The following is a 288,358-nucleotide window of genomic DNA, read 5'->3' on the forward strand; positions in this document are numbered from 1 at the left end:
GCTCTCATATCACTTAGCTAATGGTCCTGGTGCTGAAAGGCAAATCCTGGAAAATGCTTCACAGGTTAAGAGATCAGAAAAGGATGCTTTGCCAGGGAGCTGCAGGGGAATCTCTGTTCTCATCCTCTCCTCTCACCACAGTATCTGCAGAGCTGTTTCTCTCACATCTTTTCCTTCTCTGCTCACTGTCTATGCAGTGTTTTATCTTTTTACAAATATTTTCTCAACCTTGTCTGAGGGGCTCAGCTGTGCTCTGTGGTGGGTTGGTGGAAGCCACCTGGAACTCTGTCCAGCCTGGGACAGCCCCAGCTTCTCGTCATAGAGAGGACCCTGTAGCCCCCACAGCCCCCACTGCCAGTGCCTGGGCACCTGCACCAGGCACACCTGAATACTTTACAAGATCATAGAAAAATCTTCATCTCCTTCATGTCAGATTTTGGACCCCACTAACACCCATGAAAAAACTTTGGTACTGTTTTTACCTGTAGCATTTGGCTTCACTTGGTCAAAAAAAGTGCCAACAGTGCCTGAGCATCTGTACCTGGAGTGGAATGACACCAGCAGATGTGCCATCTCTGCTCAAGTAGAAAAGGAGGGAATCAGTCTCCTGACTGCTATTTCCTGCTGTGATCCATGGTCTCCAACTGTACAGTCATGAAAAAAAAAAAAAAAAAAAAGATTTAAAATGCAATGCCAGTCCCACCTAGACTCACCACCTGCTCCTCAAAATAACCTTCTCAGAGGGTCATCCTTTTTTTATTGAGCACCACAACTTTAGGAATGAATTAATTTACTTTTCCATTTCAAACCTTCTAGCGAAACTGAGAGAGAAATACAGATTTGGTTCACAACAATCAAGGAGCAGGAGCTGCTCTGCTAATTTCAGAGGTCCGCATCGAGGAAGAGTAAATTAGGAACCATATATGGACCAGACTGGTTCTATCCTGTTGAGAGCAGTACCACCTCTTAACACTTTTCTGCTGGTGAGGATGTCCATACCTCTACTGAGAGCTATAGTGTAGACCTATGCTTTTCCCTGTGCTAGCCTGTCTACTACCATGCCTGTTGAAGGAGACATTTAAGACTTAGAAAGTTTTCCCTGTTTGTTCTGGTGCAGATGGACACCAGTACCCCAAAGGTAAGAGCTCTCTCTAATGGAGATGACCTTACCAAAAATTCCCACCTTATCATGTTCTAGTGAATCTGACACACATTTATACCTGAGACTACAATAAATAGCTTTTTTAATCTGTGTGACTCTGGTCTTTCTGCAGGTTCATAGAATAAATCATAGAATGTCAGGTTGGAAAGGGCCTCAAGGATCATCTGGCTGCTCCTTCTTCAAGTGATTCTCCACATTTAGAATTTCCCAGTGTCCGTTCTGCCCTACACCTGGTGCTCACCAACTATTCTATTAGTGAACTGCTATAGTTAATTTTACAGACAGAAAAACTTCAGAAATTAATTCATAATGAGGAGATTTGCAAGAAATGTCTATGCTTATCACCTATGGAACAATAAATGCTCAAAAAAAAGTTAAAATGCTTATCATAAAAATGAAAAAATATGAGAGAACAAATTTTAAATTACAGTACTTATTAACTAAACAATGCAAGCGGGGGAATTGAAATTTACATTAAATAATCAGATACACTAATTATTCCTGGAACTATCAAAATACATTTTAAGAATGAAAAGTTCATTCCTACCCATATGATATGAAAAATTCATTCTAATATGAAAATCCTATCAGTGCAATGCATGTCATTTTTTGTTGCTGTAATATAGCTTTTTACAATGATCAATTCCCAATTATTAGACTGAAAAGCATCTCAATAGACAGAAAGAGAGATGAATGCCTCATTGTTACACAGCCAGCATCAAGTACTTTCATCATTTTTTCCTTTTTCTTTCAAAGGAGGAAATTAAACCTCTGCTTATAAGATTTAGTGGTCCTTCAAAAAACAAAGCCATTAGAATGAGTGGCACATGATCAGAAAAAGTATATTCCGAGTGTCTGAGCAGTTAATAAGCTGTTGGACTTTGAAATATTAAAACAATACATTTACAATACGAATTCTTGAACAGGAAAAGTTGTAAACTGTGTAGGCAAGTACTCTACAGTATTCCATTTATTTCCTTCATGACAATGAAACCCTGTATATCGTAGTTCAAATCAAAATCCATAATGGAGACAAAGAGAGGAAGTGTGAAAGAGCAGGACACTGCTTTAGAAGACAGGCTGTAAGAGGGATCAGAAAAAAAGTGAGGAAAAAGAAAAAAAAAAAAAGGAATTAAGGTGTCAGGCTTCATCTTGGTCATTTTGTTTATATGTCTCCCATCATCCTATTGACATATTTAGCTGTTGGGATAAGGATTAATCTTTGAATTATGTAAAAAAATCCACCAATTATTTTTATTACTTGTTCTTGCGTGTAAAAATATGTACAGAGCAGGGGTAGTCAATAATATTGCTTACACTATAGAAATCAGCTACCTGGCACTGTGTTTTTCTAATTCATTACACAGAGTCTCAGATTATCATGGTATCATCCTGGGAAAGACACTATAGAAAGATACTGAACTCAAAAAAATCCTGAGGACAATGTTCTGGGTGCATATGGGCAGTTTGTTGCACTAAAACTGTCAATAACAAAAAAATGTTTGCCAACAAAAAACAGTGGAGTTCTACAATACCAGTGGTCCAACAATTTTCAAAGCCTTATATACTTCATAGTAAAAGAAATTTGTCTTTGGAAGAATTAAAGAATGATAATGGGCTGATTTTGAAACTTATTATTGAGACAATACCCCTAGATGAGATGAGAGTATGAGAGAAAACAAAGGTGCTTGTTTTAAAACTTTTAAAGTAATATTAAAAGCAAACAGGCATCATTATAGGTTAGAAAGAAACTCAGGGGGTGGGGGAGGAGGTGACCAGTGTGATAGAAGATGCAATAACCAGTTAAATACAGCTTCTAAAAAAAAAAAAATACTAGTAGTTCAATTCCAAACACTTTTTTATGCAGCTATGTCCTTAACAGCAGAAATCCTTCCAGCAACACAATAAGAGAAAGGAGGCTCTGAGATCTTTATTGACCATGTGAAGTTACCACTGTTTTAAAACTTGGGCTAGGAGTAGGAGGAAGATTAATGAATTGGTGACAGCTAAACCTCAGCAATCAAGATCACAGTATTCAATTAGAGCTCACTGCCTCTTTCAAAATTTCTTCTTCATCAGTGGGAATACTACTGCAGACTACAAGCAGTCCTTATTTCCTAATAAATAAAGCATCAAACAGAACACATTGAGGAATAAACGGGCCAATTGCTGTGTGAGGTCAAAAAACCTACTTTACCCTTTGACTCTACTAGTATTGCACTGGGTGCAAATTAGGATTAGTATTTGAATAATTCTGTACCAGACAGTCAATTTGTATGATGAAAATAGAACTTGCCTACTCAATAATCTATTTACAATTGCAAATGAAGGACGAGATTGATAAATCATCCAATTTCTGCCAACTTCTACACAAATAAGTTACCTATAGGCCAGAATTAATTTGTTGCAATGACATTGCAAGGTTAGGTATTCTAAGTAAGCTTTGTACTAACCCCTCCACAAAGGGATGATGGCAGTAATCTATTTGTCCTCTTTGGGCTTAGAACTGATGTCTTTAGTAACTTTTTTTGACATGGAAGGCCAAAGGAGAGGCTTCTGAACCAGCAATTTTTCAGTGACCTGCATACTGAATGGAGAAGAACAGTAGTTGCATTACCAGTATTACTGCTGGTTCAAAGACTGTGAAAATGGAATTTAGTGAACAAATTTGCATCTCCACATAATCTCACATGCCAGGCTTTTGTGAGGAAGAGGTGAATATAAAATTCCTATCTGCATTCTTCATATGTCACTTTAAGATACGCTTTTCACATAAGAAGCCTGGCCCAGTGAATCGCTTGTCTTATCTAGACTCTTCTGCCTTAAAGGTTTAATGAAGAAGTATGAAAACCTACAAAATCTCTCTGTATGAAGAGGAAAAGCAAAACAAAATAAAAAGTTAAAGAAGAAAGAAGTTTTTCCTTGCTACTGCCAAGTATCAAATTAGTTTCTGTTCATTTGAAGATCACTTTGTATTAACTTCTGACATTACAGGAAACAGAACTTGCCTGAGGCTTCATCCTTTAAAGACAATTTCTGAGATGTTTTGCCTGTAATTGTTAGTTGTCATGAGGTTGCCTTGCTCTTGGATCACAGTTTGTGAAGTGAGAAATCCAAACAAACACAGTATTTTTAAAACCAAGATGATACACGATAGTAAAATGTCATTTGTGTTCCAGTTTGCATAGTGATCTTTTCTCTGCATACATGAGATATATACATAATGATATGCTTAAAGGGAAAAATATGTACTTGAAAGAAAAAAAAAACCCTGTTCAACAGTTTAAAATGCAAACCATTTACCAAAAAAAGAAATCCATATCAATCCCTGTGATTCTCCTCGCCTCCAGATTGTGATGGAAAACTGAAGGAATCAAAGCAAAAACAAGGATTTTTAAAGCCTGCTTGAATTGTTGAGACTGAAGGGCACTAGAGTGATAAGACATAAAATTGTGTCTGATCCTATTCCTTACTGGGCACACTGGCAAGTCAGTGAGGCTCTGTTCACACAGCTCTTAACTGAGTTTATGACCAGGTAATGAAACTGTTGACTTCAAATGCAGCTGCTTCTAAATACTGCTGAAGAGAAGCTGTTAGTAACCATGAATAGTAACTTTAGAAAGCCATGTTTCACATTGTGGAAAAAAAAATACGTATGATATTTACTTTGCACTTGTCACTACCTTAAAGTTATAAGGAAGTAATACTGAAGTAAGTGCTCACATTCCTGTACATTCAGTGTGGAGAACTGTGGGCTTCAAAACACCTCAAAAGGGAAATTTTAGGCACGTATGAATATCTCCTCACTGTGCACGGATTATATTATTATTAAAAGTAGGACTTTAAAACACATTGTGCATGGTTTGAGAGATTCAAGGAGAGGAAGGCTGACTGTCTTTCATATCTTTTTATGTAGGAGGACAGCTCAAGGGAGACTGAGTCATATGCAACTTACCATCCTTCTAGGAACATTTTCTCCAGAAACATTTTCTGGTCAGCACCTACAAAACTGTATGAAAGTATATTAATACAAATACAATCAGACAGATGTAGCTGCAAATACATTCTTGAATTAAACCTTTCCACTTGTCCCACTGGGACAAGCAAATAACTGATTGTGCAGGTACCAGATGAGCCATGTCACTTCCTGAAGCCATGAGGCTTCAAACTACATAAAACTCCCAGATGTGTTGTTGGCTGTTTCTTTGGGCAATTAGTGAAAAAAACTCAGTAGTTTCTCAATATTGCCAGAGATTTGTCATTTAAAAGATGGCTGTAGTATTCTGCTCTCTTATCTGACAGGACTGATGAAATATTTAGCTATCCTACACAATTAGGATCAATAGTTGAAAACCATTCCTTTGTCAGAAAGTTGGGGTTGCTCAGACTGGAGAAGGCTCTGAAGAGACATATCTGCCTTCAGGTACCTGAAGAAGTCCCCCAGGAAAGCTGCAGAAGGACTTTTTTCAAGGTCATGTAGTGATGCAATGAGAGGTAATGGCTTTAACCTGAAGAGGGTAGATTTAGGTTAGACACTAGAAAGAAACTGCTTAGTGTGAGGGTGGTGACACTGGAAGAGGTTGCTGAAGGAAGGAAGTTGTGGATGACCACTTCCTGGAAGTGTTCCAGACCAGGCTGGATGGAGCTTTGAGCAATCTGGTCTAGTGTAAGGTGTTCCCGATCATGGCAGGGGGATTGAAACTAAATGACTTTTAATCCCCCTTCCAACCCCAAAAATTGTATGATTCCATGATTCTATGACAGCTGTTAGGTAAGTGAAGATTACTAAATATGCAATTTGTTTCTATTAAAAAAAAACACAACAGACCTCTTTGAGTGGAAAAATAGCTTTAAGTCTTGCATTTTTTATCTTAGATAAGGTATCTGAGAAAGAACATGAATGCTAGGACTTGTGCAATATCATGTAACTTTTCAAATTACATGTTAGGAATTTATACTGCAAGATTAAACATTTTTTGTAGCTTTTCAGTCTGACAGTACAAAGTGCTGGTTATACATGACATAATGAAGTCATACAAGACAGAAATGAATTATTCACGAAACTGGTTATACTTACTCTGAGAAAATTTGCATGTGTTATTTTTCACATATTATTCTACATAACTGGAAAGAAAAACTGGGAACAAAATGGGTGGGATATCTTCACAGACAAATGACCCAAACCACGTGAACTTTTCTGTCACCATTTCTCAAATTGATGTGGCTCAATCTCACACTGTCAGATTCAGGTCTAATAGTCTGCTGTTGTTTAGGATGGATATAATAGCAAAAAGAAATTCTTAGCATGCTACAAGAACTTTAAAAAAGAACGCAATAGATTGTTTTCTCAGAGCTACTATACTGTAGAATATAGAGAATCTCTGCAGTCTAACATTCATACTTGAATCTTGCCATGACAATTTCTTCACCCCTAAAATGATACCTTAATTGTTTCTCTAAATCATTACAGAAGAAAAAAAGGAATATGAAATAAATCATTCCCAAATTACTTTCCCTGGCAAAACTTGGTGCTTTTAAGGTGAGCAAACAACAAATTTATCTTTTTCATATAATGTAACATTTTATTAAATCTATTTATATTGTGATTGAAAGTAAGAGGGTTTTTTTCAATAGAGGTGACTTTTCAGTGCACAGTTTCTGCTTGCGTATGCTTGCTCTGTTCCTGAAGAACATCTCAGTTATGAGACAAAAAAAAACTCTAAAGAACTGTTTTATGAATTCAATTATAACAATGGAGGAAAGAAGTGAGCAAAGCGGAACGTTTGAGTAGAAAAATTGTCTTGCAATGGGCAAGGCACTACAAATACACCTAGTGCACTTGAAAGTGTGCTTTTTGTTTTCTATGATTGAACAAATATGGTAAGGCAATTCAATCCTGTAGAGGTCTGAATCTTGTCTGCTTTGATATGAATACTGAGACAACTGTTTGGAGTGCTGTTCCTGATAAGAAATTAAGTGAAGAAGAAGAAGGCATTTGAACAGTATAGGGATAGTCACACTTGTAATGATTAAACACAGTTTCATGCAGAGTAATTTCAAAAGCAAAATCTTTACAAAGGAACAAAATGTACTCTTACAAGAGCTTTATCTGACATGACACCACTATTCTAATGTTAGTAAGATATGCCAGTTTCATAGACTCTGTTTTGATTGTTTATACAATTTGTTATCTGTGCCACAGTCCTAACAAATGCAAAACTAAGTACCACGTATATCTGAATTCTTATAACTTTCCTTTCATATCTGTATTCTCAGTTTTTAAAGGTTTTGCTATTAACTAGGTTCAATCTTAACTTCTGAAGAGAAGGCTCATAGATGGGTAGAAAGAAAGAGTGGAAAGGTGAACCTTATCAAAGTGAGAGGGAGGCATAGGAGGACAGCAAACCACAGATTTATATGGATCCCAAATCAGCTAAAAAGTTAAGGCACCACTCTAGGAAGTGTGTTTCAACATGTTTCAAAGTTTTCTGAATCACTTTGCTATTTCATCTCACACAATCACATGCTAGTGATCTGCAAGGTTAGAGGAAAAACTCTGATGAACAACAGAGGCAGGACTAGAACACAGCTTTGCTGAAAAGAACCATCAAGGAAGCTGTCTCAATGGCCAATGAGTTCAACATGAGTCAGCAATGTACCTGTTGTGATAAAGGTTAACCATGTACTGGGCTGCAATAGCAAAAGCTTAGCCAGCAGGTCAAGAAAGTAATTTATTTCTTTATATTCAGCACTATAGAGGTAGTATTTGAAATACAGTGATGATCAGGTCAGGGCTCCCCAAGACAAGAGATGATGTCAAACTAGAGAGGGTACAGCAGAGAGCCTCTCAGATGCTGAGGGGGCTGGAGGACAAGACACAGGAATAGAGGCTGAGAGGAGATGGATTTGTTCAGCCTGCAGAAGGAAAGGCTGTTGGGGAACCTACTTCATTTCTTTCACTTTATTCTTTTTATCTCATAATTTAAAGAGGGGTAATAGAAAAGACAGAGTCAGTTTCTCAGACCTGCAGAGATAAAAAGATGAGAGAACTGTCACTAGCTTTAACAAAAGAAACGCCAATTAGACATAAGAAAAAAATTATTTCCAAGGATGGGTTAAGAACTGCAACAAGCTTTGAAAAAGGGCTGTGTCATCTCCAACATGGAAACATTGAAAATACAACTAAGAAAGGCACTGAGCAACTTCAACTGCTATTGAAGCAAACTCTGCCCTTATCAGGAGCTGGGACTAGGTAACCCTCAGAGCTCTTTTCCAACCTGAATTTTACTGTGAACTAAGAGGAAATCAGAACAATTAGAATTCTGTAATTCTTCAGTCACTTTTATGCAGCACAGACCAGCTGAACGAAGAGATCCACTCCTATTCCCTTGCTCACCCAGCCATTCCCATCCTTATATGAACACCTCACTTGTGCCAAGCTTGAGCTTCCAGGTGGTAAACGAGGCAGAGAAACTGGTCCAAGTTAAAAATGCAATATTTATTTTGCCTGCCCCTCTGCCATCACCTCCCTTTGTCCAGTACAACTGTTTGTGTGAGCGCAGCAGCAGGAAAAGTAATCTGGGGAAGGCTGAATTGCCTCTTCTGGCAGCTTCAGGAGTTGAAAGTGATGGTTAAACTACTGCATAAATTTCTCGAGCTTATTCACAGCCAATGCCCTTCAGCTCTCTTGTAATAAACTGTTTCCATGGGTATAATTTCTCCTTGTGGTTTCTGATCAGTTAGCTCACCTCAGCTGGTGAGCTGTGGCCTATGTGGCATGTTACATCTGCTCTGTGATATTAAATATGTCACAAGCCAAATTTTAAAAAATGTCAAATGTTTTTCATCCTTTTTGTCTTTGAATTCTTTATTTACGGGGCACTAAGGGCCTCCTGTGCCCTAGAGGAGCTCTAGCACTATTAACTACAACATTATAGCAAGGTTAAAACCCACTGGAAGTGATTTAGAGGGCATTTTTTTCACTTAAGTAGAAGAACCCATAATGACTAACCAGTCACTGCAAACATTGCTGTTAATCACTCTGGTCTATGTCTTCAGAAGCAAAATAACTTTGTTACTTTAAAGGACAGCATGAGAAAAGAAAGAAAAAGCATTAGCTTTGGGAAGTACCTAGATAAAACACACAAAAACATAGTGTTGAGAGCTGTTGCAAGAGACTCTCACCTCCAGCAGCTCCAGGCCAGGAGATTCCTCCTGATCAGCTTCTGGAGCCCAGACAAGTGCCTGGAGACACTAAGTCTCTGCCCAGGCTGAGGGACACAGATGATGTTTTACCCTTTGTCGGAAAAACCAGCAGCAAAACTGAGCGTGTATCCCAGACATGTAGAGAACACAGATACAAGTGGTCACACAGACAAGGCTGTGTGCACTCACAGTCAGGACTCACACCAGACAGGCACAGGCAGCCATGTCCCCTCCTCCTCCTGGGCTGGCAGAGGCAGAAAGCCACTGGTGCTGCACACACACCACTCTCTCCAGGTTCACAAGAAGATGCACATTTGCAGATCCCCCAAGCTCTGCTCACCCAGCACCCCAGCCCAGGTCCCTGCCCCCCTTTACCCACCCTTCAGGTCCCTGACTCCAGCTGGTCCAGCTGGGTGCTTGATGCAAACACGCAGCACTCTCACACTTGTCCTACAGGCACTCCAAACTTGTAGGGGCCTCTGAATACCCACACAGACCCTCCTCCTGCCTGATACCCTGCCTGGACCCAAGGTCTCCAAGTCCCCAGCTGGTTCAGCTTGGACTTTTCCAGTGAATCCAGTCACCCCACAAACACACACATGGTTTGGAAAAGTATGGTGCTTAGGATGAGAAGTTTTGCTCAGCCACAGATTCCACGCACAGCTGCTAAGAAGTCTTTTGAACAACTCTAGTCCTCAGTTCCTGTTCCTCTGAGACAGTGGTGAGCCTACCTGCTTCACAGTGCTGTTATAAAGATCAGCACACTCAAGTTTTGAGGTGGTCAGACATTCAAGTTGTAAGGCCTTAAAAAAGAAAGAGAACACTTTGATGAAGATCTTGAATAAAAGCTCCCTGCAAAGCAAAAGCGAGGAACAAGGAAGATTAAAAAAGGTACCTTGCCTAAGAGGTTCAAAGTACAGAGGAAAAGGAGGGAATTCCTTTTAGCCAGCCTCAGTCAAGTGCCCACATTAGCAGACTATCACAGAGGCAAAAAAAAATCATCCTACGTAATCTTCAGAAAGCAATTTATGTTACATGGCATTACTTGTTAGAGGCACTTCTTTGGCCATGTCTACAGTAAGAACCCTTCCCTAATCCAGACACATGCCAACTCTCTGTCAGGACTGGACTTACTGAATGTGCCAACCTCTCATCTAACACTGTGCACTCACAGAAAAGGAATGCACATTTCAGGAAGTCAGCCACAGCACATTTTATTTGTGCCCTTATCTAGAAGGACAGGAACTATATTAAAATGAACCACACTAGCAAAGTAAGCATGCAGCCTTTGTGACAGTTTTTTACAGCTTCCAGTTGCTTTTTCACAGTTACCATCAATCTCTATCTGAAAAAAACCTGTACGTGGGTCCTAAATACCATTCCGGTAATGTATCTGTATCCTTCACACCATGAAAAACTAAGAAAACAAAGAACTTCTAAGAACTTCTGTTATTAGTCCAGGTTACCTTGGTCTGTGCACATATCTAACCCTTAGGAACACTGAGTAAATCATACAGACTGCCTGGCTCTGTATAAATTGAGATCCTCACACTCTCATCACAGGCTCTTAAACGTTCTCTGGTTCTGTTATCATATGAAGATATTGACTCTCTGTTAGTCTGGTCTCTACTTTTCAATTTGTGAGTACTCTAGGATTCCTCTGCCTCTTGAAAGAGATTTAAGGACTCCCCCATGAGTGCAAAGGTGGCCTTGGTGATTAACTTTCTAATTTTGATAGTATGAATCTCCAAGTAGAAAGACAATTGACAACTAAGATGTATAACACTACAGGACTTCCAACTGTGGCTGCTACATAATGACTACCTGCCATTAAAAGCTTCCCAGAAGCTTTTAATAAACTCAGAGAAAATTGTTTGCAGTGGTTTGTGCTCCAAAAGGCACAATCAGTTTTGTACAAAATTTCTGCAGATTTTGGACACCTTGATGTTCATACAACACTGAAATATATTTTCATATTGTTTGAGGGTTATTTCCATTAAATTAATGAAAAATCTAGCACTTCATCAAGAAAAAAAATATTTGAGGAATAAAATATATAGAAACTTCACATTCCTGTATGTAAGCTGATTAGATTTTTTCTATTTTTTTATTAAGATTATTAAGGTTGGACATGTCTTTCCAGTAGGAAAAGACTGTTCCTGTCTTTTAAGACTGTTCCTTCTCTGTTAAGAATATTTACCTATGCCCATCACCTGTCAGCTTGACAGACTTCTGAAATGTGTCATTTGGCTAACATCAAAGGATTTAAAGGAGAATATTCTCAACTTGAAGAAACAATTTATATTCTCAACCACTTGGCAAAGACAAATTTAAACTTTTAAAGACTTTTTTTTTTTTTTACTTGTATTGCTAATAAGTCTTCACATCCTCTTTCATTTCTTTCAGTTAATTTTCTGCTGAACACTGAGAACAAGTATGTGTAATGGAAAGAAACAGGAGTTATAAAACATACGGACTACATTTTCCAAAATTAGGCATAATCTAGTGTGGATTCTTTAATTATGAATAGAGAAACTAATAGTAGGTACCTGACCATGCACAACACCAGTACCTCACTGGACTGCACAGCAGTATTGCATCAGTGAATTAACTGCATATTGTAAGTTGTATCTAGTTTTGAAATTTTAGCTCATATATCCATTTACTACAAGTAACAGTAATAAGGAAAGTATTTTTACCCCCGCTGTCTGTTTAAATGGTACTTACCCAAACACTACAGACATTTTTAAAGGGCTGTTTTAGCTCCTTTCTTCTTTATCTATGGACATGTATTTCATAAATTCAAGAACAGAGGATACAAAAAACAGTTAACATACTGGAGTATGATATCTTCTCTGCAGAAAAAAACCTGAAAAACTAACAGACAGCTTGTTTATGACTAGAAGAGTATAAACACACATCTATTTTATTAAAGTCAGTAATCCTCTGACACAACTTGTGATGTGTTTGATCAACAGGCCTCTTGTTCATCTTCCATCACAGAGGTATCTCTGCTTTCCTCAGAGGTATTGACAGCTGCCAGCAATCAGTTATCTAATTGCCAGTGCCTCATTTAAAGGGAGTGACATTCAGCTACAAAACCTCAAAATGCCTTTAGTTCACTGTCCCGTATCGTGCATCTCCATGAAAAAATACATCCTCACTTAGAAAAGGAGACATTTAGACCTTTTTTGCAGAAAGGGCTTTGTTCATTAATTAATACTTTGGAGGTGCATACCACATGGCATCACTTGTCCTTGAGCAGACTTTAGACATGAGGCAGCCCTGTTATCATAATCCACTTTGGGTATTTTCTCTTTGAGTTAAATAATATGAAGTTGTCTTCTTCAGCATTATTGTAATTGGTTTATCTGTAGCCTTTCAAATAGAAGAAGTTTCTTTCAGCAAATCACACTCTAAAAGCAAATCACTCCACTTTCAGTCTGTTAGTGGAAAATCAAAACTAATTTTCTCATAATGTGCAGGAGTGGAGTCCTGTGTAATTTGCCTTCTTATTTCTACCTCAGTTTCTCAGATTCTCAAAGAAAAGTCAAACCAAGTAGGTTTTTAATGACAGAGATGAAAGAACTTTTTTCTGAAAACTGCATTGGAATCTAGCTTTATCAGCATCTTCTCCTGACTTTGGAAAATGTTATGAATTTAGTCTTCTAAACAGAAATATATTAAATATTTCAGAACCACAAAGTGTCTCTCCAGCAATTCCCAGCCTGCCCCAGCATCAGATTTTGATACAGTGGGACTCTGGAAAAGCCAGAAGGCCAACCTGAATGACCTGTTACTCTAGAGAATTTTAGATATTACTGTACCAAGGGACTAACCAGGATCAGTGATGGGACTGGCCCAATCTTTTTCTGTGATGTACACAAACTTTTATTACTTGTAACTTCTGCGGAGTAGCGTGGTCAGTTTTATTTTCTACTTAACATACTGGTTATTGTCTTGGTTACCAGAGCATGAACAGATCTGTATCCCAGTTTGAACCTATATGTATATCATACACCTATCATATTTTTGTCCTTCACGTCTGTATTGTCAGAGCACTACTGCCCCTTCTTAAAGCCTATTTTGGCCCTCCTCAACTGAGTTCCCAGACAAATGCTATGTACACCATAATTTTATGTGTTAATTCAGTACCTTCAGTAGCATATTCCAGTTTTCAGTTTCAATCTGGACTTTTATCAGATGTCTTTTCTTTACTGGCATTATATGTTTGGCTCCTGCATCACTCAGACTCAGATACTTACAGGTTTTTTAAAATGTAACCTTCATGCATTTCGCACTTGTGTGGCAGGCCCCATTCTCGGTCAGTCTTCACAGTATTATGACAAACCTATTTAACAATTAGCATGAGTTAATTAAAAACTGTGAAGCAGAACATGTCACAGAACCAGATTCAGCCAGAAGTAAGGGTCCTTCTGATTGTCTTCCTCCTCATTCAGTGCTTATATGGCAAATGTAAGTATTCCTTGATTTTTTTGTTTCCCTTTCACATGACATGTGGAAGTTCTAGTGGTAATTTACATATCCTATTTCTCAACTCAGACTATCTCCTCTGCTGCTTAAATGTACATGTGCAGACACAGTTAGGCAAAGTGCTTAGATGAAATCTTGTTTAGTCTATGACTAGTTCTAAATGCATCTGCATAATAGAATACAAGTTTTGTAGATCCTTTTTTTTTTTGTTAATTCCAAATCACCTCCCAGATTTCCACATTTTTCTCTCCCTTTCAACATGATGTAAGTGTATTTGCCACAGTGTGAAACAATTGGTATAAAAAAAATTACAAACAAAAGCAAAAAAGCAACTTGAATTTTCAGGTCAGTCCAAAAGTTGAATATACCCTCTATTTCATATTGACTGCATAACCTACTGGTCAGACTCACCCAACTGATGTAGTGTGAATTACGAGCCTTTTTTGCGCTAAAATTTCACACTGAAAGAGATACATAACACCATGAAGCACCTGAAGCTTTGAATTGTCCATTATTAAAATGGACAAAAGACCAATTCTGAGGGCTGCAATCAAGGGCTACAGAAGTCATACTGACTTAAGTTTTTTTCCATTAAATAATCCATGAAAGAATTTATCCAGCAAAACCCTGAAGAAGGGGAGTGCTGGTACTGCTATCTTCTCACTCCCAGAATAAGTAACTCCATTGATCCAGAAAACTGACTTTATTTCTTACAGCTATTAAAATTAATCAAAATATTACATGTAAGCTTTTACAATACTGATTTTAAAGTTGCAATTCCTCTGCAATTTTTTCTTATTTCTGTGCTTTTCTACAGTTATCCTAAGCTGACTACTGCACTAGTCAAAGCCTATGTAAATCATGAGGGGAGAGATCAAAAAATGTCATTAGTGCAGCTGTATATTAGTTTTCCCTTGAGGTGACATCAGGTATCAAACCTTTGCAACTTAAAACTGGACCTGCAGCAGATTGCCCATCTGGTATGACTTCAGAATATTAAAATCTCCTGTAGGCTATCAGCACAAAGACCAGTCAAAATCTTTACAATCATCCAGACATCTTATTTCACACTAGAGAGAGTTGTGTGATCTCCAATTAAGATATTCAAAATCATTGTTATTAGTTTGCAATGAATGTTGATCATATCACCCAACTACAACAACTCTGTATTTCATCTCTAACTGTCCAGCTAATATGTAGTTACTGAAACAAGGTTCTGTCTGTGAGCCAAAATATCACAGGAAATCAAGAACTGTCACTTCCAAAGTGCAAAATCAAACAGCTTCCTAGACCCTGTTGAACACTGTCACTGTAAATTAATGGGATACAACTCCTACATTATTGCAAAGCAGTGATTTACATAAGATTGAATCTGAATGAATATAGCTTGTATAATCACTCAATTTAAAAGAATCATTGTAAAATGATAGACTTCAGTTCTAGATACATGTAAACATCTAAAACATAATGGATAGTTATATCCACCCCAAATTTCTCCCACAAACCATAGTAGTAGGAATGGGGTTAGAACAGTCAGTTATGATGGTGTACCTGTATAGTTCAAAGGCATAAAGCACCATAAATCTGAATGCATTGTTGAACAATGTCAACTCTAAAATATGGATTATTTAGTAAGTACGAACATTGACAAATAACTGCAAGTACTTAGCAACCTTTTGTCTTATTTGAAGAGTATAACATTAGTTTTGGAAAGCCAGTATTTTTTATTCTATGTTCTGTTGAATTATCCTAGGTAAGTGCATGAATTTCATGTAAATTTCTCAGAAAGTCTAGAAATGAAATGAGTTTAGGTATCCTTGTTTTTGGATGTAAAACAAATTTCAACCTCTGTGTATTAATCAAGATGTCTATTTTAAACTACCAGAGTCCTAGACCTGTTCTTTGAAAAAAAAAAAAACAAAAACCAGAGTATGCCACAAAAGCTTGCTATCTCTTTGTAAAGAGGAGATAGAGAAAAAATCAGAAGCAACACCTAACAGGTGAGAGGCTATAATGAAATCTACATTTCTGAGGGCATATATATAAAGGGGACTTTTGAAGAAAGATTCAAAGTGGAAGAATTAACTTGCCTGTGGATGCTTACAGGTTACGTCTTCATGGACTAAATGCCATCTTGGGAGAATTCACAAAGGTACTTGAGAAATCTAAGAAATCAATGATGGGATTGGCATCATGCACTGATTAACAAAGAAAGTTGATTTGTTCGTATTTCAACAGGTCCCAAGTTTGAAGGTGAAGTTTTGCAAATGAGAAAAAACAATATATTGTAACAGAAAAAGGGGAAAAAAAGAAAAAGTGAAAGATGGAACAGATTTTATTAAGAATATGTGCTACAGCATTTAAGTTGGTAACAGCACCAATCTTTTTAATCACCACCCAAGTCTATACAACAGTAGAGTACATTTGTAACTTAAAACTTTCACAGTTTTTGAAATACTTTAATATCCATAGTGATAGCAGATTGTAGCAAAAGGAGCAAGGGAAGTAGTCATTAATTTTGGGGGGTAAAAAATAATGTATCTTAAATTTTTAGATTAGCAAAACCTGTTGTCAAAATATGCAGATTAATCTGGAGGTGTGTTTATTCAAATTTTATTCTCTGAGGATCAATTCAAGAGAATTTTCTTGTTAATTCCAAGGCATTATTAACATTGCTATTTAAATATTTCTGTTTTCTGAATTAATATGAATGTCTAATACAGTCTAGTGAAAGGGAGTGAATTTATTGACTGCAGACTGCTGAAGTCCCCAGAACAGTGTGAGAAAATGAGATTTTACCTCACTTAACTGCAGTATACAAAACCAGGTCTTGAAGCATCTCCTATAATAAGTGAAGAGAGAGAAGGATCTCCAGAGGTTCTTTTTTTCATTTGTTTTAGATTCATATTTTAAGAGTGGATGAGCTGTCTTTTGTAGGTGGTGGTTTCTCTTCACTATCTAAAGTGAGAGCTTCAGTTAAGCATTACTTCATGAACCACAGAAAGCTTAGCTTAGTTCTTTATTTTTTAGATTGCTCTAAACTGTATGTATAAAAGCTACAAACCTCCTATATATTTGTTTTATGGAACCATGGTACTTAGAAATACTTTCTCATTTCAGGTATACTGAAACTCATCCTCAGTGCCATTACTGACTTATGACATGCAGGGCCACAGGAGAATCACATCACCTAAGTACAATTAAGAGTAATCATTACAGAGACCAAGAGTCTTATAGTGAGTAACACTGCTGTTAAGGGGGAGAGGGTAGGCGAGTCAAGCTCATGATACCCATAAACAATGTAGTTTTATTTAGTGTAAGTACGCTTCAACAGTTCTCAGCAGCATTCTGTACAAAAGTCTGCCTGCTGCTCTTGCTGCTGAGCTCTTTGCCCTGCACATTGCTCCTGCTTCTGTGCATGCTGTTTTTCAGAGAATCATGTACTTATTCTCAGTGCCAAATGAAAAAGAATTGACCAGTATAGCACTCTGAATTTTGTATGCTTTGAACCACTTTTGGGACAACATTCTTTCTTTTTTCCACCTTAGTCCACATGGAGAAAGCTGTTTTGAAAGTATCATGCACCCGAAACATGTATCCAAACTACCACAGCACAGCTGCCTGTGTTAATCTCCCAGGAGAATCACTATTTTGCAAGTCCATGCACTTATACAGGTCCATCTCTTTTAATGAGACTAAAAGAGGTCCCTGCTGATGATTTTCTCCGTGGAAAGCACACATCTGATGTACAGATTTGAAACTCACTCAACTTATAGGTAAAAAACAACTTTATGAAGATTTAGGAGGCTATAGTAATTGGTTCCCTGATGACTCCTTTCTTGAGTTTTTATCTTGTCAAAGGCTATCCTTACTTCTTCAAGGAGATTTGCTCTTCCTTGGCACTAGCATGGTTGTTCAAAGCAATGGGGAATGAACTCATGAATGAAAAGCAACGTGCTTTTTTAGACAGATGGGGATAAGGAATTATTTTATTTTCCAGAGACTGATGGACACAGTCACAGTACGGGTTTTTTTGGTCTTGGATTTTTTTTTTTTTTTTTTTTTTTTTATTTTTTTTTTTAAGATTAATGGTGTCTGTGGAAGTAACAAAGAAAGATCTTGAGCCTCATGAGGCTGCTCATGGGATACACATACCACATCACACCACATCACAAAAAAGAGGACAGACTTTCACTCTGAGATCTGTTGATCCCGTTGATCCAGATCTGCAGTGTGAATTCCAAGCTTCACCTCTGTTATCACTGTGGACACAACCACTCATCACTGAACTGTGTTTGACCCTCACTGCATTCACTGGACCTGATTCGGACCTTCACCTTTGGCCAGATTTCCTGTCTTGACCCTAGACCCACCTTATTATCACAAAGCTGCTTGACAGTCTAGATTTGTGGGTCAATGTGGGTACCATACCTGGGCTGGTCTTGCTTATCTCACTTGGTGGTGGTGGGATCGTCACTAGCTAAACCACCTTGTTCAGCTGGCCTCAGCTACCCATGTGTTTGGGAGACTCTCACCATGCCCTAACCTTGCACAGAGTCTGAGGTTTTGCACTCTCTAAATTTTCCATTTATATAGTAACAGAAACCATATCAACTCTCTTATGCATTCTTGGTAAATACAGTGTGGTTTCATAAGTCTTCATTTTGTCAGGTCACAGTACAACAAATTCAAAACATTCTGTGAGGATACTGTCAACTACTGCCAGTTATGACTGTAATACAACTTCTCTTGTCTAGCTTCACCCCAAAACAAATACCTGAAGTTATTTATATCTTTTAGGTCCTATAGGATAACTTCTACATCACAACATAATTTGCTCCCTCATTTCTGTAGAAATACTTCATAAAAATAAGCAAAAGTGCTCATTTTTCTTAACGAACAGCTTTTGTTTATTGGAACAGGTGAAGGAAAATGGGAAATTGTAAAGTTTATTTTGATTCACACCTACCATAAAAGTGACACTTATGAAACTTCTTGGAAGAAACTTAGCTTAGTATCTATGATGCATTGGAGGAGCACTCATGATACAAAGTACAGCCTTTGAGTATGTTCTTCATCCTCCTATGACAAGAGATGAAGCTTCCACATAATGTGACAAAGGCAGTGCATTGTACTTTGCAGAAGCATACAACTAAGTGCACTAAAGAGTCATTAAACATCAGGTTGTTCACTGAAATATGACAAGGAACAGATGATCAAAAAGTAATATGCAGATTGCATGGCACAGAGTGAATTCTGTTATCCACAAAACTGCTGATTACATTTCATACAGAATACAGTTCAGTAATTTCCAAAAATGACTTTTTTTTTTTTTTTAATGAGAAGCATATTTCTTAATGCACATGTGCAGTACTTGCTGTAGCTGAATATTAAGTTTTAATTACTATGATATGATTATATCCATTACTCTTGTGAGAGGAAAAACTACAATGGAAACTTAAGGATGGATTAAAATAAGAAAATCAAAGAGAAATAAAAGCCATATAAACAAATTATAGTCAATTTTGAGCCTTCCTCAATACCTAACCAACTCATAAAAGCATTATATATCCACATACATATATGTGTTTATATACATATATATGTTTATATATATATATCTCAAAATGATACATCTGTCAAAAGAAAAGATTTTTTGAAAGTAGACAATATCATACCCTAGTAGAAAGTAATATAAATTATCACAAATAAAAATGAAAGATAGGATCTTAGAAAGAAATTTGGAAAGTGGATAATAAAAAATGATAGAAGTATGATAAAAAAAGGAAAGCTATGAGGAATTCAGAGAGTTATCAAGAAGTAATAGAGGATCATTATGTTCCAGCATTCTGACATAAGCCTTAAAAACTTTATAGTAAAACCCCTGAAAAATCTCTATGCTAGATAACACTACTACAAAGTCTTACAATCACAAAAAACTCCTCTGGAAACATTTATTTTCTTTTGGGAAAAATTAAGTATTTGCTATAATTTTACTAGGAACATTTAATACTATAAAGATAGACCAGACAAGTTTCGAGCAGCTCATTTAATTCTTTAGGCAGCTCTGAAAATCCCCCACAAAATATAAAATTATGTAACATAGCCTTTATTGCAGCCCATGATACTCAGACCACTTATAATTTATAATTTATATAAGCTGTCAGGCTTGGCCTAGTCACTTCGACTAGAGTTAGAACTGGTGATAATTTGGCCCATAATTAAATTACAAACCTGAACTTTATAATAATGTAGTATGCAACGTATTCTAAATAGTGCCACAAATCACATCTCCAATATCCTCATAAAGATCCCTTTGACGAACTGCATAATGGAATTCTTTACTGATTTTTTCACATCTAGGCAGTATCTTGAAGGATGTATATTAACTTTCCTCAGTTGAATAAGAGGCTAGCTGAAAATATCCTGTGAGAAATTATTAGCAACATGTAATCCACAATAAATTGATGAAGAAAACTACTTCCCTACTTCTTATATACTCATCTTTAACAGGGTGACTTTGAAAGCTTCAAAGAAAATGGTGCTATTCAGACTGCAACTATTTCTGATAGTCCTTCATTTAAATTCTAGCTAGAAAAAGAGAGAGAATAAATCCATTGCATCTGAAATTTTGTTTGACATTTCAAAAAGCTATGACTGCTATAAAATCAATAATAGGATTGTGACATATGCTGTCATTAGTGTTGCCTTTCTCATCTGTATGTACTTGAGTAAAGACAGCAATACAGATATACCTTTATCATCTGCTAAAACCAAATGCTTTGTTATTTTCTTCAGTAACAACATCCAAGTAATAATTAAAAATGCATAAAAGTATATTCAAGATAAATCTCAGTGAAAGCTTAATTTCCGCTTGAGTCCTTTAATTAAGTCTTTTTTAAGTGCCTGGAATTTACTGCTATGCATAACTGAAAAACAGACCCTTATGTTTCTCTAAAAGCTGAGTATTTTTTATAACTGATGCAAGATACATATTGCATTGATACTTAGCACTGATACTTATCACTGAGCAGGCCTGACTGACCAAGATGCCTAGCAAGAAAGAATTGTGATCACAGTCAGCAAGTTTCTGGTTTTCAACAGAATTACTTTTGGTAGCAGAAACTGCAAGAAATATGACCATAAATATTTTTTTTATTTTTTTTTTTTTTTTAATTATAAGAGGAACAGAACAACTGTTTTCACAAAATGCTACTTCAGAGGTGTTTTTTGACAAGAAGTACGTGTGCCAAAAGGTCTGGCCTGTTCAACTTTACAAAGTCTGTGATCCAACTGGCACAAAGCTGTTCATCTCTACAAACCATTCAACATACCAGAGACAGCATGCCATAGACCCCTACAATCCCACCTAAAATATTAAAAAGTATTAAACAAATAGTAACTAGCACATGCATATTTGTATGCCAGGGTGCCAGCCAATGATAGGAAACAACCGTTTTGAGTACTTTCAGCTGTATGTAGTGCACTGGGCAGTCAAACAGACCAGAGTAAAAGTAATTTTAAAAAAGCATAATACTAAAGGAACATCATACATTTTCAAAGCAGTAAAATGAACTTACTACAAAAAAAGATTCCACAGAATCCCAAAAAAATTACTATTTTTTAGTGTTTAGCCTAAACTCAGTTCTCACATTCCATTTAAGTAGATTACTAATGAACAGAGGTCTTCTCAGTGACAAGATTAAGCACAGGAAAAATTAAGTCCTACAGGAAAAGGCCATTAAACTCTCAAATCCATTTTGTCAAGACCCATAATTCTGTAGCTGCTCATAACTAAGTTCATAACTATAAAAGTACATCAGAAAATGTCTAATAGCTTTTTACCATGTAAGAACTTCAGACTCATGTCTTATTAGGCTGCGAATTTCTAGTTGGGTTCTTTTTCTGATTGACAACTATGATCTTACATGCTAGAATACTAGCTGTGGATTTTGATTTTTCCCAGGCTGTACCTCAAACAGATAGCAGAGGTGAGATATACTAGTACAGTGGCAGTGACACTGACCAAATAGCAATCAAGTTATGTCCAAAAAATCCACAAGAATTCTAGCAGTTTGTTTTACAGGAAAAAAACACGGTACAGTTTGTTCAACTTTATTATTTGAAGAGAGCATGAATTTTCCCATAACTGTATTATAAATTTGTTCATTTAGCACAATAAACTTGCTAGCAGTCATGTTTCTTAGTAAATTTAATAGACTAGATTATACTCTAATAGGTGAACGATTTCAATTTTTATCTACCCAGTATCTTAGTAATGGAATAATAGACTTCATGAGCCACACAGATTGTAAAAATTAAGTAACTTCTTATCCACAGATTATGTTTAAGGATAGTACATTGTAATACATTTTAATTATTTATGATTGCTGTTGCAATATGAAAATGCAACTGTTTAAGAATTCTTTAGGTAACCAACAGCATCAATAGTCTCTATAAGACACGAACACAGTCCATGCTTTTCCAGAGTAATTTTGAGTGGCATTATGCATTTGACAATCCTACAACTTGGTGTAAATACTTAATCTGTTTGAAAAGGTGTAAGATACATATTTAATTGGTATGACTTACAAATAGCTATGCGATTTTGAGGGATAGAACTGTCTGTTTGGTGTTTGTAAATGAGAGAAAAAAGAAATAATTTTCCTGAAAAGACACATCTATCTGCCACTTGCCTTGGGTCTGCCAAGCCACAGAACTGTGGCTCTTGGAGGTTTTGCTCATTAGAATACTTAAATAGTGTTAGTAATAAATACAGTTAAACTTGTATGCTGGCTGTATAAAAACAACATTGCTTACAAAATCCTTCATAACTTTTATGTGACAGTTTAAGAGGATGAATCTAATTAAAGAACAGTTAATTAACTGTTTTATCTTCTTATAGGCAAGAACTAGGCGTCTCTAAGTGAAATATGGAGAACTGCCTGAACTCATTTGAAAAACATCTTGCAAACACTGTGCAGAGGGATTTATTTCAAAAACTGCCTCACTGGAACAATGAATATTAGGAGGATATCCTTTTTTAAAAAAAAAAAAAATATTTAAGAACTGAGTCACAGTACATATATATATATATATATACACGTACATATGTGGAATTAGACTATATATATATATAAAAGAAGAGACTGAACAGAATGGGAGGAGTCTAATTCCATCAATCAAAAGTTTTATAAATATCTATATGTTAAGCTTTACATACTTTGCCTCACAGATTTGTAACTGAAAATTTCTCATTACAGAACAAAAATAAGGCAAAATATGTAACGTATTTGCATGCAAAATATATTCTCTGCACAATTACAGTATTACTGAGTAATTAATTTCTTGCAATTTTTTCTTCAGTCATGATTAATCTCAGCCAACTAAGCTGTTGGAAGAGTGTGTTTGTTCAGTGAAGCATCTAACAAGCACAAGAGGGGTAGTATAAAAAAAAATAACAATCGATCAAAAGTACTAACATTTAGTTTTGGCTTAGTAAAACTGTCTGATAAATTATTCCCCTTAGTGTTTCTCTGTTACTGCAACACAGTACATTGAAAATGATATATTGGCACAAGCCATTGTGTTCTACCACAGTGAAATTAGAAGGTCCATTTAAACAGCTTTATCATATGCACACATAGGCTGATTAATTTTCCAGTCAAATGTTCCAGAAAATCATTAACTATGACATTAAACAGTGTTGTGATAATTTTACCCTCTACAAAGAATTCCAATAAAAATTTACAAAACATCTACAGAAATGTGCCAAAGGACAGTCTAACGTGTACAAATAATTCTAGCATCTACTCTACATCTCCCCACATCTCCCTAGTGTTAAAGCCAAGTCCTGAAAAAGTTCAGTTTGGAACATAATCTGTCTGCATTTCACTAGAGCTCTGTATAGTCTTTACGTTCTGTAGGTTGCTGCCTGTACAAGTCATACTGAAGGGCTGAGATATTTAGTCTTTGGATGTTACTGAACTGTAATTCAAGTTGTTCAAAGTACATGGAAAAAGTAAACGAAATTGTTGGAGGGAACTGCATGTGAACTGCATTCACGACGACACAAAATTATATAGATGACACAGAAACCTGAGCATCTTTCTTATTAAATATCAGAAGAAAAAGTAAGCCTGTTCTGTGTTAGGAAATACACTAGAAATTGGTGTTATCCTTCTTTATCTTAATGAAGCTTAATATTGAGTTTTGGTAACAGATTCTCCTCTATGTAAGTCTCTAGCTTAAATCATTATTCTAACTACTGTTAATTTAAGATAAATGCAAGGTATTGATTGTAGTAATGAGAATTCAATTACTTTCTGAAGCATATACAGTGTGCTAGTCTACAGTCTCATGAAATCTCTATTTCCTGGTGTATTTCCCCATAAACTGCAGAGGCTTGGAGGTCTTTCTGTTACAGAAAACAACAGCTTGCATTAAGCAGATACAGGCTGTCAGTTCACCTGTTCTTTTGGCCTTGCTAATACAGGTAACAGCTCCTCTGCAAAGACTGAGCCTTTCCCAAAGCAAAACCCTGGCCTAAGGAAGTTGACTGCTGTTGTTTTAAACAAGGCCCATCACTCTCCTGTGTTATTCTACCTTCCTAACCCAGCACCCACAAAATGGTATGAAATCTCTATTATAAAAAACATGAAATACATAAAGATACAGAATACTTTTTTATACTTAAAAAAATAAATAAACCAGGTCTCTTCATATATTAAAAAGTTATATGGAAATAGATGAACAGGTTTTCACCTGTCAAATTGCAACTCTACATGGAGAATTGGCATTTTTAACAAAACCAGGTTTTGGAAATCGGCATTCTAGGCCAAACCAGGAAGGGGCCAGACCTGTCCTTCGGCTGCAGGTTATTGGATCCTTCAGCAGAACAGGCAGAACCTGGGAGGCAACGAAATAAAAACCTTTCTGAGGAGCTGAAAATGTATCTTAACTCCTCCGATGGAGGTGAGACTACCTGAAAACACGGTGACTCGCCCATCTTCTGTGGGTGTTTTCACAGAGCCTTTCTGCCCCAGCAGAGCTGGTTGGGGGTTGCACACCTCACCCCCGCTCCAGGGGACTAACCCTCCCCTCCCAGGGGATGTTGTTTGGGCTTCGCACCCACTTGCTCGCTGAGAGGGGAACCACCCTGTCAGGGCGGACCGCGGGGCTGCCGCAGTTACGTGGCAGCATAAAACTTCCTGGGGGCCAAACCAAAGCGAGTCGCCTCAACCCTCAAGAAAGCCTATGTGCCCTCACAACCTCCGCTCAGGGCGACCCCATTCCGGTGACCCGGGGTCTCCGCTGTGGCTCCTCCCCTTCGGAACTACAACTCCCATGGCGCATCCTCCGGAGCAGCCCGCTCTCCCTCCGCGGGCATGGGTCGCGCTGCATTCTGGGACATGTAGTCCGGAGGGAGGGAGCGAACAGCGGCGGTCACTGGAGCGCCTCGCTGAGAACAGCTGATTCACCGGCGATTGGCAGAACGCCACAGCCAACCGGGAAACGACGTTTCCAGCCCGGCGGCGTGGATTGGCTGGCGCTGGAAGGGCGGGGGCGGGACCAGCAGTGGCGGGATGATTCGTACTGCGGGACATTCCTGGGCTCTGACAGCCGTCTGGGGAGCAGCCGTTGGCCCTTCTTCACCCTCCCCGCGCTCCGGCGTGGCGGTGCCGCTGTCGCTGTGGGGATTAGAGGCTCCGCGCTAAATCCTTTGCTGCGCTGAGGCGGCCGCAGGCTTTAGCCCTGAGCCTCTCCTCCTCCCCCAGTTCCTTCTTCCTTCCCGCCCCCCCTCGCCTCCCGCGGTGCCCTGCCCGGCCGAGCCCAGCTAAGCCGCGCTAATCGCCGGAGCCCAGCTCGGCCAAGGCCGCCGGGCCTGGGCCCGATCGCGGGCGGCCGCCTCTGCTCCTGTCGACGACGCAGCCATGGAGCCGCGGCGGCAGCGTTACTGCGCCCCTTCCTCGCCACCAGGTCGCGGCGGGCGGGAGAACAAGGGGCTTCGTCGGAAGGTCCTGCCGGGGGCCGGGAGTGCTGGCGGGCCCGAGGAGGCGGCGGACGGCAGGAAGCCCAAGTTTGTAAGTACGAGTCGATCCCAGGCCTCCCCCAAGCTCACCCTGAAGCCGGACGCGCCGGGCTTGCCTGAGGCGTGAGGCCTGTGGGCGGTGTGGCCAGGTCCGGCTCAGCGGGACGCCTCCCTGCTGGGCCTGAGCCCAAAGGGCCCGACCCAGTGGCGGGCCTGCCCTTCCCCCCTGGGCAAGTCACTGACCTGGACCTCTCTGAGGAACCGAGGGGTCTGGTAGGGTTAGACGGGCTACGAAACGGGGCCGTCGATTTCAACAGGTCTCCTAAATATGAGCCTGTCCACTGCAGCTCGCCTCTTTCTTGCCTGCCTGAAAGGACCTGGCTGTATTTTACAGCGCGATTTCAGGTCTCTCCTCTTCATCATAAAGCTTTCTTTTCTTAGTCACTCTTTGACAGTTATGGGTGTACGGGGAGCAGAACACACCTTCAGCTTTTAAATGACGTTACTTTTTTTAGTGCTGGATTTTTTTAAACGTACGTATTTTAGTGATGCGAACGGCATAGAGTTGAGTCCTAGAGTTGATGGGACATTGTCATTTCTCCTCCCAAGCTCTGCGTTTGACTCGCACACCAAGACGGTGATAAACCTGAAACAGCTAATAATTGTTGACTAAGTAGTGTTTGTAAAATATGCTCTTGACTAAAAAGCTGCCAAGTGTAGCCAGTTTTTGTTTGGGCATTATGAAATTTGTAATAATTAAAGCTGTGACAAACATATTCTACAGGTCTTGCATCCGCAACATGTAGAACAAATGCATACCATGTTCATATTTAGGTGTTACATATGTTGGCCTGTTTAGCTGACTCTGATCTCACCTGCTCTGACCCGTATTATGTGCTTACAGAATAGATACCATAGAAGATAACATACAGTAGATCATTGATTCTATTCTTTGTTTTATATTCAGTAGTTGACTGCTTGACACTTGAGCACAGGTTCAAAAAGATGTACCATACTTAATATGCTGCTAGTTGAAGGCAGCCAGCAAGCAGTATCAAGCTGTAGGCTGGCCAAACCTGTTCTGGAAGGTTGCAGCTTGCTCCTGGCATTCTTATTTTCTGGAATTTTTTGCATACTGTGGCTGCATGGATTGATATTTGAACCAAGTTTTTATGCCTGATTTTTTTTTCCCTGTTAAAATGGGTATGTGTGAAACAGCAAGACCAAGGATAGCTGCCTTGCCTTCAAAGTGGGCTCTATATTTATTGGAGGCGGATGCTTTTTAGTCATGGAGGTGAAATGGCTGGATATGCTTCAGCACAGAATCCCTAAATAAAAATCTGTATCCTCTTCTCAGTATAAAATGTTGGATAGTTGGTGTATGACTTGATGGCTGCATTATTCCTGTGATGAATAGGAGATATGGATTTGTGTAAGTAAGGAGAGCTAACTTTTGCCTCTTCAAAGACCTACTTGGATTAATTCTATAGGTTAGGGCTCTAGAAAGTAGAGGCGTGTCCAAGAGAGCTGGTTAATATTCAAGCACCAGTTGCTCCAGTCTCAAGGTTGGTGCATACCTTTGTATCAAGGAGAGGAAGAAGAGACCAGCGTGGAGGAGCAAGGAGCTTCTTGAAAAGTCTCAAATGGAAGATGGAAGTTTATAGAATGTGGAAAAAGGGAGTGGCCACATTGGAACTGGCAACATTGTCACACCATGCAGGAATGCAATGAGGATGGCTAAGGTCCACTTAGAATCAAGTCTGGCAAGGGATGTCAAGGAAAGAAGAAGGGTTTCTTCAAGTGAAACAGTAGCAAAAGGAACACTGGAAAATGTGGGCTCACTGCTGAATGAGGTGTCCTAGTGATGGAGGAGACAGTTAATGAATGCCTTCTTTGCTCCAGTTTTTACTGCTGAGGCTGGTCCTCAGGAATCCCAGATCCTGGAGGCAAGAAATAAGTCTGGAGAAAGGAAGACTTTCCCTTAATCAAGGAGGATGAGGTTAGAGATCATTTAGTCAAACTGAACACCCACAAATCCCACGAGTGCTGAATGAAGTAGCTGGCAGATGATGTTTGTAGTCATTCGCTCTCATCTTTGAAAGGTAATGGACAACACTAGAGGTGCCTGAGGGCTGGAGGAAAGCAAGTGTCACTCCAGTATTCAAAACAGGCAAGAAGGAGGACTCAGGAAACTACAGCCTCACCTTCATCTCTGGAAAGGTGAGGCAACAGTGGCCTTGTGGCTAGGAAGGCCAGTGGTATCACTGAGTGCTTTAAGAAGAGCGTGGCTATCAGGTAGAGGGAGTTAATCCTCTGCCTCTTGTCTCCCCTAATGAGGTCTCATCTGAAGTGTCCAATTCTACGCTTCCAGTTCAAAACAGACAAAGGAGAGAATCCAATGGAGGGCTATGAAGATGGTTAGGGGATGGGAGCAACTGTCTTATGAGGAAAGGCCTGGGTCTGTTTAGCTTGGAGGAGACTGAGAAGAGAACTTATCAATGCTTATGAGTATCCAGAGGGCAGGTATCAAGTGGATGGGACCAGATGTTTTTCAGTGTTGCTTAGTGACAGGAAAAGGGGCAATGGGCACATACTGGAACACAGGAAGTTCCATCAGAACATGAGGAAAAACTTATTTGCTTTGAGGGTGACAAAGCATTGGAACAGGCTGCCCAGAGAGGTTGTGGTGTTCTCTGGAGATGCTAAAAATGTGCCTGGATGTCATCATGTGCAACCTGCTCTAGCTATAGCAGAGGGGGGAACACTAAATTATCTCCAGAGGTCCCTTCCAACTCCCCACCATGGTGTGATTCTGTGATTCTGACTGACGAGCACTGAGTAAAGAGGTTTTACTTCTTATTGATACTTTAACTGCTGAGTTCTTACACAAATAGGTATTGCAATAATTTCCCAATTTTTTCCCTAACCATATGTTAAAACAGAAATAGGGTCTTGCCATCATGTTCACTTTTTTTTTGTTTGTTTATAACCATGTATTAAAATAGAAATACAGTAATTTATAGGGAGTATAACCCTGCCAGGTATACAATACAAGCCATCATGTTAGATGAAGTTTGATTGACTTCTTAGTGAAATAAGGCCTTCTCTTTGCTGCAGATGATCTTGTTTGATATATGTTTAGACTTTCCAGGCTAGGCAAGGGTAGTTTTGAGTATATGTAGATATGGGCATCAGCTAACTGGCTTTTTGAGGTGGCAGTGTTATTTTTGACTCAGCTACAGAAAATAAAGGGAGCTGAATTTGAGTATCTGACTTAGCTTTGAAGGGTATATGATTATCATGTTGGTGGGTTGTGGTTTTTTTTTCTGTTTTTTTTTTGTGGGTTTGGGTTTTTTTGGGGGGGGTTGTTTTTTGTTTGTTTTTTATTTCATGTCATCTTCCTCTTTCCCTTGTCCAGTTTCTGAAACTCCTTAAGCACAAATGAATGAGAATACCTTAATTAATGAGAATGCCATATCAAAAATTGAAGATTGTTAAAAGAGTTCATTATCCTGCTGTATTTAGCACTGGTGCTGCAGCATTTTGAGTATTTTGTGCATTAGTGGGCCTGGCTGCAATCTAAGAGGGCTGTGAAAGTCCTTCAGTGAGTGTGGAGGAGTGCAACAAAACTAGTGAAGGGGCTGGAAGGTGTGTCCTGTGACAAGTGGCTAAGGGCTTTGGTCTTTGGTCTTGTCTGATTTGGAAAAAAGGAGGTTGAGGGGTAACCTCGTTGCCTTTACAGCTTCCTGAGGAGGGGAAGTGGAAATGAGCTCTTCTTCCTGGTATCTGGTAAGAGAATGCTTGGGAATGGTTCAGAGCTGCACCAGAGGATGTTTAGACTGGTTGCTAGGAAGCATTTCTTTACTAATCAGATGGTCAAACACTGGAACAAGCTTCCTAGGGAGGTGACTGATGCCCCAAGCCTGTCAGTATTTAAGAGACATTTAAGCAATTCTTAAAACATGCTTTAACTTCTGGTCAGGCACTCAGACTAGATGATCGTTGCGTGTCCCTTCCAGGTGACCTGTCCTTGTCTCGTGTAGTCTGCCCTGAGGTATAAAAAGGGAACTAAAGAATGACAGTTCTCTGAACCTGGATTTTGTTCTAGGTATGACTTGAACTCTTCTTAAGAAGAGTCAGAGGTAAATATTTCTTGAAGAGTTTAGTGCCTCTGTGTACACGGTTGTGGAGGGCGTAGTTTACAAGTGTCATCTGTGGCATATAATGGTTACTTCAGGCTGCTCTGTGCCATTAAACTCAAAGAGCTTGTAGTTTCTAAACCTTGTCTTCTCCTGGCTAATAATTTCTAGTTATGAAACATAAGCAGTGGTACAGTTAGAATGACTGAACAAACTTCTTGAATCCTAGAATATGCTGACTGTACTTGTTGTAGACATCAATGGGTTTGATTGGGATACTTCACTTGAGGGGTACTATGAAATAAACTTTTCTTTCTATCACTTCATAAATTCCTGTTCTAAGATAATGCAGTACAGAATATTCATCCTTTGGCTATTAAATCTAAAATTTGTAAAATCTCCTGCCTATATTCTGCTGTCTTAGAAGACTATTTTGATTTTCATGAGGGCAGATAGTCTTTTGTTGTTTACATCTAACTCTTCCTGTGATACATCTTCAGTATGCTTGTATTAGTTATATTATTTTTGTGTCAAAATGCGTAAAACTTAACTCATACCTTTGAATTCTCTGTAGCCCAGTCTTAGATGCAGGCTGCAGCCTTCTGTATTTGGCATATGTACAGTGACATACTTGTTCATGTCACCTGAATTGTGTTTCTGATCTCTTGTACATTTGTCAAATGTGGATGAAATTGGATGTTAAATGCAGTGAACTGAAGTTATCCAGATTGTATTAGTCTAATATTCCTCAATACAAAGTCCTTGAAAAAATTCCACCTTGGACCCTTCCAATCAATGCAACATATTAGCATATTGATCTGTCACAGCAGATATGCTAATCTCAAAAAGAATTTGATTCTCTGACAAACCTTGAGGTGAAATTGGATTGCTGGTTGACAAAGCTGACATTGTTAACATTTTTTTTTCCCCCTCAAAGAAAATTAATCTTTGGGCTAAACATTTATAGCAGTTGATTCCAATCAAGTGTAATCTTGAACTACTGCCTTTCTTCTGAAATTAGCTTCCCAGTAGAAACAAATGAGTGGTAATTCTTCAGTTCTTTCTGTTCTTTTACAGAATTGTTTAAGGAAGTAATTTTAAGGAATGATGGTTAATTTTGAATTGCATACCAACTTGGCTTTGTTCAGCAGCTCAAAGCTTTTGGAAGACTGGGACTCTTAAATGGCACAAGGTGGTACTGAGATTCTTAAATGTATGGATATCTTATATTCACCCTTGAGCGTTAGGGCTTGGTAAATAGAGAGGAAATAAATTGAAGGATGGCAGAGATTATACCTGTTATCTGTATAGATGTAGTCTGAGCAGGAAGCTTGAAATCTGCTGGGAGGATGGTATAAAATGCAGTTGCCTGCCACTTAATTTTTTTTTTTAACCTTAGCAACATTTGGAAATCATCAAAGTGCTGTATTATGTGATTTCTAATTGTACCTCACTACTTCACTGGGATTTCATCTTGTAGACACATGTCCTCAAAAAATCAGCTGCAATTTCTAGCTCAAGTTAGAGGTATTTCTAAAAATTTCAGTATACCATTGAGCTGTCTTCAATGATTTTCAGGTTATGTTTTTGATTAAGTTCTTTATCAAATTTATATGAGCCAATGAGGCTTTCTTTTTTGCACCAAACTGTTAAAAATACAAAAATTAACACTTGCATTTAACAGTGTCTGTAAATCAAAGAAAAATGTAGTTAAGAGCAAAAGCACTTCCATTTCTCTGGCATAGTGAAGAAAGGTAAGATGGATCTGTGTCAATATCTTTAATTACCAAGTGACTGAATTATTGCTGCAGCTATGCTGCAGTGTAAGACCTTGAATCTAAATTAGCCTTTTAAAGAAATGATTGCTGAGCAGATGTTACCTAAAACACTTTATTGCAGCTTTGTAAAACTGCAAATTCCTCATGCTGTTATTTTTGTTGGCATGAATTAACACTGTGGGTTATGATATTAAATTTTAGTGCTGTGTTCTAGCACTTTGTTATATAATCTTACCTGTAAGCACCAATTTTGAGTTTAACTCATCAATGTCTAAAGAATATCGCTGTGTAAAAATTGTCATGTTAAAATAATTTTACCCTTCATGTTTGCTTTTCAGACTGTTTTCCAAGTACCAGGGAGAGTGTAATAAAGACATTAAATAAATGCTGAAGTAGTGTATTGGAAATTAAAAGTAGGAAATGCTGTGGAATTATACAGCAGTTTCTAAATTGAACTTACATACTGAGGTAGCAAAATTACTGAGGGAATATTGTGACAAAGTAGATAGTAAAGTAATAGAATCCACTGTAATCATCCAATTTACATCTCTGAGTCTACATGTTTCCTTGCATTCCCTGCTTCAGTCTTGAATAGCTGTTAGGGAAAAAACAGCTGGTGTTGAATCTTTTGGTCATAGAATTAATGGCAATGTGTGATGAATTACTCCTCATTTTCTAATTTAAAAAGGTAGAGAGGGGATTGTGTGATTATCTGTACATCCTTAGTCTTCATTTACGTGGCTTTGGCATTCAGGCTTAAGTTGGCCAGTTCTTCTAAAACTCACTGCATCTTTCTTAAACTCACTTTTGAAAATAATTTTTATTTTCCTCATAGCTACATGTAAATTCTTTCATATATCAAAAAAACTGTACACACATGCAGTGGTTTGGAAGGGATTTTATATGGTTTTTTTGTTGTTGTTGTTTGGTTGGGTTTTTTTTTTCTACCAGGGGGAAAGAATGAAGATCCAGGAAGGATTTAGGTACCGAGATGTGGGATTTTTTTATATTTTGTAATTTGAAGTACTACTTCATTGTGATTTGAAAGCATATATGTTGAAGTTCTTGTTTAGAATGTTACTTTGCACCCCTAAAATTCCTCATCGTCTTTTGAGATGCCATACTGCAAGTCATTCAGCTCTTTTAAGAGGGCTGAAAGATCTGATTGTGAGGTTATAGTTTTCTTGGGGGTTCTCCAAATACATCAGCACTGTGTATAGATGAGTGCTGGTTAAGTAGATTCACTTTCTTGTAAGAGTTGCTTTTGAACCAGACCCCACAGCATTGTCTGAAAGACATCTTACGCTGGTATTTTTAGACTCCAGTCTAAAATTTTAGACTGTATAGAGCCAGTAGGCTAAAACACTTGGGAGACTTGTATCTGTATACTTGGTTTCTGAGATCACTGATGTCTTTTATGGGTAGCGTGGTACTTTTCTCCTTCAACCTAGTTAATCAGTCAAATGATCTTGGTCATTGAGGTGTTCCGATGTACAAAATGGGGAGCTCTTCACCCTTTACCACAGTAAATTCCATTGCTGAATCATAGAATCATAGAATCATAGAATTAGCCGGGTTGGAAGGGACCTCAGAGATCATCTAGTCCAACCCTTGACCCACCGGAGCAGTTGCTAGACCATGGCACTGAGTGCCACATCCAGTCTTTTTTTAAATGTCTCCAGGGACGGAGAATCTACCACCTCACCGGGCAGTCCATTCCATAGCCTAATCACCCTCTCCGTGAAGAAATTCTTTCTAATATCTAACCTAAACCTCCCCTGGCACAACTTAAGACTGTGTCCTCTTGTCTTGTTGAAGGTCGTCTGTGAAAAGAGTCCAGTTCCCACCTCGCTACAGCCTCCTTTCAGGTAGTTGTAGACGAATTTGACAGTTTAATTGGAAGGCACAGCGCTGTCTTGAACTATTCTGTTAACTTTGTGTTTTTTTTAAAGAACAAAACCTGAATCTGAGAAATATTTCCTTGATTCCTTGGAGGATGATGATGATGGTATCTATGGAGAGCAGATGCAGAGCACCCAGTTCCTTAAGTAGAAGTGAACCTGATTTGCCTCCTGTGTCTGTTTAGTGGAATGTATATGCATTTGACATGAATCTTTAAATTCCACCTCAAAGCAGGTAATGCAGAAAACTTTCATTCTAGCATATTGCTCAATCTCCTTCCATGTTAGGGGAGCTTCACAATGATATCTGTCCATTGCTTAAGGCTTAGTGATTTTAAGTTGTTTTTATGAAAAAGGAATACATTTCTATTTATTCCTTGGTAGTTCTCTGCTACCAAGTGGCAGTGTGAAACTATATGTTAGTGTTTTCTCCTGCGGTCTTGGTCATCTATAGATAGAGTTACACCAGTAGCTTGCCAATTTTAAAGTCACAAACTCTTGCAAATGACAGAAACTAATGCTCATGCTGTCTTTGCAGATACTTAGTAGAATGGGAAGAACAATCAAGCTCCATGGCAGTGCATGGAGTAAAAGTCTGATCTACTCCTACATCATAAGGACGCTAATGGGAAGAGTGGGGTACAGATCTTCTGTCTCTTGACTTGATTGAAATATTTTCACCTTGTTTTATTTTTTTAAAACTCATCATTTACTAGAACATGGAACTGGATTGTCATTGACCTAGCTCAGTCTTCTTTTATTGATGGTAGTAGAACTTTTTTGTGAAGCAATAAGTGTTTTCTCACAATTCTCTTGCTTTTTTATTATTTTTTTTTTAAATCCAAAGCCATTCATTAGATCTTCTTCCTCAGTTTCTTGACAATATGCAGAGTAGAGATGTCATAGGATAATGTTTGACTTAACACAAATTGTTTTTCAGTTCTGAGAGAAGAGCCAGAGGAATTATCATAAGTAATGATGCTTGAGTACTCTTGACTTGGTGAGGACAAAGAAAGAATTTCCAAACCTGATTAATTTAGATAGAGCCACTGACAATTTCTGTAGCTACTGGCAAGCTTTGTACAGTAAGCAGTGAGGGGAGTCTAAGAATAGGTTAAGAGTCTTGTCTTACCAAATATGCGACTTCACATTCTTCCTTTTTCTCTGCCAAATCTGTTCTTAGCCTCTTCATAAAAACTATAAATGCGATCCCTGCAACACTGGCTCCTCAGTTGCCAATGTTGTTCAGTGCTGCTCTTCGGTGTTGTACCAGAGCTGTGTGTCCTAGCACTTGTTTGTTTGTTCTTTGTTTTGTTTTGGGTTTTTTTTGTTGTTGTTTTTGTGTGTGTGTTTGTTTTTTTATTTTTTTTTTTTGTCTTCGCCAGTGTCCAGTGGATAGCAAAAGAGTTGATTGTGGAGCTGTTGAGTGATCTTTATAGATTTTTGGATGTTAGAGCTAATAAATGCTTATGTCAGTTCATTTCTTGAGAGTGGTTAACAGTCTTAGTTTTTTTGAGTGTTGAATCTTGGCAGATAGTTTTGAACAGTTGAGGAACTCTATGTTGTTCTATTCTGTTCTGTTTCAAATCTCTGGGCTCATTCCTTGCTGGTGTCCCCATAGCCATTTTGAAAGGTTCCAGTTCTAGTGGCTGAATTATGAGCAGGCCTTCTTCTCGTAGATTTAGCTATAAAATATTATACAACTTGTTTCAAGCCATGCTTTTTTTTTAATTATTTTTGTATATGTGTATATATATATATACATACACACACTGGTATTATTCTGTCTAAGGATCAGATTACAGATATTTTTTAAATCTGCTCTGTATTCCTTGTATAATTTGCTATGTACTCTAAGCCAATAAGGAAATTACTACTTCATTTCAAGTGCTAAGATTCAATATTTTTTAGCTTACATTTAATACTGTTTAACTTGCATCTTATTTCGAATAACTATAACTGAAACTTGCTTTTTTGTTTAGGCGTTTTTGTTATGGGTTTTTTTGGTTTTTTGCCTGCACAATTTTGACATGATTGGTTTCCTGTTTGATTTACAGCACTTACATATCAAGACACTGACAGATGATGTGGTAAGACAACTTAAGTTTTGCTTTGGTTTGCTTAACTAACAACATTATTGCTAATGCAATAGAAATAACCTTATTGATATATGAAATTTTCTTAATGAAGTTATTTAATTGGCAAAGTCTCAATTATCTGTAATACGCTCAGTGCAAGCAGCAAAAATCTTTGGCTTTGACATATGCTCTAATCATGGCTGCATGAACTTAACACAGGTAATTCTGCCAGTTTATGTGTGATATAGTTAAAATATCTTATTACATGTTCAGTATTGAAGTTACTTAGGCTGCATGGCTAGCTTAAAATACCATGTTTAATAAATTAACAGTTGCCCATAAAACTCATTAATGCTTGCATCAAACAATGTTAGATTCAATGTCATGCTAACACTGTGCTTTCAAACTTAATCTGTAGCTTGAATATCAGGTTCTGTATGGCAAAGCAGATTTTTTTCTTGCTGTTGAAATTACTTGTTTCATTGTCTGTGCTACTCTTTTGTAGGAAAGAATAGTTCTTCTTAAAGTGGATCATTCTACAAAGCCTTTGAATGTACCTAGGAGGTCATATACTGTAGGCTTCTAAAGATCAGTTGTTATGACTTCACTGTTGAAAGAGTTCCTGCTGAAGTATTTCTGTATATAACTGGGAGCTTAAGTACAGAGAGTTTTGGTGTGGACAATGTGAAATACACTTGTGGTGAGAAACACTGCTGTTTTCCCCTGCGTTGAAAGATGAGACAGTGTGGAAGAAGACTGGCCTGTCTGAAAAGAGAGATCTTGTTGTAATTCAATGAAAAAAGGAAACTTCATGGCCTTTGGAAAGAGGAGCAGGCCACTCAGGAGGACTACAAAGATGTTGTGATGCTAAGCAGGGAGAAAATCATAAGGACCACAGTCCAGCCTGAAATAATTCTGGTTGCAGATGTCATAGATAACAAATGCTTCTATAAATTTTAGCAACAAAAGGAGGACTAAGAATCTCTGTCCTTTATTGGATGCAGGGGGAAACATAGTGATTAGGGATGAGGAGAAGGTGAGGTACTTAATGCCTTCTTTGCCTCAGTCTTTAGTAGCAGAACCAGTCCCCTGAACTGGAAGACAGAGTTTGTAACCAAACTTTGTAACCAGTCTGAAGCCCCCATAATCCAAGAGGAGATGTGTAGCGACCTCCTGCACCACTTTATCTTTGGGGCCAGATGGGATACACCCAGGGGTATTGAGGGAGGTGGCAGAAGTGCTCACCAAGCCACTTTTCATCACTTACTGGCAGTTCTGGCTAACTGGAGAGGTCCCAGTAGGCAGGAGATTAGCAAATGTGACCTTCATCTACAAGAAGAGTCTGAAGGAGGATCGGGGGGAACTAAAGGCTTGTTAGTCTGACGTTGGTGCCAAGGAAGGTTCTGAAGCAGATCGTCTTCAGTGTCATGCAGCACAACCAGGTGATCAGGCCCAGTCAGCATGGGTTCATGAAAGGCAGGTCCTGTTTGACCCAGCTGAGTTCCTTCTTTGAGAAGGTGACCCATTTAGTGGATGAGGGAAAGGCTGTGGATGTTGTTTAATGGACCTTAGTTAAGCCTGTGAGACTGTTTCCGACAACACTTTCCTGGAGGAACTGGCTACTTACATGGCCTAGGCTGGTGTACTCTTCACTTAGTAAAAAACTGTCTGGATAGCTGTGCCCAAAGGGTTGTAGTGAATGGAGTTGAATCCAATTGGTGGTCAGTCACAAGCGGTGTTTTCCAGGGCTCAGTGTTTGGGCCAGTTCTGTTTGATTTCTTTATCAATGATCTGGGTCAGGGGTGTTACAATCTGATATAATTTATAATTTTGGAGAGAACAAAGTCCAACCACCAAAGGTCAGGTGCAAGCATGAAGTGTTATTTGACAAATAACACAGGCAAAGTGATAAGCCCAGTGAAGATATGGCAAATACAGTGTAAGGGAAAGAAGGAGGGTGGAGGGTGTGGGGAATGTGGAGGATGAAAGAAAAGAATGTGGGAGAGGTAGAAACAAGTGAGAGAGAGGAAGAGGGAGAGAAAGGGGGATATTACCACCCACAGATCCGGGGCATCCAGTGATCTTTCTTCTTTGGGATGGTGATCCAATTCCAGATGCAGCATAGGTCCGGTGCGGGGTGATGAGCCGGTGGTAGGCAACTACAAATGAACGCCCTGAATTTCCTGCCACTCAGGTGGCTGATTCAGACTCCAGGAATGTAGCCTCCAAAGTTTCTCGCTGCTCTTGAGGAATTTCACCTCTCAGAAAGGTCCCCTCACCCCCACTGAAAAAGCTACAGTTGGCCAGCCCTCGATCCTTAGCCGTCATTCTCCAGGTTGTTGGCGGCATCAGCTCACTGCTAGCTCCAGTAGTATTGTGAGTGTACCCCCGAGAATTCCATTTGCCAAACTGTCATTTGAGGCAAAGAAAATTCAAAATTCCACTGAATGAATGGAACCTCACAGGGGGATTGAGTGCATCCATAGTAAGTTTGCAGATGGCACTAACTTGGGCAGGGGTGTTTATCTGCTTGTGGGTAGGACAGCTCTACAGTGGGACCTGGACAGACTGGATCTATGGGCTGAGTCAACTGTGTGAGATTCAACAAGGCCAAGTGTTGGGTCCTGCACTTGGGCTGCAACAAGACTGTGCAATACTACAGGCTTGGGGAAGAGTGGCTGGAAAGCTGCCCAGAGGAAAAGGGCCTGAAGGTATTGACTGACAGCTGTATGAATATGAGCCATTAATGTGCCCAGGTGGGCAAGATAGCCAATGGCATCTGGACTTGTATCAGGAATAGTGTGGCCCAGCAGGACTAGGGAAGTGATTGCTCCCTGGTACCCAGCACTGGTAAGGGTACACCCTGCAAGGAAGACATCGAGGTGCTGGAATGAGTCCAGAGAAGGGCAGCAAACCCTTGTGAGCAGTGTGTGAACTGTGGTTGTTCAGTCTGCTGAAAAGGAGGCTCTCTAAAACTACCTGAAAGGAGTTTGTAGTGAGGTGGGTGTTGGTGCCTCCTCCCAAGTAGTAAGCAACAGGACAGTAGGAGACGGTCTCAAGTTGTGCCAGGGGAGATTTAGATTGGATATCAGAAGAAAATTCTTCACTGAAAGGATTATTAAACACTGGAACAGGCTTCCCAGGGAGGTGGTTGAATGACCATCCTTGGAGGTATTCACAAGACGTATAGATGTGCTTAGGAACATAGTTTAAGCTCTGAGCTTGGTAGAGTTAGGTTCTGGGTGGACTTCTGATGATCTTAAAGTTTTTTTCCAACCAGAACGGTTCTGTGATTTCTAGCATAAAAACCAATGGTCTTGTTGTTGCTGATTAGGTGTGCAAAGTTAGAACTGTTGAGCATATTGCCTCTACCTGTCATTCCTAGACTGGCATAAACCACCTGCTGCTATTTATTTAAGAGAGTTACAGTGTGGATGCACAAAATTGTGCTGCTTGTTTGTTCTTGTGGCTTTTGGTTATTTTTTTTTTAGGATGGGGGAATGGAATGGCAGAGGGTAGTTCTAATTTCTTGCTTAAGAGAAAGGACAGCTATTTAGTGAAAGGCTAAAAGTAAAAAATCAAATATCCCAAATGTTGCAGTGGCATACACTTATAGAGGTGGCTGTTGTGATCACTTGGAATTTTACCTTGGAACAAGGGTATGCTTTGCAGCAGCATTTTTTGCTTCTCTACCCAAGTTTTCTGTTGGTTTGATCTCTCTGTGTCTGATTTAGTGAAGCAGCTAGTAATACTAAGTATATGAGTCCTAGGCAACTTAAACATGACTCAGAGCAGAGTGATTTTGACATTTCATACCAAGCACAAAAACAGGCAAAGGTGTTAAGGAAGTAATTGGTGACAGCCAACACGGCTCCACTAGGGGCAAATCATGCCTGACAAATATGGTGGTCTTCTGTGAGAGGTTACAGCATTGCTGGATAAGGGAAGAGCAACTGTGTCCAGAACTGTGTACAGTTCTGGAATCCCCAGCACTAGAAGCCCTCCAACACGTGGAGCTGTTGGAGTGAGTCCAAAGGAGATCCATAAAGATGATCAGAAGGCTGGACCACTTCTCCTTTGAAGGTTGAGAGAGTTGAGATTGAGCCTGGAGAAGAGAAGGCTCTGGGGAGACCTTATAGCAGCTTTCCAGTGCCTGAAGGGGCTTACAGGAAAGCTGGGAAGGGACATTTACCAAGGGCATGTAGCAATAGGACGAAGGTTAATAGTTTTAAAGTGGAAGAGGGTAAATTTAGGTTAGACATTGTGAAGAAATTCTGTAATGAGGGTGGTGAGACACTGGCACAGGTTGCCAGGGGAGACAGCAACTGCCCCATCCCTGAATATGTTCAAGGCCAGGTTGGATTAAGCTTTGAGAAACCTGATCTAGTGGGACATGTCCCTGCCCATGGCAGGGGGGTTGGAACCAGATGATTTTTAAGGTCTCTTTCAATCCAAACCATTCTATGATTATTTCAATGAATTTATTGAAATTTCTTTTGCAACAAGGGAGAAAATTATAGTGTGTCAGGAATAAAAAATAAATATTTTAAAGAATTTGATTTTCAGCTATTAAAGAAAATATATTATTTCTTTTCTTGTGGGCAATCGTTTGTGGATTCACTTATTCTCTGCTGCTTTGTTCTGGTAAGTTAGCAACATTTTGTGAGTTTAAAATCTAGACTACTTTTCAGTGTTTAAATTGTACTGTATTATTCCTAAGATGCTGATGAATTGTGTACTTTTAGTGATGAATGCCTTTACTACCCTAATAAATCCCCAGAAACACCCAGTCTTGTTGTACAACCAACAGATGCTTCTTCTAGCTCGTTGTCCTTATGCAAATGATGAGGATAGGAATTTTTTTTCTTATTCCACAGAGAAATGGCAAATAGGTAACTGTGAAATTACCTACCTAGGAGATCACTGTGGAAGCAAGCCTGTTTTCTATGCTCCCCATTCTGACAGATAGTTTGTAATGCTCATAAAGATTAAAAACTGTATGCTAGCAAAATACTATAAGAAAGGTATCTTATGTAGACAAAAAATAAATGTATTCTAAAATTCTTTAACATAAAATTATATTCACTGATTTCATAGCAACTGCTGTGAAGATAAGAAGGTATATAATTTCCGGTAGGTAATAAAAAAGTGAGATATGTTCAAGAAATGACTGTCTAGGCCTAAACTTTGTAACTTTGAATTTTCTGCCACTACTTACATGATTTTTCTTTCAAGAAAGGTAAAATTATCTCTGGGAGATTGAGGATATTAGGAATAAAAAGTCATCTAATGAAAGGGGTTCTTCTGTGTATCTTGGTTTATGCAAGTCTTTCTCTTACCAAAAGCTCTACTGCTACCAGTGGAATTTTTTCACATAGTAAGAAGTTAATTTTGTAGAACAATTAGACTGTCAAAGAAAGAATATGCTTTTTTAATCTTCTAGATGTTCCAGAAGGAAAAAGATGTTAAGAGTTCTTTGACTCACAATCATTGGAAATAACTTCTTTGCTCTCCGTGAAGTTTTTTTGCTGGTGAGGAAAAATAGTGGTTTGCTTTTAATTCCAATGATACTAAAATAAACTGACGGAAGTATTCTCTTGTGTGTTCTCCATCCCCTAAGAATAATAATAATTTTTAATTAAGACATAGGATGTATTAAAAGAATCATGGAATCTTTCTGGATCAGCGAGTCCAAGCATTATCCCAACTCTACAAAGTTCGTCCCTAGCCCATATCCCCCAACACCACATTCAACTTTGTATTCTTTTTCCTTCCTCTGTTGTTTGTGTTCTGCTAATTCTTTGTCATATATCAACATCAAGGTGTTACAGCAGACTTTCACAACTCAGCTGTTGGCTTCTCTAATTAAGTGACAAGCAAAATGTCTGGGAAATTGAGCTTTGGCTGTAGTACTTGAGCGGATTTTCCAGATATGAAGTTGTATTTACGGAATGTAGAAATTGCAGGCAAAAACATGTGAACTTGAGTATTGAGGATGGCAGTTCTTTTTGTCCTACAGATCTTTAAGGCAGATTAAGAAGGATACCTACAGAAAGAGCAAAGCTATATGCAATGCTCTTGTCTTTATGCCTTTAGCCAGGAAATTAAGGTTTTCATACCTGCACATTTCATATCATATCTCTCCTAATGAAATGTGCTTAATTATCATCATTAGTTTCTTGATGGTCTGTATATGTCTATGTGTGTTTCTTGATGAGAGTGGGAGTGGGGAAGGGAAGAAGACTGTTCTGTTCTTCTAGTAATGCTAAACCACAACAATTCTTTAGTACTGTCTTCCTAATGAGTTATCAGAAATTGTGATACCTTGTTTGTAGCAAACAGCACTTTTCATGTAGTCAGGAATTTTCTCTGGTACTGGGTTTCCTACTCTTTTAGAAGAAAGATTTAGCCATACTGCAATGGCATCCTCTAGTGATATATGCTCCATGAACTTACCTTGAGTAGAAGTTTTACTGTTCATTTGGTGAGGAAAACAAATATCTAAGTCCAGGATCCTTTGCAGAATTTTTAACTTTAAGTTGATTTTCCTCTCTAGTAATATTCTGGTGTTTTGCATGGAGATTTGGGATAGTAACAGAGGATACTTTATAATTTCTGTCTTATGAAATCACTGTAGATTGATGAGCTTTGTATAACTGGAGAAATGAATTATGAAGAGGTATAGTAATGGTTCTTACTCTTGTTTCAGGGGCATCAAATCTGCTGCCCTCAACCTTAATGTGAGACAGTTTTGTATGACTTGACTTATGTGCTTTACATTTTTCAGGCATTGCTGTTCTTTGTGCTAAACCAAAGTACAGGATTCACAGAACTAGTGCCATAAACCTCAGATCCACGTGGTAGGGTGCAAGTGTTGAGTCTGTATGTTAACTTGGGTCCAGAATATGCATGAAATGTTTGATCTGGTAAGCCCTGCCTCCAAGAATGAAAAATAAGGGAGAAGCCAAGTGGACAAAGGCAGTCTAGTCCTTTGTTTCCTTTTGGGTATATCATGAAGCATATCTTCCATGGCAAAGCTATTACACTGTGCTACTGCCTACCATGAATGAGGATAAGTTTTTTTGTGAATTTGAAGATATTTCTTCATGATTTAGGATAAGGTTTCAGCTCTAAACTTCTTTTGCTCTAGATTATGACACTTACTAAAGTAACTTCCATAAAGCTATCCATCTGCTACCTGCCAATTTGGTACAGCTGTTTTTTTTTGTTTGTTTTTTTTTTTCTTAATTGTCCAATTGCAGCATTAAATGTAGTCTAAATGGTGTTTATAAAGAAGTACAGCTTATCTTCATAATGCTTGTGTATTTAACAAAATTTAAATTGTTCAGCCACTGGTGAGATACTGGATTAAGTCCACCACTTTAAGTATGGTTAGCATCCTTTTTTTGGATAAAATCTTCCTGGTTCAATATGTGGATAGTGTTTATAGTAAATTTTAACTCTGGACACCTACAAGGTGCTGTATGCAAGGTTTTGCTCTAAGTATGGACAATGGTTTCTATGCTAAGTAAAAAATAAATTTTTAGTCTTGTTTTACAAATCTCATCTGCATACAATAAACAGCTGCTGTTAGTCAAGTTGCATTGATACCAACATACATAGTCCAAATTATCTCAGTAAAAATCTCATTAAACACTGTTGGAAGTTCTACAAAAACCTGTATTTTTTTTTCCTGGTGTTTTGCTTATTGTTCCCTTGGCTGTTTGAGTCCAAGGGCTTCTGTTTGGTTATGGAAAAGAAAGATAAGACTCAACTGATGTAATATTTTGTCCTTGATGTAAGTAATATTTGCTGCTAAGTAATTTCCTTATTTCCTACCCATCTCCTCTCTTTGATCCTGAGACCAGCTGTACCTGCCAATTGAACTTTGGCTCCTGGAAGATGCGCAAAGCAGAAGTGTTAGTAGCATTCTGCAGAAAATTACTGTTTTCTCCTGTTTGGGTTATTCTTGGAGTTATTGTCTTCAAATGGTTAATCGCCTTCAATCTAAATTGCTCAGTTAGCCAGAAACTGAGTGTAAGGACTGCAGTTCTGAAAGCTACAATAATAACTGGAAGTAAAATATGACTGAGAATCTATTGTTGCATTTATTTTTTACATTTAGATCAGATTCAAAGCAATTAAAACTCTGTGTTTAATAGAGCATCTGTGTTTATAATAGTAATCCCGAATTTATTGGCTGACAAGGCATCCTGCATATGTCAGTTTTGTGTTAAACATGATCTCCAGTTGTTAACAGGCTCAGAGATGGATGGTCCTCTCTGAATCACTTAGCAAGCCTTATTCCCTCAATACTAGCTGATGCCATCAGGTTTTTCCCTGGGTGTCCCATTCTCATATTACTGGCTGTCCTCTGTTCCTGAGAAAGGCATTGAATCAAGCCTGGAGTGAAGCACTGGAAGAACTAGGAAATTCTTTCAGTGATCATGAATGCGTTTACCCTTGTATGTGTTGGATTTTATTTTTGAGGAATTTTTTTATGTAGGTGATCTCGTGTTAATTAAGGGGATGGGAGGAGATGAGTGAAGCAGGGTGTCAGGGAAACAATGCCTTTCACTCCTTCATGCATAGCAGGTCTGTTAGGAGGTAATGTCTTGATAAGCTGTTGAGCCAGAAATAAGTCTATCAATAACTAATCCATTGATTCCTGCATTATCAAGTGTGTAAATTCTCTTACAGAGAGTTGTATAAGAAGTCTTCACTAACATCAAAATGAGCACAAACAAATGAACTTTCTAGGCACCTGATTAGAAAGTGGAATGAGCCAGAAGATTTGTATTTTGAATCTCTGTGACATTTTCATGTCTGTGGTGTGTACATAGAATAAATTTCTTTCTTCGTCTCTCAGTGGAATAGTAGAGAACCTATGAAATAAGAATGATATAAAACTTTGCCATTGGTCCTGTGATGGTTGTTCATTTTAGCTCTTAGAAATATTATTCTTGCTATCAGCAATTCAAATTCTGATACCTAATTTACAGTAAGGTGGAAATCAACTCTGGATGGGTGAATGCTGCTTATCTGCACTTGCCATTATATCTGTCCTTAGAACTATGTATTGTGCTTTTAGGAATGTTTAGAATACTGTTTAATGGTTCCAAACAGTGAAGGACATCATTGTGTAACTCTTGGTAGCAGGTTTGTGGGCTTTAAGCCTATTTGTCCTTGATGAACTTAAGTCTTTTCCAAACTGAGAGACTCTATGAATGATTCTAGTATATTCAGTAGAACAAAATGTTCCTATGCTAAGAATATCTGATCTTACTGGCAATGAATGTCTGAGTCCTGTGTGACAAAATCTTTCATTCCGTTAGGGAATGAAAATATAAAGGGTAAAATGAATCCTGTGGCACAACAGAGATGAGGCTGATGTAGCTCCATGCCCCCCTGCAGGTCAAACCAGTAGCAAGGCTGAGCATGTAATCCCAGTAGACATATGCACAAAACCATGCTTCCTCATGTTTGTAATGTGTGTCAGGCCACAACAATCAACACAAACACCACCATGGGCGTCATCTTGTTCCCTCTTTGACTGATGAGGATGAAGAACTGTTAGTGGGAAATGTGTACCATGTGAATTCCTCCATTAGGTAGGCTCACAAGCTCACTACCTGGTTGCTGGTCATGTTCACACATGGGGGGTGGTATCAGACCTGGACCATAGGGCAGAAGTTTTGCTGGGATATCCCTGTGATGAACCTGGGCATATGTCCTTTCTGAATCAATAACTTGGGTTACTCCAGTATGCTGTTGTTCCTCCAGATTTCCTTTTGGCTTGTGGAGATAAGCCTTTGATGGGCTAATGGATCCTGTGATGAGTTGAGGGAAAGTATTTGGATTCCACTACCCACCATTGTCTTTCTGTGCTTTTTGTTTGTGTGCAGATGGGCTTTTTATAACGTTGCCTTGAGATGACAGTCCTTTTCTTTAGTCTTGATCCCACTGCATGCATCTCCTTTCATTTTTGTCCTTCATGCAGATAATGAACATTGAAAAAAAATTTGATAGCTGTGTTAGTTGCTTTCTTTCAAGTAATTTCTTTAATGTGGCTGTGTTTAAAAATATTCATTAAAATTAAATCCCATTGGGATTTGAATATTACTCTGATATCAGCCTTAAAATGAACAGTCATATTTTCCTGTGTTATTAGTAGTAAAAGGCAGAGCTCAGATCTTTCTGTTACTGTGTGAAGTTTTATATACTTAAAGTCATATGAGACTCCAACATTGACTCACATATCTTGTCTGCCATGTGATTACTGAGACAAACTTGTCCCTGTGCAGATACTGTCAGCACTGCTACTGTATACATACAGTAACTTGATTTGCACCTCATGTAGTCCTAGAGCTTGTCAGTAGGGATGGTTGCCATACTTCTGGAGCTGCAGTTTTGCTTAACTTTGTTATGGAGCAGAGCAGTAGAAGAAACCATAGGACAGTTTTAGGCTACTATGGTGCAAGGGGGCCATAATAGTAGAGTTTCTTTCTACCGAGGCTCCCTGAGAATCTTCAGGTTGGTAGATATAAAATGCTAGTGAAAAGCAGTCTCATTATAACATATTAAAGTGTTGACAATGGTTTACTTTTCACTATGGTTCAGTTCTGACATGAAGATTTTGTCTCAGCTGCCTTTATTTTTTTGTCTCTTGGAGAATGTGAACTACCAAAATAATATGTGCTGCTTTATAGATATTCTGGTATCTTGTGGTAGGAGGCATAAAGACATAAAAGCTAAAAAATGTGCAAAGAACTCACTGCTTTATATTCAAGTTTATGAGAAAAGACTCCTCATTCCTATTATTCTGGGGAATCTTGTCTTAGGAAGGAGAACTGCATGAATTATATCTGTAATAGCTTCTCTGTGGTCCTAGTTAATTTTTTGTTATCTTTCCCCTCCTTATCTTCTATTGTTCCACCTTGAAGAAACTCAAAACTAGCCAGACCAAAACTCCTGCCTTTTAATCAAAAGACTTACGACTGTCTCAGGGTTTTTTTGCTAACAAAATAGCAGTGTATCTGCATTATTTCTAAGATTATGCTTACCTTTGAATAGGAAACTCTTCCTATCGTCAGTGGTTTTTCTTTTCAGTAGCTTTCAGTTCTCCTTCTAATACCACATTACTTTTAAAATTCAGACCAAAATGCAGCTCTGCTGTGGTTGCATGGGCAGCACCCTTCCCCCCCCCCCTTTTTTTTTAATATAGAATAGAGTATTAATATTTCTGTAGTCTTTCTGTAGTCAGTATTTAATTATTTTATAACTGTTTCTTTTTCGATTATGTATCTGAAATACAGTTTTCCTCATCTTCAGTAACAGTGGGCTACGATGAGAAGAATACATTGTTGTTTGAATTAATAAGCTGGTTAGAGATTCCCTATCATGTTTTTGTTTAGTGTATTAAAAAGCTTCTAGCTTTCTCCTTTGAATGGACAGTTGTATTTAATTTTATTCTTTGAACTCTTAATACTCTGAGTTCCATCAGTGCATCAAACAAGATACTAGTTTGGCAAAATTACTGTGGAAATACTTTCTATCAAGACTGTAAGAAATGCTGTTTATTATTTACTTAATTTTAATGTTGGCTTTACAAAGACTTTAAGGGAAAGGTTTGTCCCTTTCAGAACATCATTGGCCTAAAGCACTGTTCCTGTACGAGTCTGTATGCATTTATTGCTAATATAAACACATAAAAGGCAGAAATCTTTAAAAAATATAAAAGATAAAACCTGCTTTAAACTATAGTGTTGCTTTACATCAAAGCTTACTTTAGATATTCTCCATTGGTTAACCTGATTTAAAATGTTTTTAATGTAATGTGGAAGATTATTGAACTCTATTTTTGCTATTTCCTCTATGTACTTGGATCACCAGCAGCATCAGTTGTCAATTTAATTACAATCAAACAATGAAGTTTCTGTTCTTTCCATATGATGCTTTATGTGGACCATTAAATTATTCTCATGTATGGAATACTGAAACATGTTAAGCACTATTGGTGTATAATTCAAAAGAAAAATATGTGTAGGATACTCACAATGTACTGCTCTGCAGATCTTGTGAATTTCCTTTTTTAATCTATGGAAATCCTGTTTTTAGGCTGCATTGCTTCATATTGTTTCAAGTAATTTGTTTGACACATGTTTAAATCCTAGTCTCTCACCTTGTCTTACATGTTCTACCTGATGAAAATGCACCCCAAGAGCATGCTTCCCTCCTCTAGCACATGTGGGATAGGATTTGGTGAACACAGAGTATATGTATATTATGGCCTAATCTGTAATGTTGAAGAACATCTACCACACTGTCTAACATTTAAAGGGATACACAGACTAACCTAAAAATATGAACAAATGAAAGGAAATGACTTTTTTTTTTCCAAGGACGAGTTGGCTCTCATTGCTAAATTGCTGCTTCCTGTTCTTAGTGTGGAGCAACAGCAGCTCTGGGGCTTCATGGGGTACTTCATAGCAGAAAGCTGATGTTGCTTCTGCAGTGTGGCGCACGGGAAGGAAAAGGGAGCACTTGGGAAACAGACTGTAAGGAAGGAGCTGAGATTTTTCAGAAGAGATGGATAAGGCATGAAGAGCACACTTCTCAAGCCTAATTTAGTCAGTTCGCTGTTGAATCACAGTCTGAAATCTGTTATTTTCAGCTAAAGTGTCGTCTCTCTATCCCTGCTTCAAGTATACATATGAAGACTTAGGACATAATAGTTTATTTCTTAGGTTTTGCATATGAACCTTCACGGAGAAGCTGTTGGCTATCTCATTCTTTGGAGCAGGCATGATGCCTTTCATCAATACTTTGAAAGATACTGTTTGAGTAAAAAGTCTCATGTAGTGTGACTTTTATTTTGGTTTTTTTTTGTTTCCAGTCTAGTCATTGTAGTTTGCAATCTGGCTTCATCCCTCCATGCTTGCCATAGACTTTTGATATTAAGAACAGGAGGGAATATTGCTGTCTGGTCAAGATGCAAGATGGTTTTTGCCACTAATGACTCTATACTTCACTTCCAATGATGTTGCCCTACCTTTTGCTTTTGTTGAATTCTTTTTCTTCCTAGGTCTTTTCTATGTAATTAATTATTCCTGTAGAGAGTACTTTCCTCATTCCCTGCTAGTTTCATAGGACACATAAGGGCTCTATCATCCATGCTGAGCTCTTTTAAGTTTATGCTATAATAATTTTCTGCTTTTGCATGTTTTACAACTGTTTGTATGCAAGTGGCTTACAATCTATTTCTGCATTTCAAAAACTGTTCCTTTTCAGTTTTCAACAGGAAGAAATAAAGTCTTTCTGGTTTTCCTCTACACCTTTCTTTATGAATGTTTAATAGTCAATTTTTGCTCTGACTGGAGCACAACATTTTGTACAACATTTTTGCTACTAATTTTATTTGCACTCTTTGATCTTAATCCCATGGATGCTATAATAAGTTTACTGTTCATTGAATTTGGTAACTGTGATGTACTTATTAAGTGATATTTGAAGGTACTTATCTTCAATATTTATTGAAGCCTCAGAATTTTTTGCAAAGCATTTCAAAGATGTGAGTCTATTGATATGGTTGAAATCTTGTCCAAAATTTCTTATGTATCAAGTCCACCTGCAAATTTTTTTTCTGTGTTGACAGTTCTAATAGTGCTGCTCACATCTGTTCAGAAGGCTGCTTATAGAACTGATTAAGATGTAGTGAATCTCATTGAGTGTGGCAGTTGCTTTTGTGTTCTGTTGGTCTTTGTCCATATACATTAAAAAGCACAAACTCTAACAATGAAGAAGTTTAGAGTTTAATTTAGTAAGTACTTATTGAAAAGCTAATAAAAAATAACACAAACCCAACAAACCAAAACCCAAACCACTTTGCCAGTGAATTTTTTCTGGCTTTTGAAAGGGGAAAGTCAGAGCGATTGTCTTGTGTTGCTGAGAATCCTAAGGATTATTCATGAAACTATAGGTATATTTTATTTTTTCACTTTGATAAAGAAGCTCTTGATTTTTATGCTTCTCTTAAATTAGTTTCTAAATAATTGGAGCATAGAAAGGCACTAAGTTCTGGATAACATAATAAAAAAAAAAAAAAGGAACAATGTCTTAGTTACGCTCACTTGTCTCTAAATAAGAAATATTTTCTTGGTGTATCTGTGTATTCTATTACCATGTCAGGAGAACAGATGTTTCAGAGTAACAAAAGGCATTTTAATACTATTCTTCTAGTAAATAGGCCTGCTTTCTCATATTCTACATGTAATGTTGGGAAGAACCCTCATAAACTCATTTTGTAGATATCTTTTTCTCCAAACTTTCAAAAAAATTCTCATGTTCTGCATGATTTCTTCATAATGTAATGGAATTCTGGTCTGTTAACCCAAATGCTAAGGCATTTGTAGACCTTTATGTAGATCTTTAGGGAAAACCTTTAAAGTAAGACAAGTAAATAACAGGCAAATTACCACAGAAAAATAACAATATTTATCTTCCGAGAACACCCATCTTCATTAGGGTTACATAAAAGAGAAACAGTAAGTGATACCTTATCTTATTCTCTTTTCAGTTGGATAGATTTGCCAGTCTAAGAATTCCAGGAAGTAAAAAGGAAAGACCTGCTCTGCTGCATACAAAACAGTCCCATTCTACGGATTGGTCATCTACATCTATGGATGCAGAGGATTTTGCACCAAAACCCCTGTCAGAAAGAGAAATCATAGCACTCTTTGAAAAAATGATGGTAAGTCTCATGTAGATTTTCTTAAAGAATGACAACATGGCTAATTGTCCAGTGAAGCCTTCTTTTATGCATATGTTCTGATATTTACCTGAATTATTAATATTGTGGTCATGGTGAATTGTAATTATGTGGTTTCCATAATTAGGGTGTTTCTCAGAGGGCTGATGTCTTTGAATTATTTTGACAAGATGTTGCTCCAAACGCATTTAAAATGGAAACTAAAGGTTTCTGATCATTAGAAATGAGATTATACAACAGATTTTGAGTAGCAACAAGAATGGGGAACCCTGCTTGCTTTTAAAAATGGATTTTATGCCTTTGACTGCCACAGAGGGATTTTGTTCTGAGCATATATGCCATTTCACTCTTGACCAGAAGAGGCTTAAGGTTCTTGCTTCCAAAGCAGCATTTGTTTGCAGCCTGCAATCTCAAATTTGATTGTTCCTTAGCTGTCATTGTTATGGTGCTGCAAAGGAGCAGTTAGTTGCTAGAAAGATTATGTAGCATTGATACTATCTCAGTGTAGGTTGGTTTTCTTTCATGATGATGGCGGCATTATGGACAGTTGAAAATGAAAGATGGCATGGCCATGAGAGAAGAGAGTAACAGCAATATGAGGAGCACAAGAAGACACTGTCAAGGAGGTTGATTCTGACATTACTATTTCTTTCTCTGCCTCACAGCAAGTAACAAGTAACTCTTGAAACACAAAGGAACTACCAGCAGCTGGGATGTGGAGGAAATTACATGCGCTATAAGAAAAATGCTTTTATGGAATTCCTCATACTCAATAATTTTTGTTTTGTTTAGTTTTGAAGGTGGTTTTGTTGAGCTGTTGAGAGCTATGACTGAGAGATAGGATTCTAGATTTTCCTGGTTAAGATGATGAAGGGGAGGATGGAGGACTAATATACTGTGTTACCAACTTCTGTATTTGTACTTGTTGTTCTCATAGGGTCCATTTTACTTGGTATATCTCTTCACCTGGGATCACTTACTTCTGTTAAGAAACCTCACCGTGAATGTTAGTTGCTCATATGTTAGGAAATGGTAGAATATTGTATAAAACCTGAAGCTATGCCTTCTTTCCCCCCTACCCCATCCCCATGCCCCCTCCCCCAGTATGTGAGTGTAGGTAGCATTTCTCTACCATTCTACAGAGATTCTGTATAGGATAGTGTGTGATGCTGAGATTATGCCATAAAAAGTAGAAACTTTTAATAAATTTTCAGAAAACTACTACTCTTTGTCCTCAGAAACCTACTACACTGTCTAGATAAAGAGGAAATCTTGTATCCATAGATCCTGAAGCAATTAATTCCAGTTTTGTAACTACTTTGAAAAAATAGGTTAAGTAGTGATGACATCCTGGATAATTTGAATGCTTTCCTAGTTTTCTTGAATAACAAAGCACTTAAACTGTCTTTGATAAACTATTTTATCAGTGTTACTTTAGCTAAAACATGAATACAGAAAAGATTCTTCAGATTATTCATGCTTGAATGGACTGGAATAAAGCTAGTTTAGTCACAGCAGATTACATAGCTAATTATATAATGTAGCCTCTACTTTGCTGTTCTGATCAAATTAAATGATTTGAGGGAGAGGAGTGGTGAACAATTTCAATGGTGTAACTGAGCTTTTAGAGCTAATTCTGGACAAAATAAAAATAGTCTATCAGCTAGTACTGAAGGGAGCAGTTTCTAAATTCTGAAATTTCACTGATTGTGTTGTATTATGTTTTGGGTTTTCCTGGGTGCATATTGCTTCCTATCCCAGTCTTTTATGCAGTGGTAACAACCCATGTGACAAAAATTATGAAAGAGCTCGTAAAACCAGACAGTTAAAGCTAATAATTACCTGATGATTAGTTCCTTTCATTTTTGTTACTGCTATTAAGAAAATATCCATGTGAAATGGCATACTCTTATTTTTGAGACAGGTATTGCTCACCTGTGGAGTAACTTTAAATAATGTAGAAGGAAATACAAGAATGGAGGTGAACTATTTTATAAACTAAGCCACATCTGGAGTTCCAGTTGTACCACAGAATACTTCTTATGAATCTGTTACTTTAATGATGTTTCATTTATAAAAAACAACAAAAAATAATTTTTACTGCAGACAGAATGAATAAAAAATGTAATTTGTACTGATAAGTTCATTAATTCTGTGCTTTTTTTGCTTTGCTGTGTTTGGGTTTTTTTAAAATGTGATTAGAAGACATTTTTGCAGAAAAAGTAAGCTGTTTGTTTCTTTATTTAAGTTCAGAAGTTATTTTTCAGAAAACTTAAAAGAGCAAGCATGAAAGAAGTGAAAAGCTGCAGGCTAATGTGAAAAGCCATTCTGTTGTTTTTGTGTGTGTATGTTTTCCACCCACCTTAGGTAGGATATATATGCATTTCAATATTGTTACAAAAAAACACCCAAACTGTCATATATTGCTGGCAAGATTGTGAACATATGATACTTCTCAGAAAACATGGAGAAAGACATGGAGAAATTCTTCTATAGAAGAGTTTACTGAAAAAGTATTTAAAGAAGTAAATTGAAAGGAACTCCCTTACCTGTTCTGATTTTAAATTCCTTTTACCAGTCGCCAAATCTTTATGTCCAAAACCATATATCAGTGTCAGAATTTATTGATGAATTGTAGAAGTACTGGCTAGTACAATTATCCATGGATAAATGTGTGATTAACTAATTAAAATAGTTTGATTTATGCGTTATGAAATTTATTTCAATATTTAGGTTTCTACCTGACAATTTAAGAGCCTGCTTAAGATCCTCCACATACTTTTTCTTTGAGCATGTGATTACTTAAGGGGTTTAATTTTGAAATAATAAAGATGCTACTTCTTGGGATTGATCATCATATTCTTTTTTATCTAAAAGCTACAGTGACTTTTGTAAGCTTTGATATAGGCAAGTAACTATTTTCCACCTTTTTTCTAAATGTTGTTTACACACACAAAAAAAATCTTCCACTTTTTTATGTGTTTTGAGAGAAAATGATATCTTCTTATATAATAGGTTACTCCAACAACATTTTTAATGTATGTGCATTTAAGCATGTTTTGGTTTTTTTTTAATTTCAATATAGATATTTGAGTACACGTTGCATTTTTAGATCACATGAGGTTTTCCATCATGAAATAAATCATACCAGTTTCTTGTTTTGCTTTCATCCAAAAAAAGCTGGAAAAATGCAGGATACCCTTTCAAAATAATGTCCCTGACATTTGATTTAGTATATTGCAAAATATTCAGGGATATCCTTATGCACTTCTTGAATTTTGATTTGGATATAAGGAAAAAGTTTTATCTGTGAATTTTGTAGTTAAAGGAGTGCAGTATTTTGAAGAGCAGCAACTGGAATCTGTGTGGCCTCCTATCTTTCAGCTTGCATAGACAAAGTTCTTTTGCATTTACTTTTACATGTAGAAAGTAATGCCAGTATACAAGCTAGATGCCAAGGAGGCAAGAGACTATTAGTATTGCTTAAATGAAAGAACTTTTTAAAACGTGCACCCTGTAGTTATTTGATACTTAAAAGTATAAAATAATAATATAATGTATATATATGATCCAATATACAAATATCATAGTATAAAAATAATAAAATTATGAATGGCATATTAATAAGCAACAAGTAATAATGTAAATTCATACTAAACTTAAATGCAGAATTTTTTTTCAGTCCTTAAGGAAAGAAACCAGTAACATTTGTGGGGCCAAAAATCCAGAATCTACACAATATTTCCTTAATTTGAAGAAGTTCAACTTAAGGAGTCAAACATTTTTTGTAATGTCTTATCAGAGCTTGGATTTATACATAATTCTAAATATTTCTGGGAACTGTACTTGGTTCTGTCCTATTCAATATGAAAACTACAGAAGACAAGGAAACTTCAGATTCAGTGTAGAATTGAATTTTTGCCTCTAGGTTTTTTTTTTCTTAAAATTATAAGGTTATAAATTTAGTTGCTGTTTGTCTTTGATTTCTGACTAGGTGAAATAGCTTTGATATCAAGATGGTTACGCACATTTTTTTCTGTAGCACTGCTCCTGCCAAAGCTGTTGGGAATTAATCTTGTGAGTCTCAGCTGAAAATAACTGCAGTAATTCTTGCTCATTTTGAGTGACCATAGGAATGATGTATGTACTCGTATGTGTGTGTATCTGAATTATTTCATTATTTCTTAGGGTTTTTTGTAATCTTCAGCATGATAGAAGTAATTTCTCACAGATGTGGAACTGATTATAATGATTAGAGCATTTGTAGACTGGAACTGTAGAAGTCCCTGTGTCAGAAATGTCAGTGAACAGCTGCTGTGTGGCTTTGAATGTGGCTCTGCACCTGTTCTTTTGACCTCCGGATTTATGTTCGAATGAAAGAATTACAATGCAGTTTTGTTAACAGTTGAAGCTGTTGATTTAATGGATCAAATAATCAAGTATTTGGGCCCTACCTATTGCTAAAATGTGTATTATTTTGTGAGTTACTCTCAAAGCTAAGCAAATTCCACTGTCCAGGATTAAGTATTTGGTAACTGAGGAACAGAATTATCAAACAAATGGATATATAATTAAAAAGATCTTTCTAAGCTTTAAGTACAACTACAAGTGTTTTAGGATGTGATAAATAATGCTTTTCTGTAGTTTTATTTTGTGTATATATGAAACTGTAGGTATTTTCTAAGAAGAGATTACCATAGTAATGGTTGTGACACACTTGTAACCTGACATAGTTGTGTTTCTTCAGTCTGAGTTGCTAGGGAAGATGGATAAAGATTTTCATGGTTCTGAGTAACATCTAACTTAAGAATAATTGTTTGTCTAATAGCATTCAGCTTCTAAAGTTCATATTTTTGTGTATTTATTTTTTAAAATCAGTTCTTTATAGTTATCTGTGTTGCTGGGTGACATTTAAAATTGTTTTCCTCCCATTCTAGGAGGATATGAACTTGAATGAAGACAAGAAGATGCCCTTGAGAGAAAAGGATTTTAATACCAAAAAAGAAATGGTGATGCAATATATTAGTACTGCATCGAAGTCTGTAAGTAAATTTCTCTGAGGTACACCAAGAATGACTTAATGCTTAGATTGTGTCCTATTTGCGTGAAAAAGTGACATGTGTTACATTCTGCTTTTGACTAAATTCTGTTTATTATGTATGTAAATGTTTTTAAAGGGCTCAATATCATTATTTTACAAGCTGCAATGAAAGATGTTCACTAGTAATTGAGATGTGTCTTCTGTACACAGAATAGTATTTCTTTTTGGTAAAGGTGGAGACCATTAGTGGAGACTGGAAGATTCTGCAGAAGACTTCATGGAAAAGTTTGGTGTGAACTTTTTTTATTTTCTAGCACTGTTCAAGAAGACCTCCTTAACTTATTAGTCTTTTTCATACTTCAGTCAGATTTTATGTTGTGATACTATGTTGTAGCTGATAATGAAAGTGCTGCCTATGAAAATAATTAGTGTCTATTACGTATTGAGATAATTCCTGGTTGTTTTAGAAAAGTGCAAGGAGTTGTGCAAAGAGTTTAAGGATTAAATTTTCATAAAAAAAGTTACTCTAGTTTTTCCAAAGTGGGGACTGACTCCAGTGATAAATTCTGAGGTGCTAATATCATCCTCAGGCTTTTTGATTATTTTAGAATTTATATATTTGATTCTTTTACTCTCTCTTTGCCATACATGTAGAGATATAATTAAAAATTGCCCATATGTAATTAAAACTGAAGACTGATAAAAGAAGACATTAAATATAGTAATTAAAATGAGGAATTATCTTATTTTCTATTTTAAATTATGTACCTAATTAGCATAATGCTTTAGCACTTTTGGAAAGGTAGAGGGCTAGTGCAGGACTGAATTGTCTGGAGATTGTTTTATTTAAGATGAGCTTATCAAACCTACTAGTCCTTTCATGCTATAGAAATTCCTTAGTAATGGAAGATTAGGAGGCCTAGCCTTTTTTTTTCTTTTTTTTTTTTTTTCTTTACTTCTTTAATGGGAAAACAGGAAACAGGGCTAGTAAATCTTTCAGAGTTCTGAAGATTCTCAGCCCAAACAGCATGTCTAGGTTTATGTGATGTTGATACCCCTAAGCCTATACATGCATTCTAAAACCTCTGTTGTTTGATCTAAAAGTCATGACTGCCTGTGCAGAGTTGCTGCATCTGCATCTCTTGCTGGAATCTTATCATTGAAAGTTCTCCATATTAGCTCTTTAATTCCTAGCACTTGATGCTTTCAAAGAACGGAAATCTATGGCAGAGTAGGTTTCACTGATTCTTCTTTCTGAGTGCCATTCTGTCTTTGGTTGTCATCTCACTTGGTTTTTTGCAATGGAGCTTCTTGCAGTCTGCCCAAAGCAGGCATTCAAGGTAGAGTAGTGGTGGAAAAATTGTTCTCACATGTTATTGTCTTTTTTTTTTTCACTCACCCTTGCAAACACTTTGTTCCTGGCATGCTCTTTCATGCTTTGAATACACTGGACTTTACCAAGTGCTTTCTCAGCTTAGGAAGAATAGTGCACTGCATTCCCAGGGTTCTTTGCTAAATTTTGGTGTATCTTGAGTTGATAAGTGCCATGCTTTTTTCAGAAGAGCTAAAGTGCTGTGTAGCACCTGAGTGTTACATACAACTATCATCTCAAGTCTCTTGATTTGTACTGCTGTAACATCTTTCACTAGTTCATCCGTTTCAAATTTTAAGGAAACAAGTAATAAGCTATAGCTTGTTAAGCTTATAGTTGAGTTACAACAAATATCCTCATTTGCAACTGCTAAGCGAAGTACTGAGCAGGTTTCATTTAAAACACTTATTGTGAAAACTGTTAAAATGAAGAAGAGAGGATGTGCCTCCAATCAAAATCAATGAAAATGAAATAGCCTCTGGTAATCAGAGTGGCCTCCACTATAGTCAAAGCTTCGCTACTGACCTCAGTGTCAGGGTTTCTGTTTCTTAGACATTCAGAACTCCTTTCTTATATTCATAAAGCACATCTCTCTTACTGATGCATCTAGAAAATATGCAGGGCTATGTTCAGGTGCTTATTTATGTATAGGATACTGTGATCTACCTCTGCGTATGCATGAAATGTTTAGAATGAATCCATCACTTCAAGACTTAAAGTTACTTAAAACTAATGGGAGTTCTACTGACATGCATCATCCAACGCTCATCATTTCAATCCTCCCTAGAGAGACTTTTAAGCCTCTTTAGAAACTTTTTAAATAGTGATCTGAAAGCACACTTCTGGCTATACGTCTGCATATGTTTATCTGCAAGTATGCTGTTGTTACCACTCTTTATAACATGTTCACTTTACAAGAATTGCTAAGAGTAAACAGTCTTGGAGTTTGGTATACTAATAGTATGTACTGAAAATTTGAATGATCAGTGTGTTTGTGTGCTTGAAATAATTCTGCTCAAGTACTTCAGGGTATTCTGCCTGTACTTTCTTGTTTTCCTGTAGTGTATAGTATTTAGATGAAGCCTTCTTTCTTCCTATAAGAACGTTATCTTAGAGTTGTGTACTATGTATTGTTTAAAGCAACATGGCTTTGAAATCTAGAATTAAATTTCTGCTGTGGTGTCATGTTTTATTTATCAGGAAGTCGGGAAAAGAACAACAGTTTTCTCTAGAGGCTATTACATGACTGAATTCTCATGTGCCAAAAGTAAAGTGGTTCTGTTCATTGTTAGAGATGATCATGTCCAGTGAATTCTCAGTGATTTTGAAGATGATTTTATGTATTATGATCATTTGAGATTAGAAATACCCAATTTTGACCTGTTATATAAACACAGGCAAGGTGTTTCCAACCCAGAAAAAAATTAAAAATCAATTTCTATGTTTTAGAGTTAACAATCAACAGGAAATAAAAGCAGAATTGCTATGTTACACTGCCATAAGTTTTTCTGTTTCTGTATGTTGAACACACACAAACTGAGTTTTTAAAGTGAGTTTTCTTCACAAGATTGTTTTTGTTGTGCAGCTTACTCCCTTGTAATGTTGTAACTGAATTAATTAATACTGACTTCATACTGCATCTGTTCACAGACCAGTTGTTCTTCAGTTGAGCAATTAAATTTCTAGAGGCACTGACGCTTCAAGATATTTCCTGTTTTTCAGTTAATTTGAGCGTTTTGAACTTAAGCAGCTTTTCCCATGCAGAAATATAGCTAATATAATCAGTTTCACAATTGGTACCAAATGCAGCTCTCATTTTATTTAAGCACTGGCAGATGTATCATATTCTTATTATTCAGAGCCTTGATGTAACTATGAATAAGTGGTACTTGGTGCCGTGTGTTTGTTGTACAGACATTTACATAGTTTATTGGCATCTTTTGCGTAGGAATAATGTTCAAGTGGGGAACCAAGTGAAACAGAATGGCTGTTTACAGTCTAGATGTTGTTGTGGGTCTTCATTGCTTGTGACAGTGTCTTCAGATGGGTCAGATGAAACTCTCTGAAATGTCATTCACATTAATTCTTATAGTCTGCCTGGGCTCTTGTCCCATGTGACCTTTCCACTGTACACATTGCTATTGATTATATTAAATTACTTCCAAAATATAATCTAAACACGTTAACTATGTTTCCTGTCTACATGACTGTCATTTATGATCACTTCTGCATCAAAAGAAATCAATTTTACTGACTCTTTGTAAGTATCTTAGTTACATCCAGCTTGGTCAATTTTACAGCAGGAACTGCTAGGGGAAGTCACTGGAAATGACAGATTCTCCACCCATGATATTAATCCATATGCTAGACATACAAGGAGTGCTCATCAACTAGTCTGTGCACAGCAAGAGCTGCCAGGAGAATTTCTGTGTCTTTTTGAAATTTCCAACTAGAAACTTCCAGTAACATTTAGTTAACTACTTTTTTTATGAAGGCTCCTAGGAGTTTGTTTTTTCATCTTGTCTCTAGTCAGTCTGTTAACTCATCTATGATGATGAGGCTGGGAAGATCCAGGAATGAGTGGGGAACTGTATATATGCTGCATATGCATAAAGGCACAGCCTTGATCTCCTGCTGCACTTGGGACTTAAATTGCCTCCTTCTATCCCAACTGTAACTCAGATTCCTAGGATTCTGTCTATATTGCATAGGCTTAAAATGTTTGGGAATTTATTGGAACAGGATGGATGTGCTCAGTATATGAGCTCTTGAATAACCAGACAGAAACTCTAGTTACCAATTCCCCTTAGCTGACCAACTTGTAGTGTTTTGGGCAACAAACTCATGGTGTAGTAGCTTTTACTTCCGTATTTATCAAACCTGATATTTAGTTCTTAAGTATGAGTGCTTTTTGTTTTGCTTGGGATTTGCTACATTTGTAGAGCTTCATTATTTCAATATAACTATTGCTTTGTTTAAAACAATAGATAATATGTATCCTTCAGAAGAGTCATTAATATATTGAATTTATTTTTAGCAAACATGCAATGATGAGTCAAAGGTAGTGTCTTTCAACGTATATTGCTTGGAATAGAAAATACTTTATTTGCACAAAATTACTTCTACAGTGCTGCATCAACTTGTCATTGCATTTTTCTTTCTATCTGCCTGTTTTTCAAACCCAAAAGTCAAGGTAAAATCCAGTCGTCAAGGTTGGGAGGTTGAGTACATGCGTTATGTTATCAGTAGTTGTATTTCTATTGCACTGCATTCTTACAGATGGCAAACACAACAAATAAGGATCTGGGATTTACCTTTAGAAGAAGTCTAAAGTTCTGAAGAACTATTTTTCCCTTTTTATCCTTTTAAAATTTTTTTCAAGTTCTTTTGCTTTAGCCCTTAGAGCCACAGGTAGTCTGTTTCCATAATCCCAATCTCATATACTCCTCATATGAAGGACCTTTGAGGGAAAAGTATTTTGCAACATCATCTTCAAGAACTCAATAACTGTAGTAACATTCTGAGTAATTTTCTGGTGCACTTGTTCTTCCCTCTATGTTTTCATGTGACTGCAGTCAACCTTCTAGGTCACGTGCCCTGTGATCTTTTCAGAGCACCTCAGAATTTCTTTTTCTCTTGAGTACTGAAAATTAAGATACTTGCAGTATGTAAACAGAATCCATTCGTCACAAGATTTATATTTCAGTGAACATGCACCGTGCATTTCTACATTTGATGCCTGCTGCTTGTTACTACTGATTATGAATCTACATAAACTGGCAAAAATTTAGTAAGCATTTACCATATATAGTAGATGCACAATAAACAGTTACAACAGGTTTAGGATTAAATTACAACTTTTTTTTTTCTCCCATTTTTTTTAAGGAGCATAAATGAAGACTAGCCATTAGTAATATATTCAAGTTCTGTATGTACCAAGTAAAAAACCAAATATATTTTTTGTATTTTAGGGTAGTCTCAAGAACAGTCGGAAGATTTCAGCCCAAGAATTTATTCAGGAATTAAAATCTGGGTCAACAGATGAAAGGCTAGTCACTTGCTTAGAATCTCTCCGTGTGTCCTTGACCAGTAATCCTGTCAGGTAACATCATTAACACATATTGCAAAGATTAATTATATTCATATGTCTTAATGAATTAAAATTAATGGATCAGTAGATGTGCATGTTTCAAGGTTTTCCAGTTAATGGATGTGTATGCATCAGTGAATGGTTGTACTTTCCTTTTTTTTCATTACATATCTTCTGTTGGTCTATTTTCCGGTAGGTTTCATTGACGTGAAATTTAATGCTAAGAGAATGTAAGCAAATGTATTGCAGAGCAGTTCACTTTGCTTCCTAGTGCTAAGTAGTAAAAAGTTTGGGTTTTTTTAATATTCTCTTAATTCTTTTATCTCCTATTTTGTCAGGGTGACCAGTAAGAGGTAAACAAGTTGGTATAAGTTTGCTAGTCAGAAAATATATCTATTTTTAATTGTATGCTCCTCCTTCTGTGCAGTGTGCTTTCTTTCTTGCTGCCTTCTAGTAATTTTTGGTGTATCTCTGGGATTTATTTATACAGAAGAGAGCACATTAGTTTATCTGAGTTTTCTTTTTTTTTTTTAAAGGCTAAGCTCTTCAGTAATTATAACTCTAACACTGATGTAAATCTTTAAACCTAATTTTTATTAAGACAAGGGTTAGAATTCTGTAGATACATGTTATAAATACAGGCAAAAAATGAAGTACTTTTGTTCATGGAGAAACAGAAATGCAAATGTTTAGATTTTCATGCACTTAATATATTTTGTGTCACTCCTTCAAAGCATGCTAGAAGGATATGATACACAAAATGATACACAAGTATTGCACTGATATTTTCGAGAGATTAGTTTCTTTAACTTATTGGAAAAAATAGTTGTAGATTGTTCTGGAATCTAGAAACAATTCTAGATTCTGGCTTTAATTTTGTTCAGTCAAATATAACCTACGTCAGCTAGATAATTTGGCAGTTAAACCCAAGTTCTAACTTGACTGTAATTTATTAAAATTTCACTTCAATTTGAAATATTAAGCAGAATGAAAGAGGCAACACAAAAGAGCTATAATACTTGGGTAAGAATGAAACTCATTATTAAGGTTATGATAGTAAAGTATTCAGACCTAAGGAAAGGTCTGATTATGAGTGGTTTGAATTTGAAGGACGGTGACTGTGGCTTGCACTACTTGCCCATGAATGCATTTTAGTCTACACATGAAAGGATGAATGGCAACCAGTAGGATATATGGGTTCTGAAACAGTCTTCAGGTGTACTGAGTGGTGCTGAAAAGACTTAAGATAGACCTCATGAGGCTTATAAAGAACATTTAAAAATAACCCTAGGAAAAAGACAAGCTCCTTTGTAGTGCTTACTTAAAAAAAAAAAGCTAAAATGTAATATATATTTTTATATATATCTTTATATATCTTTATAATGAGTAACAGCAATTTATATCCATTAGATGCAAATATTAGTGACCTTGAGTTTCCTATCAGCAGCCATATCTTTGGGTAAGAACTGGCTTTGACACACAAATTCTGGACTTCGCTCCTGCTTCATATGGCATGGACATTGAGAAATAACTGATGAAACTTTGGGACTTTATTTTGTGTGTGTATAGTGCCCAAGAATAAATTTGTGTTTTTTGAAGTGAATGAGAATTAAAGTTAGATTTGCTCTAGCTTGACAGTCTTCATGTTTGTGGGCTGTCATTTTTTGACAATATATAATTCAGGGGTTTTTGCTGTTGTTCCAATTACTCTACTTTAATAATATTAAATATTTAATCATGGTGGCATTCCAATTTCTAATGTGAGAACTAGTTCCACAATGTTGTTTTCAATTAGCTGTGTTTGTAAAGTGTATTTTTGGTTCACAGAAAAAATCTAAGTCATGTGATATTGAGGAGTTTGATCCTAGTACTTAGAAAAATGTATTGAAATCTACAGCTCACTGCAAAAAGTAGTATTTATTGTCCACCTGTGTAAAAAGAAATCCTTGAAAGGACAATGTATCCACTGATCTTGGTTACTGTTCTTCAGGTGAATAAATGGGGTGATTTTACATAATGGTTGCCAATACAATTCATCAAAAGTAGTTCAGTGATATAGCTGTACACAGTATTGTAGATAAGTAGTTATCTAAAAATATTACTTGTTCTTTTGTATAATAGTTTCAGCAGATTTAGGTCTTTACATTAAGAGGACATTTTTTTTAAATTTGAAAATAGGGACACTGATAATTTGATATTTTGCCAGACTGAAGAAAAGATATGCAAGTAATCTTTGTTCTTTTGTGGAAGTAGAGGAAAGAGCAGTAATGTAATAGTGTTTTAGACACTTGGTCATTCTCAGCATCCTTAGCTGGAGGATGTATGATAGAATTGTGCACAATCTAGTAAAAATATGCCAAGAGATGTCTAGTAGGATCATCGTTAGGTCAAATATGGCCAGTTGTATCAAAAATTGTCGACAGTTATTTGTCTAATCTGTTTCAGAACAAAATACTCCCCCAGGAAGAGCATCTATTTTCAAATATATTTACTTTTTGCGGAAAAACATGAACATCTAATCTTGTTCTCTCTTCCTGTAAATTAAAGTCCATTACATTATTGGAAGTATTGTGTATTTCAAAAGAGCTATTGCATCTCCATTGTGTTATTTCCACCACAGTAGTTTATAATTTGTCACCAGTAAGGTCCCACTATTGTAGTTGTAACTATATATCCTGGTTACTTTTCAGACATGGTGACAAATTTTACTCAATGTATACAGTGGTGTGTAAATAGACAAAATGAAGAAGACAGTGGAGAAGCTATAATGCAAGTGAATGTTGTAATTTTTTAATTAATTCTGATCAACATCTTAATGCTGAACTGATGTTGCAGAATGGATTCTTCCTTTTTATGTAAAGGACTTTATGTTGTTAATACATGACAAGGGATTTCCTTAGCTTAAGCTTTTCTTAAGTAATGATTTAAAAAGACTGTGCAGAAACTGTTGGTTCTACACCTGCAAAAGTATTCATATTTTGATAGTGAGGATGGTGAAAAATATTACATCTTCATCTTGCTAACTGTGTCTGTTCCAAATAGAGGTGGTTTTATAGTAAGTTAATAGGTAAAAGTAATATACTCATTTAAAAGTAGAAAAAGTATAGAAGATACACCTGTTACATATTAATTTTCTGTTTGGCCAAACACAATAATCAGAGATTCAGGGACAGCAGCATGGAAAGTTGTCTAAAGGTATGAGGAAGTAATCCTGCTTCTGATGACAAGAGAAGAGTATTCATAACTGGTATTATAACTTCACCCTTTATAAAAGGAATTTCCTGAGCAAATAACTTCCATTTTTTTTTGCTTGTATATGCATTTTTGTTGCCTCTGCAGTGAGTTTCTCCTTCCTGCAGTGGGTTTTTCTTAGAAGTTTGAAATATCTGTGCCTTATACAGACAATGAAGTCTAAAGAGCAGAACCATCTTTCTGTTATGACTATGAATAAAAATGTTATCCATGAACCTTAAGGTTAAGTAATTTGATCAAACATCATATTATCGAAGGGATGGCTGCAATACTGTAGGTACTTGTCTTTGATATCAAGGGGTTTTGAGCAATAGCAAACAGAACTGTGAAGCACTGGTTCATGTAGAAACAACATGTCCAGTTTTAACCTCAGCAAAGAATAGCTTTGACAATAGGTGAAATTTTATATTTTTTGTTGTGTTCACTCGGACATATTCATATGGATTAATATCTCAGCACTTCTGTGATTCCTTAAGGCTTGTCCTTACTTCTCTGCCATTTAAGGCAGATTTGGACCTTTCCAGTAGACCTAGACAATGTGTAGCAGATATAGTTGGTTTTCTTCCCTCCTTTTGCAAGGCTTTTTTAAATTACAGCCCTTTGCCAAAGAATGTGTAATTATTTATTTTAAAAAATAAAATTAAAATGACTAAATTTAATTACTACTGTAATTAAAAAATATTTTTAATGTAAGGTTGTCTAATTGCGTCAGTGAGCCAATGGAATACCTCTTGGTCTTCTATTGAGTGAAGAGTAAAATTTGGGTTTTAAAATGATCCAGTTATACTGCTTTTATTTATGTTGACAATTCTCATTCATTGTAATTACCCTTTGAAATGTCAATTTTTTTAATGTCTTTTCATTTTCTTCTTAGCTGGGTTGAAAATTTTGGCCGAGAAGGTCTGGGGCTGCTGTTGGATGTTTTGGAAAGATTGGTTGAGACAAAAAAGTAAGGATGATTTAATATGAAATTGCAATCTGTTCTTAATATGTAAACAGCACTTAATTACACTATATTTTTTATTTATTCAGCCAGGACAAAGTAGTGAAGAGGAGTCAGCATAAGGTTATACAGTGCCTGAGAGCCTTCATGAATAATAAGGTATGGGATTTAAAAAAATCTGGAAGTCTAAATTGCTACAGTTCAGTCAAATGATCGTACATGGTTAGTGGGTGTGAGCTTCTGCAGCTTGGACAAGTGGTGTGTTGGCCAGATGTGATTTGAAGTTCTTTCTGCTTCCACTTCCTCTCTGCAGAAATATATTCAAAGAGGAGATTAATCTTTTGATGCTGATGTATTCTGTGTATTGGACTTTTGTCTCATTTAGGTTTTTTAATTAAGTATGTAAATGCCATTTGAAATACTTAACTTGTGGGAACTGTTGCTGTCTTTTACTGGATCCTTGATAGTCATTTGGATTCTCTCTAACACTCCTTACAACTGTTTTTCTGTTGTTTAGTATGGATTGGAAAGAATCCTGGGAGAAGAGAGAAGCCTTTTGTTGCTGACCAAAGCAATTGATCCCAAGCAAACAAACATGATGACAGATATAGTTAAACTTCTTTCTGCAATGTGCATTGTTGGAGAGGAAAACATGTAAGTACTGCATCCAGAAATAGTAAGGTAATATTATGATATTCAAAATTATACCTGTATGATACGCCAAAATCTTTAACTTAGGTTTGAAAGTAATATCTGTACTATATTGTCAGTGTTCAGAATACCTTTGTCTTCATGATTTTTGTTATGGTCCTGTTAATAAGAGTGGAGTACTGGTTAATGGAAATAGTTAGGCAGCTATTCTTTTGCTTATAATTTATCAGCATTAATTTTAATGTTTCTCAGCCATTGAAATACCCTAAGTCATTCTTTGGCTACAGAAGTCTCCAAAGTAAACAAGTAATTCTTAAACCTCCTAAATTTATATGCATAAAATTGCACACAAATTAACAGCAAGGTTAAATATCTTTTATGAATGAAATGCTTTTCTTTTCTTGCAGCCTTGAAAAAATTTTGGAAGCTGTAACAGCAGCAGCAGAGGAAAGGAATGTTGATAGGTTCTCTCCTATTGTAGAAGGTCTTCAGGATAACTCGGTTCAGCTGCAAGTAAGCACATTTTTTTCACAAACCTCTGCAACAAGTAAGAACGAAATAACTTATTTTTCTGTCATCACCAACTCACTACAATAAAAAGGAGAAGGAATGCTATTTCAAATAAGGCTCGAATTTTGGAATGTTGTTTATTATGCTGTCTTTTAAAATGCATTATGGAAAGATTCAGTGTTGAGAAACAGAGGTGTTTCAGGTTAATTAGTAGATTTCTATTCACCCAAATCTTACAGACTTCAGGAGTTAAATTATACTGCTTCTTAAGATAAAGCATGAGTCATATATTCAGATGCAAAAATATTATCTTGCTTCTAGTGATTTTTGCTGACACTTAAAGATTAATAGTAGTAAAAATCAAGGTTTTAGGCAACTGTTTTTTATAATTAATGCTTAAATCAGCAGGAAATATGTCTCTCATGCTGACTTCGATTTCATAACATTGCACCCAGAGAGTCTGAGGAAAGAAATCTTCCACCTTATTTTCAATTTTAAATTTCCTTCAGTTGAATGTAGACTTAACAACAGAAAACCAGAAAATATTTTAGTATATTTGAATGATCACTGTAAATCATTAGCCTAAGAGTGTAAATGTTACCTCATACTGATTTTCATGCAATTAATTTTAACTTAACACTTTTCATAATTATTATTCTTTGTGAATATTACAAAAAAATGGTTGGAGACGAATCTCAAGTTTGAAAGAAATGGTTGTGTTACTTCACAACAACTGTAACACTTTTGCACAACAACAACTATAAAATTTTGTATTAAATAGTCCATGTCTGACAGTGAAGGCTGTTGTTTGGTTAATCTGTCTCACAGAGAAGCAAACCATAAGGAAATACTTGAAGGTGAAGCATAATTTGTAGATAAATTGTGTCTTTAGCAGTGGGGTTCTCTTTTATAAAACTGACTTTTCTTTCTTACTCTTTCTGTCTTATAATCATAGAATGGTTTGGGCTGGAAGGGACCTTTAAGGATGATCTAGTTCCAACCCACCCTAGCACAAGAGGGCATTTTTCACAAGATCAGGCTGCTCAAGACCATTACCAATTATGATAATCAAAGTTGCAAAGGAACCTCAAATACTCAACTTCAGTGTCAAGTAGGCTCTCCCCCAGGAAATAGTTTTTATTGTCTGGAAATGTAGGATTTTTTGTTTGTTATAATATTTCATTTGTTATTGCATTTAGAAGTGTATGAGGCATTGGCTTAGTGTAGAAGATGTTGATTCTGGTATAGTGCAGAAAGATTTGAGGTTTTCCTTTTTTTTTTTTCCTTTTTTTTCTTTCCTTTTTTTCTTCTCCTTTTTTTCTTTTCCTTTTTTTCTTTTCCTTTTTTTTTCTTTTCCTTTTTTTTCTTTTCCTTTTTTTCTTTTCCTTTTTTTTCTTTTCCTTTTTTTTCTTTCCTTTTTTTTTCTTTTCCTTTTTTTTCTTTTCCTTTTTTTTTCTTTTCCTTTTTTTTCTTTTCCTTTTTTTTTCTTTTCCTTTTTTTTTTCCTTCAGATTTGTGTATTAAGGTATTAAGGGTCAACAGGGAGACCTTGCATATTGGCAAGATGAACTGTACAGTAATAAATTTTTCCTTTGAACAGTGCCTAGGGGGCTTTGTGTAAGGTTCAGCATGAAGTCAAGATAAGCAAGGAAAGGGAGAAAAAGCTTTGAGCTCCACTTGTAGTAGAACTGGAAAAGGACTGCAGAGTAAAGTGCAGACTGTATGGCAACACACTTCTTAATTTCCAAGGCTTTTGAATCTGTATTTTCCAGATTAGACAAAAATTTCTTGTAGTAGAAGATTCTTGCCTTAGGTGTGATCTTAGTGATCTTGCAAGGATCACTACAGCTCTTCAATATAAAATTTAAATACATGGTCTCTTATATTTCTGTTCTCATCTGGAGTTTCCATTTCGATTTCAAGGTGAATAATGTTCAGTTAACAAGTTCCTTTTTCGTATGATTTTTTTTTTCTCCAAAATTTAGCATTGTTGGCACAGTAGGCAGTATGACTTTGAGCTAGACATGCAGGCTTTCAGGATAATATAACTTTTGGTTCAGTGCATCTGGGGCTTGTTTTATTTGCGTATTTGTCACTCTTTCTTGCTTTACTTGTTTTATTTTCTCAGTTTACTTTGATACTGAGGCATAAGTAAAAACTTTTGTTCTTATTTGATCAACATAAAAACCAAACATATGAAAAGTTTGTTTTTCCATTATGCTTCCTTATATTAATTTTTCATAATAAAGTAAACATATATATGATGCATATTAAAACAATTCTATTTATAAATATAATCAATCAGTCAAGCAATTAAAAGAAAAAAGTCCAAATACAGAAGTTACTTTTGATGTTGAATGATAGTTCAGTGTTTCTGTATAGTGACTGAAAAGTTTTCTTTTTTACTTGGCATGAATATGGCTATTGATAAAATTAAAAAAATATTTTTATTTAATAGGGATAAATGCTTTAGATAATGGAAATTACAATGTTCTGAAAATGGAAAATATCTTATTTAAGAGCCTGTATTCTCTGTAGAGCAAATAATGGTTTGAGTACTCCCGGATCCATCACAGCACATGAGATGCCTCGATTTTGAAAGTATGAAGAACAGTACTTCTCTGATTATTCTTACCTATCTCATAGGTATTCAGAGTCCTGAAATTAACAGCATTTTGTTTTGCTTATTAGGCTTCCAAATATGATGCTGAATTTTAAAGAGCTGCATGTATTTAAATATGTAGATTTAGTAAGAGAAAAAACTATATTTCACTTTTCTATACCATTCAGAAGGTAACTGAAAACTGCCTTAAAATCAGCCTCTTTATTTGACACAGTTGCAAAATTAAACTATTCCTATATACTTCTCCCTTGTGATGGGTACCCAAATGGGCATTTTGCCCATTTCCCCCTCTTTAAAAGTTAAATAAATTCATACAGGCCTCTCTAAATCTAGAATCATTCTATGGAGATTAAACTGCAGGTGAACAGATAGTAGCTTGTTTGGAGTTGGTAATATTGGGAGACCAATATTAATGGAAGTTGAGGCATTTGATATGCAGGGAAAAAAAGTCTTGTCTGATTAGCTCTTACTGCTTAAGATCTTTCTTATAAACACGAACACTTTCTTACTCATTGTTTACAGCAAAGTTCAACTCCATTAGTGAGGTAACAGTAATGAGAGAACTGAAGAAGTGGAGAAAAAGTGTTTTTCTAGGATTATACTTCAGATATTAAATAAGTACTGTTTCACTAATTATGCTTTCTCATGATTGTGCAATACCTCTACTTAGTATTTTGTCATCCTCTGATGAAGAAGATAGGAGCATCATTAAAATTAAGAGTTTAGTCTAGTATACAATTGCATTATTTAAGCTAAATCTAAATCTAAATCTATTTAAGCTAAAATTAATTAAGCTAAATTAATTTTGGCTTTACTTAAGAGTGTTGCCCTATGTAACATTTTGCTGTTTTATTTGCTGTATCTTATGTAGACATGACATTTTTTAATGAAAGTTTTTGTTTGAGTTAAACACTATCACTAAAAGGCTTTTTTTCCTTTTCAGACCTCACAAATGCTCGCTAGATTTCTTTTTTATAAGACCAGAAAAATCAAGGTTCTTCATGTGAATCAGTTGTAAACTTTTATAACAATGACATTGACCTGGTAGTTAATTTGACAGTGTTTTAATGAGACAAAAGTTTACAGTTGTCAGTTACTTGGCTTACTTGCCTTGATTATCTGCTTGATATATGTAAGCTTGCTTTGTGGCAGTTCAGTTTGACACTAACAACTGACCTTTTCAATTTTGAATTGACTAACATTTCTGTTACTTGAAGGCTGAATATATAAAAGGCCTCAGTATGATGATTTTTATATTTTTAGTGAAAGCTCTATCTATGTAGTTCTTTCATTTGTTGAAAGCCAAAGATATTCTTCCTTTTAGTTTTAAAAAAAAAAAAATCCAAAATTATAGAAAGCATACTTAGTTTTTGTTTAAGACAAGATGGAATTTCTGGTTTTGTTTAAGTAAATGTAATTTAACATCTTAAGCCTGGGTTCAAGAAAATGCGTACAAGGCAAACTGGGACCTTATGCACCTATGAGGACAACTGAAAAAATCTAGTACTTCAGCTGGTCAAGTCACAGAGGAAGGAAATGCAGCTATTCTGACACAACAAATTGTGTGTTGCCTAGTTCTTCTCATTCTACTTGTAGAATCAAATGAATGCTTCTACTCTCTAATCAATATCTTTCTGTTCCTCAAGCACTGTTCTTCTATACAGTTCTATTTGCAGATGCCAGCTACTTCTAATTTTCCAGTTGTAACTGGGAGGAGGTACAATGTTGAAGCAAAGGTGCCATTTTTCCTTTTCCGATTAATTTCTAGAAAAATAACCACTGATCATCCCTGGGAAAACCTACAGATGTTTTGTGCTGGCTTAGAAAAAGCATTTTTGTTACAAAGCAAAAAGTCTTATGCACTGATCAGTAGCATTATTGTCTCAATATTTCTAATTGTCAGGGAGTTCCATTTCATCTTTCTTTTTCATATATTATGAAAATTTGAGATGTTATGGTCTGTGATATTTTGGCTAGCTGAATTACCTGATGATTCTTTGTTGTTTTGTGCTAATGAGATCCCTTCCATAGCTGTGTATGTAATAGAAAAAATCAAAGCAAAGCTCACCTTATCTAGATATTTAGAGAGACAGACAGATGAGTATTTAAGAGACATGTAAACACCCATGCATATGGATGGTATATCTAAAAGTCATTACTAAGAATTTATTTTCATTGTGTGGGCTTAATAACTGAGCATCAATACAGTGTCGATAACCAGAGCCACTTCTACATTCAGTTTAATACTAGCAAGCAAATTTTAACTAAATATGCACCATCTTGGCAACATGTTCTGTAAATGCATACTAGCAATAAGAGTGAAGCAGAAAATCTTACTGCAGTTCCTCTTACTCAAATAGGAAAGATATTCCTAGAACACAGGAAGAATTATTCTCTTGTCTATGCAAGGAACAGCTGCTCTAAGATGTACTTGACATTTTCCACCAGAAAAGGACCTTTATATTCTGTTGGGTCTTCAACCAGGAAAAATGCAAGTTTAAAGTATGGAGTTTGGAATCATCAGAAAATGGATCCTATAGTTTGATAGACATCACCGATTAGTACCACACAGGATTAGAATTTGAAGCTGTAACTTCTTCCTTAGCAGAACATAGCTGACTCCGTGGTTTCTCATGGAGGAAAGTATTAAAATTTTTGACTTTCCAGGTGAACTATATCGTCATCCATGAAGAATTTTTCCTTATAGAAAAAATTGTGTGTGTTTCCATCAAGATATGCCCATTTCTTAAATAAACATACGAAGTCAGGTAGTGTAGACTTCCTATTGTTTGTGGTAGCAGGGTGTTAAAAGCATTCTAGATGGAATCTACTTGCAAGCCTGAAAGCCCTCTGAAACCTAACACAGTAGTCTATAATTAGCTACAGTTCTTCAGGGATGAAGAAGGGAAAGAGCATTTTAACTAAACTGCCAGATGAAGTGAAAAATTTGTTCTTGGCTTTTTTCTAAAGAAAGCAAACTGCATCTACATGTCTTCAATGCATTCCTGTTGTAAACAGCAGGATACTCTCAAGATGTAATTGCTGAATGGGTTAGAGGTGCCCTTCAGAGAAGGGTATTTAGAAATTGCAGTCCTTAGCACCACAACAAAATTTCAGAAGGTACAGCAGAGAGTTATGTACTACCATGTGCCTTTTGCTGTTAGAGACTAAAATGATACCACTTCTTCACATGTCTTTGTGAGGGTAGACTGACAAAATGTCAGAATCTACACCTGCAGAATCTACAGCTCTTCATGAGCTGGCTTTAGATATAGAACATTTGTCCGAAAGGTTTTGCTCACAATGATTTCAGCCTTTCTAGGAAGCTAATACACGTATCTTTACTAAGCTTCATACTACTTCAGCAGAAGTGCCTGTTGATTTCTTGGAGATGAGAAACCTCTTTTTGATATGAACACAGCTTTCCATGCCTGAAAATTTGAGAGGCTGTCAGTATTTTCTGAGAATCTTATCCAAGGTAATTGTGTGTAAAAGAATGCAGTTAAGGTCCACTGGAGTGCAACCAGTGACTGGGTTTTCCTTGTCTCAAAAGTTACCACTTATAGAGCTGTCAACTGGAGAATCACAGGCATTTTCCTTCAGTGTCATATACTTGGAGAATTGTCAAGGAATGATGTTACATTTGGGATAATTGTTCTTCAGCTTTTTCTTAATTAGGAACATTGAAGATAATTATGGGTGGATACTCCTTGGAGTCATGTGTAGTATGAGTGCACAAAGAGACAAGGACGTGAAGGAAAGAATTACTTATGTGTAGCTTTCTTTCTCCCTTAAGAATTTTGTTCAGCTCTTTGGACTCAGTTTTCTCTTTGGTTGGACCCTGTTTTTGAAGCATTATAAAATCATAGAATGGTTTGAGTTGGAAGAGACCATCTAGTTCCAACCACCCTGATAGGCAGAGACACCTTCCTCTAGACCAGCTTGCTCAAAGCCTTATCCAACCTGGTGATGAACTCTTCTAGGGAGGAGGCATCCAAGGCAACATGAGCCAGTGCCTCAGCACCCTCAGAGGAATTTATTTCTTCCTAATGTCTAACCTAAATTGACCCTCTTCCAGTTGAAAACTGTTGCCACTTGTTCCATAACTACGTCCTTATAGAAAGTCCCTCTCCAGCTTTCCTGTTGTCCCCTTCAGATACTGGAAGGTTTCTATAAGGTCTCCCCAGAGCCTGCTCTTCTGCATGCTCAACAACTCCAATTCTCAGCCTATCTTCATAGGAAAAGTGCTCTAGCCTCCTGTTCATCTTTGTCACCCTCCTCTGGACTCACTCCAGCAGTTCCATGTCCTTCTTGTGTTGGGAGCTGCAGAACTGGACACAGTACTCCAGCTGAGGTCTGACAAGAGCAGAGAAGAGGGGAGGAGAATGACTTTCCTTGGCCTACTAGCCACATGTCTTTTGATGCAGCCCAGGGTATGGTTGGCTTTCTGGGCTGCAAGCACACATTGCCAGCTCACACTGAGCTTCTCGCCAGCCAACACGTCTAAGTCCCTTTCCTCAAGGCTGTCTAAGCTCTCATGTAACCAATGGAAATCTGAGGCTCAGTTAGTAGCCCACATATTATCTTCAAATGTAATTTCAGATGTGTTTGCATATATAAAGCAGTTTCTTTAGGAGATTCCCATCCTTCTGGACTGACATTGGACTGTCAGATGGGACACACAGCAGCTATTTGCTCATATTTAAGCTGATGCGTCCCTAGTCTGTAAATACTAGACCCTGGAGTGCCTGGGTCACTCCATGTGTGCTGTAAAGGAGATCTTCTTTTAAAAGATCTTTAAAGAAGAACTTTAAATAAGAATCAAATAGATAACTGATTTAACAAGAGTGGGAGCTTTGCTATGCATATAGCTATCTGTAGGTACCTGTCTACAAATAGATATGTAAAAGCAGATATGTGGAGGTTTAAGTCTGTTGTCTTGGAAAACTCTCATAAATTCAGTTTGAATTTATTCCTGCGCCTTATGCAAACACTACTTGAACCAAGCTTGCTACTTTTTAAAAAAAATTGACTTACTATTAAACATAGGGTAACATTAATAATCTGTCTTTCCAACTGCAAAGTTCAGGACAGCAAAAAGTTTCTTCTTGAATAATCCCCAAGTAACTCAAAACACCCTTTTAGTGCACCATTCAGGTGCTGTTAAGCAAGCAGAGTATTTTTCTTTTTTTTTTTACTGGCATGTTCACCCAAAATTAAATTCTCTAGACTGCAGTGTTACTAAAATGTTGACAAACTTGTTTCATCTTCTTAGTAGAATTTAACACATTTTTTTCCTTATGGATTTTAGATTTACTATACTGTTCTATTTTGCTGCACTATTTCTAAGTTAATGAACCAAATTCAAATTATTGTGATCATGTGCCATTAAAGTATTACATGTTAACTGATACAGATTAAATAAGTTTCATTTGGAGCATGTTGCCATCATCTCTGGCATTAATCTTTTTCAGTTTTTTTTTTTCTTTTTTTAAGACTTTCATGAAGCAAATTACTCAAAGGTAGATTGTCGAATCAAGGATCACTTAGGCTTACATGTACTTCCTCTTGTATAACCTTTTCTCATGACACTTTTTGTAGACTTCTGTTTGGAACTTTTACTTTGTATTCCTCTAGAAATAATTTACCAGCATAATTCAGTATACCTTTCTTGTGTTTCATCCAGGAAGAATAAAATATGTTCTGGTTATGAACTGCAATTGAATTTGCACTCAATGAAATTTGACTAATGCCCTAAAAGTAGTTTTTACTGATGCATTTTGTGCTTTTTATTGTCATATCTTGTCTCTATTCTGTTTCAATAGCACATGTGCACATGTACCTTGTTGATTTGACAAATTACAAGGAAATTCCAATTTTTTTGGCAGCAATTATATCTGTAGACTTACTTTCATCTAAATTGCATTTCTGTCTCAAAGGGCAAACTTGTTTATTCTTGATCAGGATTTTCACAGTAGTGTACTTTGTTCATTCTCTGATTACTTCTTCATTGATAGTTTAAATCAACTGTGATAAGCACAAATTCTGCTGTAAACAAAGAGCACAGAGTTTGACATTTTTGAAATGTAAATGTAGCCTTGCAATATACTGTACTTTGTTATTTCCTGTATGGTAGTGTTGTCCAGTGAAGTCCACAATCATTGAAACACCACACTGGCATTAACAGGCATACAGGTGTTGGTGGCATCTGTTAGTGTGCTGAATTACTGGTTTTGAATGGCAGAGCTAGTTGAATCAATAAAATGCAGCTGAACTAAAGACTCAGTACTTCAGAGAGATAAATCGGTGCTGGCATAACAGGTTTCAATTAAATAAACTCCAAATTAGAGAAAGTAAAAATTTTCATCATGGCTGCTGAAGAAAAATACAAATACTAATAAAATACATGGATTGGAAAAGTGGACTCATACCAAATACAAAGAGTTCTGAGAACAAAGAACACAATCCATACTTAGGTAACATATTCTCTAAGGTACTGGTGCACTAAAGTATAACTGCTTTGTTTGCCTGCATTTTCTACCATTTCTTGCATTCAAATTGCAGATGATGCTGATCAAATTCTCTACCACATTGTAGCACTGCAACTTGTGCAGTTTGTGGGCCTAAAGAATACACTTGGTACTCAAAACCAATGATTTGTTGTTAGTCTAAATGAAATCTTAATGGTTTAATCAAATTACTCTTGGTAATGCTAAAACATTTCTGCTTACATCCCATGCCTATACTTGTCTGTGCTGTATTTTATTTAGGTTGTATTGCTATCTGCTCATTAAGAAGTTTATGTAATAGTAAACTTTGTGCCATAAACTTGTACAAAAGTCTATCTTAAGATTTTTATGCAGTTGATTTAAATAGTTGAATTTAGTGTGATTTATCCTACTTATGTCAATAGTTTTATTTTTTTGTTAATATGCAAATCTGAGTGTGTGCATATACTGAGCTTCATAAGCATACTAAGGGAATAGAACTTGATTTCAGCTCTTTGTTTAACTAAGAGGAAGAGCCATTCTTGTCCCCATCTCTTAGTACTGTTTTAAAGTTATTGTTGTTGTAACTTAATTGTATGATGGAGTAATAGTAGAGCAATAGATTCTGTCATGGCAGCTTTTCTCCAGGAGGTGCCAGATGGGTTAGTGCAGTGGCTGCAACCACCCCATGCCAAGGCATCCTCCCTTGAGATCTGAAGTTAGAGAGATGGTCCCAACTCCTGACACAGAGTTGTGGGGCCCTTCATGGTCTCTCTCCAAGTGAGTCCAAATACCATCATTTACAGGATTGGGTGGAGAATGCCTGGTGCTTAAATGGTTCATTCTACTACTTGGTCCCTAACAACTTTCTGGAACTCACAATCTCCTTGATTTTATTTTTCCTAACATGTTGACAGCTCTCACATTTATCAACGGGTTGTTTATACTTGTTACCTCTCTGTTTTTCTAACTAAGCCATTTCTTTCCCCTGTAGTGTTAGCTGAAGTTCATCTACATATGCTAATGTTTTTGTCAAGTCAACCTAAACTATTCTGACTGCCATGCTCATCCATAATAGTTCAGATGAAAATATATGTAAAACTACTTTCACACTTGCAGTAGGATAAATGTAGGATCAAGGTTGTAGTCTGTGTTATCATTCAATCTTAGCACGTTCATCTGGGAAATCTAATGAATGCTGGTCTTTCTTACAGTCTGTATCAAAGTAGCTTGGCCATCCATTTCTTCAGGTCACCATATCTAAATTCAATACTTGGATTGATATGTTCTTGGAAGATAAATGTTACAGAATGTTTCCGTTATCACCCTTTACCTCACCATGGCAAAATACAACATAATTTTCTATGTGATAAAGGCTTTACAGCTGAAAAATTATTTGAACCAGACTGCTTATTTATGTAGTATATGAGTCTTCAAGACTCATCCTAATTGACTTGCTCTTTTAAAAACCCCTTAAAATGCTGGCAGTGCATGAATAATGTTTTCTGTTCATTGAAGCAAGATGTGCAAACAATAAAGAGGGTTAAAAAGGGCTGTTGTGATTCAATAATTAAACCCCTCAAATTGCTCACTAGTTAACCACAGACTGATTAATACAGGCATCATAGTTGACCTGCTGCTTGCTTTTGAGCTGAAGTATGGGTTCCCATGAAGTATTCTATGACACTCAGTATGTTTAAAAGAGTGGAGATTTAAAAAAAAACAGTCAGTTCTGTTCTTCAGGCTCAGTTTAGTTTAATCAACATTTTGTCTTAATCCTTTTTCTACTGTTCACACAAACTAGCCTTTACCATTAATACTATGTCACAAATTTTTATATATGTATGTATAAATGTGTATTGATTTTTACGTGTTGAGAATTACACTTGTCAAGGTGTTTACTGTCTTCTAAAGTTCATTTACTACAGGAGCTTGCTAGTTATATGACAAAATTCAATGGAGTGAGGTATTATTTCATTTTTATGGCAATTTGTTAACTAGTGTTTTTTATTTATGCCTCGTGTGGCTGATAGGAAATTCTAGTGTCTTAAATGTAAGATTACAGTAGATAAATAATTAGACATGTATTATCTAATTAGTATTTTGTTATGTCTTTCTGACTATAATGCATATTGAAATCTAAGAAATAAAATAGTTTATTTCCTCTGGTAGGTAGCTTGCATGCAGCTCATCAATGCTCTCGTTACATCTCCTGATGACCTGGATTTTAGGCTTCACATCAGAAATGAATTTATGCGCACTGGATTGAAAGAGATATTGCCAGTAAGCATCTTGTTGTCTCTCTTTGCATTTCAATTTAAATTATTGGACTATTTGAGCTTGAGAGGGGGAATGGGAGAAAAAATTCTAATAAAATATTCTCAAAGGCCTTTAATTAAGTCTGGGAATAGGCAGTAGATGAGAATCACTCTTAAAATAAGAATGAAAAGGTAAAGTGTGCTCCCTGAACTGTGTGCTGATCCCTCAGCATTTCAGGACTTCGATTTAGATTGTGACAGATTGCTGTGCAGATAGTTGTGAAGACATGTTTGTCTCCTCAATATCTAACTTAATGTGTTTTTTACTGTAATTTTAAACTTGAAACTAATATAGACTTATGGAAGTTACTGAAAAGATAAGTTTTATTTACATACGGAATTGTTAATTTTTCAAATATTTTTACTGTTTCTTTTTTGCAGCAATTGAAATGTATAAAGAATGAAGCACTAGATATTCAGCTGAAAGTTTTCAATGAACATAAGGAAGAAGACATGATTGAATTCTCTCATCGTTTAGAAGATATTAGATCTGAACTAGAATATCCTTTTGATATCTGCAGGAAAAAATATGGACAAAATAGTGTGTATAGTGGACATTTTTCTGCTATAATTTCTGTTTTAAAAAGTTATAAGTCAACATTTGACTGAAATATTGTTTTTCCTTGTTACTCTCCTTAACACTGTTACTGAAGTAAATGATGTTTACAACATGGTATGGAATACAGTTAAAGATACTAGTGCTGAAGGATATTTTCTTTCTATTCTCCAACATCTTTTGCTGATAAGAAATGATTATTTTATACGGTATGTTTAATGCTTTATTAAATGTTAATTATATATGTTATTGTTATTTAGTCATTAATAGATGTTTTTTCTTCCATAAACATAATGATAAATGCAGTTTAGTTTTTTTTGTTGAAGACTGCAATTTGTAAATTTCCTTTATGAGCTCATGCTCAGAAGAATCAGCTTTGAGAAAGAATGCCATGTATTTGTGTCTGTCTCTTCTGCTCAAGATACAATTTTACATTAAAACATAGGAAATTTTTATTGAGACCTGAACTTTACTGACTGCAAATATAAGTGATCAGGACATGTCTTGTAATCATTTATATATCACAGTAGTGACATTGTAATTTTGTGGTGTATTTAAGTCAAAGAACAAAACTGGGTATGCATGAAAGTCCACTTTATACAGAAATCTGAACATACAATGAATTTAGAGTAACTTTTGATTGGTATTTGAGTATTATATACCTTATAGGTCAGTGTGGACATGTTAGTGTTTTTTGGAATATTTGTCAGATAAATTACAGAGGAGTCTCCTATGTTTGAAGCTGACAAATACTTTCCTTTCTGCAATCTGCTTGTGTTGTTTTTGTGGAAAGACTGGAGGAACCAGATATAAACTGAACAGGACAGGAATGCCATCTGTTTTCTGCATGGTGTTCTGCATAACCTTTTATTTCCGCCAAGGTCTAGCACAGTTGTACACAGGTACACCTGTGACAGATCTCTTCCACCTGAAAGGGTTTGAATTCACAGCTTGCAAGTGACACACCTGTCATACCTCATCCCACCCAATCCCATACCCCTTCCTCTGCCTGACATTTTATAACAAGGTGCTTTTCATTCCTCCTACTGAAGTAGGGCTGTAATGCATCAATAGTTATAAAAGTTAAAAAAACAGAAGGGATCAAGCTGGAGGAAGAGCCTTCTCTTTACTGGTAGGAGGCAGGAAGGAGTCCTTCCTGCCTTTATTATCCATAGGAGACAGATGCAGGTTTATAATATAAGAAAGATTTATCTTTAGGTCCCCTGTTTTTTCAGACTTTGTGTAATCTGTTCTTGTGTAATAAACTGCCAGATGTATTTGCCTTTTGAAATTTCTGGGGTTGGCACCTACTGTTCTCTAGAAATAAGTTAGCTCAAATCTTTTTACCTTACTGTGTTTGTAGACAAGATTTTAAGTATACGGTAATAAATAAGTTGCTGTAAAAAACCTTGTCTCTGTCTCTAGTCCACAGTATTTCAAACTGATTGAAGAATGTGTGTCCCAGATAGTGTTACATAGAAGTGGAACAGATCCAGATTTCACATATCGTAAAAGACTAGATGTAGATTTCAGCCACCTAGTAGGTAAGTAGTATGTTCAGAAAAGATTACAGTATCATTCTTTGTATATTCCAAAACCCCAGTTAAAATTGTACATGTTATTAGGAATCATTTGTTTCCTGTTTGTGTACAAGTGTGTTTGTTTGTTTTTTCAAGATATTTGTGTAGATAAAGCAAGATTAGAAGAATGTGAAGAGAGGGCTTCTGAGCTTTCCAGAAAAGTAAGTGATTTTGAAGGTGATCATAAAATGGACACAGGGGATTACTTAATGACTTCATGAATGGTGTAACTGAATGTGGCATAATTCTTAACTTCAAATTGCTGTTAGTTCTATGTTAGGTGGGAATTGGGACATTTCTTATGGATTAGGAAGCAGAGAAAGGTGGTATGAACTTGTTAACCTTAGTTGAGAATTTTTCTATTTTTTATATTAAGGTTCCATGTACATATCTCCCTAAAATAAACCCCAAAATATATTTGAACAGTTACCAGTTTCTTCAACATGATAGAGGGAGAGTAAAAATCGACTCTTTTGCATTTACATACTCTGTAATACTGCACATCAGTTTTTTTTAAACTACTCTACTTCCAACTTAAAATATTTAAGTACTTTATGCCATTTCATATAATAAAGACTTGTGGTAATAGGGATGGTTCTTCAACTCAGTGGATACATGGAAGGTAGAATAACAGTCATGTTGTATGTATCCTTAGTATTGTTTGCACATGAGTTTTAGCAAATACAAAAGGAAAAGTTGGAATCTACAGAAAGGATGCAGAACTGACTAGTATCACCTGTTTTTTTTTCCTTTTACTTTTTCCAAAGTTTGAACAAGATTTTGTAGTTCATCAAGAGACCCAGGCCCTACTGCAAAAAAAAGAAGAAAGAATCAAAGAACTTGAAGCAGAACTCAAAGCTTTTCAATCACAGGTATAAGACAGTTTAAATGAATGTGTGAAATACTGTTTTTGAAAAGGACTCAGTTTTGCATCATTTGCAAATTCTGATTAGAATTGAGGTTTTTTCCAAAGTATCCTTGTTATCGATTATTATTGACTGTTGGTTTCCTTTATTTCTGTTTTATACAAAGAAGTGTAGTGTGACATTAATTACCTGTTCCCAGATGATCTTTTCTGTGCCTGAGCTCTTTTAATTAAACTAGTTTTCTTATGTTTCATTTGGGTTTTTCTTTCAGTGTCATATATTTCTAAAGTAATTAACCACATAGGGTAATAAGTCTTATACTTTTAGATTAGCATTCATCACTGTGATCTTTATCCCTCCACAGGAAATTATTCATTAGGCAGTTTGCTTTGCTGAAGCTTTACCATGGATATCTAGCAGTGAAAGAAATAACCTGTGGCTGGATAAGAACATTTCTCAGTAATTTTTCAATTTTCAAGCATAAATAGGTATTTTAATGGAGAAGAGGAGAATGGAGAAGAGGAGTAGTGCAGGTTTTTGAGAGTAATTCTTGAGTTAACTTTTAACTTCTTCAGTTCTAAAAACTGTATATGGAGACTGTGTAACCAGATGATTTTTCCTGTGTCTTATTTCCTGGAATAAGAAACACAGTCTAAAAATGGCTAAGGAAAGACAGCCTTGGGAAGACGTGCATATAGAAAGGTCCGAAAATATGTTTTGATCATAGAAGTTTTCTATGATTTTGAGCTTGTTTCATTTTCTTAGGCAAATCAGTGGAGTTTTGCTTTGGTCTTTTTAAAAATGTAATTCTAATCAAGTTAGATTAGATTAGTTACGTTAACATCAAGTTTCTGGTCAGAATTAACTGTTAATATCATAAACAATTGGGCTGTAAAAAAACTTAAAAAATTTTCTTTTCTAAAAAATAATTTAATGAGGGGTGTATATCATTCGTTAGGAAAGTATTTTTATATGTGTATCTTGAAAACATACTTAAATACTTTTCATGATGGAAGCAGGTTTTCTCTCCTATTTTACTTTTCCTCTCATTCACTGTATTAAATAAGTTTTTTATGTGTAGCCAGTGAATATAACGCGATTATGCTTTCTAATTATCAGATTAACAATAATCCCACTGTTAATGGGATACTTGAAATGTTTGTAAATATCAAGTAATCAATTACAGCGCTTAGTACTCTTAAATCTGTATTAAAAGGCTTCAAAATCTGTCTTAAGTTTCAAAATATCAGTTGCTGCTTAGCATGGCTACTTTTACCTCATATGACTAATACTCGTCTAATCTTGTTCCTTTACTCTTTTGTTATATTTGGCATTTGTATATATATTTTTTTCATAATTTGAGCCTAACTAGTCAATGTGTGCTTGTCACTGTAAACAATTTATATGTTCAGAAATTCAAAACAATAATACCTTTGTGCATCTAATTATTATTTATTGATATTCAGCTATTTCCTTTAAAAAGTATTCAATTTTTTGCTTATTGTGTTTCTCCCAATTTGAAGAAATAATAAAATGCAGTGTTTCATCTCATAATTATAAGGTGAGAAGTTGATTAATGCTATCACCTGTAGAAATAGTATTTTTAGCCTTAATGAGGTGCTATTACATCTGTCTTGATACAGTATAGATGTCATTACATAGAATAAGAAGCCTGTGTGCCGGGCAAATGTATTTATTTGAAGCACTTTTTCTTGGTCATTTCTTTGGGCTTTAAATGCTGTAGAAAGAGAATGCTCCTATATTGGAAAGTAATCTGTTTTTCAACAGAATTACTAATCTTTCCAGATTCTACATCTGTGTCCCTGTAACATTTCTCTGTAATGTGTAGGATAAGTAAGAACACTAGAACACTAGGTTTTTATTTTTTTCTATTTGAGCTAAACTATTGCAGTCTACATAAAATTTCATCAAACTACCTTAGACCCTTCTTAGATCATGAACAGTGAAATATGGCAAATGGGATATAGCATTCCAGTTTTTCATTTGTAGCACATACTCTCTGGCCTGAACTTCTGCTTCAGTTGTTGATACTTCACTTTTGAAATCAAAACCATGTTGGCCCCATTATAATTCATATTTGACAGTCTTATACAACAAAACTGCCACTGTCTTTCAATTGGTTTGTAGATCTAATCTACAAACCACAATTGTTCTGGTATTTTGCTCATAAAAAATGTGAAGCTGCATAAGAATATTTTTCTTATCAGTATGGCTCCCTGCCACCCAGTTTTCTACCGCCAACGTGTGGAGATGCATCTGTTCCACCAGAAGCTGCAGGACCTCATCCACTGCCACCACCTCCTCCTCCACCACTGCCTTCTAATGGAGCAATTCCACCACCACCACCTCCCCCTCCTCCTCCACCACTTTTGAATGGCTTGGGAGTACCTCTGGCTTTTGGTGGTGCTCCTCCACCACCGCCTCTACCAGGCTTGCCTGGAGCACAGTGGTCTCCACCTTCGTGCACTTTACCATTTGGAATGAAGCCGAAAAAAGAATTCAGACCTGAGGTCACAATGAAAAGATTCAACTGGTCCAAGGTAGTACTCATTAGTGGCAAATACTTGATGTAAGATCTTACATAGGGCTGAGGGCAAATAGACTGAAGAATAAGACTATATGGAGTAATTGATATATTAGCTAAAATTTTGTAAGATATGAACACTTTCTGCCTTTTGTTTAACTGTTTTCTAAAAGCTTTGTTTCACTGACTCATGGTTCATCTGGGTAAATATCTGTTGACTTTCTGAGCTGCCTGAGGAGGTCAGTCCTTGTATACAGTTCTTGAAGTTCAGTAAGGATGAGTGTAGAGTCCTCTATCTTGGTAGGAATAACACCAAACACCAGTACAGATTAGGGGTCGTCCTGCTGAAAAGCAGCTCTATGGAAAAAGACCTTGGAGTCCTAGTGGACAATATATTCTCCATGGGACAATGATGTGCCCTTGTGGCCAAGAGGGCCAATGGTATCCTGGGGTGCATGAGCAAAATTCTGTCCAGCTTATCTAGGGAGGTTCTTCTGCTCTCGTACTCTGGTGAGACCACACCTGGAATTCTGTATCCAGTTTTGGCCTCCCCAGCTGAAGAGAGACAGGGATCTACGGTACAGAGTCTAATGGATAGTGAAGAGGATGATTTGAGAGACTTAACCATCTCTTCTGTGAAGCAAGACTGAGAGAACTGTGGCTGTTTAGCCTTTGTAAAGGGGGCTGAGAGAGGATCTTATTGATCTCTATAAATATCTGAGGGGTCAGTGTCCAGAGGATGAGGCCAATCTCTTTTCACTGATGCCCAGTAATAGGACAAGAAATAATGGGTTTAAACCAGAACACAGGAAGTTTCACCTCAACATTATGGTGATGGAGCACTGGAATGGGCTGCCCAGAGGGGTTGTGGAGTCTTCTCCTCTGGAGACTTTCAAAACACACCTGGATTTGTTCCTGTGTAGAATTTGTACAGAATATTGTTTTCAAGCAGAAATATACTATCAGTTCTAAAGATGAGTTATACAGCAAAGGTTTACATATTTTACAGAGCTCTTAAGTATTTAATTTGCTTTAGACTCTACAGAGCACAGTCGCTGCAGAGCATCAAAATATTTATTAAGTTTGTTTTATGTCTCTTGCTTCTAGATCAGGCCTCAGGAAATGACAGAATCCTGTTTTTGGGTTAAGGCAGAAGAGAACAAGTATGAGAATGCTGACATGCTTTGCAAATTGGAACATACATTTTGTTGTCAAAAAAGGGGTAAGTAATTGCTTTAATTTTCATTTTTTAAAGATACCTTGAAAATTCTTACATGAAAAAATTCACAGTATAGCATTAACGTTCTATTTTTAAGTGGAATGTGTGAAGAAAAAAGTTTGAAAATCCTAGACTGCTTAAGGTGGTAATATTGAACTATTTTACTTAAAGAGTGACAAAAATTGTGACACCTATAAGGAAAACCTTATAAAAAAACAAACCAAACAAAACAAGAAATGCTTGCAGCCTATGGATCCATCTATATCGTTGAAAAAATATTTATAAATTTTTGTCAGAATACCTTAAAATACTGTGACCTAATCTAGAGTCCAGAAGATGATGTGTGTACCCTCAAAATGCATATGATAATGATGTATTTAGGTTGCATGAAGGAGGAGAGTGTTTTAAAGAATTTTTTTACTTTCTGATAGACCTGTAGGTCTCCTTTGATATTTTGTTTAGCTTCTTCAGCTTTTAAGGTGTATATGAGTAAAACATCTGAAAGTATGCCTGTTTTCAAACCTTTTATTCCTTTTTGGTAGTAAGTTGTCTCACTAGAAGTTTGGATTATTCAGCACCATTTACAAAATACCTATATTTCCATTTCACTGTTATTTCTTGACATATTGCTTTTTTTCCTCCTTCTTTGATTGGTATCTGGGACTTGGTAATTTGGGGCACCCTAAGAGGTGATTAATGATTAATTCCTTCTCAAAATGAAAAGACTATATTTTGATATGTTATTTGATGTAGTATGTGGTATACTCAAATTTGTCTTTTTTTTTAATTTTTAAAAATTTTTTTATATCTTTGTGTGAATTAAATATTTTCTTTGTCACCATAACAAAGAACTTTATTCTGCTTTTTTCAAAGCACGCTTTTTATGCTCTAAAAGTATTTCTACTGAATTGAGTGTTACAGTGGATTACTGTTGATACTAATAATAATGTTGTAGAAAGGTGAAAAGGCAAGAGGACTTCACTGACCAGAAATACTGTTCTCTCTGTGTAATTAAACAGTAAAATCTGGGAGGTGATCATATTCAGGACAAGCATTTTAAGGGCTCAGAAGAGGACTGTGAATCTCCATGGACAGGACATTAGAGTTAACATGATTAACATCCCTTCATATTTTAATTGAATAAATGGAATATATTGTTTTGACAAAACATAACAGAAGAGAATTATTTGATTTGCAGTTGAAAATTCAGTAAAGTATTCTGCTATATCAGTTTGGGAGGGACAAGGTGGGTGAGTGATTAAAGGGCTCTAGCCTGTAGGAAATTTTTTTTTTTCCACAGGTTGAGCTTACTGCTTAATGAGATTGTTGGGGTTTTTGTTTTTGTGGGGTTTTTTTTTAGTTTTGTTTGTTTGTTTTTTAGTTTTGAAGTCTTGCATCTCACATGGATAATATGTGTGCCGTCATCTCAATTTTTGAAAGGAAGTGGAGATGCTAAAGATTTTGTTTAGAAAAGCAAATAGGTGTCCAAAGAGCTACATGAAGCTAAATGTCATCTTTAAGTGAGTGGTTTACAGAAAGTGCATGAATACTTAAATTAAACATAAGTAGACAGGCATCTTGGTAGACAGCGTGTATGTATGCAGACATAAGTAGGCAGCATGAATTCTAGTACAAAGGACATCAAAGTAACTTCTTTTGCTCTCATGACCATAGATAGAGGGGTTGCTTCTTTGTAGCTTAAACGTAAGTTGCTGATTATAACAAAATTTGCCAAAGAAATTGCTGATATCCATTTTTCTTCAGTGCTCAGTCCTGAAGAGATTTAACACCATGCTAATACTGGGCTTTTAAAAAATAGAATCAGCAATCTATTCACCGTACTCATTCTGGGAACAGTCCTTGACTATTTCTGAAGCTTTATCTCTAAAACCCAAAAGATGAGAAGTTGAAGATTCTGTAGCCAAATGATAGCATGCAAAGTATGAGCTTGTTTCCACTCCGTTGAAGGGTCTGCTTATGCACTCTTTTCATTGAAGTCATTGTGTAAGAAGAGGTATCTAGTTCTGGAAGCAGGGGCCAAAATGTTCAATGATGCTTTAAATGAATTTTACTCTGATTAAGTAAAATCAGATTGAAGTACTCAAATGTTCAGTTGTTGCATTTTGCCAGTTGATATGCCAGAAGTATTTCAGTGTTGATCCAGAAGAGGAAGTCTTATTTATATGTAAGTAATCCATTGAGGAATTCCTGCTAGAAGAAGGAATACAGAACACTATAGAATACATTTGAAGCTTTAGCAGATGTTTGTATAGAAGTTGTAAATTACATTGATTCTGAATGGATATTGAAGCAATTGAAATAACTGAAGATGTTATGGAAATATGAAAGAAATATTACTGCAAGAATAAAAAGTAAAAGAGGGTCTAGCTTCAGCATGTAGGAAAAATAGTGAACAGTAACATGGAGCAAAGGTTGTAAATGGAGAAAAAAAAATCACTTTTGTAGATGATCTTTGGAGACATGTCAGAGACGTGTCCTTGAATCATGGAATTATTTAGTTTGGAAAGGATCTCTAAAGGTCAGCTGGTCCAATCACATTTGTAAAAGGACCAGTCTAATTCATGTTGCCGGGGCTTTATTCAGTTGAATATGAGACATCCCTAAAGATGGAGCTGGGGGGACAGACAACTTGTTCCTGTGTTTATCACCATTGTGGCAAAATATTTTTCATAATATCTTCTTGGAATATCTCTTGTTGCAACTTGTATCTGTTGTCTCTTGCTTGTTATGCACCTCTAAGAACCTGCTACATAGTATGAGACTGCAATAAGAGTTCTGTTGCCCTTTATTCTTCTCATGACTGACAACTCTCTCATCTCTCTAATAATTTGCATGATTTTCTGCTGTACTTGTTCCATTATATCTATATTTTTCTTGAAGTGGGGAACCCCAAACTGAAAGAGTACCCCAGACACTTTTCCCTGAGAGAGGAGGAGAGTAGAAGGTCTTTGACCTTCCTTGACACTTCTCTGACTGACTAGTAACAGTGTTGGCAACTTCCTGGAGGATATGTTTTCACTGTTCTGCTTGTACAGTAGAAATGATGCTAATGTTGATTATGAATCCATGTAAAGGTTGCAGGTGGTATAGGGTATTTCCTCTTCCTTCTTGTACTTGTTATAAAGCTGGTTTTGCCACTTTCCAGAAACAGAAGCAATTTGTCAAAGCAATGTGTTTTATAAAAATTAAGACTTGGAGCTGGAAAAATGAGATTTGTCAATACATCAATTGCTGACGTATTCTTGTAGTATCTTACTAAAGACAAAAGGTACTTTATTTATTGACTCAGAATTTATTCTTCTCTCAGAATAAATTTGTAATCTTAAAGAAATTTAGGATTTATATGTATGAAAGAAGTTGGTAGGGGATAATGGAAAGCCAACTCCTTTATCATAAAAGAAAATAAATTTACTGCTATGCAGGGTGTGTGGGAGGACACTTAGTTTCGAATCTGGCAATACAGGTCATTGTGTGGCTGGAATATTTTCAATGCAAGTACTGGAGAGAAGATTTTATTGTGACTGAAATGTGTACATACATTTAAAATATTTGCAAGAAAACATGAGAGTTTATTGTGAGATGCCCAAGGAAAAAACCAAAACAAATCAGATTCTGTAATTTTTAAATCATTAGCTTTGTTATATCAGCATCTCAAAAGTAAGGAATGAAATCACTGCTTTGAGGATATTAATATGAAAAGAAGGTATTCACCATGGCTGTCTCCCTGGCTGAGAAAGAAAGAAAAGGAAAAAAACAAAAGGTGATGAATGTAAATGGTTTGCATGAATGGTCTTTGGTTTTCTTATAAGTTGTCTGTTTAAAGGCAAAAAGAAGGATATGTGTGTAGGTTAGTGAGTCTCGAAAGATGAAGAAATATTAAGAAATATCAGTTTAAGACTTATCAGGATTATACTTATGGTTGCAGATCAACGAAGAAAATCTGTGAAAAGCCTTTTTGGCAACAATGGTATCAAAGAAATCCTGTACTATAATTCTTTGAGAACATTAAACTAAATATATGATGTAAAAATTAACTGGCATGTGAAATACTGAGTTGCAGAACTGGAGCAAACCTTGTATATGCTTTTATATCATCTTAAGCCTAAAATGTAAGATGAACAAATGAAAATGCTCATTACTGTATAATAGATCTATTGGAAAACCAATGGAAGAAGAGTCATTACTGAGGTATCATGTTAATATGCTGCTGCTTTTGATGAAATGTTTAGACTTGCAGACTTGCATGAAGTGTAGCACCATGAAAATCTGATGAGGGGAAAATAATCCTACTGTGTAAATTGAAATGTGTCTAATAATATTATGCTGTACTAATAGCTCTCAGATCAGATGATGTCTGTGATGAGAAAATATGTGAGATGAGAGAAGCTGCAAGTTTTTTGGCAATAAAGTGTGAGATTTCACTACCTCATCAGGATGTTACGAGAAGCTAAAAACTTTGGATGTAACAAATGACTGTATCCAGTATTTCTGTAACCAGTGTGAGAAGGAACTCTTCTGGGAATGGGCTTCAGTCATGCACATGACCTAGGAGGTCAGAACAGGAGAGAAGGGGAGGATGATCATTGTCTTAATGTTGTACCAGGAGTGAAGAATCCAAGTAAATCTATTATAAAGTATTCAACTTCAGGACAGGGAGCTGGATGAAAGATGGTCAAGCAAGATAGCCCTGCCTGCTGGTAACGCAGAGGCTATTCTGAAAATATCATAGTAAAGATTTGACTAAACTTTGTACTGTAATTCAGAAAAACCCATCTAGAGCTATGGCATAAGAAATGTGTGTGGCTTGATAGGAAAGACAGTATCTCAAGTAAAAGGATAGTGTTGAAAGTGTGGAAGGCCTGCCCAAATGAAGATAACAGGAAAACTCATTAAATGTAGCTAGATAAATGTAAATAGGACATTCTTCACATACTCTTTTAGAATTCTGAATTTCTTGCAAAGGATCCTTCAGCTCATACTGAGAAGTCTATTTAATGTTTTGAAAATTACATTAGCCAGGGAACTGGTGGGACCACTGGGTGAGAACTTCAAAAGTGAAGCCAATTCAAAGAACATTAGACAAATTTGGGGGTAATAAGTCCAAAAGAAATAGGAAAGCTTGTAGGAAGAGGAACTTTACCTTTTAGGAAGTGAGGAGAATAGATTATAAGTAGTGAGAAAGCTGGCATAGTGTTTTTTAGAGTAACATTTCTTACATCAGCTCTGTAGGTTACATCGGCTCTGTGCTAGAAGGGACACAAGTCAGAGCCAGCAGGGCATTTATTAGGTTTATAATCATGGATAGAAGAGTGCCTGCTTGTTTGCAGTAGCTCGGAGCTACTATGTTTAAGGTTTACTATTATTAAAATCAGGTTTTTATATGCCAGTACTTGGTCTTGTCACTTTTAAAAGGGACGAAACTATTGAAGCACCTATAAGAAATGTACTTAGTTGTGGAGATACTTCAAAAAGTATTGGTGTGGAGGAAATGCAGCAGTAAGTTGGTGAAAGTTGGTGAATAATATATGTGGGATGTGTGCTTAGAATAACTCAAGAGAGAACCAGGTTCATGTTGCTTAGAGTGGTTTGCTAAAGGTGATTCCCAGACTTAGAAGGTTTTATGTAGTGTGCAAGAAAGCAATCTTTAACCAAAACTAAATCTTTAGAAGCATTTAAATACAAAATGGTGATTTCTTTCCTCTCTGCAAAATATAAAAAAGGTGGTAGCTTGCTGAAATACATTATTTATAATTAGTGTAAGGTGTTTATATATTCTATTAATAAAATGATTTCACTTGATCTAACTTTTTATGTAACTTTTATATTTAAAGTGTTAAAGCCAAAATGAGGATTGGAAATAGCAGATGAGTCATACAAGAAAGTGCTCCTAAATTCTTCATTATTTTTAGCAGTATGCAAATAACTACAGTTAATGGAAGATGGCATGGAAAATTAGAAATTTACTCTTCTTTCTTTTCTGTATATCAAAGGGAACTGAATGAGTAAACTCGAGAAAGAAAGATTGCATGAGCTCTCTCTTTTTTTTATATTTTTTTTTTTTTATCAACTGGGACAGATTTTCCACCTAATCTTATTGGCAATGGCAGTGTCTGATCCCATCACAGCAGAGCTCCTGCCAGATTTGATTATTCAGAAATAAAGCACTTCAATGGGAGTTCTACCACCTAATGTCTTGAAAAGGTCGATATAGTTCTCTCTATTGTGATTTTTAAACTTCTTTTTTATTTATTTCTCTGTATACTCTTGTAAGAAAAATCATCAAGGTCTAAACAGCTATGGCGCCAACCAAGACTCAAACATTTTAAACTAGAATGAGAGTTAATGCTAGCAAGAAAGTCAAATCATTAATATAAAATAGTTTAGTGCTGTATTTGACATAGCATACCCAGCATAAGCAATAGGACTTTGGGTCAGCCACCTGAAGGATTATGTGGAGCCCAGTGCTCTAAAACTTTCCTTCTGGGAGGGTGGATTTACAAAGTTGCTCCAAACTGTGCTTCTTATGGAATTTTATTACAAGCCTGTAAGATTGCCAACAATATAGTAACTTCTGCTAATAGTACAGCACTGAGTAACTTGAGGCAACTTTTAATGTAACTGTGTACAAGTAGAAGTAAAGCCTGCCATGCTTTAAGTTTGGCTGCCGTGCAGTATCACCCTAGCTTCCCTTTTTTATTCTGCCAAAATTATTCTAAAATATTTTTGCATCTAAAATAATAAAAGGAACAGACTTTCTTTCTGAAGAATGCATCAGAAAGTTACAGGCATTTACAAGGGACAGCACTGAAATTTCAATGGTATCTTGCAATTTCAGTATGTCACATTTCCATGGAGGAAAAAGATGGTATGTTTACTGCTGCATAGGTAGCAGATGTATTATTTATTTATATTTTTAACAAATAGAATCATCTCTGTCCTTATTTAGATATCTGTATTAAATATATTTTTATGTACAGATAGATATTTATGAATGAATCTTCTGACTGCCAGATACCCACCAAACTGCTCTCTAATAAAATGGAAAAGCTTTTGTGTTGAATCAGAGATAGGGAGATCATTTGCAACTACTCTCAAAGGCAAGCTACACCAAATTTGGGGAAAATGCGTTTGACTTATTTATTTTTTTCTATTGTCCCATCACAGATAGATAGGAAAAAACCTTCAGCTGCTCAGAGTATTGAATGTGTTTAAAGAAGTAGAATGTCAGCACCTTCTAAAACCTGACTTTCATATCCAGATCATTTCACAAATATGTGGCAAACAAAAAATGGAAAACCCAAAGAGGACATTAATGTACCAGTGGTTGGAATAGTCTGACAATAGCATTTGATTTATAGTTTGCTTTTGTAGCAATAAATTGTGACACTGATTTCCCTTTTCTATAGTTGGTTTTCGTTTGTCTGTGTGTTTTGGGGTTTTTTTGGGTGGAGTGAGTTGTTTTTCTCCAATTTCTTAGGATTAGTTATCTGTTTAATTATTAATTATTGCCTGACTGTGTCATTAATATCCAAATCTGAGAACATCAGAATCATTAATAACATCAGATTGCTATTCTGGTAGCACTGCACAATAGGAGCAGTCTGTCAGGTATTGTATTAAATGGTTTTAGAAGATCTTTTGTTGCTAGAAAGGGTTCTTTGGCTTTTATTTGGAGTTAAGAAATGCTTTGTCAGACAGATTATCATTGAAGTTTGTTACAGCACTTGTAAGTACCTGAGCACAGTATTAATTTAACCTTGATTTTATTTATTTTAACTTTGGCTTTTTTTTTTTAAATGGCAGTATGTGCATATGTGCATATATGCAATATGTGTTGTTATTAGGTGACTGATTATTACCTTCTGCACAGAGTATTTATTATTTCCTGACAGCTTCAAAACAGCTTGACTGCTTTTGTTTCTCTGCAGTGAAGTGCCTTGAAGGAGTAGTTTCTGTACTCTTTACCTTTTTATTTCAAACAAGCAATTCTTTTTTTTCCTAGCTGATTTCTACCCAAAATGTACTATTAGCCTGCAGTCAGCTCATGTTTGATGACAACACGACAGTATATTCAGGCTAACAAAAGCACTCCACTGCCATTTCACAACACAGAGGTAGGAAAAGGCTTCCAGGGCTTGATGTTTTAGAAGCAACAAGAGTGTTCCTGTATTGATTTCTAGTAGAGATTTTTTTTACAGTGTGAATAAGTAAAATCTTAGAGGAGACAGATATTATTTTCATGTACCCAGGGAGGAAAAAATTCTTATTGTCATAAGTCCCAAAGCATAAACAGCAATGGAATGGAAAAGTAGGTTTGGAGCTTAAAATGCAAGTTAAAGGGGCTCATCACAGGGCCCCTGCTCAGTCTAATAAATTTGTTTATTTGATGAAAAGTACTTCTTTTAATAACTTTGTTTTTCCCTATATCAGCGAGGATCATGCAAGAAGTAATTTGCTATTGTTTGTATTGCAGGCAAGTTCTAAGACTCCCATACCTACTACCAACCTATTTTTGTGGGTTTCACATCTTTTTAGGTTTTTTACATGTTTATGCACTAAGTGCTTTTCATTAGTTTCTAATCTGATGTTACAAGATTTTATGTGTGTCTTACAGTAGGAAACACTATATTTGAGTGCCATAAAATCTTCATTACAACAGTGTTTTTATTGTAACTTTCTTTCATTGTGCACTGTGAAAAATAATTTAAATGCAAGAAACAAAATATTTACAAACCTTATTTGGCAAACCTTCAAAGTTACTGTTGATGAACATTATTACCATTTAAATTTCCATGACCATTACTTCCTCTGCTATAGTAAATCTACCATTTAGTTCTGTGGTGAATGGCTTGATTCAGAGAAAATTCATTTTGAGGACAATAAATTTTTGAAAAAATTACAAAAAAAAATTAATCAATGAGAATATTTATTAATGGAGCAATGACTTCCAATTATGAAGCTCTTACACAGTAGTTAGGTAAATACTGGTATGCCATGCAGTATATACTGGTATATTTGTCAGTGTTTCATTCTAATGAATGTAGGTGAATGAATAACCTGTAGTCTGGTTCTTCTAGAACAATATTTTAATTCATTCATTTGCAAAAAGTGATTATACACACCTTCTTTCTTTACCTAGTAAGATTACATGCTCCCCTTTACCTTCTAGGTCCATGTAAGTATTTTCTGACCTAATTTCATATGTAACTTTTTCTCTTACTTAAAGTAGAGTCTTAAATAAAAATTAGTAAGTTGATTACTTCATGTGAACATCTGAGAAACAGACTTCCACTGTAGGTACCTGTTCTCCTCCATGTGGTCTTTATATAAATTTCTCATACAGTTTCTTCATTCTAAATAAATTCTTCTAGTCTGTAAATATCTTGTCTTGATCATTTCGTAACAAACTTTTTAACAGCACTCTTTCAATACATTTGATGAAACAAGTATAATCATGAAAGATGTGTATTCTGTGAATGTCCTGTAAAAGCCCCCCTCATCCCTCTTAATAGCAATGAGGCTCTGAAAGTTATGTAAGAATAGAAAAGTTAAATGATCTGAAATTAAGATTTATTTGGAGGAGCTAAATTGGAGTTTCAATGAAATATTCTTTGAGCATTCTGAAAATTTTTCTGATCAGACAGGATGTGTTTGCATGATTTTTAAAATTTGTTTTCATTTTATTTTATTTATATATATATATTGTTATTATTCTTAAGCACAATAGCTAAGTACAGTGAAAGGGTAGTCCTGTTTTCAGATACATTGTTCTTCTGTATTAGTTTGATACTTGAAGTTTCATTTAGGTTAAGAGAATGAAGACAGAGGACAATATATTTGGTGGCTTTTAACAACTTTGTATTTCTTATTTACGGTTTTACTTCCTCACTCTTCCTATTTTGGTGAGTTTTTGGGACTCTACTTTTTAACTCACTATATAGTACTAAAATTTTTTTCACTTCTAAGGACACCTGCATAATGAAACTTTGAAACCTTATCTGCTCTGTTACCTTAACAGCTATAAAGATTTAATGTTTCTTGCTGTACAATCTGACTTATCCTCTGATACAGAAATGCCCCTTTCTAAAATTTTACATGTAGATGTATAGCTGGCAACAGTAGCAAGCTAGAAGCCTACTGAGGGTGTCTGCTTGTCTTTGCAGTTCCTTGATCATGCAGTGTATTGCCTCATGGCACTTAAAATTTGACTGCATATTTTAAGAATGTGATATATGTGCAGACGAATGTTGGGTTTTGTTGGTGGTATTTTAAGATAAGATCTCAAAGTGTTAGGTACTTTATTCAAAACAGTGGGAAGACAGAAAAAGCAATTAAATGTTCAGCAAGAATGATTGAATGAAACCTCCTATCAAAGCTGACAAAATGGAGAGTAACTGTAACAGGAATGCTTAAAGAGAAACAGGGATTCAAAGCTCAGCTTCATATTGCAGGAGAAATCTTTTCATGTGGAATTCAAGAGCTATGGTGTGACTGTGAAAAGTATCAAACCTAAATAAATATAGCAAGAAACAGACTGGGTTAGATCACCCTAACTGCAAAAACGCAAGAGAGAAAGTTTATTGGTAGCAGTAATCTAGAAGTATGAACTAAATTGTTCTTTTAGAGTAAGAAAGAGTAGTGATAAATGGAGGACTGGACATGGTCAAACTTGAAAGAAGGAACGACAGAATTTATTTGCTGCTGATGGTTGATTCTCAGAATGCACCTGTGAATTTTCCTTATTCAGCAAAAAACACCACAGAGGTAATGAGTAAGCGGGGGCAAATGTTGAGTTAAGCTGTGATGTGCAAATATGTACTTTATAATAAAGAATCTGAACCACTTGAATAGAAATAGGTTTTGGTTTTTTTTTCCAGAACGCAATACCTGTATGCAGTGGAAGTAGATGGTTCTGAACTACAGCTTACTGTTGCTGTGGGAACCTAGGAGTGTGGACCAAAAGTCAAAGTATTAAATGTATTTGGGATTAAATAAAAGCCTTCCTGAAAGAATAGTGGCAAAAATAAGTCAGTATGAAAAGAGTAAGTGAAACTAAGGACAAAGAGTTTCTTTGTGTCAGGGGGCTATTTTGCCTCTTATTTGACAAGAAAATACTGAGATTGATTTTGCTAGAACTACTGCCTAACTTTAGGGTGAAGTGGAAGTTATTGTGCTTTTATTCCTTAAAAGTAATAAAAAATTGTTCATTCTTACCTCTTTAGGTGTTTGTCCCTGACTGCTATAGATCTTTGTACTTATGAGACTTCACTCTTTGAAGATAAGGCTTATTCTTTAATCACCAGTTGGATTGTTTTGTTTACTCGGGGAAATATTTGTATTCAGTCTTTAGAGAGGTAAAGATGTCCTATAGCTTTAAGCAAAGTAGTATTCTGCTCTATAAGTAAATGACATTTACTGATAATTGTGATGATGGGATACTTTGTCACTGTTTACAAGCAGAAAGAAGAAATTATTTTGATATATATGAGATGAGGTTAATTCCCCAAAAGCCAGCAAGACTAGATAGTCAACCATTATGTGTATGTAAATGTAAGGGAAGAAAGGGATAAAATCCTATTCTACAGCACTTAGAGATGTTAATGTAATCAATATGCAAAGGACTACATCTGATGTGGAGTAGACTTAGTTTTCCTTTCTTGTCTTTGTCTAGCATTTTAAAAAGTGAGGCTAATACAAAGATGTGGGATTGGATATTAAATATGATTATTATTGTTGTTTTATGTTAAATTATATTTTTCTTTACTTTCTAGACTAATTAGAATCCCTATAATAGCATCTACATCATTTGCAGTCTCCCAGAGTTTTAGCATAGACTTTGAAGAGCAGGATTTCAAGAAGCTTTAATGTTAGGAATTTTTTTTGCCTGAAATGCTGAAGGAATGAGAAGTTTTCTGGACACAATTTTAAATGAATGCTAATTAGAAAGTCTTAATCATTAACCTTAACTATATACACAGTATTTGTCTGTGCCAGCTTTGGTAGATGTGCTGGATTTTCTTCTATGTCTTTAAAATACGCAAGTACATACCCATTTTTAACACAAGAAGGTAATTTGCAGTGAAGTTACACTCAGTTTTATAGTATGGTGTAGTATTTCTGTTCTGTAGCCGAAAAGATGAGAAATCTCAATTCCATCATCAGCATCATTTAGTCTTTGTCAAATAGTGCGTGAGAGATGAGCCTCTTAGTGAGAATGAATGCTAGTTCTTTCCCATTTGCTATTTAATAAAATATTTTGAAATGCTCTGTCTTAAATCTTGCTTGCAGTGGATGCTTTCTCAGTTTAAATCTCTTTCTCCATTTACGATTGGCTGATCACTTCGTTCCTCCATGTACCACAAGAGTGTGTCATAGTACAGTAAATGATCTGGATTTCTACATGTCCATTACAGATTTGGTGAAGGCTGAGAAAAAATTCCAAGGAAAAAACTTTGGAAGTAGCATCTGTTGTGCTTCTGTAATAATGCTGAAGAAATGTAGTCTGTAATTGGAAGATCCATAAAGCATACTTTCACCTGGAAGATTTTTTGCACTTCATCAATGTGAGGTCAATTGCATTACCTCTAAGTTTGTATTTTCAGTGAAATTAGCAATAAGTGTGTAACCTAGAACTGTTTCCTCACTGATTGCTGTTTCTGTCAGTTTTTTATATTTGTCTTTCATACTAAGGAAAGCTTATAACAGAATATTTTTATTTTTAGAAAATCATATAATTTTGTTAGCTTTTTATGTAAGCTAGTACATTGGATGAAAATTTTTTTAGTATATTTATGTATTACTAAGTATTTAGCCTGTGAATTAATAGAAAAAGTTCTTTTGTGATTAGAAAACACCAACGTAAACCACTAACATTACTTCACAATTTTCATGGTTTTAGGGGTATTGATAACAAACTTTTAACGTGCAAATTGTAAAATATTGTTCTAAGATCATAACACCAATGTCTTGGAAAATTCTGCTGCCAATTCTGGTGCAATCTCCAGTTATCCTTTCTAGTTCTGAGGTGAAAGTTAAGGAGATTTATGCTTGTTTAGGGTGCATCCTGTATATTTGTATGGAAAGGGTTTCTTTTTAAAAAATTTAATATTTATGTTCGTGTTAACTAAACAAATAGTTTTTGTTCCAGATTAGGAATACAGATTTCAGGACTGGGAATTAAAGCCCTACTTACATTTTACTTCACTACACATCTCATGCCATTGAATATAAATAAGTAGCATATACCTTTTTTGTAGTGTTTGTGGTGCCTTAACTCTTTTGCATAAGGTGAATAAATGTATTCATTTTGCAAGGCTGCAGACAGACAGGTACCTAAGGTATCCATGGCACTTTAACTGTTATTAGTTCTTTAATTTACTTTCAGTTTTCTTAGAAAACTTGCTTTTGGATCCAACTGTTGCTTATACCTGTGATGTTAGCAGCCATGAGAAATACGCTCTAAAGATGCAAAGATGGAAAACAAAGAATTTTCCTGGAAATATTTTTACCAGGTGGTTTTGCATTTCTGAATAAAACAAGTAAAAATAAACAGTAGTTAGAAAAATCACACAAAGATGGTATTTAATTCATTTTATAAAGCATTTTGGTGCTAGAAAGGTACAGAAAGAAGCAAGCACTATTAGCACAGAATCAACCTGTGCATGTATGACATGAATGCTAAGCTAAGCTTTTTTTGGGAATAAAATCTGTGCTTTTTGCAACAATATCTTAGATCTGTCATTGCAGGATATCAGATTTGCAGTCATCAAGTTTTACTGCTTTTAGTATATAATGGATATTTTACACTGTTTTCATTGGAGAAAAAATATCTAAACTTCTTGCATCTTTCAAAAAATTGGAAAGATGAACTACTATCAGAAGCAGCACTAAGGGCAGTTATTTTCCCCTTTCTAAATTTTTCTATGGTTTTTTGAGAGATGGTTGACTTTTTTTGTAATTAACCATGTCAACCTAAAACCATTTTTCTATGTTGCATCCAGATATGTTCATAAATAAATTAATATTAATCAGAGGAGTTCTCACAGCTTGTTTTCTATATAGATAACTTTTGAGTTATCATATTTTCTGGTATTTAGTAAGTCTTCAACAACAAGAAGCTATAACTCTTATTTACTGAGTATTGTATGCAAGACTTCCTGCATCCCAAAGAAAAGAAAACAGTTTGGTACCTGAATAATCTGCTGTCTAGAGGCATGTGATGCAAATTCCTTGACTACGTATACCTTCCGGAGTATATTATGAATACAGAAAATTTACATTATAGTTTGTAGTTGAATGATTTTCTGATGAATGAACTTTTGGCTACTATTACTACATGGTACTTGCTTTCTGGTTTGCTTTGTTAGTTTTCTTCTCTTTCAAAGATTTTTTCAAGAGGAGCAGAACTTTAATAGACATTCTGTAAGGTCATAAAATTAAAGAAGTGGTCATTGACACAATTTGCATGATTTTCTTAATACTTTTTCTTAGGTTTTTTTTCTGTATTAGACCTGCCCAAAATCAATAATTAAAATGGGCACTCTTCTGAATAAGACGTGAATAATTGGCCTATTACAGGGTATATTAAATCATATTATCTAAATTAAGGTATGCTCCATTTACCTTCACTTACACTCTAGTTATAGCTTGAGAATACCAGTTTAGTCTGTAATATGATGAGCACATGGCTTCTTAATGGTGTAACTCACATGCTTAGCCAGTATACCCTGTAATAGTGTAATCTTTTGCTTGACACACAATGCACCGAAACTTCTAAATCCTCATTAAGTATTCCTAATATCCTATTTCAACCACTGCTAATGGACTAGGCAACCTTTAAATGGGTCTAAAATGATCTTACAATTTGATGTAAACTGCAGTGTGTTAAGTAGAAACTTCCTAGACAAGAAGGAACATGGTACCAGTGTGAGTGTAAGGTGTCAGTCACATCTTTTGCCCTGTAGAAGGGTCATCAGAAAACATAAGTTTTCTGAGCTATTTAATACTTCCAGGCCCCCAGCAAGAAGAAAACAAGCAACACCCTCTTCACTGCTCCCCATCCTCCCCTAGCCAATCTGCCTTTCCTTTCCCCCTGGAATAGTTAATTGCTTTCAAGTTACTTTTCTAACATCATTTAAACACACACTTTGGAAGGAAGTTGACATTATTTACAAGATTTTCTAGAAAAAATTACAAGTCCTTATGATGAATTTCTGATGTTTACAAGCTTAAGCCAGCCTAAGTTGTATGAACAGGCATCTAATTTTAAGAAGATTTGATTAATTTTTCATGTTTTTGTCAATATTACTCAACACATCGGGGAGATTGAAGAGGTCAAGGTGGGAAATCGGGTTTGGGTGACTGAATTACCTTCTCATTTTCTACCAACATATGACATACTTTTTGAGTACACTCTTGCATACTTTATGTGCAAAACTGATGACTTCAATCTGAACTTATTCACAAAACTGAATTCAGAGCATAATACTGGTGATTATGCCAGGCTCAAAAGTTGTGGCACGTGTTTAGTGTTTACAATGTCAAATCTGGAATTCATTCCATCTGTTAATTCACAGACCTGTTCTTCCTGGTCTTAAAGTACAGTTTCTTCTGGAGTGAATCTATATCTTAACATCTTTTGCTAAAGGCTGTAATGTACTTTTAATTAAAAACAAAGTAATACTCCCAGCTCCTCTCCCCCAGTAACTACCTGAATATTTATTAAAGCTAATAATTTCTTTGAACTAGAAAATGTTTTGAAATTGCTAGAGAATTATTGAATATACTTAAATATAAACCTCTATAAGTTATAGTGATGTAACTATATACTATTTATAAATATATGTAGCTATTTATATAACTCTATAAAGAACTGCTAGATCAGGAAGATGTTTTGTGTTATCCACTGAGACCAAGAATTTCTTTCGGTTTTTTTCTGATCATCTTGTGAATTGTGATCAGTCTTTGACCTTTACATCTAAATACAGTAAATTTAGACTCTCCATTTATTACTTCATGTTGTTCCCTTTTAGCTTTTGATATTGTGTATGAATAATTCTAGGAATTGTTTTAGTTTTGGCTGCTGGATCCTATTTTGATGTCAAGATGCTGTAGTTTGAGGTCAGCTTGAGCGCCTTTGTATTTTCTATAGCAATTTCTCTCTGCATCCTGTTCAGGTTTTGGTGTCAGTGTAATGTTGCTATGCTGTTTATGAGAGTGGAGATTCTGATTCATCATAGAGGCAGCAAAATGTAATTTCAAAAGGGAGTACTGAAATTTGGGAGAAAAATGCAACTTCCTATTAAATAAAAATAAAAAATTATAACAACTCTGTCAATTTAAACAACATCTCAGAAATGGTGTTTTGTCTGAGTCCTCAAGCTGTTGACAGAAAGTAACTTTTGATATGCAGTGTATGACTGAAAGCCTAGTCTAGTATTCATGATATTTAATAAATTCCCTTTGCAAAATATGTAAAGCTATTAATCTAGTTTATTGAATAGTTACAGTTACAGACTTGTGCAAGGCAGTTCTTTATTCTTAATTAACTTCTTCCTGCAAAATGTGTATTACATTGTTTATATTCACTTATCAACAAGTTAATGCTGTTGATAATACCTACATTTATTTATTAAATATGTCAGCTCTCTGCATGGGGATTTTGTGTGACCTTCATTGATACTGGCTTTAATTATAGAACTATATAACAACTTGTTTATCCTACAAGTACTTTAATGTGAACTGGAGATTTGGTGTTTATTAAAATTTGCCTATAACACTTAAAGATTAAGTTATTTGTTATTTGTTGTTTTCTAGCTGGTTTGAAAGATATATTAAAGCTGCTTTCAGCAAGTGAATCTTCTGTTTTCTTCCACATTTTCTCAGAAATTATTTGGAGGATTTTTATCAAATGTAATTTTCCCTTATGCAATTGGGAGTTCACTTGTAATGTGATTGCTACAAATATATATTAAACTTCATATGCCAGATCAAGTTCCTGCATGGAGATTTTTCTCAGAAAACTCCACACTGATGCAAATATAATCTAGTTCTCAGAAAGAAAAGACACTTGGACGTTCAAGGCTAAATAAATAAGCTGCTTACGGTACAAAACTGTGCTCTTGGTGCATTCCCTTTGCAGATTCTTTTGTATGGCATCTGCTTCCACAGTTCCTAGCAGTTTATTTAAGGTGGAATATAGCTTTCTCTTGGGAAATAGGTATGTAATCCATGAACATACTATTGTTACAGCAAACTAAACCTCTTTTGTTTTTAAATTTGCCTTAGTCATGTTTGCATTTTTTCTCTAATTGCTGTTTATAGTTTATACTGAGGAGGAGGAGCAAAGTTTCGTGAAGCAAAGTTTAAGCTTCATGAAACCACATTCTGTGTGATAGAATAAATCTCAGTACTTACACAGTTACTAAGTTTGAACTATTATAATTGTAATTTCTATTGTTTATCTGTTTTCTTAATTCTAGCTTCTTTAAATCTCAACCTCTTACTATGATGGGTTTATATATACTTGTAAGAGTAAGTAGATCAAAATTACAACTGTTGTTATTTGATCTGAAACTAATATGTACATCTGATACTTCAGTTACTTAAGTGTAAGATGCTAAATTTTCTGGGTTTTAGCATTTGTTTCAATCTGTGTTATCATTTAATGGCTGAGGTAATTTAAATTAAATCCAAAACCAACCCCAGTAGAGCACTTTTGTCATCCTTTGGACCTCAAGGGATTCAAAGCAAATGAAATGCCAGTTATTGATCAGTGATTGTCATATCAATGTGATACGATTTTATAAATTTTATATTTTATGTAAGCGGTTCTGTTGTGGTCAACAAGATTACTCTCCTGAAAAAAAACTTTATGAAGATCAGGAATTGTGGCTTCCACTATAATTTTTGAACAGAAATAGTAATAGTCACATAAATGTCTGGCTCTGCACTATAGATTTGTCAGTAAGTTTTCAATGAATATTTCTTTTGTTGTGTTTACTATAATTAATTTCACATATATTATGTGAAATCAGTTCTATCTGTCACATTGCATTATTATCTCACATCATACTGTTCTATTTCCAAATACCTTTTTTTAAACTATTTATGCCATTTTGACTTTCGGCTTTCTCCTGTCTTCACCATAGCAACCAGAGGTCAGTGCGTTTCTTGGATCTGTTTTTGTCCTGTATTATATCTTATATTACTATGACCTTTGTATATTTAAAAATTATTCTAAACTTTACTCATTTTAAACTCTTAAACTTAATGTCTTATTGAATGACTTAGCAATTTGTCCTTTTCTGTAAACCTCACCACCTCTTTTTTTGTTATGCAGATGTATGCTATGTTTTTAAAGACTATGAATCAAAGAATCTTTTTTTTCCTCTCTGTGTTGCTATTTAGAACTGTGATTTCAGACTTGCTTCAAATATTTGGTTAAAAATCTAATGTTTAGTATATGTTGAAAGTAGTGGCTATGCAGCTTTATCTTTATTTTTTTGCCTAGGTCTGTGTAATAGTAGCAGCTTTAAAAAATATATTTTCTAATATAGTTAGCTTGTGTTTTAAATATACAGAATGTTACGTTTTTAATATACAAATTATAGAAACACTACCTTTATACTTTCTAATGAAGCAATGTAATTTTAACCCAAACTATCAGTTTTTCTTGGAAAAAGCTTTTGTCATGGTAGTTGTCAGAATAAAATTATTCAATAATATTTTGTAGATTAAGGTTTTGTTAACCTTCAGATAAAATATAGGTCATATTTTAGAAATAATTATGTTTCTCTATGATATACAATGAAAATTCACTGATAAGCAACTTATTTCAAACTGTACCTGAATTCTTTCAATCTTGCCTCTTGCAGAATACTTACTTGCTTCTGCTGTTTGCAGAAAAGAAAACTATCTCTTGTGCTTTCTCTCTCTCTCTCTTTTTTTTTTTTTTTTTTTTTTTTTTCATTCTGTTTGGAATAGACAGATTGCTATATATCCCATACTGTATTATGTATACTCTTTCCTATGGCAATGGGAAATCTTAATTTAAATATTTTGGGTTATTTTAAATTGTTTTTTCCTTAGATAATTACTTCCTATATAAATTCATGCCACCAGCTATTGCTGTAGCCCCATATGTTAATTTATTTCAAAGTGAAGAATTTGGGCAGTATATAGGTTCCTAATGAACCTTCAGAAAAATGCAGTTAAAGACAGACTTGCTATTGAAAATCCGCTTTCCTTTTTATAGCTCTTTTTTCATCACCAAACTTATTTTTTTTTTATTACAGTAAAAAAAATCTTAGAAGAGCTAGTAATTTCTGCAGGTATTTGTCACTTAATACTAATAGAAAATGTACCTTTTTTTGTATTGTGAAGGCAGCTTTCTAACTATGAATAATTTTTTTAAAATAATGTTTCTATAGATATGGAGATTTTTTTCTGAAATGGAACACTTTCGTTTCAACAGCTTCCTCAGAAACTTGAGATGAATGTAGGTAAAATTGTCCTCTGACTTTTATACAGTTGACTTTCAGGGCAGGAAAACCAAGAGATAATGCAGCACAAAAGTGATTCTTGAAGAAGAAGCAGGAAACACTATCAGCACATAACAGTTTGTTAACACTGATAGACACCTGAAAGATGTTTAAACATTTTTTTCTAAATAATCTTGTTCAGGAGTGTGGGGTTTTTTTGTGTGTATATATTTTCTTGTTTTCCTTACTGCTTTTTATTTCTTAATTTATTTTTTTTTAACTATCAATACATTATAGTAGCCATAATCCAGAGTAGGTGGCTATAGAATTTTGTCACATAAGGGCATATATGTGTTGGCTTTTCCACGGATACTTCCTTTTTAAATTGCAGCAAAAAATATTAGGAGTTTTGGGGAAAACTGATTGGGGGTTAGCTTTTTTCCTTACCTCAGAGGAAGAGCAATATTAAGAAAACCAAGAGCTTCCTTCAGCTTGTTATGGAATGCAACTAAGTAGCTCTATATACAGCTGCTTTGTTTTGTTTTGTTTTGTTTTGTTGTTTGTTTGTTGTAGCATTGTATACTTGATATGAATTTTTTTGTTATATTCTTAAATATGACACTGATTTTCTTTTGATGGAGTACAGTACAGTTACTCTCTGAGATTTTTGTAAGAATGTTTTTTAAGAATTTGGGAATTGTATAGATTAATTTTTGTTATTTTATTCGCATTTAAATTAGATAATAGTGAATGCAAGCTAAGCTTCAGCTTGTATCACATGACAACTTCATAAATATTGCATCTTCTACTGAGCTGTGAGCTCACATTTCAATATTTGTCATGTGATCTGGAGAAATTCCTGTCTTAGAAAATACAATGTAATTGGGTCATTAAAGTCTGAAATATGTTCGGATTTCTTTAGTTGCTAATGAAATGTCTTCTTTTCAAAGCTGCTGAACAGGACAGATGACTTTTTAAACTAATTGTAATTCACTGAGGCACTCTCTGATCTATAAGAAAGTTCACCTCTGCACTGTTCCTGTCCAGCTATTGTCTCGAACAATTATCAGCAAGTTATTGTTCTGGTATGAGCCATGTCATGCTTGAAAGTGAGATGAAAAAAATTAATGAGGGTGCATGAATGCTGGTTGATGAAGGTTAAGTAGATACAGTTATGCTCCTCGCATTCTTTACTATGACTGTTGAGATTGAGGCAATGTACTCTAATGAGATGACACAAACAAATGTGCTGATTGACAGCTCTTGATTTAGCAATGAAAAATCTTGGCTGAAGCCATACTTTATTTCAGCCTACTATTCGAGTTGCTTGTGCACATAAGGACCTTGAATTCAACTTGTACTATGGAGCATTATTGTTTTTGATTTTATTTAAATATATAAGTGCATATCATTGCATTCATTAGGAACAGCGTATATAATTTTTAGTGATGATTGCAAGGGAATTATGCATCATTTAGTGGCTTTTATACTGAAGGGGTTTTATAATTTGGATTAAGGGTTGGACTTAATGATCCCAGAGGTTCTTTCCAACCCGGATGATTCTGGGTGATTCTGTGATTCTTCTTACTAGTGAAATAAGGGTTAATACCTTTTCTGCAAGTTAATTTCTGAAGCCACACAGGAAATTGTGTTGTAGATTTGTTAGCGCAGTAGCAATTATATGGAGAAATACTGAACACTTTCCCTACAAAATTATAATCAAAGACACAGAAGTAGATTTTTAAATTTTTTCAAGGGTATTTGTGTATCAGATTCAACAATGTGAAAGCAAAGTATGCCAGACAGTTGAAAAAAATTAATTTCTACTGAGAAGATGATGATAATTTTCTAAGCAAATTAAAAGTGTTAGATTTAACCTCTGGACTGCAGTAGGATTGGCACTGTGCTAGTATTAATGAAAAGTGGGATTAGGTGGTGCCTTTATAACAGATAAATCTAAGAGGAGGTGTGGAATACTAAAAAAAGATGCACTGGACTGTGAGGCTATTAGTAGTGCTTCTGAAGGATAAGTTATGGGAATAATTATTTATTAAATAACCTTAATGATGGATATTACATCCTAATGATAGGATGTTACAGTTAAGCTGGATGACTAGTAGAAGCAACTTAAATTTGGGAACAAAGCCAAATACTTAAGCGTGATTGGCAGATTTTACTGTTACTTTAATTCCATCAATTCTAGAAGAACTTGTTCTAATTAAGTGCGTTTCAGTTAATCTCAGCAAATTTATACAACATATATATATATGATCTGGAACATCAGAACCATAGGACTTTTTTATACCAATCTTCATCTGTATCTCACTTGTTTGTATTTGAGCAGAACTTTTGGCATATAACACAGAAATTACAATGTGTTCAATTCTTTGTTCATGTACTAAATGCCCACCCTATTTGCCTAACTGGTATTTAACAGAATACTAGTTATTCTAAAGGCTCTGTGTCTGATGTTGGTGGGAAGTAGGGGGTTTGCAGTCCAGGAAGAAATAGACTTAATAGAAGAAACAACTAATATACATATATATCAGTTGTTAACAAAAAAAAAGGAAAAAGTAAGGGAAGAAGAGTAGACTTGATCCTGGATTTCACAGAAGTGTTTCCTGTAGGAAAAGATTGTTAATATATTTACAAGTCACGCTTTGTACTGTGACTTTCAGTTCTACTGTCCCAGACTCAAGACAGATTAAATCACAGATGCATAGAAGATGCTGGTGTCATCAGGTAAAGAGATTAAATGGATTTGATATCTTTAATTAAGAGAAAGCAAAGATCATGTTGTAGTGCTAAGATGTTTTCTTATTCTTGTAACAGAGCACTGGGAAGGGAAAAGAACTGCTTAAGCCAAGAGAAACAGATATAAACTACTCATGAATAAATTTAAACTGCAGATAGGATACAATCAGCTAGGTCAGAGAGGTTCACACAGAAATCTTGTGGATGCGTCTTTAAGAGAAAGAGCTCAGTATTTTGAATGCAAACTTAACAAAAATATGAAAAATGTATATGTTGTTATTTCATATAGCAGGGACCTCTTTGGGCTGAAAGTTCCTTTTTTATTATTATTATTATTTATTATTATTATATATTATATTATTATTTATTATTATACTTATTATTATATGACGCTATAGTCAGTATTACTTTTGCAAAAATTTACAAGTAAGGGATAGACTTGCTTTCCTTCATCTTCTTTCCTCAGTCCCCACACACCACATAAGCAGCAGGTTCAACAGTAGCATGTGAGAAAGAGGTTGGGCTGCAAAATGCAGAATGAGAAATAGCTTACCTTCCACATTTCCCAGCTTCCAGAGGTTGAAAGAATGAGTGAACAGTCTTGCTCTGAAGGTTCAAACCCAAGCACTTGAATCAAAAGTCCACTTCTACTTTCAGCATAATGCATATTGGAGAGTGAGAGATGCTACACTGCCTGTGGGTGTACTGGTTTCTGATGTCTTAAGTAGGCAGAAGTTACCCATCCAGATCTCCGGCATACTTCAGGTGCTTTGAGGTACTTCAGAGACAGTACTGGGATTGGTACTTGGTTAGCAACATGGATGATGGGATTGAGGTGGATTCTTAGCAAGTTTGCCGATGACACCAACCCTGTGTGGTGTGGCTGACATGCTAGAGGGATGATAGGGGGATGTCTTCCAGATGGAGCTTTTGCAAGGACAGGTAGTGATAGAACAAGAAGAAACTGTTTCAAGCTGTAGAGGGTAAATTCAGATTAGATACAAGAAAGAAATTCTTTAATGGCGGCATGGAAAAGGTTGCCCAGGGTGGCTGTGGTTGCCTCATCCCTGGAAATGATCAGGGCAAAGTTGGGTGGCTCTCTGAGCAACCTGATCTAGTGGAAGGTGTCCCTGCCAGTGCAGAGGGGGTTGGAACTAGGGGATCTTTAAGGTCCCTTCCAACCCAAACCATTCTACTCCACCTGATACCTGTGCAACCTGAAATTCCTCTCTGCTCATGACTTCCTCATTCAGCTTCATTCAGGATATGCCAGCTCCTCCCTAGTAATTTCAGTTTGGTTTTCTCCCCTCTTTCAGTTTGGAGTCCAATGTGTGGCTGTGCAACCTCCCCCCACCTTCTTGGTCCATTCTGTATTTGGTGTGGTCTCCTTAGGTCACACATGAACCTGATAAATTTTAGCTGTAGGCTAGCCTCTTCTATCTCCCACTCTACCTAGCTTTGTGTTGAAATATAGATATTTGTATTCTCTAGAGCTGGTGTCTGTATTTTACTGGGCCTAAATATTTCTGTTTTGTCTATGTGTTTGTAAATACAGTGTAGTTCAGGATACCTTGTAGTAAGTTAGTTTATATCTTGTCATTCTCAAATCTGTAATTAAGTTACCTTTTTAAATCATAACATATTCTACTGAATCACTTGTTAATCTTTAAATTGGTTAATGATTAAGTGCTACTAAAATTCAATCTTTTGATTAATAAATTTTGAATCATTGCTAAATTATAACCGTGTCTAAATATTTCATCAGTGACACCATCTACTGTTGTTTCTTCCTACAAATTAATGATCAGCTCTTTGTCAGCTTTTAGTACTGCCTGCTCCTTTTGGTGTGTGAGGCACTGACAGTGCAATGAGGTTTACAGTGATAGCTCAGTAATATTTTTGTCCCTCTTATGTCAGATCATCCATTCCTGCCCTTAAATTTCCTCCCCCCTCCTCATCTCTTTTGCTGCCATGTCCTTTTTTGTGCAGTCACTTGATGAATTAGATTGAAAGCCTGATCCAATGTTTCTGTGCTGGAAAGATCTTGAATTGTTTTAAGTTGAGGTCAGAGGTTAATACAAGAAGTAAAAATAACATCAGAACACATAAAGTACCCATTGAAAAATCTGTGTTCAGCAGAAGTATTTACAAAAGCAACATGTGTTCCACGATGAAATTATTTTTACATAATAATTGGTATAAATTGTCTTTTTTTGTGAGTACCTTGAAATATGGTTCATCTATTTTGAGAGCTGAGTGCTGGTGAGACTATACCACATTGATGAATTTGTGAAGTGAACTTGAAACCATAGTTTAAAGGAAGAAAATGAGATTTTAATAGAATAATTTTTTTTCTGAAGTATTTCCTCAACCCAGATGTAGATGGTAATTGCTATCTTACAATAACAAAAATTAAATCAGTTATAAAAAACATTTACTTTATTAAGATGTTAGTGTATGGGTCTGAGAGAAGCAACTTCTAAATGAAAATAAATGTTTAATTGAAAATATTTAACTTTTGTTTTAATCTAATGTGGTAGCCAATTTTGTGAATTTGTTTTGTGCCATATCTTAGTGACAGGTGAGTCTGGTGCTGCTAGATGGAGGGAGTCTAATTCTCTTTTTTGTTTGACAAGTGTTTACATGGCTGTGGAGTGAAGTGGGGCAGGAAACTGGCAGGACTGAAAACTAGCTTCAGGCAATCACTATAGAAATGAAAGTCTGTTGGTCAGTACAAAGTGTCAGGAAAAAGTGGAACAGCCTCTTTCAGATGCAAGGCCAGCTTCTGCTCAGCTGGCATCACAGGATGGTGCCCTGTGACCAGCTGAGCAGATCTGTCAGTTAATTGATGCTGAAGGGAAGAGTCCTGACTGATGTCTTCTGCCTTGCTCCTAGTTTGCCCCATTCTGGTCCTTGTTAGATTACTCCACAAGCTGATAAAGCTTACTGCTTTGGTTAAAAATTACCCGCTGTTTTTTGGTTCTCACTTGATGATTTTTCTGCTATTTTAGTGGAAGTTTTTTAAGCAGCCTTCTTATTGTGCTGGCTTGTCAGGAATAGTAAGAATATGCAGCCAAGAGAAAAGATGAGTGTTTGAGGGGAGAAATTGACTCCAATCTTCTACCAGCAGTGCTCTGCTATGTCTAAATACTAAGATTTGGAAGGGACTTTTAAAGGCCACCTAGTACAACTCTCTCCTGCAGTGATCAGGGACATTTTCAACTAGATCAGGTTGCTCAGAGCCCTGTCCAACCTGACCTTGAACTGTTCCAAGGATGGGACAACTACTGCTTCTCTAGGCAAGCTGTTCAAGTGCTTCACCACCCACAGTGTAAAAAAAAATAACAATATAGTACAAAAAGTGCAATACAAAAGTATGATTTCCTGCTTCTTATCTGTCTTCCACAGGGAGGGAAAAAAAAAAAAGTAAATAAAAGAAAAAGTGTGAGTAACAAGCTCTTGCTTACTTCGAAGTGCTGACGCTTAGAATTATTTCTTCCCAGCAGTGAAGTCACCTCCAATCTGTTCTTTGGAGGAAGCACTGCATTGGGAAGCACTGCATTTTGATCCAACAGGGTATAGATTTTCCTATGAGGAGTTTTGTGGAGGCACCATTGTAGTTAATGATTAAAACTGCTTTTTTAACTGACTCTTGCTCATTCTGTTGCCTTCTCCTACTTAATCTGACCCAAAGCTGTTGCTTGTCCAAGACTTGTGTGGTTCGTACTCTTTCAGATACTGGTCCAATAAAAGGAGAATTGAACAGCTGTCATTGCATTTCTGATAATAAGTGACATCATGGTGCTTCTTGAGTCCCTTAAGCTCACTTCTGGTGCAACTGCACTTGGGTCTTGCTTTTCTGCTTTTAATAGTTTGTATGCTATTGTAATGCCTTGTAAACCCAGGCAGCTAAGTCTAGATGATAGGAATATACCTTAAAATGAGGAGGTCTGAAACCCAAGGAATTACATATCTACTGGAACTAGACTCTACATAACTTTACCGCTGGGAACATCACTGTGTTTTGCTTTTCTCTATGCAGCAAACTCCATTGCAGCAGAAAGCTCATCTCAACCCTCCTTTTTTGCTTTTTGCCTCCAGGAAAATTAGTGAGGCTTTAAATCTTCCTAGGAGCTGAATCAGTCTTGGATAAAACTTGCAGTTCTGGTGTGGAGCCAAGCCAGTGTTCAGCTTGTAACTAAGAAAAAGATCCTTCTGATTTCTATAAGCTATATTTCTGAGAGTATTTTAGCTGCTTTTTCAGAAATAAGATTTCAGAGTTGGTTTTTTTTTTCCTTTGGAATTTTATCACCTGCTCCTAAAAGCCATAAGAGTTTAATGTCTTATGTTTATGAATGATCTAACATGTTTTAGAAACTATTAATTGCTATGATAATAGGTTTTCAAAAGAAAATTAGATTGGTATTGCCACTGTAAAAAACTTAGTGACTTAGTTTAGCAACTTGGCTAATTTTGCAAAACTGGTGTTCTTTGTCTGTAAACTGTTGTGCTTATAAGTGAGGAGGAGAAGAGTGGAAGCACAAAACCAAGTCCATTTGGTTTATCACTTGTATTAGTTACTCTTACTTGATTGGATGAGTTATGCTTGTTATTGCTCTCTTTCTGCAAAACAGAACTTTATATGAGCATCTTAATTACCTGTTTGGTGGTTTTTTTTTATCTTGGTCTACCAATTCATGCCATGATTGTAGAGTATTCCAGTGGCCAGGATTAATGTGCTGGCAACTGTGAAGATTCTATTCTGACGTACTTATTTTTATGCATGTAATGTAATGTATGTACAGGAAACTCAGGACTGAATTAAGTAATATAAAAAAGTAGTAGATTATTTAACTATTTGAAAAGATGTTCCAATCTATTTTTTTAAAAATGAAAGAGCTATAGGAAAGTATCAGTATATTACACTTAAAATTACTCTCCAATCCCTCCATGGGCACCCTTGTTGTGGGGGAGGAACTTGCATGTCCCTGTGAGGTTGTGAGCTATGCTGGCAGTGGCATATACCTCCTGTAGGGTCTCCCATGCCAGACAGGTCACAACTGAAGGGTCAGACAAAAGTGTGTCCGTGGGCAGGATGGGCTCAGTAGCCTTCAGGCAACCTCCTAGGAGAAGGACAACTCTAACTCCAAACCTGGGTAGATGGAGCTCGTTTATGGCTGTAAGGCCATCCATCTAAGAGAAGGATACTATAACGAAACCTATTTCTTGGGGACTTCTCTGTCACTGTCCAAGCTTGCTAGGCCACAGCAGATGAACCTTAGGAGTAAAGGGTGTGGCCAGTTCTGTGCACACTGAGCCTCACCTAAAGAAGCCACAGCACGGGCTCGAAGGCTGAACCCACACCTGTAAATCCCTGCAGCGACAGGGGAGGGACCAAATGGGAGGTGAAAGGAGCACTGAAAGCCCCAGACCCAACCCTGCATGCAGGCAGCTCAGGAGTTTGGCTGCTCGAGACTGACCCAGGAGATGACAGTCTTGTTTGGCAGCATCCTGAGTGACCAAGCAGCCTTTTCCAAGGAGAGCACTGCTTGCTCCACACGGAGAGGGGCCTAGAAAAGGTGACCTAACCACAGCACATCTCCACCCCCACCAGGTTGGCTGCCCATGGTCAGTGGGCATCTTCCTTGCATCAAGCGTGGGTAGAGCCTTTCTTAAATCTTTGTTTGCGAAGCCATGCCATGAGTGATTCTCTAACTCTTGTACTTATTATGTATGCTTCAGTTGTTTTCTCATGCAGATTACAATTATACAAGTTTAATAGCATTGGTATTTTGTGGTAAATTAAAATATTTTTTAAACAGGCTAGTTCATAGAGAAGCTTTATGTGAAAATATCTATAAAGTCAGTCATTGGATGTGTTTAATAGCAGATTATGTAGACATAGTCTTCTGAATTACTTTGCAATAGCCTGTCAGAAATAAAATGCCTGATTACATTTACACCTTTGCTGTTATCAATAATTCTAGTTCTTTTGTACCCTTGAGAAATTATTTGTGGCAAAATCCTTTATTTTGAATCATTTATCATGATGTATGTGTGAATTGAACGAATTTAACAGCAGCCTTGTCAGTATAGGAATAAGAGTGCCTATGTGGATGACTGAACACATATTTGGGTGAAGTAAGAAGTGACAATCTCTTAGAAACTGTTCAGAAAACAAATGTAAAATCTTGAGAAATACTCACCAATGCAGCAACTACCATTCCAAACTTATGAGTTACTGATGAATAGAAATTTTAAAAAAAGGACAGAGGCCTGGATGGAGAGAAAGTTGCAATACATGAGCACCTTTGCATTGTTATTTTCCACCTATCTGTTGCAGTAGACACAAAAAAGGGTAGCAAGTGCCCGTGCTATCTATAAGTTTGCAGTTCCAGCTTGATCTAAAGTAATGGAAATATTGTCAGCTTCAAAGCTGACAGGTAAAACTGTGAAACGTTATTTATATTGCTACTGTAATTAATAGCTTCATCATGATTTTTCAAGTTTTAGATATATGCATATGTAAAATGGCATATGAAAGCTTTCTCATAGTACTTGAAATACAGTCTATACCCCATTAGGTTACTATAAGTGATGAACAGGTTAATAAATGTGTTGATCCAAACTTCAAGTTGGTTGCTCCAATTGGAGAACAATTATCAGCTTCTTGGCTTCTCAGCCTTCAAGTGTTCTACTGTAGGCTGTGCCCAGTATTCTTGGTTTTAATTTAATTTAATTTAATAAAATAAGCAGATAGGTTTCTCCAATGATATTGCAGAATGCTTTCAATCTAGTTAATAATTATTTTGCTATTTTGAAGCAGATTCTCACAAGTAACTGTTCTATTAACCCTGCAACTCACCCATGTAGTGTCACAGTCTGGGAAACAGCCTCATCAGTTTCCTTTTTTGGAGACCAGTCTTTTTGTTGCATATCGTTGTGGGACAGTTGTGGAGCGGTTGAAACAGTTCAGATCTTCAAAAGCCATAAATCCTTGTCAGCACTTTGATTTCAATACTGGTGAGGACACACCTGAAGTAGTACTGTGTCCAGTCCTGGGCTCCCCAGTAAGAGACATGGACTACTGGGGAAAGCTCAGCAAAGGGTCACGAAGACGATGAAGGGACAGGAGCGTCGCTCCAATGAGGTTATAAAGCTGTGAGTGTTGAACATAGAAAAGAGAAGACTTAGAGGAGATTTTCTCAATGTGTATAAACACATGAAGGGGGAGTGCAAAGAGGATGGAACCAAGCACTTTTCAGTGGTACCCAGTGGCAAGACCAGAGGTTCCTTCTGGATATCATGTGACACCTTGTGATGGTGACTGAAAGGTAACGCAGATTGCCCACAGAGGTTGTGGACTGTCCCTCCATCCCTGGAAATGTTAAAAAGTTTCCTGAACATAGTACTGGGCACCTTGTTCTAGGTGGTCCTGTTTAAGCGATAGTTGTTGAACCTGATCATCTCCAGAGATCCTTTCCAACCTCAGTCATTCTGTGATTTGTAGCAAATTGTTCTGTCTTTGCTTTGAATAGCTCAGAACTTGTGTAGCATTTGTTATTTAGCTGCAACTTCATCTTTCATTAAAGATCTATTCTTTTGGTGCCACAAAACTTTTTGAAGATAATGAATGCCGTTCTTTTAGTAATGTATCCTATTATATTGGGCATAAGCTATCATTTAATTCTAAGAGTTAGACTTCTAAACAGATGAGGCGGGCATCTGCTTTTATAATGAGACTCAGTATAGTTACATCCTTTGAGCCTGTGACCCCAGGCTTGTTCTTTTTTTGTTCAGTGAAGACAGTGCAAGATAGAGGACAGTTGCCTTAGCTGAGAGTAGGAAAGGTGCAAGGTCTTGTGTAATTTTCTGTATGCTTTGTTACTTACTGACAAAATAACTCAATTGAATGTTGTCTAGATTTTTATGCAATACAATTTTCAAGTTTCATCTGAACTAGGAATACAGACTTTTGAAAATGAATGTGCCAATTTACTTGTTCCTTTTGAAGCCTGTACTTCAGGGGTGTTTTGGTTTTATTCAGTAAGATGATATATTTTAGAAAATTCCTTTTCTGTAGTGCACAGATACTACTTTTCTTACACAAAAGTTGTAGGTAGTGGATTATATCATGACCTTTGGCAAAAAAAAGAGACTTGATAGCAATTCATGAATGTACAGATTATTTGAGTGGGATCTACCAAGAATGTTATTGTTTCAGAGATCTGTGGCGTAGCTATGTAGAATTCAATTCACAATTTTATTAAATGCTCTTCTGTACTGTACCAGTTGTGATGTTATATTTGTAAAACAATGCTATCACTACTCCTTTCAGGACTGTGATTTCAGTCAGATCATTGCCACAGGTGAAGGTTGTATGTGGTAGTTGAATTTGTATATGGACGTATGTTTGAAGGAGACAGTAAAAGCAATTTTTCCAATAGCTAAAACTCCTTTGAGTTATTTGTCTAGCTGTATACTTGCAACTGTATCTGTTAAATTTGAAGTCATGCTAGTAAGGATATGGGATTGTGGGATAAGAAGAACTGTGAAGGGTGTGAGTTGTGCCAGAGGAGGTTTTGGTTGGATATTAGGACAAACTTGTTTACTGAAACAGTGGTGAGGCATTGGAATGGGCTGCCCGGGAAGGTGGTGAAGTTGTCATCCCTGGAGGTGTTCAAGAAGCATTTAGATGTGCTGCTTCAGAACATGGTTTAGTGGTTGTGGTAGTTGAATTACGATTGGACTTGATGATATTGAAGGTCTTAATCACAAAATAGTCACTGTTGGAAAATACCTCTAAGATCACTGCATCCAATTGTCAACCTTCTCCCCTGCCCCCTGAATAAAAGATGTATGTATTGATATCTGTATCACCCATTGGATCATGTCCTGAAGTACCTCATCTTACATGTTTTTTAAAATATTTCCTGGGGTTGTGGTTCTACCACCTTCCTGGTCAGCCTGTTGACTCTATAATCCTATTAATTCTATGTCTTTGAAAGCGTTCTAGCACTTTGTTTCCCAGTCTGAGCAGTTGAAGCATCAGATGAAGTACTGCTCACTAAAAATTAACCAGTTCCGATACTTGGGGCCATAGATGTAGCATACAGACAGAACTTAAAGGATGTTTTGTTCATGATATGTAACATTCCTTTTTAATTATATTATACCTGAAATAAACATATGATTTTGAAGAAGTTAGTTGTTTAATATGGTGGTTCAACTTCTGAAGGCCTAAGAGCTGTCTGTACTTTTTGAAATACCCTGTTCTGATTCTTCTGTCATTATGATGACAATGTCTTACATGTATTTCCCTTGCGTCACCTCCTTTCTATAGCAGCTACCCATTCTCACTGGGCTGTTTTCCCATTTACCAGTGTAAGGAGATGTTTCCCATTTTCTGTCCTCTGTATATGTCCTTCCTGCTCCAGTATCCTCCCAAAATAAGATTCTAATTGTTTATTTTCTTTGATTTCTTCTTAGTCTAGATAATTACTTCACATGTTTGGATCTTCCTGTTATTTTTTCCCCTTCTAATAGGCTTTTCCCCTTTTTTTGTTGGAAATAGGTGATGGTTTTGTCTCTTTTTTAATTTTTATTTTTTCATTTTATTTTATTTTTAATTAATTCTTTTTTCTCCTATATAAGCTAGTAAGTAAATGGGGTAAAAAATTTTAGAGCTGGTAGGAGGTATCAGTTTTCATTGGAAAGTGCAATATTTCCAATAGGGAAGACAAGTAATATGTATCCTCTGCTTCTTATTGCTGCCAACTACATAAGGATGTGACTTGAATTCTCCTGAAGAAATACCACGTAAGTTTGCAGTAATTTAGTTTGTTGCATAATTGTATAAATCTGCATACAGACCCAGCAGTTCCTAGAGTAAATATGTTCTATGCTTCTACAGTTTTCTTTAGGGATGTAGGGCCTTAAGTATTGCTGTAACATTTTCTGTAATCCTCTGCTGGGTGTAAATTCCAGAGACAATTAGCCAGTTTATTTGCAGGCTTGTTTCTTGTCTTGGAAGTTAGGAGTTAAAAGAATGCATGTTTGCTGAATTTTTTGTATGTTTTTGTATCTGTGTATTATATCTATTACAAGACTAGTAATAGATATATTACAGCAGCATAAATGCTGCTTTATAATGCTGGAAAAAGAAAGTATATTTGTATTTCTTCTGTTTCAGTATCTATTAGTATCTATTTCAAGGCTGTCAGGGCAAGTATAAGTAAATTAATAAATCAATATAATTCACTTTTTTATTATGACTATTAAGGAAATGATTTTGTTTCCTCTAAAATGATGATTTGCAAAATTCCAGGGTTGCTGTAAAGCATTACTGTTTTTTGTTATGATTCAGATGAGTGTGGAAATAGCATGGAGACTACAGAGAATTTTAGGTCTTCTTGTGCAATTTGCAATTCTAGCATTGATAAGTCAGTCAATTTAAAATTATTTTTTAAGAATTGCTGTTTTGAGCATGTAGCTGATAAAAAATTGACAGTTTGTTTAAGTAACTGCAGGAGAAAACAGTTTTATCATCCTGAGATCAGTAGCTCCTTAGTTGCCCTCCTGGGTTCAGTAGAGACTCTTCTTAAAGCATAACCAGAAAAAATTCAAATTTTATCAGTAACCTCTTTTTTATCCATTAGATCAAATATCTGTTCAAATTCTGTTTCTTTCAATATGAGGTACTGAACTCTTACATCAGTAAGAGCACTGCTTTCACATGCATAGTAAGCAGATAGTGTAGTTTTTCCTCAGACAGGCTAATACTAACCTTTATGTTAAATGTGTTCTACAAGAAATCCAAGGTTAAGTGGGAAGGTGGGAAGCCAGACAAAAAAGTAGGACTGTAGCTGGCGAAGCAAGACAAAAGAGGATTGTAGCTTTGTAGCCCAATTTTTGGGACCCTGGTCCTTTTTTCAAGGACTGCTTTAAGTCATGGCTCAGTAATTTAATTTTTCAGAACACCAGGTTCTTTTCTGCACTGCATCATGTTTTCGAGAGGATGTGCTGCTTATATTGTAGAGTACTAAAAGTGAATTGGGAGATGATTCAAATTCATGTCTGCAACAGCTTGGAAGGGACTAGAACTCAGTTCCTTCAATCTCTCTGTGAATTTTTAGGTTGTTACCTCTTCAGTAGTATCCTAAACAATAAAGCTCAAAGACCTCATGAGATTCATTTTGTCTGTGTCTCAAACTTAGGCAAAATTTATTGTGCTTAGAAAAACATTTTTTTAGAATCACAGAATAGTTTGGGTTGGGATAGACATTTAAAGGTCATCTACTCCACACTCCCTGTCCGCAGTGATCTAAGATGTTTTCAACTAGATCAGGTTTCTCAGGGCCTGTTCAGTCTAACAGTAGTGTTCAAAGATCTCTCTTAAAATTTACAGAAGTTATTTCTACTTCGTGAAATCCTCAAGATGATTCATATTTGTCTTGTTTTAGTGGTCTTGGTAGACCAAAAACCAGAGAACAGGATTGCTCTGTTACCCTCTCCTCTCCCACCTCCACCCTCCCAAGAGAACATAAAAGGGTAATAAGAGAGAGAGACTTTAAGGTTGGAAATTAAAACTGGAGCAGGTTTACTGGTATGGGGACAGTGGCCAATGTGCCACACTCAAAAAGAAACAAAAGGACAACTAGATTGGATTTGTGTGCTCTTGGCCTTTTTTGTTTGCATAATAATTGGAATGGTTCCTACTAATACATTATCGAGGCTATGCTGTTATTTTGCTTGAAATTCTTATGACAATGTGTGAATAATAAGAAATAAATTCAGCTTACATAATGCATTTGGGAGATACTATTTGTATGAATTATTTTCTGAAAAGAAAGATTAAGGGAAAAATTCCATCAATGTTATTGTACATTTATGAAATCACTGTCTTGGTGGTTTTTTATAATAAGATGAGTACATCATATATGTAAAAAAACCATCTTTCTGGAGGAGATAAGGAAAATAGATTTATACTCATTTATGTTCTAAGCTCATGTTAATTTTTTAATGAGCCAGTGGTCTTTGATAATTTTGGTGTATATATTTAGGCAAAAGCAGTAACAAGAATATTTAAATTTTGGGTTAGTTCTTGATTAATCAATGTTGAGATGTTGAAGACATATCTTTTTTAAGATTTACTGTTGTTAAAATCCAATTCAGAATGTTTACCTGGCCAGGATGACTGAAATATGTTGCATTGTATTTTAAGTGTGACTTGCATGACCTCTTATGATTTTTATAATTAAAATGAGTATGCTTATTTAATTCCTATTATGGCTTGGCTTTGTGAACAAAGATTTAAGAAGGGCTCTCCCCATGCTTGCTGCAAGTGCGCTGATGGCTGATAAGGCCAAAGTGGGATAGGCAAGTGTGGTTCATATATATATATATATATATATATATATATATTTAAAAAAACACTGTGTTCTAGAAGGCTAACATGCTGACAAATTTGGCTGAAGAGCAAAAATTTTGAGAACACAATCAATAAATGCAAACCCTTTGTATGTCTTGGTCTGTATGTTCTGTAATATGTTATTTGAAAAATTACTACACTTGATAGCAAATATATTCTCTGAATTCATTAATGTTTTCTCTAAATATTAAGAGTTAACAGTGAGTATCTTTGTGTTTACTTTGGCAGTAAAAAAAGAAGATGTGGATTTGGAAGAAAAGAAATCCATTAAGAAACGAATCAGAGAATTAAAAGTTTTGGACCCAAAGATTGCACAGAATCTGTGTAAGTAGATTCTGGTTTTATGGCAGTGCAATGTTGCATAAATGGTCCATAAAAATGTCTTTCTTGTCTGACTGCCTTGTAACCACTTTTTGGTTTAAGTGTTTGAGAATATGTGCAGTAATTGGTGTTAACCCTCAAACCTGTTGATTGATACAGCTAGAACACATGAAAAACAGTTAAAGCTTATCACATATTTAAGACAAGTTAGTCTCCTCTATAGATTGAAGTACAAGGATACAGCTATATATCTAACTATCTATCTAGACTTTGAACACATGCATCCAGTAGTACTGCCTGCCCCGCCCCAGAAAAAAAGGCAGTAACATCTGCAAGTGTCTGTTCATCTCCCTCTACTTTATTGAAAGAAGGCAATACTTAATATTATACAATAATATGCAAATAGAGTTGATGAAGTTTTGGCAGAGAGGAGCTCTGTAAAGAATAAGTTCCTACACGGTGGCAGAGATGAATTAGGAAATGGCTGGATTATGGTTAATGACAGAACAATTTTTGTAATAGCATTTTGGTTTTTAACTGTTTATATGGTTTTGATTTCTCGTGTTCCTTTTTGAAGAATGTTCTGACAAGACCCTGGAAGAAAAAAGTGTAATTGTCACCTCAGCACAGAATACTATAATGGCAATGATTATTCTGCAGAACACACTTATCACTGACATATCTTTTGGGATGCTTCATGTTGTGCATAGCAAATGGGTGGAGAAGGCTGGAATTGTAGGGGAACAGTAAATGAAAAAACATTTAAAATTTTATTTTTTGTATAGTACTTTCCACAGTGTTTGCTTACCAGTAGATGCCATAGCCTTTTTAATGGGTGTTTTGTAAGTAGAAAAATTATTGTTTTGTTTTCTTCATTATGTATTGAATCTTTATTTTAGCAATTTTCCTTGGTTCTTTCCGAGTGCCTTATGAGGAAATTAAAACAATGATATTAGAAGTAGATGAAACACAGCTGTCAGAGTCCATGGTTCAGGTAAGGAAAATGCTGCTTTAATGCCTAATATTTCAGGGCAAGCTTCTCATTAACTAGAAACCTATAGCTATAAACCCTTTTAAACATAAAGATTTGGTTAACAAATGACTGCAAGAATCTTTTTTTTTTACTGTAATATGTAGGGTTCTTTATATTTGTAAGCAATTTTTTAAGAAAGCAGCTGAATTTATAAAATTTATTTTCTATATTCATATTTTCACACCTAAACTGAGGTTTTTCTTTGGTATATATTCAAACAGCATATGATATTCTCTTTCTTCTCTAGTTGCTAATTTTTTCTTTTGCTTCTACCTCTGTCTTACATGCAAGAATCTGTTATTCTGGTCAAAACCTGGATGGGAAATGTTTGAAGTTTTTTTGAATTTTTTTTCTTGGTGTTTCTTGTTGGGATATTTTTATTTTTCCCCCCTATCCTGTTAGAGCTGATGCAATCCAGGATCTTGCTTTAGGGCATCCACAGTGACAACTTTTCTTTGCTGGAGTTTATTTGGATTGCGTTTTCCCTTTCCATATTACTTTATTCCAAGCACAAAATCAGTATGATTAGGGTTGATATGTCAAAGAATTTCACAAAATCACTTAAAAAAATAATATATTAGGGAACAATGTAAAAAAATTATTTCTGAAGGAAACTTGGAGGTCACTTGATCCAAGCCCCTGCTTAAAGGCAGGTCAGCTCAGGGCCTTTTCCTATTAAATTTTTACTATCTCTGAAGCTGGAGACTCCGAAGCCTTTCTTGACACCTATCCTAGTATTGAACTGCCCTCATGTTGAAGAAAATTTTCTCATTTATCTAGCTGAAATTTTAATTATTTCAACTTGTGACCCTGGCCTTCCACTGTACACCTCCAAGAGGAACCTAATTACATCTTCTCTGTATTTTCCAATTGGAGAGGAACCTAGGTCACATTAACTTTACCTGAGGCCTGTTTTCTTACTGTTCCACAAACCCAGTTCTCTCAACCCCTCTTTGCTTATTGTGTGCATTGTTCCCCAGTCATCTTGATGGGCATCCCTACATTTGAGAAGGTACATCTTTAGATCAACATTGTTTGTCTTCTGTACAGAAGTACATACTGTGATAAACTTCAGATTTTTGCTGTTATGTCTCATAAATTTCAAATCATTATTATTATCATTATTATCAAATCATTATTATTATTATTATTATTATTATTATTATTACCATTCTACTAGTAGTGTATCTACAACATATGTGAAAGTGTGTTTAGGACATGGTGCCTACTGAAACATCCAAGGAAGATAAAGTTAGATTTTTAGAAATGTATGGTTTTTTGCAGGAATGTTGATTAGTTGAAGAAATAGCACAGGTAATAGAGTTATAAAATGAGTTGTAACATTAAGATATCTGAGATTCATATGTATGTCTTATAGTGCAACACACAGCAATTTATATTCAAAGGTCACAACAAGGGAAATTTATCTTTGTGCTTTGCTTGCAAAATAAATTTCCACCATATTGAAATGTCCAGATAAGGTCCTACCTGAGACACCTGTACAAGGTTCACAATGCTCCTTTTCTTCCCAAATGAAGTTTGGTCCTCATTTCTTGTCACTTGGTTTTCCAAGTTCCTCAGACTCTGTTGAGCTATTTGGACTTCATTTTCCTTTGAAAGGAGCTTGCCTACTGATTTGAAGAATGAGATGTTTCTCTTAAGAAATACAGGAAGGAACAAACATGAGCTGTCATTGCCAGTGACAGTATGTATAATCATTATATAATTCTCTTAATTTCATTCAGTGAAGCAGTTAGCATGGGCACTGAAGCACTTTAAGATTATTAGGTGAACAGAGAAGTTTACACTTCTTAAGCTGTTTGTTGATTGCAGTCTGTGCTTACATCACTTTTCTTTTTCAGGGTTTTCTTCATGCTTAAAAAAGATGCATGAAGTGGGTCTTTTATTCTATTTGGAATATTAGCCAAAATTCTCTAAAATAGCATGAAAAGCTGAGAGATTGACTATGTTATGTTGTTCTGTTCAGCTTGAACTGTCTCAGATAATCCATACTCTCCCCATGGTATTTGACCTTGACACTGTCTTTCAGTGGTGAAAATTTAAAATGCTAACAAAATTAGGTTCTTGAAAATGCCACGAAGTAACCTGTACACACTGAATAAATATTATATATCAAAAGTGATGAAAAACTGGCATCTTGACAATTTCTGTATGTCTTATTTAAATAAAGCATAACATTTTTTTGCATCTAGGGTCTGGGTAAAAATATCATCAAACTATTAAAAGTAGTTAATGATTGGTATACTTCCGTGTGAACGTAGGATAAGTATTCCATCAATTACAATAGTCTAAATAGAAAAATTACTTTTCTTGAGAATTGTTTTCTTCTTTCTTTTTAGTTTCTTCTATTATTTCCATTTTTTATGGTATATACCTTAGTATAAAGAATACCTACTTTTTAAATAATTAAAACAGCAAACACAGGTTATCTGTACTTTATTCTCTATGAAAAAGGCATGGCTAACAATAGGAGGAGGTAATTTTTGACTCTATGCTGATAATATTGTGACTTTTAATTTGTATTCACAGTAAAGTATATTGAAAATTGGTGTATGCCGTAACATCTATATATGGTTCTTGATATCAGAATTTAATCTAAAGTATTTTTGACAATGTTTGAGTCTTTTCATGTTTGCTTTTGGAGGAAACAAGGATAAGAGAAGTTGAAGAACCAAATGTGAGGTTAGGAGTAAAGTCCTACAAGAGGTCAATGATGGTAGCAGCTGCTGTGATTGAGTGAAAGTCAGTGTAGTACAATAAAAGTGATAATGATCACACCATTCTCTATGATGTATACCAAGGCATACTGTTATACAGGATGGCATGTCCTATATATTAGTTTTTTTCTATATATCATTTAAGTGCAAAAATTTGTATATTTTATGTATTTATAGAAGGTACATTAGATGTTATAATATTCTTTCTAGAAATCTCTTGCCTTTATTGTTTTATCTGTCTAGCATTAAATTTTGTTCAACATATCCTAATGTTGCATTTTCTGAAGTTGGAAATTTGTCCTTAATCCTACTCTTTTGTTGTGCTTAAGAAGTAAAACATGGCCCTCCTCCTTCTTTCTCTCCCACCCTCCCACTTTCTTCAGTTAGAATTGAATCTAGTTCTTAAAGATGTGAAACTCCAAGAATCATGTTGTAATTTAGTCATTGACTAATTATTAGAACATTTTGTTGGGCTTAATCAAAATTCTTTCTCCTGCTTATTCTCTGTTTGATATTGAAAATGTTTCATCTCTAGCAGTTCAAAAGCTTTTTCAGAACACCATAAAGCTGCTTTGATTTCAGCTTCTGCTTCAGGTGGTGGGGTTTTTTTGTGGGTTTTTTTGTTTGTTTTTGTTGTTGTTGTTGTTGCTGACTAAATTCTGGACATCTTCATAATTAATAAATGTAGTCTTTTTTCCAAAAATATTTCCCAAATGTAATAATGGTAAGGATATATATGACTTCTGTCATATATTCTTCAGCTGAAAGTTAGACTTACCATGTCCAAATCAAGCACAATAAAATGTAATTTTGCATTATTGTATTAAGCATCATGATCCATGCATTTTTTATTCTTCTTTTTTTTCCCCTTATTTATGCATGGACATTCTATTGAAACAGTCTACTCCTATAATTTACTCTTTCTTTGGTTTATTTAGACCTTTGCTTAAGTCTAACATTTTTTATTTGCTGGATTTAGTTTCTTGATAAACTACATTGTCCTTACTTTCCATACTATAAAATATTGTAAAACAAGTAATTGAAGTCCTTAGAATCAAAGTAGGCTTTCAGTTCTTAAAATAGTAACAATTTTTATGCTACAACTAAATGGTCATAAAAAACTATCTAGCTCTTTTTATGCTTTAGAAAAAAGGTTTGTTAAATGCTGAAGTACCATAAAATGACAGCTGTTACAAGACTTGAGAGAAGGAGGAAATATTAAAAGCAGTAACACTAAACTAAATATTCAAGCTGCTTTTTAAAAACTTAGATACTCTGGATACATGTGTTCTTTAGTTACAAATCTAGTATTCTCATACGTTAGCAAGAGGAATGTCCATGCTGTCATCTAAGGGTGCTATGGGAACTTGAATAAATGTCTGGGACTAATTTTGAACTAATACAGGCTCTGAGTATGGCAGAGAGCCACTGAGTTGATTACTGATTTAAGGATATTTTTGGGGTACTACTTAAAGAGTCAAATTCTTTCATCTTAAATTAGGGAAATATGTTAAGCAAAATACAGCTGTCACTTTTTATTTCTCTGACTTCAAAAAGATAAACTGTATAACCCTAGCTGGCTAAATTTTATGTATTTTTAGAAGAAATCGTGTAAATTTAGAAGAAATTAGAATATTTTTTGGATGAAATTAATGGGTTTTTTCTGTAGTTGTCTTTTTTTTTTTTTTTTAAGGATTTTTTGATAGAGATCTTCTTCACTAGCCTAAGTAAATTCTCATCTGTTGATTATATCTTACCAAAGCTATTTACTTACGGAGTTTTAAAACAGACTTGTCTATATTTTCTGTTGAGTAATGGGGATATTCTACCTTTAGACTTTCTAATGGTCTCTTGAAATGCGGTTGTAGATCTTGGGATAGGTTTTTTTGCTGGACTTCATTCAGTGTTAGATGGGTTGAATCTTTATTTCAGTTTAAAAGAGTGATTAATCCGTAGACCAGGGAGTTTTTCAAAAAGGAACAAAAATCACGGAATCACAGAGTATTAGGGGTTGGAAGGGACCTCTGGAGACCACCTAGTCTGATCACCCTGCCAGAGCATGTTCAACCTAGAGTTGGACTTGCTGTCTTAGTAAGATGGAAGCTTAGGCACAGTGTTGTGAAAGAAAGCAGGCTGGAGGGACCCTGACTATTGCCTGGTAGTAATTGTCTTGAGAAGGGACAGAACTGAGCTACTGACTGAAATTATATACAAAAATATATGAAATTAAATGTCTGAGAAGCTCTCTACTTCCAGAACCTAAGAATAGCAATTTTTAACCAACCTAGCTGATAGTAGTTAGAGTGGGATTCCGGTGTCTGACTGTAGTTGTCTATATTTAAATACAGGTGTCTAAGTGTTCAGGAAGCTCCAGGAAGTTCAAGGAATTTTCACATGATCAGATGAATGTGATGTGTAGATGCCTTTATCTCGTGTTCATAAGATACTCACTTGTATAAATGCCCAAGCTTCCCCTATGGACTCCTGCATTCAGTAAAAACTGAGTCCCACCTCTGAGTTCCTACTTCTGGCAAGTTTTCAGGCTAAGTCTAATGGCATTAAGTTTTTGTTTTGAAATACTAGGAAATAAATTATCCATTTTCAAAGATGCTATGTTGCGCTTGAAATTCTTAGTCTGCCTTCTCTATTCTATTTGCTTCTTGGTGTACTGTTTGCATAATGCCTATCATGCATTATATATTTTTAATGGTGTTTTAAGAAAAGACTACAGAAATGTTTGCAGAATAAGCAAAAGATGCTAGCTAGTAGTATTAAATAACCTTTTTCTCTCACAGTTACATTCATTTGTGTGTTAGCAAATTTACATTCATCTGTCTTCAGGAAGAAGTCTGTCTTTGGAGTAGGTGGCAATAAAGCATAAGTAATAGCATTTGCTGACAATAATACAAGAATCAGAATCTGAGATTTTAAAGCCTATTTTATCTTTCTTAATAGAATTTAATAAAACATCTTCCTGAACAAGAACAATTGAATGCATTGTCCAAGTTCAAGAGCGAGTATAATAATTTGTCTGAGCCGGAGCAGTTTGGAGTTGTGGTAAGTTCTGTTTTGTTATAACTTTCTTTTTTTGTCCTTTCCTGAAATACAGTTTTAACATAATATTATAGAAACTATACCTGCTTCCTAAATGTGAAGAGGCTTCAGAATGAGAGAAGAGTACAAATGCTGCCTTTTAATTGGACTTTTAGTGGACATACCTGTCAATCTAGAAGACCTGATTGTTGGAATTTTACAGTTGGAATTATTTGGAATTCTCTTGGGATATATAGAACTATTTTTAAACTTTTCATAGCTATAATAGTTTGCTTTTAATTTTGTTTACATTAATAAATCTTAAGTTTTTCACTGAAGTTTTCTACACTGAATTTTTTTCTTTTTGGTCTCCATATAAATGAGAATACTGTAGTTATCACTATGTTAACCTATACTGCCTCCTTCCTCCTATTTGTTGTGATATGTTCTATCACCAATATTTGAAGTCACCTTTTCTCTTCCGAGATGGAAGATATGTTTACATTTTCCAGGCTGAACTAGCAAAGCAAGACTGGAAGAGAGAAAAGAAAATACTGCTACTAGTTCAGTGCTGGCAGTTGATGCTTTTTGTGGAAATATAGTTTGGAGATATTTTTACGTAACTTTTACATAATAATGCATAATTTTTAACGATTTCATAAAAAAACCCCACCATAGAGTAAGGCTATTTCTTTTACTGGGTGCATGTATCTATATAAATCTTTTTATTTTATTTTTATTTCAGTTTTTTTTTTATTATTTTATTTTTATTCTTTCCTTCATCTGGGAGGATTTCCTTGGAAAGAAATAATTATTTAGGTCTATCTCTTGACTTGAGGAAAAGAAGTATCATGTCATTGTAGACACTTTCTTGTGGTAGTTTTCTGCATATAATTGTATTTAAGTATTGGAACAGCTGGAGTTTGGTGTTGGGGTATAAAGGCAGTGATCACTATTCTAAACCAATTAAAGAATGTTGATCTGTCAGGAGACACTGCTGCAATAATTTGATGCCAGTCACAGATGTGACACAGGCAGTTTTCTCTAATCATAGGTACCTGTATAACAAAACTAACTCTGAAATGGTGTTTTTGCTGAAAGCTGTTTCTACTGTTCCTTTATGATCCATGTTACTACGAGTAGCAACCATCATACATCTAATGTAAAGCTGGTTTCTGTGTTCCTAGGAGTCTTTTAACTACACTCTGAGAGCAAGAAAAAAAAACCCACACCATCATCACTGTTTGCTTTTATTTATTTTCCAAGGTTTTCTTGTAAAGTTTTCTGATTGAAGCTAAATTACCAATATCTCGTGGTTAAATTTCTTAGTTACAAAAGGTAATAAAATATTTTGCTTTTTATTTCTTGTTGAAGTTTTATCAGACGTTCAAGGGATCTTTATATCGTTCATCCCTATCTTTAATTTACTTATCTCAAAGGGTCAACGAATAGGTCTATGAGATTCTTTAAAAGAAGTATCCACCCTTAGCAACAGCAACAGAACTGTCAAAACATACTTTATTGTTTTATGAGATGTGAAACTAATGTTTTCAGCACCTCTGTTGCTTGCAAAGGACATGTGGTCTGAAGAAAGAGTAATTATTACTTTTTCACTTCCTTTCTTATACTATTTGTTTATACAATTTAAAAAATAGCCATAGTTTCAAAAGGGTGCATTTTATAATTGTAAGCTTTAGGTTCCTTTTAAGCCTAGTTTAAATTACATAGCTTTACAAAGAGACATACAGGTAGCAGTTATTCAACCTTTTAATGGTGAGAATTGGGAGGAATTCTCCCAGTGAACTGTGGTAATGATTTGAACCAGTTCTCCATCTGCAAATTGTGGTTTAAATTTATAATTTTATAAGTGAGAGTTCCTACATTTGTTTACTCAATTATGGTAATCAACATAACAGTTAAGATACATCAATATATTAATGTATCTTAAAATACAAAAAAAGCAAAACCAGAAGCAGAAATAACAACAAAACCACGAACAGAAGTAACAACAAAAAAACCCCAAACATCAAAAAAATCACTTTACAATTTTCAAAAGTAATTTACAATTCCTCAAATTGTACCTTCTGACTAATCAAATTCTCTTTAGATTTCCTATGGCACTAGGCTGTGAAAGTTTTTTTCTCACTTGCAAACGTGGACTAATACTGCAGCTGATATATCAGAGGTATTAATGTAGCATTCTTGGAATGTATAACCAAATCTTTGATGTGGGAGGCTTCTTGTCTGATTTAAGAATTAGCTCCTTCTTTGCACTTTCATTTTCCCTCCACAAATTTCTTCAAAACCCTGTAGGGTGAAACAGCTATGATATATTCTCCAAATGTCTTCTTTGTTCTTGAAATAAGTCATCATCTTGAATGCCATTAAAGAATCTGATTAAACTAGATATCAGATGTACTAAGTTTAGTCTGGAGTCTCATTTGTTCAAAATTTCAGCAATATATTCTAAAACATACATATCCTAAGAAGATAGTTCTTCACAGGCCCACATCTCAATTAGTATATGAGATGGATGGTCCCTAGGAATGATCTATGTAATGAAATAATCTATGTAATAAAGAAAAGCTGCTGGTAATGTTCCTCTTTAATCCATTTGATCTAGAAGTTAAAATGTTTGAGAGTTGATAAAAGACAAAAGGGAAGAAAAAAAACTTTATTAGGAAGAGTGAGTATGATAAAGAAAACAAGACCACATCTTACATTTTTACTTCTACCATAGTCTTTTAATATAAATCTGGCTGTCCCAGACATTTAGATGACACTGTGATTAAAGAACACAGAAAAAGAGGAGAAAGCTTTTAATGGAATATTTCATGAAGACTTTTTTAGGCTTCTTCCTTTTTTCTTTTTCTATTCTCTTTTTCATTTTTTCTTATGTATTAGCGTTACTGAGAAAAATTCTAGTCTCCTATGCTGGATAAAGTAGACCAAGCACAGTGCTTTTCATACCTTGTTTCAAACTGTGTATGCTAGAATGGCAGAGATAAGCCTATGTTTAAATCTCAGCAGTTCCATTTAAGTCTGATACATTATGGCAAAATGTCAGTAAAGGTGGATTTACAGCAGTCAGTTTGACCATGAACTGGATTGTCTGAGGAGTAGACACCTAGTTGACTGTGTCAAATCATTCAAAGAGTAATATCTAACTGACTCTTTGGAGAAGTACTTACATAGGCCAATTAGACACTCTTATGCATTTTCATTGAATTAGTAAAATAAAAAATTAAGTTGCAAACATTTCTTTTTTTGCTTTATTATCTAGAATAAACATTGGTTCGAAAAAAGATGTATAAAATTAAATCCACATAGGTCAAAGCTTGCTTTGCTGTTTTTATTTCCTATTTGAATCTGCCTCAACTGACAAGTCTGTCTTTTGTTCTTTAAAATGTCAGAGTTACCACAATTGTACATACTAACAACAGTAATAAATTTGAAATTTAGTGTGTCATCAGGATTCCTCTAATACTTAATACAGGATGCTTTCTAAGATGTGTTTGTTTTCATTTTCACTGTCATCAGACCATCATAACAAGCATTATTTTGTATTTTAAAGACTAATCTCTAGATTTTATTCTTTCAGAGAGAACTTTTATCTAAGTTTTAATACCATAGCAGCAGTTTTAATACCATATTGTTTTCTCTAATACTAACAGTATCCTCACTATTGTACAATTGTAGAATTGGCTGCCTTGATGAGTTTTGTCTAAAAAGATACTTGAGTTGTCAAGCAAAAAGGTGGCTGCAGCAAACCTTCCTGGTATCACAATAGTATACTATTTTTTAACTCTTCTGTTGAGTAAAATTTCTGTACATTCTCTTAATTCAACCACCTGAATCTTTTAATTACTCCCCTTTCAGCACTACCTGTTTGTTACTTCATACATGAGGTTATATTTTAAAGTACCCCTGATTCACAATTTTTGTAAATCTTATGCAATGATTCATTTTATTGTACTATCCTTTTGCTGTGTCTTTTGAAATCTGGTAGTATTAAAGCATAAATAAATTTTAAATGATCTTGTGTTTTAAGACATTGATTTGTATTGATGAATGGGATGCATTATTATTTGTGGGCATTTTTAGCTGGTAGCTATTTCTTTCAGATGTACCAGTTCAATTAGATGGGATGTCAGTCTAATGAGAAGAACTAGACCAGTTGTACTAGAGGTGAAATTTTACTGAGTGTGGTGCAACTGATAAACTTGTCTTTTAAAACTGAGACAATGTGATAACTCAGAAAAACTCTCCATTAAGCAGTAAGTTCTTATATCTCAAGAGCTGGTGAAGTTCCTTTTCTGAAGGAACAACTAGGTTCTCACTGAGCAGTGAAAGGATGAGCTTTCCTTAGTTTTCCATGACAGCATTAAAAAAAGCCCTGTCAAAACCAAACCCTAATACTACATGTAATCTTTCTAATGTCACACTTTTCCTATCATCTAGCAGAGCTGACTTTGGAGAACATGCTGTATTGAGCTGACATGGAATATTTTCATTTCTCTTGAAGAGGGGAAGTTTTGCATAAATCAGTTAAACTCTTTGTATATGGAATTTTACACATGGGCTTTTCATCAAGGTTGTTTAGTCTCCATCGGCCTCTCTTGTATCTTTTTTGTTTTATTCTGGCTATGTGGTGGGCTAAGGTTTTCTGTTTGCTTTAAGAACCACTATTGACAAAAGTATCATTCTTCTCACTATGGCTTTTGAAGTTTTTATCCTGAGATTGTGGGTTTATGCCTCATTTTTTGCTAATCTTTTCAAATAAGGAGAGTCAAACAGACGCGATGCATGACAGAATAAAAGATTTATTTTGTAGGTGAGTAGTGTCTTATAAATATGGTATTTCAGAAAATTTGGAGCCTCCATGTTAATTTGCTCTAAGGATTTGCTTGAAGGAAAAGACTAAACTATTTGACTCTTAAGGAAGAGCCTAAGGAGGGAATAAACTGCTAAACACTACTTGTATGGTAATATAAAAAATAATAATAATGGAAACCTTATATTCTTCTAGCTTACCTCAAAGTCAAGATTTGATGTTCTGAAAGAAGCAGCTCAACACTTGCTGAGATACTGTCATGCTGTGACTATTACAGCATTGTATGTTTTACTTTAACCAACGTTAAAAAAACTTCTGTTGTTGGCTTAAAGACATTGAGGGCATGACTCTAAGCTGTTCAGGTTCCCTTCATGAGTGTGGCTTGGGGTTCTTTTTTAAGGTGACTCTACAGGTTGCTTTTGTGGTTTCTGCAATTATCCTTTTTTTAAGTTACATTGCACTTTCATTTTTTCTGTTCATTCAGCAGTAAGTACAAAATAAATCCTTTACTACCCTTATCTTCTTTTCCAGATTTTAAGTTTTCCTTAGATAAACTACTTTATTTTCTTATATGTCCTTACATCCATTTAATCCACACTGATGTATCAGAACACAGATATTATCTCCTATTACTGTGGAGTTTGGTTTTGGGGTTTTAGTTTTGGTTTGTGTGGAGCCATGAACTATTTTATGAAAACTATGTTAAATCTGTTCATCTTATTCAGTGCTTTAACTTAGTTTTGCAGTACTGTCTTAGGTTGATGTAGTTTTGAATTCTGTATTTATTTCATATTCTTTATGAAGTATGCTTATGCTTACCAAAATTCCAATATGCAATTCCATTTTGTTTCAGTATAATTCATGTTTTACATAAAGTTCTTGGTTTACATAGAGTACTGAACTTTGTCCTAAACTTATTTAGCCATCATATTCTTTTCTTGGAAGTTTCATTCATCATGATTCATACTGAGCAATATGTTCTAAAAACTGTGATGAAGACTATCTTTGTATTTATAAATGACTAGTCATATTACACCACATTTGTAATATGAGACTCATCTGTTATGAATGGGGTTCCATCTAGATGATCAGCTTGGAAGGTGACTGTTGACAGAAGGTTGGTTTTTTTGCTGTTGATTTGTTTATTTGTTGGGGTTTATTTAAGTTTAGTTTTTTCCTCTGATGCTTTCTCCAGTGGACAGTATAAGTATTATGTTCTTTTAGGACTTAGAACATTTAACAATGTTGATTTGTTTTGCAGGTGGTTCTTTCCTACTGAGAAAAAAGTACTGGTTTACAGAATACTTTTTTCTACTTTTGGGTGTAGGCTATTATGTGTCAAATAAAAAAATATTTAGGGAAAATAAAACAATAGTTTGAGTTGTAAGAGACCTCCAAAGCACATCTTATACAACCAATCAGATAATTTAGTAATGTCAGTCTCATTTGTTTTCAGTGAAGGTGATAAAATAGTTACTAGTTAGATTTCTTAATCATGACTGAATTTTTAAATGAGGTAATCTGTTTAATGAATTTTCACTGATGAAGTATTACCATACCACTGTTCAAGCCTTGCTTCTGAGTACAGGTGTGCATTTGGCTTTCATCTCAAACAAAGCCCAATGTGTTTGCCATCAACAGAAATGCTTTGCATTTCAGACATCTTTCTCCAAAGGCTTTTATTCCTGCGAAGTCTTATCCTGCCGTAGAATATTTCATTGTACCTACTGTATTTTATTCAGCATATTTCTTGGATTCTTTCACATAAGAAATACACTGAACTATTTTGCTGACATTTATTGGGAAAATAAGAAATAGTTCTTGAAGTATAGTGATTAAGTGTCACAAACAAAATGACAGAACACTGGAGAGTTGTTGCACATTACTTTTTTAATTTATCTGTGATTCTTCCTTTATTTTAGTTCTTGTGGACAAGGACTGATTTGGTTTTTTTAAGGTTTTGAAAATTTTAAGGTGATAATTCACATAACAAAATTCTAAGTTTTTTGAGTCTTTTAGTGAAAGGAGAGTTGTAATCACACTAATAATAGATTAGAAATAAATTTTGGGATGTCAAGAAACAGTTTGAATTTTTTTAGAAGAAAAATTACTAAATAACAATAAAGATTGCTGAAATAAACAGACTTCAGAAATAAGTTTCAGTATGTTTTCAGTACAGTCTTTTTTGAACTTCATATTTTTTGTTAGGGCAGAGGAGGGTGTGCAGTCTAGAATAATAGAACGGTCCTGTTTCCAACCCCCTGCATGGGCAAGGGCACCACCCAACAGACCAGGCTGCTCAAAGCCCCATCCAACCTGGCCTTAGCACTATGAGGGAGGGGGCCATCCACAACTTCTCTGCGCAGCCTGTTTCAGTGTCTCATCACCCTCACACTAAAGAATTTCTTCCTAATATCTAATCTAAATCCTCCTCTCTTCAACCTTAAAGGCATAGCACCTTGTTCTGTCACTACACACCCTTGTAAGAAGTCCCTCCCCAGCTTTCCTGTAGGCCTCCACGAGGAACTGAAAGGCTGCTGTAAGCTCTCCCCAGAGCCTTCTCCAGGCTGAATGGCCCCAACTGTCTCAGCCTGTTCTTACAGGACGGGTGCTCCAGCCCTCTGATCAACACTGTGGCCCTATTTTCTGGACTTGTTCCAACAGCTCTGTGTCCTTCCTGTGTTGGGGCCTCTAGAGCTGGTCATAGTATGCCAGGTGGGATCTGCCAAGAGTAGAGTAGATGGGGAGAATGACCTTCCTTGACCTGCTGCTAGCCACATTTCTTTTGATGCAGCCCACAATATGGTTGGCTTTCTGCACTGCAAGTATACATTGCTGGCTCATATTGAGCTTTGCGTTGTCTAAGACCCCCAAGTCCTTTTCCTGAGGTCTATTGTCAATCCATTCTTCACTCAACCTGTAATTGTGCTTGGTATTGCCCCAGCTGGGTGCAGGACCTTGCACTTGGCCTTGTTTAACTTCATGTAGTTTGCCAAAGACCACCTCTCAAGATTTCCAAGGTCCCTCTGGATGGGCCTCCCAGCTTGGTGTCATCAGCAAACTTGCTGAGGATGCACTCAATCCCACTCTCCATGTCACTGACAAATATGTTCAACAGCACTGAGCTTAGTACGGATTCTTGGAGAGTGCAACTCATTATTGATGTGGATATTGAGCTTGTCCTAGTTTGAGCCAGAACAGAGCCAATTTTGTTTCTAGTTATTTCAATTTGTGGTGAATGCTCTTCTAAGTAGCTGCACTTGCTGATATTAATAGAATGTTTTCCAGTCAGTGTTTGCTTGTAGGACTGATAACACTTGATATTTACAGTTACTGCTAGAGAATGGTATGTAGAACCAAAGCCACTGCTTCATTCTGAAAAAGCATCTTATGCTCTGGAAAGAAAAAGAGAGTAAATGGGTTGTACCTGTCATCCTCCCTTGGGGAGGAGTGGAGCAGACAGGTGAGCAAAGTTGACCAAATGAAGTATTCTTTACTCATAAATGTCATACTCGGTATAAATTTGAGGGATCATGGATGGTCAAGATTGCTTTGTCCATGTCCAGCTTGCTGGAAGGATTCCATCTGTTTGTCTGCCTTTGATCCTGATTCATGCATCCTTGAATTTGTGTGTTCCTCCATCCATCGCCCATCTACTTCTGACAGGAGTCCAGCCTGTAGGGCTGCCATATGGAATCAGTGGTGACAGGAGCATTACTGGGACAGATGGGATGTTATATTACTTTTGTATATATTTGTACATATTTCACTATTTTCCTTTTAATCACTGTTTCATTAAAGCTGTATAGTTCAGTTTCCAACCTGTAAGTCTCTCTCCCATATTCTCTCTTTTCCCTATAGGGGAAGGGAGAAGTTCTAATAGAGAGTTTATGCCATTTGTTTAATTTCTGGCCCAGCATTAAACTGTGACAGCCATTGGCCACAACTTTTTGAGTACAACTATCCAGCCAACTGCTTATCCACCAAATGGCCCATGCATCAAATCCATTATTTCTATATGAGAGGAAGCAAAATAATGGTAGATTAAAACAGCTTTTTGCTTGAGACGATTCAGAGAATCAGCATAACTTTTACCTTATATATGAGGTCTTGAAATATTCCTTTTGATCTCCATATGTTTGATGTCTCTATATTCTTTTTGATCTCTAAATGTTGTTTCACGTATGCAGTCCTTCTTGTCCTTGCTGACCTTTTATTTTTTTAAGCTAAATTCATTCCAGTACCTGAAGGGGGCCTACAGCAAAGCTGCAGAAGGACTTCTTACAAAGGCATGTAGCAATAGGACAAGGAGGAACAGTTTCAAACTGAGAAAAGGTTAGGTTTAGTTTAGATATTCTTTAGTGTGAGACACTGGAAGAGTTTACCCAGGGAAGCTGTGGATGCCTGGAAGTGTTCAAGGTCAATCTGTATGGGCCTTTCATCAAGCTAGTCTAGTGGAAGATGTTTCTGCCCATGCAGGGGGAGTAGAACTAGGTGATCTTTGTCCCTTCCAGCCCAAACCATTCTATGATTCTTTCAGTAATAGTAAGAAAACCCATCTAGATTTCATTCATAATAATATTTTTTTACATTGGTTTTAAATATTATTCAATGTTTTGAAATCAACATACTGAACTGTCTCCTATCCCTCTATGTTTAGTACTTGTTGGGGTGGGAAGCCACTAGATGACATTTAAAGTCTCTATATATTCTAATCAGCTAAAACCCACCAGAGTATGCTTTTAGACATTAAACTTTACCTGTCCATAGTGCTATTTTGTTACAATAACACAGGTACGCTTTTGATCTGTGCAGAACTACACTTTTTCCAAACAACTTCTGGGCACAGTTTAGGAGACATCCAGAGATTTCATGAATTCAGCATCCAGTCAGATAGTTGAGGACTTGCAAATAAGACTCGCAGGTAGTTTTATTAAGGCAAATCATAATGGTTACAGTCCACATCTTCCCTTTTTCATCATGGGGAAGAGAGAGCAGCACATCATAGGGAAATTGGGTACAAACATGTTCCAGCTGTACAGAACTTGAGTGTCTATCAGGCATCCCTGCACTTCTCATGCCTGACATCTCAGACACCACTTTTGTGGGCACAGAGTTGCCTGGCAATGTTTGGTACCATATTAGGTGGCTCAAGGTCTTTCCCCCCCCCCCAAGTTATTTTGGGATGTAGTTTATATAGATGAGTGCCAAAACACAATTGCTTCTTTAGAGAGTTGCATATTTTTACAATAGATGAGGCTTTCTTGGTGCTCCAGCTAAGCATGTTTGTAACTATACTGCCCTACTAAAATCCTAGCAGTGCATATCCGCCTCTCCACTCCCTTGCTGAAACAGCAGTGCTAAGGCCTCAGGCCTGCCCATGCCAGTGTATGTTAGCTGCCTTTTGCAGGAGAAACCATTCCTCAAAGTAGTTCTGTTTTGTTTATGCTACACAGAGGGAGCTGGATCCAGTAGCAAGCACGTAGGCTCATCAGTGCCTGTAATTCTTAGTGAGGTAAAATAGTCCTGTGCATATTTAATATATTAAATTTTTTTATCCATAAATGCAAATCCATATTAAAAATAATTTTGATGTTCTTTATTAACTTTTGATGTTGCTAATGCTTGTCCATTAGTGGATATTTGATCTAAGGTGTAGGCAACTGTACTGGCAGTGTCACACCTGAGAATAGTGTATCAAGAGCCACTTGAGATATCTCCAGCTTTTTTTCTTTTCTTAAAATTTGAGAAATTTGGAAATATGTTCCCATATTGTCTGGAGGTGGAGAAAAGAAAAAAGAAGCAAATTTTTCCTTTATCACTTTTATTTACTAAAAGAGAAATTGAGAGAAATATGAGATATTGTTTCAGAAATAATTAATGCCCAGACCTTGTGAAGTACCTTGATAGCTAACCCAAACAGAATCTGGCAAGCAATCCTCACGTGGCTTCACAGCTTGTTCGTTGATGGATGTGTTTTTAATGAGTTCTTGCCAAATGAAAAGATTTCACTAGAGTAAATTGGAGATTAGAGTGAGATCTGATGAAAGCCTAGTTTGTCTTAAATAATTGAGCAGGCACTTAAAATGATCAATCCCTTATTCAGCTGATGGTTTCACCTGTATATCCTCATTGAGAATATCTCAGAATGTATTAAAGTTTTTCACTATTGTTCTGGAAAATATTATACTATCACTGTATCTGCAGAGGTGTACTCTGCCTTACCTAATCCTTGCTCCTTGGTCACAATCATATCTGGGAACATTTCTGTTTGTTCAAAATCCTGAAGTGCTGAGGTACATCTGTACGGTGAGGTATTTTGATTGTGCTAATTTCTGTCTGTAAACCTTACCTTCTTCTCTTGTCTCCTTCATCTTGAATTCCTGTATCTGTTTCTCTGCCTTGTCAGTGTTCTCTGCCACTAATTCCAGCCTTTCCAGCAGTGCTGTCAAAGATTAACTTTCTGTCAGATGTGACATTTAAAACATCTTTATGACAAATTGCAGTTGAGTTACTTATTTTGTTTAGAGGGTGAACGTCGTTAGCTCCTTTAACATTGGTGTCTTTCAAACCTGGAACCTGGATAGGGTGGAGAACCAGGCCCCAGAAATATCTTTTGCAAGTGGCTATCATGATCCGCATTGATCATAGTGCTTGCAATTGCCATTGGATTGGATTATGTTACTTCCTCTATATCAGTGAAAGATTGTTATGCTGAATCATAAAGGGATGTTCCTGTCAAAGACTAGTACCAGCAGGTCTCACTCTTATCCCTGTTCAGTTCAAGGGAAACTATTAGAGGTATTTAATCTTGTTGGGTCCATAGAGAAGACTATATACTGAATATGAATGTACAAGAGATCCGAGTTTTTTTGAAATGGGTCACGTCTATCACATCAAAGACATCATAATCAGCAGCTATTATCGTCTGTTACCACTTTGTATTTCTTAACGAATCACCTAGCATCACATTCTACTTTTATGTTTGAGTTAGTATGGTGGTTCAACTGATAGAAAGTACTAAGCCTGTTGTCATGGTTTTCAGACATTCCAATCCAAGATCTGATCATCTGTCTGTACCTTCTTAGTCTGTATGCTGTGAGACTCAAAGTGATATTGTAGACTAACTTTTCATTACAGGTAGTAGGCAGAAGATGAGGCATTTTAGAGGTATACTGATCAGATTTTTTCCATCTGGAATACAGCTAGATCTATTTTAGAAACTTTTCTCCATTTGGTTTGATATTACATTATTCTATTTTAAATTCCACAATGATTTGTACCTTTCTGGTATAAATGTATTTATTTTTGCTATCTCACTGAACTAGAGGTTTTACAGAGGATTTTTACCTATATTAAACTCTTGACTTGGTTTCCCATGAGGAAAGCTTTTCAGTCTACTGGCATCTGCTCCATATGTACCTTTTAATGAAAATAGGTTTATTTGACATCTGCTTGGTCTGCTAAAAATAGAAGAATTTGTGCAATTCAGACTCTCTCACTCTTGAATTATTCCTTTTTAGGAAAATACCGTTGTCTAAATTTGACTCCAAGAAACAAAAGCTGTCTGTGTTCCATTCTGATCAAGATGTCAGTAAATATAATTTTATTTTTTCAATAAGACAAAAAAATCACCTCTTTCTTTTCATGCTAGAACCTATCTGTGAATTTCAGCATGAAGACTGTAAACTCAGCTTATTTTGACATCTGTGTTGTAGTCCCAGTTGTCAATTTGGATGTATTTCATAAGACAGGTCACTTCTGGAGTATTACAAAGGAATTTCCCATCTCTGAGACCTGAAGACTGCCCTTTCCAGTCCATATTTGTTGAACTTTATACCATCAAAAACATTACCAGGGATTTTATGGGTTTTTTTATTTTGTTTTATGCACTGTCCATCAGTACATTGTCATCCACAAGACAAGAGAAGACCTTTGTGCACATAGAAGGTTATTGGTAGTTGATGCCCCGGTATCACTTGCAGTACACACCCTTCTCTTGTATCCTGAATATCCTTTAGGGTGGTCTTGGACTTTCAAGAATTGAGTCAGTGGTGTAATTTCAAGCTAATTATATTTAAAGGTGGAGAAACCTTAGCAGGACATGCCCTTTATCAGTGCTAGTATGACTGTCAAGTCATCAGTTCAATTATTTGCATGTACATATTGTAAGTGTAAAGAAATCTTTAGTTCTTGAAAGCAATCTTAATTGTGAGTTGGTGGTTCTTGACTGTATTACAATTTATTTGGGAAAGAGTGTGTTGAAAGTTAAGAAAGAGATACTGTTCCCATATAGCCATAAAACATTTCAACAAAAATCGTGTTTCATTATTGTGGATTGACTTCCAATACACTAAATAACTTTTAGTCTTTCCAGAATTTTGGTGGTCTTGACTAAGATTTGGGTGCATGGACTGCCCATTTCAAAATGAGCAGGGAGTTCTTTTTTCTTCTTCAAATATGATAAAAGGTCTGTTAAGGTATCAGTTCTTTCTTAGTAGATTTTTTTTTCTCCCTTTCAAATGCCAGAGTCTGCACAGAAGTGTTAGGAATTCACACTTTTTACCTATGAAATGTGTAGAATTCACTTGTTGCAGTGATGAAAAACCATATATTTCCCACAGATGATGTCCATTCACTTTATTCTTTTAGTCAGCTTGGCTATAACTGATATTTTACTTTTTCAATGGCAACATTTTCAGGTGGTTTGACAGCCTTGGCACTGTTGATCCCTCTAGAAAGGTATATTGTGAAACTGGAACACTTGCCATGTTTTTCTCTATGAGCTTGTGGTAAGACTGAATCACATTCAGTGATCAAAATATAATGTCAGTGTAACTTCTGAGACATGTTCCTCTACTTGACATCAACAAAGCAGAAAGTAAAATGCAAGAGTACACATTTACCAGATGGCATGCTCTTGCAGGTGCCTGCTGATTTATGCTGTATTTGAGAGAAAATCCTCTCTTTGCTGTAGGATAAAGGGCTGTGAGAGCTACTGCTGGATAGCTTAACTCATCTGTCAATCCCTATTTGGACTTGCACTTAATGAGAATATTCTTGTGGACTATTATTTGAAAAATATTACAATTCATGAGCCAAACACTGAGTTCTCTGACATATTGTCCACTTACTAGCTTTCTATTTCAACTTCTCTTTTAGTTATTTGGATTGTCTGTTTTCAAGTCACGATATTCATCTTAGGTGAATTTTAAGTATTTCCATTTCTATTTCACTGTGAAAGGCCCTTTTAAAATTCAAATTCAAATCCAATTATTCTTGCTTACCTGTTACATTCCTTACCCCACACCTATGGGTGCTGTTCAGTATATGATGAGTACAGAGTACCTGACTACGGTTGCTACTGAGCTAACGTAGAAATTTTATAGAATCGTAGAGTTTTCAGGGTTGGAAGGGACCTTTAAGATCATCTAGTTCCAGCCCCCCTGCCATGGACAGAGATACCTCCTAATAGATCAGGTTGCTCAGGGTCCCGTCCAGCCTGGCCTTAAAAACTTCCATATACATTTTAGTGTTTTTATATACATCTTAGTGTTTTACTTTAGAAGCAGGCTGGAGATAGCCTGTGGACTAAAGCTTAGTAGTGGAGGTGATTTTCAGCCTAGTTTCATCTGAAAGACATCCTGTTTCTGTGTTCTGCTCTGTGATGCAAACTGAAGTGTGGTTATTGGAAAGAATTGCTTACTTTACTACAAGATTGCTTATCTGAACTAAAATGCAAATGGTGTGTTTACTTCAGTGGGACATCATCCAGTGACTGCACTGCCAGGCAGGCATTGCAGAAGTAGCTTGATAGCATAAAATGTTAACTCTGCCTGATTTTATTTGCTTCTGCTGTTACAGCAAAACCAATAAAATAGATTGTAAATTCCATAGTCTTCTGCTTCTATATAAAATACTTTGGATTACACAGCCTTCTGTATCAGTTTAAGATACCTTGTGTGACTTTAGGCTGAAATGGATGAAGTGTCACCATTATCTTCTTCTTTGAGTCTATTGTGGGATAATCAGCACCAAACTACCTGTGAGATTTGCACTGTCAGAGCTATTTTCACACTGACAGACTGCATACCAGTTGAAAAATATTCTGTAAAACCTTAGGTATCACTGTTTTTTGGAGGGAGATATTTCATATTTAAAGACAGATTTTTAAGGCTGCTATAAGAAATCTCTTACTCTATAGCAGAAGTTCCAATGTTATTGCGTCTTTTCTTGCTTTGAAAAGTACTGATAGCTGGAAACCATAATGTGTATTTTTATTGTAAAGAACTAAACAAAACCTTGTTTAGGCTTTCAGGGATTGTCAAGGCAGTGTTGGTTTGAACCTTGCCTTCAAAGGAAAAATAATAGTATGGGGAAAAGGATCTTAGAGAATTCATCAGATTCATGAGAAAACGGGGATAGAGAAGATACTCACAGAAGAATTTAAGACTGGTGTTTCTCAGATGCAAACAGAACCCCAGGGCAGGGAAGGAAAACATAATTCCTGCTGTGGAAGAAGGAAAAGGCAAGGAACATGTAATGCCTGGTAGTGAGAAAAGGAACAAGAATCGAAGACAGAAAGCTACTGAGATTGTACGGATACCAAACCTAAAAAATGTTTGAAGATATCTGTGACAGAGTTGGAAGGATAAGTATCACATTGTAAACCGGGGAGATATAGAGATTTAACTAATTGGATGCACTTGATGTTCCTTGACTTAAAGAAGCATTAACATTTGGAGTCTTGGTTGGGTCTAGTAAATAATGTACAAAATATCTCAGGTGGGAATTTAGTGATAAATTACAGGGGAAGATTATAACTTTTATTGGGAACCCCAAATGGTAAACCATTGAAAAAGCCAGGTCCTTTGTGTATGATCCACAGATGCTACTGTTTTCCTAGGATTCTGTATTACCTAATTTATTGTATACGGTTCAAAACCATACAGGGGTCTGAATAGTTATGTATATTAATTTATGCTATATTTAGTTTTTCATAGCTATATTATGTTTTTCAAAGCTATAGTTTTCCTGCAGGTTTACTATAAACCTTTTACTGAATTCAGCTTTTAAGTCTTTGCATTAGGAAATAAGATATGCTTTGTTTTGGTACATCCTGAGTTACACAAAATTTGTGAACTACTTTTATTCCTTTGCAACTACTGGGTCATAAACTTAGATTGGTTTTATAGGATTTGGTATATGAGTTGACAGATGTGATATATGATGACACTTTATCTTTTATTGCTTACACATACTAGTTATTGGGAAAGGGTGGGGGCAGTTCATATTAGCCATAAGATGGGATTTCAGTTGCTTACCCAAGTGTCTCTCATTCATTCGTTCATTTGCTATCAGTTATAGTAGATATATTGCTTCTTCAAGCCTGTCACACCAATAAATCATTACAGATTGTATGCATTTGTACAGTGCCAAAGTGTAGCATGAATTTTAAAGGAAATCTCCTATTTTCTTTTCAATCAGATGAGCAACGTGAAGAGACTACGGCCACGGCTGAGTGCTATTCTTTTTAAGATCCAGTTTGAGGAGCAGGTGAACAACATCAAACCTGACATCATGGCTGTCAGTGCTGCCTGTGAAGAGATAAAGAAGAGTAAAAGCTTTAGCAAGCTGCTGGAACTAGTATTGTTAATGGGAAACTACATGAATGCAGGTTCTCGGAATGCACAAACCTTTGGATATAATCTCAGCTCTCTATGTAAAGTGAGTTTTGAAATGTCCTTGTTGAATTTACGCTAATTTTTCATTTGTTTTCATTAAATTACTTAAATACTTTATTTTGATGTTTTTCCTGCAGTTAATTCTTAGGTTTTTTGGTTTCGTAATATTTAACAGTAATTGATGATTTGAACAATATAACTAATCTGTGTACAGTCATCTTGAGACTGGCTTAAATTTAAATTTTTGAAAGATTCCATATTGAGATTCAATAATTAAAAAAAGAAAAAGAACCACCAAACTATATAAGGCTATAGAAGGACCATATCACTGTGTTCAAAGAGCTGTAGTCTTATATGTATGAGAACTTCAAAGACACATCTTTGTCACATTTTAATCTGTCTTAATACAGATATTTTTCTGTTTTACATAAATATTTTCCTCATCTAACTCCCTTTCGTTTCATCAGTTCCCTGTTTCTTCTAATTTTCCTTACATTTCCACTCTTTCAGCTTTTACAGAAGATACATACAAGAATTCATGTCTACTTTCCTGAGTGTTAATTTATCATCATTTCTAATCCTAGCTGCTTCCCCTTTATAATGCTGTGGGTTTTTTTCCCCTTTGCCCTGTGTGAGGCCACTGCAGAATCTGCACAGAGACACACGTATGTAATAGCTCTTATGAGAAAGGAATTATTTGCAAGTCTGTACATTGTCTTTGCATTCTCAGCTTCTTTTTTACACAATGGAGAAAATACAATAGATAAACTACATTTTTACATTTAATACATTACTATATTTAATAGATAAACTACTACATTTTAAAAATTATCACCCATACTATGCCAAGTTTAGAAGAATTCTATCTCTATATTTCTGGAGTGTTGAATGCAATACCTACAGAATTATAGGATCACAGGATATTTTGAGTTGGAAGGGACCTTAAAGGTCATCTAGTTTCAACCCCCCAGAATGGATTTGACAACCGGGTTTTAGAGCTAACTAGACTATCCAGTCCAGTGTGTAGCAGGGTAGTGGTCACTAATTCCTAATTCACCTCATCCAATTGTGGCCTCATTTAGGAAGCTCGTGAGTGCCAGACCTTCAATGGTTATGAAATTGTGTCTTACACAGACAGATCACTTTGTCTGGAAACACAGAGGTAAAACTATGTATGTGTAGTTTTTGGGATTTTCTTAACTGTATGTTGTGTGTTGCTCAATGATTAATCTCCTCTGTTCTGAGAATAATAAACTGGTTCACCTATTAAAAATATTAATTCTAAAACAGGAAAAAAGCCATTCAAGGACTCTTCAAAGCCCCAGATTAAAAAGCTGCAAGTTGCAGACTGCTTGGTGGTCTGCACAGCAATTTTCAGTAGGGTTTCTGACTAATTAAAAAATTTTCAGTGACTTCTTGTCCTTGAAAGTTGTTGGTTTCTGTACTATTTGAAGAATATATGATTTATTTGCTCTTCTTCAGTGGTGCCCACCTGTGCACAGGGAGCTATGTGAACTATTCACTTTTCAGAAAAGGATTCCATATCTTGCCTTCTCCCTAAACCATGTAGAACTGAACTGTAATAGTTCAGCATCAGAGAAAATGCATGTATATTCTCAGAAGAGAGATAGGATATTGGTATGCTAATTCTCAGTCATTTATTAAGTACTGATATATTAAAGTTAGTGCATGTTTTTTTATACTGGTTTATTTTTTAAACTAACTTTTGTTGACTACATATATTTTTAACAGTGTCACATTGTAGAAATTCTATGGAAGGTTTCAGTTACTGGGATATTTATCACTGACATTCCCAACACAGTAGAATTAACTTATTTTATAGCATTGCATGCAGTTAATGACAATAGAATATATTTTTTGTTATTTTTATACATTTTCTGATTATTTTGAAAATTGTATTGTATTATTATTAATCCACTTGCCTGAAGTAGAACATAAGAGCTTAGCATATTTCATAAGAGTTTAGCTCATCATATTTAGTAAGATAGTGTCATTTTGATCCTTGAAAATAATCACTGACTTTTGACACTGTGGGAAAAGCAGACAATATACTCTGATTTAATTTTTAAATTAAATCAATAAAATGCCCTTTAAGTATTCTTTGAGGTTATTTTTGGAACCACAAAACAAAACGTGAAAAAAAACATCTTTAAGAAGTTTGCAACTATGGGAAAACTGGCCATGTATTTAAAAAAAAAAAAAAAATAATAATAATAAAAAAAGTGTGTGTATTTTTAAATTGAAATGGATCTTGCTCCCAGTGTTCTGTGTCATGTTTTGAACCCTCTTTGGAAAGGAAGGTAACGTTTTTGGTTTTACCTTATTGCTTCAGCTACACCATTGCTGGTCACTTGTATTTTTCATAGTAACCAAGCTAAGAATCAGTCTTAAAGCTGAGACAAACAAACCTAACCCGAGTTTTCTACTTGCTTAGTGCTAATTTTGGGTTTTCTTCAAAAGACTTATACGAGTTCAACAGTTTATTCTTCCCTATCTTGGGTTCACAATTAGTAATATATATTAATTATCAAAATAGTCAGAAGTAATCTTACTCTCAATGTTTTAACATGCCCTTTTTTCTCTCTAGCTGAAGGACACAAAGTCAGCAGATCAAAAGACAACATTACTCCATTTCCTTGTGGAAGTTTGTGAAGAAAGCTATCAGGATGTCCTGAATTTTGTTGAGGATTTTCAGCATTTAGATAAAGCTAGTAAAGGTTTGTGTAACTAACTAAAAGTTTTCATTCTGTGTGCACTGCAGTGTATTTTATGTGAGATTGTGGGGTTTTTTTATACTAACATTATTTTTAAAATGGACATTAATATTCTATATTTGAACTGTTGCAGGTGATCTTGGAGATAGTATTTATTTTTCAGTCCTCTGTTATTTACTGCAGGATTCCCCATTAAATTTCTTCTAACAGATCTTTAAGACTGACTGTCAGAAACACATTTCTTGTAGAAGTTCTTTTCTATGAACGCATCTTAAAATTATTTCCATCTTTCAAACTTTGATATGGTAAGTAGAGTACAATCACTGTGTCTTTTAATTCAGAAATGTAGACAGGCTGTCACGTAATTTTTAAACTCTTTTCTGAACATGAATCAGAACAGTTTTATCTTTCCCATATGTTTTTTTCATGCAACATTAGCATTTGAGGTCTGGAAAAATACATTCCTCTTTCTACCACTTCATCAGGCAGCACAGAGTATGGTAAATCTCAGTATATGCAGCAGCAGATTTTTTGCAGTAAATTTCTTAATTAAGAGTCCCTTCTCCATATTTTATCACAGTTTAAGTAATTTAAACTGACTAAGCATGGAGTTATAAATTGATGCGGCCTCAGCACTGTCATACTCTTGCAGGAATAGATTGGACGGGCTGTCTCCGTTAATCATTTTTTAGTTTATGTCAGTTTGGAAAATATCACTGTTTATCTCTACTGCTTTGTACAGTGTCACTGTTATGCCTCACTCAGTCTCCCTGCCACAAAATACAGCTCTGCAAAACCTGCTTCTGATCCAGAACTTGAGATAGTGGTCACTTGCATAGCGTTCACTGTCTGTTATCATGGTTCTTACAATTTCCAATTTTATTTGGTGCATTATAACCACTTAGAAGTACAAGTATTTTTAAACAGCTGTCAGAAGCTTCAAGCCTTCCATCTAAGTGTTTGTGACAGTAGTAGAGGGAGTTTCTCCTGTATATAAATTTAGTATTTTATGCATTATTTTCATAGAACCACAGAAAAAGGCTTAGGATGGCTTTAACAAGTTAGCGTGACACTACCTGCAAAAATTCCATTTTGTTTTGAGAAATGACTTCTGTACTGGAAAGTCTGGAGATCCCAAACACTGCAGCTCATGGCTTTTTTTTTTTTTTTTTTAAACCTTTTAACATTTTTGCAGAAAGTGTTTTTTTCATGAAGCTTGTTTATTTAAAATGCACCAACTTATGAAAAGTAAATTTTTAATGAAGTGGGTTTTTTTGCTTGAGTTTACCAGAAGGTCATTTAAAAAAATCTGTGTTTGTGATCAGCCGTATCCAACATACTGGAGTAACATGTTTAGGAAAGCAAGTTGACAAAGAATGGCAGTGAACAATTTACACTGAGACTTCTACAATGAGCTGAGAAACAGCAGATTTTACAAGACACTATTATGGCTGATAAGGAGACTGATAGTAAAAAAAAATCTTCCCTCTTTATGATCATCTGATCAAATAAGCTTATTCCAGAAGCAATACTGGTTGTGGTAGAACAAAGTTTGGATTTTGAAGGCTTAGACTCTCTCCTGCATTTGGCTGAGAGAGCTGGGGTCGTTCATCCTGGAGAAGAGAAGGCTCTGGGGAGACCTGATAGTGACCTAACAGTACCTGAAGACGGCCTATAGGAAAGCTGGGGAGGGACTTCTTACAAGGGATGTGGCGACAGGACAAGGGGTAATGGCTTTAAGCTGGAAGAGGGTAGATTTAGATTAGCTACTAACTACCTTATATATTTTTGGTTTTTATTTTTTACTTGCTCATTCCTGAGAGAGTAGTTTTAAGTTATTTCTGTTTCAAAATAGTGAACATTAAAACACTATCATAATTAGCAACTGGGTTTCTTTTTGTCCTTTTTAGAAAAGACGTTCTTATTCCTTTAATTTCAATAAATATTGTCCAGTATTTGTCACAGAGTAAGATTCTAATCTCAATTCCAGGACTAAAAGCAGTGATAAAGTCTGTTGTGCAGCTAACTTGTATAGTATTTTATAAATGACAAAATAGTCACATTATGTGAATTAAGTATTGCATTGGAAAAATAAATGTTCAGGTTTTTTAAATTTCACTTTGGAAGGCAATCAGCAAGAGGCATGTGACCTGTTCAATTGTGGTTTACTTCAAGGTATTTAATTTGTTTTGCTTTTTTCTGTTATGTGCTGAAGTTTTCGTTTCTACTTTCGTGATACTAGAAGTAGGCTTAATTCACTGTTACGTTACATGAATTAAAGATACCCTTTTTTGCTTTGAAGTATTAGAAATCCAGGTTTTTAAGTACACTTAGATCAGCAGGAGGAACTTTCATTACAGCTAATGAGCTTTCTGATATGACAGTTCCTGAAGACTCATGTAATTAAAGCTGTCTCTTCTTTTAAACATAATGACTTTCTCACTTTTCTATTAGTATTCCAGACAAGAAGTATTTTGGTAATTTAATACACTTTACTATTTTCTTATCTTATGGTATTCTAAAGATTTTATTTATCCTGGCTGCTGTTTTATCCAATTGACCCTCATTTACACAGGCCTTACAGGTAACGAAGTTGGGAGTCTGCAATATATATTATAATAATAATGCAAAACTACAGGGTTTCCTTTTTCTGAAAGTGATTACTCCTTGTAATTTATCTTTGTTTTTTTGAATTTTTTACTCTTTATTCAGTTTTTCATAAGTAATAGGTTGGGGGTAGGGGAGGGTGTTTTTTTTTCCTTTGGTTTGATTTGGTTTGGTTTGGTTTTTTTTAAGCCAAGAACCAAATTGCAAATGTGACTTTTAATCTTATTCATTAAAAACAGCACCCATCCACAATATTTAAAAACATTAAGACAGTGTGAGTACAATAATAATATATATTTTGTAAGCAATCTGTATGTCAAAAGTAAAGTGTTTTGGGTTTTTTTTCATCATGTGATTTCTGAAAGTGTATGGCAAAGTACTCTTAACTAACTTTCTTTCTGCTGAGCATTACTTGGGCTTTTTGTTTTGTCTTAAATAGGAAATTCACAGGCTTTGTTTTCAGGTAGCGAGGATTGTTGGGTTGGGTTGGGTTGGGTTGGATACGACATTTTGTGCTTTCAGAAAACATCACCAACTTTATGAGTTAGTCCATATTGTGTTAGACTCAGTCAGTACCAAAAGCAATAGATGGTTCCATTATCTTGCAGATTACTCAAGTTTCTAAATTTTTGTATCAGGTTTATAGTGTGGACTGGTAGCCCATTCAGAGATTTACTTTGAAAAATGTTTGCAACTAATGTGGTAACAATTTTATCTTTATTATTTTTTCCTGAAAATTAATTATTATTAATGATAGTTTCTTTTATATTTTTTATGTTATGTATGGGATGTTTTTGTTGCCATAAACAATTGTTTTTGAGAATTATGGCTATGAAGTATACCCAGGGGACTTGCTACCAACCTTTTTCAGAGGTCCATATTTTCAGTCTCTTATCTTCTTTTGATGGCTTTTCAGAGAGTAAAGAGAGTTCTTCATAGTATTGAAAAAGGAGCAGTACCCTTGTTCATTCTCATACGTTATTTTAAATAATTCAGCTATTAGGTATAGTAGCTTCATTTATGCAGTTTGCGGTTTTGTTAGGTTTTTGAAAGTTTTTTTGTTAGATTTATTAAATATAGTTGAAACTAGATTGCCGAGATTTCCATGAATGGCAAGAGAAAAATGTGACAAATGACTTATATTGCAGCTTTTTGGTATATACAGATCTGTAACACTCAAAAATTTTAGGAATCAACCTTACAGTGAAAACAGGGTTTATCCCATCTCAACTACCCAGTTCATCTCTGAGTCCCCCAGCATAAGAAGGACATGGAGCTGCTGGAGAAAGTACAGAGGAGGACCATGAAGATGATCAGAGGGCTGGAGGACCTCTCATATGAGGACAGGCTGAAACAGTTGAAGGTCTTCACCCTGGAGAAGAGAGGGCTCTGGGGAGACCTTATAGGAGTCTTAAAATACATGAAGGGGGCCTAGAGGAAAGCTGGAAAGGGACTTAATACTAGAACACATAGTGATAGGACAAGATGTAATGGCTTTAAATTGGAAGATGGTGGATTTAAGTTAAATATTAGGACGAAGTTCTTTACTGTGAGGGTGGTGAGACACTGGAAGAGGCTGCCTATGGAGCTTGTGGGTGCCCCATTGCTGGCCATGTTGGACAGGGGTTTGAGCAACATGTTCTAGTGGGTAGTTGAAGGAAGCAGGGAGGCTGGAAATAGATGATCTTTAAGGTCCCGTCCAACCCAAACCATTGCCTTAGTTTATATAGAAAGAAGCCAATGTATACTTTTAGAAGAGTTGAATACTCTTCTAAGTTAGTCTAGTGACAGTTGAAGGAACTGAGTATTCCAGTGAAAAAAAAAATCTTGAAAGAAATGTGCACTTAAGTTCAGCCACTACTTGTCATAGCCAGTAAAGAATTTAATTTTATGCTCTATGGGAAATTGCTATCAAAGTTGGATGAAATGAGAATTAGTGAAATAACTGTATGAATAAGAATGTACTTCTTAATTTTCACAGAATCATAGAATAATTCCAGTTGGCAAAGACCTTCAAGACTATCCAACCGTAACCCGAATCTACCAACCTTTAACCTAACTACCAAGTCCCATTCTTATTTTTTAAAGGAACTTGCTCGTTTGGGCAGCAGTTTTATGATTTCTAAGGACTTACTGTTACTTCAGTAAAGATTTACTATTACTAGGAGTAGAAATGTCCTAGAGAAATTAAGTGATAGGACAAAATTAAGAGTTGTTAGTACAGAGGATGCTTATAATATCACAGTCCGGAAGAGGGCTAAAGGGTGGGTGTGGGGCTAATAAAGACAAAAATATTTCTCTTAATTACGTTGCTGCAAGTACAAATTAGTTTAGAAATAAGATCTATGTGCCTAGCAAAAAAGTAATTGCCTTCTTGAGAAATATTTTCCTTTGTGGAAAAAGCCAACTGTATGCTTTAAGGCTGAGCTACATTTCTTATAATAGTGATTATATAAATGTAATGCTCAGGATAGCAAATACTAAGTGTTATGGCTTAAGATATAAACAGTAATAGGAATTAAAAATTTGTTTGATTTGTATTTCACTCTCTAAAGTAATAGTGCTAGCCTTAAAATAAATATCTGAGTGTAGCAAAACAATGACAGACAAAACATCCCACTTGGAAAAAGCGTGCTTGACATATTGTTGTTTAAAAAGAACAAGAAATATAAAAAAGGCGATTCTTTTCTTTTTTTGTCAAGACTGTATCATGTTTTTAGCAATTAATTTCATAGTATTGCTGTGCACTAAGCAATAGAGAAAGTTATAAAGTAAATATTTAGGTTTTAGAGTCTTCTTCTTTGGAGACATTCAAAAGCTGCTTGGGCTCATTCCTGTGTGACCTACTTTTTGATGATACTGCTCTGGCAGGTGGTTGGACTCAATGATCTTTCTAGGTTCCTTCTAGCCCCTGCTATTCTGTGATTCTATGATTTGTCCAGTACTTAGGCTAGAAAAGTATTTCATGCTCTAAACTGTGTGAAAGAGATTCTTTCAGAAGACTGAAAAGGAAGCTATTTTTGTGGCTACTGTTTTTTAAATTATTTGAAAAGGAGTTGTTTTCTTTATCTTGAAAATCTTAGGCTAAAAATTACCTCTCTATTTTACAGAATTGTACCATTTAAGATATAAAAATATGCCACTGCACCATTATGCCACTGCACCATTTAAGATATGAGGGGTATTAAATATTTTCAAAGGGAAACTCATGGTGTGGCTCAAGTACATTTTTAATATTTCTACAGTTCTGTGGTGGTTTTTGGGGTTTTTTTTTATGTTGTTTGTTTGGTTTTGTTTGGTTTTGTTTTTCCTTGTACTCTTGTCTATACCTGTTATATTACCACTACTCTCTAGAGACAAAAGAAAAAAAGCAAGGAATCAAATGGATAATTCAAGAATTAGTTGTGAGAGGAACCTTAAAATGACGGAAGGAAGAATGGAAGTGAAAATCTGTGAAGAAAATCTTTGTGTTGTGCAGTTGTATAGACCCTTACGGAGCTTATTTTTAATGAAAAGGGAAGTGTTTCAAGTTCATATATCTGTATATGTGGTCCTGTGTATCTCACTACCTATATGTCTGTCTCAAGGAGTTAGAGACTGAATTGATGAGATTCTTTAGAAGAATGATAAATCTGGCCAGTTTTAAACTTTTTTTAAAAAAAACTTTGCTAGAAGGATAGTAATTAACATTTCATGGTAATGGCACATTCTGAATTATTAATCACTATCCTTCATATTCAAAGCAGGCAGTTATTTACATTTATATCCTAAATTAGCTGTGAATATACAGGTGCCATATGTGTTGCTTGACTGGTTTTGTCTTCTTGCCTTGGCAACCACTTCTTTCTTTCAGAATGAATCCAATGATGAATAACGAACCATCAGTGAAATTCTAGTTATTTGGGGGCATCTGTTTTCAAGTTTTAAAGTTCTGAGCTTAAAGTGTATGTTATAAAAAGACACATATGTTATCAGGCTGCATCTGAAGACCACTCAAGCACACATGTATTGTATTCAATGAATAATTTGGTCGTGGGCTCACTAGCATTCAGAACCTCAGCCTTTGTTTCCAATCTGTGATATGAGTTCATTAGTTCAATTCGGTTTGGGTTTATACCTGAATCCTCCCAGGATTAAGAGTCAAAGTTAGGGATTTTTTTTTCCCCTCTTCTGCCATTCTTCTGTGTCCCTTCATATTTTATATCGTGTCTTCTAGAGGGGCTCAGTGGCAGGTTGACAGACACTTCATGTGATCTTTTTGTCAGAAGGCTGCTTATTTGATTTTTTTTCCATCTACTTTCACAACAGTGACAGATGCAAAGACAATAGTAACAGACTAATACCAGCATACTTGTTTTAAGTCAGATCATTCTGACATTTTATAAATATGTAATTTGAATTTTATGCTGTGAACTCTTTATGAAAGACAAACTATACTGTGAAGAGTCCTATTGTTAGACAAAGCACAAGTTGTTACTTCTGTGTTTCTGAGCAGCTTTCTAAGGAAACGAATGTCTTAAAATTGTGTATTCCTATCCTTAAAGACTTCTTAGGGCAGCAGAAGTATGACTTTATATTAAAATCTGGTTTGTTTCTGGAACCTGGGAATACTGAGACACATCTGTAGTTGACATTTTCAGCTTCTAATTTTAGCTATGCTTCTCGAACAAGGCAGTTTCCTAAGTACGGAAGCCAGCAAGCCTACCTGGTGATGGTTTGTATTTATAAATTGCTGAATGAAAATGTGCCAAATTTAGCATACAATTGGCTAATAGTGTTTTTAACTCAACAGAGGGTATTAAAAATTGTGATTATAAACCAAATCAAGTTATAAATTATAATATGAACATATTTCATAGAATCATAGGCTAGGGTTGGAATGGGCCTTAAAGATCATGTAGTTTCAACTCCCCTGCCATGGACAGGGACACCTTCCATTAGATCAGGTTGCTCAAGGCCCCATCCAACCTGGCCTTGAACACCTCCAGGGAGGGCGCGTCCACAACTTCCCTGGGCAGCCTGCTCCAGCGTCTCACCACCCTCACAGAATAGAATTCCTTTCTCATGTCTAACCTTATTTCCCCTCTTCCAGTTTTAATCATTGCCCCATGTTCTCTCACTGCGCACCCATGCAAAAAGTCCTACCCATTTCTTTTGTAGGTCCCCTTCAGATATTGGAAGGTTGCTATAAGGTCACCTCAAAGCTGTTCTTCTCCAGCCTAAACAACCCTAATTTCCTCAGCCTGTCTTCACAGGGGAGGTGCTCCAGCCTTCTGATAATTTTTGTGGCTCTCCTCTGGGCACACTCAAGGAGCTCTATGTCCATCTTATGTTGGGGACTCCAGAACTGGACACAATACTCCAGGTGGCATCTCACAAGAGCAGAGTAGAGGGGGAGAATCAACTCCCTCAACTGACTTTCTGTGCTTCTTTAGATGCAGCCCAGAACACAGTTGGCTTTCTGGGCTGCAAGCACACATTGATGGTTCATGTTATGCTTCTGGCCCACTATCACCCCCAAGTCCTTCTCCTCAGAGCTGTCCTCAGTCCTTTCTCCTCCCAAACTGTATTCATGCATGCGATTGCCTGAACCTAGGTGCAGAACCTTGCATTTAGCCTTGTTGAACTTCATGCAGTTTGCATGAGTCCACTTCTTCACAAACTTGTCAAGGTCCCTCTGGATGGCATCCTTTCCCTCCAGTGTGTTGACTTCACCAGACAACTTGATGTTGTCAGCAAACTATTTCTCTGTACTTCCACCCTCTGTAAATGTAGTTTTTAACTCAACCCTAAGTAGGTGCTGTAATTCCTTGCTTAGCCATTGGCACTCCTGCCTGCCATCCTCTTCACTGGGACACATTGGTCCTGGGCATGCAGAAGGTGATCCTTAAATATGGACCAGCTTTTCTGTCTTGCTTCCCATCTGGGGCTCTGTCCCATTCTACCCTACCAAGCAGATCCTTGGAGACCAAAGTCTGCCCTTTTAAATATCAAGTGCCATCAGCTTATTTTGCACTTTTCTCACTGCCCTAAGGATCTTGAATTCTACAGGGTCAATTTATATTCCCTCATTCTTTTTAGAAAACTTGATTTTCTCTGAATTGTTTGGTTTGGTTTTGTTTCGAGGTTTTGAGGTTAGAGTAGCATTTTAGCAAGTTACCATGGATCATTTTATAGTTGTGTTAACCTTTTTGCTATGAATGGGATTGCAGTTGCTATGCAACATTTTATGCTAGTTCTTTGTGGACTCTGTCAGGCATTTATGGGAGAAAGATTTGTTGTTCAATGTGTGTATCCTATATTTTCCATCCAGAACTCTTATTTAGAGAATGAACTCATAGATCCACTGCAGATCTTAGTAGGGCTACAAACTTTCTCCAGCATTTTCTAGATGAAGTTTACAGTGGCTTTACCTTTATTAGTACAGTATATTATGAATTAAATAAACAATGAAAGTAAAAGAAAATAAAAACAAGTCAAGAGACTAAAATTCACAATATGTTCTTACCTAGCCGTATTGTTCCTGTGAAACATATTTAAATGTTACATTTACTTCATAACAATGAGGAAATAGATTTTGACTGATTTCAATAATATAAATCTAAGACAGAATATATGCCAATCAGAGATCTCCTTAGGTTACTCTTATGGTCTTGATATTTTAATAATTTATCAATCAACTGTTCAATGTACATGCATTGCTTCAAATTGTTGAAAGTCGTATTTTTCTGATAAAGAGAATTCACAGGTTCTCTACATCCTTCCGTAAATCCCTTATGTTTCCTGTCTACATTTTTTTTCTAAGTCACTGTTTTGCTCTGCTGCACCCTCTCCAGTGCTTGCACTTTCCTCCAGCTTATCAAGCACTTTCACTCTGGCAAATTCCATTGTATTTTTTACCAGGCATCATGCTTTCACACAAGGAAATTGAGTCTTAGGTTTCATGCATAGCTGTTTAATAGACCCATTTTCTCTCAGTTTTGGGAGTCTAATTTTCTTCACGATCATCCATACAAATGTTCAAATTTTCTAACAGAATGAGATTGAAGAAACCTTTGTGGTTCTTGGAGTAGCTTCAAAACTTGTTCTTTGGTTAATCAGAAGAGACAGACTTGCATATGTACACCTCAGGTTATGTAAAAAAGACTTCTAATTGCAGTGCAAAACCTTGAGCATAAAAATAAAACAAAATCCAGTGTTCAAACAGCATACCACTAATTGAGAATAAGGCCAGCTGCATGAGTGAGGGGAAGTGAACACTGTTGAGTGAACCCCTCATCTTGTATAGCAATTTGTTCAGAATGCTTTTATTTCAGAATTAAAAACAGTATACTTATTTGGTAAGGCTTTAACTGATGTATTTTACAGACAGTATTTCTTGTTTAAGGTGTTAATGAAATGAATATTCTGTGTTTTAGTCTCAGCAGAAAACCTGGAGAAAAGCTTGAAGCAGATGGAGAGGCAACTCCAACAGCTTGAGAAGGATTTGCAGACTTTTCCAGTTCCTGAAGATAAGCACGATAAGTTTATAGCTAAAATGTCAATATCCTTTATAGTAATTTTTAAAGAAAACGCACAAACAAAATAACGCCCCAAGAAGTAATTTGACTGCATTACCTTAGACTTTATATTTCTTTGAATAATTTCTCTCTAGTCTCTGTAATGTTTTCTCACAGCTTACTGCAAAACCCACAACCAACTTTACTGCCTGTCTCCCTCATTAAGACATGAAGATATTTAATTAAAGCAGAAAAAAACATTATTTCACTTAAACTTTCCTGCAAGATGATGGTCATACAGGCTTGGCACTGAGACTAATCAGGAAGCAGAAATATCAGCTGATAAAAAGACAATTTGAAATTTCTTGAGCAGACATGGCTTGGTTATTATTTAGCTGGAAGACTCCTTTGCTATGTATAAAGCCAGGGGGCTCAGGACACAGTCCTCTTGATTTATCTCATACTATTAAATAAAACATGGCAAGCGACCCTGAAGCCAAGTGAATACACTGGGGTTTGCTGCATTAGGACCAGTTTACTTCTCAGTAGTCTAGCTGCAATCAAAGTGTCTGCAGCTTAGCTTTAGGCTTTCTCTGGACAATGTGGGTTATCTGTAACCTTTCAGTGTCACTACTAATTTTTTGTATGGTCGGGCATTTTTGGTGAGGTTATTCTATTTGTTGCTGCTTTCTTTTCCAGCTGAATGTGTTTTTGAGATATGTTGCATCCTGCCGGCATGGTATCCCTATAGTATGAAACATAAATTTTGTCTCTGAAGAAGCCAGTAGCATAGTAGGAGAACTAGGAGAGGCATCCTGTGGGGAAAGTAAACTATTCCTAGGAAGTTGGAGAATAATAAATTCATGATAGTTTTCTCAGAAACAATGCTAGGACAATGCAAAGCCTGTGCTTGGCTAAGAAAATTAGGTCTAGTCTAGAAATTTAGAAATGGGAGGTAACTGTTAAGAAATCTAACTTATAAAAAGGACAGATTTTTCTAAATCCAACAGAATAGGATAAGCTATTGCAGTTGGAAGGGGCCTACGATGATCATCTTGTCCAAAATAATCCAGATGTTGGCAGTTAAAATACCCTATAACGTTTTGCATTTTTAAGCTGATGACTGGAAATAGATAATTTAATTGAGGAAAATAGATAATTTAATAAATATCTTTCTTTGGAGATGTTGTTATAAGACTTCCATACCTTTCAAACAGTTATGGAAGAAATTAGCAAAGTTCAATTTGAGAAAGAGTGAACAGTACCCTGAAAATATTAGCTTCATATAAGTAGGAGAGGACAGAAAAGGTAAGTTCAGGAATAAATATGTACTTCTATGCTAATATGAACATCTAAAATAAATTTTAAAAAATGCTATGTAAGCTGATTCTTTTCCCTTCTTTGTTATTGATGTATTGGGCATCTCTGAAACTGGATGGCAGGTTGTAAGTGCAATGCTGTGAAATAAGTTTACAAATTGTATTTAAGATAGAGTAAGTCACAGTTGTAGAGAATTAGTGTGGAAAGGTAAAATATGATAACGGTTAAATATGTTAATTTGCCAGACCTTGTCAGTAAATACCTTAACTTTCCTAAGGATTGAAATTCTATCTCTGTATATGAAGAACACTAAAGCATTTAGTTGATCTCTTAAAAAGGAAAATTATCATCTTAGGAAGTTCAAAGGAGGATCTATATGTTGTCTTTTTCAAGCATCTCAAAAGTTATAATTCTGCCATAAAAGATGTAGGTAGCCAAGGTAATCTTTACCCATAAAGCTAAATTTGTTCTTTGCATCAGTTTTGTCTAGGAAGAACTTCAGCTGACCACACTGTGCAATATTGTGAATGGAAGGTTGATCTCAGATGAAGGAATTGGTGAAGTATTTTAAAGGAAAATACAAACATAAACAGCAATAAATGCCCAGATGTAACCAGTGATCAGAAAAGTCATTAAAGTATTTTAATATTGTCTCAGATATAAACCTATTGGACTACTGATTCTTACATGAAGCTAGCCCAAGACACCAGAGGAAAAAAAGATGAAAAGAAGCATCTACATTTTTTAAAAGGTCTGCAAGGAGGATCTGCAAGTGTGGCCTCCGTGTGCATAGAAATTATGAAAACTAAATAAAAATAGAACCAATATGTGTATATGGGAGATGTAATATGATGGGGTGTGTTTTTTAAAGAGAAACCATCTCTTGCAAATCTATTTCTGCATGCTGATAAATGTAGGACAGCTAGCAGAACTTAACTGAATTTCTATGCACCTTTCAAGAACGCATATTAACAAAGACTTCCAAGGAAATATATTTCTTGGGCAAAAGTAGAATGATTTTTTTTTCTGAATTAATATCTTTACAAAAAAACTCATCTCAAAAGGGAGACACTGGAAGATGCTGACAAAAGAGAAGGTGAACTATCATGGTTATGGAATAATAGATCTGAAGAAAAAAATAGCAGAACAACAGAGAACAAATGCAGTTAAGAGAAGAAGAAAACAAAGTTGCTATAAAAATCAGTATACTCATATGTGGAGTACTTCCACCATCCCATCTCAGAAAATGCAATCTATGTCTAGTGAGATGGCAGAGAACAGTAACAATCATCAGAAGGCAATAGTTTCTGCATAAGGGATGTTTGTAAAGATTAGGACTGTGTAGGTGGAAAATCAAGTCTTATAAATCCAGGATTTAACCCAGGTGAAATACCGTCCATCAGGTTAAAACATAGTATTGGAAATGCTTTCTTACACAGCAGACAAACTGTAGCATTTACTTTCAAGATGTTGTAAGGGCTGAAACTGTAAATTAATTTCATGTAAGGCTTAGATAGTACATCTAGAACTATTAAATGCAGTAGTCCAGGAGTAACTGGCTCAGAAAGATCACTAACATGCATGCTGTTAGAAATTAAATACTCTAAATACTACATTAGTTGCCAAGTTGCTACAGTTGCCAAGTTTCCTCCAAGTACTAACTGCTGTCAAAAGCAAGTGAGATGAATATTTGGTCTTATTCAGAATAAATCAGTACAGGTAAATCAACCATATTACATATTTAATTGTACTGGAGTATTGAAATAAAATGTTTTGAACAGTAAATATTTTGCACTGGAATAGTTTCCCCTCTCCCACTACCTCTCACAGCAGACTGGCAGTGATTTTAAAACAGAAAAGTTGCATATGTTTTCTGTTAATGCCTGTGAAGACACTAATTAAAGAAGCTTGCTTTTTAAAAACAGGAACTTCAATAAATTACGAAGTAGAAAAGGTTTGATGTAAAGGTTATATAATCCTTCACAGCGTGATAAAGCCTGGACCTGTCTTTACTTTTATTCCTATGACAGGAAAAGCTGAATGATGCTGATGTCTTGAAAAGCATAGAGCTCATAAAAAGAAACCAGCAGGAAATCTTTAAAAGGAAGGATGATGCGTTGTTGGAAATGATTTTTCACCCTGAGTACAATTAGGCTCCATGGACAAGCAGGCTATTACATCCTGTCACTAAATATCACAACCCAAAGGCCTCTAATGAACTGATTAGCGTTCTTGTTTCTTTAGGAAGTTGGATATATGCACAGTTGGAGTACTCTTTTATTGACAAAGTCTAGTTATGAATATTTCTCCTATATATTTTTGCTAGTTTGTCAGTCATCTCATATATACTAGCTGAAAAGAAATCATAGGTTTTATTGCAGTTCTGCTTACTCCAATTATGAAAGTCAAAGAATATTGAATTGATATTTATGTAGATTATTAAATCCATTGAGTAAAATGTTCAATAAAAATGAACAGTGAACAAAATACACTTGCACATTGAAAAGGTTTATGGTGAGAATTTATATTGCATATTAAAAGCTTAATTGAGTCATTTAGGCAACATGCTCTTTCTCAGTCCAGCTCTCAATTTATGATTTTCTAAGTAACAGCTGGGAAACTCTTGACAAGTTTCAGCCTACCTCTGAAAGTAGTGTTGATGACTTATGGAACTTACACTTGAGAGACAATCAGTTGGCTGCTGCATTTTGGCTAGGAATAAAGTCCTTTCTTCTTATTCTGTTCTCTGTTCCCCTTCCCTTGTCATTTAAGTTGATTTGTTGACATTGTGAAAAAAGAAGGAACAGCACCCAAGTCAGAACTGGATTAAATTGAGGCTGAAGAAACCCATTACACCTGCAAAAAAGAGACTACACACTGCCTCTAAACTGTCTCTAAAATGATTTGAATTTCTGTCTGTGCAACATAAACAAACTCAAATCTGTAAGATGTCCTTGCATCCTAAGTCCTTTGGAAGATTACAGTACCTGAACTCATCAGGTGAAAAAAGATTGTATAGTGCCCTTTGGGAGAAGGTCAAGATGTTGACTGTGTGGACAGGTAGTGAGGTAGGGCTTAGGCAAACAGTAGAATATATCATGTGAGTCAAGGAAAAAGTATTTTTTGACAAATACTCTTCAGAAGGTACTAATTTAAAAATCTGAACATTTCTGTGTTTCTTGAACTACTACATTCTTGTGCAGAATTTTACTGTTGAACCTTGCTGAATATATTTAAAAGGAAGCGTGTATGACACATTTTTCAGCCAATTGCAACGGTTATCTGAAGAACCTGATATGGGAAATCCTCAACAGAGCCCTACAACATCCACGCCCTTTGGCCTTAGTAGAAAATAATTTCTTAAAATGCTGGTTTGAAGTGACCTCAAAGTCTTTGCATCAGATTTCAAAAAGGTTTGCCTGGTTTTTTGGAGACTATTACTGGTGAGTGTAGTGGCAGTCTCCATTCCATTTTGAGCTTTTTGCTAAAATACATGCAGCATGTATGCACCTGTTGGTCTTTTGTTCTTATGCAGATTCATATACCTTTTTTCAGTTGTCTACCATTAGTATGTAGGTTAGTTTGTCAAAAATTCACAAGTGGTGGATGTAGGATTTTTTAAAAGGAATTGTTTGGTACAGATTAACAGTATTTATTATCTGTTCTATGGTAACAGCTGCTTTTACTTTGCTTGATACCCTGCACTATGTTAGCATTTTGTATATCTCAATATATTAAAATCAGTATAAGCTTCAGACAAGCAACTCACTATGGAAAAAGCTGACATGAATATGCAAGACCAAACATACAGCAGTTAGAAAATTTGCCACTGATATTACTCATCTCAGCCCTGCATTGCTTTCCTGTTCCATTAATGAGCAGAATGATCTGTAGTCCCATGAGTCAAAAAAGGCAGTTCATGAAATTAAGCCACTTCAGAAAAAGTTAACAAATAGCTAACTTCTTGATTACCTTCTCGTCCCACCTGTGTTACACCTCTGCTGTACTTCTGTCTTCATTCATCCAAAGCCAATGAATTGTGTAGCTGCTAATGCATATAAAGCAACCTGTTCATAATAATTACAGTTGGGATTGCTGCACTCAGTAGTATTCCCAGTTGTCTCTAGTTTAGCTAGGGCTGGCTAACAAAAGCCATATTTAAGGAAAAAAGGAAGAGGGCTTATTAAAAATACCTAAATTGAAGCAGAGTCTCAGTAGAATGTGAAGAGCTTAGGGTATCCCATAATGCACCAGATGGAAAAAAAAATTTCAGGATTGATTGTGACTGGCATTAAAATATTGGATAGTAAAACATCTTTCTATAGTGCTTTATTTTTAGTTTAAAATTGTGCATCATGTTCTCAAGGGGAGACAATTTTAACAATATCAAGCAAGAAGCCTAAGTAGACACTGTTACCACAGCTCTAAGTTTAGCTATGTCTTGCAGGTTATCACAGGAATTCTGTCCCTCCCATCTCCCCACCACTCATGTTTCTTCTTAGGATATACACTGGTATATAATTAATTTACAAGATAGGTATACATTTTCTTGATAATTTCAGATTTTTTTCTCAGTTTTTTCCTTTGTAGAAAACTGAAGAAAGTTACTGCAACATTTGATGTATACCATTTATACATACTAACAAGAAAACAAATTCATTTAATTTTCCTGTAACCTACCATTCCCTGAAAATAAACAGGCTCATAATTGCAAAAAATACAGTAGTTTTCCCTAACTTTTATTAATGATCTTAGAATCACTTACAAATAGTAAGTATCCTAATCTTAAAGATCAGAAATAAACAGTGCCAAGAAATGTTTGGTTTTTAGTCTCAGTCAGCATTAATTTTACTGTTCTACTTTATTGCTCTTGTTTATTGCTTTGCTTTGGATGGTTGTTGGTTTTTCTCATAATCCTTTTTTATTTAATAATTGGGCAGCTGTTGCATACTAACTTCTCATCAACTGCCCTTGCTGTCCCACCATGGCTTTTTAACATCCTTAAAAATTTTAAAGAAACCCAGCTCAGAAGGAGGGTAGTTTCCTGTAAGCTTTGTTTATCTTGGGAGCTAAGTAAGGGAGAGAGATTCAATTTAATAAGGATGAAAAAGTGGGCCAACAACATCAATCTCTTTTGAGCTGTTTGAGTCACTCAACATAGGTAGTCTGAAGCTGCTTATGAGCTGCATCTTATGAAATCATTAGAAACATGAAAAGATGCTCATACTGGTGAAGGAGCCTTGTCAAAGGAACAGAAAGTATAAAATCAGGTGTTTGTGGGGTGATGGAAGGTGTCTCATTTAAAATCATGAAAATCTAGGATTTAGTCAGACCCTTTCTACAGGAATGTTATAGTGGAGACTGTTCTGCCCTTACAGGCCTAGCTAATCATAGTGACTAATACGAATGTTGTGAAAATGAATTTTTCTCCTTTCCTGCATGGGTCTGAGAACATTTTTTGGCATGTATTCTAAATCATAAAATAAAAAAAAAAATAACTGCTTACTTGGTATTTTAGATGCAGTGCTAACAAACCAGAAGTACATTAAATAACAAAATTCAAGAGGGATTCAGCCTCTAAACAAAACTGAAAGAAGAGTGCATCACAAAAAAGCCTGAAGAATGAAAGCAGTCACCCAGCAGTAAATTGTTACTGCGTATTTAAAATAGCAGGGTCGACAAAAATTATATTTGTCTAGTTTATATTATACTTGATTAAAATTCCTGTGCTTCATAAAATAAAGTGATCATAGTGTATATATCTCTAGTATAAAGTTTACAAATACAGTAATTTCTCTTCTGCAGTAGTTGGGGTGGACAACTGGTAGTCAAGGTAAAACTAATTTCTTGTCTTTCATAGTCTTTCATGCAGCAGGAAAATAATGGAACACAAATATTTGTTTAGTTCTTGTTCCATTAAAGTAAACACTTTATGAAGTTGTTCTACATAAGGAAAAACCAACACATAAAATGTCTTCTTTGAGCTTCTTTGACAAACTACATTATCGGAAGTCCTCAATAAACTTAGGAGTTTTTATTTCACTTAAGCAGTGTTTTGGTGCTATTTATAAATTGTCTGTCTCTTGTAGAAGTAGTTCTATTGCTTTCACCTCTATTTTAATTAACTTGTATTAACATTGCAGATAGCCTTAGAAAAAGTATAAATACCTGGTGGAACAGAAATCAATGGATCAGTGTTCCTACAAGTGCATTAGGATATTAGGATGGAGTCTTAAATCTTTCATGGATTTTTGTTTTTAAAACTGTTTCATTTTGTTTATTAATGTTTCTCTTTTTACTCTAATTCTAGTAGGAGCTGTACTGTTTCTGGATATATTAAAATATTCTGGATATATTAAAGTATATTAAGGTGTACCTAAATACCATGTCAACTATAATTTATATACCTAAACCTTTAAATTCAATAAGGAGATAGTGATACTAAATAAATTACAAAAGTATTTGAAATTAGATTAGACCCATACTTATCATTTCATACAAAATTATATGCTGCTGGAATAATCTTTACTTTTAAACCGGTAGAGAAAATTTGACATAAGCACCCTGATTTATAGGCCAAATATAGACAATCAATAATAGGAAGCATATATGACATGGAAGGAATTATTCATTTAATGTAAATTGAAAATGAGTATGAAAGACAGATCACTATTGATTAAAAAGCATGGTTTTGGCTGGATTCACTGAGTATTCTTATAGCCTTAACAGCAGTATACAGCTTTCTAGTTCATGCCAAAGAAGATTTTCAGAAACTTTCACGGATGCATGAGAACATGGAAAAACTCTATCAGAATGTGATGGGATATTACGCCATTGATCTGAAGAAAGTCTCTGTAGAGGAGTTTTTATCAGACTTAAACAACTTCAGGACAATGTTCATGGTACGATCTGTTTATTCTGTTCTTAATGTTTTTGATCTTTCGTTTACTGAACAAAGTAAAAATAATTTTCTTCTTTCTCAAATATTGTCGGATACTCACACCAGAAATTTAACTTTGTACATCGTAAATTATTATTATATCATAGGATAAAGGAGGTTTGAATTCTTATCTGTGGATTTTTCTTTCTGAAATAATCAGAAATTCCTGATAACACTGCATGTAATTTAAAACCAAGGCTCTTACATGCATGTGTAACATGAAGGGGAAAAACCTGGAACTCTACCTTTTTTTAAATACAACTGCATTTTCTACTTAAAGGATGCTTGTTGTTTACTTTAAAATTCTAATAATTTTATTATCTATTTATTATCTATTTATATATATTAGATCTATAATTAATATTTCATGTGCCTGCAGCACTTGATCAGTTTCAAGGTTTACATCTCTAAGCAGGTTCCCTGCAAGGGAAACTCAGAGCTCCTTATGCTGGCTTAAAAATATAGCATGTTTTCCTCAGACTCAGTCTGTTTCTAAGGTCCTTTTTTTTGTGTCTGACAATAGATTTTCTAGGATTGTAGGTTTTATGCACTTAAATGCTTACTTCTTCTTGTTTTAAAAAGGACGAATTTTGGGAGGAGAGGCTAAGAACTATTATTTGAAATATTTTAATTTTAAGTATTTGACAAACAGAGATAAGGCTGATCCAGGTTATTGGGTAGCTCCTTTTGTACAGAGCTCAGAACAGAGTTATATCCATAATTCAAACTCATTGTTAGCAGAGCTTTGCCTTAGGCTAATCAAAAATAGTCTTAAGTGTGGACATTTGTTCTGTCCTTGTATCACAGGGCATCAGCATTATGTATACAAATGTTTGCATGTACTAGCTCATTATAGAAGCCTTAACTGTTTTGGATATCTGATTTTATTTTTTTAAGTATTTTTTTATTGCAAATGCATTTTCATTATGCTTACAAATTTAATAATTGCTTTTGTGGTTTTTTTTTTTAATTCTAGCAAAATGTGATTTAAGAGTTTTAACAAGTGACCTTTCAGAGAAGTGAGATAGAAATTTCTCACCAGAGAATTTTTTTATGTTTGGAGCTGATTAATTACATCTATAAACAGTTTTCTTGGCAAGTTGCAGGATAATCAGATATTTTCCAAAATACTGCATGTTCTTTTACCATTGTCAATGCAGTTCTTCTGAAACAAAGATAATTAACTTGTTGCTGTAATTCAGAATGCATGCTCAAGACTGGCGTATCTCGGTTTAAAATAACAACTTTGGGAAGAATGTTGGCTACATAATTTCAAAATACTTCCATATTTTATTATTTATTTAGGATTAGTTATTTTTGTGATGTATAACTATGTTCAGATTGGTAAATTTCGGGGGGCAAGTGAAGGTTTCATTTGGCTTCTTTGGAGCTGTCTTTGAATAAATATGGGGTTTTGTCTTCTGGATTCTGAACACTTGGCTGGAAAAGAGCTCTTTCTCAATGAAGAAATGGAGAATAAAAAGGCAGGTAGCCAATTTCATATGAGTTTATCAATTTGGATAACTTGGAAAAGGTGACTTGTGTGACATCAGGCTATGTACAGTTACGTTGGTAATTTACTTATTGGCTACACTCCTGCAGGGATGTTATCTGAGCATGAGCTCTGTGACATAATCTGGAGCAGTGATCCAGCTCATGCCTATTGATCTGCAGAAAGATTCAATTAGTCATTTTACCACCTATTCCTCATTGCAGCCTAATGTTTATCACTATAACACACTTATTTAAGTTGCTTGCATGTTTCCCAGTCTTGTTTGGTTTTAGATTACTATGCCTCTGCTACTTCAGAGTATAAAAGCCAAAGCCCTAGAGAGCATGGTCTTCAATCAGAATAATTTTGCTTCGCAAGTTATGTTTGTCAGATTTCTCAACATAGCCTTGAAGATGTTTTCCTAACTTGATCAGTGCCTAATTTGAAACTCAGGAGTCTGATTTCAAAATTACTAAATATTATTAATTTTTTTTATTACTGTAATTTCTGATTTTAAACCACACCTTCCATTTAAACGCATTAGAGTAAGAATTCTAAAATCTTAGGTTCATCTTCAATTTGAGCCTCAAAGAAGTGATTGTGCTTAGTTTCCTTGTATTTCTTTGCTTTGTCTGTAAAATTAGCACTGATACTGACTCCTGCTTCACAGCAGTGCTATAAAAATAGATTAATTAAGGCTTGGGAACAGTTGAGCATGATGGGAGAAAACTTGAGAAAAACTAATAATTCTGTCTTGCAGAGCACAGTTTGAAGGATATATGAAAAAGGTTTGTAGATAAAGCGTTAAACCTCTTATCATTCAATGACACTATACAAAATACTGAGTAGCTGCTCACTTTTTGGAAAAGATTTTTGAGATTACTAGCGTGAGACACCTGAGGTCTGATTTTCAGAACTGTTTGGCATTGGTCTTTATTACTGAGGGAAACTAAAGGTGGTTGTTCTAGAAAACATAGCTGAAAAGACTTTCAAATTTAGTGCTGAAAAATAATTGGATTCTTAAAAAGTCCAAAATTAAAAGACTAAGTCACCAAATGTTGTGGTTAAGTGAAGTTCAGTCATCTTTGTTGTCTAGGAAAATTGATAATTTACATACACTACTTATCTATTTATAGTGCTATTTTTGATTCTCAGTTAATGAAAATATTTGAAATGTTTTCCAAAAAATTGCTTAAATCTGAATCCACAGACTTCAGGTTCATAGCTATCATTGGACTTTGCTCTTTGTACTTCACTGTTATTTGGCAGCTGTGATAACTATTTTTCAGTTTCTTTGAGCACCAGATCTAGAGCACAGTTGGCCAGAGAGATAACCCACAAATTACTCCCTCAGAAACTGAAGGCCTTGGCATGGTATGCAGAAAAGTGTGCAATTTAGCAATTCTTCTGAAAGTTATCTTTGCATTCTGTGCCATACATTGAACACAATGCTGCTTGAGGTCAGATCATGTCTAGCTTTTTAGGTCTTTTTGAGCAAGGAAGTTTTAAGTATTTAATCTTTGAAATATAGTGCTGTTGTTATAGTGCTGTGCTATCTGTTGTTGAAAACACAAAGAATATGTAGGATAGAAGTTGGCTCTAGAGCATAGACCTCTAAACATTGGCATCTGTATGTGAGTTTGAGTGTCTAATCTTGTGTTCTAATCAAGGAAGTTGCCTACTCAGTACAATTAGTGGGATTTAAAGAGTTGTCCACCTGGTGTCTCAAAAAACACCTATCCTGGGTAGGTGTCTTAAATGGTAGCCAAGACATCTCTCACTGAATTTTTAAGTTAAGGAAGACCAGTGTCATGCTAGAGGAGGGCTGGAGGCATAGAATGATATTCCAAACCATCCAGTTTGCACTGAATATAAAGGATGTGAGCTACAATATTAAGCCCATTTGATGGTGAAAGGAATAGACATCTATGTCTGGCTACTGCAGTCTGGGGCTGAGTCCTGCTGGTATTATTTTAAGGAGGAAAAGTAGATGTTTCTTTGTTCACTCTGTTAGGAAAGTGTCATTTCTGCCAAAATTGTATTTGTGCTCAAGTCCCAGAAGTTTATTTTACAGACTACCCAGACTGAAAATCATCAGCAAATAATTTGTTAAAAATTAATTCAATGTGCAATTTTAGCATTTTGTAATAGGCATTTCCCCTCCTCCCACAGTATCAAGAAAATTGAAAGAGGTAATGCTGGAGAAGACACTATGGAAGTACAGTTTTGCTTTGTTATAAATAGTCCATTTTATTGTCAGTTTTTGTGACTGAAAGCTTATTCTTCAGTTACCAAAGAGAGGTATTTCCTCACAAGATTTATGTGATTTTTATATTTTTTTTTCCTTCCTTTGGTCACGGTGATGTTCCAAACAGTGCCCATGCAAATATTGCTGCAAGCTACAGTAATCTGTGCTTTGTAGTACTCTTCTGTCCATTCTTTTTTTTTTTTTTTTTCCCCAGACGCACGCTGGGCATTTTCTTGCTAAAAGCAACATGAGATATTAATTATCCCTGCAAAAGGGCAGACCTTGCCTCAGACCTTGTGAAGCTGTTAGCCATTTTGTAAGAGTGGACACTTTTTGATCTGTTGTGAAAGATGAGAGTTTGTGTGCAGCTGCATTCTGAAAAGAGAAACTTTCTGCAATGAATATTATGCATGGCGCTTTACATTCAATGCAAGCCACAGTCTAACAGTGAGAATTTACCAGTGAATATAGCTAGCACTAAGTTAATGAAAAGGTAATCCTAAAATAACTATGTTAAGAAATTATTGATTATGACACAGTTTTTTTGCTTAGTGTCAGAATATGCAGAATAATGATTTAAAAACTCTGAAATTCTTAATGCTGTTTTGGCTTCATTGGAAACTTTAGAGTACATACTTATAATTCAAAATGAACGATCTTGTACAGGTATAAACCAGAAGACAACAATTTATAAACCCAGTGAGTTAATGCATATGTGGATAAGAACAAGAAAAATCACAGCTGAGTCATCCAAGCAGCTTTTCTTTTGCTTGGTATAGTGGCAGCATGAGAATGTATTTCTATAATATTCTAATAGTAACATAGTTTTGTAAAACAGTTGGCTTAGATATTTTGAGTCCTTCTTATGTTAACATGTATTCTTAAGATTAATTTCTTGTTGAATTTTTAATCTCCATATGGGGGCAATCACTATGCCTTTCATGTGTGTATTCTGAATTCACTTACTCTTCTGAATAAACAGGACTAAATATGGAATGTAAAATATTTATTTGGCTTGGTAAATTAAGGTTAGTTAGGAGATGTGATTTTTAAAACTGTTTTTAAGGTTCAGCTTTGTTTTTGCAGAAAGTTCTGTTTAATGCAATTCTATTACTTTTTTCACAGCAAGCAGTAAAGGAGAATATAAGAAGAAGGGAAGCAGAAGAAAAACAGAGGCGAGCTAAAATAGCTAAGGAGAAAGCAGAAAAAGAAAAACAAGAGAGGCAACAAAAGAAAAAGCGCTTGTTAGAAATGAAAACAGGTAAGGAAGGAGAAAAACACATTTTGCCTAGTGTTTTACTGGATATAAAACTGCTATTTTTTCATTATCTGAATGTGCTCTAAGAAAAGACACAATAAATGGATGGATTTAACCAATTAAATTTTACAGCAAAGGGGTTCTGAATTTTTTTGTCAGTGAGCTTCTCTAATTATCTGATTTCCTCAAGCTATTTTGGAACTCATAATGCTGCTTTGTATTTTTCCCTTAGATTATATTGAACCTTGTGTGACTTAAATTCACTTATGCTCAGAATCCCTATGTTACCTGATAACAGACGTTTTTCAAAATCACAAAGCCATTTGCCTTCTTTTAACTAAGGTACACATTCATTTTTGTTCTTTTATGAGAATAAGCCCTTTCTCAAGTAGTCTGGATTTTTCTTTGAGTATGTCAATTGTTATTTCGATAGGTTCCTATTGAAACACCTTAAAACAAACCTCAGTCATGCATTTTTGAAGTTACTCATTTATACTGTGTTGTCTTTTTGTACCAAAAGAGAGAGCAGACCTTGTGAGTTATCTGATACTAAAAAAGATGCCTGATGATCCTCTATACTCTTATATTTTATTCCAGACTGAGCTCCTGGAATCCTTCAAAATGATACATGATTTACTGTGTAAATTATTGTGAGCTACTCTCATTTTTTTTCTGAGCAGATCTTATTAAACAGTTCCCCACACAAGTCCTGGACAGAACCTTTGGCATAAATGATTACCTGTCTCTTCCATGTTTCACCAACAGCCAGAGTAGGTGTGTTGAGTTTCAGAGATTCTTCAAACTAAAAGTCTTTGATTTCTTTTCATAAGAACATCCATGTCTTGAGGTATGAGACTAAGGCTTTCTCTTAAGTTGGAAAAGCAGACATCTGCCTTCTGAACACAAAATTTCTAATTCTTTAGAATTAATTTCTGACTCAATCAGAAAACTTCCATTGGCAATTTTTTGTCATAGAAGATAGGGGGGACTGCAAAAGTCAAGGAAAGCATAAAACTGATATCTGCATTCAGGTGTGATTGTATGTGTTTCAAAAGAGGTTAGATGTTCTTCTCTCAGACATGTTGCATATATGAGTGATTGTGCTTTGGATGGTAAATTGATAGTTGCTCAGGGAAAATTAAGGCTCTTCTCAAGTCCTGTTCTTCCTGCTGTCATGTTCAAGCTTTGCAGAATTCAGGTGCCAGTCTTAGGGATTTCTGAGTCATGTACCCACATGCATGTAGGTCTCAGTAGTTAAACCTACTCCTTCAGCTAATGTAGCTTGGAACTTTTTTTATCTACAGATTGGCTAGGTAAATGAGTAAATAGCTGCTCTATCTCTTAATAGCTTTAAATTTATTTTTTTTTAAAGTGTGTGGGAAGACTTCTTGCTCTTGTTAGTAGCCACTTAAGGTTGAGTATGGAATGACTGATGTAAACAACAGCAAATGGGAAAAGATGATGTTAGGATCACCTCAGGTTATAAATCTCTTCAGTCTCATATCCACCAAATCGGTCAATGAGTTAGTTTTTGTTCTGCAAAACTCCTTGTGAGTTTTCGAAAAAATTTTAAAAGTCTGTTTAGAAAACCAAAATTCTGAAAATGGAATTTTTTTTTCCCCAACCATAATTAGTTAATTGGAAGGCTGTCTTCTCATTATGTATCTGCAAATCAGTCACAAAATGTTTACCTGCCAATAAATTCCTAACCAGGTCGTCCCTCTGTCAAAATACCAAGACTCTAACCAGGAATGTGACTATGTTGTAACTTATTTTTGCTACATATCATTTCTATCTGTAGGGACTAGGTCAGATGTTGGTTTTGAAGGATCATTATTTCAATTATTGCTTGAATGAAGTAGCTGAAAGCTCAGCAATGTCACCATCCTAGAAAATATTTTATGAATTTGAGACAGGTGTATACTTGAAGAAGAGACAAAAATATAGGGTATATGTACTACCTGGTTCCTCAAGATTTTTTTTCTTTTCAGTGTAGGGGTCATATTGTATTCTGCTTCTCCACTCTACGTTTATCAGTACCACTGCTTTTTAACTGAAAATGACTTAAAGGGTAGGGTTGCCTGTGTATCTCTTCTAAATGCTACTTCAGAGTTCCTTAACAGTTCCTCTTAAAAAATTTAAAAGAACAACCCCACTTCATTGGACTGACAATCATTAACAGCACTGCTTGTGATAATAATTTATTCTTAAGCCTTATTTGACATTAACACTGCAGATTAGTTTTTACTACGTATTCAAAGCGCTCAGTCCTTAACACCTGTGTCCTAAAATTGACGTGAATATAAAACCCCATTGAGATGATGCTCTAGAGTTGGCAACGATGGCTTCTGGTGATGGTCTCAGTTGACAAGATGGCATGGAAAAACTCAAGAGCTCTTCTGCAAGGGAAGCTAGAAGTGAAGTGGATATTTTTTGTCTTCTCTACCATCTTCCCTTCTGCACGCCCAGTCTGGGATCTTATATAAGATGGTTTAGTTTCTAGACAGTTCCTGACCCTCTTGTCTATCCCTAGATAAGGTGTTAATACCCTAGCTTGCAGGACTGCTTTCAGCTCAATTGTTGTGTTTTCCTTTGCTTAGCTTCTGCTTCTGTTCTTAATGTAAAAGGAGTCTTTTCACAAGGCTTGGGTTTGTTGTTTCTTTTCAGAGACCATTAATTGGCCATTAGTGACTTGTTTACAGTTCTGCAGCTTCTGCTTTCAGCCTGTGCTCATAATGTTCAAGGCCTGTGCTATTATTGAATGCTTAAACAGGATTTATATCATCATATTAAGCTTGTTTTGTTAACCACTGGTCTCATTTACAACTTAGACATTTAACCTGTCCTAGATTCTTCTTTGTTAACCACTGGTCTCATTTACAACTTAGACATTTAACCTGTCCTAGATTCGCCTTTCTTCTTGAAGTCTTTTTCTTTGTAGCTTGTCAGCTTTCATCTCTTTTTGGAAGTTTTATGAAGAGTAGAGTTTTGTTGCCTATATTGTCACTTTCTGCTACATTTCTTCATGTAAAAGTGACATACAAAATGTTGCAAACTTTTTTGCTTTTTGGGGTGTATTGCAGATTTTTTCTGCATTCAAAAAACCTAAAGGTCTTAAAGAAATATATACAAAACCATAGATTTTATGAATATCTACCAAATATGTGAGATGAGCCAATAAGTTGTATATAGCACATTAAGATTGTATCATACCAGGTGTGCCTCACACTACACAGATGTATTAAAACAAAAGGAAAATGATCCCAAATTGAACTTAACTCCTGATTTTTATCTTTTGGGACAAAAAAAAAATCTGTGGGCTGAACACAATAATCTCATCACTATTAACTGACATATACTGCAAACATGAGGTGTCAGGTGGTCCTATGGAATTCTAGACTTCTTGCCAACTGTATTGGTGTTTGTATGTACAGGTCACAACTTAATCATCTAGATCAGAGCCTAGTGTCTGGCATCCATACCTGTACATCTGAGCATCTTTGAAATGCTGTTAAATTCAGTGTTGATATAGTCATTTTCTAAAATCAGATAAATATGTCAAATTCTGGAGACCCCAACACAAGGACATGGAGTTGTTGGATATGGAATTGTTTAACTTACTCTCTTCCAAGTCTTTCTGAGATTTGGACCTGAAGCCAATGTGAAATTTGGATCTCTATAAGCTGTCATTTCCTAAAATTCTTAGTCTGTATTTTTACATCTCAGATAGTGAAACTTTTGTGTCCTTATGATCAAAACTCAAATGGTTCAGAAAAAGATGTGAGTCTTAAATTTACATAGTAGTAATATCAGCTCCATATTTTCTTTTTACCTGCATTCTAACCTGGAAAGTGTCTGGAACTCATTAGAATTTTTGAATGTTTAAGCAGTGCATGATATTTGGTATTTTGAAATTTATGTTAATCTGTCCTCTGAATACTCTCAGGGTTACAAAGTGATATTCATCATGAGATGCTTTGTCAATAAGATTGCTTTTCTCACTTCTATGAAGCCAGTTTGAACTATCACAAACTATGGCTCCAAAGGTAAATAGCCTTTAAGGGGATCTTTATGTAAATGCCATTTGTCTGCATACTATTAACATTCAGATACATACTTTCTCATGCTGTTCAGATTCTCAGAAGAAAGCACACCAATCAATTATTTTGATCTTATCACAGTGGAAAGAATTCTATAACTGTGATAACACCAGCTAAATTTATTGTAATATAATTGAGAACTCCATCATTGTGGCATCTTCATTGTGTCTTACTTTGAATACTATTTAAGTAACAAGCCACTTTCTTCAGTGGTTATTTACAAAGTCTGCCCTTTCTTATACAAAAGCAGTGAAGTGATGCCAAACTCATGTCTTAAACATCTGATTTCCAATTTAGAGTTTTAGTTTGTTTTCAATTGTGTTACTAAGTTTCACTTTTATCAGAACTAGCTGGTTTTAAATCCGTGTTCCAGTTCATTTAGGCCATTATGACCTTGTTTGCAGTCAATTTTGCAGCATTTATTTTTGCAGAGCTTTTTGTATTGTTTATTAGGTTTGGGAAAACACATTTATGTCTCACAAACTTTGTAAGAGTTTTAGCTTTTGGTGCTTCAGACATTTACTATTTTATCACTGGCTGCTAAACTGTACAATATGAATATTTTCATTAGTTCCATAGTGTTCTGTGTAACAAAAGGACACCATGGATCCCAACACTGATGGCTTAATAAATAAAAATAGTAAACATAATTAGGTAGCTTAAATTCAGATTTCTATAGATAACTTCTTGCTTTTGAAATAAGTTAAAAAATCCCCAAACCTACTTATATATTAGTAGGTATGCTCAAAGATCCTGTTTTTCCTGCCTAGCTCAAGTTCATAAGGCCTCCATTTTATTAATTTCTTCTCACCGGCAGAGGAGAATCAATAACTTCGTAATAGTACTCCTTTTCTCTGAGGGGAGTGAAGGACTGCAAATGTTGCATTACAACTGAGATGACATCAGTAATTGCTAACATATATTGATATTTTTTTTGTTATAAAATGTCTCCTGGGCTACTTTCCTGAAAGATACAAGTTTTGGGTAATAGTAACCTTATTGCTAAATTTTTGGCATTTGGACGTATGTTTGGGCAACTACATTTACTTTGAGGGGGACAGAAGATCTAATAATGCTATATGTGAAAAAATCCTGAGGGTGTAATATTAAAATCCAGCAACTCTTTTCTATAAGGTCTCTTTTCTGTAGGGAGTTTCCCCTTTTGGAATGTCAAGTACTCTGTTCATCTCAGTTCCTCCCTGGTGATGTTAAATCTTTCCAGTCATCCCATGACTGCCTCCAATTATCCTTAAATTGGACCCTCTTCACCAAGAGGATTGCTGAGGTCATTTTTTGTTATTTTAGTTTATTATTGAAGATCACTTTTATTATGAACCTGCTGAGGAATAAATCTATTCTGGAACTGTGAGGAGTGTAACTTCTTACCCTTATATTAAATAACAATGAGCAGAAAGAGCTGGGGACCTTCATTCTAATACTTAGTGGGCAGCTGACAGTAAGCTCATGAGAAGTGAGGAGAAGTAGATCTAATTTTGCTTTATGCTCATTTTAAAAAAAAACAAACAAAACCATATATGAAGAACAAGTCATGACAGACATTGACCACAAATCCGCTAATGTCACTAAGTATCAAGGTTGTTTTTCAGCTACAATTCTATTGTTAGGAGAGTAAAGTATGAATCTCAGTAAATTACTGAGAACAGATGTTTCCTCAAGAACAGTTGTCACATTTGTACTTCAAAATGATACAGTCAATGACAAAATACAGTTATGCTCAATTTAAAATAATTAAAAAAAAGGGCTTGAAAAACGTGATACACCTGCAGAAGCCATAGGAAAAGATGAAACACAGCAAAACCTCAAATGTCACTCTGTGGGATGTTCAGGGAATTAGATGTTTTCGGTGTGAAAAAGTAGAACCAATCTGAATGTATATTAATTAAAAACCAACAACTAATAGTCACAAGTCATGTTCTGACAAGATCTCAAAGGCGTAAATCTTCTGAAGCATGTAGGTGTAGTTCATGCGCTCCTTGGCAACCCATGGGCTCAGAATGCAGCAGCTGTACTTTGTTTGTACTAGGTAGTAGCTCCAAAAGAATAAAAGGTTTAGAAGAAATAATTATTTTTCTTTCTGAAAATTTTACTTAGAAATGGACCCTTTGGAGATAGTAGCTGAAAGGCATTTCTGAAACTGAGGTTTACACAAAGACTCTGAAAAAACAAGTAGCAACTGTATTTGGGAGAAAGAGAAACAGTCAAAACAAGCAAAACCATTGAAAAAATTAAGTTATTGAAGTAATGTATATAGATAAATATTCTCATAAGACTTGTCCTGTATGTTGTAGGAGTAAAATTTCAAAGGAAATGTGAAAAGAATGCTGCACTTACAATGGCATTACCATGGAAGAAAAAAATAAATCTCTATAGCCATCTTTGAGATTAAGAGCTGTAACATTTATGCAGAGAATAGGTTTTGATTTGATTAAGCTTTTCACACTCCAAATACTATCTCTTCTCAATAAGGAGGTAGACATCAGAGTCTTCTTTAAACCCTCAAAACTCTCACTCCTGCTATGTGTGTAAATGCTTTTGTTCTTTCTGTGTTTTTTTCTGAATCATTAAAAGTTTCTTCTGAAGTTCCAGAGGAGGGGAGGAATAAATATCCATACCAAAGCATTGGAGGGTATGCTTTATTTTTTTTCTCTCCTTAGTCCAAGGTTGTTAAAGAGCCAAGAACCTCCTCTGTCATTTTTTGAAAGCTAGCAGAAGAGAAGGTCATGTCTCTGACTCTTCCTTCAAACAGAGTTTGCTGCTGCTTCTGTTTCTGTGCTCTTCAGTATGACGCTTATCTTCACTCAGCAATACCTCAGTGGTTGTATAGAAGCACAGTCTTGTTACTGCATACCAAAATATTCTTGCTCTGAAGCTTGCTGACAGAAGTTTCTTGATTTCTCTGGCAGCTTCTTTCTACTGAGAGCTATTAAATGCAAATGCAAAGTCTTTGAATCCCAAGCTGCTGGAGACCAAGAGATCATTCTAGAAATGTCATTACATATTTACTCTATCCTTTTTGTAAATGTTTGCTATCGGTTACTAGTGCATAGAAGATTCAGGGCGAGGTGTACCTTTGATCTAAGCCTCCTGGGTGATCTTGGGCATTTATAATCACCCAAACAAAGAGTCTTGCTCACCCAAAAGCTTTCCTGTGACTAAGCTCAGTCATGTAATCCAATCAGAGTGAGAAATTTTATAACTTTTTCCATTCAGCCTCTCATCTCTGTAGCCCAACTGTCAATATGAGTGATTATTTGTATATGTTCTGAATTACCAGTTGTTTATAAATTTTAATGGAATTAACAATGTCTTTCCCTGTGCTCAATGAACTCCTTCAGGAGGCATATAGTAGCCAAGAGACAAGATGTTCATACACACCCACAAACCTCTATTATATTCTTATAATGAGCTACATTCGGTTAAGAATGCTAGGAGTGGTTCTGTTTTCTAAATGAAATTGTAATTGATATGTCTCAATAACAGATGGGTGTTTTTAATCCTCTGTGATACAATACTAATGAAAATAACAGTTTTTTATCTGGTCCAAAAATCACATTGCTCATGTTCTTGTATGTGTTGTCAGAGTTAGAGCTGACATGTAAGGAAAAAAGAAAAAACATTAGTTAACAGTCAAACTTTTTGGTTGACTTCTTCCTGTGTAGTTATCTGTTCTCTCTATTGGCTGTCCTATCAAATCTTAATCTTAGATAGCAATATATAAGGTTGGTCTGTTTTCATTATGATTGATTAAATATAAGTAACAGAAACTTAGCATTTTGAAAGATGCAGAGGAAGTGTAAAAATGAGCCATTTTTCATCCAAAGTAATCTCTTTACACCACTCTTTTTTTGAAAGTATTTTGCTAATGATATTAATCATTCGTTCATGTAAATGGAGTAGTCCTGGAACTATGATATATATCACTTGTTTCTTTATAAGTATGTAAAATGCAGGGGTCACCACTGACTTCTGTGGCTGTTGCTATCATCGTAAGACATATTAAAGTTGTATTGTAGAGCTTATGATATGTAGCACACTAAAGGAGAGAGGTGGCTAATATTCTTCACATTTTAAAGACATAATTATGAAATTAGGCAGTTTATATCTGACTTGACACTGAAATGTCAAGGACAAAACTGACCATCTATTCCGGCAAGTTTACCTCTGATGAAGAAGGTATTTAAGAGAAAGTTGAATGGGTTTTATTTAGGTATGATATCAAAAAGTATTTAAATCTTTTATTCTGCAGTTGAAGGAAGAGAGATCATTTAGATCATAAAAGGGCATATTTCTCAAAGGAATTATTGTGGGCTATGAAGCTATCTGCAAGTCAGCTAGAATTACTAGTTCTAGGTTGTCAAAAGATTGATACACTTGACTAATTAGGGAGGCAGGTGGGACTGGTGACAGCAGTCTGCAGCAGCTTGTGAAAGCTGATTTAAAGGTCCCATAAGAAGTGTTAATATTGAACAATATTTGTGACTCTTATAGTATAACTACAGCAATGTTGTATACAGTTCTCCTAGGGCAATTTAAAAGATTCCTGAAATAGTGTATGGAACACGTTCATTTCTTAAACTTGTCTCAGTTAAACTTGTTAGTTTAACAGTTAAACTCAGTTAAACTATTATAGATAGTGTGGGTATTAATAACCATGTAACATTGGAGAAGGTGTCATAGACAACTGTTGCTCTAGGCATCAAAAACTGAATTTGGACCCAACTGAAAGTGTAGAAATTTGAAAAACAGTCTTTTTGCATATTTTGGTTACATATATTAATAAATATGTATGTTTTTATTTGCAGTGGTTTACTTTTTTTCAATACATCCATGTATACAGAAAAACTACTACAGGAATTTTTTAATTCCAGTTTCTATATTTCTTAAATTTCCTATTTCTTTCAACTTTCTTGTTTTTTCTGTTAAATGCTTTGCTTGTCAACGGAAGCATTAATCTATAACCAAGTTTGTGACTACAGCTTTTTTCAGATAAGTGTGAAAAACGCATAGTACCCATACAGATGTTACAGCTATGCTACAAAAGGTTGTGATTTTGGAGGATTTCTATTCCATTATTTAAAATCTTTTCTAATTTATTTGATGGGTTTTTTTATAGTATAGCAGATTATGCATGAGGAGTTTTTCTTTTAAAAAAGAACTATGAAATCCATAGTAGTCTTCGATAGGCTTAAAAGGAAAGAGGTGGCATGCTGAAATAGGATTGAAATTTTTCTTCTGTTGTTCCTACTTCCTACAACAAAGCTTATGAACTCTTTTCCATAAACAGTTATGGTGTCATTTTGGAGGCTGTGATTATTATTCAGTCTTTTTTTAATTACTGTTACACAAAAGGCTTATAAACTTTCCTCCAACATTCATGTAGCTAATGCCTTGGCCTCAAAATTTCTTCAAGCATCACTCTGATTTGAAACTACTCAGTGAGTGTTTTAATTCCAGACATGATTACTTGAGAGAATTGCATGGCATCAAATGAAGAAAGAAAAATTTAAAAAGCCAACCAACCAACCAAAGTTTGAAAGCCCCAGGACACAAAATCTGAATAATTTTTTTAGGGTACTTTCCAATCCATATTAATAGCTCAGATAATCTGTAAGAGTACAAACTTTAGCATAATAAACCATGTCGTATTAAATAAAAACCAAGAGAAAAATCTGTACACAGTCTTCATGTTTATTCTGTATCTCCCATGTATTTTTTCAGTAAATAAAGGACCTTATATGTTATGAAGTATGTTTTCTAATTTTTCAGTTATTTCTTTTTGTGTGTTGCTCTTTTGTGTAACATTAAGTTTACTAGTCTTGTAGGACAGAGTACAGAGAAAAAAGGAGAACTAAGGGTTACTCTTTGCTGGATAAAAACCTAGCTGGCCAGGCCCAAGGAACTATGGCGAATTGAGTTAATATTCAGGGATAGCAATAGCTGCAGAACTGTGTGATGTGTCTTACTGTATTCAAGGTGTGTGTTGATCTAGGGAGTTTTGCCCAGTGAGGCATAATGAGATTTCTATTCTTTAGAAATAATTCTTTATTCCTCTGTGGTGATTTTTTTGTCATACAGTAAACCCCCGGAGTTGTGTTCTTTGTTCTTTGTGTTCTCCCAGGCATAGACACCAGGGTTTAACAAGGTTCAAAAATCTAACGTGCCCCCATGTGTTTATTTGAGGAAATAAAAGTAGGGCATTTCATAATTGTATTTAAGTATAATCTCACAGTAATATTCACAATTCTTTCAGAGGATGGTATACATATCTGTAACATGATGAGCAGAATTTTCTTGAACTACATCAATTATTTAATATTGGCCAGAGGTTATTAAATGAGATGGGAAAATGGCTTTTGATTAAAGCTACCTGTGCACATCCTATCCAGTCCAATATTGTGATTCAGCTTCCTGCTGAGAACCAATTTCATCTTTTTATTTCAATAACTGAAATGATCTCTTGTCTAATTTAACAATTCATTAAAGGGACAGCTCTTGAAAGCTGACATGAAACCGATTATTTGCAGTTGCAAAAGGGTACTGAAAGGGAAATACTATTTTAATGACATTTCACCTAAAACTATGCTTGACTCTTAGCACAGAGAAAGAGGAATGTGAAATGGATGGGATAAAGTTTGGCCTACTTCAATGTACAGAAGACAAAATCTATTGTGATTTTGTGCAAGTGGGCAATTTGTGAATGTTACAAGTCTGGTCTAAGTTTGAGAAAAATAATTTGAATAATATCATTAAATCTCTGATTGTTATTAATTGTTGTCATTATTTCCTTATGGTTGGATATTGCTGTGGTAACATAGAGGGTTCCTTGTCTCTCCTTTACAGAAGGTGAGGAGACTGGAGTGATGGATAACCTGTTGGAGGCCTTGCAATCAGGTGCAGCTTTTCGGGATCGAAGGAAAAGGACACCAAGGTCTAAAGGTAAATATTCTGGTTTACATTTTATTTTCTAGAGAAAGTTAAAAGCATTGCACATCCAGTACTCTAAATGCTATCAGGTTTAATTCTTTCTTGCAGTGACAGCTTACAGGGATGATCAGGCTGTTTTGCTGATGTCAGTAACACTTTGGAGAGGAATTAACTGAACATAGCATAGCCTGAATATTATGACAAGAGTCTTTGAGACAGCCACCTGTACTTAACTTCTTAGGGTTTATAATTGAATCGGGAAAGTAAAAGTCATATTTCTCCCTAAGTGAATCAAAATATTTCACTGATATGTATAGCTGTCACTTTACTCCTAGAAGTATCTAACTTCTAAATATTTCTGTCTTGTAATATTGTTGCAGCACTCTAGAAACTTTCAAAGATGTGCTTTATTTCCATTGTTTCCTTGCTTTTGCAGACATACCACAAAATCTCAGGCCAACCACACAGTGGCCTGTGCTTAAAGCTCGTAACCATGGTAATGAACCATATTCATGAATTGCATGCTTTTGTTAACTTAGCTTCTGTAGTTGATCTGTGCTTTCAGAAGGCTGCTGTGATTTTTTTTTCATTTTTCTGCATTAGTGGAAACTGAAACTGTATTGGAACCTACTTTTTAAGAATCGCATGAACATAACATCCTGAAACTATACGTATTGATTACTTTGCAAAGCTCTTCTATCTTTGTGTGTGTGTGGGGGGTATTTATTTATCTTTTTAATGTTTTAAACTGTAGTACACTTATAATTCTTGAGAACAGGTATGTTGGGACTTTTTTGTGGATGATGGAGCTATAATTGAAAGCAGAGATTGCAGTCATTTAAAAGGCTGCTAGGTGTTTATGATGCCAATTGACAGAAATTTCTGCATAAATTCTTTGTCTTGGTTTTCTTGTTACAATACCAGGGGTGGTGTAAGCTATCGTTTACCAGTATAATTCAGAAGTGATACTGTATCAGCAAAGTATTCGTAAATCATAAATTTTAGTTACTTCATGGCAAAATATTTCTCCAAATTTTGAGCATGGGTCATATTTATATGTTTATTCATAAACTCCTGAGCTATCTCACTGTAATCTCTAGGATTTTGTCATCTATTAAGGTTTACAATTGAAGGTGTAGGCACTTGATAGTTTTGTTTAAAAAGTGTCACGGTTTAACACTGGCCCGGCAATTAAACCGAATAACAGACGCTCTCTATTAATCTGTCTCTCCTTGATAGAGAAAGGAGAGAGAATAAGGGAGAGAGACTTATGGGTTGGAAGCTAAACTACACAACTTTAATGAAACAGTAGTGATAAATAGGTAAAATTACTAAATATATACAAATATACAGGAAAATGGAAACCACATTCCTCCCTCCTTTCCCCCAATAACTCTCACGTCACCACGGAGGCTGTAGGGCAGCCCTGGGAAAGTCCAGGCTGGACTCCTGGAGTCGGCAGCAGTCGGGAACTGGAGGCAGGAACACACAGATATGGGCTGGCACGGATCAGGACCACAGGCAGATGAACAGACAGGATCCTTCCAGGATGCCGGGTGAAGGAAGGGAAGCAGGAAAAAATCTGGCTCGGCCCACGTGATGCCTCAAATTTATACTGAGTGTGACGTATATGGGATGGAATACTCTGTTTGGTCAATTCTGGCATCTATCTTGTCCGTTTCTCCCTAAAGGAGGGTTCAGGTGGGGCCTCTGTGTCCTTGGCTCTGCATACCAGTCTCTAGCAGTAACTATAAACATCAAGTGTTATCAGTCCTAAAAGCACACACACTGCATGAGAAACTTGCTGTTAATTTCAGCAAATGCAACTACTTACAAGGGACTTAGCTAAAAGCAAAAGTACAGAAACAGAAAACCACCTTTATCCTGGCCCAAACCAGGACAAAAAGCTACAGAATATTATTGTATTGAAGAGTCGAGTGACTGTTTTTATTTGCTCATAACTAGTAGTCTCAGAAAAAAGTTTCTATATGTAATACCTCCATTGAAGAAAGATTTTATTGAAATGTAAAGAAAAAAAAATCTCCTTTCCTAGTTTTTTTTAAGCAGGTGTATTTTCCTTTGATATTTAAATGAACTGTGGAGTTTATAAAGAAGTTGCCATCAAATTGTCTATGTTAATTATACCTCATGTTTAACTATTTATGTCATAAGTGCCTAAAGCAAAAAAAAAAAACAAAAAACAACCAAAACCACAAAACAACAAAAAAAAAACCTGACCATGCTGAATTTCATGTTATTAAACACAAAATTAAAGAAAATAGAGTGGAAGGACAGTTTTAAGGTAATTAATTCACTTACAGGAACTGGCTTAAAGAGGATGCAAGTAGATTTGACAGTTCCTTGTCTAGCACATTGATATTTGAATAATGACTATGGAGCATATCTGAATTCATCCTTTTAAATGTTTCTGCTTTTAAGAACAATGATGTTCAATGTTGCTTCTGTTCAAGTTATTCTTATTCTCTCTCTCTCTCTCTGCAGACAAACAGTACAGTTTCCAGTTTTCATACTAACTGTATTTGGGGAAACATTAGCGCCATGTTTTACATTTCAGATTAAAACCAAAACACACAAAACCACAAAACCAAATTAAAAAACCCTAAGATTTTAATCCTGCAATGTCTTGAGTCTAACCCAGGGACGGGTTTGTATGTCAGATGGATTTAATTTGGTACTGAAGTTTGAAATTCAGACATTTAATTTGTACAGAAGAGTAAAAGTAAACTCTTACTTTTTTCATTGCTGTTTCTTTATCAAAGTCAGGTTTTCCATAGAGCATTTTGAGAAAATCTGATCATAAGACATTTTAAAACAAATTCAGCTTTTCTTTCATGTATTTTCTTAGCTCAGGATCAGGGTAATACTACTGTGAGCTTGCTTTTAAGGAAGTCATTAGTATGTTTTTGATTTGTTGACGACTGTCACTACATCTTTCTGTCTTGACCTAACTAGAGCACTGAACTTGGTGCAGATTATGGTGAGTTTTGGGTTTTTTGATAGAAATAGATGGTCTTTGGTTGCTCTAAGTTTAGCTTTGGGGTGCATATATGTATAATAAGTGATGAATACTGTATATGGTGGTTTATTACATATATGCTTACTTCTTGCATGAGCAACAAGTCTGTGATTCCAGCTCACTTCAAAAAAATTGGAATATGTCCTTAACAGTATGTGCTTGGTCTTCCATTGATTTGCTGTTTTTCTCAACCTAGAATTTAAAAAAAAGCCACTGCCTCACTCCGTGCTTAAAATATGTGGAGACCTATCAAAAGTCCTCAAGTACCAATTAAAGCACTTTTCTTGTTTTCTTCTGTAATGGTTTTGGCTGTTTACATTAACTGGTAACTGCTTCTGCTGAGACTAACATTCACTTACAGTAGGTACACTGTTGATACACACTATAGATTCATATGGAGGATGAACTTGTTTGACTCCTCATGCAGTCAGATAAAATTACAAGTGGTGGGTTGAAGTGTGCCCTCTGAATCACTGACGGTGTGTAGCAGTCTCAGAATTGTGGTTTAACCTGGCAGGCAGCTAAATACCATGCAGCCATTCTCCCACTTTCCCCCTCCAGTGGGGTTGGGGAGAGAGAAGGAAAAAAAGTTAAAACTCATTGGTTAAGATAAAGACAGATTAATGGGACAGAAAATGAGGGGGAAATATTAATATTGGTAAAAATATACAAAGCAAATGATGCACAATGCAATTGCTCAGTGCTCACTGACCAATACCTAACCAGTCCCTGAGCAGCTGCCAAACCCCTGGCCAGCTTCCCCTTCCCAGCTCCTTGTGTATCCCCCAACCACCTTGCTGGCAGGGTAGTGTGGGAAGCTGACAGATCCTTGACTTAGTGTAAGCAATGGTGAGCAACAACTAAAGCATCAGTGTAAACATCAGTGTGTTATCAACATTATTCTCATCTTAAATCCAAAGCACAGTATTATACAAGTTGCTAGGGAGAAAATTATCCCTGCCAAAATGAGGACAATTGGGCAGATGCCATCGAGTACTGGATAATGTCTTCTGTTACAAAACCAAACCAAGGAAATTAATAAAAAGACTGTATTAGTCTTTATGATTGAAGATGCTTCTCTAAAAAGTGGGATGCAAGTGAAACCCAATCATAGATGGAAGTTATAGAATAGTGGCTCCATGCCTCACAGGGGATGGCAAGGGAGAGAAATATAGCCAGAATGCACTCTTTCTCCATAGATGGAATATAAATGGAAGGTGAAAGGAAATGTCTAACCACTTCTATCATCATCCTCAGCATGAGACTTCTCTTTGAGGTGGAGACAAGCACTATGTAACCAGGTAATCCAAAGCTACTTAGCTCTAGAACTGAGAACTGAAATAGTTTCCTTTAACTAAATAAACTGCTTAAGGAAAAAAAAAAAAAAAAAAAAAAGGAAAATTACTAAATTGAGTGGACTGGTAGCCATTGATTGGCTGTTTTTCTCTTCATGACCTGTTGTGCTCTCCAGAAAGCCCTGGTACTGTTCAGCTGATATTTCTGATTAAAAAAGAGGAGTACTGCTTCACCTGCTGCATCCCAGGGTAGCCTCTTGGGTGTGTTATTTTATTTTCAGTCGTACTTCACTCTTCTTTTATTGAACAGATTGCCTCTTTCTAACATGGTATGTGGTTTCTGTCAAGTTTAAATCTACTCTGTTTCGGTGATGAGAATTACCAGTTGTATTTTTTTTCTGTTTGTGACAAGACTCATCAAGTCAGATTATTTCTTGCTGAGGAAGAGTGCTGCTGCATAACTAATAGAAGTAATATGCATTTGGAATTGCTAGGTCTTGGAAATGTTCTAACACCTTAAGAATACAAATAATTTTCTCTAGATTTTTTATTATACAGGTATATTTATATTCTTTTTCCATCCAGGATTCTTTTTAAATTAGCAACTAAATTACATATATGTTCAAAACTACCAGTTAATGTTACAGTTTGCTTTAAGTGTAGTAAATATTGTGGTATATGCTATTGTAATTTCCATTCAGAGCACTGTGTGGCACAAAGAGATGATTGTACGAAGTGTTGTACTTTGGTGAGGTTTTGGTTCAGTAGCATCTAACAGGGGAGCTTTTTTATTTTGTTTAGGGAGCAGAAGAAAGCAATTTTCAGTGATCATGTTTTTGCACATTAGAAGATCATTTCAAGCAGCTAATAGTTATGACTGGTCTGAGTTTATCAGTTATTTACAACAACAGTCAAAACATATTTGCAGCTTGCACATTTATTTCAAGCTAGTTAAGTTCAAATGCACATAGAAGAATACCCAGGGCAGCACAGAGCCCACTGCAGCACAGAAAGCTGCATTATTCACTAAGTTTTCAGTCAGGCACCAAGCATAAATGCTGCTATGGCTACGCATTTATTTGTCCTACCATTAGCCAAGGTAATACTGCCTGAAATGCATGAATACAGATTAGAGATGCAGCTTTGGTTACATGCGTATATACCTCAAACGCAGCAGCAACTGCCTTCCTTTACAAGTAGATGGTATTAAAAATACTTTGAAGAAAAGCTTTAATAAAATGGAAGTTAAAAAATACAGATTGCTTTTTGTGATTGCAAATGTTAAAATAAATCTTCCTGTTGCAATCAGTAATTGGGTTGTGGACTGCACTCCCAAGGGTAACAATAAGGTCTTGTTTCTATACTAAAATCCATGGTAATCTATACTAAAATTCCATGGTAAGAGATAGTCATAATTACTATAGGCATTTTGCTCAGGAAATATATTAACGATAGAATAATTTTCATGAGACATTTAGTCTGAAGCACCTCTTAAATAAAATCCTTGTCAAGCAATGTTGTTTTAAATAGTTTGCTTGTTTCTTTTGGGTTTTTTTTCTGTCTCTTGTTCATAATAGAATTGTCGTGTGAGGTTCAGATTAGTGTCTCTGCTACCTTATATTTGAAAATCATAGCTGGAAATGAGCTCAGGCTCATCTTAATTGTTGAAAGGAACAGTGAAGCCACTTAGAGGTCATTATTTTATATAGCATCAAACTATGATTGATATTTCAACCTAATTTTTACTTAAGTTTTCTTAAGTATGTGCTCTATCTTTTCCACAGCAGTATGTAGGGAAACTTAGCAAGCACCGTAGACTGAAGGAACCACAAAACCTATGAAGATAACTTCACCCAGCATGTCTTAATAATAAAGATGCATTCTTGAGCAGTACCAGTTCTTTATGATAAATACTGTTTTGAAGACACTATGCATGTTAGCCTATTCTTCCTCCTACATGTGATCTATAAACATCAGTGTTTGTAACTTCAGTAGAGAATATTTTTAAGTCTTTTTGATGCTTTACTCATAGGCAGGTTTTCTTGGCAGAAGACTTGGAATATCTGTAGGAACTGTTGTGAGATGAAAACATGTAATAGGATTTCTGTTTAAAATAACCCAGATTAATTCTCAGTTGTTCCCATTTTAAAACCAAAGCTTCGCTTCAATAATGACTTTGTAGGTGAAGTAAAATTGCTGCTTATTCTAAATAAAATAATTCCCCTGAAACCATCTGCACTGCTTATAAAAGTTTTTTCCTGGATTAGACAGAAGAGTTCAAAGAAACTGTGACAGTAAGAGTCAATTTTGCATGCATGGAAAAAAAAATCCAGATAGAGAAAAGAAATTTGCTCATTTTTATTTCTTGGTTTAGAATGTTTCTGCATTGCCATGGCTGCATACACATACATTCTCTCAGAAATTTGGCTCTGAAGAACTGACATTCCCAAATATCTAAAACTGAGATTAATTTTGATGCTAAGTGTTTAGATCTTTTTCTAGTGATCCCCTTCTCTTGTAATTTAATGTTGAGGTGGAAAAATTATTCAAGTCAGAAGGGATAACAGCTAGCAAGAAGAGTTTTGGATTTTTTGTTTTTAAGAGCCTCTGCAACAGTTATTAAAATCAACCTTTATAATAAAGACTGACATAAAATGGGGTATAAAACACAACATTATTTAATGTTATTTATTTTTAAATTCGAAATGGTGCAAAATCGATGCAAGGTCTATTAAGAATGGAAAAGAATACTTCAAATTAGAAGTAAATGTATATTAGTTGTGTGAAAATATTCGTATAGACAGAAAAAAAAAAGAAATTTTGTTAACTTGTTCCTAGTATAAGCCAAACACAGTGTCAATTTTAGTGTTACCCATATTCAGGAGGAACTTAATCCTGCAAAAAAATTTCTGTGTCTATTTTATTACTCCTCTTACAAAATCTTGTGAGATTTCCCTTATGAACTCACATTATCAAGGTGACAACCTCCATTCTGTGTCTAATCATAAAGATTATATTTGAACATTATATAGACAAGAAATAGAGCCAAAGATTTTTAAGAGTAAAAATTTTAGGTGCCATCTTGAGACAAGGTGGACCTTTTAATGGGGCTTATTCTGCAGAGGTTTGACAACTTGATTCCTAAAATAAGACCCCTTGAAAAAATTAGGCATTCAGAAGAGCTTACTGCTTTTGTAAATTTCTTCCCAGTTTGGTGCTAGTTGAATAAGAATGCTCCTCTGAAAGGAGGCAAGGGCATTTTCTGCAAGAGAAGAACTGTGGCAAAGAGGTGACATTTGAAAGCAGTGTCACTGTATATTCCATAACTGCAGATACAGTAAATGTCAGCTTCATAACCATCTAACTAGGTAACCAGATTTCCAGAAGTTACAGCAAGCAACTTACATATTCAAAGCAGTCTTCTGAATTTGCATCAGTGGGCAATCTTAAATATGCAAAGGGAGCTGTAAATTATCAACAATTTACCCACATCTGTCTTTCCATTGTGCAGTCGTGCAGAACTTCCCATTCAAAGGCAATTACTGAGTTGATCTGTATAGCCAAGACATACTTCTCAGGGAACTAAACGATGTCTCTACTGACTGAACAACAGCCATAATGCTCTTTATATTGAGATATATATATATAAAATCTTTCTTGAAAGAGTTATGTAAAAAAAGCAATAATTATAATCTAGACACTAGAAATTAGTTTTCTCTGGTTAAAAGACACCACTGCTGACAAGAACTGAGATGAAAACAATATATGAGATGTATCCTGACTCTGTTCAATGACTCCAGTGGTATCTCACTAGATGGTTATTTTTTTAGTCAGTATTTCTGTAATTTAGAGGGTGTAGAGAAAGCACAAAATTACGAATTAAATTCTCTAAGCACACTTCTTAATTCATCTTTCTTTGCCATGGAAGTGAATGTGTTCCCCTAATGTTTGGGGGGTTTTTTTTCCCCATTTGGGGGAATTTTGTTTCATTTTTTTTCCTAGATGTTTGTTGCAATAGAGTTAAAGTGTACAGTGTAAAAATGGAGTTCTGTTTCTGCTTATTTTTTTTCCAATATAAGCCAATGATCTGCAAAGGTACAAATAAAGGACATGAAAGGGAAATCAAGGGTATACTGCAGTTTCTTCCCTTTGTTGGGGTAGGAACACTTTGAAGCTTTACTTTAATATTTTGGAATACTCTAAAGGGAAATTGGCATTTAAATTAAACCAGAACTGGTGGTTGTGTCTGTAAATTGCCTGATAAATGCAGTATCATCTTTGTTTCATTCCTGAAATAGATGAGTTGTGTATTTGCATCATACATGCCTAAAGCAAAATCTACATCAGTCATCCAGCAAAATAATTAGAAGCCTCAAGAGATGTTTTCTTGGTGGCTCAAACTCAGAGATTGTGAGCAGTAAAGGAAGGAATTAGATGGGGCAAATGCAGCTTTCATATAAATGACAGAAGGAAAGATGATAGCCAAAGTTACACTAAATGATCTGGAGTAATATGAGGCAATTGGACTCTAATTCTTCTCATGTTGATGTCGCTTACACATACAAGATGCGAAAGCATAATTTAATTAATCTGAGGAAAGACTATTTAGATTTTGGAGGATATTTGACTAATCAAGAATATATTAACTTCTAGCATACACTGTAAAGTAATTTGACCTTTGCTCTTGGCATGAGAATATTTAAAAGAACATAAACCAAACCAAAATCTTTTAAAGCAAGATCACTTTAACCAAACAGAAAAATTAAATTTAGTCAATGCAGTTTGCTAGCAGATTTAATTTCCTCAAGATATACAGAAAACAGGATTGCTAGTATATATACTTTCTTTCTTTAAAAGATCATAATAATGCTGTGTTATCAGCATGGTCTTTCTGTGACAATATTTTGTCATGATATCTTAAGAAGATAATTTTTGTGAAGGTGAGGGGTTTTATTTTATCAGGGGAAAGAGTTTTTGTCATGTTTTATTGTCCCATGATATTTATCTAACTCTGTATAGAAGAATCAAGAAAAAGTGCTACCTGACCCCACAAGTCTGACCATATTTTCTGTAGGTTTTCAAAAATCTAAAAACTGAGGCTTAGAAAACGTTAGAGTGAACTTACTTTATGTTGTATTCAAACTTGCTGTCCTTGATTTTCTCTCCTTTTGTCACGGCAAAATGATAAAATAAGAAATTGAAAAGATAACATTGTGAATACTTAGTATCAGAAACAGGGAAATGGAATCAAATCTCTACAGATTTTCAGCATGGGCAAATAATTATTCCAGAGTTTTTTCTTTTTATCTGTTTTCCCAGGCTTTAAGCCTGTTTCTTTGTATTTGAAAACAGATGAATGTACATGGTGTGTTATAGTATAGTGCACACACAGATACTTGAATTAGCTCTGGACAGACTACTTTGTCTGCTTGAAGCAGAGTAGCTTCTAGGCCAGAAAGAAATATAGGTATCCCAGCCCAGTTCTGGGGTTTCAAAACAAATTTGAATATCTGTGTACAGCACCTCGTAGAGTTTCAGGAGCTTTGTCCAGTAATTTTAACAAGCCTTGAATCACAGAAAAGCAGGATGCATTGTCATAATGAACATTTCATAGGTTTCTTTTATATTTGTAAAATTTGTGTGGACTAGTTTAATAAGGGATATATTTTTATGTCTAGAATCACTTTTTCACTTGGGTTCTTCCTTGCTATTTGTGAACCTATACCGGCTAGAAAGACAGCATTTTCTGAGAATTGTTTCTCATAAATAGAAAGAGGGAAACTGGAAACCATTTTAGATAATCTGAAAACAGGATATGCCTCCCATTTTTGTTGATTTACTGACAGTTTGTTTTATTTAAAATAGAAGGTGAATTTCTCCTTCACAAAGCCCCCAAGTTTTAATAGTTGGAAATAGTGAAGATAGTATTAAAATTATAGGTATTTGTTGCATGGAGGGGAATGAAATCACCACTGTTATGGTATAAGCAACTTGGATGAAAGAGATCAATATAACCACAGGTAAATTTTGTTGGCAAATGCCTGCCTAATATGACACTACTAGATGGGCTGCTATTTTCATGGGTAGAACTTCCAGGTCATGGTATGCGTTTTACTTCAGTCACTGGATTTTTTGTTAGAGGAATCATCATCAGTCTTTCCCATTCAACATGAATATTTGAATCACTAGACTGTGTAACATTTGGTATTTTTAGTGAACCTGTGTAAGCAGTCTGGCTAATGAACAAAAGGCAACTTTGCAGGGATATGGAAAACCTGGTTTGAGTCCTCTCTCTGCAGAAATAATGGAATCTTAGTGAGCCAGGCTTAAAGGCCGCTGAGTGAGTTTTCATTACCCAGGTTGACTTTGGCATCCAAATTTTACTGGTATTTTAGTTTGAGAGGGACTTTTTATGTTTCCTTAGTTTCAAAAGTAATGATTCCTCCTTAAATACATAAATTCCTTTCCAAAATTGCTTTCTCTTGAGAAATTTAACTGAGGACTTATATTTATTTCAGGTGGTGGATTTTATTCCTGTCATTACCAGAAAAGGGGGATTTAATATAGGGTTTTTTTCTTCTACATTCTAAAATATAAATGCTTTCATTGATCCATCTTTTCCATGAGAAAGTAAACTTTATAATGTTTAATCTTCAACTCCGTCATCAGCTCAAGAACTGACTGAGTCAATCGAATGATTCCAAACCTGCTGATAACCCATAGGAACATGGTGCCAAGTTATGCTGATGGAGGAGCTTTGAAGGACCATTATATTTTTGTCAGTTTTTAAAAATGAGATGACATGAAATAAGACTTACATCAAAAGAAACACTACAAGCTGGTAGAGTGCCCTAACTTTTTCTCTGGTCCTAAATTATTCTGGAAAGGAGGGTGTTCATAGGCTTTGATTTTGGGTTGTGTTGGATTTTTTCCCCAGTTCACATTGTTTGCTTTTTAAGTTGAGATCTATAGGGTCTTCTTTAGGAGATGTACCAAACGTCTCCTTCCCTGGAGACATTCAAAGCCCATCTGGACACGTTCCTGTGGGACCTGCTGTAAGTGACTCTGCTTTGTCAGGGGGGGTTGGGCTAGATGATCTTTCAAGGTCCCTTCCAACCCCTAACTTTCTATGAATCTATGACGTAAAACTGCACTGAAAGCAGTAGGATCAAAGCACTAAACAGATGAAGTGCTATATAATGTTAATTACTCTGGGATATGCAGTTTTTATTGATCCCCCAAAATTAATTTATGTATTTAATATCTTGAAGAGATAAAGTACCTTGTAAATATAGATACACAGTTTAGGGAGGTTAGGCTCCTTATAATGGCTAGAGGGACATACCCATCTTACACAGGAGTTAGCTTATATAAATTGTTAATAGTCAGTGAGGCTCTAATTTAAAATGCTTGAGGCTGAAAGACCTGGAGAAGTTTCTCCATATTTTAATTTTTTAGCTATATTAAAGTTAATAAAACATAACACAGCACAGTCAATACTGAAGATGAAACAATTGCTTGAATAGATGCTCTTCAGGTTAATATAGTCTGTCCTATATTTGGATGATACAAGTTCTTGGGGCAGGGGGGAAGTAGTTCTCATGCAGGGCATGTATATATAAAGACTTGCATCATGTTTGGCCAGCCAGCTTTCTCATGCTTACAAATTATAGTCCTTTGATACTCTGCTCTTTCTCTTTACTGCAGAGTATATTTCTGTAATTTATATTATACTGTTGGCTGTAATGGTATTATTTTCAAATGTACTAATGTTTCTTTAAACTAGCTAGATTAAAAGTAAATACATTAGTAGCATGGCTTTAAGTTACTTAGCCTTCTTGATAGGCAAGATAAGTTCATAATTTCAAAATAAAGAGTAAATCAGGATTGATGAGTGACTAGTTTCAGGGTATTCAGTACAGAATAAAAAGTACTTGCTATCAGGTAATCCCTAGTTTTATAGTTGTACTGTAGATGGTAGTCTTCCCCTTTCCCTAAGAAATATAAAATCATTTTAATTCTGTGTGATCCATCATCAGGCAACTACTCAAAAAAGTAACATTCATGAATGCTCTCAAATGTCCAGTAGCAAAAATAAATGAAGGGCAGAGTGCATTAAGGGATTTCCAGTTGTGTCTCACAGGGCAGAGAAAACTTCTGTGAGAGAGCTCTTGGGATAGCTCCTGCTCTTGCTGCCTTTAGCAAGTGCTTCCTGACTAATCAGTCTCCAAGCTTACCCCGGTGCTTTAAGTCTGTTCTTTCTCTGTTGCCAGCTGCTGACTGAAAACAGGACACAGCCAATTACTCTCCACTGAGTTTACCCAGTCTCTGTTTATCCACCTAACAGCAGTTGCTCTGAGCTCATTTTATTGAAAACTTGTTATGTTGTGAGATTTCCTGTTATAAAATATTGGGTTTGTTTCAGTGGGGTAAAATTCTTATGGTCTAAGATTGGATATTATACTATTTGGAGTAGTTGCTTCCTGTGGGACGGAGACCAAAATATGCTGCAGTGGAATTTTTTTCCTTTTCCATGTTCCAATGACAGTCAATTAGAAAAGGTTCGTGATCATTTTTAAGTGGTAAAAAATAAACTGTGTCTGTAACTGAGGATACTACTAGCTGTATTCTAATTTCTTAGCTCGGGATCCGATCTTCCTTCATGGGTCTTTTTTCCTTCCCTTCTAGTTATTCGGAAGCCATATGAGTGATAACTAATTATACTTTTTCTTCTTCCCAACCACATCTTGCCACTTCTTTATTCTAAACTCATCTTTCTTACTCATCTATCAGTACTATACTACATTAGAACATTCAACAGTACTACTTAACTGTAGCATATAAAACATTTTAGTCCTACTTCAGTCTGTAACTGCAGATTTAGCCTAATAAAAAGGGCATTTTTGACCTGTTCCAATACACTATAAAAAGCACTGTGGCCTAAATGAGAATATTACTTATTATAGAAATTTTCTGCACTCACGTCAGTCATAAAGCTTTGGTGTAATTGTGCATGTTGAAGGAACTAAGCAACCAGAAAGGCTGCAAAGGGATCTCCAGCTAATCTTTTCTGGGATAGCTAGAGTAATACAAAATACAGTATACTTTTGATTGTTATTTTTCTAATAACTGAAAATACAGGGATGGAGGGATGCATTAAAAATTATGTTTTAGCTTGCATAAGAGGAAGCTAAAGGAGAGGCATGTCAGAGATAACTTTATAATTGTCCAAACTTCATTAAAGTATCTTTAAATACCCATACAAAAATGTGTGTCACTCACACTCTATTCGCTTAAAAATTGATGTAAGCACCATGCAATCCAACCAGGTTTTCTTCATCTATCCTTCTACAGTGCTAGTGCATTGAGTAGTTGTAGGGTTAATTCTCTTACATGTAGCACTTGTGTGTTTTGAAGCACATCTTAAGGGGAAAAACAAAAAGGGAATCATAGAATCAGCTGGGTTGGAAGGGACCTCAGAGATCATCAAGTCCAACCCTTGAACCACTACGGCTGCAGTTACTAGGTCATGGCACTGAGTGCCACATCCAGTCTCTTTTTAAATATCTCTAGGGACGGAGAATCCACTACTTCCATGGGCAGCCCATTCCAATGTCTGATTACCCTCTAGGTAAAGAAATTCTTTCTAATGTCCAACCTAAACCTCCCCCAGCACAACTTAAGACCATGCCCTCTTGTCTTGCTGAGAGTTGCCTGGGAAAAGAGACCAACTCCCCCCTGGCTCCAACCTCCTTTCAGGGAGTTGTAGAGAGTGATGAGGTCTCCCCTGAGCCTCCTCTTCTCCAGGCTGAACAGCCCCAGCTCCCTCAGCCTCTCCTCATAGGGTCTGTGCTCGAGTCCCTTCACCAGCCTGGTTGCCCTCCTTTGGACCCGCTCCAGGACCTCAGTATCCTTCCTAAACTGAGGGGCCTAGAACTGGACACAGTACTTGAGGTGTGGCCTCACCAGGGCTGAGTACAGAGGCAGAATCACTTCCTTGGACCTGCTGGCCACACTGTTCCTGATACAGACCAGGATGGCATTGGCCTTCTTGGCTACCTGGGCACACTGTTGGCTCATGTTCAGCTTAAAAGCTCAGGAAAAGACAAAAAAACCAAACCAACAAACTAAACAACAAAACACACCAAAAAAAAAAAAAAAAGCATACACCCCCCCCAAAAAAAACCAAATAACCCAATAACAACAAAAAGAAAATAAAATCAGAAATAAAAAAGAGGGAAAAATACCAGGACTTCTTATTTTTAGTTTGCAAATCTGTGTTCCCTTAGCTTGCATTGGCATAGGGAAAGTTATTTAAATGTTTGCAGTAAGTAATACATTTCTGCAAGTGATAAGAAAACTTATTTGGTCAAGAATACTTTTTAACAAGAATATTAGCTGCATTTTCTATGGAAATAAAGTCTGGCTAAAATTAATCTTCCAAAGTCTGGTTTTGTTTAAGCAAAGTTAGGAGCAAGTTAGGGAGAACAAAAGGAGAATACGAGAACATAAAAGCTCTTTTTAAGCTACCAATGTTTATGGTAGTAAAGGGCACACTCCACTGCCTTATGCTCTTGGCTTCAGTTGCAGATTTCAGCCTTAAGTTTTTTTTAGTTAATGATGTGGAATTCTCTTTACATCAAATTGTCCACCTTTGAAAAAAACAAGCTGAGTGCAGTAAAATCTTATAAGTTTTAGTTTTCTTGGAATATGATGAGCCTGCTAGTGGAGAAGTCCACTTCATGGTGCATTATATTTGGAAAACACTTCAGCCTTGCTTCCTTCAGCAAGATTTTCAGACGTTGGAGCTTGCATAAGCTAGCACACTTGCATAAGAGCTACTGGTGAAAAATAAAAAGTACTGCCCTTGAATTGTTTAATTCCAGCTAAGTGCAATGCTTCCCTATAGTATCAACATCTGTTGTATCTCTTCAGGACAAAAAGAGCTTGGTGGTTCTAACACCACAAAAGTATCATTACTGGTATTTTAAGTCCTTTTAATATGTTACTGTTTGGTGTATCAAAGAAATGAAAGCTGAGCTTTGAACCTATGCCATTTTCAGTGCATGTTTAAATCCTTCCTCCTTCTAGTAATGAAAGTAACACAGACTTTAACAGATGTTTTAACCATTGCTTTTGAGGAATTTCTTATCTTTGAAATATATCAGCTGAGTAGTGCAGTGTTTGATTTCTTATAACTTATGCTTTTATAGAGGTGGTGTGTTGAAGTGACCAAATTCACCCAAAGAAAGCTAAAATATCTTTGAGTTTATTCAGTATATCAGTCCAGGCTTATTAAGTCAATCTAAGAATATAACCACTATCAGTTAAACTTTCCACTGGGACTTATGATTGAAGTGCATATAATACCTCATTACTGATCAATGCACAAGAGGTGTTCTGTTGTAATTTGTATTCACAGGAAGTATCTGCACTAGTTTTATTTTTACATTTTTGTAAGTAAAATATCATTTGTTATTAACCAAAAACTAAGTGAACCTTAAAACTCACTGGCTCACAGTGCAACAATCAACCAGAAGCAATGATTTTTCTAGGATACATTTTATTTCAGTTAGGTTTTCAATTAATATTAAAACATTTTTCTTGTTGATTAAATACATTTTCAGCAGTTAAAGGAAGCAAGAAATATGGTATTCCAGGCCCCTCAGTTCAAAAAGGACAGGGAACTGCTTGGAAGAGTTCAGTGCAGAGCCACAAAGATGATTAAGCGAGTGGAACCTTTCCCTTATGAGGAAAGACTGAGGGAGCTTGGAAGAGACTGGGGGGTGGCAGCATCAGTAATGTTTATAAATAGGTAAAGGGCAAATGTCAGGAGGATGGAGCCAGGCTCTTCTCAGTGATGTCCAATGATAGGACTAGGGGTAACAGGTGCAAGCTGGACTGTAGAAGGTTCCACATAAATATACAAAAAACCTTTTTCACTGTGAGAGTAACAGCATTGGAACAGGCTGCCCAGGGAGGTTGTGGAGTCTCCTTCTCTGGAGACATTCAGAACCTGCCTGGATGCATTCCTCTGTGAGCTGCTGTAGGTGACCCTGCTCTGGTAGAGGGGTTGGACTAGATGATCTTTCGAGGTGCCTTCCAACCCCTAACTTTTGGTGATTCTGTTACTATCTGTGAAACTAAATCAAAGCCTAAAGCAAGTAAATTAGACTGTCTTCCAGAGCAAGAACAATATATAAATTACCCAAGAGCCATCACCAGCACTTATGATTAAAAAATTGCATATTTCTCTGTCAAAATCAGAGTTTACCTAAGAGTATGATTTCTAATGAAACAGAAATAAACACCTGGTAAGTAGAACATGGGGCAGGAGGGCTATTAGTTTATCTAAAAAGTGTTTATAGTGTCTTGTTTGTTATTTTTAGAAACTGATTGGCTTGCACCCCTTCCTTTGTTACTTCTGAATAAGAAAGGAAATACATTATTTCACAGAAACACTGGTGCTAGGAATGAGATTGTGTTTTATCTTCTGATAATTACTTTTGTAAATTCACTCTGGTAACAGCCATTCTGTACACATTAAAAAAAAAAAAAAAAAAAAAATCCAAACCAAACCAAAACAAAAAACCTCCAAAAAAACCAACCAACAAACAATGAGAAAAGACAGTACTTATTTTGCAGAAAGAAATAAGTGAAGTATCTTCATTTGCACTCCTTTCCTGCTTAAAGGAAGCTGTCAAAAAATGCAGCATCTGACATCATAGCCAAATTGACTCTTGGAGACTTGGAGTGTATTAGTTTCTTGTGGGGAGTAACCAGTGTAGTGGCCCAGGTGCACTAAAATGCAGTCAGCTGAAGGACCACTTACAGCTATTATTCAGAGCGGAGTATTTGATACATTCATAAGCATTCTCAAAAAAGTAGTAAGTCCTAATATGTTTTAGGTTTAAAAATTCACAGCAGCTTTCTGACCTATATGTGTGGCCCAACAGGAAAAAACAGCATGAGGTTCTCCATTTTCTTTGCGTTAAAAGTTTTAAAGAGTGATTCTGAAACACTTTATTTACATGTTTTTTTTCTGGTACAATATTTTCAGTTAATTCAAATTCAGTTCAAATTAACAACTCCATGTGCTCTAGGATAATTAAATTACAGTCTCCTCTTATCTTGGCTCACCATGCAGACTATTGCCCACCCCTGTAGCTGCATATACTCCATTGCTGTAGCAGCTTCGTTATTTAGGAATAAATCTTTTCTTCTCCCCATCAGTTGTTGTGAAAGGCATGTAAACCACCGGTGAAAAAATTAGCATATTTGGATGGACTTCTTGTATTTGCTTGTCTGGCTGTATTCCAGGTGTTTTTATGGCTGTGTAAGGAAAACAGTGAGAAAGGCATTTCAGCACTTGCTGGTTATTAAAACTGACCTGGATGTAACGTGGGCCGGGAGGCTAGGGGGATAAAGGAAACCAGATTTTTATGAATTAAGGTAGGAAACAAAGAGGAAGGGATGTGCAGCACTGGTAAACATGTGGATGAGCCTGAGCTGCAGCCGCTGTGTTAGGGAGCATCGGCCGTGAGATGCCCATGTCGTCTGAGCAACCCGAGTTGCCATGGTGACAGCAACCGCAGGGTGGGTACCTCCCAGGGCTGGGGATGCCAGCCAGGCTGGTAGTGACCCTCCAAACCTTTGACTGGAAAAGTGCATTCGTTCCCCCCTAAAGAGAGGCCCAGACGGGTTTCAAAAGCTTTCTCATGTTTAGCAAAACTTTCTAGTCGTGGATGTTTCTAAAGAGCTGGCTAAAGCAAGTGGAAGCCACAGCCTAAAAAGCAAATTTGGAAAACAAACTAGCACTGGTACTATTCCAGGAAAAGTAGTGATGATGCAATTAAACTACTTTTGATAATATATACGCTAACTGCCTTCCATGAAAATTAGATAAAAATGAAATTATCCCTCTTATTTGCTAATGTGTAGCAATGAGCTTTCCCGGTAGTAACAAGGTCACTGCATTTTTCCTGCACAAGTGGACATTATCTGCAGTTTAAAAGTACACTGAATTTACCTTTAAGTGAAGTTTTTAAGTTATCTGTTTTTAACTATCAAAAAGAATCCTTGAAATAGCCAATTACATTCAACCTTAAAAATTTAGTCAAGAAGGACATCATTTCTGTTTATTTCTGAGAGGCGAAAATTGGTTTGCAGTTAAGAAGTTTCTGTATTTTCAAGCAGCTGAGATTTCTATTACCATCATACCACATAAACTGGCTTAAAAGGTAGAATGTTTGTCTTTCTGCTTTTCTTTCTTGTCTTTGCACATAAATCCATTTAGAACATCCAATCCTCTCACTTAATTCTTTCCTTCAAGACCAGGAAAATGTCTGAAACTGCATGTAAGATGACAGGCTTATTGTGTTGGTTTTCGTTTGTTGTTTGGGTTTTTCTGTGGTTTGTTTTTGTGTCTTTTTTTGGGGGGGGGTGGGAGGGTGAAATTGGTGTAGGGTGGGTGGGTTGAGAGAGCATTTTTATTTAAGTTGTAATGGGATACCCAGATAGATTTAGCATAAATCCTAGGCTGAAAATAAGCATGGTAGCTCTTCCTTAGAGAGTCTGACATCGCTGTCAAGAAGCACTTCTGCCACAGTATGTGTACTTAGGGAAAGGGGCAAATTATGGAATGGCTTACTCAGTTAGGAATTTGTGAATATATTACCTGAGAGAAATATCTGAAGCAGAGCTGCACATACCTATTTTTCTTTTTCTGGTGGAACGGCAAAAAGAGGAAAAAAAATTATAAAAAGCGTCTGGTTTTCTGCATTGTATTTAAAACTAATTTCTCTCCATTTGACATGAAATATTTGCTTTTCTGAGAGAAAGGAAGAAAAGCAATAGAAAAAGAAGGAGATGGATGTTTCTGCCTTTGCTCAACACCCAGATTACTTCATCCTTTAGCCAGAATGAGAAACATAGTTTCAGTTTCTTTCCTTTGCTTAAGAATATTTGTGAATTTTCTAGAAATAACAAATCTCCGACCAGGTTAGCTTCTCCTTCCCAATTGCTGCACATCTAGAATATCAGTGAGTAGTCCAGAGTCTCATTGAGAAATGGGTTTGACAGGCTTAATCAAGACCTCCAGCCACTGCACTGAATCATCAACTAACCTTTTAGGTGAAGTTGTAGGGTTTATGGCCTCAGTTATTACAATTTAGATAACCCTTAGGTGAGGGCATATAATCTAAGAAGATTTAGATTGATCTGTGGGCCTGTTTTGTGAGGTGCAAGGTTTTCTGTGTGGTTGATATGCTAGTAAAATCAAAAGAAAGTATGCCTGCAGCTTGTCTTTTCAAGTCTTTTATACAACCGTTCTTTTTGTAATAACCCACGAAAACATGCCACGATAAATGACAATTTTTTTATCCATCTTTTGAGAAGCACAATGCCAAGGCACCTTTCCTGAGTACTTTGGGAATAAAAGATACTGTGTTTGGCATAATTCTGTAGATCATAAGGCCAATACTACTACTTAATTTTTTTTTTCTTTATTTTTCTTTGGAGCTTCATATTTTGCAGCAGAATTCAATGGAATAGTGACTTCTGAGGAAAGTTACTGTTCTGCTTTCATAGAAATATAGAATGGTTTTGGTTGGAAAGAGCTTTAAAGATGATCTAGTTCCAAACCCCCTGCATGGGCAAGGGACTCCTCCCACTAGACCAAGTTGCTCAAAGCCCCATTCAGCCTGGCCTTGAATACTTCCAGGGATGGGGCATTCACAGTCTCTGTGGGAAACCTCTTCCAGTGTCTCACCACACTCACATGCAAGAATTTCTTCCTAACATCTAACCTAAACCTACACCCTTCCAGTTTAAACCCATTACTCCTTGTTCTGTCACTACATGCCCTTGTGAAAAGTCCCTCCCCAGCTTTCCTGTAGGTCTTCTTCAGGTACTGGAAGGCCACTATAAGGTCTCCCCAGAGCCTGCTCTTCTCCAGAAAAACAACCCCAACTGTCCTCTCAATTTCACTTCATATTTTTCCAGAACATTTCCCTAATTCCCCTTTCCTGGGTCCTTCATGGGAGAAATTGCTTTAAAAAGTTGATGCATCAATTTAGACAGAAGCAAGATAAATTGTTTTACCATTTCAGTAAAATATCTTTTATATTTTTCTTTCAAATAGTCATCAATATGAATTAAAGTCTGGTGTTCAACTACTAACCTATATATGTTAGTTATTTCTCTTTTTTTCTTCATTTTTATCCAATTAGCTCTGGGTAAGATAAGCATTGAATAGCATAACGTGTTTCTAATATCCCTCCGATATTATCTTTCATTAACATAAGTTTATAAGGTAGCATTTAGGTTAGGCAGACATCCCAAATAAAAATGTCCTTCCTGGTCTGTACATTTTATGAAAAAATAAATTAATTCTCTCTTGCATTTTATGTTGTAATGCTTCCATCTTCCATCACCTAATTAGCCAACTCTTTTATCAAAAAGACTTCATAGGTTTTGTTATGTCTGTCATTGTGAAACACTAGGAAAAAAACCACCCTACTCTTTTGGACTTTCTACACACTAAAGTAATTGGTTGGCACTGCTTAACATAACAATTTAGGCATAAGTGTTCATTTGTACAGCAGGTTTTGACTTTCCATAATGTAAGAGATTAACATCTTGTTTAATTTACCTGTGACATTCCAAATTTCTATGTCTTCAGTTCCTTTAAAACCCTTGGTTTTTTTGGTTTTTTTATGATTTAGTCTACCTGTTAAATATAAAATATTTGAGAAGGCTGTTAGCCAATATCAATCACTCTAAATACCCAGGGGAGGAAAGTCAGAGAGACAAGTCATGTGGAAACTGGTTATAATCTCTTAGTCTTGCTATAAATACAAGCTGAAGATCTCTAAAAATGTTCAGGGGGAGGGGTTTAAAGTTGGATGTCCCAAAAATGCCAGGTATTGAGTTAATTGGAGTAATTTTGCTATGTTCTTTTATTTATCCTTCAGAGTTTGGCATAGGGAATGCTGTGAATGTCTGTGATAGTGTTAGGTTTTTTGCAGAAAGAAAAAGAAAAAAAAGAAAAAAAAGAAAAACAGAATTATCTGTTGATCAATGAATATCGTCCCACAGAAGAGTACATATTGTACTGTTCTCATGCAGAAGAGTTAGGAGTTCTTTTCTACTGATATAACTATCTAATAATATTATAGATCCAAAGTAAACTTTCTAGGTACCTTACATAAGGACTTCTTTTAGTCAATACAAATATTACTAATCCAAATAATAAAGTACCTTACTATACTTACTATACCTTACTAGGTACTTACTATAAAGTACCACCATGGAAGTGTTATTGTTACCCCAAGTGGAAATGTAACATGACTTGCATCACAAAATGCAGATATAAACCATTAAAACAGCATTCCTGTCCCCATCAACTCATGATTTAAAAAATCCTATAATTTTTCATGTTTGTAGAATATTGGACATTTTCTTGTATTGTGTTGACAATCTAGCTGAGCATGGTAGCAAGAATACAGAGCTTATCTATCACCTTATGCTTCAAAAGTCAGTTTCATTTAAATGATTTACTGTCCTAACTTGGATGTATAATTACTGTAAGGCCATAATAATGGGTCAAAAAAATGCAATTTCTTTTTGGATCAGATGATAGTATTACCTAATAAAGAGAATTCCCAGCAAAGATTGGTGTAGATATATTGTTAAGATTAGAGAGCATAAGTCTCTCGATTCTTTCACCCATCTTTGAAAATGATTGATGCTTTATATTTTGTAAGTGTTGCTCTGTGCCAATGTATCAGAGATTCCAAAAGAAACTGGCTTTATACATTAACCTTCCTGAATAGTTTATATATTAAAAATTATAACGGTAAAGTGAAACCAGGTGGACTGAGTAGAGCTGACAGCACCTTTCTGAGTGATGAAATTGCTATTGATTTATGACAAATGCTAGTATAAGCAGGCAGGGACTGTTTTGTTGCTGTCAGATGAGAACTGAAAGTAGGCAGGTTTTGTTATCAATCATTTGTTGTCGGTGTAAGACAGTGGCAGGCTGTTATAATTGATTTGATAGCTCTGTCTGGCTTGAGCTCTTGTGGCCACCGCAGATTGTGGCAATACAGCAGTGCAGAGATTTGACATGAAAAAGAAGTGACATGAATCCTCAGAGGCAAAGTTGTATGATTTAAAAGGGTAGGTTTGTCAAAACATTTTATAAATCAGAATTTTCAGACTGAGGTGCAATTTATTGATAGCATACAGTTTTGAGCTTGGTCTGGAAATGAGTTTATCACATACTGTGGCACTAATTTAATTGATGTTTTATGACCTACAAGGATTTGCATGGGTTCTTTGCTATGAACAGCAGCTTACTTGATTTCATTGATGAAGATTTTACCTGATACAGTATGTGTCCCAGTTATGCCTAATGTGACTGTACAGTATCACTGTGACACTTTAAATCTGTGTAATAGGCTGGGGTGGCTTGTCGTTTTTTAAAAAACAAAATAGTGATGGTGACTGGAGAACTCATAGGACTAGTGGGTAAAGTTTGGGGGCTTAATTCAGAGTCAATCTCAAACTATTCTGCAGTGTAATGTCCAAAAAACCTGACTTGTTTCTCTGTTTCTTGATTCCTGAACAATTTTGAAGTTTCCAGCTGAGTTAATTAACAGAGATAAATTGTCTTCAAGGATAAAGATTATAGAATTAGAAAACACTGCAGAAATTATCTTAAGAAATATTCAAAGCATATTTTGGTATAATTGCATGGAAGTCATGGATCTATTTCCTCTCTTTCTCATTTATAAGAATTAAGTATACCAATTAGATACAAACTTTATTCTCACACAGAACTAGGATTCAATGATTATTTTATGTGAAAACTTGAGTGATGAGAAAGCATTGTACACCTATAAACTGGGGATTCTTGAGCTAGGAAAGACTTGGACAGGTAAGTGGGTGGAAATAACAGACTTATTTTTTAACTCCGCTGCAGTGTATCTTCAAGAAAAGTCAGAAATTCTCTGACTGGAACAAGGAAATTATTTTTGGTAATAAAAATAAATAAAATAAAAAATAATAATAATAAAAAAAGGTGAAATCTTGATGGCACTTACCAGAATTTTTTAAAACATTATTTAAAATATAGTAAATGTAGAGAAGGTCTGCTAGGATAACATAGAAAAATTGACTAAAATGAGTGATTACAACAGCCTGGTTTCTTTAGTTTAACAGAACAAAGGCAAGAAGGAAGCATGGGCATACATTTATACTGTGGTGTGTGCATAAATTACACATGTATATTATACACAATATAATATGTACAATACACATGTATAGTTTGGAAGAGTAAATGTGAGAGAAGAATTGTTAAGTTAGCAGATAGCACAAACACAAGAGCAATGGGAAATTAGTAACAGGTGAAGTTTTGAAAATAGCATTGTAGTAGCATGTGTGGTAGGTTGTGATTTAAAATTTCATATATTAATCAACAAATGAAAGTATGTTATTATCATCATCATTTAATATAGTAGGGAACTGGAATATCTCGAGACCTAAATTCTGTATTTTTAAATGTGAGTTTTCCACACTCATTTTTAATCTTTCCCAGTCAATGCTTGTAAGTTTAGGTACTCTCTCACGAAGAGACGGTCATTTGTTGAGTTTGTATTAAGAAAAAAGAAAATTAAGTTTTTGCACTTCAAACATCAAATTTAACTATGAAGTGGATATGAAGTGGAAATCTTCTTCAATCAAATGGGTGTTTTGATAAACAAGGAGAGAGCAAGGAAATTCAAACAACTAGAATTAAAGATGTCAGTAAAGGCAATATCATGGTATAATCCTGACGAGTTTGGGTTACTACAAGTTGCAGTGAGATCACTGTTCCAGCTCCTAAATGTGTTACTCTAGGAACAGATACCCAAAGAACCCTGTGATAGTTTCTGAAGAACTGAAGTGTAAACAAATATTTAAACAAATATTTGGACTTCTGCCACAAGGCATCAGAGCACAGGTGTAATAGGCTACTTCAGATTACAGAGTGGCTGCTAGAAATGCTGACTGAGGAGAACCCAACACAACTCACTCAGAAAATGATGTATTTGTTTTCTCTATTTTTATGCCATGTTTATAATAAAGCGTAACTGTAAATCCAGTCAATTGAAGTTGTGAAAAAAAGTCTGGAAGGTCTGTTCCACAAGAAACAGGTCCGGAACTTGCAGAAGGCAATCTGAGTTAATTAACTGCATCCTTTAGACACCATTCCAGCATGCTGATGTTCATGGGTTTTGACATCAGTAGAGTACGGAAATATCAAAATTGCTTATGTCAGAGGTGATTGCCTTTAATGATGTACCTTGGCTAGTGGCACTTCTGTGTGCTTGTCTCACTACTTTATCTACTACACTTCATCATTAGTGCTGATCTCTTTATGTTTGTTTCCACAAGCAATCTGTTTTTTTTTATCCTATGATTTGTTTAATACACTAAGCTCCCCAGTTGAGTAGAATGCTTGCTCATTACTGAGCTGGCACTGCACTGAAGACTCTTTTTTACTGAGACTTAGAGCTAAAACCAGCTTCTGCTCTGTGCTGATGGTATGCTCATTATGCTCTCAGTTTCTAACCTTTACCTCCTGCCTTCCCCTCCACAAAAAAATCTGGAAAATCACTTCAGTTATTAAATTGGTATTTCTCTTTACCACTAATCCACAATTTTTGGTTTCAACATGCTGTTTAAAACTCCTATGGCCTCTCCAAATAGTTTGACGCAAGTCACTAGAATGCAGCCTTGATACTCCAGCCTCTGACTCAAGGGTACAAATTTGAAAAATGTTTCCTCACTTTTCTGTCGATATCAGGAGCCCTCTTTCCTTTGGATACAACTATGTAACATGAGCCATATAATATTAATAACTTTCAAAACCAGTATTTATACTAAATAAATAGAAACCATTAGAAGGTAAAATCTAAATGTACATGTCCTGTACAGTAAATGAGGTATGACATTTGAGCTTAGTTACAGATGGATAAAATGAATAGATTGTTTTCATTTATGTAATTTCACTATGGCAACTTGTTATATTACAACTGCATCTGTAATATGAAGCTACCGATTTTTCTTAGTGTACATATTCAGAGACTCTCCTTCTGGTCACCTGCATTAGACCATTAACATTTCAGAGAGTATTTCATTAACATTTACATAGTATCTCATCAGTCTGTTCTTTGACTTGATATAGCTTGAGACCAAATCACCTCTGAGATTTCCCAAGGTGCTTCTTGCCTCTGAAGCTGGCATGTCAAAAGCTCTTGGAACTTGCATCTTTTTCGATTAGAATATAATGATAGGACTGCAATTCAGACAGAGCTTTGAAGGAAATGCACCAAAAGACACCAAAGACTCCTTATTTATCCTCCCGTTATATAAGAATATAAAAAAGAATAAAATATGTATGTAGTGAAAAATCAAAAGTGGTGGGTGAGACAGATGACCTTAAAAACTTCAGAACTCATTTGTATCCTGCCCTCGGTGTCCTTTGAAAAAGTGCATCTCTCCTTCGTCTCCTTCCATCCTGCATTAAGAAACTTGGGTAAAGTTAAGCATGATTATTTCCTCAGGCAAAAAACAAATTGCTCCATCTCCAGAAGGTTCAAATTCACCTGCTCTGCAATGATCAGGAGATGGTAAACAGGCAGCCTTCCTCCCTGCTGGCACAGACTTCGTACAAAATGGACGTTACTGCACCCATGCAGCGAACTGTGAACAAACAAACTTAACAGCATTCTATATAATGCTGTTACCTAGCAGTAAGTTGAGATAAACTGAATCTCTTTAAGGTGTTTAAAAGTTATCTAATGCCTTGAGGGAGTGGGGAGCAAAGAAAGCTTTCAGTGTTCGTCTATTTAACACTGTCCATGAATCTTTTAAGTATTATTGCTTTCTTATAAAAGACTTTTTATTTTAGCTGCTTCTTTTTTTTTTAATTTTTCTCCCACTTCTTCTGTGCTGAAGGGTAAGGCCACTCTATATTGAAGTAAATTATATATTTGAAGCTTAATACTTTGTGCTGGGAGTTTTCAGGGGACACATTTTAGCTTGAAATTTTAATTGTATGCATTTTATACTTAATCTATGTATTCCATTTCTACTTTCTGTGGCTTTATTATTATATTTTTCATGATTTTCTGTCCATTATTGCTTTGTGATAGACCAATGCAAAAGAGGAAATTGGTAAGTTAAGCGAGGTAAATAATGCAGAATGTTCCGTTATAGAAGGGAAATTATTTCCTTTATTTTATTTCTTTGAATTGCAGTTGAGGAAATGTGATTTCTAAGTTGGCTGTGTCCTTTTTCTAAAGCACCTGAAAACATTTAACCAGATACTGGTGCCTACCTAAATACTACCTAGGTACTGAACAATCTCCATCAATCTTTGCCTTCCTAAAAACGCATGATTTTCCCTTTTGACATTTTTTTTTTTCCTGAGGAGAATATAAACAACGCCTCTCCATTCTCAGAATGCTATTTAAGATGCTGCGCTCTGGAACTTAGCAGACCTGAAAGTTACACCATAGTGATCACCTCTCACAGTAGTTTTAAACTAGAGGACATTTACTAGGACAGACAATGGACTTTGACTCATCCACTCATCATTTGTAGGCATGCATACATATGTGTGCATGCTTACGATGTGTTGACTCATAGCACTTCAGATACACATTATTGTATTATAAATATGTGTATATCCTAAAATTTGCCCTAGCCATGCTGATTTTTCTGTGGTTTGAGATGTCTCTAAATGAAAAGTTCAAGTGTGTGACTATATTCATTATCTGCTTCCACATCAGTTTCAGTATATTAATGTAATGCATATTGTCTCTATATGAAGATATATTGCAAATTAAAAGAACTAGCTTTAGAAAAGTATTTTTGGCTCTGTTACCTAATCCTGCGATGAGATTAATGTATGTATAGGGATATATAATGTGTATTTGTTGCTAGAAATGGATCTGAATTGTAGTGTATTGGTAGTAAAAAAACAAAAAGAGAAGGGCTGTTCCTTAGTAGGGCAGAACTGAAGAACCTGATTTATGAATAACTTTAAATTAGGAATTTTATCCCAATTCAGGGAGAAAGTTAAGGGAAAAAGCAGAAAGGGAAAATAATTATTCCTAGTTGGGTAGCTAAGAAAAAAAACTGTTATTTAAGGTAAGAGTTTATTTAATCCATCTCCTTTCACATAGTGAGTCAAAGGATACAGATACCATTCTGTAGGGAGCTTTCAAGAAAAAAATGAGACAAATACATCCATTATTGACAAAAAGAACAGCGTATTTGTTTCTTTTTGGCATATTTGTTTGCCTTTTTTACTTTCTTGTGTATATATATATACATATATAGGTATGTGTATACATTAAAATTTATATGTAAATACCTTTTTTGTGTGTATATTTTTTTAAATTACTGAATTGAGTATTTTTCTGTAGAAGACAAGAGACAGCATTGATCTTGGGAATAAGGAGAAGGCTTAGGTAGCCTTTTGAAGTACCTTTATCATTTCATGTTTTCCTCGGTATTTTGTTTTCTATAGACTGAATGCCACAATATTCTTTTTTTTCTGTTCTTGTTTATCAAGCTTTTCAAATGTTCATGATTTTTATTAGTCTGTATATTTAAAAGGAAAAAATCAACCTCTTTCTTTTAGTTCAGAGTCTGAAAGTAGACGAGTTGATGAACAGAACTAAAGCATAATTTCACATATTTCAAGATGATGCTCCTGTTCATGCCTCCTAGAAACAGCCTTACATTTTGACTTGTGTTGAGCAGTTCTCTGACACTTCTCTCCTTGCTATTGCCAGAGTCATGACTTTTGAATTCCTCCAGTTTTCTTAAATATCTTCTTTAAAAGTTATCAAATGTATCTGCAATTTTCTTTGAGGTTACTTTGATAAAATCCAACCCAGGGCATTAGTTAGACTCAGGTTTTTGGGGGAGTTTCTTGAAAAATATCAGAGCTAGTGCTCTATCACTGAAATTAATTAAGTTAAAAATAAAATTTTAGTGAACACTGAGGTAAAATAAGTCATTAAAATTTTCAGATTTCGTGGCTTCTTCAACTCAAAGCTTTCCTTCCCTCGAGAGTCCAGAACTAAGTCTTTATTTGGTCTTCTCCTTATCATTATAGAGTGGGGGTTTTTTTATTCCTTTTCTAGTTGTATCTCTTTCTGTGCTCGGATATTTTGTCCTTGCACAGTTGAGTTATTCTTTGTACGTTTATCCTTACTAATTCTATCCAATTGCCATGCTTTCTGCTTTACCTTTCTGAATTTTAAGTCATGGAAGGCTTTGCAAATTAATCAAGTTGATTGCTTACTACCTTTATGTACTTTCTCTGCAATGAAATAACAGGATTTCACTACTTTTACATTGCATTCCGAAAAATGTGCCAATATATTTGGTCCCCCTTTTTCTTAGTATTTCTTGCAATAGGAACTTTGTTCCATGCAAAAAAATAATGTGAGCTGGGTTTATGTTGAAGCTAATAAAATCTGTATTTATTTCACCTTTTCTAAATAATTTTTGAGAATATAAAATATTCCTATCATGAATCTAAATTAAAATTTTGGTGTTCCTACCTATTTTTATTAATAAGTAGCACTAAGTAATAATTTCCTTTTTAAAGATTGAGTATAGTGTTATATCCAGTGACTTGAAAATGTTCTTTAAAAAAATATACCCTTCTGTAGAAAACCAGTTTTTATTTTATTACTTAATTATGTCTAATAGAAGAGAATATATAGGTTGTCTGATATAAGCTCAAATTTCTGGAGTATTTCAAAATCCACTTTCTGGTAAGATGTCTGGTTAATTAAATTTCTGATCTCCCACATTAAGCAGTTAAGATAGGTAGCTGTTGATACCTATATTTTTTTCAGCTAGACTAGCACTGAAGATGGATAGCATATGTTTATTTTTTTAAAATTCCAAATAGCAAAAATTGGAGAAAAATACATTTTTAATGGCACTTGGGAGATGCAGAACATTTCAGCTGACTTGAGCCTGAGACCACTTGATAGTTAATGAATAATGTGCAGACTAAAAGACACTAAATTCTTGATTTTGACTTACTATAAACCTATTTGCAGCATGCTCTTCAGCATATCAAATTCAGCATTTTTATTTAGTACGGTGAAGAACTTCCCCATCTCTAAGTTTTTTCCTTTTCACACTTATCCTATGTATTATAGAATACATGGAGCTTTTTGATGAAAGGAGGTTTCCAGTTATTTTTCTGATCCATATATAATCCTGTGATTCTGAAGAATAGTTTGTGATACCAAATTGGTCTCATAGGTAGTACGAAATATTGGAATCTGTTATGCAATAAGTACACAATAATTCCATTAGAGATGAAGATGTAGTATTTTCCATTAAGGTTATCATATCAGAGTTTGATGAACTAGCTTCACAGCCACAGCAGTTGACCAGCACTAACAGATCTTCACTGGATGGAAGATGATTCCAGCATTCAAGAGAAAGTCTAAAAAGCATTCAAGAGAAAGATGTTGTCTAGAAGTATCATGTTAGAAAACCATTTTAAATATTTAAAAGACTATAAAAATAGCACTGAAAACAAGTTCTCACATGGAATTAAGTAGTTACGTTGCCAAAGAGGTTACAGAAATCTATTGTAGGTGCCACATTTGTGATGCATGGTTCATTATCAGCTATGAGGGTAAAGAAGCCCCTTAAAGGACTGCATTTCCAACATGTAATCAGGAAGAAAAGCAGTCAGATGACAAACTAAATACACCTAATATCACATCCATCAAAATAAAATTGTTTTCTACTTACTGAAAGTTTATAGCCTGGAAAACCATAGTACCAGGTTTGTCTTTGACAGCAGTGTGGGTCAGGTGGTGTTGAATGCAGCCTGAATTTGAGGTGATTAATACAAACTTAGCAATACGGAGAGGAGCATGGTAAATACAACATAATGTGTTTATCTGTTCATTGAAAAGATCTTAATATTTGAACAAAGGAAGCTTAATTCCCTATTTTAGGAAGGTTAAAATAAATTTTAAAAATGCCATTTTTCCTCTTTCAAAGGATTCTATTATCTTATTTTTCCTTTTTGTTGACAAAGCCTCATTTATAGACATCTATTCATGTCTTTGTACTTTCCCCCATTATTTTTTGTAAATATTATTTTAGAATCCTTGTAATGGACTTGGTAAATCTGTCTTTGTCAGTAGAAGCTAGTGAAAAGGCAAAATAGCTTTTTGTAACTGATTTTGGATTGCCAGCTTGGGTTTTGTCAAGTCACTGTTTCAAAGTATTGGCTTAGATGATAAATAAAACTTGTGTTGGCATTAATAGTTATACTACAGCCTATTGAGTCAAAGAAGCTGAATGTAATATAAATACACACATTATATCTGTGTTTGTTTATAAAATGTGTGTAGACATGATTTTTAGAGATATGTACATGCATATTAGTTAGTGCCAGGCATTCATTTTTTAGTAGTATGAAAGTTGTGGTTTTCAGAAACACTGCTAGTGACACATTCTTTATAATAGTTATTGCTCAATGTATAGATGGTTGTGGTACATTTTTTACTTTTGAATGATAAACACACTGACTTTTGTACCTAAGTCGCTCATTAGAAGTCAGAGCAGGTCAGTTATGTGTGAAATTCATTGACCTTTGTTTGACCTGGTTAAATAATAGAGTTAATAAAAACCTATATTACAAAGGAACTCTCCCATCAAACAACATTTTTTATAACAATTGTTGTCCTCTTTTTTCACTTGCTAAGGTGTTAGGAAGAAAATAAAGTCTTTTGATGAAATGTTTCAGAAAATATCTAAAAAATAGTTGTATATTATGAAAACCCATCTGATTAATATTAAATATTGTTCATATTTGTGATTGAGATTTTTCATGAGCTAATTTTTATGCATATTTACAGTGCTAGTTCATTTCTAAGCTCTAATCGTATTTTAAGCTTTGGATATCAGTTTCCCCTTTTGACAGTTTGACCAGAAGAGAAGCCCAATTTGCAAAGTGTAATTACAATAAAATTCCAGTTCACTTAGCCTTGTTACTGGCAAGAATTTTGGCAATGGTAGTATACCCATGGCAAAATTATATTAAATAAACCCACAAACCCAAAACCTGAAAGATCTGGGTCTAAGGTTCTTTAAGGTAAAATCATGTAATAGGTATTACCAGATTATTTTTCAGCAAGTGCAGCAATACCCTGAATTATTATAATGTGAAGTTCTAGCTATTTGCAATAAGAATGTAAATAATGTGGCACAAAGCCGTATTTATAATGACTAATGAAAGCTGTTATACTGCAATCAGAGTGATGCACAGCACCAGGGCAATTCATTAGGAGAAACACGGTTAATAAGCAGCTAAAGTATGCCAGTTTGGACCTTCTTTTCAACTTCAACATATATACTTTGGGTTTGGTTTATGGTGCTAAATAATTCTTTGTAAGGAGACATGGGCAATAAGGAAGATAATTGTTGCCCACTCATCTCTGCTAACTCACAAAAATGCATAGAGGTGTCATTTTTTGCTTTGTTATGGATAGATAAATATGCTTGCCATGTTACACTTGTTGAATATACTGTAATTGTGATTTGCTGCAGTGAGATGTTGATTGAGCACAGTGTATAAGCACATACAGTATAAGCACATCCTGACTTCAAGCACCTCTACTGAAATTTAGTTCTCAGCAAAGATAGATCAGGGAGTCAGTAATGTAAATCAGGCAATCTGGACCTAAAGTATATGTTGCTAGAATACAACTTCCAATGTATATAGAATACAATTGCCAATGTATATCTAGAAAAATCCAGTGCTGACATTTGTGATTGATTTTTCTTCCCATGTTCATATCCTTAAGACATGATTACAAGAAATAGAAATTATAAAAGTTATATCTGATTTCTTTTTCTCTTTTGAAAAAACAAAATTTGTAGGGAAAAAAACAACTGTCATAGAAGCTAAATGATAAGCTTTATGCTTTCGAAAACAGGCTTCATCTGATATTTTAGTTTGGAAATAGTGAAACTGAAATGAAAAATAATACTTTAAGAAATGGAATTGACTGTTATAAAATATTCTGGTGAGAAGCTTCCTTCCTACTAAAGGAATTCAAAGAGATATGAGTACTTAGAAAACAACTTGTTTTATTTCTCCTTGAAACAATTTTTCCAGAGTAATTTTATCCAATGCTAGTAAGAAAATACCAAATATCATGATTTTTAAACATTAGAAATAATGCATTCTGAAATATTACTGTGATTTTAATTATATTTGCCCATACATAATAACCTTATGTTTTCATTGAATAGCATTTCAGAAAATGTGGTTTATTAAAAGGTGAAACAGGTCCAAACTGTGCTACTAAAGCTCCTGTTCTCAAAAAAACTAGTAACATACCAAAGGCAACTTGATTGGTAGGAAAAACAGGTACTTACATGGCATTTCCATTTAAACTGCATTGCAGCAAAAGTTACATTAGGTTCCAGTCTGATTGGTTGCATGAGATAATCAGTTTTCTATTATCATACTTTATGTTCGTACCTACATTTTTGTGTTAGAGTAGAAATACAGAATAGAAATACAAGACAAAATAGCATATTAAAAGGAGGAAGATAATTGAGTTGTAGTGAATTACAGGTGCTAGGATAGGGATAGATGGTAAAATTTTGACCAGTGGCTGCAATTTCAATCATAGAATCAAAGAATATGATGAGTTGGAAGGGACCCATCAGGATCATCAAATCCAACTCTTGTCCTTGTGTAGGGCATCCCCAGGGTCATACCATGGGCCTTAGAGCATCCTCCAAATGATTCTTGAACTCAGGCAGGTTTGGTGCTGTGACCACTTCCCTGAGGAGCTTGTTCCACCTCTCAACTGCCCTCTGGGTGAAAAACTTTCCTGAAATCTAACCTAAACCTCTTCAGATTCAGCTTCCTACCATTTCCCAGAGTCCTGTCTTTGGTCACAGGGGTAAAGAAATTGGTACCAGTCCCATCTCTTCCCCTTGTGAGGAAGCCATATATTGCAATGAGGTCACCCCTCAACCTCCTCTTCTCCAAACTGAACAGGCCAAGTGACCTCAGCCATTCCTCATAAGTCATCCCTTCTAGACCCTTCTCTATCCTTGCTGCTCTCCTTTGGATGCTCTCCAGTAGCTTGATGTCTTTTCTATACTGCTATTATATACTATCAATGTATCAATGCTATATATACTAGCAAAGTAGCATCAGAGCAAATGTTTTGTTCTTCTCTAAAGTCTGATCATACCTTGAAAAAAAATAACTCCTTGTATTGTAATATTGCTTGTATGGATGGACAAAAGTTAATGTCAAAATCCTAAAGAAAAGCTTTTCAGAATCTTTACTGATATTTCTCATGCATTGCAATGAGTTACCTAAATGGGAACATCACCCTATAGGAATGTCATTCCTCTGCTTGGTGGAATGCTTTCTGGTATGCTTTCTTTTCTGGTATTCTTTCTCATGTTTAGGATTCAGAAGATGCCTTCTCATCTTAGCTTCCTTTTTGAAATTCCCTAAAAATGCAGACACTTACAATTGTTTAACAGTCCCAGTTATCCTTTATCATTCCCCATCCCTAAATAGCAAACCTTTCCTCAGTGAATGTATCTGTACAGGCTCTTAAGAGAGATGGGAGATGACTGTCTACACACATTTCTAGGTTCATACTGTGCAGATGATTTTTAACCGTAACATGCCCAGGGAACAGGTAAAATTTTAGAGTTTATTTCTTTTACAGTAAATCTATTTGTCTAGTGTCTATTGCAGAGCACTTTGGGAACATACTTTCAGTGAATAATTATGGCAACAGACATGAAGCTATCCTAGTGCCATTTGGGAGGCAAACTTGTTTCTTAACTACCATGTTCATATGAAAGTCTAAAGAAAAATACCACTTTATGTCAGATTTACTCCAGTATGGATAGACTGCAAAACTGTGGTTTGGTTATATAGGAAATGGAATAAAAAAAGCATTAAATGACCTGATTGCTTTATTTCCACCTCATGGTCTAGACAAAGTAGGATTTTACAGTTCTAGGAGGCAGCTGTTCAAAGTTCTTTTTCTTACTGACAGGTTAGCTAAAAATTCATATCTTCTTGGCACCTAGAGTTCATTTATAATCAAGTAGGTATATTCAAGTTGGTGTATTTATGAAATACTCAGTCAACCTTCTAATTGTCTGTGGATGGTTTTATTAAATTTGTTCGAATTCTGTTCCAGATAAGCAAATCCCTTGTGTTGTAAACACTATTCAAAGAAGGTCATTTTGATTTCCACAAATTGCAAGTCAGCCAGCCTTATTACAGCTTATGACCATTTGCTAGCATGGAATCTCTCTCTAGTGCATGGTAAGGTAGAGCTTCTGTAGGTCTAGTTCTACAGAACTATGTTTGGTCTGTCATGTGTATGTCAGCCTGCTAGAGCAGAGATGCTTCTGCTTTCACAGAAGCAACATTTTCTATCATGTCATTCTCACCTTTGTACTTAAATAAGAAATCCTGCCTTCCAGAATCATGCTTCAAGTTGTGACACATTAAATGCTCAGCTGACACCCTATATTGTTTTCCAAACTAGCAATAATTCCATCCTCAGTTTGTACTACTTTCATTATGCCTGCTATCCGACCTGTCTGGTGTCTTTACAGGCATATAGTTTTTCATTCTCCATTATCTCTTTTCACTTTGGTTGTACAGGATGTTCATATCACTTTAATTTCTTCGTTTCTTCCATGAGTTAGCCTTCCAAAGAGTTAGCCTTCCAAAAATTTAGCATGCCTTTATAACCAGGGCTTTCATGGCCACTGTGCTTACTGAAAACCTGTAATCTACTAGATGAGATCTTAGCATGTCTGTAATTGCAACTTTAGAGTTCTTTCAAATGTTCTTATAATCAGAACAACTTTAAGTTAGAAATATGATTTAAATTTAAATTGTAGGGAGAAAAAAAGCCCTACATGATTCTTGAAATATCTGAAGAATGCAATATATACATTAGCTCAGACTGAGCTGCCCATCACAAAGTCTTTCAGTCATATTTAAAAGTATAGGTCATTCAGCCATAATTAGAAGTGTTGTCTGGTAAATCTATTCTAATACACCAAAGGGAATCAACCCTCTATCAACTTCCTCAACTTCCTTCCTCTATCAACTTTTTCAACTGTGAGACTAAACAAAGGAATTACCACTCTCTCTAGTCTAAGGACTGATAAGTTTGCTACATTACAAGTGATTGTAAAGAGAAGCACAAATGTTCACACATTATAAAACTGCATTTTAAGGTTCTTTTTTATTCTATTATAGTTCTAAAGGACTGATTTAGATACTTGAAAATTTGAAAGCAGCATTTTATAATGCACTTCTGCAGATCAGAACCTCTGCTGAAATGGTAGGCCTTAACAGTTTTTGTGATTTTTCTGTGAACAGTCACAGTATTTGAAGTAAGAAGGGCTGCTAAACTAGATGGCTTCTTTGCTTACAGTTCAGAAGCAACTGCCAGTTGGGATGAATGATACTTAGCAGAATTTAGAAGATGTTCACTAAGAAATAATTTTATTGCTAAGAGGTTGTATTAGCTGATGCAATATAAGAAAATAATATTTAAGAATGACAGGTGTGCAGCAGATTTTCCTTTTTCTTAATCCTGCTCAAGCAAAATAATACCTTTTTTGTGTAAATCCTTTGTGTAATATTTTACTTAACTTGGTAGGGGGAGAAATTCTATTTGAAGCTGCAATCAATACAGAACTTCTAAACAATCAGTGATAGCTTGTAAGTGATGACTGTTCCCAGTACATTTTAAAGCAGCTCCAGAAGTACCTTCTTACGATTTTATCATATTTTAAAATAATTCAGTCTTTACATACCAAGCTTTTGTTTATTCTTTATGTTGTAGGCTCCATAAGACTTAATTCAGCAGCACTTAAGTTAATAGTTCTTCATCTGAGTCGGTAAAAATTACAGACTTTAGCTCTTACATGTTTTTTCTTTTGAAAATTGAAAGTAGAAAAAGTGAGCGTTCAGGAAAATAACTAAGTCATATAGGAAAAAAAAATCTGCAAAAGAAATAAAATGCTCTGTGAGCTCTGTTGTTCAGGAAACCTGTTTAATACACATCTGGGTCCCTTAGTTGATAGACTGTGAGTTTTACTTACTACTCTGAGTAGACTGATCATACTGTCCTGCACAAAATGTGTGGGCATTTTTTGTGTTATGTTAAACTACTTAATTCAGCTGATATGATTAAATGTCACCAAAGCTGAATTATGAATTCTGCATCTTTGTATTTTAACAGCCTAGTTTTTTTAAAAAATTAAGATCAACTCAACAACTGTATCTAACTTTGAAACTGGACTTCAACTGGATGACCTTGAGAGAGGTCTGCTCCTAACCTAAGCTATTCTATTATCTGAGAGAACTACACTTCTTTTGATAAATCTTGTAGAACTCAAACATATAAGCAAATTAAAAAGTGAAATTAACTTAAAAAAAAACTTAAATGTGTTGAATATAAAGGGTTTCTTTAAATCAGAAGCCAGGTAAAAGTTCTGTTCATTAATTTTTAGTAATATTTTCATATCCATATAGAAAATTAGCAGCTCCTTCATTAATGTAAAAAGATCTTTTGTCTTGCATTCCTCAGGTTCAGGTTTTAATGAGAAACCAGGCATTTCAGAGAAGCATGTCAGGAGTTTTTTTAGGGCACATATTCTACAGTACCAAAGTCATCTGTACTTCTGTTTCACATCAACAGCAGCCTTGGTGTTTCTTTGCACCTTATCAGGGAGATCTGAAGTTTAAAAGGCTTTATTACTGTTTTCCAATTTACTTTCTTTTCAGGGTGGTAAATTAAAGTGTACATTCTTTGGACTTTCATGTCTGTATGACTGTGATATCTTTGCTCATGTAACTAAAACACTCTATTTACGTCGTTCCCTAGAATCAAACTGGAAAATTATTTATTGGCTTATCACCTAACCCTAAATTTTATTTTGTGTTATTTAAGCAGAATATGTTTACCTTCATGGCAAGCTAAGCAGTTTTTCAAACACTACTGTGTTTAGCCTGCTGAGGATTTGCTTATATAGCTCCAACAGATCACAAATTTGATCAAAAAATACATATTCTAAGTTTTACAAGTTTTTTTTTGTTTGGTTTGGTTTTTTGGTTTGGTTGTGGTTTTTTCCTAGCAGTAATAGGCATCTCAATTAATAAAGGAGGCAAAATGCTTTGCATTGATGGAATTAAGCTTACCAGAAATTGAGTAACCTACCTTGTCACATTCAGATTGGAAAAACAAAAAAAAACACTGTCAAAAATTCAATTTAGCATTACAGAGATTACTGCAGTATAACAGCCCTTTATCTGTAGTAGTGTTCAAAAGCACTTCTAACAGTGCATCAATTTTCACAGCCATTTAGTAGATTAGAAAGCAATTGTAAACAGAGTAAAACCCACATTAACTCCTGTCAACAGCCTGCCTTTTTCTCAGTTATGGATTTGTTTGAAATAATAGTGAAGTCTAAAGTGATTTCATCAACATCAGAGATTGTATTATAAATATGAATGAACCCATTGTAATGGACTGCATAGTAATATATGGCAAGCATTTGTCCTGCCCATCAAAGTAACAGCTTTTGTAAAGGAAGAATAGCTGTGACATAAGGAAACATGTCACTCTACAAGAAATTATTCCTCCCGTTGTGATACAGTAACTGCATAATACCACAGGTTTTATATTATAGTCATGAATCATTAACAAGTGTGTGGTATTTCTTTTAACTAAAATCAACTGAGAAATATATATATGCATATATATGTGTGTCTGTATATATGTGTATATATATATAAAGTCAAGTATTTTAAAATAAGCAATGAGTTAAATAATGTTGCTTTTATTTGGGGGGGGGAAGAAAAAAAGTTTATGCATATGGGTTTTATATACTTTGGAAAATTAATTTTTCTTACCACTGCTTAAAAGCAATAAATGCAGTGCGAATGGAAAGAGTACTAGTTTTTTCCAAATAGACAGTCATCAGGTAGCATAGAGATAATTGCAATAAAGTGATTTATAGCCAGTAATGAAAGTTTTTCTTCAAAGAACCAGAGCAGGTCATGTATTGCAATTTTTTTTTCATTTCTCAAGAGCTTTATTTTCCACAAGAAGATGTCTAATGTCTTTAACTAGCACTGGACACAAGGCATTTCCCTATGCCTGTTTCTAAAAGGTGTACCAGTGCATATCTTTTTAATTGCTTCTGTCTATTAAAGTATTCCTTACAATCTTAAGTAAAGAAATTTACTCTCCTACTCCTCAATTGCTTTTGTTATAAAACTGGCTACCATGAGCTGTTATACTGCTATCACAGTCTTACTTGCAATTGTATGCGTCTTATTTAAACTACTGTTTCTATCTAATAAAAATGATAGATTTCTGAATTTTCAAACACAGGATATTAAACATTGAAGACCAAATTTTCAAATGAGGACAAATGTAGTGTTTCCTGTGCATGAGAATAAAACCTACAAGGATAAAGATATTATTTCCTTCAAATTGTAAGGATGAAATATTTGTTTTCAATCAGCTGTTGCATTTAATTTTTAATATTATGGAAATACTATGGCAATTATTCTATGAAATATTTTACCTGAAGACTTGACTAAGAAAATCTTCAAATTTTGTCCAAGAAAGTTTATGGGTTATGCTTTATCTGTATCACCATGCCCACAAGAGCGTGTCCTGAAGTGCCTCTATGTTTAAACAAAAACAGTTCCAGGAATGGTGATTTCACATTAGTGAACATTCTGTTTTGCCCTGTAATAGCTATTTTTAAATATTTTCCTTATCTTTTAATAAATAGATCAAGAAGATGTAATAAATGTACTTTAAATAATAAAATACTTAACCAGTGCTATATCTAGCTTTATATTATTTCAGTCCCCTCTACCCCAAAATTTCATGCTTTGGTATTAATAAAGGACATTTAATTGTACTCGAAGAGAAGCCATATGAAGCAAAAAGATACAACATCAAAGATATTTTTTCACATTCATGTAATCTTTAATTCTATTTTTTTCCTACCATGTTTTTTCAAATGTAGAAAATGCAGGTGATGAAAATGCTTTCTTAAATTAGCTCCAGCATCGTACTATATTGTGACTTTCTATTGTTAAATGCTCCTACTTAGTGGATTCCATGTCTCCAAGTAAAGTAATTCTGCACAAAATTTAAATGCTGGTCAGAGCTTTAGATTTGTATAATCAAGAATTTGGTATCTTGCCTTTCCTTTTCCTTCCTTTCCCTATATGCGATTTGGTGCAGCTGCAAATGATTTTCCAAAACCATCCATCACAAGTGTTCAGTTCTTTCCAAGATGTTTTATCAGCTAATGCAGAATCATATGTACTCAATATGTTATAGAAATATATAACATTAACTGTATCTCACAGTAATTTTATGACCATTAGCTATTTTCCTAATCTGTCTTTTTAAGGTAGTCTTAAACACCATCTAAAAATAAGTGAAACTACAAATGAAAACAGTTGGTTGAAACTAGAACTGGTGAAGGTCCCAGGGTTAGAAGCTATTCTGTCGTGATGACCTGAGTTAGAATGAAATCCTCACAAAAAGGGTTGCAGATGGAACTAGTCTGTTACTGAAGTAGTGCAACAAGAACAGTCTCCTCCTAATGACATTCATATCCCCCTTTAAAGCTCTCAAGACTCGCTATCCTCTGAATAGCAAGATTTACAAATCTTTCTGACTGGGAAGTTGTCTGGTGCATCCTCTACAGCCAGCCAGATATCATCCACAACCCTACCCTCAACCATGTCTCTCTGGCATATGCTTCATTTAGCTACTTCACCTCACTTTTCTGTCTGACTTATGCCATTTCTGCTTGGGAAAAAAACACAAAAAACAAAAACAAACATACAAACAAACAAACAAAAAAACCAACACAGTTTTAAAGGATATCTATCAGAAATTGAGGCTCTTCAGCCTGGAGAAGAGGAAGCTCTAAGGTGACCTTATAGCAACCTTCCAATATGTGGAGGGGGCCTATATGAAAGCTGGGGTAGTGATTGTTATATGGGTGTGTAGTGAGAGGACAAGGGGAAATGGTTTTAAACTTGAAGACGGGAGGTTTAGGTTACGATTTAGGAAGAAATTCTTTCTTGTGAGGGTAGTGAGACACTGGAACAGGTTGCCCTAGGAAGTTGCGGCTGCCCCCTCCCTGGAAGTGTTGAATGCCAGGTTGGATGGGGCCTTGAGCAACCTGATCTAGTGGGACATGTTCCTGCCCCCAAAGGGGGGTTGGAACTGGGTGATCTTTAAAGTCCCTGCCCACCCTTAGCAGTTCTGTGATTCTGTGAAGCTGCTATTCAAAGCTGTCAGCTCTCAGGCAGATTTAGCAGGTAAATAAAATTCAGTCTGATGTAGGTATATTCTGCTTGATTACAGGGGATCTGGTTTGCTTGCTGTCACTATTTAATCTATGCTAGGCTCTATAATCAGAAGGCAACAGATATCTAAAGTATGTGCTTTTAATTGTGCTCTGAAGATTGCCTTTTTCCCTTGGCTAGTCCCTTGACAATGCAATCTCTTTGACATTATTGTCCTGCAGAATCAGGTATAATAATTCCCCACCGGCCCTACCATACTCTACAATGATTTTATTTAAATGAAAGTCATCACTAGCAGTTGCACAGGATCTGTAGACAATATTACATACTTCATTTTAGACTCAAAAATTATGTAGTTGTATATTTGGTACAGTACAGCACAATCTCAGCCACCTACTGAGTTTATGTAGAGGTTTATGTACTTGCCCTTTAAAAAAGTAGTCTCCTAAATCTGGATCTTTTTGTATCACAATCATTCCTACATGTGTAAAAGAAAATGGAGCTGTGCATAATCTGATAAGGGAAATGACATTTCTGTGTTAATTCTCATGGGCATAGGTCATTTGGATTTGTTTCTGAATGAAAGGCTGAATATAGTGTTAAAGGCTATTAAATATGATGAAAAGACTAATCAAAATAGGCTCTTCAGAAGAGTCCTAACTTGCTGCATGTGTTTGTTTTATACAAAAAAATACCTTTGAGTGTTGTTTTTCATTATTATTATTTCCCATGCTGAAGACTTAATGCTTTCTTTTAGTAATTCTTTAATTTTAAGTTTTATGGAATAATTCAAATTTAACATCATATTCAGATTATTTACAAGTGTGAAGCAAGTAATCTTTAATATATGCATAAAATATGGTTATAAGATCCAATAGAAACATGTTTTTTACTGCTTATTTTGAATGGCTGTGAGACTATATGAATTAAAGCAGTGTTGAATAACAGGTGCTGTTATAGTTTTTATCAATGCATGCTATTTTTATCCCTTTTTTTTTTTTTTTTTTTTTAATAATGATGCATATTCTACATAAGCATTGCTACCAGATATTACTGTGGAACTCAAAACACTTTTCCTTTAATTCTCTGATGTACTAACCTAGCTATCATAACAAGAAATTAAACACACAGGACAAAGTAATTGCTAAAAATCATGGAGTTGCCTTGTCACAGAAAGCATCAGTTTTATATCTTCATTCTTAGAGGTTAAATATAAGCACTTATGTCCTCCACGGATGTGAGATTCATAACTATGAATGTACACTACTGGAGTTTTTGAGTTTTGCTTGGCCAAGACTAAATCTAAGTCAACTTCAGCTTAAAGCAGTGATGATTTTCATGTAAGGGTAAGATTCCATATTCCAGTACAAAAGTAGGAATCATTAATTTTTTGGGCTGATTTTAAATCCAGAATATGTTTCAAGCTTATCAAAAATTTATAAAGCTACAGAAGAGTATGGGTTTCACAAATCTGTGAGAGATAGGAACCTAAACGACTGTAAGATCTTAATCTACTTAAGAAAAAGGGTAGACAACACGAAGGATTTTTAAGAAGAAGAGAAAACCTGTAATAGCTAATGGCTGAGCAGTGAGCTTAATCATGACACCTTTCCCATCTACAGTTCTTGTCTGTCTTTTACATACAAAACAAATCTCCTGCTTATATCCAAACTCTTTGCTGTAGCAACCAGAATATAATTTATTGCAATTCCGTTCTGTATGCAGCCAGAAAAACTTTGTGACATTCTTTAGCTTGTGGTAACTATGTGGTGAGATCCATACCCATAATGTTATATCAGGTCTTAAAATCATTGAATTTGCACCCTTCCCTGCTTGATGGAGAACGTATGATCTGTCACTGGCCAGGCTACCATGTCCACCTTTTATGCAGACTCTGCTGCAGTAAAAAGTTGGAAGCTTCCAGATAAAGGAGTTACCTTCAGATGTCTGGAATGCAGTCTTTCACGTCTGAGTTACTTCCTGCAAACTCTCTTTACCTGTTCAAAGCATCTCTATTAGGGTGAAATGAAGTGCAGTTTAGAAGCTCTTGTTTCTCCTCATTGACTGTGAAGGGAGCCTAAGGCAACCAGCACGAATTCATTTGGTCCAGTGAATCTCACATTGGGCTCAACAGCTTTTGGTCAGGCACAAGGACACAGACAACTATGCATACTCCTGTTTCAAATAATTTTATACAACACTGAAGAACTGCTTTTGTTTCTCCAGATGAAATATATGTCTATCCATCGCTAACAAATGCTATATATTACATAGCTGTAGTTATAATAAGCCCAGTTAGATTTTTGGTTTCTTGTTTGAAATTTAATTGAAAATTTTTTAGAGTGTTCACTGCCATGCACGAAAAAGTTTCTTAATTTAATGATAAATGCACCCACAGAAATGTAATCAAAACTTTGCTTTAAGCTGTGTACTCTCAGATAACAAGAGTTAAATTTATACATCCACTTCAGCTTATTGAAACTGTCCTGATTTTGAACCTGGGTTATGGAACAAAACCTGCATGCTTAGTAAGCTCAAAAAAAGCAAACATTTTTAGATTGTGTAAGCTAAATTATTGAATGCAATAGTGGAACTCTTAGCAGCAAAAGATATTCTCCCTTCCCACTCCTTTCTTCATAGTTTTTCTCAGTTAAGATGTTTCTGGAGTAAAATTATATAAATTTTTTGCCTACTGTTTTTGCTTCAAAGTATTACAAACATCTTTGGAGCCTGCTGAATTGTTACTCAACATTGCTGGCTAATACTGAAAATCTGATTTGTTGGTGGTATTATTTTATTGCACAAAACTGAAAATTGTATTTCTTCTATAGGATGTTACTTAGAAATTGCTACTAACATGCTCGAGCTTTTTACTTTAATAAATTTTACTTAGAACCACAGTGAGCTGCTGAACAATGAAAGATTTTTTTCAATAGCATTTGTTTTCCTTCTTAACATTTAAAGCTATTTTAGTATAGCTTTGAAATGAGCACTGATGAAGAAACAAGAAAAGATTTGAGAATATAACTCTAGCATAATTAGTATGGGTAACTTAATTGATGAGCTAGCAATGTTTATAGAGCATATTTGTTTTAAAAAGAAGTGTCATTGTGGTAATTGTTATATGTAGTTTGTTTCATAAAAGGAGTTTTTAGTGGCTCTTTAGAATATGCTAATAGAAAAAAATAAATTTCTTCTTTAGAATTGTGTAATGATTGATGTGAGGGCAACCTATGGGACATCCTCATCTGTGTGAATTTATGTGCACGCAAAATGTATGCTTACCTTGTGTTCCAAAAAATCTTTTCAGGTATTCTCAGTGGCTTTAAATTTTTTAAGAGTATCCACAGAACTTCTCCTAATTGGCTGTCTTCCAGTATCTTCAGTTACATAGGGAATAACAGGAGGGGAATAAAGTGAGGAGATTTCTGAATTTATTCTTCTTCTGAGCAATCAAGTGGTTTCCAGCACAGACGAGCTTGGCTCAGGAAATAGTTTGTTTTGTGGGATTCTTTGTCTACACTGGGTAGGCATCTATGATCAGTATAGCTGCTAAGTACTAACCCTCAGTGAATCCACAAAACTGGCAAAGCTCACCCAAAAATCAGGTTGAAGAGCACAGACAGTGCAAAGTACATTTCTACCATGAATAGGCTGCTTTAAAGGTAGTTCAAGTGTGTCTGCACATTTACAGGTGAGAAGAATACCTTGCTTGCATGTGGTCATGGGGTTTGTGCTTGGAGCTGAAGCCTGGACTTGTAGAGGAGCGTATGCCATTATGAACTGATAGAGTAAATGTCTGAATGAAAATCAAAAAGAAAAAAATGGAATTGTGTTTAAATCAGCCTTGACAGTCTCAAGATAGTCATGTAAACAGCTTTCATCAAATTTAGATATGTGAGACAGCCGAGTACAGAGCTGTCACAGTATCTGCAGTTTTCCTGGGTGTGCTTGGGGTGGAGCCAGCGTGCTAGTGATCTTCCTATTGGTGACTAAAGGAGTGGTGGTGCCACATCAGTGTTTGCGCTGTGTCAATTTTTCTCTCCCTCCAGCCCTAAAAAACATCCAGGAAGGTGTTCTGGGGAGGGCAAGAGGTTGGGAGGGGATGTAATCAGCACAGCTGACCCAAACTGATAGCCCATACCATATGTGATGTCATGCTCAGCAGTAAAAACTCAGGGAATGGAGGAGGGAACACCTGAGTTTATGGCATTTGCCTTCCCAAGCAACTGAGGCCCAGCTTGCCAAGAGGTGGTTGGGCATCTGCCTGCCAGTGGAAAATAGTGAATTACCTCCCTAATTTACTTTGCTAGTATCAGTTCTTGTAGTCTGTATTAAACTGTATCTATATACACAAGTATTCTCACCTTCTATTTTCTCCTTACCCCGTGGAAAAGGGCAGCGAGCAAGAGTCCAGATGGATGTTTGGCTGTTGCTCAGGGTCAACACACCAAAACAGTAATTCTTTTTTAACGCGTTGGATTACAACCTTAAGCGTATTTTGATAGGGTGACATTTTTTCAGCTTCCTACAGAAAGTCGGTGAACAGATTTTGTGCTTTAAGGTGTCACAGTATGAATAATATATAGCTGGATGCCCAGAGTAACCGATGAAAAAAACCCTAGACATTAATGCTAGTTCATAATGCTAGTTCAGATAAACTTCAATGGTCTTTACTGTAATCTGTTGTCCTTTGAATTCTTGAACTGTTCAAGCATTTACATTTAACATGAGAAAGCATTTGACCGTGCTTGCTACAGATAAACAAGTTAAGCATATATTTATCTCTTTGTGGCTGACTGGATTTATGCATTAATATTTTAATTGCTCCTCAAGCAATCTTCTGGTGTGTGATCATGTGCAGGTCAATGTTCTGAGAGTCCTTCAACATGACAGTTCATAGAATAATTATCCTGTCATCACACCCTGATTCATTGTTACATCCTTTCTTGGGCTTTTTCTTTTACTCACATTTGCTTAGCAACCAGATCACATCTCTTATGCTTATTATTCAAGTAATCACCCTCAGCAGCACATAGATGCATCAATTAAAGCTTTACAATGAAGTATATTGTTCTGTGTAGAATCCTCAGGTGTCAGGAATTAAAAATTGATTTTAAGTGGTGCAGGCTGCCTTGGAATGGCTAATCTGTGTTTATATTAAACAAACAAATACGCTAACGTTTCTAAACAAAAAGTGATAGGTCACAATCAATAGGAATTGGATGATAAAATTATATTCTGTTCTTAGGATGCTTAGTTTATTCTAGAGATGCATTCATTTGCATGCAGCTCTGAAATGTCTGAGTGCCAAACAACTATTTTAGATATCTTTTTTCATAAGCAAATCCATTTTATATTTGCTTTATTTACACTTACCTATATTCTTTGTAAACATTTTCTGGCTAATTTTCAGATTTAGGTGAATTTCACAACAAATTATTATTAGAATAAAATTCAAGTACCAAGAAACTGTCTGGATGGTTCAGTGATTTAATGTTGGCATCCTGCAGCTTTGACTGTAATCAGCAGATGCTCTGGCATTACCATAAATGTTTTCTTAACTGTCTCTGTCAAAAAAAAAAAAAAATCCTGTTTGGAGTCTGCAGTTTCTGATTAAATTCGGTTTGTATAATTAATAATACCATGATGATCTCTAACCAGTTGTTTTTGATATCACCTTCTGAGCTGAACACATTTGCAAGGATGCTTTTTAAGTCAGAACAGACAAAGGAAAACCAGGTCTGTGTGTAAGAATCCTTTGTCCTTTGTTTCAGTGGCTTGGGAGGCCTTGCTGCCTTGTGCCCTGATTTTTCAGTGACTGTAAAGTGTTCTATTTTTCAGTCTCTCTTATTTTTTCAAATCCAGTGTAAATTTTTTTCTCTAAGCTCCTCTGTGAGTGAGATGTTTGTTTTTTAAGTGCAAAGATGAATTGCATCTTAGATTTCTTAAAAGTAAAAAAAAAAATCCTATCTTACATAGCAAGATTAATTTCTGTTAGCTGATTATTGCTGAAGGGTAATTGCATGCAATTATTAGGAAAAAGGAAACTGGAAATGATACAACTGACTTCTGATGTTTTTTCTGGACTAAAGTGGCTGCTAAGTGTCTAATTGTTAGATTATAGGGCAGTAAACATGATAAAAATGTATACCATTAATGATGCACAGGATTTTGAATTCACAATGACTGGTTTAATTACAAATGACAATGTGTCTCAAATTTGTCTTGTATGGTAATTCAGTGATATTTGGAAAAATCATTAAAGGCACCTTTAGAAACTAGTTCCTCTTTTAGATTCTGTTGCAATCCTGGTCCCTTTTCAAAGCAATTTGTCACACTTGCAAAGTACAGTTGTTGGTATCAAGCACACATATGGCTGGATCATATGTGGAGCAGAAACATTATTTTGTATTCCATCTCTCTCCACACCTGAGCAAGGCCTAATTACAGTCCATCCCAAAGAGAGAAAATAATTAAATGAGCCCGTATCATTAATTAGAGTTTCATATAAAGAGAGAGAGAATGGTTGTCAAAGGAATATACATTCAATCTTGCAGAGCAACAGAAGGGTGAATCACATTGCCTTTATTCCCCAGTATTTAGTTTTATCTGAGGATTGCCTTGAAAATGTACTATTTCCTGCCACATAGTTTCAGTCTCCTCAGCAGCATGCTTTTGACTGTTTTCTGCAAAGCTTTGTCAGAGGAAAGAAAGGACCACAATATTGCTTGAGTGATTAAAGTTATATGAACTAAGATGATTCAGCTTCATCCCATATCCAGTGAATTCATGAAGGCAATTTGGGATACTAGTTCACATTAAGCTTCACATTCAGGTCTGCTTCTTTCCTGCTGAGAAGCAACCGTGCTATAAAGAAGCACAGGTATCTTTTGGCTGACATCGGTGTTGTATAAATCTTTTTTCGATCTACTTAGGATTTGGACTTCTCATAAACGCTTTTCCAGGCTTGTAAATCACTACACTCTCACCTGTCACAGCAAAAACAGCCTGCATTGCTCTCTGTTGTCCTACTTACCTCTAGAGACTTGTCTTAAAAGCATTTTTAAATGAGAGGAGGCTGAAAGCCAGATGATATTCTTGCAATATTCTGGATAATGGTGAACAACAGCACACTGTAACTGACCTGTGTGAGCAAGAACTGCCCCAGGACATAGGTCCAGTACCTGTTACAGGAAGATGAGAAAATTATGTTTCCACTCAACTGTTAAAACTATCATCTGCCTAATTTCCTTTCAGCTCTAGCCTTTCATCTTTACGCTGTTCCCCAAAATATTTGCAGGACTTTGTAGATTCCCCCTTTCCCCTGGGAGCAGGTTGATTCTTTAGGAGACAAGTGTAACAGGTGATGAAGAAAAAAATGTTTTTCCCATCATTTTGACCTGACGTTGCAAAATACTTGTGCTCTACCATCAAGCAATGCAACCTACTCTGATTGCTGATATAAACCTGGGAAAGGAGGTTTGGGCTGAAAATAAGATATATGAATTATGGGTTTGTGGCAGTTATTGGAATAGTTAGGGAGTAGCTTGTAATCAGTTTATATCAAGAATAGTGGATAGGAAATAAATTAGCATTAACTCTTAAGGAAATTACTAGACACAGCTACATAGTATTTCAAAATGTTTACGCTAGATAGTAATGTTTATGCTAAGTAGTTAAAAAAAACAACAAGGTTGTTTAGAACCACAGTGAGTAGAATCTCCTAAACACAGGTCAGTCTTAAAGATTCGCTTTGTTGTTCAAATTTGTTGGTGTTTTTATTTTCCAAAGGTAGGAGGCTTCCTACTGTGTTGGGTTTTTTTCTGCATCAGCTCTTAAAAGACACAATTTGTGTGTTTCTTTTCCATTTTGGTTATTTTCATCAGCATATTACTTATCATTACCCATTGCAGCTGCCAGTGCCTTTCCTTTGATGGCAGCAGTCTTCATGCATATTCCTGAAATTCTTTATCAAAGTGTATCTTGAAAATGGTGTTCATCTGTAGGTAGCTGCTATGCAGACAGGTTTGGAGACTTAATGTGTCTACTGCTCAAAGGCATCAGTGGCAGCTTAGTATGTGGGATCTACATAAATTATGGTTGGCTGAACAGAGGATGGCTTTAAACTATGGACCTCTATGTATCTTGTCACAGATCACTAACTTATACAGTCATCTTTTTTGGCTCTGTTAACTCGAAAGAGGATTTGAAATGGCAAGCTACAATATACTTATAAACAAAGTAAAAAAAAAAACAAACCAGCAAGTAATTTCAGGAATTTAAAATACTCTAAATATGTTAACTTCCAGTTTTATCATTGTAATTTCCTGATTGATTCCTGACTTAAATAAGGGAAAAAGTTGATGTTTAGCCTATTTGTACCTTAGGAGAAACGCCATAAACACCTAGGCTGCTTACCAATGCTGGCCACTGCCTGAAGACCCACTGCCATTGCATATCAATGTACATCAGTATTTATCCACTAAAATTGTGCCAAATTATTTATTCATTTTGAAATTAAGATGCTAACACATTTAGGTTTTTTTAGGGTTTTTTAAGAGTGATTCAAACCATCTGATCTAAAACTCAGCAAGAACCACAAAGTAGGCTTTTATTTTGGAAGTTTCCATTTTGCAGTTTCCTAGAAACTCCCAAATGTGTCTTCTTTTGGGGAAAGATACATGAGAAGACACAGAATTTGCTGTAATTCAGAGTGAAATAGGAAGGATGCCAAATACCTAAGTCTGAGTTAGCCATCAGATTAACCTTCAGACGTTTCTTCTCTCAGTTACACAGAAGCCTTGGGTGATTTCTGTGAGTAGTCTGATCCGCATTTTTGTTCTCTTTTCATCTTGACAGGCACTCAAGACTTTCATTTAAATCCCAGTAACTTAAAGTTTCATTTCTTGCAACAAAAGTCATTGCCATATTTAAGGTGAGAATATATTCATTTAAACAGACAAATTGGTCCCAACTCGATGCAAAGTACATTTGGAAAAGATAGGAGAAAGATTTAATAGAGCTATCAACAGGAACTTAAAGTAGCCATTGTGAAAATGTAGGTGGGGAAGGAACTAAAAGGATTTTTAAAGGCTTTGTTTTAGGGCCAAGTAAAAGGAAGCTGGTCAAGCATGGCTCCCCTCATCACAAAGTATTCTGCTCACAGTTTGAAACTGATTTTCTTTGAAATGTAGTTTCTATAAATCCTCTATACTCACCTCACTTAGTGCTGACATACTGTATTCTTCTTGCCTTTGAAATGAGAGAAAAAATATATTCACTGTTTCTGAAAACTTTGTCTCATCTAAGTTGAAATTACTGGTTAATATTTATTTCTCAGGTTTCACAGCTTTTTAACTGCTTTTTAACTCAAGAACAGCAGCAACTATTAAATGAAATGTTTTTAATGTTCTAAAAATCAGTAACACTTTTCCATGCCTCATTAATTAGTGTATGCTTTCGATTAGTGAAAGTTAAGTTCTGAGCATTTAGCATCAAATACTAAGACTGAACATAATAATTATGAAGCAAAGATCATTTGAGTACATCTACCAGGTCTCTAGTGACAATGACACTTGGCACTCTTAGCATTTTAGGGATATTCTCCAATTGTATCCTTGTAAGTCATAGACATTGTTGAAAAAATATGAAACTAATAAAAAGTGGCAATAAAAAGTATTTAAACTATTTTCCATTATAGTATCCAACAAGGAGCTGTCCCACTTTTTATGAATGATGTTATGTGATAGACATAGACCTTCTAGCTATAGCAGTCTTTCATTTTATGTCTAAATTCTGCTTCTGTGTGGTGAGGAAGACTATAAGAAAGATAATTAGGTCTTGTTATATTCTAACACCAATGACAAGGTCTGGGAATGGATTTCAGAAGACCAACTTTAGGCTGTGTAAGTGACATTAAGGAAAGATGGGTGCCTGAAAACACTTGGGACTAGGAAGTCTTAGGCTCTAATAGGAGTGGGAGAATCACTGCAGGAAAGAAGACCCTTGTACTTCAGAGGAAAACAGGAATTAATGGTTTTCTTGTTTGCATTTCTGGTAGAAAAAGCCAAGATTTTGGAATCTGGAAGTTGAAAAATAGTTTTCAGAATTGGTGGGGCTTTTTAATTGGAAAATTTAAAATAGAGAATGCTAAAAGACAGATGGCCTTGTCTTATGTCTAAGTTGCTATGGTGGGTTGGCCTCCCATGGCAGCCAAACTCCCACCCAACCACTCATTCAGTCCTCCCTTTGGCAGGGTGGGATGGGGAGTGGGATAGGAAGAACAGGAGCAGGGAAGCTCATGGTTCAACAAGGAAATCAGTTACCTGTTACTGTCATGGGCAAAACAGTCTCAACAAAAACAAAACCAAAAAAAAAGAGATTCATAACAGGGAAAACACAGTCCTGCTTTCTGAGGCTCAGCTTCACTCCAACCCCACTCCTACCCCCTTATTTTTACTGCAGGTTACAGTTGGTCCCATTAGTGAGGCAACTAACCACACAAAGGGGTGACAGGCTTAGTTTGTGCCCTGTGACAGGTCCTTTGGAGCCACCTGGAATCAGCTCTGCACAGCACTGGGCAATGCCTGACCTCTCTGCACTGAAACCAACCCTGCAGCCTCCTTGCTGCCTAAACTTTGCTACCTACACCCAATAAAGCTTTCTACTTTGGAGCTGAAGCTAAACTCATCTAATGGGGGAATTCAGAACCTCCACCTTTATCAACTTAAAAAAAAAGCTCCTCAAAATGTCCGCCAGCAGCTATATCCATCTTTTCAAAACAAGAGTCTGAGTAAATCCCATCCATCTGAAACATGAGCCAGTATTACCCAGTTTATATCAAGAAAAGTCGCTGACTCAGTATTTTTTTCTGTTTTCCTCATGTCTTCAGCTTTATGCTATATACTATATAGCTTCATGGTTTATATTTAGGTATTGGCAAGAGAACCCTTTAGGAACATCTTCAGATTAACTTCTAAAGAGCTTCTCTTTATTTAGTTGGAGTGTATGGTGGTATACAGTGGTATCATCACAAGGCCCATGGGATGTGACCGTTGTCTAAATATATTTGGTAAGGCTGCACTAGGACATATATGATGATGCCATTAGTGTTATTTGTGGAAGCTGGACAGAACATGTAGACAGTGGCTGGACTGGTGCAAGCATTCCAATTTCTGGGAATCCTGCACAGCTGCATCCAGAGTCAGCACACTGAAGTGATGTCCAAAGCACATGCCCTTCCCCACTGCTGGGAAAATACATGAGCACAGCACCAGCGTGGTGTTGTACCATTTCCTTGACTTTCAGTTCCATGCATCAGGATCAGGGAATGAAAGGCAAATGCTTCCAACACATTGGGGAGTCACTGATGAAGATCACAGATAATGCTGTTACCTTTTCCAAGCTGAAGCCATTGGGCATGGGTGCATGCCCTCAGAGTATCTTCTAGCACAAGCAAGTCACCACTTAGAATGTAAAAATAATTTCTATTGTTGGTAAGGTTGGTACGTGCAGGCTTTAAAAAACCTCAGCAAAAACATAGCTTCAGGAATATGATGTAGCATGTGGAGCATAAGCTGGAGAGATCAGAAATACTCCCCTGGGTTTATGTGCATTTTTCCCTGTTAACTTCGTAAAAGATGTAATGAGGTTGTAACTGCAATTGTTCTTTCTTATGTTATGATTTTGTCATGCCCCATATTGAGATGTATGACTGTAATACAAGCAAGTAATGCAGTTCTCCTTATAGTGTTTGCAACTTTATTTTTCAATTGGTGTACAAGTATTTACATAAAAACTAAGTATGTCCTTAGTATCAAGACTTTTAGTGAGAAACTGCAATGAAATAAAGCTTTTCAAGGTCCTTTTTTATTTTAAATATTTATTAGTTGTTTTTTAAAAAGCCATATCTCTACTTTAGTGAGTCTCTTGCAATCATTTTTGTTCTCTATTAAAGGTAATATATAACAGTATTATGCAGGATTTAAAAATCTCCAACTGATCATATTTTGCTTCCCCAAGTTCACAGCAGGCAGGTCTTATACTGCTGATTTTTTTTGTTCACAAAAAATGCAGTTTCCTTTTTCTGAATATAAAGTATGTAGCCTTTAATAGATTATAAGGATATCATTATAAGTAATTCTGTGTTAGGACACTGTTTAAACTATGGAATGCTATTAAGCATAACTTTCTGTCAATTGCATTTCCTTAGCATTGCTGTTAATCAAAGTGATTTTAAAAGAATTGAGACAACAGTAGCTCTTTGGCCATAGGTTATGTGGCTATGACTTTGAAATGGTTTTGATTAACAGCAACATTCAGGAAATTCTTATCTGCAAAAACTGGAGTTTGGGGAGGACCCAAAAGGGTTAGATATTGAGCAAATCTGGATGCTGAGACTTTAGTACTGTATAATGCAACCACTGCCTAGCCCATACCTGGAAGCATTCAGTATCCATAAAGGCAAAACTATTATGGGTAAATGTTCTCACTCCAGCATCAAGAAAAGTTAAGCATGAATGCTAAGGTTTTGCTTTTTTGGGGTTTTTTTGTTTGTTTTTTTATCTGCATAATGATTGTTACGAACAGGTAACAATAGGTTTTGATCACTAAAAGTGGCTAAACATGAGAAACTACTTCTGATGTATACAGAAAACTGAAAAGATGTCTTTATCCAGTGATTTTTAATATCTCATTTCTTTTTGTCTTGCTACTGCTGGAAGGCACACCTTGCTACAGTAGGTGGACAACTAGTGCATCTGCAGAAATGTAAGCTTCTTCCTTAGCAAGACTTCATGTAGAATTGCCTCTCCATGGCTAGTTTTCTTTTAACCTTCTATCACTTTATTATATTTAATTATTTAAAAGCATTTTTTAACTAAGGCATTTAAATGTGTAGATGTATTTATTTTATGCTGCAGTTTCTTTCAAATACAGTTTACTGCCACAAGCACAAGCCTAATTGATGTGTGTCCATGATGTAATGGTTCAAAGTAGTTCAGGAAATATCTGTTAATATCTGTATGGTTTGTGGATTTTCTGTGGGTATTCTTGTTCTAAAAACATAGGATTAAAACAGTGATCAGTGTCACAAAGCCATCTTCTTGCTGTTGCAGGCAGCTGTATCAGAAACAGATAAATTTCCTGCTTTTTGCTCTCAATTCTATATATGTGCGTCTCAAAACTTCATAATCCTGATGTTTCAAAAGGTTTTATTTTATAATAGAAGTATAATAATGGCTGTTTATTCTTGTGCTTGTTTCATTAGCTAATTTTGAGGGGGTTTTCTTGAAAGTAGGCAACTGTATGCTGTATAGCCTTTATCACACTGAACCAAGGAAGTCCACCTCTTCTATCATTGCAAAGTTACATGCTAACCTGCATCAGCTTGCAGTCTACTTTTAAATTTGTATCCAAGGGTAATTGGCTTTTATTAAGCACTCACCTCAACATTTCTAGACTGAAAATTCATTTCTTTGGTTTTACCACTAATAGGATTAATTGGAGTAACAATCCAAAGTCAAGACAGTGGAATGGATGGGGAGCCAAGTTTAAGAGTTTGGGGTTAACACAAATTAATTGCTGCTTAATTAAAATTTAAAAAATACATAAAAATGGCAGGGTAGACTTCGGTATTTCTGAGGAATTAGCGAGACTTTTTACCTCGCTATTACCTAACTTATTTTAAACTTTGACTTAAATGGAAGTAATCTTTTACCTGATAATCTTTTACCCTGATAAGAATGCCATCAGCAGCATTTATGTCTGAAGTGTTACAGCAGTTAATTCTTTAGATGCATATTTACTGGCATCAAATTTAAAACTAAGTAAATTTTAAAAGTTCAGAGCTTCTGAATGAGAGTCACTGCAGTCAGTTTACTAAGCAGGGAACTGCCTACCTACACATCTGCTGATACTGGACATGCGCTTAGGCTTAGCAATGCTATACAGAGGTTCCTCCTTGGTTGAAAGAACATGAACAGTAAAGACGCCACGTGATTTAAGATGTAGCTGAATTAACAACTTGGAGATAGTAAAACTGGATTCAGATAAAATATGTGTCCAAATTTTCTTTTTTAATGGAGATGAGTTGCTCAGTATTTTTTGCAGCGTGTCTGAGGCCAAAGTGTTCTTGCTACTTGGGAAGTGCTGCTAGTCACTGGCATAACATATCTTGTATTAAGAACATGACACTTTTTTTTTCCAGTGAATTGTGACACCTTAACTACACAAGAATTACAACAGATCAAACAAGGACTACTTACATAAACAGGCCATCTATTAAGGCACTTTCCTAATCCCATTTTCCGTTTTAGCAGGACCTCTCAGACTGGAAGAAAGGGGTCTGATCCTTCAAGTTGAATGTTCCACTCACTAGGCACAAATATCAACATAATTGCTGCTTTTCTAATGGGGAAAAATGACACAGCTGTTCTCTGCTTTAGTCAGTCATTATCCCCATGCAACAGTTCCAGTCTCTAGGCAGCAAGTTAGGGAACATGTTGCCTTTGGTGTTGGTGATGATGTGTTGGGGTTTTTTTTTTTACTTCTTCTTTAAAAAAATTGCAGTCATTTTCAAAAGACCAAGTGTTTTTCCTGCTGCCCCTAGACTGAATATGTACCAGAAGGGCTATGGTTCAGCTAGTATTTTGTATATTAATATAGGTAGTATGCTTTTATCAGCCTGCAAGTATATATTCAGAATCAATAAATAAGAAGATATAAATAGAACAGGATATTCAAGAATGTATGTCACAAGGTTATTTTAATTACACATGATGGGTGTATTATATATAATTATAAAGATGTGGTCAGACCCAATCTTTGGCAACCTGTGAATCAGGAAAACTGAAATGTGTGCTATTACACTTTCAGGGTCAAAATATTTTCCAGAGTACAAAACAGCAATTACATTTTCCAGCTAAGTGCAACATTCAGCTATTATAAAATTTTAATTAAGTATTGTTTACCTGATTTATAAGATGATAGAAAGAAGGTATTTATTTTCTCCCACTTGCCAAAAGGTGATCGTACTTACAAAATTTGCTGAGATTGTCCAAGAAAGTGTGTAAAATCCTCATTTATCACTGAGCGCCCCTGGTCAGGGAATGACAGTGCAGTAAATATCTTCAGCAGCTGCCTTTTAATGTACAAGCTGTTTTCGTTAGGAATTTTCAGCACTCACATAAAACACACTGTCGTGAGTCACTGCCTGTGCTCCAAAGTCATTACTATTGGGGTGATGGAACATCTTTCAGTGAATAACCAAAAAACTTTAAATGTCATGTCAAGTTTGCTGAAGCCATTTTCAAGCCTTGCTCAAGGTTACATGAATATTGAGTGCACCTGCTTCTAACAAGTTTGAGATCTATGAAAGGGACCACTCATATGCTGGTTTTAAGAACAGTCACTTGATTTGCAAGGGGGGAGAAAAAAAAATTATCTATTAGTACATGGCAATCCAGAAAGACTCCTGGATATTATCTGAGTGCAACTTCTTGTGACAATCAAGGCCAGTGACGTTTAGCAAAAAGTAGCAAGTTACACAGATTTTTAAAATGGCTTACCTGCCTAAAAGATCACAAAGGAAATAATAATTATTACAATGGGTAAATAAATCAAAATGCATTTTAAAATACATTGTAAAATTTGAAAAAATACACAGCAAATGTAATGAACCAGATAAAACCTTGAAAGACACTGAGAGGTGCTGAGTACTCTGTTTTCTCTTTGACTCTAGTAAGACAGGAGGATCCTGTCATGCTCTATCTGTGATTTTGTAGGGAGTATGAATGCTAATGTAACAGTCATGTTGATTGTGTATCACTTCCAAAAGACCAAGCCCACTGCTTTTGAAGTTTTAATATCTTTTGTCTTGACTCCTTAACAATATTTAGTCCTTCTAGTACATCATCTGCATGTAAAATTTTGTCTGATCAAGAGGTCTTTTTATATTACAAAATATTGAAACTGAGTATTTCAGTAGTGAAACATGATTTGTTTGATTTATCTTCTGCAGAGAACCAGAAAGGACAACTGGAGAAGTCATGTTCACACCACAGTATCGGTTTAAACTTGACAAGAAGCCCAGTCACCAAAGAGGTTACTTATGATGTGGAAAAAAGTTCTATGGTTTGGCACAAGGCTGTTGGGAGAAAGGAACCCTGCCATGGAGAAGGCAACAAAGAAAAGAAAACAGATCATGTTAGGTCTCCTTCTAAGGGAGAAGCCATTCCAGAAGTAGAAGCTCTCCTGGCAAAACTGCGAGCACTGTAGAATAAACATATAAAGGATTAAATGAAAGCTTAAAAACAACCTATAATAGCCTACATCTTTAAAGACACACTAATTTTCTATTATTGATGTTACAGTACTACTGAGTTCCTATCTTCTGTATGCATGAATGATTTACTTCTAAACTATTCATTTGCCTCACTGTAGAAAATCATACCATAGTTTTGCATAACTGCAAGATTATTTTTATTATATGTTTTTACTTACTGAGAATACAAAAAATATATCAGAAGAAAACAGGTGTTACATTATTCCAAGGCACAAATCCAAGGACAATCTTCTGACCACATGTTTTGGGAGCATCTCAAAATAGGAATATCTTTAATACTCTTAAAACATCATGCCTGGGGATAAGGGTCAGTAAATAACAGAAAAGGTATAGTATTTTCTACTGCAATTTCAATACATAAGAAGTTTTAGCACCTAAAAAGTATTATTATAGCATCCTTTGCAATTATAGTAATAGGAAATATGTATCATATAAATCAGCCATATTGCAGTTTGAGTTCATCAGAAGACACCAAAGCTTTCTGAATTGCATGTTTATTAACAAAATGGAAATCCATGGACAGTAAACAAAGAATCTATGCAAATAATATACTTTATGTGTGATTAATATATCGCTGCTATTTAGTTATGATTATTATATCAAAATAATATATACAATTACTGATGGAAAGGTTTTTGCAATTGTGTCCATAGTAGGGGGAAAATGTCTTCCCAGTTATTTGCCAGCCTACTATTTTATCTTTTCACATGTGAGTTAATATGTTTCTATAAAGGGAACATGTAATGGGAAAGGCTTTTACAATTGGTTTTTCACAAACTCATTTTCCACTATCCTGTAAAGTCTCATTTGCTGGCACAATAGGAATCTTGCACATAATTGCATCTCTTTTATCGCACTGTCATTGTACATTGTTACATATTCACTACCCTATTTATTAATTGCACATCATAAAGAATTGCTACCTATGTTACCAAGTAGCTATTAGTACCTTTGCTCCATTATTTAAAGCTTCATTATTATAAGGGCCCATGAGTTATCCAATATCTTTCTTCTAAATTACTCTGTTTTTCTTTACAAAATGCTAAAAAATATGTCTTGCAATGAGAGTCAGTTACATGAAAACAGTGCTTCAGTGCTTTTTATATCCTTGTTTAAGTTGCCTTCGTTCTTACTGCACTAAACATTAATAAAGTTAATTAGAAGTCAGAAACTTGGCCTGTTTATACATACTGCATGGAGGCTTTTTCAGCCATTGTGAGAATCAGTCTCATGTTTCTAGGGCTGTTATAACTGTCATTATACACTCTAATTACATTTCCTTCCTTAGCTGAAAAAAATGAGTTATAAACAGAAGGTGGGGGAAAATACAGAAGCAGCCTATCAGACAGTCATTTCTTCAGCTCCCCTTGCAAACAGTGGGGAGAGCCATGATACAAGGCCACTTTGGGGAACTTGAAATTAGGTAGAGGAATAACAGAATTGAAGCTTAATGTATTTTTAGTGGATAACTAGAAATACAACTACTGCTAGTTGTGTCCACTAAGGTCTTCTACACCTCCACTGTTAAGACTTACTACCCATGTTTACAGGGTGAAATAAAAATTACAGTCTGCAAAGTACAATATGCTCAGCTAAATAAAATGGTCTTTCAAACACAAAGAAATTGCATGTTAAAGGCAAAAAAAAAAAATTAACCATTCACTGGGTGTCTTCAGATGCTGAGGATGTGCTAAAATAAAAGGGCTAAGAGTAGAGAACTGTCTCTGAAATATAAGTAGGATGACCTACCAAGTGGAAGTTGAAACACAACCTCATTTTCCTGAACACAGTAATTTGTTCACTTGAAATAGTGGGTAACAGCTCACCAGAGAAAACTGACAATTCAGGACACTACTGTGTAGTTTATCAAGCAAAGTTACAAAGCTATCTCTCTACTTAAATTTTCAATAAGCAAAATGTTACCAGCAGCCTAGCAACTCCTGACTTTTTGAAAAACTATATGTATATAAAATTATAGGTCTTAAGCTACCCTTTCTTACAGTTTGAGCTTTTATAAATGTATTCCAGGGCTTTTAGTCTTCTTATGATATTGTGTTTCTGAATTAATCCCTTCAAGCAGCCATCAAGATAATTCAGCTTCTTTTATATAACTAGAATAATAATAATAAAAAAACACCTTATATACAGCTTCTTAGAATCCATACAAATACAGCATGTAATTTTTTCCCCTTCAGTATTTCTTTGTATTATCATGGTTTAATGTATTCAGAGTTGAAGTGCACAGTCCAGTTGAAGTAAATTTCATCTACATTTCATCTTTCTTTGCCTTTCCCTAGAAGCAAACATACATAGGGCATTTTCTTAATAGGAAGAAATGCTTGTATTTCCTAATGAGGTCAGGTAAAAATAAGTTTGGAAATATTATGTATGTATTCTATTTTATGCTTGTATGTTTTTATTAAAGTAGAAAACTTGACATCTAAATTATATGAAGAAAATGGCTTTAATTAAATTAAAAATGTAATTAATGTGTTATTTTTAAAATTTAAAGTCAGTTCAATCTAAAAATACTTAAGGTAGACCTTTAACAGTGTTTGCTGGTTATTTTTAGTAAGCTATTTTTCTAGTATCAAGCCTATTCCTTGAACTAAATGATTGAGTTATCTGCCACTTGTCTTGATATTGAAAGTTTTACATACCATGGAAAAACCTGTCTTTCTATAATTCACACCTGAAAATTAAATCCTTATGAAAAAAACTTCCTGATTTCTTCTAATATGACTGTTCAGATAAAAGCATTTGAAGTAACTTTGCAAGGTACATTCTGCTGCTCCTTCTCTACCTGAACAGCAGGCAGAAGGCACCAGCACCCATGGCTTTTCCCACCTGAGAAACTGTAAAGTTCTAAATCTTTTTGATTCTTCACATTCATTTTGGATGACTGTTCATTTCACTCAGTAGAAGGAGTTTGGCTACTACATCAAGTTTTACTTTATATATTTTTACTTTATATATAAACCTTATTATGAATGGTGATGGTCTAAATTTATATGAAATATTCTTAGGTTTTGACCTTATTTAGATATGAATGGTTGAGGTCAGTCTCTTCAAAGTCCATGCAGCCAAGCTTGACACCTGGCTTATGGACTGTAGGAAATACACGAGTCTGTGTGAATCCAGAAAAAAAACAATGGTAGCAACTTTCTGACAAAATACTGCAATAGCACCAGGAGCTGGTGGCTGCCATGAGATGTGATACTGCTCTGACTCGGGCACTTTGCTAACAAAGCAGCTTGGACCAGCAGCCTGAAAAACCTGTAGTTAACTTTTGCTTCCCTGTTAATTATGGTGACAATACTGCTTAGGAGACTGAAAAGACCACATGGTGGAAAAAAAAAAAAAAAATTACAGTCTCAGATGCAGTTGTTTTAAAAAGCTTTCCTCCAACATGCAGTTTTCCTTTTTTTATGTCATGTCACCAATCCTCAGTCTGGCAATCCTCAGTCTGGCCCAGCTGAAGTCACCCTTTGCAGAGCTGCCCAAATTAATGTAGTGCAGCCTGAGGCACAGCAGCCCCTTAGGCTTTTATAATAAAAGCTGGAAAAGAAGACATTTACTGCTAACATTTCTTCCATTTCTAATGAACAGGACCAAATTAGAATCTTTACACTAGTCCTTCAAGCCCTACAATACTCAGTAAATATAAACAAAATGGGCAAGAAGCGGGGATTGATAAAACCCTAAGCTGTGGCACCTAAAACATTATAATAAGCAACAGGGGGGGTCAAGCGAATGAGCTAAGGAAAAAAAAACTATTACATTACAACATCATTGTTTTCTCCAGAACAAAATAAAGCTTTACTGTACCATTTTCTATTTTTTAATGTGATGTGTTGGTTTTACACAACTGAACAGAAGCAGAAAAACAACTTCACCTAAAGGTTTGAGGAACTGTTTGCCTGGTTTATGAAATAAAAGGACCTAAATGAATTGCAGATTTTATCAGTTTTCAGTCTAATTTTATGCCAACATTCTTACATGTAAGGAAATACATTATCATGTGCCATGAAATTAACTACACCGCCAACTAATCAGTTTGATTTGAATTTTGACACACGAGTCAAGCATATTTTCTTCCTTTCCAAACACACTTTCTACATTATGCTATTGTGTGTTCTCCCTGTAGTATTCAGATTGGGGCTATATCTCTCACTGTATAGTGATATATATATATATATACATATATATATATATGTGTGTGTGTGTGTGTTTTTATATATATATCATGCTAGTAAAGCATTCTGGGCACACTGACACCAGTAAAGAATAAACAAGAGGTGGTGCAGATGACATGCAATTTTTCTCTCCCTTCTACTTATAGAGATCAGCATTAAGTTTCATGCATCCACTGAGTACATTTTTAAGGCCTCTGTACTTTTATTTCAGAAATGCATTTTTTTTCTTTTTGTGATCCATGCAATGGCATACACTGAAGAAGTATTTAGAGAACTATTTTCCGGCAGCTTATGAAAAATACAGAGCAGATGACTTGCATGCAACATCAGTCGTATATGTATATATATATATATGTATATGTATATTTATATATATATATACACACCATAGGAGGCACAACCTTTGAATCCAAACAGAGGCAGATAAGGTATTTCACTCCAATGAAAGAAAATAGTTCCTTTCATCTAAATGAGCTTATTCCACTGATGATACCAGAACTGTACATATTTTGAGAGGGTAATAAACTCCTATTTTTGTATCTGTGTTACATTAGCCCAAAAAATAAACCATGGAAAGCCAAGACTGGGAAGCAGAGTTGATTAATGTGCTGCCTGATTTCACTTCTGGGACCTGAAATTGTATCTAGTGCAGAATGAGGCAACAGGAGGAAAGAAAAAAAATCTCATATGACATCTTTAAAGGTCATGAAGGAAATGATGGTGGGTGATCCAGAGTGGGTATGGCCACAGGTGTCTTGTCTATTTGAAGACATATATCAGAATATCCTCAGAATACCAATGCTGTTGGGCTGTTATTTCTCAAAGCCCTCAAATGAATAAAGAGAAGAAAAAATCTGACAGAGACAAATATGAGCCCCATAAAACATAAGAATACTTTTGTCTTAAATCCAAGTGTCAGTCCTGCTTCCATCTATTTCAACAGCTGAAGGAAGAGCATGAGGAAAAAAAGGAGTCCACCTGATGGTCATACCCCTCTACTCCCACATCAGATGATGCTGCTTTTGGTAGCTGTACAGTGGCTGACACAGAGAAGGCAGCACAGAAAACAGCTGAAACCTCCTGGTGTTTCAGGCTATGGAGAAAGGCACAAGGGCCATGGCCAGCAAAGGTGGACTTAAACTGTGGTCTCTTCTCACAGTTAATTAGTGATAGAACAAGAGGGGATGGCTTCAAGCTGCAAAAGTGTAGGTTTAGGCTGGACATTAGGAAAAAAATTTTCACAGAAAGTGGTCAGACACTGGGATAGGCTGCCCAGGGAGGTGGTTGAGTCACCATCGCTGGATGTGTTTAAGGGTCATTTCGATGTGGTGTTGGGGGATATGGTTTCAGGGGAGAACTTTGTAGAGTAGGGATGATCATTGGACTTGATGATCCCAAGGTTCTTTTCCAACCTGAAAGATTCTATGATTCTATGAAATCGTGTGTCACAATAAACCCCCCCCAACATGTCTACAGCCACACATGAAATACAATTAAAAACTTCTAAAAAGGTGTCAGAATGGCAGCAGAATTTGTGCATACTCCTGATGTCTCTTAGAGATGGGTATTGCATCAACTCTCCAGGCCTGATGACTCCTTGCAAGCTACACATTAATAAGAAGCTTTAATTCTCAATTATGTAGGCTTCTTTGTTATGTATAGTTCAATCTCTAATTGAAATTTGCAGTCCAAAGCAAGCCCTATAAACTTGGCAGTCTATAACTGTTAGTTAAAAAAAAAAAACGGCTTTTGTAAAAACGCTGCTTAATTTGTTGCATTTTAATGTGAAGGTTGTTGCACGTAGTTGAAAACATGCAGTGCAACAAGACCTTTTCCATTAAGTAAGACAGAAATGGCAATTATGCAGTCTGTTGATTGGATTTTTTTACTAATGAAGGGTACTTTCTGCTAATGGATAGGAAAGCAAAGCAGTCAAGTCAAACAAGTCACCTTGATAGTATAATGCAAGACTCATCAATTTTGCACACAGCTTCTTCAGTAATGAATCTTGGAGCACAACCCATCAACATTGCTCCTAAAAGACAACAACTGAGGTAGTCTAGGAACCACAAAAAGTGGTTTGAAATGAAAAATGGGATAAGAGCTTTCCACCCCTTTAAAAGTAGAATTGATTATGATGAATATATCCCCAAGGTGCCTGGGCACTGCATTAAAAGTGCTTCAACAGAAAAAAATAGTCCCACTGCGTAGTTGGTGGCACCTTGCTATTTTGTGCTGCAGCATCAGGGTAAGGTAACGAGTCCAATGTCACAGCTATCCTTGAATCCATTGACATTGTGGAGAATCAGAAGGAAGAGTAACTAAAGCAGAAACAGAGTTATAGAACATTTTAATCTTTTTTTTTTTTTTTTTTCCTACCTGAGGTGTGACAGGTTCCAGCCTGCAAACCCACCCTGCAGATCAGCTGCTGAAGCCTCAGTATGACAAAGGAGAAGAGCCAGCTTTCTCCCTGCCCCCTCTGCAGGGAACACAAGGCACTCTGGTACAAGGAACAGAATGAGCTCTCACTGACTTCAGCTCCAAAATGGGGTTTTCTATTCCTTGGTTACCAATCTCCAAAGAAGGATAAGAAGTTTTTATTTTTCACAGAAGGACTGCACAGCAGTAAATCTTTCTGTGAAGTAATAAACAGATTTGATTCAATAGCACCTAGGTAGAGCATCATAATCATCAGGCAAGAACAAATTAAGTCCTTCCTGAGAAAGGCTGTGCAAAATCATTGCTTTCCTCTCCCTCTCCAATATCTGTAATACTAAATACATAAATCTATATTAAAATAAAATTAGAATTGCTTTTAATTAGATAAAACCAAGAAGATTCAGTGTTCATGCCACATCTTTTACTCGAATGCTTTGATTATCACAGTTTCAGCACCTTGTCTCAAAGAATTAACTTGTCCAATTTTCCAGTTCAGAACAGAAGTCCAATATACGAACACAGATGGCCAAACTAAGGACCTAATCCTGTGAGGTTCTCTGTATGTCCTCACAAGTACTCATCATTCCCAGACTGCATGAAATCATTCTGAGCAGAGAGTTATTGTAGCCTTTCAGGATTGTGCCCTAACAAAATATACAACAGTCACTTGAGTAAAATCCTCTCCATTGTGCTGCCAAAGGTAAAATAGAATATTTCTCTTAGGGCATTTTCCTGGCAGAACAACCTGACCTCTCTGTGACTGGCCTTGAGAAGAAATGGGTAGTGCTCCAACAAACCAATTCATCCAACTGAACTTCTGGGCAATTTTTTGCCAAATCCTTGGCCTGTTACACCATATATACAGAAGAAGTTTTAGATGACTGTGTAATACCTTTTTAGGTGCAAGCACTTTGCATGAAATCTGCACTGTTAAATGTTTTATTTCTAAATGCTGTATGTTTTTCACATATTTCTCCCATGCTGCACTGAGCATTGCCCCAGAAATTCAGCTTTGTTCTTCCTTGCTGATGAGATTTTATTATTATGTAGTTGGAACTGCTATTTCCCTGCAAATTTGGTGTTCCTCCAAAAGGACTGTTTCATCTTAAGATGATACTGTATTATCCATACTATGTAGCTCACACACTCTTGTTCTTAAATTTTGAAAGGACACTATAGCAATCTGATCCAGCATCTACTGAGGAGAAATCAAAGGCTCTGTTGATTTGAGTGACTGCTAGAGACAGCTCCTAAATGGGATGACTCAAAGTATGGCTCTAGACTGGAGGCAGCTATCTATATAGCTGGTACTGTGCGGCTTTATTGTCCCATTGCTTCCTGTTCCAATCTGTGCAGTTTTTAAGTATAATTATTATTTGCTACTTGCCAGCCCAATAAATAAGATGTTGAATAGGCAAGTTGAATTCCTGCCTGAACTATCAACCAGCAAAAATGATCCTGCTACCAGATTTCACATAGCAATTAATGTATTGACATCACACTGATTTCTTGAGAAAAGATGTCAAGTAAGTGTCAAGATGGATCTTATGTACAGTTCTCATTTTCCTTAAATGAGACAGCCATTGAATCCACTCAACAGAAGATACATGGTCTACAGAGCAGCATTCCTGTTAGTGTCTGAACCAACTGAGAGACAAAGCAATGGTCAAGCAGTTTTGAATGCCAGGTCATAGAGCACGTAGGCTCCATATTGTCTGGCATGGGAAAGTTGACATGGGTTAAACTTGTTTTCAGTAGTTATGTATTATGGGTGATCGTGGGCCAGTGCCTCATACCATTCCATGACCCCTTGCATAGTTCTATTATGTTTGGAGACTTTGTGAACCTGAAACCCACACTTTAGCATTCTTATAAAAGCATCTTCTTAGCTCATGTCTTCTGTCCATCCACCAAGAAATCTGAGTGAAAATTTCTCTGTGTAAGGAATTAACCATGCTGTAAGGAGCTAACCCCACTTTTAAAATACATCAAGTTGACAGTGCACAGCGCTTACCAAGTGGACCTTACATGTATCTTACCAAGCTGTCAAGTCTGTTTGGAAGCAACAGTCACCACATTTGTGCCTATCTTCACCACTAACAAGTGGAAGAAAGTTAATGACGCTAAAGGTAAAATAACATGAAATGCCTGACTTGTCTCATTCACATTTGTTTGACAGTGGCATATGCTCCCGCTTTACATAAGGAAGCTTAATTACAACATTTCAGGTGGCAAACCAGTTAATTATATAAAAATGAGGCCCAGAAGTCTGCAATATGACACCTCTCTGTGCTTCCCTAGGAGATGTCATGCATGAAAGAAGATGCTTATTGTAAGCAACATCAGACTGAGGGCTGCAGGAGAGAACTGCCACTAAAATCTAGGGTCCCTGCCCACAATCCAGCCATAATGAAGAGCAAAATGCTCTTTCTAGTAACAAAAGTGAAAGAAAAGCTCTTTTTTTTTGCCTGGAACAATATGCAATCTCTGTGCAGGCTTCATATCACCTAACTTCAGATGTTGCTGATGTAAAAATCCCCAACAGAGATTATCATTCATCCCAGCTTTTCTTTAACACTTATACTGGCTTTCCTTCTGTACAGAACAGGAAAATTTGAACTCTTTCAACTGTATACTTTGGGAAGAGAGAAACCAGTCTGCAGCCATGACTGTTTCCTCCTTTGACTAGAAAGAGAGCCTGAGGGGACCAGCTCAGATGTGGGCAGATGAATCTGAACGTTTGCAAATGATTAGCAAAAGCAGTGTGCTAGCTAAATCTAGAATAAAGGGAAGATGGAATCCCTGCTCAGCATCATGTAATGAACTTCATGTGCTTTGTACTCTTGCCAGACTGGAAATGGCACCTGTCTCTCCTGCTCTCTAAAGGGGGAGGTGAACTGAGTCCTCTTGCAAGAAAATTCTTGAATGGTATGAGTACAACTTTTTCCTTCCAGAAACTAAAGAAAATAAAACAAAACAAAACAAAAAACCTGGACAATTCTCTCCCCCTTGGCCCCTTCTGTCTGCCTTTGCATCTACAATATGCTGGAAATGCAACCCAAAGACTGAAGTCCTAATCATGATCTGAGAATACACTTAAACCAGGACCTTAGCACCATGGTGTCGTCTGTTGTCTCAAGGATTCTTTGCTCAGTTTAGCCCTTGAAATTAAATGCCCACCTTTGACATGCCCACCAACATTCAGTCAGTCAGTCTATGGCAAGACAAAGATTCACTTAAAACTAATACATCAACAAAGCAGCAGCACTGTAGGTTGAAGAAAACAGAAGCATAAGCCTTGAAGAAATCACATGACAAGGAGGTGTCTTCATTTTCTCTTTCCCAGGTATGTTCTGTGTTGTGGATCAGCCTTTGCTGGTACAACAGCTATTCACAGCCTAGATTATATTTGTAATAAGCATCTTGGCCTTGTTCCTGCAAGCATTCACCTCTAAAACTTGTTTCCCATCTCATATTCTATAGCTATGAACATTCTTTCTTAAAAATAGTATCTATAAAACGTACAGTGCAAGGTTGTATTTTCACCTCAGGGTTTTAATAACAAGAACAACTCCTTGGACTTCATCTTGCATGAATATAATATGACTCTAGTTTCTACAAAATAAAAAGAAAATACAGCATAGGTATTAAAAAGCAGACGACTTTCTATCTGTGGGGGTTTTTTTGAGACAAAACCCTGTGAACATAACTGGATAAATTACTTGATCTTGCAAAAAAACACGGACGTTTCAGAATGCTGACCTCCCAGATTCACTTTTATCTCACCTAATTATATCGACATGCAGAACTGCATAATCCCCTGCCAGGGTGTTCCAAGTTGCTTCGTAGATCATAGGTGCAGCAATAGACCAAAGCCTCTGGCTTTGTGGCAGATTTGCATTGTCTCAAGGAAGGCAAAGGGGGATTGTCCAGCCTTATGTTCCAAAAGGCTGAAAAGCGTCACTTTTGCACAGAGGGCTTCTCAAAGGCACAGCTGCTGTCAGACAGCAAAATACCCTGTGTAAACACATTGGGTTTATTTAGTGATGGGAAAAGTAAAATGCACAATCCTCCAAGATTGCTGCAGATGCAAGGTATCAAGACAAAAAGAAATGCGTTTTATTCCAAAGCAAAGATCTTTGTATTACTGAAGGCAGAGAAACCTTTCTGCCCACAGCTCACAAAAAAACCCACAAGATTTTCCAGAGATAACTGGAATATGGTTAAGGGAACACAAAACCAATCACAAACCAACTCTGACCCCTGAAGGGGAATGCAGGGCCTTACCTGTGCCTAGCAGGCTACTTACTCTACTGTGGGAAGTTGCCTACTCTGGAAATAATTCCATTCTGTAAATATGTCCAGTACCCAGCTGAGTGCTCCCTATATTGTTTTACCAGTTATGTAAACATCTCTTGTACACAGAGCATCCCTTGGCAAAGAACTCAGTCCTTTTACTCCTCCTCTGCATCTCCTTTTGCTTATTTTGAACCTGACTCCTGTCAATGCCATAAAAAATCTTGCATTGCACTAAATCTTGCATTGGAGGTATAGCCCAAGCTCCCTGGCACACTCCAAAGACTCAGCAATTCATCATCATTTCAAGGAAGTAGCAAAAGAGCAGTGGTGAAGGTTGCTGCCTTTTTCCTGAGGGCAACAGAGGAACATATCTGTCAACCAGACATGGCATCCAGTGAAAATTAGCATCAACTGCTACCCTGCTCATCCATACTGCATTAACAATATTGACAGGATTGACCATGGAAGACCTAGAGTGATTACAAGGAGCTATAGCAAGGGTGGAACAATTTACATATGCCAATTACAAGAATCATGTTTCAAATTAAAACAGAGTAGGCTTTTGGAGGTGGCACTGGAGTACTGGGTTGTTTAATAGGAGGTTGGGAAAGGATTAATTTTATAAGTGTGTTTGCATTTCATAGAGCATAATGAAAGGAGGGAAACCCCACCTGGAGTACTGCATCCAGCTCCAGAGTCCTCAAAACAGATCTGTTGGAGCAGGTCCAAAGGAGAACCGTAAAGATGATCAGAGAGCTGGAATGATTCTCATATAAGGCAAGGTTGAAAGATTTGGGACTGTTCTGCCTGGAGAAGAGAAGGTTCCAGGGAGACCTCAGTGTGGCCTTTCAATACTTGAAGGGGGGTTTTAAGAAAGATAAGGACAGACAGACTTCTCTGTAGGGTCTGTAGCAATAGGACAAGGGGTAATGGATTTAAATTAAAAGAAGGTAGGTTTAGCATATATATAAGGAAGCAAATTTTTATTATGAGGATCATGAAACCCTGGAATAAGTTACCCAGAGAGGTGGTAGATACCCCATCCCTGGAAACATATAATGTCAGTCTGGACAAGGCTCTGGGCAATCTGATCTCACTGAAGATTTTCCAGCTTACTGGGGGGATGGGGTGGAGTAGGTAACATTTGAAGGACCCTTAGAATCCAAACTATTCTATGATTCTACAAACAGACTGCCTAAGAGAGGAGTTCAGGATATGCCTGCAGAGACCATAGAGGAAGATGCAACTAAATCAGTCCCCAGAACAATTCAGTTGCTGTATCATAATGAAAGTAAACAGGATAAAAGGGAAGGCTGGATACATGACCAAGTTTGTGACTGACCTGGCATAACACAATTTGATGAATAATACTTATGAGCAGAAGAACAGTAACAAAACAAAATACTAGAGTTCTGAAAGGAACACCTCCACAAATGCAGAACTTAGCATGGTAAAACCATCTGTATATCTGATAAAAAAAAAAAAAAACAAACCCAAACCAACCAAAAAAAAGAGTTAAACTGCTATTTCCTGAAAAAAAATATCACACCAAAACAAAAAGAAGCAAAACAAACAAATCTTGGGGATAGGTACAAATCTGTAGAGAATGTTGAGATACAAATGTAAGTAAGACAGATCTGAGAGCCAGAACACACAAAAAATAAAATAAGCAATGCAACATGAGATTAGGAACATGGAAGACAGCAAGAAAGTGGTTCATAAGAATACTGACATTAACAGAAAGATTAATAAAAGTCTGACTGGCCTGATACTCAGTGGAGAAGGAAAGCTATCAAGAGACAGGAAAGCTCTAACTTTCTTGCATGCTTTCACTAAAAGGAAAAACTGTGATCCAGTGGCTGTCACAGTTCATATGTGCAGAAGAGGCACAAGAACTCATTTTTGAATAGGGAAACATAGACTCGGGAGTCTAGACAAAGGCATCAGGGAGATAAAGACTTTCAAATCACCTATGTCATGGGAGTTTTTTTTCCTAGTTCACTCAGTAACCATCCTTGCAATCTTGTATGGGTTCAGGAGGTACAAAAAGACTAAGAAACAGTAATTTTGGTGCCTAATGTAAAAGAGGGAGAAGCAATATCTTAGAACCTGGCATCCATGTGGCATTTCACACTATGCTTTGTAATTTTCTTGCATGGACTACACAAAAAGAGTCCCAAATGGTCATGATGTTGGTTAGAAGACATCTTTCACTTGTAGGCAGAAATAATCTATTGTGCAAATGGGAAAAAAAAAAAGTAACAAATGTAAGTATCTATGTCCAAAAAAAGTAGTGAGCACTTTTGTAAAACCAAAGCAAGCACAAATGAACAATAGCAGTTAAAAAAAAAAAAAAAAAAAAAAAAAGCTAAGGTTTTTATCCCACAGCGTCTTATAGATACTTGTACAGCACGACACACCCTTCAAGTAACTGAGTCCTTTTATTCAGCCCTGGTAAAATTTCCCTGGAAAGCTGTGTCCAGTTTTGAAGCTCTGCATTTCAATAATAAATCTAGGTATAAATCCTGAGAAGAGCAAGGAAAATAATTAGAGACGTAGCAAACATGACCAAGAAGAAAAGAGTGAAAGATCTGGGGTGGTTTACCTATAAGAAAAAATAAGAAAGGATGCAAAATAAAGTAGAGAAAAGAATCCCAAGAGAAGGGGAATACTCTAGTTTTGATGCCTAGGTCAGGATGAAAACACAGACAAATTGAAGTGACAGTGATTCAGGCAGATAATAAAGAAAACTTCCTAGCCATATGGAGGAGGTATTGTAATTCTACTGCACATCCTGCTTACACCTCATACACCCCTTGCTGGTCCTCACATTGCATGTCTTTTTACTGCTTAGTCATGTATCCATCAGGATTTTCATAATTAGAATTGAACCTGCCTTATGGCAGGGTGATGGATTAAGTAAACAATCTCCTAAGATCCCTTCTTACTCTCTAATTTTTTGTCCATCTGAGAAAACAGGACTTTTATCCTCCTCCTTTGTGATATGGTAGTCAGAGTAATCCTCTGACACCTAAGCTGATCTGCCAGTGCTAACACCGAGATGTGTGGCCCACATGCTATTCTTTCTCTGGAACCAAACCATGATATTTGACCGCCCTGTGCTGAGCAGATGTGATGTTAATGCAGAGTCCTTTCTGTGGCACATGAATACTGGGTGGGAAATGGGAACAGAGAGGTCTATTTCTGTCAGAAGAGGCAGCACATTCTCCTGCCCCCCCAGCTATGGCAAAGGCTTTTTACTGAATTGAGTTCAAATACCTGAAGGTGAGGGTGGAGATTTCAATTTCCACACCTAGTTTTTGCCTGCTAGAATTTTTCCTTTTCTTTCCAAAGCTCAGTATGAGCAGAAGGCTGCAAGAAAAAGGATTTGTGTGAAACAAAAGAGACAAAGGATAAGACAGCAATAGAGCTCTGAACACCACCTAATCCTGCTCAAACAGATCTGTTATTTCAGATATTTAAAGAAAAAAGCCTGTCTACTTGACAAACCAGAGTGGTTCCAAAGAAATGATTACAACCTGTCGTATCAGGTCAGCCTGAAAAGAGTTTCCATACAGCCAATGATTCTATAAATTACATTTACAGTCACTTCATTTCCCAGCCTGAAGCAGTGCAGACCAGGGCAAAACGAACAGTGACGAAAATGTACAGGTTTTACACAGTGGGATTGTAGAGCATAATATGGAGATGGGAATGAACTTGATCAAATCACATTGAAAGATTAATTGTGTGACGTGTGAGTAATTGGTTAATGGGAATGGGTCAGCACCTGGTGTCTGCTGGTTTGAAAAGAGGATGAGAATGCAACTTCAGCTATTTGAAAAAGGTTTTGGAGGCCAAAATGTTCCAAGCTCTGTAACTTGCAGAGTCTGAGAAATGAAATAAATCTAAATGTAAATCACAGAGTTGTCTGATAGGCAGAGATATTTTTTTGCTTTGGGATTGATATTCACATTGTCAGTGTCCGAGGCACCGGGAGGCCAGAATGGGCATCCAGAAGGGAAAAATGTGGCCTGGGCAAATGAACCTGAATGAAACATGATGCATTAACCTGGAAGTAATTAAAAAGAAAGGGCATGGGGTAGCCTTGTTAGTGACTACTCAGTGTATAACAGAGAGCCATTATGATAATACAGGACTGTGAAAAATCAGGCCTTGTCTGCTCTGCAAGGACATTAAAGAATGAGTGACACTCTTCTCATGAAAAGAAGGAATGCCCCACTGTCCTTCATCAACATTTTCTCTACCTTGTCAACAGCCTGCTGGGATATTGCCCTTCACTGCAGAGTTGGCTGCTTTTCAGTTGTACTATGCATGCATGCTTTGGAAAGGTAAACTCACAGGAACTCTAAGAAAATAATAATGTAAATATTATTCCACTTGATATTTAATCACTGGCTTTCCAAGATTACTCAGGAAGCTGCTGGTTTATCTTTTTTTTTCTTTTCCTCTTCATATGCGAAGGAAATAAAAAAGTTTCAAGTGATCCAGACCAGTTTTCTTTAAGCATTGATGAGCACTCTTACCGTGATGTTCCATGCTTCTTGAAAACAGGCTGGGGCTGAAGATTTCCATCTCAACATCTTGCAGAGAGGATTTCAGCTGTGGACTCCTACAGTAACATGAAATAATGCTCTAGTTCCAGTACCACAACCAAGGGCCTATGACTTTATTTGATCATGCTGGTATTAAGGAAGCATCAAGGCATGCAGCGATAAAATCAGAACAGGTCATCTTCAAAATGGTTTAGAAATGGCAAAGGACATAATGGAAAGCTAGGGAAAATTTTAAAATAAAATAGAAGTTTGAAAAAGACAGGAGAAAATGTAGGCTGATTATTCAGATCAAAGGAGACCAATAACTAACAGTACAGAGATGTCAAAAAAATTTAATCTCTTTTTTGCATCAGTCTTCATAAAATTGATTATATATGATCAGCTACTTAGAGCAATGGTTTTACAAGGAGATAGAAACATAGTCTAGGAGAGGGATAGAATAAAAAATAATGCTTAAATAGTTTAAATTAATTCTTGTCAGCCTTTCTCAAAGAAATGCCTCCTAAGATACCGAAGAAGTGAGTCGAAGCAGACTCTGAAATGTAAGCGCTGGTGTTTCCAGCACTTAAGAATTTGTAGATACAAAGAAGGTTCAAGTGATTAAAGGAATGGTAAACACACCCCCATCTGATTTAAAAAAAAAAAAAAAAGGGTCTGGGGAATCAAGATAATTGGTTTAATTTTTATACACGATGACACACAAGTATGAATTACTACATCGCATCTTGCAAGCACTCAAAGTAGAATTCCTGACCCTTGTTACCTCCTTAGACACACTCACACATTAGATAGGTCTGATGGGACACTGGCAGGCTGGATAGTGGGGAAGAGGACAATGAACTAGCATGGCCCCTTTAGGAGCAGAAGCCAGACACACACCAGTTCCAGACCACTCACAACAGCTTCCTGGACCATGAGCAGTTTTACAGACACTGATATAAGCATTGAGCCTGGGATGAGCACACAGAGCTGTGAAGAAAAATCTGTGGCAGACCTTTTTCATTTCTTTGATGGTACCCGGTGGATGAGGAGATCTTTTTGAAACAGTGACTGTACCAGGGCTTCTGACATTAATCTAGATGAGTTTGGTTTGGTTTTCTTGTTCTGGTGTTTTGGGTTTTTTTTTTACCATACCCCACATAACTTTGTTTACATGAACTTGCCATGTGGTAGCTACAGAATAGCTACATGGCAGTTCAAAAAGACCTCTGCCAGTGAAGAGATGTGAGTGAATCACTGATAAAATAGGGAGATTATTTTGCAGCAGATCCTTAGAGACTGATCATGGATCCAGTTCTATGCTGGGTTTACTTTTAACTGGTTGACTTACAGAAGAGATTACATTTAGCAAATGTACAGGTGGTACCTGGCCATAAGGCCTTGCAAGCATTTTGGATAATAGGATTAAGGTCTTAAATTACTCTGTAAATTTGAGACATTGTATGAAATAATCATGATGGTATTCAGTAGACAACAAAGGGTAATACTTAAAAGGATTAATAGAACAATAAAAATGTGGAAAGACTGATTAATCCAGCAGTCAAACAATCCTATTTCAAGACAACAAACTACCCTTCTGATTTGCCTTTTTTTGGCACTTTGGGATGTATTCACAATAACCTTATGCTACTGTACACAAACTACTGTACTGTGTGTGACCACACACCACCCGGATCACTACGTCTGGCTTCGTGCAGTGCCCCTCAGTAGAGAGGTGGGAGGGATGCAGAATAGTCAGTGGAAACCAGATAGCTGAAATAGCAGGGGAAAAGACTGAGGGCAAATAACACATATGTATATATTTTCACACACTCCCACACTTCTTATTTGTGTGTATCCTTTGTGCTTTACACATACACACATGCACACATGCAGAGAGAGAAGTGCCAGCTACTGTCCAAATCCACTAAAAGGGAAGATAGGCCATGATCCACTCAGTTCATAGCACACAAAAAAATTGATTTGAGTATCACCAATTTATTAGATCAGGATAAAAGTGGTGGAATTCCCACTGTGGCCCCACACCAGAGTAGATGAGGGAACAGCATGCCTTTAGAGACAAGTCAAGAGAGGATATATGTTCCTGTGGTACCTGTTTAATAATAAAAATCTAATACCCTGCAGGGCACTGACACAACCAAACATACAACAAACATCTTGGCTATGCACCATGCTCTGAATGTTCTGAGCACTATAAATCTGAGAGATTTTTAAAGATAGGTAGTAGTCTCTTGAGCAGAGAAGCAGTTAATCCTAAAAACAGTGGTCTTCTGCTAAAAACAGGGGAAAGAGGAGACAGTCTGCACCCCAGGCCAGTAGCGCAACAAGGGACATTTCCCATTGCTGAGTTTAATTCTACTTCCCTTGTAATCCTTTTTCTTTCAGCCTTTGTATCTATTCCTTTGACATATGAGGCCTGGATAATTACACTTGTAATTTGTTTCATTAAAAAGACAGCCTAGTTTCATGGGACAAGCCTCAGTGTCACTGTATGCACCAGGGTGGAGCTGATAAACTGGGGTATGCTGTCTCTGTGGAAATGACAGATCAGTCTAAGGCAGTGTGCAGGGATCTGAGTCCTGAAGGAGTTCAGAGGCTGGCAAAAACACATTGCAGGGAGCCAGAGTAGGATGTTTTTGCTGTCAGTTGTCATCCTTGGAGATGAAAAATATCAGACAATGAGTAGGCAACAGCTATGTCTTCACACCCAAGCCTGACACCCACAATCAAAGGTTTTCAGAGGACTTGTTAGATGAACATCAGTACAAGACAGTGTAGGTATGGTGGATCCTTCCTTAGAGCAGGAGGATGAACACATTTCTAACTTATATTTATCTCACTGATTTGCCATGAGGCACTCAACAAGACTGACAAAAATACCTCCGGGAACTTGTGCCAGTCCAATCCTTCCAACAGTCCTCCAGCTCCCTCTGTGGTCCTGCATGGGCAATTGATTACATTTTGTACCCTGGGAGGGTCCTTGTTAAAAGAAGGGAACACACAGCAAATTGACAGTATACACATTTTTATACCACAGTGCCATCCATTCAACCACATGACAGAAGGCTTGTCCTTATCCTTTTTCACAGCCTGTGTGAATTGTTCTTCAGGTTGTTTTTACCCTGAGGACAAAAATAATTTATCTTGTGTCCAGGTCTTCTCCTGGATACAAGATCCATATTTTATACCCTGTGAGATCCATAACTGAACAAATGGATGAGCTGGCACTGACTGTTTCAAGACTGCTGCTGCAAATAGGATCCTGGTTTAATTCAGTCTTGCAACTAATCTATGCCTTTTCCCTTGTAATATCAAGATACATATGTTTTTATTTTGCCTTTTTTTTTTTTTTTTTTTGCATAGGGGAAAGCACAGAATATGTCACCAGGTCTTCTAATGTATACACAAAGAGGGGAGGATGCCCATTTACTAGAGTTTTCAGTCCTGCTCTGCACTGTTACAGGGCATCTTCTCAGATCATAGCAGCTCATATCTGCCATGGGGATTGTTCGTCTCCATTGGTACATGGTAGTCTCTCACTGTCACCTTCCATTGCATTTAATTTTCCTCAGGGCCATTTGATTTATTCCTCTCCCAATCTGTCTCTAGAAAGCATTGAAAAGATATTTTTCAGCTTTCTTTTTGCACACCCTCACCCCCATCCCACCCCACAGAGTATCCATTTTTTGGACATTTTGGCCATTGATGAATTCTTGACAGAAAATCTTCCCAGTGTGTCTATTTGCATCAGTGTGACGTGCTGTGAACAGACCCTCTAAGCTTAAGTCTTCAATTCCTGTTTCTGTTCCAGTCTTGCTACCAAAGCAGAACTGCACAGACCACATTCTCCTCTAGCTTTCGCTGTGCAAAAATACTCTTATTTCTGAATAGCACAGATGGATTTATTTTACAATATTTCCCTTATACCAGTGATTTTCATACTGCTTTCCCTTTTGACCACTGTGTTACAGCACAATATACCTCAATGTGGAGCTGGTGCATCTGCAGTGATAGTTTTAACATGCTGTAGGAGGATCCCACCTTTCATTTCACAGAAGAAACTATCTTACTGAAATTCTCTGAATGCTGCAGCCAGCATAGTGCAGAAACTATCATAATCAGGGCTATTACCTTTTCTGTGTTTTCTGAGTAGGCTCACTGGATGTTCTGCTGCTGCTGCTGGTGAAGCCCCACCTCTCCTTCCTGATAGTCCTTACATCACCCTCCTTGCCATCAGCTCTGTTGCCTGCTGTGGGGTGTCAGAAACAAAAAATAAAGGACAGGGACAGGAACAGAGAGAGACAGAGTGCTGTCACCAGCTGCTCAGTCCAAAGCAGCTACAGGAAAAAGCACAGTAAAGGGATGGGAGAGAGAAAAAGAGATGCTAGTGAGAAACTCTGTTAGTTAAGCACAAACCAAGCCTGTATACACTCTTTGGTCAGGATTCTTGTTTCTGGGCTTTTGGTTGGTTGTTGTTTTTGTTTTTGTTTTCGTCAGCTATCCACAGTACTCTTGCATTTCTGGATATATAGTCGCTCATCTTCAAAGAAGTTTTTTTAAGTCATCTTACCTAAAATGCTTCCATGATCCTGAAGTCAGAACATTCTTCTAGATAAGGGCTATACTGTCCTGAATCACTTTTGGTGATTTTTCAGTGTTTCATCCCAACCCGAGAGCAGGTTCACTGTGTGAATGTGTGAAGACAAGCTTAGATCATGTCCTAAACACAGTTCAAAGGCTAAAAAAAACAAGAGAGGAGAAAAGTAGGAGAAGAGAAGAGAAGAGAAAAGAAGAGAAGAGATACACAGAAATATAATAATAATTTTAGTTTTTAAGTAATTTTAACATTTTAAAAAAAGTTTTCTTATTTATATGAATAGAGTGACATAGTCCTGTTTCAGTACTATAGCTCTACTAACATGTTTGTAAACCAGGTTTGCTCCAGCACTTTGGGAATACTTCTTCCACCTCCTTCCCTGACTCTGCTTATGTGGCCAAGGGACTACAGATGGTTTGTAGTAGAACAGCTGGCCCACACAAATGTTGTTGGTCTTTTTGTGGTTCCTGATATTGTGCTTAAATCCTTGTTTTTGGTGTGTGGACCAGTCCTTAATGCAGAGGCCTATTAGTAGCAGCACTTTACTCCCTGAAGTGTGACCTATAAACTGAATTTTGCAGCCATGATTCACCTACCTTAAAACAACTGCTCAAAACACATACTGCAAGACAACTCATGGAAGAGGTTAAATCACAGATGATCCATCCACACCTATTCCCTGGAGAGCCTCTGGTGTTTGGAAGCAGACAGGAGTCTTGTGAGTAAAACCAGACTTACGTTTTAAGCAGGTCAATGTAGTCTTGGTCACACAGAGCCTAGGTCCAGGTCTCTGTAAACCATTGCAGCTTTGTCATTCTCCTAAATTCGTAACTGAGATGGAAGTTGCCTGATTTTTCAAAGTATTTTTTGATTAATGACTGTTGTGGTTTTTTTTCCTCCTATTCAAAATCTTGTGAACTGTTACAAAGCCAAACTTGGGAGCATTTTTGAAGGAAAATGATACTCAAACCTGTTGTCTTTTGGAAAGTTCAGATAAAAATTCGAATGAATTTTGATCTACTGAAGTTCCACTTTTCATTGAAGAAATTCCACTCTTCAAAAGAGTACTACAGGCAGAACTGAACTTTAAAATATATATATTTCTTAAGAGAAGAAAAGATGTAGATTAAATCTAAAACCAAAGACCAGATAATGCAGAATCAGGCACTTATTTCAATATTGAGTCAACAACTGCTCAGAGAAGTACAAATGTACTTTGTACAAAAGCACAAAGTCTTCCCCTGTATGATGCTCAAATTGGAAACTACTATTTGACACAAATTAAGTCAAGGCAATATTTCAACAAGACTGTCATTTAAGATGAGTGAATCCCCACCTTCCTTGCAAACAAATGTGAATGCAATGAAGTAACTTGCCATCATTATGAAACAGAGAATGCTAGCTTGCAGCATCTGTAGGGGTATTCTCAACTATGTATTTATAAAATTATGCTTAAATATATGGGACACTGCAATCAAGCCTAGTGGCATTTTCTGTGGCTCAGAAAGTATTGGATGGAAACAGCACATGGGAAGTGAGTGTTGACATTTGTGGAAAGAAAATGAGGAAACCAACGACTCCTGCCCACACTGGGGAAGCAAATTAGCTGTCTGGACTGAGAGTAAATCTGAGGTTTCATCCTCCAAGAGAACCCAGCATACAATGCCATGCTCAGCACAGTGAAGCACACAGAGTACTGAGCTGAATCTGGCAGTAAAGACTAAGCTACAAATGATGTAATTTATCTCAATCCATATCAGCTTAGTGAATTTGGAAGCAGTTATATGAAAATACGTAACAAGGGAGTCACAAAAGCACAGATTTTAAAGTCTTTGAGCAATAATGATTTGTCGTAATGCCCGATCTTTTTAATGTATGTCCTTGATGTAAGCAGAAAGGAATAATGAGGAGCAGAATGAGATTTTTGCTTATGACAGGTAAGAAATAAAATAACAGGCAAATAGTTTTAGTATTTCTTTAACAGAAGGCAAATCACCTCAAATTTCATTGGTGAGGTGAAATACAGAGGTACCGCTGTGCATGTTTGCATCAGAAAACAGTAATTAGTTAACCAGCAGATATAAATGATTATATACTTTGATAATGTAACCATTAACCATAAAGCTAAAATGATAAAGTGATTCTCCTGACATAACTTGCAAAAAACCCAACAAGATTTATCCGTGCAGGGAAAGAAAAAATCTCAAAAAGAGGATAGGATTTTTAATGCAAAAGCTTTTAAATCACAAGGGATGCAAGAAATAATAAAGAGTGTAAATAATAAATAGTGTAAAGAAAGACAATAGCTATCTTCTTTCTCCTTTTCTCAGAATAAGACTAAAATGACATCCAGATAGAGCGAAAGGCAGCAAATCTAAATTCAAATAAAGAACAGATTGATTGACCAGGCAAAACAAGAAAGTGTGACCAGCCTTTGGAACGGATTGTCACAGAATGCTCTTGAGATTAATAAGCTAGCAAAATTAAAGGAAGTCTACACATAATCCTATTAATAAAACTGTCCATCTATAATGTCAAGTAACAAAAACAAACAAAAATTAAACTGTGGAATTTAGTTTCAGGGCTGACCTATGAGGAGAAAACGTAATAAGAATATTATGATATCCTACCAGCATTTGGTACAAGTACTTGGTGCTAGCTGCTATGTAATGCAGACTCTCCTCCACACACAGACACAAGGGCCCAAAATCAATCAGTGTCAATACACACAGCATGACAACTCCTAAAGTTGTATTCTGTGTCTACATTCCATTACAGTTTACAAGTTATTGTTTCTGATAGTTGCATAAAATGTAATTTTTCTTAAAGACCTGCCAGAATAAAGGGTTGTGGTCTTTTTAAGTAACAGAAAAATCAAAGAAGACTCCTGTGGCAAGGAGAGTATTGGTAGCAGATGAAAGGAGGTGATGCCCTCTCTCTAGCACTGGGTTCTGGATTGAATGTTGTGCTTCTCCATGCAATACTGACATATGTGTGCTGGAGTGAGTCCAGTGAAGGGCCATGGAGGTGATTAAGGGACCAGAGCATCTGTCAAGGTAGGGCTGAGAGAGCTGAGGATGATCAGCCTGAAGAGAAGGCTCAAGGCAAAATTTTAAGCAAAATTAATGTCACACAAACTATTGATATTGACTGTTGGCATTGTTAGTTAAAATACTTAACACATACCAGTAGCTACAACCGCTGTCTGGGATACTGAAGAAATTATTGTTTCAATAGTCTGTATCAGTAATGTGTGTGATACATGTTTTCCTTGTACTCTCCATTGGCTTTAGGATTCCTAATACATGCTGTCATTTTGAGGAAGCTACTCCATTTCACTATTCCCAGTGGAGACAAAAACACTGCATCAACTTGCATTAATCTCCTACGAAAAACAGAGTTTAGAATTACAAACTGCACACAGGGAGGTGCCTAATCAAACCCATGTATTTGAGTTATTCCCTAAGCAGGGCATCCCATGTACCTCATTCATTAAATGGTTCCTCATTCCACCAATACTTCTACTGCAGCTTCACCATTTCCACAGTACAAACACCTGAGAGGTAAAAAAAAAAAGTTAGAATTAAAAATTAGAATTTGATCCAGAACACACACACAAAAAAATGCTGTTATTTATGTGCCAAATTGCAAATCATTTGAGTCTCTATCACAAAAGGGACTTGAGTAAGAAAAGACACAGGTCTATGAGATTAACTGCCTTAAGCCCAAACCAAAGATCAGAGTCGTTTGTTGGCCTTTTGTTGGATGTTTTTTTCTTTTGTTTTGGTTTGGTTTATTGTGTTTTTGTGGTTTTATTTTATTTTGGGTTTTTTTGTGGGCTTTTTGTACACATGGCGAATAGCAGTTTATGGCCTTGGACTGTCAGTCACTGCTTTTTATTATCTTTGGATTTATTGCTTGTTTTGCACTTAGACAGTTCTCTCATTTTTCTGTCTGAGTATGTTTGTAACATGGCTAAAGTCGTATGAAGAAATTCTCATCTTGTCCTTTTTTTCCCTGAACATTTTCTCTCTAAATAGCAACTCATATCCTGCCTTTCACCATTCATTACTGTTAGATAGTAGATAACTGGCCTATGTGAACTGAGTTCCTGATCTCAGTCCCATCCTAGCAAAGTGCAGAAATGCTGTCACAGCTGTCATTGGTTGGCACCTTATTTATAGACTCAATAGCATATTAATCAGTATGTCATAGAAAACTGCACCATAACATTCCCTTTAAAAAATGTCAGTAGTTTCTCTGTAATGTGGTGGCACCACATAATATGTTGTCAAAGAGCCATCTGATATTGCTTCGGTGGTTATATATTGTACTTTGTATAATATAAAAGGCACATCACAGGTCATTCCCCTACCCATGGATAGAATAAGATTTTAATTACCTCCAAGCTAATTGGCTTTCTTATTCTGAATTTTTCTATAAATGAATGCTGATTTGTGGTAAGCAAGAAAAAAATTCTGGAGTATTATATACATTCAGAAAAATAAAACTTCACTCTCTTGACAAATCTTAGATGTGTCCATATTGATCCCACGTTAATTTGACAGTATCTGCCCAAATCTATGACAAGCCATCAACCAATATATACTGTAACCTAGAGACACATGCAACAATTTGCAGTACAAGTCCAGTCACTGTGAGCAATGTGAGCATCACAGGGATGTGTAACCCATGCTGGATGAGCGGGCTGAAAGGGTGCCCATCCTTTTCCCCATCTGTAGCTGTTCCCTCAGAATTTAACAGTGCAGTCTGTCATCCTCTTTGTAATGCCAAAATATGTCTTAGTGGCCATGCTGACTTGGTGGTCAGGTTACTAGCAATTGAGATTTAAAGAAGTTCCCAGTCCAGGGTGGTTGGTTTTGTTTTTTTTTTTTAGAAAATGATGGCTTTGCTGCTCCAGGTTACAGTGCAGCCACAGTTAAAGTATTGTTTGCAAAACCGATGGGCTAGTAAGCTGTAGAACAAGTACCTGGGGACAGAGATCTCTTAGCTGTCATGGTTTCCAGCTAAAAATGGTCACTGAACAACTCTGAGCATCATCATGTTTGGGAGAGCTTCCCTTTGGACTGTTTCCATCTTTCTTCCAGGTAGTCAGTGACCAGGGCACTCTCTCAAAAGATGAAACCTGAAATGGATCACTGGCCAGACATTCCCATTTCTCCAGTCTGGTAGCATGACAAGTGCATCTGGCATCTGTGAACCTTTCTTCCTTCGGGGATTTGTGACTACTGAGCTGAATGCATCTTTTTCAGAAAGGCTTTTTCAGAACAAAACACTCCCTTTTTCAAAGGTGCACACATGCAGAGCAGAGAGTTAAAAATAAAATAACCTTCTCTGAATATTCCCTTCCCACTACAAAGTAAATTTTGCTTGAAACTCTGATATATCCCAGTGAGTCCAGTACGTGCAATCTGCCTCCTTCTTTTTATGCACCCCTTTCTTTGTCAGAGACTCTTACGCAGCTTTTATTAACATCTTATTATTCATCTTTATTCTCAATAAAATCTTAAAGATGGTGGAGTTTACTGTCTCTAGCAAAGTAGGTCCAACCTGAAATATTGGGTTTGTGTTGGGGGGCTTTGGCAGCAGGAGCTCACAGGGATGGCTCCCTTGAGAAGCTGTTGGAAACTCCTCCAGAACCAAAATCCAGAACAATCTCTGGCCAAGGGTGAACATATCAGCAATGATGATAAAACCCCTGCAATTAATGTATTCAAGAAAGGGAAAAGGAAACTGCTGTAAGCCCTGCAGGGCAGAGGTGAGGGGAAGGTGAGAGCAGTACTAGAGCAGACACCAAGGTTGGTGAGCAAGGAGGGGGAGGAGTTGCCTGAGCAGAGGTTTCCCTGGTGTGGCAGCAGCTGTCCCCCTGCATTGCAAGGAGAAGCCTGATGGAGCAGACGTGGACCTGAAGCTGTGAAGGAACATGGTGGTGCAGGTGTGGATCTGCAGCCATGTAAGAGCCCGTCCCAGAGGAGGTGACTGTTACCGCAGCAGCCGTGACTCTGTGTGCAGCCCGGGCTGGAGCAGACTGTGCCTGAGGGACTGCACCTGTGGGAGGGACTCATGGCGGAGGGGTTCCTGAAGGACTCTCTGCATTGGAGCAGGGGAAGAACACCAGGAGCCCTTTCCCTGAGGAGGAAAGAGGAGCAGAAAAAACAACATGTAACAAAATGAGCGTAAACCCCATTTCCCTGTGCTGCTGTGTGGGGTGGGGGGATTTAGAGAAACCAGGAGCAAAGTAATTTGGCCTAGGAAGAACTAAGAGGTGCATAACATATTTAAGATCTGGTTTTTGTTTTCTGTTGCCCTACTCTGATTTGACTAGTGGCAAATTAAATAGATATTTTTTTTCCCCCCAAGTCGAGTCTGTTTTGGCCATGACACCCCTTGGTGAGGGACCCCCACCCCCCCGTCCCTGTGAAGACCACAAGCTTTTAGTTGGACTCTCTCCTCTCCACCCCTCCGAGGGGTAAGCATCATGAGAGCAGATCCCGGGCGCTTTGCTGATGCCTGGGAATCAACCAGGACAGTTACCAGACTCCGATTTCACAGCCTAGCTAAACCACTCATCAACAGCTTCTCCAGAGAGAAACCCCATAATCTTAACACTAGTATCTTTTCTATCTCCCGTAGTTTTCTATGGTTTCCTAGTTTTACTGCTTAAAAATTTTAACTCTGCCTGGGCAGACAGGACAATCAGCACCTGAAAGGGTAGGTTTACAGGGTATGGGTAAGCAATCAGATCAGTATCTTTTCAATCTCTGCCAAGTGACATTAATATGAAACACCATTCACATACTTTTTTGAGTAAATGCAAGCAGAGCTCCAATTTACTAATAGAGCCACAGTTATTACTTAGTAGTTTGAGTACTACTAACTGTGCAGCATGAAAAGAAATCATAGGGAAGTATCAAGAAGAATACAATTTCCTATGTTCTCAGGAAGATAGATAACAAGTATATGTATATAATCCCCCTCTACTTCATAGCTCAGTGGGAAGTGCACTTACGTGGAAAACTTGAGTTAAATTCTTTTCTTTCCTTTAAGAGGTTTGAAACCAGTGCTGGTACCCTACAAAAAATCGTCTGGTAAGGAAAAGTGCAAGAATATGGTAACAGAGAGTAGGACATCTCAACATATGATTACTTACATCTAAGTCTTTGTTCCAGTTCATGTTCAATTAGCAATGAATGCAAAATGGTCCTCTTTGGGAAAAGAGAGTTCCAAGTCCCTCCAAGCAAAGGAAGAAACTGAGCCAGGTTTACTGCATTTTGAGAAGGTTTTCTGAACACTGCTTTCCGGGGCAAAAGGCTGCTGCTTACTTTCAGCTTTAATGAGTATCAGCTGCTGGAAAATCAATTACTGCTACAGCCCTCGATGCAGTATTGAGATCATGTTGGGCTACAGTGCTGGGATCTAGATTTTATTTTGCCAAAATTCCTTGTGTATAAGGAAGGCATTTTCTCCATAGCAGGAATGCAAAGTTCAGTTTTCACCTGATAGTAGTGGACATATTCCTGAACAGGACTGTGGGATTTGGCCTTTATGCATAGTGATGATTTTTGTCTTGCAATGATAATAGTTAATCTGCTGCTGATGGTGATTTACAGATTTCATGTGAATTCTATTTTTAAAAAAGATTTTTCTAATCTAAAACTAAATGAGACTATTTACCAATCTCACTGATAAATTTTTATTCAGAATCCTTATGTGAGTCACACTACATAAACAATGGCCTTTTGTAGGTAATATATTAATATATGGGAATTATATTTAGCAAGTGCATATCTTTTAACATGATCAAACACAGAGCTTAGTCACATTAATATAAATGAAAACCTGATTGTATTGCTGTTTGCAGTCCCATAGTGCATTGCACTGATAACAGCCACGCTAGTGCACACACTATATGTTATGCAGGACAAAGAAGGATTTAGCTTTGTGAGGCTTTGTTGTTGAACTTTTTACTAAATACAGGGACTTTGGTTTGTAATGCCATTTTTTTTTCAGTGAAGAGTCTCAAAAATTGTGGAAACCATTGAGAAGTATACAGAGAAGATAGAGAAATATATCTTTTCTATATGTATCGAGAGTATTCTTTGAGTTAAAAGAGGAAAAAGAAGACCACTTTTTCCTTTAAAATCCTTCTCTGCTGTGGATAGTTAGTTTTTTCCATAGATCCTGGGCAATGATAATTTCTATAACTGCAGCAAAGACATACAGACAGCCAAAAAACCCTAATTGCTAATAATAATTTTCAGTAACAGATGATATTTTCCCTTTCAACATGTAAGGACTTTAAGCATTGGTTATTATTTACTTCATGAAAACTTGCTTTATGTTCTTTTTCAAAAATGAAAGCTTTTCCACAGACAGCTGTAAGAAAACTATTTTTTTATATTTACCATACATAATTATCAATATATTTATCTTGTAGTCTTTAAAATCTGGTCTGTCTCCAAAACTGTTTCGTACTCTGCTTCGCCTGGCTTAGATTTCAAAAAAATACCAGATTTAGAAGCTAAACCCATTTTTAAAACTGGCAGACATTTTGAATCATTAGTATCCTTGACAGTTAATGCTGCTTTGTTGCTGAATGATTTCTGAGAATAGGATCTAGAAGAGCAAATCAGTGATATTGTTTAAGGGTACCTGCAGGAGCAAACTGGAAAGCCTGAAAAGTAATGTAAATACTAACTAACCTACTCTGCTTGATTCCCAGAAACTATGGTTTTTTTATCAGTTGGCATGCCTGATTCAAGGCTTCTCAGGTCTGCAGGCAAAGTTGCCATCTTGGGATTTTCAAAAAATACTTTAAGAAGTGTTTTTGGGAAAGGCCACTACCTAATACACTACAGTTTACCCCCACCCTTTCTTCTTTTCAAGAGAGCACAGAAAAGGAATATAAGGGGGAAAAAAAAAGAATAAAGAAAGGAATAAAAAGAGGTCCATTGGTTTCTCACCACCCCACTCTTGGTTGGTGCCATACTTCTGCTTTGCACTTCAGCTAGGTGTCACCAAGACAGCCCTGTAATGGAAAGAGCTAGAGACCCAAATCAGCTGTACTTAACCTCAGGATCAGCACCAGGTCCTATGCTGAGGAAGCAAGCCAGATGTAGCAAGAGAGAGAGAGAGACTTTCTCTGCATATCTCAACCTGTTTTGCCACACTGCTTTAGCTGCTCCTCACACCCTGGAGCTGTCAGGTGGCAGTGGAATAGTTGCTCATTGGACAAGGCTTGGCATAAAAAGCTTAGGTGCTCCCACCGTGAGGAAGGCAAGCTAATGAGAGAGGGATATGGTGACTCTCAGGTCCACATGATCTCCTTGGGCTGCCAAACTGGACATCCACCTAAGTAGCTGTAGCCTGGCCTAACAACTCCATGGGCAATGCAGCCTTGGGTAGAAACCACAGAGCTCACGTGTTTAGCAGGAGCCTGAACACCCTACCTGTTATGCTAAACCAGTGAAGAGCAGCTTGAAAACTGAAGCTGTGTCCTCAACCAGAAAATTAAACATCGTTACATGAAAGATTCCTAAATTCCTGTGTTTGGTGGTGCACATTGAAATCTGCTCTCATGCTGGAAAGCAACCAGTTTTGCCAGCCACTGACAGCAAAAACATAAGAATCTTTTCTTCAATTGATATATCCCGATTCACTCGAATCTGCAGCCACCAGTCAAGCTGCACTCTAAACAAACAATGCTCTAAACATGATGGAGCCTGGCAAATTTCATCTAACTGCAGCAAACACAAGTCATTGGATATCAATCTCCATTTTTATTTCTTGATAATTTTCTTACAGTAGGGTCGGTCACTCTAATCAGGTGATATTCATCCTTGAAAAATGAAAGTTTACAGGTAACCTTGGATGTATTTTCTCTCTCTTCTCTCTAAAGAAGTAAACTATAGAAGTCGTTTTTATTTGTGAAGTAGAAAACAGGATGAAATAGTGTTAAATATAAAAAGTGCCAAATGCTGTGGGTATTAAAGAAAACTAAAATTTCTGCTTAAAAATGGGATTGTATAAGAAAACAAACAAAACTGCTCAAAATTTAGAGCTTGATGGATTGCCACACTGATAAAAATATTCTATGATCTATGCTGCTCAGGATATGTCAATAAATGTGAAATTATGACTATTCCTGCCTTTCTTCCTATGGACTGAGCTGGGATGCATAATAATCAGAGGAATTTTTTGTGATTTCACTTAAGGAAAGACTTGACTTTTTTGAGGGCTGCATATCTTATAACAGTACTTGAATCTGTCTGCAAGAAACGTCTAACAAAAGAGACATCTCAAGAATTATATGCATTACTAGGTTGATGTTGAGTCTGCTAGCTGGAAATGAAATTTGAAATTTACCTTCTGCAGTCTGGACGCTTGATGTGGCCCTGAAGATATATTTTGTTGTTTGGTGCCAGTCACTGACAGATTTGGTTCTGTTCCCAGGTTTTGGACTAGCAAAAGTAATCTTGCTCTCAGCTTACCATAGGTATGTACTGGCCTGTGAATATCATTGCTGTATTCACCTGTAAGGACATACTCATATGATAGGGAGCTATCAGGCTAAAGGTGGAAATGATACCAAACTAAAGCTCTATAAATGCAAATTTTGTCTCTCATCACTTCACTTTCATGTTCAGAAGAACATTTTATTTTTACTAGAGAGCATAGGAGTAAAATCAAACTGTCTCTTACAAACTGAGATAAGTTCTCTTTTTAGATGTATGAATTTCAGTATCCTGCAATCTTTTTAACCTTTTGCTGTTGTACTGGAGGGAAATATAGTCATGTAAAAATAAAAAACAAGTAACATTCTTAATGTTATCCCCCTTTCAGGGACCACTAGCAAAACACTAAGGACTGTGTTTACAGCCTGGAAATAGAAGGCCTCAAGGAGATATTGGTAACTGAGCAGTATAACTAAACATAAAACCCAACAAATTTCAGAAAGATATCAGAATACACCACTTAAATATATAACTCACTGACTAAAATTTAAAAATCCACCTACTCACTAGGCTTACCAGAATAGCTGGGATCTTTCTAAAGAAGGACATTAAAAAAACCTTCCAAAAATTGCATGAAAATCACAAGTGATTTAAATTTAGTATCTGTAAACAATTCATTTACATGGAAAGAAAAAAACAAGTTTTAATAATCCTGAGACAGATGGAGATATTTCTTAAAGCTAGACCGAAGATTACAATTTTTTTCAATTAATCTTTATTATTCGCTGTGCTTTATCAGATATAAGACTGAACTGTTTGTTTAATTCCAAAGACAATATTACAGTGCTTCACAGACAAATGCAAAGTGACAGAAACCCAGCTCTAAAGAACTTGCATGTGGTTTATTTGTATATAGTTCGAAACATGAAAGCCAAAAAAAAAGCGCATCACTGCATTTAAGTTATTCAGAGGGTCGGGGGTGGGGGAGAAAAATATGTTTCTTCTGTTAAGCCCATGAGAGCTGTCAGCTGTTAAGACTCTGAGATATGTATTTGCTTTGAAGGTGTAGCAAATAGAGGAAGAACTCCAGACAAGGGACAATCTAAATAGCTAGAACAAATGAAACAACTGAAATAAACATTCCCTGGAGGACTCAAGTTTCCACAGCTACTCCAGACACACTGACACTTACGATTATAATAAATTTCAAAACAGTGCCGACTTTTCTGACTAGAGTTTGCAAAAGCAAAACAGAATAACAACAGACTCTTGCACTTTTTGTGTCTGAACACAGTTCCCAGGTAAAATGGATGTACTTGGCCAAATCTTCTATTCTGTGGCTCTTGTATGTTTTCAAGGAAAGGAAGGACAATGGCAAATCAAAGTGCTTCCTATCTTCAGGCCAAATTAAAACTTTTCCATAGAGATTGAATGAAAACTCGAGCATATTCCCATCAAAATTACCTCATTGTTGCTTTCGAACTGTTTTTGTTAATGCTGCAGGTTTAATTTTTACTATTCATTCCTTAGGTTATAAGGTGTTTAGGATGAAAATGTGTGCAGTCTAAGTATACACACATATCTTTCTGTCCTCATCCTTATGATTTTTTAATATAGATATGCATTTCAGAAAAATCTTACAGCAGTAATGTAGCAGAAAGAGCCTTTCTTTCTCCTGAGGCTCAATGAGCTGCTGGCCTCTCCATTCCTCGCACCAGAGTGAGCTTCCCTCTGTGGGTGTGTGTCCCACCTTTATTGGCCCCCTGGTAATAGGGGGCCTGTCCTAACCAGGCACAGGTGGACTCACACCCACTCTTTGGCAACTCAAGGCACCTGGTTTATCTTGTTTCTCTACACAGTAAGATTATGACTAAATAAAGAAGTATCTCCATTACTGTCCCTTCCGCTCCAAGGGAAAAGCTACAGATATTACTCAACAATAATGAATTTCTGCAGTGAAAAAAAGCACATTAGGAATGTTCCAACTGGCAAAAAGCTTCACCTGTATTAGATCAAATAACTCAACCAGAAGATCAAATTCCTTTGGAAACAAGGCTTCCTTATCTCTGCTGCTGATAGGGCTATTTTTTTTTCCTTGCTTGCTTTGAAATCCAGTGGTCTTCAAGTGCTTTTGGACTCTAGCATGCCTCTTTTTTAGAGTTTAGGGCAGAATCCTGAGAACTGAACACCCTCTCATAAATTCTACAGGTATATGAGTGAAAAGTGCCAGATTTTATATTAATTAATATGGAATCACTAGTTGCATTATGCAAGACATTGCTGCTGGCAGTAATTATTATAGACAGTTGTATTCTTTGGACATTTTAAAGTTAATACTATAAGTATTACTTATCCCCTTTCAAATATGGCAGTGAAAAGGCAATATGATCTGTGAACCTGGAGCCCAGCCTACTGACTTATTCTTATGAGTGGTGACCTCTAGCTAGAAAGCATGTGAAGTGCACATATTGAACTCATCCCTGCATCCCTGCCTGTTTGGTTACTAACTAGGAGTCTCTGTGGGTACACAGAAACATGAAAACTTATATGCTCAACATTGTGGATTGTTGGAAAAGGTTTTGCTTAAAACATTATAATTATTTCTTCAAAGTAATGCTCTTAAATCAAAGGTAATTTTTCAAAAATAGACACTTCACAGTGAAAACAATGCATGATTAATAGCTTTCCCCTGTTGCCAAACTCTCCCAACACTGTGCAGATATGATCAAAGAGCCACTGATAAAACAGGCTAAGACTAATTTACTTATCCTCTGCCCTGATGTGAAATCCCTTTTGGTTGATAAAGTCTTTTTTCCCTCTAATGCTCTGTAAACTCTAAAAATAAGGAATTAATTAATGAAGCCTAATTAAGACATTCCCCTTAAAACAACTGCCTTTTCCAGTTTTCCAACAGTTATTGTAGGTATGTTCATTTCCATTTGTGTTGGGGTAATGCCAAAGGAATCTACCCAACAGAAGCTAGAGAAGATCAGAGGATAATGCTAAGTCTCTAATTACTAAATGCCCCCACTCACTTCTGTTTTTCCTGCACAGAGCTGCCAACAGCAAGCTGAACTCTCAGCAGCTAAGTCAGAAAGCCAGAAACACCGAATGGCTTCCTCCCTAAACCTCTCTTGTGAAGGTAGAAAGAGGTTCCCACCCAACAAAGCTGGTGATGGCCTGAGAAAGGGGATGTCTCAGACACCTTTTAACTTGACATCTTAGGGTCATCTTTACAAACAATGACATTTGACTGAAGGGTAGCTAGATATAGACATAGTAGCTTTAAATATTTGAGCTTAAACTTTAAGTTGCTGACCCTAATCAAAAGACATTTGCCTCCAAAGTTACCTTCATAAATGCTAATTCTTTACCCAGACTACTTCTATACAATATGTATTATATGCTCCACACGTAGTGTTCCTCAGATGCTCCATAAAAACAAATTTCCTATGGGGAAAAGGAAGCTAATCAATGGCTTCCTAGCAAAACAAGGCTGTGTCCATAAATTAAGTGAAATAGAATATTAGCCAATATGGCAGACAGGCTTTCACAAAAAAATCTGTTGAAAGACTGGCAACTTCTGACACCAAAAGAGGAATAGGACACTTTAGCCTCAGACACCTTTATCCCTGGAATTTGCACTTCAAGAGAACCTCTTATCTAAACACCTCAAAGAACCTGAAAGACATTAAATTTGTCAGTCAAGCACTACCAACACATTATTTTCCTGGTACCTGGAAGGAAACTGAGGCAGAGTATGGTTAATAAAAATTTGTCACAGGAAAAGAAAAAATTGGACATATTAAATAAACCCTAACACTAAAGAGCTGGAAACATGATCTTAAGTAACTGACTTCCAGTCCTGTACTTTAATCATCAGACAAAAAGTTCCTTTGTAAATGAGATATATTTGTCTTCCTAATGAGCTGACAAAGTGCAGCAACTCTGATTATCACAGCACAACAATTACTTCTGAGTTATGTTGGCATTTCTGCAAAGCTGCTAAATCTAGAAGATACACAGGAAGGCAAGCTAGCACTATAGCAACCTCTCTTGCACACTGCTATCACACGTAAAGACTTAACAAGTTGCTGATCTAATGAGACCTATGGAGATTAACGTTAGTTTCTCCTACTATATTTTTAAATTCTGAAATTCCAACAGCAAGATATATGTATATCCATGAGGGAACAATAGAGGAGGCTGATTCTGTCAAAAGCCTCCCCCATCTGCCTTCCTCAGGGGAACTTCATAGAAAATATCTTCATGAGGATTTTGCAGTCCTGGAGCAGTTTGGTCAGAGCAGGAACACCAGCAGCTCTGAGCACCATGTGAATACTTCTGCAGCATAGGCAAAGCTCCTCTGTAACAAGCTGCTGCTGGGAAAAAAGCGTTAGTTATCATGTTTCTGTGAACTGAGCACTTGTATATTCTTGAAACAAGCAAAGGATCTTTGACAGGCTCCCACACAGTCTCTGTTTTCCTGGATACAATCCTCTATCATTAGGCTGAGATTGAAAAGGCCAAAATAATATCTAATTACTTAGGGAAAAAAAAAAAAAAAAAGAAAGAAAGGAAAAAGCAGCTTATCACCACACTGCAATGATCAGACAGTATACAGATTCATATGAAGACTTAAGGTCACTGATATCCTGTGTGTTTGCTTTACTCCTTTCAGAAAGCTACTTCAAAATTCATTTCAGGGTTTCTGAAAAATCCTTGAGTCTGAAAAGTAATGAATGCTCTCAAGTTGCATCACTGAGATAGTCTAATCCTCTATTACATTCTATTATTTTTAGATTATTTTAATCTCTGTTGAATCTTGAAATACTTCAGAAGTATCTTATTGAGGAAAAGCACAGAAATCAACTTTAGAATTACAAGATTATAATGGTAACGTTGTCTTTCTGACTTCAAGGATGGATGCTCAGAATCTTGTTCTCATTCCAGAAAAGATAATGGTAAATATATACTTTACATAGGAGAATACTGAGGCCTGTGAATATCTAACTTACTTACCAATTATGTAAAAACTGAGCTTGCAATCAGCATATGTATAAAGAGTTTTGATATTTGAATCACTGCTCTATCAGGAATGGGTAAGGGAGAAAATCCAGGGCTGGCACAATGTCAATTGGTCTACAGCTGTATAAATGATAAAATCTTCTGTGACAAAAAGCATTGAAACTCCCTTTGCCTCCTCACCTTCAGTAAAATCAGGTCTTAAGCAAGAAAGAAAAGTAAGATTTGTAGACACAGTCCTGACGCAGATTTTCAAATTTTTTTTTCAGTTTTTATTTCCTTACTCCCAGTCCTACTCAGTTTTTCAGCAAAGCCTTTCTGAAATAGAGGAACTTGTTTCAAGTCCTCATAACCAGCTCCTTCCTCAACCCCACCTTCTGCCCCAGTGTCTGTCCTTTCAAGTAAGGGGAGAGGATCAGGGTTACTCACTCCTCTCCAATGTGGGGAGGCCAAGGAAAGGAGACAGAACAATTTCATGCTGTGTTCCCCAGCTGCAGGAGTCGAAAGGGCAGTCTGGCTCTCAGTCACTGTCTTGGCAGAAAAGAACACCTCACACTTACTGCCTGAGAGAGAAGGGAAATCTCTTTAGCTCTGGTCTCAAGTTTGATGATCTCAGGCTTTAAAAAAGCAAGACTAATCTGGAAGCTTTCCAAGCAATCACTGTCTCAGAATTATTGCTCCTCACTCCACATCTGTTGTTCTCTACATCTTTGCCTGCCCAGAAGTCCCTGTATGGGACAAACAGCCCCTCTTTGGCTTAAAATGTCTTTTCATTTTACCAATATGGGTCATTTTACTAACAGTCCTAGTAATAGAAGAAATCCCTATTTCATCCTTGTCAATAGAGCCATGTTTGTGATAACTGAACACTGGCAGAAAGGGACACTGGAGGTTTAGCTGCATCCAAATGTGAATGACACTTTTAATCTAAATAGTATCAGAATGCATTAAGAAAGATTTCAGAAGAGAACACAGGGAGGTGCAGGGTTAAAAAAGTCAGCTGAAAATCTGCACTGAACCTTTCTTTTCCTTCATCTTGAAATCTGGAGATGACCTCCCTGTCTGTACACAGTCTGTACTTGTCCACTGCTGTCCAGGCAAGAATAATTCTAATGCCTGCTGATCAAATCAGCTCTGTTAACTCTTGCCCATCTTTGCCCTCATTAGGCTAATGAGATGATTGTGAACTGATGATGGGGATATGAAAAAGAGCTTTCCCTTGGTCAGAGGCAGTGTTTGTACAAGCAACAGTAAAAAGTCAGGCTGGCAGTCTCACAAAGAGAATATTTTCAGTTCATTTTTCAGGGAGTATATTGAAGTCAGAGCAATATTCTCTATTTCTGTCACTGCTGTATGGATGTAGGCACTTGCATAATACTGTTTTCTTCCAGAAAAAGAGGACAGAAGTGTTCTGAACATGTATTTATCAGAAACAATAAATGTGCTGTTATACAGCAGGTGAAATGCTAGTCTTTAATAGCAGGAGAGCTATCTGAGCAGATGTAAATAAAAGAATGTATATAAGATACAGGTGTGATAAATCAATGGGCCAAGCATTAGAATGATGTAGTTGCAGACGAACTGCATTTGGGTTTCTTTAAAATTTGTGTAGCTGGGATGAGAAACTCCCTTTCTGTATGTGCAGCCTAGGTATAATTCAGTGTTGTGGGTGGAAGCAGATATTGATACTTCAGAATCATAAGAGCTCTTTAATATTTTGAATGAGTTATATACATTGCACTTTGTTTTCAGAGTTTCCTCAGGGTCTTTTTTTTTCTGGGGGTTTGTTTGTGTTTTATTTTGTCTTTCATGTGAGACCCTTTATTATATTACTACATTGTGTACTATATTGTATTATGAACAAAAAATGGCCTACAAAATGGCATTTGAGATACCAGAACAGCAAAGCAGGAAAACTGAACTATTTAAAGAGCCATGATTTTACTTCACAGAAGTTAAAAGTGATATTGTAGTGGCACCCTCCTATTGAAAAATGCTCCACTCTTCCAGGTATTGTATTCAATGAAAATACAGCACTACTTCTGTCCCGAAGATCTCATAAGAGAGCTTAAACAACACATTAGAAACACACATTTTAAATTAAAGCATTTCAGATATCTAGTGGCAAAAACCTCTTGCTATTTTCTGTAGCAAAAAATCCAATTTGCTTTCTAATTCAGCAGTTAAGCTTCCAAAGTATTATATGACTGTGCAAGTGCATAAGATTACAATTTCAAGAACTTCAGGCTTTTAAAGTTCTTGAATGTTGCTTGGATTATACCAAGCCAAGTAACCTAGCACACTACCATGAAAAAGTGAAAAGCAAGTCTTCTGTAAATATCTGATAAGCTTTCCCATCAAGCATGTTGGAATCTGTTTTAATATACATATTAATACCCTAATGAGTTCATCTTCCCATTAGCAGGCATGAAATGCAAAAGACACCAGGTTTTCAGAATCACTCTGTGGAAAAAAAAAAAAAATCAGAGATTAACTTCAAGAAAAAACCACAATTTTGACAAAAGTGCATTACAATTAGCATTAATTATATTGATTTGTCTATAACATTGCACCATTTACCAATGTAATCTAAAAACATCTGCTGTTCTCTAACTGCTTATTTAGGTGGAAGTTTATGAGTTTTCTATGCTGTCTCTCTTTAAATCACTTTTTCTTGCAAGTAATTGAATGAAGGAAAAATACCTCTATCATATAATTAAAAACCAGAAAACATCAGCAACATGGTAACAGTAAATCTTTAATGTATATTGCAAAAAAAAAGGAGAAGGAAGTTTTATTAAAATTGCTAATTGTAACTAAATAATGAAACTATTTTAAGAAATTTGAAAAATGTATCAAATGTTGTTAAGTGGCTTCTATCAGCTGCCATGTTCAGGCCTCACTGGAAAATGTCATACCATACCCATTGGTCTGTATCACTGAGCTTCATGAGGTGCATGTCTGTAGTTAGAAGTAGATCCATTTTCTCTATTTGATGATCTCAGCCTGAAAAAAGAACAGAGGTAAAAAAATATCATTATCTAAACTGAAGATAGCTCCTTTTTCTTCTGAAGAGAACAAACTACAGATAATAGTTGTGAGGAAATGATGGAGACAGCCTTTTTGCACAGCTGTATCTGTCAAGACATTTTCAAAGTAATCACTTGATTTCAGTTCTCGTAAAAGCATAAATTGAGCAATCACCCCCAAAGAAATCAGAGGCTCCATCATAGAAATCAAATGGAATACAATATCCTTACATTCCTCTAATTTCTCTTCTTGCTCCTTGCTCTGGAGTAAGCCATTTTTATTTCTTATTAAAGAGGAAATTCACTACAACCAAATGGACAAACTATGTGCAAGAAATGAGCTCTATCTAAATGAACAGAGAAGTCTGCACAAGGTCAGAATGGGAAAGAAATGGACAGGATAATTGATTATTCAATGTGAAAACAAGTGAACTGCATTTTAAAGCATTTGGTTAGCAATAAGTTTCTAAAGCAACAGTGGTTAGTGTCCAGCTCCTTCCAAGGTAATGGACAGTGACTGCCTGAAGGAACATTAGGTAAAAATAGCAAAGAAACATTTTTATATCCAGAAATATCATAAAGAAAAATTGATGAAGACAGATCTGAATGTCACCTTTTCCCCAATATATTTGAATATATTAACCAGGAAGCCAGATAATTCATAAAGGACTGTTGCCACCTAAATGTGAGCAAACAGATATGAATAACTAATAAGATAATGAATCTGCAAATATTCTCAAAAGTGAAGTCTCAGACTGGTCCCAGTGTAATTTTAAACAACTGAAACAAATATATGAAATCAGAGAGGCAGTTTTGAAACATGAATGTCAAATACAGTTCACATCTAAATATATCTGAGTAAGTTTACCAAATAGGAAGTATAGTTTGGTTAACAGGGTGATACTGTGGACACTAGGATAGCTGGATTAGTATTTGTTTTTCAAAATCATTTGGACTGATAAAATTTTGTAAACTGTCTTCATAACTTGCACTTCTGATAACAGTACTTTAGAAAAAGCTAACTACGCTTCTACTTTTTAAATATCTTTATTTTTTTAACTTAATTTTTAGTTGCTCTCTTTGTAATTTCCTTAATTCAGCATCCAATAAAGTGATCTATTTCTTTTAAATATACTTATAATCTGACCAAATAATGCCTGCATCTTTCCAATGTATTGCAATAGAAGCAGAAAACCATCTTCCTCTTCCTGTAAGTTAGAAGAAAAAAAAAAGTACATCTATATTTTAATGGGTATGGATGTGTCCACAGCTCTTCCTATGACATTTTGCATTTGGACTTGAGTGGCAAAGCAACAGTCACTTCATCAAAACTTGCACTGATGTTTATACTTCAGAGTATAAACTCCTCCCAAACACATATCCCATTCCCATACCTGAAATGCATGAGCAATATCTACTGGACAGTAATCTCAGGCCTCACAGAATACATGTGTTATCTCAGGGACTTTAGAGAAAGTTAAACAGACCAGTTCTCCAAACCGGAACATGATTGTGCATGCAAAATTTGCATAACTGGAGAGTAAGAATGCTATGAGATCAGTGTTATTTCTTTGTTTGTGGTAAATAGGCTTGCTAGATGAATGTGTATTGACATTAAGTATTGCAGTTGAAGCTTTTATGAGGGCTCTAGAAGTTGGAACCTGTCTCGTGATACACATATGGTCTAACAGGGAGATGTTTATTAGGGGAAGACTCATTTTTTGTTGTATCATGAGAAGAAGTGAACCGCAGTGGACATCAGTGACATCCATCAATTTGGAAATAGTCCACACTTGCAAAGCCTCATAATCTGGGCCCTTAAAAAGAAAGTTAAACACTATTACAGGGACACTGCTGATCTTTCTCTGAATGTAATTAGAAGTCAAAATAGGCATCCATCTATCTCTAAAGCCCACACAGCGCAGTTGCCCTTTTTTATGGTCACATGGTAAAGGTGAAACAAAATTTTTGTTTTCTAGGCATCTGTGATTTGGAAATTGCAAAAGAAAAAGAGCCTGAATGATTTATATTTTTGTGTACGTAATCTCAGCAACAGGGCATCTTGGAAACATTAAAATAAACAAGACAGAAGGAGAGGGGAACAAATACCCAAACAGAGAAATGAAAGAGAGCAGCAAACCCAGATCAGTGCATACACATACATATATACATATTATACACATACAGAGAAGAGGTGTTGGCATCTACTGAATGTTCATCTACTCCTTTTCTCCTGTGAAAAGGAATGCTGGTAATAAGAGTCTGTAATGAGGGATCGGTTGAAAGGGCAGAACTCAATTTTTTTTCCAGTCATTCATGAGGCAAGACTTGAGGGAAGGTCCAGAAAATAAAAGTTCCAACAAAACTGGAATTTGTTTTCCAACAACAGATTCCATCAAACTGGAATCTGATTTCAGTCTCTAGTCTGTATGTGGAAATAATTTTACTTTCCTTATTCTTAGTTCCAGAGAACTGAATCTTACTTAACCCAGTCTTTATCTAGGCAAAATCATTAAAGACTTCAAAGAGCAATTAGCCTAGGTAAAAACTGAGCAAGGGAATAATGATGTGTTCTTATGTTTGTTTACATCTTTTAACTGGTTAATGCTAAGGAGAGTAATGGAACAGAATGTCCAGGCATTAGCAGAGATATGTGGGGATATTTTAATGTAGTCTATTTGTCCCATATCTGTACAGAGAAATATCAATATCTTGTCACATTCGTGAGCACCAAATTAACCCAAAAGTTAGAGGGGAAAGGAAAAGAACAATAGGTGAGAGGGTCTGAGATAATTAAGCAATAAAAAGTTTAATACAACGGAAAGATGGTTTTGCTGAGCCATGCACGCATAAAACTGAGTAGTGGTGACAGGACAGGGCACTGTCTGGTATTTTAGATCAAGCAGACTGAGGATGAGAATGTTTTCTCTCCAGATGAATGCTGAACCTCCCGAGACCACAATTAATGATTATTTCACTAAGCTCAGGTAGACTCCTTCAGTGGATTCCCTTTTATCCTTGAGAAATAAATGGACAGAGAGCATTTACAAAGATAGCAAAAAAATAATTGGCATGTCCTCCCACTTCTTCCAGCTAAAAGTTCCTTTAGTATTACTGAACTCTTTTTCTCTATAATATTGTAACTCTCTAGCAGGTCAGACATCAAGCATCCACTTTTAAAGCAAAATTTCCAGAGTTAAGAAATAAATTTAAGTACTAAGGTATCTGGATAAGAGGCAATATCATTTTACCAATGCTCATCTTCTAAAAAAATCCTAAACTTTTATCAGCAGAAAATAAACCTGAATACAAAAGCAGGAAAACTAATGTCACATTCAGCTGAGAACCTTAGGGGCACCGTAGTACATTTTCTGTCTCTTATGTTAAAACTTTTTCTCCCCCTGAAAAAGGTTTATGCTTTTAACATGATTAATTTCTATCCTCACTCTTTGGTTGTCACTCATTTTCCTGATGCCTTGCTGAAGCTAAGGTAGACCAACATTTGCAGTACTTTATTTTCACAAAGACTAGAGGTATTATTTTTTTTGCTGGCAGAATGACTTGGGAACCTGTCTTGGAAACCTATGGGAAGACAGCATTAACCAGGAGGGTCTGTCCTGCTCCTGCTAGGGCACCTTCACATTTCAGAGTGGGTTTTCTATTGCACTTGAAGGAGCTATAAATTTCTTAGGTTCTCATCTCCCATTGGTTTAGAATTGCATCTCTAGCACAATTACATTATGAAATTAAAACAGTGCAGCATTTTGGATCGTGAAGATACAACATAGCAGAAGGCAGCGTTTATCAATCAAGATATGTTTATCAGTTGAGAATCTGGGTTTCTTATCCCTCAAGGATAAGAATTGAAGGACTTAACTCACTAAAATAGATGTCCATGCTTTACCTATTAGATCAGTAGAAAAGGCATAACTGAGGAGAAACCTAAGCTTCTAGTAACAACTGGGAAAATGGAGAAAAGAGAATCTTCAAGTATTGTTATACCTAGTATCTCTATAATTTAGTATCAGTTTATAAAGTGGGGAAAGCAAGCAGAAACTTTGAAAGTGAAAAGCTATTATGACATTTTCAATTACCCTATTAAAAAAAACCAGACAAAACCAACCAACCAAACAAAAAAACCAAACAGATTTGAAATAAAATAAAACATTTGAACATTAAAAAAAGACAATTATTTACTGTGACATCTTCATACGGAAAAACATCTAAAAAAAGACATATTAGCACTGTATGAAATCTGAATTGAATGTAACCTGCTGGGCCACAGATCCATGTGGTGGTGCTGGCAATTACATCATATATCTCCCTCTGTGAAATGATTATATCATCTCTGTTGGAGGCTTATGAAATATGACATCATCCTCAGAAAATATATCATGCATAACCCTGATTATCAGGCTATTACAATGACATGCAAAAAAGAATCTGCAAAAATCCACCCTCTTCACCTCATCATTTCATCTCTCCCTCAAAATACACCAGCACTGGAAACTAACATATGTTTCAAGTGACTGAAAGAAAACAAACCTGGATCATATTCAGCCTCTATGCTAATTGTTCTAAGTCACCTTAAGATATTCAACAAGCTTGTATATTTTTTATTATTTATTTTATTTCATTTCCCTATACTGTATCAGTAAGTTTAATCAAGCTAGCCACATCTCCCTGTAAACCTCATTTGTAACCCTTAGATCATCACAATGTTGTCTCTACAAGCAAGCAAGGCATTTTGGCTCCTCTTGGATCACAGATAGCAGATTGCTGGTATGTCCTTCCTACTAGAGCTCTAATTTGTTTTGAAGTTCTATTCGATGAGGTAAAAAGCCCAGTTAAACAACTTTAAATTAAGTCAAACGACTGTGTTCAACTGTGTCTTTACTATCAAGGAGTTCTATGATCTTTTTGAAGATTGGTTAAGTTTGTGTTTAAGTCTTCATCAGTACATGCAGTACATGTGGGCAGTTATTTTTGCTGTGATACAGCCATTACACAGTTATTTAGACTTCTTACTTGCTTGAGTGGACAAAAAACACAGCACAACAGACATTCACTAAATAATATTCAAGGGATGAATTCTCCGCTGGTATAAATGACCTGGAACCGTCCAGTCCAAATGAAACTTAGTTTAGAACATCTGAAGACATGATATTCAGGATTTGACCTACTAGCAATAAATTGAACCGTGTATCATTGTGTGCCAGATAGTTCTAAATCATCTCTCCCTGGTTTTATTAGGCTTAAGTCCTTCTGACCCCAGTAATTAATTAATTAATCTGTTTCTGGAAGTATCAATTTGCTAAACTCAGTAAATGAATTAGAGAAAGGAACGAGTAAACGTCAGAGAAGAAAAAAGAATCAAACAGCAAAAAGACAATAACTACATTTAAAAATATTATTTAAATACACAGAAGAGGGAAAATAAGGACAAAAAATTATGGAAGAATTAAAAAATAATGAAATAGTAAGAGGAAAATAATCAGATGAAAAATGGAAAAATGCAGAGTAGGACAGGGGATGGAAGTATTTTGAATTTGCCAATTCATCCTGAAAGCAGAACTTGAAGAGAAGTTTGATAAAGAACTGATTAAATTCACAGAACAATTACTTTGAATTCAACATACTTTGCAGTCTCACAAGAGCTCAGAGTTAACTAGTCAGGGAACACAAGCAGAATTAGGTATGAGAAGCTGGAGGGCTAACACTAACAAAGCTGATGTTAAGCAATGGAAATCCATTTCAAACATTAACAGTTCACTCTTAGCATATGTCATATATCTAATGTATGTGTCTCAAGTCTCCAAGACAGCAAGAGTGACATGCAGCAACCAACATATGCCTGGCACTTTTCAAGTACTGACATACTGAGTGAAACAGCAAGTACAAGGTGAAGAACAGCATGAGTGTATTAGCATCTTCCATTCTCCTGGAAGCTGTGAGTGAAAGCCATTCTGTAGTTGCCAAAGGCAATATCAGCTTTGCACAGGGACTCTAAGGCATGCAGGATGTGCACCACGTGTGTTACTGGAGACATGCAGTGTATATGCAAAGCTGAATGTCCAGCCATGTACAAAAATACTTAATCAGCTCTTCACCAGCACATATTTGATTTGTTCAAATGTGAAGTTTTATTGATGCTGGCCAAGTCATGAAGCCTATTTTTATTTCAATGGCAAGTAAAAAGTGCCGAAGTACAGGTGGATGAACAACATAACACTGTTCCCTACACAAGTGGCACTGGAGGAGATCCTGAGAGCTACAGACTGGACATTCTGGCTTCCAGCAGAGAAGTAAGATGACTGGACATGGATTGCTGCAAAAAGGGTCTGTAGCTTCTGTAAAGTGGAATACTGCCTTGCTAATCTTCTGTTGTTTGAACAGACTGACAGGAGGTACCTGTAAAAAAGAAATCTGTTTACATAATGTATTGTTTTTTTCAGAAGTTTTTGATAAGAATTTACATAAAAAGATATGAAATAAACAAAATTTCCATTAGAAGTGGTGGAAAGGCTCTTCTATGGCTTGAAGTCTGCTGTAGGGATAGATGCTACACAGAGGGGTTAATAGTAACTTTTCTAAATGAAAAAGAAACATGAGTGGAGGCACCCAAAGATCAGCATGAGAACTGTTTCTACCAATATGTTCAGCAGTGTCCTGCACAATGGAATGAAGAATGACGTCTCCTAGTCTGCAGAAAACAAGGCCACCAAAGGCAAAAAAGGTTGGCAGCTTTAGTGTAGACAGACATAAAGTAATGCATTTAGGAAAAAAAAAAAAAAAAAAAAAAAAGAAAAGAAAAGAGAATCTAAACCTGTTTATATGGTGCTGACTTTAAAACAGGTATTAAAACTAAGGAAGAGATTTTAAAGTAACAGAGTTGATAGTTCTCTGAATCATTGGTTCACTATGCAGTGGCAGCCAAAAAAAGCTTGTAAAATCTTGGTCATGATGAGGATGGGTGTCACTGACAAGACAGAAAGGATGTCTCTTTGCTGCAATACAAAAGCTATTCTATGCATACACTAAGTCGTGTATGTTGTTGTGTTCTCAGCATCTCAAAGAAGGATTTAGAGTAGGTGGAGACAGTACAGAAAAGGACAGGTAAATGGTATAAGGTGAAGAGCAAATGGTTTATAAGGAATAGAATCTGAAACTCTTCTGATTGTAGAGGATAAGAAGGTGGGATATGACCAAAGTCTGCAAAATAATGAAGGCAATAGATAAGCTGAATGCACAGCTGTTATTTACCAAATCTCAAACCTGAACTGTAGAAGTTAAATTTAAACTGTGTAAAAGAAGGGTGGGTTTTTTTTGTGCAGTAGATAGCATTCTGATCATAGAGGCTGTTGAAGCAGACAGTATCAGCAGGATTTAAAAGGTTAGACAAATTCATAGACAGCACATCCTTTAAGGGGTACTAAAAGGAGCAGAGAGGGTTGCACTCTTTAACAAATCTAATACAACAGTTGTGGATGCCAAGGGAGTATAAAAGGAAGGATAGTACAAAGAAGCCAAGCCCATGTGCTCTCCCTATAAAGCATCCTCTCTTTGCCAATATGGGAAACAATACTGCCCTTCTACAAATTCTTGTGGCATCTAAAATTAGCTTATAGTTCAGAGATACCCTTCCTTGGGAGACAGGTACAAAATGTTTGAAGCTGAAAGCCAAAGCCTCAAAGCCAGAAACAGAAATGGTCAGAAATGACCAAGCTGAAAAATGTCTAACAAATAGTGACAGTTGAGTTAATTAAAAACAAATGCAGGTAATTCTAGTGATGATGTCAGACAGTACCACCACAGAACTGAGTGAAAGCATAGCATGACTTTTATACAGACATGAATGTCTCATTCAGACCTAAAGTGAAATTACATTGCATCTGTTTGCAAATGAACCTTGTAAAGTCTGTCTTGGAGGGAACTAGTAAGAGTAATCCAATGCGTAGAAAATAGCAGAGCTAGTAATTACACAAGGATGATCAAGGTCCAGTTCTCCAGCTTGCTCCTTGGCTCACATTTGTACAGCAACAGACATACAGCCACTGGTGCCGGATTTTTTTTCGTCATGAAAATGGGGCCAGACCAAGATCAACTTTGTCACAGTCACTGTACTCTTAAATACAAAATTATGAGAGTGGATCATACTGATATATCATACTGCTTTAACATTAGCCAAGCTGGGTCCTTCTAGAAGTGTCATGAGGGCAGATGGAAACTCAGCATGATTGTATCTCCTAGTTAGACACCCGAGGTCTTCCGTCTCTAATCTCTGTGTTGATTTTTACTACAATTTTTGGTAGCAGAGCTTGCAGCCTACAGGAATCACACTGAATTTTTGACTGCCATGTAGGCACATCATAAAAATCTGAAGCAGAAAAGGAAGCAAAACCCACTAAGGTCACTCACTATGTCTTTAATTTATTATGCACAAGTTTCCTCCCTACCCTCCACCACCTCACTTTGAAATATAAATAGGAAGGGGAAAACATCATTTTGTCATTTCATCCAGGAGAGAAACTTCCCTGAAGTTCTTTGTTGGTGATTTTCCTGGCACAAATTTGTGTCACATTTGCTGGCACCAGATTTGCCGACAACTAGGAACAGTCACATTTAGAAGATATAGACTTACTCCATCTCAAGACTAGGAGACATTGATTCTCAGTTTCATTAAAAATCATTATCATCTTACAGAACTGTAGCAGTGAGCACTGTCTTAAATTCATGGCAATTCCTATCTATTCAAAAGGACTTGTTGCATTATATTTCTATATATTTTAAGTTCCCTACTTTGATATGGCAACTGCATAAATTTACAGACTGCAGAGTTCTATGAAGTTCAAAGAAAACCTTCCATATCATAGGAAAACAAAGGAAATTTAACAAGCTGCTGTATGTGGAAGACAAGACATTATTTTCTAGCAAGGAAAAGCCACTATGTGAGGGGAAATCAAAAGAGCGTACAAGACATCCCCAAATTAATCCAGTTGCACAGAATAAGCCCATAGATAGGGGGCTCTGCAGGACAGGAGATAGAGAGTTTCATTTTCTAGCAGAGACTTTCATAAATCTAACATGATCTTTCTGCGTTCGTATCACAAGTACAATAGATCTCGTCCCTCTGTTCAGATGAGAAATGGTGATAGGTATGTTCCTTAATGAACTTATGGTTTGTTTTTTTTCTTTAAAGTGCAGGATAATTTACCTGCAGGTAGTGTAAATAAGACTACAGTTTAACTGATTAACAGAGAAACTATACTTGATAACCAACAATCCTCTACCACAGTTTATAGCAGAATAGTCCCTCAATCTGCTTATAATGATTTTTAAAAATCACAAATTTTGCAACCTCTTATATGTGCAGCTCTACTGTTCTATATTTTGCAGTGTGATGTCATGAACATTTATGATGCTTTGTTGCAGAGGGTAACTGCAAATCTAGGACACTAAATGTTTAACATCACTTTATTTCTCAGGCTGAAGCAAGTGTTCTTTGAACTTGTTTAGCTAACGAGTGTGGTGTGGCACAATAAAGAAAAGAGCAGCAGGCAGGATGTCCTGCTTTGGCTCTTATTAATGAATCTCCTCTAACACTCGGAAGTCTAAGCGTGCTGATAGTGAAGCTTCTCAGTGGCTGTAAGACACAGCAAAATCAAGCCTACTTCAGCTAGGCACACACGCACTATATGCACTCCCCCAGAACCACCCTTTTGACTTGCAAGTCACCAGATACCTGAACTAGATTATTACATAAATCCTTCAGTCATCTAACACTCCACCCTATTTTCCCTGACTTGTAACTGTTCTGTGTCATTTCTTACCTCTAAAATATCACTTCATTATCCTCCACCAATACTTGTATCTGCTTCCTCCCTCTCCCTTTTCCCCCTCCAACATCACTCCACCTATCTTTCTGCAGTCATTCTAACAGATTGGTTTCTTACTGCCTATTTGATTATTCAGCATACCACCACCTTGCCACCCTTCTGCCTCATCTCATTCTCCTTTGATGTAAATATTTAGTATTGTCCTCACCTAACCCTCTTCTTAGCCTATTAGCCTTTCTTACATACTCAAAGCCTTCTCCTCTGCCATCCCCTCACTGATGGCCTGCTTTTCCTTTACAGCCCCCACCATGTCACATCAAATTCTTAAGATCATGCTGTCTTTGTCTCCTTTCATTAATATTTCCTCTCCATCACTCCTTCTAATGTTTGAGCTTCCTGTCAATATGCCTGATGGGCATCTCCTTCTTCCTCTGCTCTCAAAACCTATCAAATTTTACCAGCTCGGTGGGATCCAGGAAGATTCAAAGTATCCAGCAGGGTTGCTTGAATGGCTCATCAGGTGGGACTGTGCCACACACCTACCTGAGCTGCAAGCTGATATTCTCTCTAGCTGTTAAACTCTCACTCCTATCATGCACAAGCAGGGTTTCTGGGCAACAGACCAAGCTTCCCCATCTGGATATCCTTACCACCAGTACTGACTTCTGATGAAGCAGCAAGAAATTTCTTCATCCCCTAAACCAAGAACTTGACTCTGCCTTACTCCTGCTGCTGAAGGAAGAAATTGCACCAGAAAGGCACACAGTAATCTGAGGAGAAAGAAAGAAAGTCAACTCTGATGATAAAAAAATCAGTTAATGATAAAACTTATTTGGCAACTGATCTTAAAATAATCCATTGGTATAGTTTTTGCTTATAATGTGTACTTTAAAAAGAGCAAGTGACTTGTGTGGCAAATATATTTAATTATATATAATCTGGTGTGATGCTCTTTCCTCCCTCTGTGTAATGTGTGTCTCTCATAACATTCCATGGTAATTCTGCTTTTATCTTGAAATCTGATTACTGTATCACACAGAGATTAATCTATCGTGTTTGCCTCCCGGTAATAGCTTTCCTATCCCTTTGTCTTCTAGGAAAAATGTACTTTAATAACACAAGTAAAACATCAGATGATAAGACAACAAAGATAACTCATTGGAGGGAGGAATAAACCACCCCAAAACCCGAGAGAGAAGCAATTGCACAGTCAGACAGGAAAGAAAACATTTAATACCTGGAATACTGAGAAGAATGAGGTCCACTTCACTACTTACAGCTTGGAGATGACATGCTTATACATCCAGCAATTTATTTGTTAAATGGCTGGGTTGCAGAGTGGGGAGACATCTTAGTAAGAACTTAATGAGGTAGAAAGATTGCTTAATATGTTCAAAGAAATGTTTATTCAAAGGAAAAAGACAAGAGAAAATCCATTTCCTGCCTAAGAAGTTATTGGTTACTTAGAGGCAGGAAACAGTTTAGCAAGGGATGAATTTTGCTAGCACTTTTCTCCTAAAAAGCACAACAGTTGCAATGAAATTTTTGACTGCAACATTGCCTCTATAGACAGATTTGTCCAGCCACCGATTAGTTGCCACTTCTTTCTCGGTCTATCAAGCCTTACCTTGAAATATCTCCTTTTTGTTTGATGAAAAATCCAATTTCCTACCAATATAAAACCAGTGCTCCTTTAAAACCACATCACATTTAAAGCTGTCTTTTTAGAGTAAGACTTTAACAGCCAGCTACTGTTTTGCTGGGGTTTTTTGAGGTGCACAGTGCATACAAGTTTGACAAAATCCATTCAGTTGTTCAACAGACTTCTGAAAACTCCTTGATCACAGATTACTGAGCTGACTGCATAAAATGTGAGCTGTTTTAGAATTTACTGTTGAAAGTTGTAGTTACAATTGTTTTTGCCACCCAGTGTAACAAAGTGCTTTCTATTCCAATAATTAAAAAAAAGTCTTATCTCAGTGAACTGCAGCATTCCTGTTATTGTTGCAAACAGATAGTGCAGGGATAATTCTGGATAGAATTACATCTGCTAGTAAGACCTGTACTGTTCCCTGTACAAATGTGTCTCCTCTCAAAATAGAGAGGAAGCAGCTTTTCAGATGCACTTTAATTAAGCCTTGTTATCAGTCAAGCAGACTATACTACCTGGAAACTCATGATACAGTTCAACAGAAATCAAATATCCATTCGGATGAGTTGATATGCACATTCACTGTAGTGGAAAGGCCTCTCTCCTCTGGCTTACTATGTATGTGACTTACATACGCTCAGGAATCATCTTTTTTTATATCTGCTTGCTCTACAACACTGGAAAGCACAGCTATGAAAAGCACTGTGAAGCTTTATTTCTGATTGCATTTTCTCTCTTCCTTATAGTCTTGCGTAATACAAAATTGATCTGAAGAACAGATCAGACAATAGTGTCTGGATAAGGAGTAGGGAGGGGATGTATGTACGATTTCTGTTATGCTTCCAATCTCTCTTATACCTTTTTCATCTTATTTGTAAAGGCTCAGATTAGTTAATTACAGAAATTTCCTAGAAAACACAAATGGGCAAAATAGTGGAGAACTATTGCTTTCTCATTTCTGGCTGCCCCAAACTGGTACATCAGAGCAGATATAATTA

The 288,358-nt window shown here is 36.0% G+C and overlaps 1 protein-coding gene across 1 annotated transcript; it reads left to right on the plus strand.

Moving 5' to 3' along the window:
* The first annotated feature begins 25,780 nt into the window (after positions 1-25,780).
* Positions 25,781-237,208, plus strand: DIAPH3 (diaphanous related formin 3). Its single transcript, XM_030453061.1, has 28 exons — positions 25,781-25,944; positions 35,768-35,800; positions 50,364-50,537; positions 55,493-55,597; positions 60,940-61,070; positions 65,185-65,259; positions 65,343-65,412; positions 65,771-65,907; positions 66,312-66,417; positions 77,697-77,807; positions 78,224-78,342; positions 78,491-78,607; positions 79,824-79,942; positions 80,075-80,139; positions 80,746-80,850; positions 83,073-83,405; positions 84,497-84,611; positions 119,523-119,618; positions 120,515-120,609; positions 126,342-126,443; positions 142,741-142,980; positions 145,546-145,675; positions 155,698-155,822; positions 163,836-164,000; positions 168,904-169,039; positions 179,998-180,093; positions 180,518-180,577; positions 236,913-237,208. Exons 1-28 carry the CDS (start codon positions 25,795-25,797, stop codon positions 237,167-237,169), a joined length of 3,567 nt encoding a protein of 1,188 aa, XP_030308921.1. The 5' UTR covers positions 25,781-25,794; the 3' UTR covers positions 237,170-237,208.
* The last annotated feature ends 51,150 nt before the right edge of the window (positions 237,209-288,358 follow it).

The sequence above is a fragment of the Calypte anna genome, chromosome 1 (assembly GCF_003957555.1).
Source record: "Calypte anna isolate BGI_N300 chromosome 1, bCalAnn1_v1.p, whole genome shotgun sequence".
Classification (NCBI taxonomy): Eukaryota; Metazoa; Chordata; class Aves; order Apodiformes; family Trochilidae; genus Calypte; species Calypte anna.

Coding starts and splice junctions, on each gene's coding strand:
- DIAPH3 (XM_030453061.1), top strand. CDS start 25,795: ATGGAGCCGCGGCGGCAGCGTTACTGCGCCCCTTCCTCGCCACCAGGT. Junction 65,908..66,311: donor ATTGTTGGAGAGGAAAACAT/GTAAGTACTGCA, acceptor CTTTTCTTGCAG/CCTTGAAAAAATTTTGGAAG. Junction 79,943..80,074: donor AGATTTCAGCCACCTAGTAG/GTAAGTAGTATG, acceptor TGTTTTTTCAAG/ATATTTGTGTAGATAAAGCA.